We start from the raw sequence: 221,571 nt of genomic DNA on the forward strand, positions 1-221,571 counted from the left end.
AGTGCATCGACTGTGTGAGCGGCAGCAGTAGCAGCTCTTTAAGGCTTTCATTGCTATAACCTGTCGACAATGATCAGCTTAAAACACTAAAAGAGCCATCTGAAGAAGAGCCTGTTGATGATGTACTTACCACTCCATCGGTTGGACCTCCCTTGGTTTGGACTCAAATGGTCCTCCACTGATCACACCCCCCACCATTGCCTCACTAATCAATGAAGTAGGCTTCGTCAAGGAGAAGGAAGTTAATATGCTGGTCTAAGCTGATGCAAACAAATCACTCCATGGACTCTGTCTCTACTCCTCCTCTTGTCATCCCACTCACCGTATGCACTTTCCTCAGCTTCCAGATTTTACTTGTTATGAATTAGGCTTGTCAGGTGCCTCGACATAGCACCGTTGACCGAAAGGGCATTTGTTTGGGTGACATATGTGGTCGAAATGTGTGATTAGTTTAATCACAATGATTAGTCTAACACCAAACACCACCAACCTTGTAAGTTCTAATTCCCTTTGCAAACTCCCAAAAATTCTGTCCCTCTCTTGCACCACCTTGTCTAGAACTATTATGTCATATGGCCACATGTTCACCTCCCTTACACCAAGTTGACTCTCTCCATTGCTCCTTCCCACATGACTAGATTTCCAAACCCCAAGAACATACAAAAAAGAATAGGCTTTTCTTCTTTGGAAAGTACCATTAGCCCTCTTTTAACTTGAGCTAATAGACGTGCCATAGGATGCACCTTGAGAGATGATTGAGGATTCAGCTAGTGTCCAAAGTTTCTCCATCTCCAAAAGAACCTAGGAGTTCATATCAATCGATAACTCAAGCAAAAAAACACTGCATGCGCACACACCCTTGCCAAAGTCCCCCCCACCCCCCTCCCCAAAAAAAAGGCTCATTTCTCAGTGGGAAAAGAAACACTAGCTCGGATTCCCAAGCTCCGAGAAGGCCATGGGAATATAAAACGCCTATAACAACTCTTTGTCACCCGAACCCTATGCATGGTGCATTTATGAGATTTGAAATGTCCTTGAATCCCAACTTCAATTCAAGACAGTGATGCCTCTCTGCCTTATGTGATTCCTATTCATGCATTTCAAACTGTAAAAGATACATACAGCAGGGAAGTAGCTGGGAGGGGTGGGAGGGATCGATTCACTGTAGCAGCTTAAGTTTACATTTATCAGGTGTCTGCTTCTGATTTGAATATATATCGCCAAACTTTCTTCATCAAATCTGACATTCAAAGCATATACTATTTCTCTACACAAAATTCCATGCAAGATTAAAATAGCACATATATTGCTTTTTTTTTCTCGCAAAGAATTATGGTCAATGTCAAGGTCAACCAGAGCAAACATGATGCTTCCATTTAGCTGACACCGATGGACTAAATCTCTGACACTCAGTAGTTCAAATATGCTACGCTAAGTGGCTTGACTTTGTTCATTAGTTTACAGGCGATCGATTTGACCACCGCCGAGTGGGTAGGCTGCTGTATGACTTGGTTCATCTGATGGTCCGAGAACCAGAGGGGAAATTGCCACCGGATGAAGTGCGGTCGCTGCAAAACATTTATTCCAATATGTCACTTTCTGATTCACGTAAACCCTGCTCCGAGAGAAGCTTCTCAATGCAGTAAGAGTTTTGTTCTATTGCATTCCAGGTGATAAAAGATGTCTCCCTTTGGGATTTCACAGTTTACTGCTCTCACCTTCTTGCTGTCAGAGAAAGTAGCCCTCCGATATACTTCCATCTGGCCATTTATTTCTCCACAGTACCGCCACAATCTTTCACACATCTGATCTGCATGCCAATCGAGCCACTTGATAGAGATTGGTTTCTTGATCGAGCTACTTTGATCAAAATAGTATGTGAATTATTGAAGATTTACAAATCAACTTGCCTGGCTAATTCTGGACAATATGATCATCAAAGCACTGTATCCACTTTTTTGATAGGGTCAATATTGACATAAGTTGACACTTGCAGTCGAGTAGGATGGTGTTCGTTGTGGCGGTGGTGAGGGATGAAGTTAAACGCCGACAATGTAAGATCTGAGGAACATAGACCTCGATCGATTACATTACATAATGTTTTTACTGTTGTTATTAATTAGGAGCGAGACATATTTTCCAAACATATTATTATCCCGCATGCAAAAGTAGATGCGTGGGGTGTGGACAAGCCACTGTACAAGTTGGTCAGAGAAGGAGAGGAAGCGCCATGGAAACGGGTAGGACAGTGAATGGTATAAAGTGAGACAACTCTATGCAGATGAGCTGTTGCATCGCGCACGGATCCATGCAGACCTATTACCAGATGCCATATGTCTCCATGCAGACATTCTTTAATAATTGAGGTCAAACCTTTGGGATTTGAGAGAGAGAGAGAGAGAGAGAGAAAGAGAGAGAGATGTGGACTGATTTGGAAGAGATGAAGGAATGTGATGGATGTGAAGAGAAGCGGGATTCCCGGAGGTCAGCATGAGTCCAAGAAATCATCACATGACTTAGCTCCATTCATGGTGGGTGTGTGTGTGTGTGTGCGCGCGCGTGAGAGAGAGAGAGAGAGAGATGATGGAGAAGCGATTGGAGAGATTAATGGTGGTAGTGAAACCCAAAGCAGTACAATTTGTTATGGTGCAAAGCTGTACGTGCTGCATATGATCTCACGTAGATCGTGACACTGCATGACCACTCGAAGCACATCCCAAGAACATTTGGGAGAATGAAATGCTGCGTAGATTCTGCTTCTCGACTCTTAATTGTTGTTGTGGGATCGAAGAAGACACGCCATGTCACGCCTTACGCCATGCGCCCCATCTTATTTGGCTCTTCCTATGCCACTAAGACTAGAATTGGTGTGATCGAGGTGTGCTTCGCTCGGAAATGGTGTCTTCCGCTTATGATCCAAAAGCTCTTGCATAGCTCATGCACTGTACATATCCTTCTGCCTTTGGAAATTGATAGAGTGGTGAACCATTTCTATAAGCTACAAAATTTTTGGATCTTTGACAAATTTATATGTTGGATTATATAAATTATTAGGCGAATTTTGGGAAAACCATCTCATTTTGGGGTTTTTGTTTTTGTTTTTTCGAGTCAATAGTATCTTACTTTTCCTATATCCCCAAAATGCTCCTATAGGATAAGCTGAAAAGACTCCTGTCTTTTACATTTAACTGATCTAAATCGATCCGATTATAGTGTTTTTAATAGGAATATGATGTTTTTGACATATATATAAAAAATACTATAATTGATGAACAAAGATTCAAAATATAATGCAAACTAGCTTATTATCTTTCGATATTTCAAATAGGTATTTCTTGTTGATTTGAAAATAAAAACATGTAAAAAATTTGACTTCTATATTAGTTACAATGCTTTTGTTACTTATACAAAAATATTGGAAGCTTATACAAAAATATTATGGCTTTGACACAATAACTCAAATATAATAATAATTTATTACCCTTGGTAGGGTTTCAAAAAGGGGTTTTAAATATAAAAAATAAGAATATATATATAAAGAAAAACTTAACTTATATGTCAATTACAATATTTTTGGCACCTCCAAAATAACACCATAAGATTATATATAAAAAAATATTATAACTTAATTAATTTTACATTATGGATAGACACTTTTAGGGAAAAACAAAAGGGGATAACCCAAAAATAAAAAAAATAAAAAATAAGATCTTTTCCAAAATTCATCTTAAATTATTTTACTTTAAAACATTTAAAATTATAGAAAACATGTTTGCTACATGAGAATTTTATTTTATTTTCTAAAAAACTAGTTCTCCAATTTTTAAATTTTGTAGACTTCAGAAAATAAAAAATATTTTTTTACTTTTGGTAAGTTAAGTTTCTCATTCATTTTCACAACTATCACCCCCGTTGCCACGGTGCTATGTTACTATTGACACCGGCATAATTAATATACTCATTATTTCATGTCATTCTCATTGTTACAATACCTCATGATCATCTCCATAATTATCTATCTTCATTTAATCTTTAGAATCAATTCATCACTATGATCAGCATCAGCACCCGAATAATAATTATTGTCACTGGTATCATCTAACTACTATCGCAATCGCTTTGTCATCATCACCATCATAGTCACAGCATTTCACCATCTTCAACCGAAGACCATAGCCACTCTCATTCCACCACAACTTACATCACCTTTAATGTAGTTGTCACCATCTTCACTATCAACTTCTACCTACAACTATAGTCATCTTCCTGTTGTCATCATTGTCACTCATCTCCATCATCCAAGTGTCACCAATATATATATATATATATATATATCATGAATATAATCACTGCTTTAATCACCACATACTTGTATTGCAATAACCTACCACAATGATTGCCATCATTAACTTCATTAATACCAACATCACAATTAAAGATAAGAAAACAGAAAGGGAAAAGGAGATAGTTTCCTTTTTCTCAAATGGAAGCAATAAAATTTCAAATCAAACACATCCTACAAGATTGAATCTAAGATTTTTATTTTTCTTACTTTGTCAAACAGCTTCTATCTCGAGGCAAGGAAGTTCCTAAATGATGATATACTTTTTAGAAATTTATTTCAATATATTTAGAAACCTAAATAATATATTGAAATAAAATTATAAATAAAAAAAAAAGTTTATCCAACTTTTGGAACAACAAGTCCACTTCAATCTAGCTGCAAATGAAAAGGACCAGCACAAAGGAGAGGAAGCTCATTGCATTGGGATACAACAAGTACAGCTTCTGTGCCTCTGTTTCCTTCCCCATATGACCTCTACCATCTTAGTCAATTGGAACAAAAATCTTTTACACAGATTCCAAGTCATTTAAACTTCCCATTTAATGCCTAGCAACCTTGTTTCTTTTTCCCAAGGACACTGTCCATCATCCCATAATAAAAATGGTGATGCAATTAAGTAACAGAAATGTGTCCTGTTCTTAAATATTTGTGCATCTACATGTGTCCTATAGAGAGGGGAGAGGTTGATGGAAGTTGGGGCAGAGGAATGGAAACAAAAGTAAATGTGTTGAATGATGGAAGCCATCATCATTTAATAATTTCAATGTCCAATAGAAGACAGCCAGCAGTTATATTTTGACTGACACCTACTGCCCACCCCCATTAATGTCCTCCTTTTGCCTCATCTTTATCTCTTCCTCACCACACATGCACATGGAAGGATGCCCATATTTTGAACCAAGCCACCATATCTATATGAATGACTCAACACCATAATGTCCTCAACAAGTAAATATCATTCACTGTAGCTTATGTCTCTGTTTTCCGGATTGTCATTTGTCAAGCATTTACCTCTCTTGATCTTTGTATCTATTTACTTAGGCAGAGGAGAGCAATGTATCGATTAGCTAAAGCCTCAGATTTAATCACCAGCTAAATCTAAACCCTAACGTAGGTTAACAAGGCTCTGCAACATCAATTAATGTCGACGCTTGCAAGCTATGCTGTAAAACCCATGCATGTTTCGTAGCCTTTACTGTAACATTGACCTGCAGCCATGGCTTTCTCCTTTAATTGCACGGCCATTGATAAAAGTGAGCGGAGAACACATTAGCTGGTGGGGCAAATGTTGTCGGCAATCGGTTGTCAGACGCCATCAGCTATAATGGAGCAAACTGTGGAACACTTGCAGCCTTCATTTGCGCTGGTCTTTAGGCATGAATTCGAGCATGTCATTCTCCCGGCGACAGGAGCGTACGCACCTTCTTCCGCATGCTTGATGGAACAAAACGCATCGCTGCATTAAGTAGATGAGGAAGAGAGAGAGAGAGTAGCCACATGCTCCGACGTCTTCAATGCCGGCAACTGTGTGCTCGGAGATCATTGAAGGCTCCTCCAAGACCCCTACCGAGCTGTAGCTGTCACGGAAGCCTACGGACAACCGTGGATTATTCTCTTCCACAAAGCGAGCCAAGGATCGTTTGTTCTCATTGATTTCGAGCTCATCGCCTTCTTGACGAAGGATTTGGAATGTTAGGATGCAGCGGAGCCTGTAGCACTCAGTTCCTTGACTTGTCTACCTTGTTGCCATGGCCTCATGCACGCCAATGCAGACAAGTCATGGTGCGACGAACAAACGGGTCCACGACAATTGATTGATGGTGATCCATCACATGTGAGCATCAGTCGCTTGCCATGGCTTCAGTACTACGACTGTAACACTCAACGAGCGTTCCTTTCTCACCTTCCGGTAATATAACCTCGATCATACTGGCCATAGAGAAACAAAGGAAGTAAAACCGAGCAATGAGAGCCACCCTCATCACTCCCTCCACCTTCTGTTCCCATCCTTTGTCCTACCAAACAAAGGCAAGTAGGGAAGAGAGGTGAGTAGAGTGGATTTGTCACGTCAACTCTTTCCATGAGAGAAGGGGTGATGGCCTCCACGCCAATTGCATAGTGTTCAGTGTCACTAATGACTAGACCTCTCTTGTGAAAATCTCACAGAGTTGGTCAAAGAAATAAGCACCAAAATTTACGCCTAAACAACGGAAACAGTGGAAGCAAACAGTCGGAAAACGTAGCCCAAGGAGGGGAGAGTGAGAGAGAGAGAGAGAGAGAGAGAGAGGAGGGCACCAAAAAAAGAAGGCTGGAAAGAGGAAGAGCATTAAAGAGTGGAGTCAGAGATGGCCAGAGCACTCTTTTATCCCTGTTCTATTATGACTTCTCTTTGTCAGAGAGAGAGAGAGAGAGAGGTGCACTGACCAAAGACTGAGAACAGAGATGCAAACAGACTGACGTTAATGCACGCAGGGACTGGAGAGAAAAAGTGAGGGAAGAAAAAGGTTTAAATGATTTCGTAATCTATTGCTTTATGATTGAGTCGTGACTCCCCATTTGACGCTTCCTCTTTTTCTGACACGAAGAAACTCATGATGGCCTTATGATGGGTAACGCCTGCTGTGTCTCTTTACTTGTTCCTTTCAGTCTCCTCTTCCTCTCCCACTCTTTCGTTCTTTCTTTCTCTCTTTCTTTTTTTTTTTTTCTCTTTTACTTCTGCTCATCTAATTCATTTTTTAGATACTACGTGAAGTACGATCTTTTTCCTTCCAGCCTTTTTCATGTCACTTGCACCAACATTTCACTTTTGTTCCTTAAAGAACAACATTTTGAAGATTGCAATCGGCCCCGGAGCGGTACACAGGGAATAAGAAGCAGAGCCACTTGCTTCTGTGACAAGAAACATCAAAAAAAGATTTAGAAAGCATTGTGATCTACCGATGATTCATATATGAACACCACACATGATTAAATCATTTTCATGGTTACTTCAATGGACATAACAGAGAATTATTTTCATTCGATTCCCATTTTGATTTCGAATATGGCGATGAACCAAACGTCACTATATCTCCTCTTCCTCGTAGCAATTCTATTCTCTGAAAGAGCACCTTCAAAGAAACCCAAGAAGGACCCCTAAGCCAGCAGGAAGCATGGCAGCGATCAGGGGAGAATGGTACCATTAAACACGGTTATTTTTGTGTTGAGGGTAGGGGTAAAAACAAAAGAGAGATTTCTCTCTCCAAAATTTCACCTTCTTCTTCTTCTTCTTCTTCTTCTTATCTAACTCACCTGAAACACAAGAAGCCAAAGAGAGTGTGCTGTGAGCAGGACAGTTCAGGTAGGTGTAAAACTATCTTTTGGCAGAACCTCATAATGCTGTCAAGGAACGGTGCTTACTATGTCAGTGTCTGTTTACAGATTGGAACAGTGTTAGATTAAGCACAATTTGAAGTCTAATCTTCATATTATATATACACTAAAGAATTCCTACTCCACTTTAAACCTTAACTATGTTCAATCATATTATCCTAAATATATAATGGGCATGCAGCTTCTGATGAGATTGTTTGATTTATTTGGCTACTGATCTAGTGAGTCCACCACACAGTTTTACCTTTCAAACCTCATGCAAAAGTATCTTTTTATGTCTGTGAACTGGGAAAAGATATTACTATGAAGGAAAGAAACAATCGACCTAAGAAGGTCATCTCAATCGCAATTATAAGAAGGGACATGGAGTGATGGGGACTTCACACATGGAGAAGGCAAAAGGCAACATGCATTCTTCCTTTATAAGAATGTTTGGAACTATTGAGCCACCGGTGACAACTCCCATATGTTCTTTGCGTATGGCTTTATGCATGAAAGAATCATTACGCTACGGACCACAAGCTGCGTTTGAATTCCTTTGTGACATCGATGTCATTGCAAGCATCGAGTTCACATAGTTTTAGACCAACGACGTCGATCACACTGATCAACTAGAGTTCACATAACACCAACTCGAAACACTGGTGTTATATGCAGAAGTATATGTGATTCATGCCGACGACGATCACAAAATCGAGCCTTTTGACAGCGTTGTAGTGTCCAATCATATTAGAGGACATATAGATCCATCTCCACCATGCATGTTGTTCGTCACCCACCTACACTGTTCACAGGATGTGGACATCACACTAACCTGCAGGATAAGGTTAGGTACAGAAGGGGCTGCATGTTTCTGATGAACCTAAAACGCCTTGGAATCATACAAGTCCAAGTGGTTTGATTCACATATGCATTATAATACAATGCAAAAAATAATCACAAGCTGGGGAATTCAATCAAGAGCAAAGAAGATTAAATGGACTGAAAGCCTGCTCGTCATGCGGAAATCCAGTGACTTAGCCACACATCAAGCGAAGTATAGCGTGACAGTCAAGAAAAGTTCGATGTGCAGCATCTTTTGGCAACGTACTAAAGAGACGGCTCCTCGTGATGGCTTTCTAACAGGAAACAATGGAGTCGTCTACTTCAAGAGACATGGGGAAGAACAGTGTTCATCTTTTGAGTTAGGACAGGACACTTTTCTCTCTTCTCTCTCCCCCCCTCTCTTTGTTCTTTGAGAGAGAAGAAAAAAAAAAGCCAAATAAAGCCCCATGCTGCATTCAAAGGCTTTGAAATGTACAAGACAAAGAGGAAATCAAACGACTAAAACAAGGAGATTAAGCGCAAAAAGAATGAGTTGTGCTTGCATTTCTATCAAATGCAGTAAGATGCATGTCATGTTATGTGCAATGACAACTTCTTACAAAAGTTCTTCCACTACATGATGTATATATCGAGCAACACCATATATTCTTACGGTTGACAAGGAATTTAAAGAATGCAACTGAAGGCGACTCGTTCCGTAGAAAGATCTTTCTCAAACGATCGATCCTTGGTATAAACTTTTCGGTGATTATGAAAGCTAGTATGAGGGAGTGTCCCAAAGGACGCTGTTGATAGGAATCATTCTACCAACCACTGATAGAAACTGAGCTTACCAAGTGGCTGATATGTGTTGCATCTTTTCTTGTTGTGTCTACCTTCCGAGCAAGAGTTTGCAGTGCACTCTACCGAGCAAATTAGCAATGAGGATTACCAGTGAACCCTTCAAACTTGATGATCAAGGCCCTTTCTTTAAGTCTTTGTGCAGTATCAACTCCTTTGCCCTTTTTCTGCACCAATTAAGGACCTCTGATGTATTCATGAAGCTGTTAGTGAAAGCAACAAATAATATGAAAGTGAAACTTTTGTTCATCCATATTGCAATTACCTGCATGAAAGCAGATCAAAGAGATTAGGGCCTTTCTACATTTTCATTTATAGCAATTTTTTATTATAAAGATGATAAGCCTTCCAAAAGCCCATCAGCTTATATCCCACCCAAAGTCTAGAGAGGGCCTCTTAGACCATCACATCACCAAGTGAATCAAGGGTTCCAATTTCTTGTAAACTTGTCACATGATGTTTGCTATCAGTCAACAAATTCAACAAACACCTTATACATATCACAGTTTGTGATTCAGCAGAAAGATTAGTCTTCACACACACACACACACACACACACACAAAAGTAAAGCAAGCATAGCATCACCAAAAGTGAATCAATCCCTTGAACTGCTAGGAAAAATGCTATCAGAAGCATTCTGATCTAATTCAAAATTTTCATATAAAAAGTTGCATCCATATGAACTTCTTCCATTTCTTTTAGGATTTTGATGTTGTGATATATTGAAGAACTTTATGTCATCAAAAGACCCCAATGGAACCTTCCATGGTGGGCTTTATTGAAGGCATTTAATATTTGGTGTTTGCATGAGCAACTTGGAAGCAATGGGAAGATCAAAGTATACTGTTGATCATATGAGTGTTCTCTTAGGGCACAACATGACCCAATAGCTTCACATAGTGAAAATAAGAAGAATGTGAAATTGTTATACATACAAATTTAATTTACAAACTATATCCACTAAATTATTAAAGCTGCCCCTGCAAATTTTGCGCCTTAAAAAGAAAAAAATAAATAAATTCTAAGATCAAGTATCATGCAAGCACTTGATGAAGCATCTATATTTGCATTTCAATTCTCTTTTTTCTTATGGAACATTAGTAGCCAGTCTTATTCTTTTAATTCAATGACTTGATTGATTGACTCTATTACATGCAAAGGTTTTCTTTATCAAATTTGCTTTTCACTTAAACTTGGATATCAGATTTCTCCACTCTATTCTTGAGTCAACTACCATCTTATTTTAGGCTAAGGTTCTTGATTCCATGCTAGTAATGTAGATTATGTATGTCTCACTCTCATAATTTATGCCCTCTTTGTTCTCCTCCTAAAGTAATCAAGACCTTAAGAGACTAATTCTGACCTTTATATAGTTGGTACTATGTTAAGGTAAAAATAATATTGCAATTACTATAATTTTCCAAGGAATTATTTAGGAAAATATCTTTAAAAATCTAAAAACTTACCACCTTACCCTCATTGTAATCCCATCAGTGTGAACACCTATATAACATGAATAATGAATGAATGAAATGCTAAAAATTAATATTTAATTTTTTATAAATATCTCATGTATCCCTAAGTTGAGAAATATCTTGGTCTTGATAAGTTTGTCTCTATGATTTGTCATAAATTGAATGATTTGATGATAATATACTGGATCCATTTTTTAAATATTAAAGTTGAAAACTTTATCCATATTTTTAAATAAAAATTAATTTAGTTTGAAAATTAAAATTATTTATAATTTTCAAGATTAAACTATTTATGAATCTATTGGAGCCAAACCCGTTCGAGATCGATTTGGATTCGGTTTTACCGTTCAAACACCCCTGACATCCCCATGTTGTCGGTCTCATTATTAGCTTCCATTTCCAACGGCCGAATGGGGAGACCCCCTCGCATTCACTCCGTCTTCTTAGACGGCTCCCCTCCCTGCTTCTGATCCCCACTGTGACTCCCCTTCCCCTCGCTCCAACCCTCCCTCCCTCTTCCCATGGCGTCTTCTCTCCTTTCTCTCACGCCTAAACCCAGTATCGCTCCCCGAACCATAAGCAGCCCTCGCCGTCTCTTCACATCCTACGCCGCGGCCCTTCATTCTCCTCCATCTCTGGGTAAGAGGAGCTCCCTCTGTTTTTCGGGTTATTTCTTCGTTTGGCTTTCGGTTTCTTGTCCGTTTGATCTTGGGGTGCATGGATTAGGACTCGGGCGTGTCGGCCTGGCTCTCGGGAGTAGCCGGACGATGGTTGCAAGGAGCTCCGCGGTTGCTGTTGCGAATGCGAGAGATAGCAGGCCCATCGTTGTCATCGATAACTATGACAGCTTTACCTACAACCTCTGCCAGGTACTCTAACTTGGATGAGAAAGAAGGGGGAAATAGTGTTTGTTATCTTCACTTTATTTACTTGTTAAATCTGTTTTTTTTTTTTTTTGTGTGTGATTAGTTAGGTCAAATTTGTTAATTTTAACTTGGCTTTCTATTTTAGTCATCAGCAATTGTTCATCTACTTATGCAGAACATAGCACGTGAATTGTCAACTGTGAACCAAAATGTATTGTAGGCTATGTTATCTTTTTGTGGATATATATTTGTTGAAATTTTCTTTTAAATTTTCATTACATCAAATGTCGTACATAATGCTCACACGTGGACTCAAACTTGAGACCTATTACTTGTGCAACAATGCACTAACTAACCTGAATGTCTCAATAGAGACATTTGTTGGAAAATCATCCTCGCATTTGCTTTCGATGCTCTATGTTATCTTTTTGTGGATATTTATTCTTTGGAAAATTGTTCGTCTCATTTGTTTTAGATCCTCCCTGTAGGAAATTTTCTTTACACCTAATGGGTGTGTTTCTCTTGACTTGTGCCCATAACAAGAAGTGATAATTGAACAGCATAGTTTATGTGCTTGGAATATTTTTTTAACACAGGTTACTTTACTATTTCCTAGCTTGGATCCAATGTATATGCATTTACTTACTAAATGAAAGCTCATTGTACATGTAATCCTGGGAAAACCATTTGGATACTTCTAATATTTGAACACTGAAAATAGGCTTCATTTTCACATATTTGAACACTCAGAGTAGGCTGAATGCTGGATGATTTATCTTAATGGCAAAAGTCCATCAAAGCAAGAACAAAATCAAAGACTTGGTCACAAGGACTTTTGTGCAAACAATTCATTTATGTGAAATTGGAAGCACCACTTTATTGTGCAAGGCTAAACCAACAAAGGATTAACAAGCCTAAAAATGTGCATGTTTGATATTTCTGTTGTGCATCATATATTGTTTGATTCAATATACTAGTGTACTGGTTGCACTAACATTATCTTACATTTTGATACATGAGATGGATTAGGAACTGTTCTTATTTCAGTGGTGCAAGATTTGCAGCATTCTCCCTGATCGGATTCAGTAAAGTTTGTGGAGTTGCAACGAAATTAAGTTGTCCAACTGCCCTTCTATTTTTGTTATCTGAGTCCCAAGACATTTTTCTTCAAGGATTTTTTGTCAAGCTTTGTTTGTTTTAAGCACTGTTTGATCTCTTTAAGAGTTATTGCTGTTAGCCCTGCAAGGATATCTTCAAGCTCTTGGTAGAGGGTGAACTCTAAGGTCTTCTTCTCCAATAATATTTCTATCAACGGAAGAAAGTTTGGCCATAATTTCATCGAGATCATCCTTGCTTGGGTACTAACTTAATAGAGTGTTGCCTCTAATGTGCATTTCCCTGATTGGCTGATTCTAGGTGGAGAATAAAAAAGTAAGAATCAGAAGACTAATAACAAAAGTAATGCACTTTATTGCATAATAGAAAAGTAAAAAAATCCAACATTGAGTCTATAAAGCTTACAACCATCTCTATATATAAGGCTATTGGTGCCCAAGACTTCTATTTTTGTTTGAAATTTATACTGGCCTATAATATCCTCATTAAATACATCAAACATGTGCTGAATATATTGAATAAATTCACCAAAATTTGGACAGGATCATTCTTGCTGTTGTTTCCTACATTAAGATTGGTTAAGCCCCACTTAGCCTCAGATAGATGCTACCTCATTTCCTGGGGTTCCAGGAACCTTTTAGTATCTCTCCTACCCAGAACAAGGGTTCCAGGAACCCAATAAGGCTGGTTGAATCCTGTCCAGGTTAAAATAGGTGACCCTGCTTCTGCTGCCTTTTTTTCTTCACCTATCTTGGATGGGAAGGCCTTCCCTAACTTGGCAGGCTTCAGTACCCCTCTATCCTGGATGACTGCTGATGTTGTTTTCCCATCATATGTAGGTCTCTATGCTGAAGCTGGAAGTCAAACTTGATCTCAGTTTAGGACTAAGGCACACTTGTTTTTGACATGATATTGTGCATCCAAATCAGTTAACTTGCTATACTCAGTCATACTGTTGCAATGATTGACCACTGGAGCAGTTTTCATGAAGGTCCACAGGCCCCTGATTTGGGCTCATCATGGCCGTATTCTAATGGTCGTGCTTTTAATTGGATCTGTGTTAGATAGTAGATATGGATTCAGTTATCCTGCAATGATGTAGCACTTGATTTGGGTATCTTGTGTTGTCTAGGGTGTAATGCTCTGTTAACCTAAGATAATGATTAATTTATTGTTAAACGAGTGTAGACCATGGATTAGAGGAATCCAGTTGAGTTACAAATAGTGATTATAAAATTATTAAGTTAATGTTACCCAGTGAACATGGATAAAAATAACCTCCATGGAGGGTGAACCAAGATAACCCAGACAGTTAATTGGGCTTGCAGCTAAACAAACAAGAAAGAACTATCGGAATACACCAACTCAGTTATCGTTGTCCCAAAAATGTTCATGGAGAATTGATATTAAACTCGTAATTGTTTGTAAAAGTTCTGCTTTAGTACTGTATAAAGATTGCTTGGTTAGAGTTCTGATCTTTGAATGAACCTGTTTTCACGGGAACGATTCGTTGATAATGATAAATGATAATGCTGATGATAATTGTGTTCATGATGATTCATTGACATGGTAGGATATGAGAAAACAGGGACAAATTTGAAACTAGCTAACTATCAAAATATTATAGTTATGCAATATTTTTATGGCCAAGTGAAAGCACTCTGAAATCCTACCTCTTCTGTCCTGAAGTATCTTGGAGAGCTAGGAGTCCATTTTGAGGTGTATCGTAATGACGAGCTAACTGTGGAGGACATAAAAAGGCATGTGAATCCATTTTATCTTATTTTCCATTGTTCAAATAGGCTGTCTAAACTAAAAATAGTTATGATCATAAAGTCTCCTTTCACTCATAAAGTATACTATGCTTTTTCAGAATAAATCCAAGAGGAATACTCATATCCCCAGGGCCTGGTAAGCAGCTTTTGTAAAATGTGGTTTTATAGTCATGAGGCTGCAGCTATAATGCAAATCATTCTTTCATGTATAGGTGCACCTCAAGACTCGGGCATATCGTTGCAGACTGTACTCGAACTGGGTCCTTCTATGCCATTATTTGGAGTTTGTATGGGCTTGCAGTGCATAGGAGAGGCATTTGGAGGTTTGAATGAATAAAGTGCATGAATTCCATACTACATTATTAATATGCAAGAATTGTTATTAATTCCCCATTTATCTGCAGGAAAGATAGTGCGTGCTCCTTCTGGAGTAATGCATGGGAAAAGCTCTCTTGTATACTATGATGAGACATTAGAAGATTCCTTATTTCATGGTTTGCCCAAGTAAGCCATTTGTTTTTTTATTATGATTTATCGATCTTTAATAGGATTTTACACTACTTTTATTCAGGTTCAGAAAGCTGATATTTCATACCATCCTTTTTTATTTTTTAATTTGAAAGATCATTGCATAGAAACTAGTTTAGATGCCTTATGAATATACATGTTCATTTTTTAAAGTTTATTTTAGGTTTTGGAATCATTGAATTGTTTTCCTGTGAGATGAAAGGCGATCAGAAAGGAAATTGATATTCAGGACCTTTACTACATTTAGTTTGAAGAATTTTGTAGAGATAGTTTAACATGAAGAGATCAAACAAGGACACAATATCCTGATCAGTTTGGTATTTGATCTAAAATGAAGAGGTGGCAAAATTTGTGAAGCTTTGCCAAATAAGGGTACTTGAATCACCAAGGTTGTTCCACATGTTGTGCCAATTTAACATGGATGCTAAAACCAACACACACAGATATATATTGGTGGAAGAAGTTTATTTCATTATTATCATTAAACGTTGTTTTAAACCTTTTGAAAGTTCAACATGGAAAGTGGTGGGTGACGCAATATTCAAATTAAAACAACATGCCAACATATTCTGCTTTACTTTCCAGATATCTAAGCTTGTATCTCTGAAAAAAGGCAGGGACACATATCTTAAACAGTTAGAGATTGTAAATATGTTTGGTTTTTTTCTGCTTAGATGTCTTCATATTGAAAATGCTATTTGGCTGGCAAACATTTAGGGATGGAAAAGTCAGACAACTTAAGCTTGTTTTTTGGTGATGGCTATATATGCAAGAAAATCTAGAAAACTGAGCAGATTTTAGTGTGAAAATAAACAAATAATTAAATTGTTTTAGAGGACCAGAGCATCTGGTTTGTTACCATTTAAAGGATTATTTGTTTTCCTTATTAGAAGTAGTTGTTTAAACTTGTTCAAAGCAAAGTCTAAAAATGAACATGTTGTCATTGCTGTTAGCTTTGAGAGAACAGATAGATGAAGGAAAAGGGAAAAAAAGGGAAATCCAAAAATTTTAAAAAGAATGGGTAAAGGAGAAAAGCTTGAGACTTGCACATGCTTGATAACTATGAGTGTCTCTCAACATGGTAAACTCTAGGCCAACCCTTAATCGTCATTAATTTAACAGTTTATATGTATCGTTTTAGTCATGCTTGTATTACATGAAATTCCTACTTTTTATTACTTGGTACTGAACTTTACGTCTAAATATGCATATTAAATGTACTCTGACTTATCCAGCATGTGCTTCATGCAACAATGATCCTAATTATGCTACTCATTTTTCCTCCTGCATAATTATCTTAAACTCATACTCTTTATGTAGTTGATACTTTTATATTTGTCATGCAGCCCTTTTACTGCCTGTAGATATCACAGTCTTGTGATTGAGAATGATAGTTTCCCTAGTGATGCCCTTGAGATTATGGCATGGACAGAGGATGGATTAGTAATGGCTGCACGTCATAAGAAGCATAAACATATTCAGGTGCTACAGTAACTTATATTATACTTGTAGTTTTATTTTATTTTATTTTTTGTTTTCATAGGCAAATGATCTCTGCTGTGCTTTCTAATCCATTTTCACTTCATTCATATATATATATATATATATATATATATATATGCCGGGAAATTTTTAGATTAACTTATTGCCTGAACAATTAATATTTGGTCTTAGATAAGCTGCCTTGAAATTATTAATCAAGTAGTATCACTGTTAGTACAAACAATTTTAATATCAATAAGCATATACAAGTTATGGAAGGATAATTGAATGTCACTACAATAAATAGTTAACAATAAACTTAGGGATGCTTATTGCTTTTAAGATTTAATATCTTATAAGAATCATAAAAGCACCCCAGTACTTGAATGTCACTACGATAAATAGTTAACAATAAACCTTTTCCAGGCTGCACTTCAAATATGATTTTATGAATGTATGTTATATTTAGCATCAAACTACATAAAATGACATGGTAAAATATCTTATGTTATTCTCTGGTGTATTATCTTAATTATAAAATCTTATTATATTAACTACATGTTGTTGTTGTTGTGTTATAGTACTAGTAACTACTTATGAGCTAGCGCTTCGCTACAACATGAATAATCTTTTTAAATGTTGTTTTTCCAGCTTTACTGCTTATGCAAAATTGCCTCTACTGACTAGGCAATCATTGTGAGCTGATATCTGTTGGTTTATGCATGCAACTGTCTTTCCACAGAATTAATGATGTTTAATAGAGATGATATTTCTTTTCTTTGGCCACTTATTGTTTAACATCATTTCAAATAGTCGTTCGTCCTACAATGATATCTTTTTCATGAAAAGCGATTTTTTTCTCTTGTGCCTTGGATAGTAGTAATTTTTGTTTATTTATCTTATTGTTGTACTCTTTTTACGTCGTAGGGTGTTCAGTTCCACCCTGAAAGCATAATGACACCTGAAGGCAAAACTATGGTTAGCAATTTTATCAAGTTGATGGACAAATGGAGCCAGCAAAACTAGAGTTGATTCTGCACAAGGAAAACTTCAGGTTGAGTAATGATATCTTTTTGTCAATATGGTAAAAAAAACATGAAGATGGTCATTCATTTCTGCATTCCTTGTCGGCCCATCATTTACATGTTACTTGATCCATTTAAACCTGTTCCCCATGATATAATCCAAGTTCTAGATTTATGTTATAATAGTATGACATCAAAGTTCCTTTGTGGCGAATTATGTTCTCAAAAAAAATCTGGCACTAATATTCTTCCCAGGACATTATGCCTTATCATCTCATAATCTGCATGACATGGTTAGAACATGATATCAAACAAATTAAATGCTTTTGGACCACATACCAAAGAATCGCAATTTATTTTGATGTTGAGAATCATTAAAAAACTTTCTCCTCGTATATTTTTTCTTTCCACCCAATCAGTTCTTCCATGCAATTATTGACATTTCAGGTACCATGGTCAGATGGATATGAAGCTGGTTCACAACGGCATATCAACACATGGTACGACAATATCAAATAAAATTTTATTTGAAGCTCATGATATAGATTTTGTCTTGTTTTTTAACTGCTGAGTGGAACCATTCCACCTTTCACCTCCCGACAAATGTATTGTGATAGTGTGAATCCCATGAATATTATAAAACAAATTCTGAAACTATGAATCTGATCATTGGTAGGTAAGAATTTCAAATGTCTTATGCTGCTCATTAAGACTTCTATTGGATTCATAACAAATGTGTCAAAACAATCTTGATAATTTAGCTTAATTAATTCGATTAGGTTTTGATTATGTATGAAATGGGTAAAAAAATAGTGAAAGGCCTCCAGTAATGGAAACGAAACCATGTATGATTATGTAGTAGGGATGGTACAGTTGACCAATAGAAAATTAAATCTTGTTGTTAGTTGCATGTCCTATGAGTGGTTCTCTTCTATTAGTTCTCTCAGCTAATCAAAGATTTGACCAAGATTTGTTGGGAAGGCATGCTTTTGGTGAACTAACCTGCAAAACAGAACACCTTAATCAAGATACCATTAAACATATCTTTTCATGAAAACAATAAACTGTCCATGGGATTTGAGAGGGGATTAGCTTGTAGTACATGTTAAGAAAATATTAGTTACATCAACAACAAATTCAAAAAATATATAAATTGTATTTATTAGACTTCATTTGTAACTCAATAATTTAAGTCTTAGGGTTATATTTTGTATTTTATCTAACATGTATTTATTAGACTTTAGAGGGCAATTTATTTTGTATTTTATCTAATAATTTGATCCGTATTAGTATATGTTATTTTAAACAACTATTATTATTATTTTTAATCAAATGAGGTTTTACAAAGATTGATAGTTCAAAATTTCAATCAATAAATTTTGACACCTAAATATTAGTGTGATGTTAGTATATCACATCTAATTATTGAAAGTTAGGGATTTGAGATCTCATCCAATGATTTAAAACAAAAAAAAAAAAAAACTTAGGGTTCTAGTTTGGATTAGCTTCTAATCTATCACCTCCTGTATTCACATTAATTCATGATTTAAAAATTTTAATTCTCTAGTATCTTGATGGGTATGTTTGATTAGGAAACATTAATTTGTCGATGATGTAGCAGATTTATTAATCAAAATATTGAAGATTTAAAATCTTATTCTCATAAATTTACCTCTAAAATATTGATTTAGCGATCCACTTACCAAACATTTTAATATATATACTTTATTTATGAACCCTAAATTGGGTATGTGAAAGGAACAACAGCAGGAGAAAGATTTGGGGAGGAATCGTGGGACGCAGCATTATTCTAAGCAATTCTATCACCCTACGTGTTCTTGGTAATGAATTTAAAATGTGTGGCAACATCTCGTCAATATAATTCAATTAGTTGTCAACATTATCTCCGGATGTAACGTCAACGGGAAAAGCTAAAGCGGAAATATCAAAGCAAGATGTGGTAGTACATGACACCAACTAACAGTCAGAACTTTCTCTAAGAAAAAGCCCCAAGCTGTGCTTCAGAAACCCATGATAATTAACTCCCATGCCATGACATAAGAATAAGTCCACCAAAGAGTCTTTTAAAAACAAAATATTCATCAACTTATCCTCAATGACAAACGTTTCTTACATCCATATTTATTTCAGATTTATAAGTATTCCAGAATTTGATTATTTGATCTTATATTCATTGAAAGTTAACTGAAATCTCTTTTTCGACCTTATATTTGTTCGACTCAAGAGAAGAACCTTACAAAATTATGTCGAAAGTAATCTCGACAAATATTCTTTGGTTAGAAACGTATTTGGGAAATGTGCTTAGGAGCGCACGCAGGGGAGAGTTTTTTTATAATAGATTCTCTGAACCATTAATCCCATGATCGACATTGATTATGTGATACTAAAGTGTTAGACTATCCGGTATTGAAGTATCGATCACATGATGTTATAATGCTAAAATATGATCCAGGTGTCAACGTGTCGATCATATGACATTGATATATTAGTCATGCGATATTAAAGTGTCGATCATATAAGACTAAATTATTAGTCACGTATCAATAAGTCATGGTTATATTTAGTTAACCTTATTTTCAAATTTGAATAGGGAAAGATTAATAATTATATTATTATTATTATTAAAAAATATATCTCACGCGCAAATACAGATCGAATAATTTTGATCTCCTAAGTCTAAAAAAGTAATTTTACTGTTGCCATGAGACCTTTCCTTTTATTTATTACTGTTTCTATTATTACATATGCTCATCATGGATCAAGTTTTTTTAGTACCCAAATCTATTCGATTCAAAGTCCCTTCAAACAAGATACAAATGAAATTGATAAGAAAATGGGTATTCAAACAAAAATAGTGGATGCTTTCCTGCTTAACATCCTATTTCTTATTTGAAAAATATTCTCGAGACAATAATTTTTTTTGACAAGAAAATTTCTGAAACCATATCTAACATTTTTATTTGAGATGTATATTTCAAGTTTTATTAATAGAATTTTTTTTTCAAAAACTTAAATATATATTTTGATATTAGTACTACTGCTGGTGAATAACAGTCCTGTTAGCTGTAAATTTATTTTCATTAAATATGTATTTTTCAGAACTAATTTTGAAAATATTAAAAAAAAAATATATATATATATATATATAAAATAAGTGCCACCAATCTCCCAGTCTACCATATTAAATGTTAAAACCCATCTGCCTTCCAAACCTACCATTCAATACTTCACATCACTCCCACCAATCTCTGCCAACTCAACTCACAAATATATATATAAACACTTTAATTTTTTTTACATATATATATATATATCCTTATAGTATTAATTTGGAGCATTTGCCTCTTATTAAGTTATAGTATAACCTATAGGACCCTTTTAATTAGTAAAGGACTAACATTATAATTCTTAAATTACTATTAATCATGATAAATAATAATTAATTTAAATTTAAAAATATAAAATATATAAAATGCTATTAATGTTCTTAGAGTGAAGCCATTATAGTCTAACATTATGGATATATGCTTAGCTTAAATAAGGGATGAAACAAAAAAAAAAAGGGCAGACTTCATAGGGATACAAATGCAATTTTGACTAATAAATAACTTGAGACTGCAGTTTTAGATGCTTAACCCCTTTCATTCCCATCATAAACGAAAGCTGGCCAGCGAAAGGGCTACAGTGTGTCAAACAGAGCCATCGAGAAGAGAGAGAGAGAGAGAGAGAGAGAGAGAGAGAGAGAGAGAGAGAGAGAGAGGGATGGAGGGAGAAGAGGGTTCGACCGCTTCGGCCCTCCTCCGGCCAGCCTGGCCGCATGCGCAGCCGCCCCGACCGAGCCGGCTCGCAGTCCTCCTCGGCCGCGCCGCCGGCCGCAGGGGCCCCTCGATGCTCGTCCGGGAGACGGCGGCTCTCCAGCTGGAGGAGCGCCGCGCCGATTGGGCCTACTCGCGGCCCGTGGTGGCGCTCGACATCGGCTGGAACCTGGCCTTCGCGGCCGTGTCCGTTGCCGTGCTTGGGGCCACCACCCGGGAGCGGCCCAACACCCCTCTCCGCGTTTGGGTCGCAGGGTACGCTCTGCAGTGCGTGGTCCACGTGCTGCTGGTCTGGGCGGAGTACCGGCGGCGGCGGCGGCGGAGCCGCAACGGGAGGCAGGATGTTGACGACGGTGGACAGGGCGTCAGGGAGAGGGTGCCATCGGACACCGATGCCGTGGACAGCGAGGAGGACGGGGAGGAAGGCGGGACTGGAAGCGCACAGAGGGGGTATGTCATGATGATTATTCGAGTTAAATTTCGTTGGATTTCACGTAAAGATTGCAGCTTTTGCGTCGAAACTATAGTGACAGATTTAGGATTCTTAGACCGTGTTTTGGATTTTTGGTCGTCCCCCCCAATCTGCATACGATTTGGGAATCGGAGTTAAATTTTGAGTTTACTTATTTATCCACTTCACAAACAAAAGCAACGTTGAAACTTGAGATGCTTTGAGAAAAGGAATACAGAATAAAGGGAAAGGGGAAGGTGATGCTTTGTGGGATAGTTGATGTTGCTCAACTCATCATCTTGACCATCCAAAGTATGTGAGGGCCTCTCCGCCTACTATTACATTTTTGTCAACGATATCATTTAATTTTGGTTGCTGAAAACAACTAAGTATTTTTAGTTTACGACAACCTGCTCTGTGATTGATTACTTCATCCCAAAAGGGAAGGTGCTAAATCAAATCGCCATCATATATATAGTTACCTGGACGATGAATCAATTTGAAAAACATTGAGTTAGCTTATCTTTATTGACTTATAAGAGTCTGATGAGTGTATTACTATCAACTTCAGCTTATCTTTATTGAGTCCAATCTTACGTTAGAACAAGTTCAAACATTACCTTAAATTGTTGTGCTGTTTACTATTTTTCTGTGAATGCCTACATGGGGAAAATTTGATGTGCATTTTCAGGGTAATATGATCTATAATTCTTTTATTGATATGAAATATCTGAAGACACTAAATAGTAGTGGGTAGACTAGGTAAAGTACATTGTACACCATGAATCCTGGAATGAACATTAACTTTTTAGTTAAATTAATTGAGAAATACCAACTAGCTTACTTCTTCAGTGCACTCTTTAACATCATTTCTAAAAAAAACACAATTGAGATGATATATATAATAAGGTTCGTCGTACTGTACCGGCATTTCGACCTGGGCTCGGTACGGTATGGTATCAATGTACTGGGCAGTACATCAGGGCGTACCGAACGGTACACCCTGGTGTACCGAACAATTTTATATTTTTCATATTGTAGCAGTGTTATAGTATAATACTGCAGCACTGTAGCGGTACCGGGCGGTCCGCGTACCGGTAACCTGTTGGACCGGTACATACCGCCTAGTACGGGCGGTACGCTTCGGTATGACAGGCCTTGATATATAATATAACTAGTAACTGGATCGTCTTTTACAATTACATCTTATAGAATGATGCAAAGTTGCAAACCAAGTATAATTCTGTGGTGAAGGAAAAAGCTCATTATCTCACATAAAGTAAGTAGTTTTATATTTGTATGTCTCTTGTCATTGCTTTCCTAAATTCAATATTGTGTTGATAAATGATGGTTTGGATTGTTGCAACTAACATTTCCTTGAACTGATAACATGTATATTATGTATTATTAATTACTTGTTGCATTAACTAACAGTAGTTACCAGGTACACAACCCAACGTGTCCGATGAGTTAGAATATATATATATATATATATATATATATATATAACCAGAAGGTGGTTGTGTGTCATGCAAAATATAAGGTTTTGTTTGGCCATGAGACAAATGATAGAGAAATAATTTCAATTGAAAATTTCTTTTCATGAAACCAAATACAAATTGTTTAGCAAAAGGAAAGCAAATATGTTGCTTTTGAAATTCATGGAAAAGTGGAAAGCTAGGCCCTTTTCTTAATAATATGTTGAATAGTAGTAGAAGAAAAGGATTTGAAGAATTTTTCTTTTTATTTTGATAAAAATAATTAAAACAAAAGGAAAACTTTCCTATAAGTCCAAAGATAGATTTCTTTTTTTGGTTTTATTATGCAGAAAATATAAGGAAAAGATATTTTCAAGGAAAGATGTTTTTAATGACATTCAACTTTTAAAGTGGAAGGGGAAAAGGGAACAAGAAAAAAAACTTAATGACTGTCATTTGCTGGCAGCTGCCTGCCTTCTGTTGTGATAAATGCAGTGAGAGAGAGAGAGAGAAAGGAATTGCAGGGCTCAGATAGAGTTACATATTTATTGTTTAATAAACAAATAATTATTCTTTTTTAGGCTTTCTATGTACTGACTATAAAAACTTTCCTGATTTCGCTCATCCCAAAATTCATCCTTTTTTTCGCCCCTAGGAGGGAGAAAATTTAGCCAAAGGGTTTGGACCCCACCAGATTAAACTCCTAGAAAAAATAAATATGAATGCATTTGGTAAGTTGTGATGGTAAGATAACAAAACTTGTACTTAGACTTGAACTAAAACTTAGACTGGTTTAAGAAAGACAAATTGGGTTCCAGTTTCAGCTTATCATAATTTGTTACAATTAATTATATTTGGTCTAAATTCAGGTTGTTCCAACCGTATATTAACCATACCTTATTCATTTACGTTTGATTAGTTTTTGTTCTATTTCAAATTTATACCGTCTCAATAGGAATGATTCTGAGTCTACATGTGCATGGATATGTGGAAGTTGCAAGTATGGAACTTTATTTCATGGGCAGCGTGGCAGCCGATAAATACCTTGCTAAGAAGAGGTTGGCATGTGTTTGGCTCATGACACTACAATCCTTGATAGGATGGTACCATCATAGTGTGTGTTTAAATGTGTGCACTTCTATACTTTTATCGGCAATCATACATATTGTATGTCAGACTACAATAAGGAGCAGCACATAAGCATATTTTCCAAAAAGTAACTTGTACTACTTTGTGAAGATTTTGGCTTTGTTGTAACTAAAATGTGGATTCTGCAGTGGTTTTTTTTTCCTCTTAATTAGATCCAATATTTTCTTTTTTGAAATTTGCTAGATTGATCTTATGGATAATCTATATATTTTTCCTGTTTTACATGTTGTATTCATCCATAGGCAACTAAATTTTCTTGATAACCTGCAGTATGTAGCATATATGTGCTGTTGAAAGTATGCTTTCATCCAATTGTTTTAATTATTAGCTATGATTGGTGGCCAGCATTGCAAAACGATGTGAATCTCTTAATACCATGGTATCTTTCCTGTGGTGGATTATTGGCTTTTATTGGGTTGTCTCTGGTGGTGAAACTCTTTTACAGAATGCCCCTAGGCTATACTGGTAAGCCCCTAAACAAAGTGTTATTATGACTACAATTTTATTTGTTTTATTTAGCATTAATTTAGCATGTTAGTTTTAACTATCAGCTAGTGTTCTTTTATAAAAGCTACTACCTGGTGTTTAAAAGAAATTCAGCTGCCAAAAATATGTTGCCTAATTGAGTGTCCTTAAACCTGTCCAAGATGCACAAATATTTCCCATATTTTACTGACTTCTTTTTCTTTGCTTAACTTGGAAATGTTATATAATCTGTTCAAAATTTAGGAAGTCGGAACCCCAAAAAAAAAGATTTTATTTATCAAGGCTGTTGCACAATCCTACTATACAAAAGGCATAACCCTTATGTCTCTAGTTCTGTTCTTAATGACCTGTTATTATTTTTTAAGATGTTATTTAATCTGACCACTCTATAGCATGTCTTATTCTCAAAGACAGTACACATATGTCCATTGATAATTCTTTTTCTTCATGATGCACAGGTTAACTGTGGTTTTCCTTACATTTGATGTATTCTTTGCCATCTTTTGTGTCGCTTTGGCCTGTGTTATTGGGATTGCACTCTGCTGCTGCTTGCCTTGTATTATTGCGATTTTGTATGCTCTGGCAGGCCAGGTTAGAGCAGAAAGTCATTCTTGATAAGAAAAATAAGAATTTTATAAGAATTAACTGACCATAAAATTAGATAATTACTTTCATTGGTCTATTGATGGATATATAGGAAGGTGCCTCAGATGCAGATATCAGCATCCTTCCAAGATACAGATATGTTGAGTCATGTGAAAATGAGCAAAAGACACCTGAGGAGGGAGTGATGATTCCTATTCTAAATAATGGTGGAATTTCAACAAGTGAGCGTGTTCTTCTGCGGGAGGATGCGGTATTATTCTTTGTTGTCTGTATATCTCATTTTTATGATTTTCATCTTCAGGGCAGAATTCGCTTTCTTAAATCTTTCTTATTGTTGTTGCTACCTTGTTTTATAATGTTATACAAGGGCTTGACTGGAAGCAAGGCTTCAATCTCTCTTCTATATTTGACATTATATTTATCATAAATAAAACATTATTCAGCAATCATCACTGTTTGACAACTTAAAAATCTTTGTTTCCTTGCATTAACTTTTACATGGTATACTTATTGACTCAGACATCATATAGACAATGCAGTTTAGAAGGAAATGAACCTATAAAGGGTGTTATCTGCTACCGATGTATTGATGACCTCAGCATGAAGATTTCAAACAGTGAAACCATAAATTAAGTCAGCACCGTGTTGTACAAATTATTTGTCCATTAACCAGCACAAATTGAAGACTCGTGAGTACAGTAATGAAATGCTTATGCGAAGTTTAAAATAAAATGGAAGACAAAATGATCCTTCTTCTCATTTTATTGTGGGAATTGATCTCCTTTTGGGTGGCTGGAAACCAGATTTAAAGCGCTTGGCAGTCTTTCTTCAATAAATTTTCAGACATATATTTTTTCATCTGATAGTGAACAATTTTTCTGCTTTTGATCAACAAGTACAACTAATCTTTCTAGTCACTTTGCATTGCAAGAATGTAAACACCTTACAAAATTTAGGTTTTGTTAATTTTATCAGTTGACAAGTAAGGCAAATAAAGTTAACAAACGGCAACTTCTTTTCTTGTCAGTTGAAACATATTTGACATGTTGCAGCTTAACTCTATATTGAGCTGAATGGAAGAATGCAATGCTTAACAAATCAGTCAATGTTATCTTATACAATCATAACCTGTTCTCTCTACTCAATTCCTTGGTATATTCTTTCCACCCCTTCCTTTTGTGTTGCTTCCTCATTTCTCAGTTCAGTACAAATTGGGTTTGATATATGAATGACTGCTTGCAAACTGCATTGCAACTTTTGTGGAAATAACATGAAATTTACATGCTGCATAATGTCTTTTCATAGTTCTAAGATACAAGTTCACAGTTTCGGTTCCCAGATCTGTGGCAGTCCATGGCCAGACTGAGACAGGTCTGGTCCGTTTCAGTGTACCATGGTAGAAGAAGATGGAAGAAGAAGAGGAGCAAGAAGAAGGAAGAAAAGAGGAGGAAGAGGAGGCAATGGAGGAGGAGCAGGAGGAGAGGAGGCATATCAGAAACCATGTTGTTGATGCATGGTGAGTGGTGGAGAGGCAGGTGGCGGCAGATGGCAACGTTCGAAGGAAGAGGGAGGAGTCGTGAGCCCTTATCACGACTTCTTTCTCTTTATACAGTTTTTTTTTAATTGACCAGACTGGACCACCCGATTTTTTTTTTTTTTTTTTTTTTTTGTTGGGTGGGGGGGAACCTTGTCTCGGTTGAGGCTTCGACCAGTAAATTTTGCATGGTACAAATCGAACCAGGCAAAATTGTCATAACTGCTATCATCTACTCTGCTCTGTCACACCTGCGGCGACAAGAGCAGCATCCTGCCAACATATACTCTGATCTGCCACACCAACGCTACAAGAGCAGCATCGGTTAATGATAAGAACAAAATATCAGTTCATTGGGATAGCATTTAAGTTGGTAATATCCTTACTGTCTGGAAGATGAACTTTCAGTTGTTGCAAGCGAGTCTTGTTCAAAGAGAAACTGAGATAAGTTGACCCAGATAAATTTAGTGACCAAAAAAATATTAATAGTGTAGTATCATCTTTGGAGTTCACATTTAGCAGAACATAGTCCGTCTGTTCCTTGGTTTGTCATCAGAGTATTTTAAGATGGAAACTGGGAAGGGGAAAAAAATCTACTAGAGAAGAGTGGCTAATTGTTAAACACTGACAATTGGAAATAGTTGAATCTATTTATGCATTTGCCAAATACTTTCACAGAATATTACATGCATGCAGGAAAAGTTGTAAATTCAGAGATTGATAGTGCTTAAAATAAACATATGGATTCACATTTGAGCCTAAATGCTTGTTTTCCATAGTTAACACATTCCCGAACCTGTTTTATTAAGTGTTTATAATTTATTCAGGAGCACATTCAAGATCCACTTGAACAAATTTTATAGCCCAGCATATATTGCATGTATTGCTCGATGTATGTACTAGTGAGCTGCTTTCTCAATTTTAGGCGACCATCAAACGTTAGCTGGTATCCCTTTGGACTGTCCATCTATTTTGAGGGCACAACTCGTTGCTGTAGAGCTTCCTGTAGTTTGTCAAATAGCCTTGGAGTGCAGACCTAGTCTCTTATGTCGAGACAGTAACTGCAAGTCTACCCTGGAAAACGAACTTCTTATTATAAGTGATCCTTGCATTTCCTCAATTTAGTTGCTGCATGAATGTTGTCTAATTTGAAACTATATTTATTTGGAAAGAAAACAAATTCATGTTACAGTTACAAGTTTGATACTATAATCACTTTTTGTTCCATGATGAGTTATTTCATGTGAGCATTAGCTTGGGTGGCTTGTTTATTGTTCAGGTGCCCAGGCAACTGTCTATGACAATAAAGAACCTACTGCCTTTGCAATCTACGTTCCTATTTCATACTAGGGTTTGCTAAACATTATTTGTTCAATATATGCAGCATATTTCCCTTCACTTGCAGTTGGCAATTTCCTATAGTGTTTGACATGTATGTGTAGGTGATTACACCATAAACCTGTCAACTTCCATGTTTGGAATTGATAATTGATACTTTGCATAGTTTGCTTGTTTAACTTTGGAGTGCCAAACACTATCAATTTGGTGTTTGACGGCTGTTTGTTATTTAGGCTGATTCATTAGATTCTTCAGACTTTTCTATGCTGATTCATTAGATTCTTTGTACTTTTCGAAGCTGATTGCTTCAAATTATAATTTGATCTGACCCTTCTATGTTCTAGGAGTGTTGTATTTGCCTCACATCATACGAAGATGGGGTGGAACTCCATGCACTGCCATGCAACCATCACTTCCATTCCTCATGCATAGTCAAATGGCTTCGGATCCATGCCAACTGCCCGCTCTGCAAGTACAACATTCTCAAGGGAAGTGATATAGTGTGAAGATCAATAATCCACATGAATCTCTTCTTTTTTCTTTCCATGTTGTATATAAGAATACAGAAAGTTAAGTAGTTGCAACCTTCCCACAATGCGCTGGTTGGAGCAGCTGTTCACTTGCTCTCGATAGGCTTCGCACACTCCCCACACTGTGAGCTAAAAAGTTTCTTGATGTGTTTTCTGGCATCAAATCTGGTGGAGCTGCTTTCATCTCGAACACCAAATCTCGTATAAATGTGTGGCTTGTTGTTCCTTTTTAAGAAATGTTGGTCTAACAGCTGATCTCATGTTTCTGTTGCTTGAGTTAAAAAAATCGGTATGTGCTTGCTAGCTATAGTTTAAAAGATTAAGCAGTTGTTATTACTGTCTGTAACTGTTGTCATATGAAGAGGAGGTTGAAGGTAGGGGAAGGAGGAAGGGCAGGTGGTAGGGGAGGAGGGGATTGGGAGAGGTAGTGAGAAAGGCAAGCAGCACTGGTTCTGGTGCTGACGAGGAGGAAGAGTAAAGAGTGGGCCAACTTTTGGGGAAAAATATATATTTGTATATATGTATATATATATATATGTATATATGTATATATATATATGTATATATATATATGTATATATATATATATATGTATATATATATATGTATGTATGTATATGTATATATATATGTATATAAATATGTATATGTATATATATATATAGATTAACTTATATTTAACATAATTATCACTAGCTAATTTAAATTTAAAATAATATAAAAAATAAAAGAATTTAATATAAACTTTAATTATAATTATTATTCAACATATCAAATTTATTTATGAAAAAATAAATACAGAAACATATATGAAATTGTTTAATATTTTATATCGGTATGTATGCTTAATCTAAATTGAAAGCGATAGGTAAAAAAGGATCACCTTCATCAGTAGGCTGAGATGGGCCTTCATCGAATAATCTAACAGCCTACGCGCGCACCACGTGCTGTCACTCACACATCACGTGCTGAATTAGCGATTTTTTGGATTGTAAAACCGTCATTTGACCCGTTTAATTCAACGTTTAGTCGCGATTCGTCGCCGTCTGCTGTCACTCACACATCACGTGCTGAGTTAGCGATTTTTTGGACGGTAAAACCGTCATTTGACCCGTTTAATTCAACCTTTAGTCGCGATTCGTCGCCGGGTTAGGAGGTCGCAACCTTCGTGGTGCCCACCATGGGGCCCAATCGAACAGCGATTCTCCTGCAGAACTGCTGTTCGTCGACGTTGGCAGACCCGCCACTGATCCCTCGACTCACCCTCGCTTCTGCCTTCTCCCTACCTCGCAATGCCTTCGTCCGTCAACGACAGCAACGTGCTGCTCACCGGCGACGTCCTGCTACCCCTGATCCCCTACTCACCCTCGCATCTGTCTTCTCCTTCCTCCGCCAACGACAGCAACGTCCTGCCACGGTGGTCTGCCATTGTCGACGAACAGGAAGAACACCTGGGAGAATCGCTGTTCGATTGGGCCCCACGGTGGGCACCACTGTGAGGAAGGTTGCGACTTCCTCAAGCCGGCGACGAACCCGGCAGGACCCGGACTAGGAGTCGCTGTTCGATTGGACTCCACAGTGGGCACCAGTCGGTTGCGACTTCCCCATGCCGGCGACGAACCCGGCAGGACCCGAACCAGGAAGCCGCTGTCACCCGCAGCGGAGGAGGAAAGTTGGCGAGCAGAAGCGCGTTATCCTGGTCCTGCGAGAGGGCCTTCTGGTTCATGAACTCCGTCCGCAGGTACTCCGAGTCGTCGTCGGGCTCCAGCTCGACCGCCACGGGTGAGACGAACCGCCGCAGCGTCGACGGGTCCATGAGCGCTGCGTCCCTCGTGTTCGCTTCCTCGACACCTCCTCCTCCGCCCTCGACGGCGTCTTTGCCGTTGCGCCCTCTCCATTCCCTCTTTCTCCTCACTCTTCGGCGTTCATCGCCCCGGGAGCCTTCGAAACCCTGCCGGGAAGGATCGTCTGGTATGAGAATGATCCGTCATCCGATCGCCCGTCGCCCGTGGCCCCCGATGCGGGTGACCGCGGCTCCTGGTTCGGGTCCTTCCGGGTTCGTCGCCGGCCTGAGGAAGTCGCAATAGGAGAAGCTCGAGCCGGCCAGATTCGGGGAAGAAAGGAGTCGACGCGGCCACCTTTCTTCTATCATCGACTAGACGGATCAAATGACCGTTTTGCCATTCTAATTCAGTACCTGATATCACGTGCAGCGTCTTCCGTGGCTGTAATCGACAATTAGCCCCTCTTTTGTGTGTGTTATTGTTGTTTTCGCAAGGGTCGGCACAGCAAAGGGGATGCTTTCCTTTGCGGCAGCGGAAGGGGAAGTATGGATACCCACAAGGTGTCTGAGTTGAAAGCCTTCGTAACCAGCTGCAGGTCCGACCCTTCCATTCTCCACCATCCTTCTCTCGCCTTCTTCCGAGACTATCTCCAAAGGTGGTGCCTGCTCTCTCCTCCCTTCTCTTACTTCATCTTTTACGCCACCATAATTTGATTTTTGGCTCTCTGATGGTCGCTTCCTGTTCGTTCTAGCCTTGGCGCTCGTCTTCCCCCCCAAGCGATGTCGGTCAGTGATTCGTCTCCTCTCTATTTCTTTGTACTTTTTGTGGATCTCTTTCGTCTACACTCGCTCGATCTTTACTTTTGTGATTCTCGGTAGGGTTCATTATTGTTCTCGTGCGAATAACTTTGGTATCAGAAGCATTTGCAATGGCTTATTTAGCATTTGGTTAATAGATTTTCTGTGTCATGTCTTTCTTCAATATTTGTGCTGAACAATGTTTACGATTGCTGCATTTTCTTTTTACTGCCATATTGTGATATAGTAATTCGCGAACTCTGATTTTTGATTGGTTGATTTGCTGCTTGTTGAGTTTGTAAAAATTCAAAAAGATACTCTTTCTTGTTTATGGAATCATCGAAATCTCATCTTCTGTTCATCTGCTCTAGTGATACTCGCATACTAATATTAGTGCCCATCAATTGGTTAGATTAGACAACTAGTGAGCCTGCAAGTGGCATCTGCTACCGTACGAGTATATTACCTTTAAAAATTGAACTGTTAGACATATACATGTATAGAATGCACAGCTCCATTTGTTGGCATCACATGCACTCACTTATGAACTGATAATTTTACAAAGACCATCAGAAGACTTCCTTCTTTCGTAGAAGTATATTCAAATCACTTAAATTAGGGATATAATTTTATCACTGTCAAAATGAGAAGATCTTAGCTTTGCTTGCCTAACTCTGCTATCCAACCTACTCAGTGTGGTGGACAGGACTGACAAAAGTGCCTTAGCATTGAAGTTGTCTGTTCTTTTGTTACACTGGGTGTGTAGAAACCAATAGAAATATTTTTCCTTCTAATAAGAGGTGACAAGCGATGTGCATATGTAGACTATTTTTCTATACTTCTCTTTTATATTTGTGGTATATATATATATATATATATATATATATATATATATGTATGTATGTATGTATGTATGTAATGTGATTGAGTAGCGAGAGCTAGACCATCCATCATGAGTGCCACACCTTGGCCAACTATGGTAAGGGTTGGATCAGACCTTTAGAGCCAAGATCAATCATAGCAATGCCCTGCACGACATCAATTGATTCCTACTTCATTTGGATGGTTGTTGGTTGATTTTGGATGCTCACAAGGTTATTTTATAGGCTAAAAAAGGATACTTAGATCAAGTGGGAGAAGAGGCAAGCATGTTTCATAAATTAGAATGGTATTTTTTGGAAATCTTAAGGTTTATTAGAAAGGAAAGAAGGCCGCTATGATAATTTATTAGAAAGAAAAGAAGGCCTCTACGATAATCTTGTACTGCTCAAGGGTTATTCAAAATAAATACTATCAGTCAATATGCCTTTTCTAACTAGAATAAGAAATATATTAGACTTTTAAATTTTTTTATTTTTTGAGCTGATTTTGTGGTCATGATTAGTAATTAGTTTAGGGAGTCTTTAGTTCATGTGAGTCCCAAAATTCATCTAGCAAGGTTAGACAAGTTATTTTACAATTGTGATTCACGTTGAGAGTACTAGAACCTTCTTTTGATAGCTTTTTGTGGGGTGACAACATTAACATAGATATTAGAGCATGTGTCTTCCACAACTTTTCTTCTTATTATTATTCTAAGATCGGGGTTTTCTTATATAGGATCAGCTTGTGCCTTTTTCATTATTGATGTTTGGATGGCCACATCAACAACACACTTTTTTTTGACTTGTAGGTTCTGCTAAAATCTTTGATTTCAGCTTTATATTCACCGCTCTACTCTCAACTATAGCTTTTGGCCTTTTGCATCCTCTATATGAACTTTTGCTGAATTTCTTTGTGAATCTTTAATTGATGATTTAAAAAAAAAAAGTTATTTAGAACATATATGTGAACCTTAACTGCTACAAACTCATTAGTAATTGTCTTTATACATCAAGAGCTATCAAGTTTCATGATTCTAGACCTGCCTCTGGTTGTTTAGATTGCTAAAGGTGGCATTACATTGGAGTTCAATTAAGGTGGACCAATCAGTTTAAGCTCCTTTCAAGGTAAATTGTGAATAAGTCTAAAATGGGTGATCAAGGATTAGAGTTTGATTGTACCAGTTGGTATATATCAATTTCTCTAGTTAGATCGTCGACCGATGCGTGGAAGCTGGAACCAAGCATACTGCCAAGTAAGTTCACTGTATCGGGCTTGCTAGATGTAAATTGATCAGTATCAAGCTGTATCGGATGATAAAATTACTGTTCGGTATCAGAATCCATCATGCCTCTGTATTCTTTTTTTATATTTTTTCACTACTGTTGCTTCTTCTTCTTACACTCATTTATTTCACATGCCTGCTTGTCGCTGCCACTGTTCATCCTCTTCCTTGTTACTCATTTGTATTTGCCATGTCACCCTCTACCTTGCCACCACCACTTCTCCTCAGTTGTTCATTCACATGGTCGTCTCCTCCCGCCGCCATCTCTTCCCTGCAGCCATCTCTCTTCCGGTAGTGGTAAGGCTGGTACTGACCCATATTGGCACCTATACCTGATACTCTGTATGGTATCAACGTTGTACCAGTTCGATTGCTGACCGGTTACGGCATTGGACATAGATTTTAGAACATTGTGTAATCTGTGTATTTAGCAAAACAAGCAAATGGATATATTACTTTTCTCCTTGCTTGATTATTTTAGGGTCGTCATATTTAAGGATTTAAAGACTAGTGTGATCTGATTTTGCTCACCTATGAATCAGTATGGTACATACCCGATACCATTAACTAAAATGATACAGAAAAACGAAGATTGATGATATTGTTTATTCTGGTATTAAGCTATATGATAGTGGTACATGCATAGACCAGTTAACATTGGTCATTTGTACAAAGGTCTTCTCATAAGTGATGGATTAGGTCTATATTACTATCATGATCTTTATCCAGGCTTCTGCTGTAGCAGAAATATGAAATATGCTATATATTTTCATTAATTTGTTCACAACTTCCTTGTCCTTGACCTCATAACGAGCTTGTTGTTATCTTCTCTTAGTTAAATATCTTGGTTTATAGAAGGCAGATTTAGTATCATTCTGTTTGATGAGTTACAATAACTCACAGGAATTAGCAATTACTCCTTTGTCACTCTGTTTAATGTTTGGAGACCAAAATTTAGACATTCTGTTTTTCTGTCTATTCAAGTCGTGAAGAATTCTAAATATAATTACTGGTACGGAAAACCATTTAGAATTTTCAATTGGTAATCGCAGAAAAATCCTATGAAGGGTGAAAATGATGATGAGATGACAAAAGCTGCACCAGATTCTGTAGACAAGAAGCCTTACCAGAAGCCCGAAGATGCTGCCATTGAGGATGAAATTATCGAGTCAGATATGGAGCTGGATGGTGAGCTGGTGGAACCTGACAATGGTCCTCCACAAAAGGTATGTTTTGAGTAAGTCAATGTGAAGGCACACTATCAGCCTAGATATTTTTTTCTGAATTTGAATTTTGATTTCGGTCTACTGCCAAGATGGGAGATCCATCAACTGAAGTTTCCGAGGAGAGTCGTGATGTTGCTCAGATGTGCAAAGCAAAGGCTATGAATGCAATGTCAGAAGGCAGGCTAAAATTTGCTTTCAATTAAATTTGTTCTATCATTGATGACAAATGTGAATCGGTCACCATTTCTAACCGTATAATTATGTTGACCAGGTAAGTTGGATGAATCAATTGAGTTTCTTACGGAAGCGATCTTGTTGAACCCAAGTTCAGCTATCTTATACGCCACTAGAGGTAATGATTATTTTATTTAAAACAACTTCTGTTTGATTAGATTTGTGAGTGACGCTTTGGTTTTTATAATGTCTTATTCCTGTATTGATGTATGTCTTATTTTTCAGCTAGTGTTTTTGTCAAGCTGCATAAGCCAAATGCTGCTATACGTGATTCGGATGCAGCTTTGCAGGTTCTTATCTCATATTTTGACAACCTGGAAGTTGATCATTAATGATGATATGCATTTCCATATCATGTATCCTTATCAGTTTGTCTGCTTAGATAAATCCTGACTCTGCCAAAGGATACAAATATAGAGGAATGGCAAAAGCTATGTTAGGCCAGTGGGAAGAAGCTGCAAGTGACCTGCATGTGGCATCAAAACTTGATTATGATGAGGAGATAAATTCAGTGCTTAAAAAGGTTAATAAATTTTGTGAAGAAGGTGCTGGAGAACTTTTCAACTAATGGATTGTAAACTGCAGGTTGAGCCTAATGCACACAAAATCGAGGAACATCGCAGAAAATATGAGCGCTTGAGGAAAGAGAGAGAAGCACAAAAAATTGAACGTGAAAGGCAACGCCAGCGTGCTGAAGCTAACGTATTTCTTTTCCTTTCTGCTTATATTAACTCTTTATCTTCCATGATACCTGTAGTCATGATAAGAGCATTGTTGGTCCTATTATGTATACTTATCTTGCACAGGCTGTATATGAGATGGGGAAAAAGGAGTCAACTTCAGAAAATAAAGCATTTGTAAGAACTTCCTTTCTTGACATCATGTTCTATCATCCTTGAAACCGTATTTTTAGAGTGATTGTGTTATGTATGTTGATATTGTGTCCCATATTAACCTGACTATAATAAATATATGATCAAATTCCAAATCTGAAGCAGGATGCTGAGCCAAAAGACCCCGATTCTCTTGCTGCTCTACAGGATGGTATATCACTTCCATACAAGTTCTTTTCCTTTTATGTTTTCTTGTTGCAATCATATGCCAAAAAATACGCAAAGGTCTTGTAGGTTGGGCCTTCCCCTTAGTTTGCTTGATTAAAAGCTTTTTCTTTACTTTTAAACTAAGAGCTACTTGAAGGCCCTATAAAATGGAATGATGTCAGTGATCAATATTATATTATCAGGATAGCTGCTTGTCAGCTTGGTACTTGTATTATCATGCATCAGCATTTGCAATTTGTAGCTTGATATATCAGATTTACCTATTTTTTCATTCTCTGCCATTCTTGATGTTTTTCTAGTGAACATTGTTAACTTATTGGACCATAACTAGTTTTCCATGACTCCTTTGTTCATAGTCTTCTGGCTGCTATTGAACTTATATGCATTCTGTCTCAATTATAATTTGTAGCTTGATATTCAGATTTATTTGATTTGTTTCATTCTCCGGCATCCTTGATTTCTTTTATTGATCATTGGTAACTTATTGGACCATAAAAGTAAGACATGTGTGCAAGGCATAAAGCATGGGGATCAAATCCTTGCCACTAGGAAGCCAAATACTCTATTATCCAAGATAAGGGATGGCGACAACTTTTCAATACGCAACCAAGATAGATACTGCATACCACAAGATAACATAGGTTATGGTGTAATGTTTTGATTGATTATCTCTACTATACATGCGAGCAGGTTTACATTCATATGACAGCATTACTTTTCTTGAGAACTTGAGTTATTATTTTGATTCCGTGGTTCCTTCTGTTAAGCCCTTGTTGTAATGAAGATATATCTGTTCTTTTTGCTTTAATTGGCAGGAAGTGTTATAAGCATTCACTCTTCGAACGAACTGCAAACGAAAATGACGGCGGCAGTGCGCTTGAGTAGATTAGTCATTCTATATTTTACTGCAACATGGTGCGGGCCCTGCCGCTTCATGGCACCCATTTACAAAGCCTTAGCAGAGAAGCACCGCAACATTGTGTTTCTGAAAGTCGATATAGATGAACTCGGGAACGATGCTCATCGCTGGAATGTCAACAGTGTACCAACTTTTTTCTTTGTGAAAGATGGGAAAGAAGTCGACAAAGTTGTTGGGGCTGATAAGAGCGGCCTCGAGAGGAAGATTGCAATGCATGCAGCGAAGCCATGAATAAAACATGGAGTTATCTAGAGGTTTGTTCTCGTATATGATATGCCAGTAATAGGCAATAATATCATGTGGATATCTAATCCTGCCACTAAATACTACTCCTACTGTGAGAAATAGATTTGCATGGTATGTTCTTATATGAAGAATATAAACTGCACTTGCTGTTTGATTGATGAATAAATGTGTGGAAGATTGCAACTTAATCGAACTCTGTGCTTGATATTGTTGTCAAAAGATACTGGATGTGGGAATGTTGAAGTGAAAGCAAGCTTCATACTTGGATTGGGTTTGGGTTCAATGCGAACTTGGTTGACCCAACCCAATTAAACCATCTGTGTTTACTGGAAAATCTAAAGGTCATCTTGAATTGGGTTTCGATTGTTCTATGATTTTTATATTTGGAAAACATTTTAACCAGGTGTACTTAAAATGTAGCAACCCGATCCAACTCGGCCTAATTCGATGCAACCCATCTGCAATCGAAGCGTTGACAAGGAAAACCCGTGTCGGGTTTGGTTTGGGTCAACCTAATCCCGACCCAACCCAAACCCCGACCGAGCCGAAACCTAAAATTTCCACTATCGCATGTACCTTCGTCCGCCTCACTCGTTCCCTCCTCTCGCCGATCTCTTCTGCGGTGCACCTTCCCGGCATTGATCTCTCCCTCTTCTTTTCTGAAGACAAGTATCTTCCTATTTCTCTGAAGGAGAAGTGGAGGCGGCGTGCCCGGGAAGCCAGGGGACGCGCGACTAGCGAGCCCTAGATTCTTCCTTGCTCCCGCTGCCAACATCGCTGACCTAGCCACCTCCTCCCTGCCGCTGACGCAAGCCGTCATCTCCCTCCGCCGTTGTCGCAGGCCAAGCTGCCTCCACTCGCTGGTACTGTTCTCTTCTCTCGTCTCTTCTCCCATTCGTGTTCTTTCCTCTCTTCCTTTCTCTTGTTCTGTTCTCTCCTCACCTCTCTTATTTCTTAGGTATCCAGATTTATTCGTGGGGAAAAAGAGTTATATTTATACACGATTAACTATTTGAACACTAATAACAAGAAGAAGCTTAACTACCAGAAAAATCTGATCAGATTTGGCATGAAAATTCCTCATCCAGAAGCTCAAGAATCTTGCATGTGAAATTAAAATTTCTAGAAGTATAATGTTGCACAAAGATACATTTGATGATTAAGTATACACATAACTACAATGACATGTTAAAAAAGAGTAAAAGAGAGGGAAACCAGAATGATATGTTTAGCATTTGATGGAAAGCAATCACTTGATATTTAAGAAGGTGAGCTTATCGGGTAGTACTGGTCAAATGGGATCAATGGCTGAAATTACCTTGGTCACTTCATTGTCTAGTATTTTTTTTCCTTTGGCTTCATGCTATCATAGGTTTGGCAAAGAGCACTGCTCAGATGACTACTGATTTGATCATGGTCGGATACTTGTTCTAATGACCTATTAAATGTTAGGATCAAGAGCACTAAGGAGGGGGGGGGGGGGGGGGGGTGTGAATTAGTGCAGCGGAAAACTTTCGACGATTAAAACTGCGTTCGTACGATAAGAGCGATTTCGGTTGAAAAGCTGATTCGTAAATCACTTTAACTTGTGATCAAGCAAGATGCAGTTAAAGCAAGTCTATGAAGGCAGTTTGCAGTTATGATGGAAATTAGAATGTAAGCGTAAACTGAGATATGATGTTCGTACGATAAAACTGATTTACGTCTAAACGCCGATTCGGAAAATACTGAACTTTGAAACACGATCGTAAATGCGCAGAAGGCAGTAAGCTATTGAGGAGGTTTGCAGTAAAGATAATATGCTCAAAGTAAATGCAAACCGAGATTTAGAGTGGTTCGGTCAATCTTGACCTACATTCACTTTTGGCTTCCTCCACCGACGAGGTCACCGACGTCCACTAGAGGCCTTCCTTCAATAGGCGAAGGCCAACCACTTTTTTACAGTTTCACTCCTTTTGACGGGCTTAGGAGACAACCCTTACAGAATTTTCTTTCCTCTCTTGACAGATCAAAACTTAGAAGAAAAGAGGAAGGAGAACTTTTAACTCATACAACACTTTTGAGCTCTAAAAATCACAGAGTAAGATCAGGATTTCAGTGGTTTTTGGTTACTTTTTCATTGCTGAAAGGGTGGGGTATTTATAGGCCCCAACCCAGTTTGAATTCCGAGCTCAAAACTGTCAATTCCTGGAATCCCGGGGTCTGGCGGTTGCACCGCCTGGCAGAGCTCGAAGACTGAGCCTCTGGGCGGTGTCACCTCTTGTCAGGGGCGGTTGCACCTCCTGCCAGAGCTCGGAGACTGAGCTCAGGCGGTTGCACCTCTGTCAGAGGCGGTGCAACCGCCCAGCCAGAGCTCGGAGACTGAGCCCTGGGCGGTGCCACCGCCGACTCAGGCGGTGCCAACTCTAGCCAAGTAATCTGGGTCCGAATGGGTTGATCCATTCGGCCCAATTTGGGTCTGTCAAGGGCCCAATTGCCCCAAGATTAAGTTAATGGGATCACCTCCCATTTCTATCTTAATCATCGTGCTAACTATGAATTTCTTAAGACATTTACTGCAACTTGCTCCGGTGCGTCAATCGCTTCTTCCGGCGAGCTTCCGTCGATCATCCGATGAACCCTCGGTGATGCTCCTGCGGACTTCCGGCAAACTCCTGGACTTGCGACGATCCACTTGGCAAGTTTCGATGAGCTTCTTTGGCAAGCTCCTGGACTTCTCGGATTTGTTCCCACAGAACCTTCGACGACCGTTCGAACTTCCGTCGAATTCTCGAACTCCCAACGTGATCATAGTCTTTGACTCCGGTGCAACTCCTGCTGCATGTCTTACATCCATCGTAGTTAATCCTGCACATGTAAAACAAAACTACGATCGAGACAATTATTCCTAAGCAATTAACCAAGTTGTCCGGCATGTCATTGGTCCCTCGACACTTCGTCCGATTCTTCGGCGCATCGTCCTCTTTTGTGGCCTATTGCCCAATCGACCAGTTGACTTCGCAACTCCGATATCCTTGGCGCAATACCCGCTCTTCTTGGCCCAATGCCCGAGTCCACGACCCGAAGCCTTCTGTCGATACGTCGACCGATCCACCGGCCCGACGTCCAATCTTCTGACATGTTCCTCCGGCACAACATGATTTTTCCTGATTTAATTGTCTCATCCTGATCGAAGCATCCTGCGTCACTCAAAACGTAGATTAAAACATAAACACAATTATCAATTGGTTTCATCATCAAAATACGAGATTCAACATTAAACTGGTACAATGCTGGTATACCAACCCGTATCATCTGATTTTTTTTCAATAAAATAATAAAATAAATTATTTTGTAATGGTATCAAGTTATGTGTTTTAATGTTAGTACATGGTCAGGTTGGTAGATAATGATCCGTATTTTCGAGCACGACTGAGATTTGAACCTTGCCAAGACTGCATTCAAGAGCTATGCTGCTGAGCACTGCAGTCACCCTTTGTCGACTTTTCTTTTTCTCTTTTTAACTCCTCTACTTCTTTCATCTTCACTTTTGTTTTTTTTTTCTTTTTCTGGGCTATCTAGATCAGGCAATGTGGTTGACAAAATCGGCACTCCCATCTATACGTGAGTCATTTATATAAGTTGAATATTTGCTGCCACTGCAATCTTTTGAACCTCCTATTAGATTTTTCTCAGGAGCCTTGATCACCTCCTATACGATCTCTTGGCTTAGTGAAGACTACATGTTCTTTTGTTGCTTTACCCTGTTAGGACGATAATTTTGTTCACCACAATGGTAGATGGAAGATACTTTTTTTCTTTCATGTTCCTGTAGTTCTAGCTAAGTCAGAAAACTACTGTGTTATTTTTTCTTGATTTTAATATCTCCATTCCTTGAATATATAAGCTTAATTAGTTGTAGACTTTAAAGCTATTTTGTCTTAATTTAGTTTTGAACTATTCAAATGGATGCTGAGGACAAAAATATCCATTATAGATGACTTGTTATCCTATTGATAGAATTTTACTGGTATTGTATGTGGTTATGTTTGTTTTGCTTCCTATTTAACAGCTTATTTACTTTATAGTTTCTCTTGGTTTTGGAAGATAACTTTGTTCATTTTAAATGACTGGAAAATACATTAGGCAAATTATAGGCCACTCTTCTCTGTTCCTCTGTGACCTAATCATCACTTCTAGATATCATCAGTGCCTCGCATTTCTTGTTTAATTGAAGGTTTTCAAAACCAAAATTGTTTTGTCAGCGATCCTTAAAGTTGTTTTTTCTTAACTTTTGAACAGGAAATATTGAGAATTTTCTGTGAGACATCTGGGATATTCCTTGTCAGAAACCCTCCCTGTCTCTCAATCTTATTAGAGGCAGGAGTGCACGATGCAGATAAAGGTAAAGTGCAACTGTGGTGATGGGAAATGCCCTGAGTGGGCGATAATTGAACTCCAGGGTGTTGTTGAATCCCAGTTAGCTATCAGTGATCAGATCAATGGTCTTGAGATTGGACATCTCTGCTGCTCTTCGTTGTCTTCTTCCTCTCAGGTCAGTCTATGTTCCTGCATTCCCAGTCTCTGGTTACCCAATTTCTTTTTCTGTTTACTCTGACATTTCTTGTTCATTTGTGCTGCAGCTAAGCTACATCTTCACTGTTGGTTACCATGAACTCTCTGGCACAAAAGTACAGTTGAAGAAACCACTATTGGTGTTAAAGAAAAAGGCAGCAGTAGATGCTGCAGGGCCTGAATTTCCTGCTTCCTCTGCCACAGAACTGGAAGTCATTGGAATCATTCGCCAGAAAATCCTGTTCAAGACTAGACCCAAAGCACTGATATCACGTAAAAATATTTCCTCAAGCAAAATTTTAATATTCTTGGAAATTTAATTTTTACTTAGTAATCTCTTCTATCTTGTGTTTGTAGAGTGGTTGCATCTGATGATTTTATTGTAGATCATTTGAACATTTCACTAACTTGTACATTTTTATTTATCAAGGGGTCTCTGCCTGACTTTATTTGTGTCATCCAATTAACACAATATACATTTTATTTTGCAGGGGCACAGGCAAAGAAACTTTCATAATAAGGCAACCATCCAAAGATCAGGTACTAATTATCTTGTGCAACTCTTGCCTTTCAACACCTAGAAATAATGGAACTTTCTGGTAAACAACCATGCTCGGTTTCACCAAAATGTTAACCAAGAACTGCAGAAGTTAAATGATTAAAATTCAGAATTTCCAAAGGCCATCATTATCTTCTACAATGTCCATTTTTGATAATCTTATTTTGTACCTATTTAAATTTTTTGGATATCTAAGTTTCAATAGTGCAAAGGAAGCATGTCGGAGTCATAACTGCCATAAAAAATGGGCATAATTGATTTTATTCCAACTGGACGCCGAGAATTCCTCAACTCTATATTCTAGGTTCTTACGAATGTCAATCATGTAACCTATCCTAAATTGGTTCTCATACATGGATGAATTGTAATCCCCTTCAAATTTAATAATATTGCTTTCATGTAAGTGAACTACTTCCTTCCTAGGATCTTTTTTGTTTTTATATTACAAGTACAACATGCTCAAAATGTCTATGGATAATCCTTAGGACATTTTGTTCTGGGGATCTTTCTTGAATTTCAATTATAATTCTTTACATATGAACACAATGCACGAGTCGTGGCAATGTATCACGGGCTTACCTTTGGATATAGACTCTATTTCTAAGATATCATTATGGACATATCAAAACTAGAAAAATAGTTTGATGTTCCTTTATGCAGCTCTTTTGATCCATGCCTAAATCATTATTGTTCATAATTATTGTCATATAATGTTTTGATGAATCATCACAGTTGTCTCTCCTGTTTTACCTTCAATGATTCTTCTGATGAGATTGACAAGGGTAAATGCGCAAGAATTAACTCGAATCCGAGCCCCAACCCATTGCATGTTTTATGATTATGAGGATGAGAAGCTTTAGGATCGATTCCACCTCCAAGTGGAACACCTCTTGCTTTCGGATTTTGGTACGAGGAAGAAGGCATGATCATGTTGCCAGAAACATCCCTTGTTTTTGGCTTTACAAAAGACTAATGCATATTATTGTGTTGCCTAATGTTAGTTCTATGATCGCTGCAGATGCTCCTATCATTCAACTCCATGTAGATTTTGGACTCTGAAGCGACGACCATATGGGAAAGCATTAAGAGGCCAAGAAGAGGGGTGTATTCTTGTGCAGTCGCTCGCTTCTTAGTGCATTTGCATTTTTGTGAATTCATCTGTCGGCGTTATGCATATTTGCATTGCTATAGGCACTTGCACTTACTTGCTTCTTTCCGTCGTATTCTTTTCGCTTCGCGTATGCACGAGGCTTAGTTCTGCAGACGTCCATCTAAAACAGCCTTCTTTGCAGATCAAAGAATGTTATTTCTCGTTTTATATGAAACCATCAACTCGTGTGTAATCAAAATCATACGTGTGATAAAGGAACTAATAGTAAAGGATTCCTTATTCTATTTAGATGTCTCAATGTAGTTCATTCATTTTTGCATCGAGCTAATTACATATTATTATTTTTTGTAGTTAGTCATCCTTAGCATAATCATTTTTATTTTTTATAGTTATGAAAATAAAATATTTAAATCTATTTATTTTAATGATATTAGTTTTATTAACGAAAATATGAAAACAAATGATGAAAAGATAAATTTAATATTTAGGGGATGGTGGATGGTAGCATCGGTAGTGTCGATGCTAACGTAGCTATTGCCCTCTACCTCCTCTCCATCGTCGTCACTTAGCACGTCACCTCCTCTCCCCCTTTTATTATCGTTGTCGGTGAGAGCTCTTACGGTCGCCCGAAGCTCTCATGGTCGGCTTCGCCCCATCCACCTCTTTCTCTTGCGCTCACTCCTCTCCCCCTCCTATTATCATTGTTGGTGAGAGCTCTCATGGTCGGCTTCGTCCCATCCACCTCTTCCTCTTGCGCTCACTCCTCTCCTCACCATCGTTGCCACCCAGCGTCTCCTCTCCCCCTCCTATTATCATTGTTGGTGAGAGCTCTCATGGTCGGCTTCGCCCCATCCACCAAGGGGGAGAGGAACTCACTTTATGAGTCCAAAAGAACTCTATCAAGGCCAACAAAGACTTCTTGTGGTGGAAAACCTACAAAAGGAGACGAAATCTCAAGTCGACAAAGTCAACTCTCGAGTAAATCGATTGACGAAAGACACCAAAAACTCTATGCAACACCTACACGAAATCGTAGCAAAACTCATGTTTAGGATTACATTGCTCACAAGAGCTCTTAATGCGAGAGGGAGCAGCACTCGTATTGCTCCACCACAAAACTTGAAGGCACTGGAGTCGCATTGCTATGGGGTGCTAGGGATGCGAAGGAGCTCGAGAATTTCCTATTTGATATGGAATAGTACTTCCGAGTTACGAGGCCCGATTTTGAAGAAACCAAAATTTTGATTGCAACATGTATCTGAATGGGAATGCAAAACTTTAGTGATGAACACATTAGGAAGAGATCAACAAGGTCGATGTCGAGTGGCAATATGGGAGGACTTGAAGCGGGAGTTGAGGACTCAGTTCCTCCCGAGAACATAGAGTTCGTTGCAAGAAGGAAGCTGAGACAACTCCACCAAAATACTTCTATTCGGGACTACGTAAAGTAATTTTTTGTGCTAATGTTGAACATACAATACATGCCCGAGAAGGACAAGCTATTCAGCTTCCTCGATGGCCTGAAGTCATGAGTACAATAAGAACTGCATCGAAGGAATGTTACTGATGTAGTCGGAGCATTCGTAATGTGGAGTGAAAGCATAAATATGATGGCAGTGCTACTAGATGACTTCCAAGTGATCCTTGGAATAGTGCATGTAGTGAAGTTGGTGCCAATGTCGTTACAGAACTCCCTATGCCTAATGGGAGGTGACGACCCCTTCGTGGTTTTAGTTTCTTGAGGAGGAACTAAGAATCCACAACAAATATCTACTTTATAATTAAAAAATGGGATACGAAAAGGTGAATTAACTTTTGTAGTCATAGTAAAACTAGAGCCACTTGATGTGGAGGCTACTCATGAACCTATTGTGATGGTGGATTTTTTAAAGGAGTTCACTGACGTTATGCTACCCAAGTTGCCAAAAAAATCTATCGTCATGTAGTGGCATGGATCATCGCATCAAGCTGAAGCTAGAAGTGAAGCCTATAGTGAGACCACCATACTGCATGACCCCTCTAGAGTTGGCATAACTCAAGAAGTAGTTAGATGAACTACTGAGTGGTGGTCTCATCCATAATTCTAAAGCACCATTCGGAGCTCCAATCCTCTTCCAGAAGAAATAAGATGAGAGCTTCTAATTATGCATCGATTATCGGGCCTTAAACAAGATGATGGTGAAGAACAAGTATCACATCCCGCTCATCGCAAACTTATTCAACCAACTAGGTAAAGCGAAGTATTTCTCCAAACTCGACCTTCAGTCGGATTACTAGCAGGCGCACATTGTTGAAGGCGATGAAGCGAAGACTACCTATATGATCGGGTATAGAGTGTTCGAGTTCTTGATGATGCCTTGTGACTTAACCAACGCTTCAACCGCATTCTGCACTCTCATGAACTAATTATTCAAAGAACATTTAGATAAGTTTGTGGTCATCTACTTGGACAATATCGTCTTACATCAAAATGCTCAAGAGCATATCGAGCGGATAATTTGAAGTGTGAACTCTTGAGAGAATGTCACGATTTCCTTTGGGAAGAATATTTGAATATTCACCAAATATTGCTATCAGGAAGAAGACCTTCTTCTAGTCGAAGATGAGAAATGATACCGAGGAATATACGTCGATAAGAAATTGATGATAAAATTTATAAAAATAATTTTTTAACTTGAGAAAGAAACCTTTCGATTTTGCTAACGGCTTCCTGCACTAGCAAACGCTGAATCCTATCCTGCAGTCTGCCCCAAGAATCCTATCCTACGGCGGCGCCATCGCCTGAAATCATCGTCGTCGATGGCATTCCTCCCCCGGTTGATGTCTTCCTCATCATTACATGCTTCGACTTTTGGAATAAGAACGAAATGTGACGAGTGCATGTTCCTCGAATGTCCATGTTCACCGCACCATGCTCCTGCAGCTTTGGTGCACGTATTTAAGTTCTTTTTTCCCTCTTGTGAGCAAAACTTAAGTAGGAAAGATGGGATGGGATTTGGTGAAAGTTGTCAAGGCCTATACTTGTTAGACTTTGTGAGATGAGAGATCCCGGACCACAACTCGAAGTGAGTCACTCTACAAATGCAATCGTTCAGTCTGTTGTTACTTCACCATGAACTACATGAAGAAGTCGAATGCAAATTCTACATAATAACCATAACCATGTATAAAAAGGGAATTTATCGAATTCTTTCGATAAATTCTACATAATCGTTCAGTCTGTTACCTCTGGCTAAATATACTTTTAATCTCGACAATTGATCGAATTTTTCGAATTCTTACTAATTTGAGTCTCAAAAAGATTTTATCGAAGACTCTTCCCCAATGACATAAGCTTTTGTAAAGTCTCGATCCGAATCTTCGTACTCACACATCAACCTTAGTCAAACTCACAAGTCGACTTCGATTGTGTGATGGACGATCTAACAAGGAGAAAGGAAAAAAAGTATAAAGGATTTCCCCAGAATCATGCACAAGCTATCATCCATGAGAATGCTATAGGATTCTCCAAAAGCTATTCATTCATCCATCTCTTTCTATATGTTATTCATCCATTTAATCAAATAAAGAGGATATATCAAAATGTTGCTTTGACAAAAATCAAACAAATGAATGAGATGATATAAAACAAAATGGATGGTCCACTAACCTCTATGACCTTCTAATGCGAGATATGCGATACAAATCCTGCATTGCCTAAATTATTTCTATCATGTTCATTTTTTTTATTCGGAATAGGAGAGAGGTTGAGATGATAAGAGGAGTGCAATGCACAGAAGTCTCCTTTATAGTAACATGTTTTGTTATGATTGAATTGATATAAAATAATATTTAAACTAACTTTAATATGATAAGTCAAACATGTTTACAAGGGGCTAATTAGATATTACCTCATGTAGTTAGCTACTTTAACATCTCGATCCCTACATTTTAACATCTAGGTCTATTTATCCCAATATCGTTGGTTTTACTAATGGAAATATAAAATTAAAGGGTAAAAAAATAATTTTAATATTTCAGTTGATGGTGGCGGACGACGACACTGCTAAGGGCCATAGGAGGCTATTGTGGATAAAGAGAGTAACGATGAGATGTAAGGGTTGCTCAACAACTGCGTTGACGATGGGTACGAAAATGTACTTAACATTGAATTCCGAGACCCACATTTTTTCTATCACCGTCGGATATGTCTGTCGGGAGTTCGACAACCATTCGCTTGCCAGCCTTCTAGAGCTTCCTTTCCTGGTTGACGATAACCATGACAAATAAAACTCCTCCAACAAGCCCCCCATCTCCCCTTTTTCATGCCCATGTCGGAACTAACACGATAATAGGGAAGCGCCAGTAGGGGGGTGGCAGGAGCTCTGACGACCCCAGCTTCGAGTTAAGCAATTCGTCCAATGGGTCAGCGATGAGGTGTCCACCATCTTCGCCATAGACATCGCGACGGCTACCACCATTTGTGTCGACGCCAATGCAGTTACCAAGCGACAAAAGATCCACTCGACATATGCACTTATAGCCTTTTCACCGTTCGGTAACTGTGTCAGCGTCAACATAGTTGCCAAGCAACGCCACTCTGTATCTACATCGGCGTTGATACAGATGTTGAGCGACCCTTTTGCCGCTAGACAACTACATCGATGCTGATGCATATTGTGATGGTTGTCGTGCTATCTAAGGCAAAGAGAGTGATTGTCTTGCTGTTGACCCCATTAGGCGAATCGCTCGACCCAAAGTTGGGATCGTCGGAGCTCCTGTTACTCCTCCTAATGCCATGTCAGTTCCGACATGAGCATAAAAAAGGAGAGATGGGGGGCTTGTTGGAGTTTTATTCCCCATGGTTGTCATAAACTGGGGAGGGAAGCTTTGGAAAAATGACAGGCGAGCGATTATCAAGCTCTCGATGAACGTATTCGACGACGATAAAAAAACATGGATCCTAAAATTTGACATTTAGTACACCATCATACCCATACCCATCATCGACATAGTTATCAAGCAATCCTCATTTCTCGTCGTCGATCTCCTCATCCACAAAAGTCACCTACAACCCTTAATAGTATCGTCATTCGTCACTACCGACACTGTATACACTACCAACTAAAATATTAAAATTATTTTTTTACCCTTTGTTTACGTATTTCCTTTGGTAAATTTAAAGTGTAAAGATCGAGATACTAAAGATAATTAACTATAGGGGATAATATGTAATTAGCTCATTGACGAGAACTACCCATTCAGATTTGACTGTCACTAAGAATGTAAAAAACAATTGTTTGCAAAACTCAACATTCATTAATTTGTATAAACTTTTACAAAAATCACCAAAGGAAATACCAGAATAACACATCCCAAACAAGAATCATATTGCACGACCATCACAATGTCAATGGAAATGAAACTTTGGCACGCAACAAACACTATTGCCACAACTTCATTGAGCAAAAGATATTAAATGGAGTTCATGTCCTTTCCAAGCATTAACCGTGAGCTGCTAATTTACTCTTAAGAAAAACAAAAAATGAATATTCTCAATAAGTATGAGCAGCATGGAAGATTAGGTGTAGCACATCCATTATAATGTTACAGAATTGGCAATTCATCAATTATCCATATTTCATTTACATTAAGCAACATCAGAAAAGAAAATTATGGATAATCACATTTGACATTTTCTCATCACTACATATGTTTTGATCTATATTTTAAATGATTCAAGCATTGCTTTGAGAACCTTCTCTGAGAGTGGCCATTGTTTGTCACTGGCACTTGCTACAAATAAGATTACAGTATTTCCTTTGGCAGTTGCCTTTGCTAGATTATGTGAACCAGTCAAAGCAAATGGAGTCTCAAGCTCGTATTTGTAATACTGCAACCGAAAATAAAATTGGATCAGAAGCCGATAGGTAGTAACCGTTTTTCTTGAATATTCATAAAAAAAACCCATGAAATTTGTCATTGTGTAATATCATCTTGAGTTGGTGCCCACAATCCAAGGAGTCTCAGAAATCACTAAAAACACAATTTACTGAAGGGAAAGTAGAATCTATTATAATTTATAAGTGAACAATATATGAGGGAAACATTGTCTTAGGATGTGAATCTCTAGCATCTCACCAGTTAAGGAAAATATCTCGGACACCACAGTTAAACAACTTTTTATTACCATGCAAAGTTTAGCTAATAGCTCTTTAGGTTTTTATTCTCTACTTGACTTAAGTTATGTTTGTTACTGTAGATGTAATCGGAAATACTTAATGAAAAGAAACAAAGTGATACATTAAATGAATAAAGTATGACACTAAACACTCATGATACAAAAGAACACCCTACCTGAAAAATTAGAAATAAACCAAAACAACATAGAACTGCTTAAGAATCAACTAAAATCAACCGATCGACAGCTGATCTTGACTAAACTTGGTTGGTACCAAACAATAAAAGAACTCCAACCAATACTGACCACTTACTAATTGATCTCAAACATGCATATCTTGAGCAACCTTTTGTTGATTTAGATTAATCAATCAGAGGTCTGATTCAGATTATCAACAAACCTAACTTGATTATGATCTCAAATTCTAGTGCCTACCACTCTCAGTCCCAGTCATGGTTTCTCAATCCACGCCACTGCTAGTACCTCTTCAGGAACAATGCCACATACCATGGCACAATGTGTGACTTAAACATGAGTCCTGAAAGTGGCAAACATCCAGATGGTGAGAGGGGAGGGGTTGGGGGCCAGTTCGCTTCTGGTTGTTCACCACATCTGTGACTCATGCCTCAAGATGGGCACCAATTTGTGGCATGCAGCATTTCTGCCTTTTAAAACAACATTTGATGTATAGGTAAGGTCATTAAAAGTGCATCTGAAGTTATCAGCAAAGATACAATAATGTCCAGACCCATTCATGGTCTAGATCCATTTCACGTTCGTCGTATATTTTTCTCAAATTATATTGAAGTCAAATCTGAGTCCTCCTAAACCATTTTTCTAATATGGTTTTATAATGCATATTATAAAAATGATAATTTTATCAGCACAAAGTGCACAAATGGAGAAAAATGCAAGACCATATAATATGCAGAAGTCCTCTTAAAAATGATAATATGCATTAGACCATATGGTCTAATATGGACCATATGTTGTTTTGCATTAGAACATGCTAATATGGTCTAGATTCATTCTGCAGCAACAATAAAGTAAAAGAGACCATCAATTTTTGCATGTATTTGCCATTGGTGTGCCAAAATGGAAAGGGATAACTTATTGATCTTTTCTGTTGTCCAAACCAAGGAACATTAGTCTCCATGAAAACACAGTCACCATGGTTAATTACCTGTAACATAATCTACGTATGTCATAATGCAATACATTGAAAAAAGAAGCCATTTTGTATGTGCTATTTGAAGTAATAAGCTGAACCTGGAGCATGAGAAAAGGTCAAAGACATAATAAAACCCATGCAATTCTCTCAATACCAAACATATACACAAAGTTGAATATAATATTTTAATCAAATCCAATGTATTATAATCTCAAGGTTTAAATGCATCAAAGTTCCAATAAGCTAAACAACATGATATACATTAGCACTTTTGGTGTTTCCATACACTTCATATGAAGTTATTGTCTTTAATTTTCATCTCATGCAATTGAGTTCATCTCACATAACTCGAAAGCTAAAGATAATACAGGCTAATTACAGATTACCCCCTATAGTTAGACTTCTTTAGCATCCTGGTCTCTAGACTTAAAAAATTTACATTGGAACCCCTATAATTATGAAAGTGAAACATCTAGCTCTATTTACCCTAATATCGTTGGTTTTATCAATGGAAGCACAAAAACAATAGGCAAAAAGGTAATTTCAACGTCCTAGTAACATTTTTTATAGTGACGGATGCCAATGCCACTAGTGGCCACGGGTGACTGTTGTGGATGAGGAGGGAGAAAGCAGCAAGAGGTGAGGCAAAGGGAGAGGAAAAAGAGGATGATGCAGATATCGACGCTCTGCATCTGCGTCGACGTCGCTCAGCAACTATGTCGGCACTACTCGACATCTGTATCGGTGCCGATGCAAATGTAGAGCGATGTCGCCCTTCCCCGCATCGTTGTCGATTCTGACATTGATGTAGAGCATTAACATCTGTGTCATCCTCTTCCTCCTCTCCCTTTGCCTCACCTCTCGTTGTCGCTCTTCCTCTTTATCCACAACAGCCACCCGCGGCCCCCAGGGACATTGTTGTCCACCACCACCGAAAACATAATTAGGATGTTGAAATTACCTTTTGCCTATCGTTTTCGTACTTCCGTCGGTAAAACCAACGACGTTAGGGCAAATGAAGTAAGATGTTTCACTTACATAACTATAGAGATTTAAATGTAAATTTTTTAAGTCTAGAGACTGGGATGCTAAAAGGATCTGACTACAGGGGGTAATATATAATTAGCCCATATAATACACATATTTTGCCTTGTCTTATGCAATTTAGGATTCCCTGAAACTGAAAGGCAACGTAGTTTTACTCGTCACCAATTCCAATGTGATATAATCGGTAATCAAAGTAGTCCAGGTTGAAACTATTACAAGCAAGGCTATACATAAATTTACTGATGGTCATCTGTGTTATAAGCAGCACCCAACAGCAAGAGAAATATATGGTTCAGAAATTCCCATTGATCTGATTTTAAGTTGTCACATTCCACAACACAATTATTAGATTATGAGAAGGCTACACTCAACTACAAATTTTGGATGTTTAAAGCAAAGTTCTGAGTAACAGTTCGATATTGATTTTGACAACCTATCGAACTGGCACATTACTAAGATAGCAGATAACATATCAAACTAGAGCATCCAATGTCTCTCAATAAAATAATTTAAAAAATAAAATAAGTGATATATGGGCAACACGGAGCTGCATGGTCACCAATGCTTGGTCAGACTGCTAAAATAGGTCTGACCAGTGTTTTAAACCATGGTTTAAAGTATTTACATGTCAGAGATTCAATTTATTTTTAACTAAAAGGAAATCAATACTAACAAAAATCTAAAATTGTTATTATGTAAGCAAGTTGGAAGTTAAGAAGTTTACCGTTTGATCTCCGCTCTTCTCAATGGATGCTTCAAGCAACTCATCAGAGTCGAATGTATTTCCAGTCACAAAAGGTCCAAGAGAAGCAATCACCTTCTCAGGGCTACCAATATCTTCAATTGTAGCATTTGGTTTGTTTGTTAGGCGAACTAATGGAGAAGCCACAATTTGAACTTTGCCTTGCTTTTCATCTTCAAATTTGACCTCCACCCATGGTTCAGCACATTTTGGTTGGCAGTAATTTCCAGATAGTATGTTGGCAACTCGTGTTTGTTTCCATGTTGGTGGGAGCATAAATTCATATGGTTGCACATTTCCTGCAAGACGCAGTTCCTTGAGATTCTCAAATGTGATAATCATGCTAAAGTATAATGATGGATGCAGCATGCATGGCATACTGATGATGACTGTTACCAGTTCTGCATTGTAAATACTATGGCGTTGAACGTGTTTCTCTAGGAAAACAATGCTTGTTTGAATCTGAAATTCCATATCATGGTTTTGAATTTTGAATTTGGTACATTCAGGCAATGACTTAATATGCCAAAATGTTGTAAGACATGGAATGTGCCGTAAAAAATTAAAATAGTATATATTAAGCACCAACGAGCGAAGCTAATATGCAGCAAGCTTATCTCAATGATAGTACAAATTAAAAAAATTTTGAAGTTTATATGTGTGTGTGATTGTGTTTGTGTTTATACAAAAAAAAAATTGAGATAGAAACCAACTAAAAGCATTGACGCCTATCATGTCATTACTCACAGTATGTAGAAGCATTGCTTGGTGTACCACGTGAAACGGTACGAAACAAATGATATGTACTAGTATGCAACTGTTTGGTAATGTGGACTAGCCTGTTTCGAGTGGTACGCAAGAAACAAGTATTGACCAGCACGAGTGATGTATCAGGAGATACGGTCATGAGTTATCAGCTGATATGGGTCAATACCGGTAGGAATTTGACGAACTAAATCAGGTCAAATTTGACCCCATTGGTCAAATTGGCCATTGGATCCTTTTTGGGGATTTAAATCACCCTCCTTCTCCCTGTCTTTCACTAACTCTCGCTCATTTTCAATTCACTCTCTCATTCTCACCCTCTTTCTCGCACTCTCAGCAATTAGTGGTAATAAAACTATTGATTTGGATAAGGGATTGGAACTTGAGATCTGATGGAATTTCTCCAATTTGAGAGTAATTTAGCTTCTTAGTTCTTTCTATATTTTATTGCTCATTACATATAATTAGAAAAGTACTAATGTATATTTACAAAGATTAAACATGATTAAGGTCATTCTCTTATGTGATTAAGGTCATTCACTTTCTCATCCTTTTAACCTAAAATTCCTATTCATTTATGCCCCATATACACTCTATTCTTATTTAAACATAATAAAATTGCATTGGATTAGGATTAAAAAAATCCTTAATAAGAGTTTATGTTATTTTTTGGTCATTTCGACCTTTTTTTCGAAAAATTGTAGATAATATAACATATTCATCAAAATAAATTTCAATTCATCGTACAAGAAACATAGCCAATATCAAAATAAATTTCAGGACACCAAAATTTTCTGAAAGGAAAAAAGAATAATTTCCATCAACTGTTATAAACTCTTTATGATTACCTTTGCCCCAAACTTTGACATCTGACTATAAATAGATATCCTAAATAAGTAATTCATAATACTCATAAGTACATACGAAGAACTCTAGGGAAAAAACGACTAAACAAAACCAAAAGAGCTCAATCCCGATGAGGCAAATGCAGACCGATGACACAAATCCGAACGACCATGTAATCACCGGTCTAATTAACACCATAAAATAACCCAAACCAAAATGTAGAAGGGAATACTGCAATCGACCGCTGCCAATTAATTCAGCAGAAATCAGAGTTACCACGAAATGCCCGTTCATGCCATTTAGGGTGTTGTTTTAATATAAAGCTCATTATAAGCTGGCAGTGCACAATCATTTAATACAGAGAATGTCGAAATATGGACATGGCAAATGAAACACTATGGAATCATCCTTTAGCACAAAAAGGAGTACCGCCATGATCGTAGTTCGTCACATTTTTAATACAACATGCTAGGCATCACAACGGAAGAACAGAAAAACCGAGAAGAAATTACCAGCACGAAGAGCGGGAGTGTCTTTAGAGGTGGCTTTGAAGACGACGAAAGCGGGGTCGGTCGGGGCCGGCGGCAGATAGGAGCCCACCTCGACCTCCCGGGCCGCCACAGAGGGTGGCTCCTTCGTCAAGGCCGCGGCCAAAGCAATCCCGGCAACAAGGTCCCTCCGACGAACCAAGGGAGACTTGCGCAAGGAGGAGTCGGCGGCAGTGGTCGTGACGGAGACTTTGCTTGGGTTGGAGGCGATGGGTACGCATTCGGGGGGAACAGAGAGGAGGGAGTGACATCTGGAGGAGGTCGACGTGGAGATGATAGAGGAGAGAAGGGGATGGAGGGGAGCGGCGGAAGCGTTCGCCATTACGAGAGCGAAGAATTAGAAAGGGAAGGGGAATGGAGAGGTGGGGAGTTCAAAGTTGGGGATTGAGCTGAGCCGCTTCCCTCGCCCGCTTTCTTATCCAAGCTGATATATGGGCCCACCGGAAGAGTTATTCCAAGGCTTTGGTGTCAGTGACCAAACAACCTTCCTCTCCAATGCCCTAAAAATTGATTTGGAGGATTAAAAGTAATATGAAGAAAGACGATTTGTTGGTATTTTCTTTTTATATGAAGAAAGAAAATAATATCTTTTATTTCAACTTTGTTATTTGCTTTGGTAAGGACTAATTAATTAATGGTAAGATTATTCCTTGTCATCATATTCTACTATTCCCCCGTAAATAACAAAAGGCTGTTCCCTGCGAACACATGCTGGGGAGTGCTCTCAGCGCAAATGAAGGGAGCGGAGCCAATCCGTCAATGCCGTCCGTATTAGCTGTCAGTGGCATACGCACCTTTAAAGCCTACGAACGACGTCGTTTCCCTGTCTGTAGTCCTCTCCTCTGCCCTTTCTTCTTTAATCTATTAATTAATTGCACTCACGTGGCCAATCCAATCCTAATCTAATCCTCCTTTTACTCACTCCACACTGCCCCAAAACTATAAATACGAATATTGCGCTTACCCCATGAATAAATGAGTATATATATATATATATATATATATATATACAAAAGAGTAATAATTGGAGACGAGGGCGGTGTCGCACCAAAGGCAGCATCGAATCGGAGGCGATGGCACTGTTTCATCTGCTTTAATAAGAGCAGGCCAACTTTAATCGCTTCCATCACCGTCTTGCTTACCCTTTTTCTCTTTTTTGCCTTTGTTGCTTCTATCGAAGGAGAGGAGGAAGGGAAGGCATGGCGGATGCCTGCAACTCCCGCAGCCTCTCGTGGCTCGTCAAGCCCTGCCGACCCGATCCTCGACGCGAGATCATCGCCCACCCCTCGCTGGAAATCGTCCACCATCACCACAACCTCAGGCCGTCAGCCGTCGCCTCCGCGTCTGCGGCAGCCCCGATCATGTCGCTCCCGGACGATCTCCTCTTGGAGTGCCTCTCCAGGGTTCCTTCATCTTCCCTCCCTGTCCTTCCCCTCGTCTGCCGCCGCTTCTCCCTCCTCCTCGACTCCCCTGCCTTCCTCCGCCTCCGCTGCGCTCACGGCCGCCTCCGTCGTACCCTCCACGCCCTAGCGCTCTCCGATCTCGGCCTTCTCTCCTCCACCTCCCTCCCGGTCGACGCTCCCCTCGCCTCCGCCTGGGCTCCATCTTCCGCCTCTGCAGTCCTCCCCCTCGAGGCACTCGACGGATCGTTCTCCTTCTCCCACGCCCGCGTCGCCGCCGTCGGCCGCTCAATCTACATCATTGGCCGCGGCGCCACTCTCCGCTACGACACGTGGACGGGTGCGGTTGCCCCTCGGGCCCCGACCATTTTTCCTCGCAAGAAATTCGCCGCCGCCGCGATTGGCGGCAAGATCTACGTGGCCGGAGGCGTCGCCCGTACTTCAGCAGTCGAGGAGTACGACCCGACGGCCGACGCGTGGCGGGTGGTGGCGGAGGCTCCGAGGCAGCGGTATGGCTGCGTGGGCGCCGTCGCCGGAGGGGTGTTCTACATTGCCGGAGGACTGCGCGTCGGTGGCGTCGGAGGGGAGGGCGGGAGGCTGGACGCGCACGTGTGCGCGGGGTCGATGGACGCCTACAACGTGGAGGCAGGGGCGTGGGTTAGGGGGCGGCCGGGCGCGGGGACGGTGGCGGGTGCGGCGGCAGCAGTGCCGGGAGGCGGGTGCGTTGTCGGGGCGTGCGGGACGGGGGTGCACGTGTACGTGGTCGCGAGCCACGCGGTGGAGCTGTCGTTCTGGCGGTGGGAAGCGAGGGCTCGAAGAAGCGGCGGCGGCGAGTGGGCGCGATTGGAGCCGCCTCCGATATCGGCTCGGGCGGGTCTCGGCGGGGCTTTGCGCTTTAGCTGCGCCGCAGTAGGGGAGGAGAAGGTGGTGGCGCTCGTCCATGTCTCGGTCGGGTGCGGCGGTGGGGGGAGGAGGGGTTCGGACGCCGTCGCGGTGGAGGGGGCGGTGCTGGTGTACGACATCAAGGGCGGCGAGTGGACCCGCGGGCCGGACCTCCCTCCGGGGCTTCGACGAGCGGCCGTTGCCTGCGTCGAGGTCTGATCACCGCCATGTGGGCCAAGGTGCTTATTTTTGAGGTGGTGTGGGACCTCTACTTTTGTTAAAAGATATTTGAAAATTGAAGGACGGAAAATAAAAAAAATAAGAAAATTAAAAATTAGAACAAAAGACTGACACTTTTTGGAAGAAGCAGCACTTTTAGATTCCTTTATAAATTCTTACAAAAAGAGGAAGCACTTGTGGATTTCTTTATAATTATTATCATCTGTATGTGTATTTTTATTTAAGGAATTTTACATCTCTGCTTTGCTTTAATGTAGTTATTTATGTATATTCTTCCAATTTGTCCCTTTATATTTTAGTTTGGCAATGATGTACCTTAAAAACTTAAAATGTATACATAATATATATATATATATATATATATATATATATATATATATATATATATATATATAAGTAGAACTATAATTTATATTACTATCATTTTAACTATTAAGATATTAAAATTATTAATGAAATTTACATTATACAATCAGTCATCTTTCTAAAAGAACTCTGAATGCTCTTTATTTTTACCTATATACGTAAAAAAAAAAAGAAAACATAAAAATGGTACACAATCATGTCGTCCTCATAGTCTTCACAACGGTCACCACCTCTCCCTTATTTCTTTAGCTCCTTTATCTTTTTGCTTTGTTATCTTTTTTCTTTACCTGACCAAAATAATAATGATAATAAATACATCAACAAACACCACTCTATGTTTGAGTCATCATAGTCACATATCCTACTTGTCCCTATCCCTCCCAAAAATACTGAATTTATTTGATTGTAAGCAACAAAAACATGAATATTAACGACCTAATTAATGTTTACAGGCTATTCAAATTACATAACTAAAAGAAATACTTTTACCACAAGCTTCTATTTATCCTTCTATTTACCATAAGCTTCTATTTATCGTGAGCTTCAATTTGCTCACAAACAACTTTTTTTTCCTAGAAATTGTATATAAATATATATTATTTTTTATTTTGCTTCAAGTCAGTTAAAATAGAATAATAGTCTTGTGCGAGTGCATTGCCATTAGTATAGAATAAGAGAAGACTTTTCTTCCTAGAAATAATTGTCATAAGTATACCATTATTAAGTGAAATCATCATCGACGTCTAAGTTAACTCGACGTGGTTCAAACCCAACGACGCATGAGTGTCAAAATTAATTTTGAGATGACTTCAAGGTGGCTTTAAGAAGGGGCTCTGAAGTGACTCTAAAATGAAAGTGTTAACTTCCGAGTCATCACTTGGACTAAAACTAATATCGGGAGAAATTTTCTGACTCGATCCCTTCAATACTCAAGTTAATGACTAAAGTCTCTAATATGTATTAGTTTTTTTTCGAGAAGAGAGTCCTCTAGTGGGATTATCTTTTATAGTTAGTCTAGGAGAGGATAGCCTATAACTGCTCTAATATCCCCCTCTCGTGTTTTGTCCACGTGGACGACAGGAGGGAGATAACCCCGAATGACCTACCTTAAACTTTTGTCCACAGGCATACATACGAAGGCGATTAAGATCTTTTTTCTTTTACGTTAGTTTCACATTGTGCTTATATATTGGATATTGATTGATTATTACTGTACCCTCTATCAGAGGTCACCGTTGCTAATTTGATATATATATATATATATATATATATATATATATACTTATGGGCAAAACTTGTTGGAAAGAGAGTCCCGAATCAAGACCTTTTTATGGGATTTTATGTTGGTACCAACTCCTTAATGAGGTCAGGTGCAAGAGTTATGTGCTCTTAATAATAGCAATATTAGGGGTTTATATATTAATTAGATTATTTGAGCTTAAAAAGATCCTTAACCCTTTATTTATTGTGAAAGATAAAATGAATCGTTCGAGAATGTTTTAAGTCCTTTTCATCACTAATGAGGATGGAAGAGAAAAAATCTATTATATTTATTCTCACGACCCTTTTCTCTCGCCGCTTGTTCTTGTCATTCTCTTCCATTACTTATATAACTATTTGTACATTATCATATATATATATATATTATACTTTAACATCACATTTATTTTAATTATATTTTTAGGATTTTTTAACATTAATTAAAACATACATTCAATTCTGATTACAAAGATTTGTGAGGGCTGAGTGGTGCCTCCGTGACAATATGTTGTGTGACTATTTATGGCAATGCCATAAATAGGATGGGATACAAATGAGCGACGTGCCAATGATTACGAATCAAATAATCTTAAGAGACATGTTCTTTTTAATATCAATAATTAAAAAATCTTTGATGAAATATTTCATCATAATTTTATTTTTTTTTATTTATAATATTATATTTTAATAAATTTTAAAATATCATAAAATTTTATTCGATTCAAGATTTTTAATATGAATAGTAATTAGATTAGACTAACTTTGTTTGTCAAAACTTACCTCCTCATGTTTAAGCATAATTCTTTTTCTGACGGTCTTTTCGTCTTTTAGCCACTTGATCGAACAATATTATGACTAAGTTATCATCCTTCAAAGCTTGATTACTTATGTCGACAAAATAATCTACTCGGTTCGAACAAAAATTAGTTATCCCCATCTCCAATGTGAATTGTTACTTCATAACTATAACATCCGATGATTCCACATATGACATCCTAGTTTAATAATGGTTGAGTATATTGTGTAACCATTTGTGAAGTTAATTACGACTCTAATTCAATAATTGTTTTAATCTAAGAAAATACTCTTGGCTATCTCTCAATTCCTTCAAAATTCTCTACTAACTTAAATATCGGAGAGGTCTTTGTTGGGCATGTACCTAATACAGTTTTGGTAGGGTCTTCTGTCAAATCTCTCATCTTCACAACATCTAACCTATCACAAGCTTAGAAGTCAAACCGAGTTGGATCTAAACCCCCCATGTGTCGACCAACAACCATAATCTAGCCATCAAGATTATCTCCTCCTAAAAAATAAAAGTCTTCATTTCCCACTCTTGACTATCATAAAAAAAATTTCAAAAGATGCAACACGAATGCAATGGAGTTAGCATCAGGTAACATCGAGACCTCGACACTCCTTGACTATCCTCAAAAAATCAAATCAAATTAAATGATATAACCATGCTGATATATCTATAGAAAATCGAAGCTATAGCAACGAATCGCATGAGCAAATCTAGAATGCCATAGCACCTGTTACGTAGGTCGAACCCCAAAAGAGACCAAAGTTGATAGCTCACACAATGCACCAGACTTAAAAAATACATACGATATGATTAACTTAGTTCACAAAGCATCGCTCGACCATAACACGATCGAATCTAACCATAAAGCATCCCATAATGATGATGATGCAACTGAATCTAATCATAAAGCATCCCTTGACGATGACATAAACGATTCAGACCATAAAATGTCCCTCAACGATGTCACAATCAATCTTCTAATAGTGACATAGTCAAATTAACCATGAAATTGTCCTCAAACGACACAAAGATAACCACGATGCATCATTTAGTAATGACGCAATCAAGGTCAGCCATAAAGCGACTACTAAACAACCTAAAGACAATACATCCTGAGACACAATGGATGATGTGGCTGGATGGCCCACCACACAAAGCATCGTGTCTCGACCAAATCCATGTGTTAAAACATGATGGGATAGATGATACGAGGGCTTTGAAACATAGGCAACATGATGTCCACATCATATATCCATTCATAAGATTACCAAGTCATCATGGTCCTCCAGGGATGATTACTCAGTACCAACGAGGACGATACGATGACTCACACCAACAGGATAGTCTACTCAGCCGAAATAACAACGAGCTATTCCCACCATCAGAGCGAACAATTACCTTATAACCACAACATTTTAATGGTCGGATATGATGACTTGGGTAACTGTTTATTGAAGGTAATCACTAAGACCCCGTTGCTTATAGAACAGAAAGATGGCTACAAAGCACAACAAAATACTCCTTGCTATCCCCAAATCCTCTAAAATTCCTTATTATCTTATATCGAATCTCTCTCTCTCATCTTCCCAACATCCAATCTACCTGTGACAAGCTCAACATTGGATCTGAGGTGACAACCACAATTCAACTTATCAACTAATCATACCGATTAAGGAAATGTCCATGTTGCAAATCTCATGAGCTTGTATAGTCATTTTCTGATTGATTAAGTTCCATCTCAATTGATTGGAACATATTTGATAGTTAAGAATGTTGCTGAAAAATAACAAATTGAAATTTTAATAGATTTGAGTTTATGAAGGAGGCATCTAGTAGTTATACTATTATTCTCTCTTTTTTTTTCCAATTATGATAGATACACTATTTTCCTATAAAGCAATATGTCTTCATCCTTCTTTAACAGACAACAGAAACTAAAACGTGAAGAAAGAGTAAACTCTCATATAAGACAAACAAAAACCTAAACCACAAGTTCTTCATGCACTCATGGCTTTGTTGCAGTTTTTCTTGTTTCATCCCTATCATAAGGTATTAAAGTCCAAAAGCTATGCACCAGATGCAGATCTTAGGTCAGACAAAAAATAAAAAAAAGTAACTCGAATTGGTAAAGAATAGTAATACCCTCAGCTTACTCCAGTCGAAATCATGGCAACAGAGCAAAAGGAGGAAGAGAAACTAAGCATCCATTGTTTCCACGTGCTCAGATGAATCGTTTCGGCTAAATGTCCATCTGATTCTAGGCATGTCTTTTCTTTCCCACTCTCAATTTTCAGATCTTGATCATACATTGCAAGCAGTAGAGCATCGAGTACATGATTTCGGACCAGAATCTAAATCAGATTCTCGAAGACCAATAGAACTGATCGCAAATTTTTATGCCTGTGGAACAGCAGATGCAAGTTGTATCACTCCCACAAGAAAGACTAGACACTTTCGTTATTTCTTGTATAATATCAATGAGGAAATAGAAAAGATTCACATTCTAATCTTAAACTTGAAATTTTAAAAATTAATAATGCGAAAGGGAAAACAAATTTAAAAAATTAAGAAAGCAGATAATCATTATAGTTTATTCCATCAAGGTTGTCATTATAGTTTAACCAGAAAAAATCCAGCAAACCCAGTGGTTATAGTTGACAAGTGATATGGAAAAGAAAGATCAGTGCATGAATCAACAGTTTCTACCCAAATCCTATATTTCATCTAATTGGTCAAAAAGGAACAGGTGATGTCATAGTGAAAGGGAGAAAAACCACAGACGAATCTGGATCAGTATTACCTGATGACACCCATAGACATCAAATGACAGCTTGCTCCAACAAACAAGAGCTAGACTACCTCCATGGCAGAAAGGGATTCCTCTAATATATTCTGCAGCTCCTTCATTCTATGTTTTGTGAGAACGATGCAATCCTACAAATAACAAAATGTGTTAGTAGCCTTCATGGACTCTGTTCTCAATAAGTAACACATTATATTTAAACAAGAGACAGGAATAGTCTCTAGCATATGCCTTTACTGGTCTTCCATCACACTCTCCCAAAGTGATGTATAATGCGACAACACAAGGAAAAAAATTAATTAAATCAGAAACTGTGAGACCTAAGTGCTAAGCCATTAAACAACCATAAACTCTTACTGATATATGCAAATGAACTGAATCATAACATTTTTTAAGACAAAAACAAAAAAGAAACAGGTTGTCTAATGCACAAGACTTCTACCAATGTGGAATATGAAGACAATCAATCTATGGAATTTTACCCTTGCAAATGAAAAGACTTTGGATATTGTTTAAGATTAATGTATAATCAATTATCTGTACTTTGCAATAACGCTTTGTGATAACTAAAATTATGAAACATCCATGGGAAATGCACATCACAAAAACTTTCGCTTGTAAAATTAAATCTCATCAATATCTCATCAAAGACATCATTAAGATGTTTAAGAAGTTAAGAAGTTTATATATCTCACTTAGCAATAACATTTCCATTGTCATTTACCTAGTAGCTTTGCAAAAAATGGTATTGCGACGAACCTTAACAGTTGATGTGTGGGCAAGAACTGGTCCCCCCGGTTTATAGATCGAGACCAGCCGCTCTGAAGAATCCAAAACTACAGTTATAGAAGTTTCCATAATTGACTCTTCCTCAGCAGTTGGGTCTGCCAAGATGTACTTTTTGTGAAGTATGCATGTTAGAGAAAATGGGATACTGTGCAGCAAAAGCTTCCTCTCTTTATTAACCAATTCTGGTGTTGATTCATCTTCCAGTAGATCCCCAGAAACTGCAACTACTCTTCCATCATCACTGAGAGAAACAAGGGGGATTTGCACTGAAGAACAACAGGATTTATATTATTAATCATCAAAATCCAGTATAAAGTACATATTTCGAAAATGTGAAAGATGTTATTATTTTTTTTTAAAATCCTCTTATAGTTTATTACGTAGGACTCAAAATCAAGTATACACTACTATCAAAGAGATGAAAAAATTGATACAAAGTTTCAAACACAACAGAGAACAACAAGCAACAAACAAGAAGTGCTTTTTGAATGAGATCAACGTGAAAATTTTCAACAAAGTGCCATATGAAACTTATACATGGCTAAAGAAGATAAATAAACATAAGAGCAACAAAAAAAATGTCATATGAAGCTTATAGATGGCTGAAGAAGATAAATAGGCATAAAGTAACATGAAACAAACTATCAGATACTCAACATATAAGGTTTCCCAAATAATTTGTTTAAAATAAAGTTTGACATGTTTTGACCAAAGCAAATCAGAATTTTTAGAGCACTAAATTATACACTAAGAAAATAAGATACATATAAGAAGATAATGCAATTCTGCACCTAAACTAGAACATGCTTCCTTAAAGTAGGCCCATTGATTGCGACAATAAAGTGTGCATGTCATTTGCAACGTCTATGTAAATTGAAAATCTTATGAAAGGCAAAATTGCAGAGTTGCAATCTTATTTCACTAGAACATGAAATATGGACAAAAGAAAATTAAATTAAATTAAAAATAAAACAAAAAAGAAGTTAAGGAGAAAAAAAATCCAAAGAGATGTTTCTCAAATACACCCTCAAGGCTTACAGAATGAGAATTGATTCATTATTGAAATCAAAAGAGACTTTACAGTGAGAGAATGCAGCAATTGCAGAAAGTAGTGAGGCATCAAATAGAGAGCCATCAGAGTTGAGACAATAAATATCCTGCAAAAAGGAAAAAAGAACATGCAGCTCATATTAAATTGAAAGAGAAGCACTTAGGAAATATTATCAAACTTTAAACTTGTAAACGTAATTTTAAAATGAATCAGAGCCAGCATGTACAGCATCCTTTGTCTTTATGCATAGAGAATTATATAAATACGCAAAATAAGCATCATCCAGAGACATATTAAAATATTAATAGAAAGACCATACCAGATAAGCCATCCATGCAGCTTTTCCAGTAATCAAAGAAAGCTCCTTTAAATTTATCATCCCAGAACTGCAACAACTCAAACAACCCATACAAAATCTATAAGCAGCATTAGAAAAAATAATGGATTAAACAGAAAAGTAGTGAGGTGAAAAATATTTCTTATACAGATTCACAGGGTCTTCCAGTGACAAAGGACAATTGAGGGACTTCTTAGGTCAAGATGCAGGACTCTGGAGATTAGCATCTAAAAATTAAAGAGACTATTCTGCATTTTAGAGACCATGTATAGTAAAGATTATCAAAGTATGACTCGTTGTTGACTAAGGTGAAAGGGACAAATAGCAGGTAAGGTGGGGCAATTTTTTAGCATCCTCAACTGCAAGTTGACGCCCAGCATTTGTTCAGAGGATCTCTATAGTATCAAGAAAACAACTAAAAAAGATGTCACCGGAAGTGCTTCACTGCGCAGTTCATACATCTCATTTTAGTCAAGCGCAACCACAATTATAATACTATAATTACTGAATAAATAAATAAATAAAATAGAACCAAGTTTGCCATTTTATAAAAGGAACAAACAAAAGCATGTCCATACAATGGTAAAGCTTCTCAACATTTTGCACAGATAAAATATTGAACACATATTCACATATGGCAAAATTAACACAGCCTAACTGTGTGGAAGTTTGTCATTAAGGATAAGATGTGATGAATTTACATTTTATGGTTCTAAAAGAAATATGTAAACTTGTTGAGACCACTTCAATTCTCCATTAGCCTACAGCGACCCTATGAGCTGCAGAAAACAACTTAAACTCTAACTTAACCTTAGCCTTTTTTCTCAATGGTTTTTTTAGGGTATAAAACCTTCACCATATAAAACTATTTAAGTAAAGTTAATTTCATCATAAGTCTGCCATGTCTTTAATTGGGCTTCTCCACTTGATTTACTACTTTTCTCCCAAAAAAAAAAAGTGTCATATTAACTTCAGCAACCAACTAATCCGATTTGATCCATTAAACCAAACCAACCCTTAAGCAGGAGATTTAGTTTCTGATGCTGAACAAGTAGTAAAGTAGGTACATGGTTCATGTTTTGATAACACAGTTAAATTCGGGCTCAGGTGAAATTAGCTGCTACTTGACTTGTTGCCTTTCATATCTGAAACCAAGAGACAGCCAATCTAAATCTCGTCATAGTAGATTTCCATGTAGAGAGAATAGTCGAACCTAGATAACAGTTACTATGTAGTCTTACTAGCACCTGGGGTCAACTTGAGAATAGCTTGGCTCATTTTCAGCATTAAATGGTAGTGACAACTTGATCAAACACAAAAGCATTTTGTCACCCACCTTTCTCTCCCACATGATACATGTTAAAAAAATTCAAAGATAAGAAATTCATCATCTCTATAATTTTTGAATAACCTATATCCTTCTTCAACTGAGCAATTGTAATGAAGTAATGGTGTTAACCGAAAAACAATCTTCTTCATTCAAAATAAAAAAAAAAAAGCGGACAAAAAATTCAAAACGAAGTATCAATAACAATTTTAGATGATGACTCAAAGGGTCATGTCTTCTTGACCCAAAGTACATAGCAACTGTTTCAATAATTTGCAGTTGCAAAAGGAATGAATTTTAGACACTGAGCTTTTCGGCGGTAAAAGGAAAATTAGACAACTCAACGGTGCTATACCTAAGAGCTGACTGAAAAGATGGGATTACCTCAGTATAACATCTGACAATTGCTTCGAAACTACAGGAGCTACCTCCGCTGGTCTCCCAGGCCTAACAATCGGCGAACAAATTGGTGGCATGTGGAACTCAATAGCTGCACATAAAGCATTACACGATACTTAATATTATTTAGAAAACAAAGATAAAACTGCGAAGCAATAAACCCCTGGAGAGAATAACCATTGGACAGACCTAAAGAGCCCTCATCAGGCGCATCAGCAGATGGGGTCATGACCTCAAGCTTGATCGCTGCTAGCATTGTCTGCACAGCAGAAGCATTTCATCAAGCAGGTGGTACACGTAAACAGAAAACCAATTTCTTGGCTCAAATGACAAAATGAAAGAGGAAGAAAGAGAACATGTACCGTGTCGCCAATCTTGACCAAAGCAGAGCCATCAGCAGAAGCAACAGGGCCTGTCAAGGATGATAGAGAGTTCGACAGCAGAGTAAGAACATTTTGGACTACATATTTTCTGTAAAAGAAGAAGAAGAAGAAGAAGAAGAAGAAGAAGAAGAAGGAGAAGGGAGACGAACCGAGGGCAATGGAAGTATCACGAGCGCGATGAAGAGGGCGGGCGTCGGGGCGGACGGAGTCGAGGAGGTGGCGCTCGTAGAAGGGGAGGGGAAAGAGGCGGCGATACGCTTCCACCTCCATCTCCCCTGCCGCCAACCCTCCTCCGCTGCCGCCTATGTCGCGGCCGCTGCCACTCGTCGACGCCGCCGCCATGTCTTCCTTTCTTTCTCACACACACACACTGAACGCCCAAATCGGAGACTCCACAATCACTTTTGCTAAAATAAAAGAAATTTACTATTAACAGTCTTCCTTTTTCTTTTTCTTTTTTTCCCAACCTCTTATTATTACAATTTCTTTAAAAATAATAAATAAAAAAAAATATTTTATTATTTACCATCCTCGAATTATCGATTTCACACTTTAAAAAACTAGTGTGAGATTCTTGAGCTTATTATGCATTTTCCGATTTCTCCCCCCTTTCTTCACCTTTTGCGACAGAAAAAGAAAAAATATATAAAGGTGAACATTTTTCATCAAAACACAATCACCTATGAAAATTTTGTTTTCATTATGTTGGTGTCATTATTCCCATATCAATTTATCTTTTAATTATGAAAAACTAAGCTAAATATGAGAGCTACCTCCTAATTTACCCCTTTTTTTCATAAATCATGAAAAATTCTTTTATTAGCTCTATTAACTCAAGGATTAAAAAGTAAAATAGGAGAAGAAAGTCTTTGAAATCATCAAAATGCGAGTATTGTATTTTTAGATGTAAATTTTTTATTTATAAATTGATAAGTCATTAAGTATACAGAGTAATAAGGAATTATTTGTTTTCGATCCCAAAAATACATTTGAGAAAATAGAGATGACTCTGCCTCGCTCATTCTTACATACAGAGTAATAACCGATATTATTTTAGTTCATTCTTACATATAAAAAGATTATTTCTAATTGATCTCATTAAACCGAATAATAAATTAAAAAAGATTAATTTAGCTCTGATAGCCACTGTCCAAATTCGAAATTAAATTCATGTGCCATGACCCGATTGATGTCAACAATGTAAAAGTCGTAGGACTATGATTGATTTTGTAATGGAAATAGGGGTTCAGGATTAAAGATTATATGTTTGATACAAGTCAAACAAATATGGATTGTTCTACATGACACCACATAAAAAGATGGAAAAATGGACAGTAGTCAATCGACCCTCCATCAAAATACAAATCACTAATACTAGTTTACAGAGAGACGACGGACAGTTACATCAAATGAAAGATATCTCACACAATACATAGAGGACTGATACATGACAGACAACCAAAGTGTTCATGCCCCTCCACTTACATCAAATTGTTATTATTTATTTTTTGTTGAATTGTTTTTCTTTTTTTATCTGTATATATATATATATATATATATATATATATATATATATATATATATATATATATATAGACGAGAAGCTGTCGCGCGACGCACAATAAAATTATAAGAGATAACGACGCACCACGACAGGATTGGACGATCGCTGGCAGGTGATGGCAACGATACCAAGCACCTAAAATGAAGATGGGCCACAGTTGCCCCCATCCACTACCACCTAAATCCCAAGATAACCTAAATTAACACAAACCAATCGGCAACGATCACCCCACCCTCCTCTCTTCTGACCACATCTTCCATCAAAACAGCCAAAGCGAGCATTGCAGACGACGTGCATCCCACGCCTCCCTCCTTCAAGAACCCACCGACGCGCCCGCTGCGGTCCTCCATGACCGCAATGGCCAGTGCCGTCGTCCCCGAGTCCGCCTCCAGCCCATCCTCCCCTCGCCCCGCCATCACCCTTAGCCAGCCCAAGAAGAAGCGACCGGCCGTCAAGAATGTCAAGGCCATCCGCGCCATCCGATCTCTCTTCCGGTCCTTCCCCATCCTAACCCCTGCCTGCCGCTTCCATGCGACCCTCCCCCGCTGCAGCCGCGCGGCCGACGGCCACATCAGCGGCGCGACCCGCACCACCGGCACCCTCTTCGGCCACCGAAAGTCCCGCATCACCCTCGCCATCCAGGAAAACCCCCGCGGCGTCCCCATCCTCCTCCTCGAGCTTGCCATCCCCACCGGCAAGTTCATGCAGGAGATGGGCTCCGACCATCTCCGGGTCGCGCTGGAGTGCGAGAAGAAGGCCGCCGACAAGACGAAGCTGCTCGAGGAGCCACTGTGGACGGCGTTCGTCAACGGGCGCAAGATCGGGTACGGCGTCAAGCGGGAGCCCTCGGAGAAGGATTTGGAGATAATGCAGCTGCTCTACACCGTGTCCACGGGCGCAGGCGTGCTCCCCGACCACATGACCGACGCCGTCGAAGGAGAGACGACGTACATGCGGGCCTACTTCGACAAGGTGGTGGGAAGCAAGGACTCGGAAACGCTTTACATGCTCAACCCAGACGGGAACAGCGGGCCTGAGCTGAGCATCTTCTTCGTTAGGGTATGACACCTGCATCTAAAGTATACAGTTTTAGATGTCTACGGAAGCAAACATGAATGTTTACTTCGGCTTTAGAACAACAAATGTGGGAGCATTTAAGTTGCTTTACATATGGCAGAATACGAAAGCTACACATTAGCATCAGTGATTTGTACGTTGTTGTTCAATTTGTTTATGTAAAATTATCATAGGAAGGGAGATGTCAATGATCGTCTGTGAGAACATTTTGAAACTTTGAGGTCATCAAGATGAACGAAACAAAGAATATTAAAATAAGAATCATTCGTCTAACGGAGTAAATTACTGGAATATGGAAGACTCGTTCTTGTGTTTCAGAAAAGCCGGATGATCAAATTTGACAATGTTTATATCCAAAATGTTCTCGACGAGGGTAAATGACTTTGATTAACTCACAATTCAGGATAAATTAAAAGAAAAATGATTTTGGATACATGACCCTTTACGCTCGACTATAGTTGGTAGCACTTGTGGCTTTCTTCTCCACAGACATTGTCCATATAGTGTAAGGATTGACCCAATACAACCATCTGAAGTCTTAAAATGACATTTATAATCGAACTTTTTTGAAAGCTCTTATGATATTTACTACACGCTACGAGTAAATTCGGTGTTGGCGATCAAATAGAAATGACCAGGAAGGTCGCGTGCCACTCCGGGGATATGGAGTAACAGCACCAAGCAGATTCTCCCTGCAAAACAGGGAATTGGAGCCAACTACAACCACGAAACGGAGCAACATCATGGGCAAGCGAAGCCAGTACAAGAACTCAGAAAACATACAGCAGAGAAGCAGAATTCGGAATAGATGTCAAACAGAGAAGGCTCAGTCTTTTATCAGCTTCCTCAATCATGAATTCTCTGAAGCAGAACTGGCATTTTGAAGCTGTAAAATATGTCATCACAGCCAACGGATCAAAAAAACCTAATATGAAGCAAGCAAATACTTGTAAGAAGAAAACCATCGTAAGAATAACAAAGAAAATAATCGGGCTCATATCAAGAAATTCAACCAATTTTCCGTTATTCTTCATGAATAAAAATCAGAAGCGCGGATAAGTTGTAATCATCGCCCAAATGAGGATCGATTGCTTCGAAATAAAGAGAAAAAAGGGGTTCATATGGCGAGAGTTTTTAGAGGCAAATTCATGAAGAAGAATATGCCACCACGTTGACCACACCGGTATTCGATCTTTGCCTCCATGACTAAGCTCTATGGGCAACAAATCCCCAAAGAACTGAAGGTGAGGAGAGGCACAATCTTCAGATCCAAAACAAGCTAACTCTTAAAGAGAAGGAAAAGATGAAAGAGATGCATTATTTAGCCAACGCATTGACACAGATCAGCCGATGGAGATCGCGAACCGATCTGCAACACAGCGCGGCCTAATCGATCTTGCACGGGCATTGGGGCTCGCGTCGTCACCAGGGAGCGGAGCTCCTCAGAGGAGCCCGGGGTAGCACCATGCGGTGATATGCTTCGAACCGAAACACCGGACAAAGAACGAAGACCACAGAGCAAATCAAAGATTGCAAACCCTACCCCTCAAGGCAAACTACAACCAAAGAGATAGAGATAGAGCAACACAAGGAACCGATTAGGGATCCAGAACAGGAGGAGCAGCGCTGGGGGCGGAGGAAGGGAGAAGAGGATTGAAGAGGATGAGTCGGCGGCACGGGATCCCCTTCTTATAGACTGCGGATTGCAGCAACGCTAGTTAGGGTTTTGTTTTCCTGGGTTTATTTCGGGTCCACGGTTCTCACATCCGTACCCGATAAGCGATGCCAGTTTCAATATTCCTTTTTTTTCCTATGAAAATAATATCTAACAATACTTTTTTCCATGCCATAAAATATTATAATCTGGTAAAATGCTAATCCTTATTTCAGGCATTTTATTAAATATTTTAGTCACGTCAACTTATATATTTATTTAACAATCTATCTAATTAAAAATCTTTGATGCTGAATCAGAATATATCTTCCTATTGTAATATTTAAAAGGAGCATTCTGGTGTAGAAGTAGATGAGTTCTTGAACCTAACCAACATGGTATTTTTGTTCATAATTTTTTTTTTTATCAAATATTTAGGTCAATCTCATATTAGAACAATTCTCACATATGCAGCTCTTTCTTCAATTATTTTTTTTTTCTAAAATGATTTTTAACTCAAACTTTTATAAAATCTATGAGAAGTTCAATGTAGCTGCCTCCTCTAAAGAACATATCCTAGAAAATTGGGACATATTTGTCCAGTCATCATCATCTTCATAATATTGTGTGCCATTTTTGAAATAGTCAATCAGGTAAATTGGCTCCTCGTTCAATCTGTTAATACTCAATTAGAATATGAACAACATTCCTTCTTCTTTGATTTCATTTCATAAAGCTTTTGTTCACAAAGTACTTGAGGTGCACGAAGAGATTATTGTGGAAGATAGAAATATGGATCAATCACCCAAACAGAAAGGTCTCCACTTCCAGGCCGTGAGACTCTTTGTTTTATTGCACCATACTGTGGAACAATGAGTACATTCTATTCACATGGAAACATCAACGATGTAATTGTCGGAATGAATGTTTTCTGGACCTAAAAAAATTCATGAATTCTTTCCCATTTTCAATGATACCACAAAACTTAAATATGAAGATAATGCAATGAACTGCCACCGTTGGAAGGGCACGGGAACTCAGTCCAGATGGAAGCATGAGAACTGAAATTTTGGATCGAAGAGTTCTTCCAACCCTGTGTCATTCATACTTGGCAGTGAACACTTTTAACAGAACTTTTTGGATGGTTCTTCCTCTGCACTATCAAATGCATCTGCCTCTACCAGAACTGGATCGCTCTTCCATGAAGTAAGATATTTCGATTGCAACGAGAAAGTTGCTGGTGGAGATCCCACATATGTATCAGCTACAACAGGTTTAGAATTAAACTCTCTGTCGTTGATACTTAACCCTGAAGAGCAGATCACATTATTGGGTTTCATGATAGAAGTCACTGACCTCTTCTCAGATGATTCTGCCTCTGAACTGCCCGGTGCATGCCCCTCTTGAAGTACTGATCTTAATGGAACATTCTTCCATGGTGTAACACAACTGGACTGGAATGGGATAGTAGCTGATGGAGATTTGACATACCTATCAAATGCAACAGGTGAAGAGTACAATTCTGTCCCGTTGATACTACACTCTGACACATCACTGGATTTAACAATAGGAGTTACTGAGGAGCTCTTCAAAGATGGTTCTTTTTCTGCACTGCTCAGTACATGAGCCTCTTGAAGCACCGGACTACTCTTCCATGGTGGAAAACATTTGGATTGCAATGAGACGAGAGCTGATGGAGATTCCATATATGAATCAGCAACAGCTGTAGAATACAACTCCATATCATTGATACTAAGACCTGAGCACTCGAAAACATCATTGGGTTTGATGGTAGAAGTAATTGAGCTCATCTCGGATGGTTCCTTCTCTGCATCGCTCAGTACATGCGCCTGTCGAAGCATTGGACCACTCTTCCATGGTGAAACAAAATTGGATTGCACTGAGACAGTTGCTGATGGAGATTGAACATTATAAACTGAAACAGGTGTGGCTGGGCAGGTAAGCCTGCTACTGGCATCAGTCTCTACACATTGGTCTGAAGGGAGCTCTAACTTTGCAGTTCCACGAGTGGGACAATAAGTAGAGAAGGTATCATTTAGAAGGGCATGGCTGCCAGGGACGGCACCTAGCAAAGGTGCCAGGCTCTGGCTGCTGGGATCAGCACCATGGAGAGAACCAAAACAATTCCAAGGTGTGCTTCCTGAAGGCTGAAACAAAAATTGTTTGGTTGTAGGATAAACATCCGCAACACTACCATGTAAGGCAAGGAGAAATTTTTCAGAGTCTGTAGATTGCTCAAGACAATTAGCTGTTGGATTTGCAAAGGAATAATTCTGGGATCCAAAACCCGCTGCATCCGCAAATGGCATTGCATAGGAGGAAGCCCCATAACTTGTCTGGAAGTTGTCAGATATAATATCAGGACTGCCAGGGAAGCTTCCCTGAAGGAGCTCAAGAGGCTGATCATAACTGTAGCTGTACTTGCTGAGACGTGAGCTTTGCAAATTTTCCTCGGAGACATTGTGGCATGCATTTGGAGGGTAAAGGGGCAAACCAGTACGCTGGCATCTCTTCTTTCGTGTATTCCAGTAGTTCTTTATCTCATTATCGGTACGCCCAGGCAACTAAAAAGGAATAAAATGAGTTGCAGGATCATAATAGGGAAAATCAAATAGCTAAAATCGTAAGAAAAATCAAAATACACCAAGAATAAGATGCCGAAAATATTGTGTATGGTCAGGATAGAACTACTTCATTTAAATTTGGTATGAAACAACTTCCAAAGTAGCATGCATACAGAATTTTGTTATATAATCCTACTGGAGAAAGTTTAAGATGTAGATGGAAACTATACCTGTATCTAACTGTGTCAACCAGATTAAAAAAAAAAAAGAAAAAAAATATACTGAAATTTTAATGGTGGCTAAGTCAAGAATATCACCACTTCAATGTTGGACACATGCCTTGAGGGCTATAAACATGAATAAAGTTATTAGATAAAATACGATCTATGATATGGATATGCCAATATTCCATATGCCAATATGTCAAATCTTTTTTAAAAAGGGACTAACATAAAATGTAAGCAAAAATAATATACAAATTACTATAAATGAAAAACCTTGTAAATCACAACAAGTAAATAACTAGCATTAAACCCATTTCTCATGAAAGAAATTTATTTTATTAATATAATAGTTCAACAATAAAGAGAAAATTACAATAGTTTAACATAAAAGTTTTAATTTTTATCATTATTTTTAAAATTTTATACAAACACCATGTAATATTATAACAAATTCAACATCCTTCTGGACTATAATAAGTGTATCAACATTTGAGAACAAAAACTCCCAAGAAGTATCAACAAACTATTGTCCAAATATCCTATTTTTATTTTTTTATAATATATTCTTTGAGAAAGTATTCAAGTACTGTGGAGATCATGTAGAGACCTACTACATACGGATGGATATGACAAGCAAGGTTCAAAAGACCAATCATACCCAGCACATACTTGTCAGTATTTACTGGTTCAGTCCAGAACTAAGGCTTGGACAGAACAATTTCATCAGGTTAGAAACAGGTTTTTCTTTTTTTTTTATTTGGACAGCCTGTCAGCATCTGTTGACTGCCAACAGTTGGGCTGTTGACTGTCAACAACCCTCCTCTTCTTCTCATCCTTCTCTCACCTCTCTTCCTCCTATAATATTCCCTTATGTTGAGCATGAAAATTCATGGAGACTAAATGTTGAGTAGCAATTTTGATGGTCTTTGAAACATCAAATTATCTCCAGCCATAAGTATTCTTTAACAATTGTTAGTGCTTCATAACTGCCCAACTAAACAAGAAGGACTGCACTAATCTAAGGCTCTAAGCACAAGCCAAAAGAAACCATCATGAGAACATTCAGCAAAAACATTTCCCTCAACTAATGCATAAGCAAATTAAGGCAGTATATTGGTTACTTATCATGCACCATATACGAGCACTATGTCATATCACAAGGAGGGAGAGAGAGAGAGACTGCCTTACAAATGCAGACATCTGAGCCCATCTGTTTCCCATCTTAGAGTGGAGTGCAATGATCAGCTGCTCCTCATCTTCTGTAAAAGCACCTTTCTTTAAATTTGGCCTGAGATGATTAATCCACCGTAGACGACAGCTTTTGCCACATCGACGGAGTTTTGTGTGCTTCCGAACGGCATTCCAGTTCCCCTCACCAAATCTGTTAACATAATTCACCAAAATCTCATCCTCAGCAGATGTCCATGGTCCCTTCTTCAAATCTTCATTCCCTTTGTTCGTCGATTCACCACAGCTATCTTCTTCAGATGGTTGTGAGTTTATCTGCTCCATTTTGTCTACGATTCAATTCACAGATCCACAATCCGAAAATGGCTTGTAAATGTTCAAATCATATCAGCGAAGAACAAAATGAAGGTCTACAGTAAACAGGAAAAAGAAGTCCTGAAGTGTAATATAGTGAATACAAACTAGGAAAATTAAGTCCTGAAGTGTAATCTAGTGAATACAAACTGAGATAACAGTAGGCTGATGCAATGCATTTTAATGGAAAGGATGAAGGAATAAAGAACTATTCTCTTTTTGCGAGCAGAAAGCAAACAAGAAAAAAAAAAAAGTAGATGAAGCTGATAAAAAAAAAAAAGGCACACTTCCGTTGCAGCTTCAAACCCAACTCTGCAAAAAGTGATCTAAATTAATGGCATCACAAAGAACCAAACACATTGTCACAGCTAAGAATAGATGGATCCACCGAATAAGCTAAATAATCTTTAGAGAAACCCAGATCACCTTTTTATGGTTGAATCAGCCGAGACAGAAACCTAATACTGAACAACCAATCCCAACCCGAATACTACAAGTTCTAAACATGACGACCCAAAAGAAAGAAGAAGAAAGATTCATCGTTCTCTTACCGAAGGAAAGCATTGTCCATTTCAAAGGAAAGGAAAGGAAATGAAGAAGAAAGAAGAAAGATTCACCATCCCAATTGTTCCCAAGGGATAATTGTAAACATAAAAATCTGTAATATGCTGTATTAAAATGTGAAAATAACCTTTATGCCAGGATTGAAATCAAATATATAGATCTCGTTTAACATACCTTTTGATGTCTCTGTTCAGATATTTCTATTTAATCTGCAATGTACCGTCTTTAATTCAAGATTGTTATCAATCTGCAAGGAGTAGATCCTTTTTCCCAAAATTAAATTCAATCAAATGATCAAAAAATATAATTATTTATTAAATTTAATCATAATTATAATAAATCATATTTATCAATTTTATAATTGAGAATATAAACTAAATTTCTCAATTTCATAATGATAAAACTGTAAATATTTGATAGGATATAAATCGGAAATATGTTCTTTACGAAGGGTAAAACTGTAATTTAGCAGAAATTAGACCCGAGAGCAAAACTGTAAATATGTTGACAGCACAGAGCTACAAAATTTTGCAAGGGGTAGAACTGTAATTTTACAAAACTAGCCTCGAGGGCAAAACTGTAAATATGCTAAAACCCTTATCTGCCTGCCCCGCCACCGCCGCCTGCACGTGCGGCGCTGCCGCCGCTCGCGGGAGGCCGCTGTGGCGGCTCCAGCGTGCGCCGCTGCTTGCGCGCGGCCGCTGCGGCCTTTCCTGCCTGCGCACGGCGCGCACGGCTGGCCGCGGCTGTTGCCAGCGCACGGCCGCTGCCGCCGCGGGGCTGCCTCTGCCCACGCGCGGCCGCTGCGGCGGTTCCTGCCCGCGCGCGGCCGCCGCCTGTGCACGGCCTACCCACGCACGGCCGCCGCTGGGCTGTCTGCCTGCGTGCGGCCGACCGTCGCATGGACGGGTTCTGGCCGTGTGCGGCCGGCCGTCGCATGGGCACTGTGATGCCCGCGTACGGCTGCCGCCTGCTGCGCTGCGGCACGCACGCTGCCCAGCGCAGCCTTTGCCGCAGATTCGCAGCAAGGTCGACGGCGACTGCTTAGCAATTCTCGAGTATAAAGGTAATTCAGGATTAAAATCAAATATATAGATCTATGCTTACCTTTTGATGTCATCAGATATTTCTGTTTGATCTGTAAGGCTCAATCAGCAGTACTCCTTTCCTTTATCTTTCTTCCTATCATACGATGGTTTGGGGAGAGAGTTGAGGAGGTTATGTCTAAGGTCCTATCTATTTATAAGTGATAACAGAGAATTTATAATAAGATATTAGAAGGTTTTCTCATATTTCAACGAAACCTAATTAATTATACTATATATTTTTTTCTAATTATATTATGTATCATCAAATTTCAACTTATAAAATATTAATAATATCATTATAATTTTAAATTAAATAATTATAAATAATTTAATAATATATAATTTATATTAAATGTATTAATTTTGGATTAGACTAATGAAAATAGATCACAGACATAATTATTAAAATTATTATAAAATAAATAATTAAAATAAAATAAGCTAATTCAAATTATTGTTTTGCTTGGTAGAAACAAAAAATAAATGCTCATGTGGTTTGCCGATGTGCAGCTTTGCTCTCGCCGATGATCGAAATGTAATCATCTCATCGATCTATTAATGTGCCTGAAAGATTATTGTCCTTCAAGGGAACGAAGAGTTTCTTATTAATAAGATTTCTCGTATTAAATCAATATGTCAATAGGTGCTAAAATCATTAATTAATTAAAAGGATAGCAGATTTATTATTAATTAAAATAAAAACAAATAACAAAAGAGCCAAACAAAAACGATTTTTTCCCAAAAAAAAAAGAAAAAGAAAACATTCTAAAAGGAACCCCACGACTCGAGCGTCGGAAAACCGGTGAACGGCTCGAACTCATCCATCACCGGTTCAACTCGAGAGCGGTTCATGTCCTTCGGATCGGCCAGCCCGGTCCACCCGACGGCGAAGGCCGAACTGTCGAGCGTGGGCACCAAGGCCGGGTACAGTTGCCCTCCGCCGGGCCGGAATGGCTCCGGCCTAAGGACCGGCCCGGTTGCGCTGCCCGCGTCGAGCCGGAAGCCGGTCACCTGCTGAACCATCCGGCGGAAGTCGGCCGGATCGACGCTGATGAACGTCGACGCCCTCCGCGTCGAGGCGCGCGACTTCCTCTTCCCCAGGGGACTGCCGGCTCGGAGAAGGGCCGGGTGGTCGGCGAGCGGCCGAGGCGGCATCGGAGACGCCGCGACTGGGACGAAGGAGGCGGGAGAGGAAGTGAGAGAGATGGCGTCCCCATCGCTGGGCAACGCGTCAGAGAACCAACGGGCGACGGCGGCCAAGCAGTTCTCCTCCATCAGCGCTTCCATCTCATTCCCTACGCCGATAAGCTTGCGTTAAAAGAAGCTTCTTGGTACGCCTTCGACTTGTGCCACGAGTCAAGACCCACGACGCACCTGCTGATTTGTATTCCGAGAGAAGAGCGTGGGCCCGCCATGGGTTGCCGCGTGGTCGTAAACCAGGCCGGTTTCCAGACATATTTCCGGGTCCGCACATCGTTTGCCTCGCACGAAGGGGCCATGGACGGTGGAGTTCTCCACGCCGTCCGATGAGAATCCTGCGGCTCAAAACGAAACAAAGGCTTCGTTGGCCAACCTCATTTTCCACGACGCTTTGCGAGATTCGCAACATCAGTTTAATGGACTTGCACGTAAGGCCAAATTTATTACGTGTCTGATGGGGATGGGTTTATGAAGTCATAGACGTTAACGCCATCCCGTTCGTTATGTGGTGGACCAAACACTGTAGCGACGGACGCGTGGATGGCCTTTCGATTATGTCTACGATAAATGGATGCCAACCGTGTGATCGTAGATGTACGACCGGAGAAAATACAAGGCTAAGAGACTCCGAGCAGCAACGTATATTAAAACTACATACACTACTGTCTGTTCTCGTTCATGCAATGCGATGCACCCGTAAAATTGAGAGATATGTTATGATTGAGATAAGTTTTATTTATTGAGATGATAAATATTTATAAAATTTTAAATTTTTTAAGTAATCATTTAAATTACGTAATCAGATTAGCTATTGAAATCTATGATTAATTGTGGATCCTCAAGACTACTCTATTATGATCTTCTATCAACCCCTGTCATGTTCTTCACGTTATAAAGAGTTTAAGGAGATGATAAGAACATGACATCATTATGTTAACATAAAAAATTATGACTAATTGAAAAATACTTGAGCCTTTGTCGTTCGAATGTTTCAAGTCATTAAAATACCTCCAAGCGCCCTCATCTAATGCATGCATAAAATCATCCTATTTCCTACCAAGCTACTTGATAATGTCCAATGTAGATTTCACTGCAATGAGTCTCCTATTGTAAAATAAGATCAAGGTAAAACTCAATATTACATGTATGTGTTAGGTAATCTGGTCTATATTTGTCACCTCCATAATTTCAACATATAATCTTTATTTTTTAACAAATAAATAAAATATTTTTCTCATTTTAAATATTTTTTTGTAGGAAGACATTATATTATCCTCCACGAAGATGCTATCATCCTCAAGAACACTTTTGTTTAAGAGCTGAGGATATATAGTTTAGGCAAACGTTCTATGAAGCTTTTCAATCCCCATAAGTAAAAGGGTCGAGAGGCACATAGAATCTTCCTATCAAGTTCATTAGCATCCACATATATATTAACGAGAGCTTGAGTTAACTCTGGAAGGTCAAACATAGTCCATGCAACCAATATGGTAAATGTCTTCTTTCTCCAACCAATTATTAACTATCGAATACCATTAATAGAATATTGAACCATGAGATACACAACATATATATATATATATATATATATATATATATATATATATATATATATATATATATATATATATATATATATATATGGCGATGGAAGTAGAGGCATAGGGACTCAATGACTTGTTTATCAAGTCCCAAGAGTTTTGATAATTTTTCGACATAACGTTAATTCGTTGTTAAATCATGTGATCATATATGATTAGATTTTTATTATGTTTATAATAGGACCCGACAATACGGTAAATAAAACTTATTTTACCTTTATTTCTTCTTATTCTATTTTAAAAGGGTAGTCAACTTGGAATGAGGACTTCACTACAATTAACGAAACTTATAGAATCAAAATGCATATCGAGGAAGAATTTATGAGGGATCGATAACAGATAAAATCGAACGGAGGGACTCACCTGCATAACGAAGAAGAATCGTGGAAGCTTTTATTGAAATTAATAGGAAGTAGAAACTAATATGCAAAATGTGTAGGGACCTTAAAATAATTAGTAATAATTAAAGAAAATATATGAAAAATGGAAAAAGGGGCAAATTTGGAGGGACCGCTGAGGCAAAAAAAAGGCTTGTATTTATTTACTGACCTTTTCGAGGCGCTGCTCGTTCCGTCCGTAGCCAAAGAAATAAAACATTAGCAGCTCCGACCCCTCCCTCCGTCTCGTCGCCTTCTTCCCCCGTTCCCTGGCCATCGATCCAACCCTACGGCAGGAATCCTGAATTTTCGGGGCCGGAGGAGATCGCGTGGGAGTGGCGAGTTTAGATTGCCGATCGATCGCTGGTGGGTCGGGTCGGGTCGGGTCGGGTTGGTTGACGCGAGGAAGCTAGGGATTCCGAGATCCGACTTTTCCTTGCTCGTTTATATTTGCGTTTGGGAGGCTGACTCTTCTGGTTCCCCTTCCTTAGATCCTCGAATTGGCGCCACCCTACGGGAGTCAATTTGTCTAGGTTTTGGAGCTGCAAGTTGATTTTTCTTTGGAATTTGCTTGAAAATGAGTACTAAAAGGGAGGAGGTGAGGAATGAGAAGATCATTAGAGGTCTTATGAAACTGCCGCCCAACAGGAAATGTATTAACTGTAACAGCCTGGTAATGTTTGGCTCTTTTGTTTCTTGCATCTAAATCTTGTCGATTAAAGCCCTTGATCCTTTCTACTTATTGGACACAGGGTCCCCAATATGTGTGCACAAATTTCTGGACCTTCGTTTGTATGGTGTGCAGCGGGATTCAGTAAGTCCATACATATTTTACGACAGTTGCAAAACTCCCTTTTTTGCTGCAAACGATCGGTAGTTCTGTACCTACCATGATTACAGATGGTTTGGTGAAAAAAATTTCTATCTTTTATCTTAATTCTCTTTAATCATGAAAATGATTAACTTAGAACTCTTTATTCTATCCATAATGACCCATCGGAAGGTACTTTAAAGAGTTCTTGTACATCGTTTTGTTAGCCTGTATCCAAAAATTTAATCTTTCTTGGTCACATTGTTGTCCCTATCCATCAGAATATCTCGGTTGTCATGGGTATATTTTTGAAACTTGACTAGTTTTCTTGTGCTTGCAATATGAATTTTTGCAAAAAAAAAATGCAAGCTTGTATCTATGTGGCTTTGCTCAAGCCTGTTCGCGCTATTCAATCTAAAGTAGTTTGTGACAGAAATTTTTTGGTCAAATTGACTGGTTCCTGGATCACATAAGATTCACTACTAGTCAAGCTGATTTGTGTGAGAGGTTATGGACTATATTTGTGCAACTATAGAGATTTCATGATTAGAACATCATGAAAGAGTTTCATATAGTTCTGCATATTAGACCTAGTGGGGGAATGCGTACAGCCATTTGTATGCCCATGTTCATGCAGACACTCTCAGATTGCATGCTCCTGTATAAATCCATTGACATCCAACTTTGGATTTTGAAAGCTATAGAGACACATAAGATGCATTTGTCATGCAGAGAAGGTGTTTAGACATTTCAGAAAAATGTAAATTAATAGAAAAGATGAGTTAAAAAGCCTATCTTGTTTAGCTTATACCCTGAATGATGGTGTCTTAGAGGCACACTTATTGTCTCTCTTTTTCTTGGAAGTCTAGCAAACAAACGAAGGCTATCCTGTCTTCCTTTGCACTTACCTCTTGGAATAGATAGTACTGGGTTTGACTGCTGTTGTGGGCTCTCGGCAATTGAATTTTTCCGTGTCCTATCTTTGTAACATGTATTCCATTTTGTGTCCTGTTTGTTTACCTATTAAGTAGACGTCAAAGAATCTAGAGGTGATTTCATGTGAATTATGTGGGATTATTAGTTTTCTATGACCAAAAGTAAAGTTTTGCACCAAATTTTAATTTCCTGTAAAGCCTTCCAGTATTTAGGCTTTACTTTCATGTGGTTGGTAAATAATGGACCATGTAATTGGTTGTAATTGCTCATGCCATTGATGAATAATTAATCTAATTGTGATTGATGGTTAGGTATCTTTCTTTCCTTTTTGTTGTTTTTCTCTTTTTTATAGTCTATTCTCTTTTCTTTTATAATCCCTGTAGTTACTCTGTCGAGGTTCAAAAACAGTAGTTGTATTTCTTTGTTGCTTCTATCCTCTTTGATGACAATTTAGTCTTGTTTAGTCATACCACAATCACCATATTTTCTTTTAATCAACCATCAAACTCGTTGATTTTATCAGATCAGCCCTTAATTAGATCTGATCTGAAGTTCTAACCATCTCATTGGCCTTGCACGTACCTCTACTATGCATCCCATTGAAATATAGTGGACCGTCCTCTTATCAAGGTAAAAGTAGAATCTTTTGCTCCATCTCTATGTAGAATCTATTTTTTTCTTATTTTGTTAACTTTAAATTTGAATTTTCCTTTGCTACTGCTTGCAGGTTATTCTCATAGAGTCATAGTTATATTTTAAATTATGTTGGTGCTGAGTCTTATCCTGTGTGTAATATGTTTGCTTATTTTATTAACCTATCAAGACACTTCTAGAAAGTTTTTTATGCCAAAATTTGTCAGACCTCTAAACTTCAAAAGAAAAGTTTTGCTCAACAATCTTTCTTTATATTGAAGTCCTTGTTTAGTTAGGACCTAGGTCTACAAATGCCAGCCAGCTCAACAATCCTTCTTTCTTCTGAAGTCCTCATGCCTTACGCCTTTTATGCCTAATGAAATCAATCTATGCTTCCTTGCTGGTGAAAAGCATGAGCATCTTTATTTATGAGATTTATCTTTCTCAATCTGTTACAAAGCTTACACCCTACCTTGCGAGATGACGTGTTATATATGGTGATAAACTTAGGTTTGGAACATGATAAATTCTCAGCATTAGTCAATGGTGAATTGTTTTGGGATTTGGAAATTGTTCTGGTTGGTATTCCCATTAGAGATGCCAGCTAGTTAAATTGATAAATTTGGTTTCATCTTCTAGATTTCCTGCAGTCTTCACTTCATTTAAAGCATACCCAACTATAGGATTCCATCCACGGTGGCTTCTGAGCCTCTTTTTTTTATTATTCAAATAGATTTTGCTTGCCATTGGCATTTGCCTAGATTAGTAATATACAGTAGACGTGCAAAGTAATTCTTTGTATGTAGTTCGTGCTACTCAGACATTTACTTATTTACTGACATGGTGTATTATTAATATACTTTGGCATTCTTGTAACATCTTGAAAAGAATGTTTTTATAGTAAGGTATAGATGGTGCTTTTACAGTTCTATGATGTCATAACCACTAGTTTTGATGTAAATTTATTTCCATACAGCCGTGAGTTTACGCACCGTGTGAAGTCTGTTTCTTTGGCAAGATTTACCACACAAGAAGTAGAGGCTCTCCAAAGGGGTGGCAATCAGGTAAAAAGTAGCTGCTTTTGGGACTTGTATATTTGTGGGTTTATTGCCTGTTTTGCCATTAGTTAATAATGGTTTGTTACAGCTTGCTAGAGAAATTTATTTAAAAGATTGGGACATGCAGCGGATGAGATTTCCAGATAGCAGGTTTGAATATGTCTGTTAGTCGAGCTCTCTAACTTAAAATACTTTCAACTATTTCCTGTTAAATTTGCTTATTATTTGATTTGTGTTTTCTTGTTGCAGTAATGCTAACAAAATTAGGGAATTTATAAAAGATGTCTATGTGAATAAGAAATATGCTAGGGGGAATTCCGCAGGCAAGCCATCTAGAGACATTGAGGTAATTTGGTCTTTATGCATTGAAGAATTATTCTTTCCTGTGTCTCCTCAAATCTAACTAATGTTTATGCACTTAGACATTGACACTGTTATATTTATGCATTGGACAGAGCTCCAAGAATCATGAATTAGAACAGAGGAGAGCCAGTTCTTACCATTCTTTTTCTCAGAGCCCTCCTTATGAGTATCAGTATGAGGACAGGCGCTATGGAAAACAATTTGGCATGTTAAACAGAAAGCCAGGTTCCAATCAAGGGCATTATGATGGGAAAATGGGTAGCTTCATATATAGTCCAAGTCATGTAACATATGAAGACAGATTTGCGAATGAAAGTTCTGGTTCAAGAATGTCAGACTTCTCCATTTCTAGTGCAGGTGATACATTCAGATATGATGTCCAGTCACTAAGTTCTCAAGATAATGGGTGTTGCAGCCCTTCTTTATACCTGTCAAGGGATGCCATAAATAAAGATGCAAAGCAACAAACATTGAATCAGTTTACTGAGACAAATGCTAAAAGGAATTTAGATGGGATGCGAAGTCCTAAGGTATGTGATCCTTACCCTGTATATATTGGATTCTGTATATTGTGTCATTATCATGTTGATAAGTGACCTGTGCGGATGTTGAAGGATAAATTTTCACAACTGACAATTTTGTACTTGATATGGTCAGAGAACCTCATCTGCTGGCAGCTTTGGTTCCTTGGATAGCAGCTCTATTTCTCATAGATCATTTAGTCCAGCGAATGCAGTAGATATTGCTCTGGAGCCTGTGCATTCAAGTGGAACCCAGCAGGCAAAAGCAACTATATCTTCTTCTACACAGTCATCTGCTTCCATTGTTACTGGGAACAAGGATCTATTGAATTCATCATTCGTACAACAACCAATGAGTACATCTCCATCCATAGATTTGTTTGCCAATTTTAATAACCAATCTTCATCTTTAAGCCCTTTTGAGCACAAACCTGATTCATTGGGTGTAGTAGATTTTGTCTTGGAGTCTGTGCATTCAAGTGGTACACAGCAGGCAAAGACATCTACATTCTCTTCTGCTCAGTCACCTGCTTCTATTCATACTGGGAACAAGGATATAGTCGGTCCAACATTTGTACAGAAGCCAAACACTTCATCTACATCTGTTGATTTGTTTGCTGACCTTAGTAATCAACCTTCATCTACAATCCCTATCGAGCACAGATCAGCAGCAGATCCAGTCCCACAAAATGATGGATGGGCTACGTTTGACCTACCTCACCATGTAGGAGTTGATTCTGCAATGTGTCCCGTTATCTCTGCTGTAGAGCTTTCTGGTAGTGGAGCACCCAAGGAAAGGGTGGGTGGATGGGTATCTCCAGAAAACAACTCAGGTTGGTTTCCATTTCAAAATCCTCTCGCTCCTGGACCCATGGCAGTTACATCTGGCCAGTTGCATTCAGGTCTACAAGAACACACAAGATCTGCCGATCAAAACAACTCACAGGTACTAGTACTTCTTGGTAATGTATTGCAAATTAAGAGTAAGCCTCTTTTTTCCTTGCTAGTTTAACTCATGTAATCAGATAATTACAACACAATCAATGCATCTGATCATAAGTTCAAGATCGAATGGCTTGAATTTGTTATTTTGCTATTCAGATTATATTTGATTTGTTATTCTTATTCGGATGAAAAGAGGTGAATGGTTGTGTTTGGTCTATTAGAATTCATGAGCATGAATCTTAACTATTTCCGGTACGGAGCTCAACAGTGGGAAAAGAACCATGAAGTTGACCCAAATAGTTGGCGTATTATGGCTTGTTATTGTTGTTGTAATTTGTTATTCTCACTATTGCTGTTTCCTTTTCCTCTTTTCTTTTCCAGTTGTGGAACACCTTTGATGATTCAACTAAGAAAGTACCTCAGGCATCAGCTGGGGGTCTACCACAGAATAGTATATCATGGATTCATGTGCCTGACTTTGCATTGCATGATCCAAATGTTGCTCTAAAAGTAATGCAGGTGCTACCATGATCCCTATTTTCTATTTAGGTATGTGCCACTCATCATCTAAGATTTGTATACCTGATCAAATTCCAGGATTTTGATAAGGATGGGTTTCAAAGGTCAGCTATGGATGCTGTAAACCCTTGTCTTGATCAGCCAGTGGGTGTTGTTGCAGGATCACCTTTGTCATTATTGGTTAAGCCGGTCTGCAGTAGTTCCTCAAACCTTCTTTAAGCTTATTTAGTTTTAATTAGTCACTTGTGATGGATTGTGAAAACATCATTGTTTATCATTGTTTATGCTTCATGCTTACTGCTATTGATGTGTTCTTATACATAATTGAGTTGGGAATTTTGCTGCAAAGCTGCATAACTCTTAAGGTTCTACTGCATAGAACCTTTTATCCTATACTAGTTCATAACTTGAGATGAATCTACTTGTTCTTCTTACTTGATGATTTAGCTTAAAACATACTTCTATCACCATTTATTTGCTAACCACTATTTTTATACTATTAATTTGTGAAACCCATTTGCTTATCACCCATGCATTTGCTTTTTACTGCAGTAGATAATTGAATTTCTTTGAGAGTGCATCATAGTTTGTTTTATGTATTAAAACAAGAACAACAATAACAAAGGTGGTATCCAAAATTAAACCATTAAATTGATCAATTTAGGGAAACCCTATAACAAGGTCTAGCATTGCCTTGTTTGTGTAAATAAGTGTCCCAAACCCAACAATGAGTGACTGAGGCAGCATGCTCAATTCTGACAATCTTTAGATTCTACTCAGGTATCTTACCTACTCCTGGCATACACCATTCAGAAAGAATGTTCTGTTTTTATGTCAACCAGAGCTGGTATCATGTTATTCCTAGTTGGTACCTCCCTCTTGCCTTATATGCTGCTATTTTATCCTACATTGATGAGAACTACCTTGGGAACTACCCTTTAGAGTTTAAGAGGCATCTGAGACCTCAATATTGCTAAACTTCTCATCCTAATATTTGCAAATTCGCAAGATAGGAATCCTGAAAGTGTCATATGATCCACCAAAAACAAATCCTAGAAAATTTGAGAATATTGGATCGAAGCTCATTAGATCTGATTTAAATCACATCTCATCAAATTCTACATGATTTCTACCAAAATTCATCCAAGACACAGCAGCTTTCAAAAGAGCAAGGGGTTATTTTGATCAAATTTTGGCAAGGTCTCCCCTGATTTTGGTGAGATCAGTCAAAGGATATCAAAATGGAAAAAAAATAAAAACAATTAAAAGATCTCAGTTCAGGAGCCAAATTTGTAAATCAAATCAGATCGATAATATAAGAGGGATTGATCACTTACCTTTGATTTCAAAGATGAGATCTAAGTCCGAAGTTTTGTAAAATCTAGTAACTTGTTGCTCAATTCATGATCTCCACACCTCAATATACTCGAGGAAGAAGCCACAGACAGATGGATCAACACCTCCAGGTTTGCTTATATTTGATGGAGCACCAGAGAATTCTGAGGGAGAGAGAGAGTTTTTTGGGTTCACTAGAGAAATTCCCAATTTTAGAATGATTTCACGATTTAGGTTAAATTTGAAATCTGTTTGAACTGAGTTTAAGTTGAATCTAATTGAATCTAGTAATAATTGGGTTGAACATCAAATCTTAGAATGTTCCAACGTTAAACAACACACATGGATATGCAATATGCTAGATACATGACCAAAGCAAATTTATTCTTTGACAGCAAGTCCTTGCTTAGTAAATTTATGTACAATGATTACTTAACCTGATAAAATGACTCTGTCTTGCTTAACAGGGAGGGGTTGATCAACCACAAAAATCAACAAATCCTTTTGATCTTCCATATGATGCGCACTTGGAACCCATGAATGCGGTATGCCGCAGTTTCTTAGTTTTCTTAGATATTAACATCGAAAGTTTTGATGTATGTACTTGTCTCTCTTAATATGTTTGTGCAATCTGAAGAGCATTGATCCTACTTGGATACCAAAAATATTTGTATGTACTATTTAAAGTACTCAACACATAAAATTCCTAGCTATACGTCCATGGCACAAGCATCATGATGTCCTGGACACTAGCTTGTTTACCATGGTTTAACTGCTACACAATGGAGCAAATAAAATGTGGTGTTTTGTGAAAACCTAGAATTTTTATTATAAAAAAATTATGAAATATCTTAATTTTGGCTAATCGCAGTATGTGCCATAATTAACTTTAATCGCAGTATGTTCACATGAGATCCAGTATTTTCATGTTAGGGAAAATCATCTCCAGTAGAATTTCCTAATATTGGGATTGTGGTTACAAATCTTGATCAAAGTGGTTGATATCATCTGGTATTTAGCAGTCCAACCAAATACTGATATCTAAACATGTGATTTGATACTGGTACAATCTCATTCATTATTATTTTTTCTATTGATACTGGATGGTATGGAATATTATACTACCCAATATAGTAGTATTTATCGGTTTAATAGGTTTCAGAGACTGGTATTGAATCCATATTGAAATTCTTGGTGGAAATGACTGATAACAGGTTGACAGGGCAGACATTTTATTTTGGGCCCCTTTTTTTCCCCTTTTTTGAGGAAACCTGTACACAAGAAAATCCTAAGAGGCATGCACTTTTTTGTGATAGTGAAATCAATAGGAGCAACTGTTGTGGGAGATAACTCTTTTCTAAAGCCAATCATCTTAAGCCTAAACATATTGAAATAGACTTATACTGTCATCTACAGTTTTTCCGCCTTCTGGCTTCATGTTTGATTGTGCTTTTTTATCAACTAGTTAAAGGCTTTGATTACTGCAGAGACGTTGATTGCCAATAACTATCTATTAAATATCGACTGAAGTAATCATGAAGGTATTAGGTGGAAGCTGTCCAGAAAACCAGTTAGATAAATTATCTCGTCATGAATACGTAAGAAGGAGAAGTAATGAGTTTTTTGGGCAATTTTTAGGATGATGACTTGCATTCAATAATTACCAAAAGTTTCTCTGATTGTTGACTCGGTTGGTGTATATATGGTTTCAAATTTTTCTTTTTTTCTCTTAGGACTTTGATGCTAACAATTTAATATTTATGCATCTATGCTTTCAAATAGAAAAGGGTGATGGAGCTTACATTGGTGCACTTCGATGGGGTTTATTTTACAGAACCAACTTTCACATTTGAATTTGTTACATGCACTATTGTGTTGCAACAAATGTGTTGTATCTGTTTTCTTCTTCAAGTTATTATATTATTTTCGTGGCAGCAGACAGTCAGTGCCCTTATTTATTTGAGCCTCAGACCGCAATTGCATTGTATATTAGAAGTTAAGCCCTAATTGACTGTCCATGTTGATGATTAAACATCATTTGCAGTTCTTGGATATGAGCTCCTTAGAAACTGCATTACCAAGCACACAGTTGATCAATGATTACCTTGCTGGTGTAGCTCAACCCTGGAATTCTCAGAATGCGGCTGCAACATATATTTCTTCTCTCCCTGAAGGTAAAGTTTTAGTGGCTGTTCTGTAGTGGGTCTCGATGTCTTTCTAATTCCATTGTCTTCATATTTAGGAGGGTTGCAATACATGTCCGGGCAAGGACCAAGTTCTCATTTTCCGTAAGTTGCTTTAATTGCTTATATTATGAATTATTGATGCAATAACTTGTGTTACAATCAAATTTATTGATATCCACAGCAAGTTCCCTCCCCAAGGCCCTGGTGCATCTGTTGGTGGGAATCCATTCGCGTGAGTTCTAGCAACACAACTACATTACCCAGTTGCTTCAAGTGAATTTGCTTAACTGGGTCATCAATCTCACATGATCACTTGCGCGAGGGATGGTCGATCTAAATTTAGTGTTCTGCAGTTCATATTCTTTTTGTGGGTTATGATTGTGTCCTGTATTAGCTTTGGTGGGAGGCTCTGCTCATTAGGAGCGAGTAGGTCACTGTAAGTTTGAAGCATTGGTGGTTTTGATTGCATCAAAGATTAAATCTGATAAGAGGCAGTTTCGGCCTATCCTGTCGTCGTCTCTCATATTTGGTCATTCTTTGACTCAGTAGAATGTTGTGAAATCATGGCTTATCGTCCAAGTCATGTAGATTCTTTTTAATATGAGGCTTCAACTTGTTGCAACATTATCAATAATCGTATGTATGCAACAGTGTTACTATGTTGTTTGCAGAAAGCAACTGTTAATTCAGGATGCTTTACATGTCCGTTATGGTGGTCGAGTTGCGTGTTGACGTCGAAAACCCATAGTTTGGAGCACTCACTGATACTATTGTGCGTGGTTGAACGCGTAGGCCAATTTGCTATTTCGCTGTATGAAGGCATTCTATAACATCCTGATTTAATCCAATGTTATTCTAATGATCCGATTTAGGCTTAACGAAGTTAATATTTACAATAGCTTCGCCACCCGACCGAAGTAATTTGGGATATGATGAAATATTGTGCATGATGGATGATCTAAGGATATCAGTAGCATTTCCCGTTGCTAAACTGTAACAATGTTTTTGAAATGTGTAAAGGTTTTTTTTTTAAATGTGTAAAGGTTTTGTTGCGTGCTAAGATGATGTAGTTAGATTTCTTTAGTATCCCGGTCTTTAGATTTAAAAAATTTATATTAAAATTCTTATGTAATTATAAAAGTGAAATATCTAGCTTCATTTACCTTAGCATCGTCAATTTTATCGACGGAAGTATGAAAATAATGGGTAAAAATATAATTTTCGTTAGTGATGGGTGATGAACCAACTAGAGGTCGTGGGTACCTGTTGTGGATGAGGAGGGAGAGTGACGACGAGTGGTGAGACGACAACACAGATGCTAACGCTTTGCATCTGTGTTGGCATTGACACAATTGCTAAGTCGTGCCGACGCAGAGCAGTGAAAAGGTTGCTCGACAACTATGTTGGTGTTGATGCATATGTAGTGTTGTGAAAGAGCCACTCGACATCTATATTAGTGCTAACGCAGATGTAGAGCGCCGAAAGGGTCGCTTGACATATGCATTGACACTTATGCAGATGTAGAGTGGTGTCTTCCTTCCCTGCATTGTTGTCGGTGTCGACACAGACCTAGAGCGGCGAAAGGGCCGCTCGACATCTGTATTAGCATCGACGCAGATACAGAGTGACACTGCTCTTAATCAGCATCGACATCGTTCTATATTTGCGTCGACACCAATATAGATATTGAGCGATCTTTTCGTTGCTCTGCATTTGCGTCTAACACAGTTGTCGAGCGACATCGATGCAGATGCAAAGTATTGACATCTTCGTCTCACCTATCGTTATTGCTCTCCCTCATCCACAACAACCAATCGCAATCCCAAGCTATGTCATCGTCCACCACCATTCAAAGCGTAACTAGAATATTAAAATTATATTTTTACATATTATTTTTATGCTTCCATCAATAAATTGACGACGTTAGAATAAGATAAATAAAACTAGATGTTTCACTTTCATAACAAAAAATTTCAATATTTCTTTTGAATAAAACTTAGCAAATTCGAGTTCCATTATTAAGATTTACTGAATTATTATCATTGCATATAAATTCTAATCAAACTGATTCTTTGGATACAATCCATAGAAAGAGAAGGTAACTGATTCTTTTTATAACTTCAATATATTTTGCATCTTCCATGTCAAAAAGTACAGTTCGCATAATATCCATCCCAACAATTATTGATCAAAGATAACAGGAGATCTAAAAAGACATGGTAGAAACAGATACACAATCCAGAATGAAGAAGTTCCAATTTCTTTTTTTTGCACTGACCAGACAAGTAGCAGCGATCAGTCAGTCAGTTCAATTACGACACGGTAGAAACAGACCAACAAAGACAGAAATTACACAGATAATTCAGTTTTGAAGGAAACAGAAGCACAACAACCAAATATATGTCGGAGTCCTATGCAAAATGATGCATGTGCAAAATTAACAAAGCACTCCAGAAATAGGTTTTTCACATAATCGACTTGAGGTTGCTCCATTCATCAATTTTTCTTCGATGGCTCGGGTGACGGGAAGGTGCAAGGCAGCGAGAGACTTGTTACAATAGCTGTTTCCACATTTCAGTTCTCCAGTAACACCTGAAAAGTCCATTACCTCCACCTTTGATTGGCAAGGACTGTTTAGTGCAGCTCTGGCACGAAGTGCTTCCAACCTGAAAAAAATGATGGAATACGAATCAGTGCTAAGTATTCATCCACGTCGATAGTATCCAATGATAAAAGCAACAGATTGAGAATTATGGTTCACTTGGAAGACAACCTCAATATCCTGGAATCGATCATCGTGCTGGTGCTCTTCCGAGAAACATGTTTCCTGTCAGCACCGCTGCCCTTGTAGGACTTGCTTTTGCCATGTTTTTGCTTGTGATGATCCTTCTTTAAGGTCTTGAGACGTCGGATGTGACCTTTCACTGTGTGTGATTCAGATGTAGCAGGTGGGTCATACACTTCCGGTGCCCATTTGACACTCAACTTTGACTTTTGTGGCTTCCCCTCCTGTGCATGACCTCCTTTCATAGCAGAGACTAGCTTTGGGGTAGTCTGGAGGAAAAAGTAAATATGCAATTATTCTAAAAAACAAGCTCTTTGAATTACCTATCTTTGCCTGAATAAACTTGAACATATATAATAGGATAAACAGACAGCCTTGGCAACATAAGGTTTGCGACGGAGACCGAGTTCCACCAATAAACATAAAGCTTGTTTCCTCCTATATATTACATGGATATAACAAATTATGGACACCGAGCAAGTCTTCTAAAACTACTATATGCTCCTTTCTTTGATAAATTTCCTATAAAGTCTCTAGGAATTGTATCATAGGCTTGTTGAATATAATTTAATTCCTTTAATTCAAGTTAAAGGAGGCTAGATATTATTTTAAATCTACTCCTACAATAAAATAAAAAAACCAATATATTAATTGTGCATAATGAAGATCAAGTAACATGGTGAATGTTTATGTTGATGCACCAGGATTTTTTTTTCACCGAAAAGGAACACAGTGTGATAGTTAAGTTGCTAGTTCTAATCATGTAAAGTAAGTTATTTTTTTCCAAGGTGTTGCTGAACATACGTCTTAAATCTTGATTAAGGTGCTAATGCATCAACAAGATGTATACACCACAATATTCAATATGCCAAATAAATGCATCCGTTATAATTGCAAATCAGCAGGACCTAATATTGGTGCCATCACACAAGCATGTATCTCCTAATAGCCTTTTCTTTTTCTTTAAATCCATCATATTATATCTTTGAAGCTTATATTAAATCTTTTATGATATCTTTTATGATAAAATAAATTTCATATGCAAGGCTATTTGCCAAAACACACATGCTCCATAATCCATAATAATGCAAATAACATTTAAGCTGTTCTGAGAAAAAGACCCATCTAATTTTTCAAGTGTACAAATTTCATATGGTACATCTGTTCACTTACAATACCCTAAATTTTCATGATATAATGTGCAATTCTATTCCATATAGAATGTTATGTTCCAAACATCTTTTCTTCTCTTATATATTAATATCAAAATTCTTCCACCCTCCGTCAATCCTTTATTCATAATTTAAATATTGTCTTTCTTTTACAAATTACTAGTGAATTCAATCTTTAATCTCCCAAGAACTATGAAAACTCAATATAAATGAAGTAAAAACTCAATATAGACAAAATATTATCTCTTATGTTCAAACCCAACTTAATGATAAAAAATGAACACATAAGACTCAATCCCTTGAAAATAGTACACTAACATTAAAACATTACAAGTTATTACGTTAGAGCAAGTATTTACTATTGCAGGCATAAACTAAAACATAACTTCATTTTAGTCAATTGATATGCTAAAACACTTATATTGAATGAAAAGGATAATAGATAGCAAGCTTCACCTATAATCTCAAAAAGTTAAGTCACACATCAGATCATCATTTGTTAGACAAGTTACCAATGTTTGGATTTTGCAAATTCATGAATTACAGAAGTGTCTAAGACATAGTTAATCCTAAGATCATGTGATAAATCTCCAGCTGCATAACTTGAACAAAATGTAGTTGCAAAGATGGACACGTTAACAAATATATTAGACTTACAGGCTTTATAGGACACTCAACATGTGTAGTACCCAAGAGTCCTTCTACATCCAGTGGGGAAGAAGGTGATTGAACCTGTTCTATCCATTGTACCGTGCCTTCTTTGTTAATATCCTCGGATATATATTCGCCCAAGTAAGTTTTGTCCATCTCATCAAGACTACAGGATACAACCTGATTTATAGTAGGATTACTAACACACACCATTTCATAAGAATCACAAACATGCAGAATCCCACTCAGAGATCTTCCAAGATCTTCAATCATCAAATCATCCTTCTCATTGATAGCTGAAATGTCAAGTTCCTCCAATGGTATTCCCTTCAGAATCTTCTTTTCCAAAATGCTGGGAGTACTATAATCATGCTCCATGCATGATTCCTTGAAGCCAGTATTGCAGAAGTATGAATCATTACCAACATCTTCAGAACTCAAATTTGTTGAATACAGAGAACTGGCCATTTTTGGTTTTTAAGATCAGAACTTCCAGGAGATTTTTGTTGGAAAATGTCAGTAATTATAATCTGTAGCATGCAAAAGGCAAAAAAAAAGGAAATCATTTCATCGTAACTAAGTTTTAAGTTATTAAATGAAAATTACTATTCCACCGAAGGATCAAGTTAAAATATTTACTATCTCTAATGAAAATAGAAAATTTTGAGCTGGTATTAGTAAAATAAACATCTAAAGTTCAATTAACTCCATATATGCAAGGTAGGAAACAATTTTAGAGGTTTTGACTCAAAGCAAACAAGCAAAAGTAAATCAGAATCGAATATCTAAATTAATAAGCTCTAAAATAAACATTTCTTATCCTTTTAATGTTCCCTTGATTTTGTGCAAGTATTTTGTTGAATCAAGTGTGTTTTAGTGGTTACATTCCAATATTTTCATTGATAGTCTCATCTACTTTGTATCCCTGATTCCTCATCTTCACGCCAACCCGCAAAGGAACAGAATAAGAATATTTTATTAGAAAAACAATCTGCAATTTCAACAATTTAAATGCAGCACAAGTATTCCTAAAGCACATGTTTTCCTTTAAATATAGTGTTCTAAACTAAATGAATGAGTTTGACAATAGGAAAATTTTACACTCGTTGAAAATTTCAAATAAAATGAAGCTAAGAATAGAATGCATTTCTTTGATGATGAATTTTGACCTAATCAACAGGAATCAGCTGAACTTGTAGAATACTTTTAGTCAAGAACAGCTATCATTATTATTCCAACAGATTATAAGTATTAGTACCAGTAGTTTTAGCTAAGTTAATGTGCACATATATTTTTGTAAAAGAAATAAAGTATCAAAATGTCTTTAGTTCACAAGCCTAATTAATTAAGCAAGGAACACAGCATAAGCAAGTTCATAACAGACAAAAATAACGTAAGATGAAAAAAAGGCACCAGTGTCTCCAATATGTCTAAGTTCCTCACAGCACATACCTAAAAGAGTTCACAAATTATGCACTTAAAAGTGAGTATAACCTCTGAAAAGATGGAGAAGTCGCAAAAGGAAGCATACACTTAAACACAAGTATAACATGGTACAGTAAGGTGGCTTGTCGAGGATGACAAAGAAGTTTCATTAAATTTATCAGATTTAGGAAAAGATCCAATAACAAAAATGTAGAGGTACTTGTTTCAAAGAATTTCCTGTTAGATCATCAGCCAAACTTTTTCTCCTATTTGTTTTTTTTCCAATTCAGTATGGGAAATTCACATTGGCATGTCTTCAGTCTCACGATGACTGTGCCTGAAAATATACTGTATTCATAAGGTCATGGTCATTACAGATGGTGTCAGAATACATGTGATTGAAAAAAAACATGGCCTACAGATGGGTTTGAGAACCCTTTGAAGCACTTGGTAAGAGTATGTGGGGTTTGTTAAACACTGGCTTCACGTAATTCTGGTTACTCTTCAATCATAATGAACAACTTAATAGGCCCCAAAATGTAGAAGAAAAAAAAAAGCAGCAGATAAAAGGACATGAAACATGATAGAACACTGAATGTTCATATGTCATCAGCATAGTTAGCCATTTTGTGATTGATACACTACCTAAAAACCATTTAGCTAAAGAAACCAAAAGATCAATTACAAAGTACCCATAGTGACTATTATCTACCACTGAATTAAGAAATGCCACTTTTAAGGCTGGTGTTAATTAAGGTGCACGAACTCATATGTAAAAAGAAATAGCCGGATACAAATTATAGTCAAAGCAACAAATCCATCCATCATTACCAAATGAACCAACCATCTCAAAGAGAATATCATGTGTTAAACAAAATCCACAGACTTGAGCAATCTAGAATCAATCATATAGAACTGTTTATAGAACATGGTCTGCAAATGGGTCTGAGGACACTTTCAAGCACTTGGTAAGAGCACATGGAGTTCATCGAACACTGGCTTCATGTAATCCTAGTCACTCTTTAATCATAATCAACAACTGGATAGGCCCCAGTATCTAGAAGAGAAAAAAGCAGCAGATAAAAGGACCTGATACTTGATAGAACACTGAATGATCGTAAGTCATCAACATAGTTACCCATTTTGTGATTGTAACTTAGACTACCTGCAAACCATTTACCTGAAGAAACCAAATGAGCAATTAGAAAGTACCTATAGTGCCTATTATCTACAACCGAACTAAGAAATGCCACCTTTTTACAGCTGATGTTAATTAAGTTGAACCAACTCATATGTCAAAAAATAATTAGCCGGATCATAGTCAAAGCAACAAATCCATCCATCAAACAAAACGAACCAATAATATCAAAGAGAATTTGGTGTTTGAAACAAAATTTTTAAATTTAAGTAGCCTAGATTCAATCATATAGAACAGTTTATAGAACTTAGCAACAAAACCAATACCTGGTCCAATATTTCCGTAAGCGCCACCGACGGCAGCAACAACTGGCGTAAGATGCCGACGGGGACTCAAAGCAGGTCAGAATCGGATCGAGGAAGATCTCAAGTCGAGAATTTGAGGAGAAGAGGAAAGGGGGGAGGGGGGGGGAAACAAATCGAGATGAAATCCTAAGTACTAAAGGGTGGCGGGGAGGTGATACCCCTGGAAAGCAAACGTTAGCTAAGACTACCGCGACGATTCCACTTATTATGCAACTGCTTCAGACGATGGGAACTACATCCGCCATGGAAGGAGGTGAGAGAGGGGGTGAAGGGGGCCGCTCGAGGGTCGAGGGTTTCTCCGAGCACCGAAGGCATGGTCGATGCTCTTCGAATCGAACGGCGCAAGCCCTAATCCGCTTCCGATCCCAGCGTTGCCGACCAAACCAATCTCACACAAAGTGAAGGATCCGAAAGAAATCTCCGATCGAGGAGAAGATAGAACTTGCACGGACCAATCAAATCGGTCGCCCCGGAGATCACCGCGTCACAGAAGAGATTTGTCGATCGGAGGGGAGCAAAGACGGGAAGGAGAAGAGAAGAAGGAAAAAGGATTCGAAGACAGGAATAGTTGGATCAGGGCAGACAGAGGGGTACATATAAAGAGAGACATCTGTGTCCCAAAATAGGGGGACCCACAGCTCTTTCCTGCATTCTATCCAATCAAAGAGACGCGTACGAAAAGTTATCGCCCCGTCAAAGCCGAGCGGAGAGGGATAAGGATGAGGCCGGAACCCAGCTCACCTGCCTCAATCTCACCCGAGCCACCGAACGGGGAAGAGCGCCTCGTCATCGGTCGACAGATGCGGACCCCATGGACGCTGACCTCATGGGCCGGGGGGGGGGGGGGGGGACGTCGAATTGAATGGCTGGCTTCTCGCGTGGGTTCGTGGTTGGTGGCTCAGCCAGGACACACAGATCCAACCCAGGCACTGCGTCGGGACGGGATACGGCGAAAAGGCCAACCCACAGGATTGAAGTCGAGTCGCAAAAGTAGGTCGCAAATTTGACCCAATGGTCATGTTCCGCGTGTCCAAACTCACCATGTCGCCCTTTGGGGTCAAATATGAAGCACGCCAATTAAATGTAAACGTTGTATCCTAACATTATAACGAATGAAATCAAAGATTTACATCCAAAATCCTGAAAGAAAAAAAAATTGTTTTATCAACTAAATCATATATCTCAATTAAAATCAAGATTAAAGAGTTAATCGATGGACTTCGGATCATCAATTTTTACTTGTGAATTAAAATTGATTTTGCCAATATCTCAACTATGAATAAAATAGAAATATAAACTCAACTTCTTTGGCTCTCAAACACTTTTTTCACTTTTCAAGATAGATGTCGCTTTTTTAGGTGGGTGTCACTTTATTCTCCTATCAATTCATTTTTCGAATTTTCACAACTTTATTTTTATTATATTATTGTAAAATAAATATGAATTTTCTGATAATAATTATAAAAGAACAATATGGTATGAGAAGAGATAAAAGAAGAATTAAAAATATATATATTAAAAATTATAAATAAAAAATAAATGTCATTAGTATATAATTATTAATTATCCAATGATGACAAAATATATATATATATATATATATATATATATATATTGTTGATCATTAAAAATTTGGAGACAAGAGTTCCACAAAAGACAAACCCACATGAACAGATTCCATGTTGACAATGTTCCTAATAAAAAGCCAAATCAATCTCAACTATCTATCTGATATGATAATGAATTATGCTTATCCATAGAGAAGTTTAATGTATTCCTCTCAAATCTGGTCACCCTTCTTTGATTTCATATATGTTTACATTTGATTTTGACTTACATTATAAGAAGTTGGATTCACAATAAAAGAACTATTTAGTTTTTGTTAGACAATTTTAAAGGTAAATAATTATAAAGAAAATCATTGATAGACATGTCTTCTGTTAAATTCTTGAATTATATAAATAGTGATGAACAAGTCTTCGTTGCAATATATTATGTATACTTTATGTGATCGGCAACATCAAGATGAAATGATGAAATTATGGTAGAAAATAGGCATATTCATGCAATCAGTGTTAGTAAGTACATCAAAATTTTCACATTAGTTATAGAAATCATGGGTCTTATTTAGAGATTATCTTTTGTTACATTCTCCATCTAGTTATTATTATTCACCCAAACTCATGTATTGTCACTTGTAAATAGGTTAGGTAAAAAATAAAATTATTATATAAAAATTTAATATCAAAAATTAAAATCAAGCATAGTAGATCTAAGATAAAACATACATATCTACATACATATGTGTCTTCTCTTCTTATTTTCGGAACCATTATTCATGGAACATGAATCTACTTATAAACCAACTATATATGATTCTTAAAAAGTTCTCGAAGTATTATATGATCTCTATGATCATTAGAAAGTTATCAAAGCATTATATGATCCTTAGAAAGTTCTGCGAGTATATCATGAAATCAACTTCTATCGTTAGATAATATAATTTATATCATATTATTATAATAAATTATTCCTTTAGCTAATGTATATATAAATCAAAAAGTGAACTTCCGAGATAATTTATAAAATTAGTATCTAAATATATTATTATTCCAAACTGATCTGGTTTCTGAGCATATAGATAATTTATAATTTTATTTTTGGATAACTCTAATATCTACATAGTATTCTAAATACAAAACTGATACTTTGTAAGATATAGATTTGAGCATATAGATCTAAGATATATACAAATTACATTCATGATTAAGTCCGATCAAAATGTTTAAGTAAAGTGAGTCAAATTGATCAATTTTATATTTGAGAAGGTAAGTAAAAAATATTTGATTTTTGAAAGATAAAATTATAATTATATTGGGACATATATTGAAAATATCTAATTTTTAAGGGTAAAAATATCAAAACGATATCGATTGTAATTAATACAAATTAGAATGGTAAAATAGTTTTTTAATATGTAAAAAATTCCTTTTCCTCTTTTTTTTTTCTTAGTCACTACAGTGTCATCTGCTACTTGTGGGATTGTTTGTGTCATGTCGTCCGCCATTCGCATGCCGAACCCAACTCTTTCGATCGATATATCCTTCGATCGATATATCCTATCACCGTAACCCTCAAATGATAATCAATAGGGTATGTCGGATATATCCTATCACCGTACATGCTTCTACAAATCTACTGAAGAAAGAAGCTAAACTCTCATCTCTTCCTTTTTTCAGAGCCACTGTAATTCGTGAAATAAAGATCTATCCAGAGATAAATAAGAAATTTCTATAATCATGATCCATAGAACATTCTACTATATAGGTAAGAACAAAGGATCTAGAAAAGATAATTATGAGTGTCCCTTCCATCATGATCATTTCATAAGAAATCCTATCATAATTTCCTTTTTGTTGATCGATGATCATAATTAGAATCCAATAAAATTTATAATATACTTTACTTAATTAAATATGATCACATAATCCAATATTCTTATTCTAAATCTACCTTTATTTGAACATTTAAATTGATAACCCATTATATGCATGATGTTCACTTTAATACATCAAGTGAAGTGGTTCCTCCACATAATGCTAGAGGATGCTATGAATTCCAAAAAAATATTGAAGTATAAGGATGACCCCAAGGAGTTCTTTGAATCTATAAAAACATTGGGAATCAAAAAGTGAAGTTAGTGGCAAAGCATGCTACTATTTGTGGAGGAAATCTAAAGTGAGAATATTTACTTATTTGTATGCTGATTTGTGATTGAACATCATGCACTCAAGCATATTTTACAACAAAGGATATTGCTACTTATGATGATTTGAAAACTTTTCATGAATCAAGGAAAAATTAGTTCCAACTCCTATGCACCACCCACTATTCTTTTCCTATGTAAGAATAGAAATTCTATAAAGAAATAGAAACAACCTCATTTCATTGTCACATCACACTAACCGATCTCTATTCATCTATCATAAAGATTGGATTGTTTAAGGGAAAATCTCATCATCACTCCAAGATCAAATTTTGGTGTATATTCACATATGTGTGCAGTGGATCATGAAGACATCGTGAAGAGCTATTTATGGGGAAGTGGAAGTTCCAATAAGATTAGATTAATTCATTAGTCCTCCCTCCACTTTCCTCATGCTTGGATGCCATGCTTCCTCAAGAATATGGAAGAGCCCTAAAAGATGGCTACACTGCTAAGGCTTAAAGTGTCCTTCGAGCCAAATGAAAAGCCATCTTGCAAGGATTTAAACTTGTTATCTATGGTGGTCTCAAAGGTTTCTAGATTCGATCTAGAAGAATTTAAAATTCGATCTTGGAAGGAATACATTGTGTTCTATCTATTAGAGCTCTAAAAGATTTTGTTCTCTTTGGAATATCAAGAGCATTCTGAGTGATTGTCTTTTGTTTAGCAACTCAGTAAGGATGGTCAAACAAGGGAGGACAATGGACAAGCTCCAGCTTATCTATATCAATTCTCACATTTCTTGGGATAAGTTGGTGATGTTTGTGCAGCACAAGATGGAGCTACTTGGCATACTGTATATAACACTATGGAAGTGTGACAAGATACAATCCTTCCAACTTTTAGTAATAATTATTTACTATGAGCGGGATAGAATATTTATCAAATTAATGGCTGATCAGAAATACTGAATTGTTGATTAAAGGTGTGATTTTATGTCCTAAAGTTTAATTGTGATTTTTTTCTTTGGATAAAATGTTTCTACATCATTTATCACCATTGCTATACTTAAGTAGTTAGTACACTGAAAATTTATGAGATTTTAGATCATCAATTATTATAAATTGATATTATTTTATAACTAATGTAGAACAGGAAGAGAAAGAGGGTGAGAAATGAAAAACAAGGAGGAGAAATGATGAAAACTATGATCTAATGAAATATATACATTTTTAATAAAAATATTGATAAAAAATTATTGAACATGGAGAGCTAAGTGATCCATCAATTCCCTTTTGCCATGGAATCAATTCTTTTCCCTATGAATTATGCATACTTTTTCTGCATGGCCTATTGTTTCTTGAGCAGAATTCTACCTACAAAAACATGCAGCTGTTGTTAGTTGAGTCCATCCCAATTGCTCATCTTTCCCTAAGATATAATTATTCATGACTCTTATGATAGCACAATTTATTCTCTCTCTCTCTCTCTCTCTCTCTCTCTCTCTCTCTCTCCAATTAACATTTCTGAGATAGTTTCAATGTCTCTCCACTTAAGATTGATTAAGAGAGACAATCCAAAACTTTTGGCATAAATTTGTGGTATTCACAATGACCAACCAAATTTGCTGTCTTGGCTTCATATTTCTTCATCAGAAAGATACATAGAAGCTTAAGCTCCATGCACTTGAATCATCAACATGATCATCATGATTCTGTATGCAGAAACAAACACAACATATAATCAAGTATTATGTCAACAATATGTTCCAGAAAACAAGCATATGGTACATTAGCACCGCATCTCAATCCTTTCGGGCAATCAACTCATCTCACTAAAAAGAAGAGCAAATCATCAAGCACTAAGTTTCAGCATTTCTTGGTCAAGCCACCCATCTGCAAACCCAAACGCAAACAAAATGACGTGAATAAGATCCATACTGTATTAGGAGTAGACTGGAGCGCCATCATCTCCGGGGAGTGGAGTGCTCGTCGGAGGAGCATCCACAGACCGCAGCCACGGTCTCGACCTCTCTCCTGTGGAAGCTGCGGTGGCAGTCACAGGCGGCGCACCGGAGGGCGTCGCTCGTCCCCTCCTCTCCCGACGCCATGAACTCCCGACAGCCATCGACGGCGTAGCCTCCGACGCTGGCGGCGTGGTTCTTCCTGCACTCCTTGTACCGCACCACTCTCTCCGTCCTCACCACGGGACCGTTGGAGGCGGCCTTGTGAGGCTCGTGTTGAAGGCCCATGCTGCCTCTGCTCGCCTGCAAGGGTTTGCGTGTGCCGGAAGAGAAGGGATTTGGCAGGAAGGGATCGAAAAGAGTGCTGTCTCCTCACGTCGTAGTGGACTTGTATTGAAGTGGTCAGGCAGTGGAGTAGGTCGGCTTGGTGGTTGCTTTGTCAAAGTAATATCATGTAAATTATCTTTAATCTCTCTCTCTCTCTCTCTCTCTTTCACTCTCTCTCTCTCTCTCTCCATGGATTCTCTCGGTGGTGTAATCTAGAGATGGATACGTTTATATCATGTTTATTGGATTGAGACTCTCACTGTCCAATGCACTTTTTATTTTTTGGTGTCAAAAGCCATCCTATGCAAATTACAAGAAAGTCAAATTCATAGCATATATTAACATTGATTACAGAGGTAACAATGCTAATAACCAATACTTAGGTAGTCATGGAATGATTAACTAGAAGCATATAATTATGGAGCTTTGGTATAACAATTTATTATCCTCCAAAAGTATATTATGATAACAAGGAAAGTTTCCAACATTAATGTTTACTGTTTAATGTTGCATGGTATTTTGGGCATGACTCCCACAAAATGTGCAATTTGAGATATAATTGCTAATCATTCAAGAGTGGAAGGCAATTACTCATCCTATTTTTGTCTAGCACATATGTCTAAGACAGATAAATAGTTTGCTTAATTTGAAGATATAAAAAGTAAATCTTGAGGGCACAAATTCATACTATTTTCTTGTAGCACAAAATTTGAATGTTTTTAAGTTACAAATGACCTGGAAATTGCTCCACTATACATTTTCCTAAATGCTTATTTCATACTTTAATTTTATAATCTTCATAAAACACACATATATAGACTCTAATATTCTTATTTTTTTTCATATAATCTTGTTGAGTGCTAAGCATTACAATTTTTATCATTTTGAATCAAATAAATCACATCAAACCCATCATTTCTCTAACTAGCTAATACCTTAAAAAATACATCAGATGAGATTTCGAATCCTCAACATTCAGTGAGTTTAATACATCATCATATCGATGTTTAAAGTGTTTGTCTAGATATAATAATATTATTTTGATACAAGTCGTATATTTTATTTCTTCAAGAACAAAAAAAATAATTCTTGAAAACTTCTAGCCATAACTAAATATATAATAGTTTCCATTAAAATACATCTGCTAGAAAATTGATATATATATATATATATATATATATATATTCAATTTATATCTTGCATAAATAGCTCTGGTTAAGTATGTATTTCTTGTTACATTACACAGTTTTATTTGTTTGAAATCTATAGAGGCCTATTAGAATAGTTTCATAATGGGATAAATAACTATCAAGTCTCCTCTTATTATATTCTTGGTTTATATTAGGTGTTTTGAAGCTAGTGGTTACAAAGTATGTATATTAGCCATTAATTAGTAACTTTCTAACTTTTTGTGCAACCAATTAGATGTTAAAGTTCCTTATATATAATCAACATCAGATCACAATCCTTGAATCTACCTCCACTTCAATGGAGTAAGGATACAACTTAAAATGGTTGTCTAGAAATGCAACTTTTAAAGTTGGATATTGATGTAAAAGTAGACTTAAGCCAATTGGGTGATTAGATCAATTAGCAAAGTAGAAGGAAATGAATGTCAAGAAGAGTTCAGTTGGTGTACTCAACTGATCCTTTTTCTGTGTAAGCAATGAAGTGGAATTAACATGTAATGGAAAAAAGAAACATTTTGAGAAGGGAGAACTTCTCATTAGAAGAAAAGGAAAAGCTTATCTATATCTATACTATCATATTTTAGAAGAAAATAAAATAGTTTTTGTTTTCTCGAAAGTGAGACAACACAATCGTAGGAAGATACATGATTTTACTGAAAAAAAAAATTATTTTAAAAAATTAATATATAAACCGTTAGATTTCTTCAGTTTGTATATCGGATTTATATCAATCCCTAACTGGATTGATATGTATCAATGTTTTAAATAATAAAAAAAAGAAAAAAAAAAGAAAGGAAAAAAAAAAGGGCTAAACTAGATAAGAGAGAAGTGAGGAAGACGAGGAAGATAAAAAATGAGAGAACATAATAAAAAAAAAAGGAGGATAATTATGGGTGATAACCAGAGATGATGAAAGGGCTCATAAGAGGGTTAGCAAATATGAATCCTAAATTATATTTATTAATTTTTTATATATAATGATTCAGATTAAATTGTTTGAAATAGAGACAATTCATATATTAATACAGACGGTTTGTTTCAGGTTTGAACAAAGCTAAACATATAATTAGATTTAGATCTAAGTTTGAATAGTCTATCGATTTGACGTACTTAAACTAGGGTTATTCTATCCTTTGTCATTCATAAAGTGAGATCAAAATATGCTTAAACCGGTGTTAGGAATTCGATATGTAGATAGCTCATCGGGTTCGAGCGTAAATGAAATCCATGGATACTCAACCTGATATTATATCTAATCTATACTTACCTAACCCTTCAAGATCAAGCTTCTCATGATCTTGCACAATATATGAACGTCAAATCTTCAATTTGGTATTAAGGTCTTTATATGTTAGTGTTGGTCCATAGTAAATGTGATGAAAAACTATACGTCGGTAGCTTCGAAGTTTGTGTTCTCTTTTGCGTTGTTTAGTTTTGGTGGGTACTGATTGATTGATCGAGAGTTTAATTTAGAGCTAAAGAGGACTAATTTGATTATTATAGGTTAACCCCAACAAATATATTTGAGTTAAGGAGGATTATGATAATCCAATTAAGTTGGTTTAACCAGATGAAAAATTATTAAGAAGGGTGGACTCATACAACTTCTTCATTAGCTAATCTATCTAACTCAATTAGTTGTGACTTATGAATGATCTAAAAGATCCTTGTTAATAAAATTAGAGAAATGACTTGTCAAGTTTAAATCATGAAGATTAGTCTATTCATGATTGATACTAATTTCCTAGAATAAATCAGGCAGATGTTTATGTGATTCAAAATCTTAGGAAATAGAAGTGGACAAGACATGAGCTTCTCTTGCATCTTTCAATATCATAAGGACTTTGGGGTGAGTAGTCTACTTCAAGTAGTAAGCTTGTGTATGTGAGTCATTTTTTGTTGATTTATGCAAGTGTCTCTAAAACATTAAAATCCACAAGTTCTGGATTAATTAGTCTAATTAATTCTGATAAGAACTATCAATATATTTTTGCCAATACATGATTTCTATAAAATTATTATGCATGAATTGCTCTGAAATTACTGTACAGCATAATAACTTTCCACTGTTCTTCCCCAAATTCTACTTTGCCCTCTTATCCACTAAACAATTGAGACAGGACAACAAGATATGGTTGGTGAGCATTCAAACAATGCTATAAAGTGGTGGGTTGGGCAGTAGTAGTACATAGATAGAGGCTTTATCACCTACTGATTAGGTATATCTAGCAAACGAATGGTGGACTTCATGTTGATGGCAGTCAAAAAAGCAAGACAAAGACTCCCCATGGAAGTGGGCACTTGTAGTTGCATTACTTGTTTCTTGAGAGCAAAAGCACCCAGATTTGTTTAACAAAGATTTCATGGATTTGCATTCCCCACCAAAGAAAGGAAACTAATCTAGCTTAAGCCATAAGAATGTCTTCTCATATTATGCATTACAGATCACCCTGTTGCTTAACCATGGTGGTGTCATTCCTTAAGCATATTGGCATTAGCATATCTTTTTCTCTCTTTTCTCATAGCATACTTATCAGGTTCTATTTTATTGCTTCATGGATATAAGGGGAACATGACATTGACATGAGCTGATACTTTGTGGGGCAAATTATTCTTCCACTAGTATATAATGTATACTATCCTGTGTACTTCAGAGCACGAGGACAAAGTTGAAAGCATCATTGTGTAATGAACTCTCTACATTTATTTTTGTTGTGTGGCATGCAAATGGGGCATCTTCTGCTTTCACTATTTCCACCATAAGGATGATAGCACAGCTAAAAGTGGATCAAAGTTGAGTGTGCAAAGCATTGGTAGTTAATGGAAGTTGGAAAAGATTGAAGAATGAGGTGGACTTGATTCCACATCTCCCAATTTGATTGCTGGACAACCTTTTGTGGCTGTGTAAGGTGGGTTGGGAACATTATGTTGAATCTCGGATTTTGATGATAAAATCAATTGATGGGTTATTTGATCTAATCCATATTATTGAGTTAAGTGTGCAGGATTAACTACGATAACCAGAAAACACAAAGCGAGAATACCGGAGTCAAGTTCGATGGACGTTTAAGAGTCCGAAGAATCGTCGGAGATGCTGCCAGAACCAACCGAGAAGAAATTGGGAACCTGTCGGAATTTTCGGAAGTTCGCCGAAGAGATCGTCGGAGGTTCACGGAGATCACCGAGAAGGCTCGGCTACTCATTAAAGTCATCACAAGTTCGGGAGCTTGCTAGAAGCCCGTCGGCAGAAAGTTCGTCGGAAAGCTCGCCAGAACAAGACTCGACGTTCGCGGTTGAAAATTTGCTTAGGATGTGTTTTGGTTATGTAGTCCACTTATAATTAGGATTAGGATTAAGAGATAATCCTATATCCTGGTTAGGGGCCCAAAGTCAGAGTTGGTTTAGGCTAAAAATTAAGCTAAACCAGCGAACTAGAGAGCCAAGATTGAAGCCCAACTAGTGGCTGAAAACACTGTAGTCGGGCTGAAAACACTGTAGGCGGTGGCACCGCCTAACTGGGCGGTGGCACCGCCCAGCACCCGAGTGCTGGGCGGTGACACCTCCTTGGCTGGGCGGTTGCACCGTCCAGCACCCGAGCGCTGGGCGGTTGCACCGTCCAGCACCCGAGCGCTGGGCGGTGGCACCGCCTGGCTGGGCGGTGGAACCGCCAGCACCGGGAACCCTAAGAGAATTCAAATTTTGGAGCCCAAAATTTGAATCCTCTTGAGGCCTATAAATACCCCTCAAATCTCAGCTGAGGTTACAACTTTTGAGAAGCATTTTGATTGAGAGAAAAGTCTTAGAAAGTCTTAGCAAGTCTTGTTTTCAATTTGCTAGAGAGTTCTCCTCCTTCTTTCTTATTGAAAATTTGTAAGAGGTTGAGCTGCTTGTAAAAGGTTGTAAGAGGGGTGTTTACCCTTCCATTTCAAGAGACTTGCTAGTGGAAGGTGGGAGCCTCATCGAAGAGGGGCCTCGCAAGTGGAGTAGGTCATTTGACCGAACCACTCTAAAAATCGGCGTAATCTCTGGTTTGCTTTTTATTATTGTCATTTACATTACTGCAAATCTTCTTACTGCTTTAGTTCCTTATTACTCTTGCTGCGCAACTTTAAGAATACGCCTTCAAGTTAAATTTCTCAAGTTTCATTCTTAACGTACGAAAGATTTTGTTAAAATCGAAGTTTTAATCCGCTGCACTAATTCACCCCCCCCTCTTAGTGCCGCTCCGATCCTAACACATTAATGGTATTTAAGCTGGCACAAGAATAAATAGATAGAACTCTGAATAGTAATGGTTTGAGAATCTCTCAAACAAAAATACTTGTACAAAGATCTTATGATTTGAGAATCTTAATAGTTAAAACTCAAGAACAAATAGTTCTGATTGTCTTGTTCTCGATTGTTCTGATTAACAAAATTTAGTCCACATCTCTGTTATCAAGTTTTCATTGATCAGACTGTACCATAAATGACAATAGGCATTGTTAAGCCAATGATTGATTCTGCAGGAAGCCATGAAGATGGATTTGATGTACTTGATTGCCAATCTCATATGAACATTTGCAATTGGGTATCCACAAGGATTTGATGTACTTGATTGCCAATCTCAATAATAAAAGGTTATTTCAGTCAATATACTCCAACATAAGGGCTCCTCTACACCAAAATAAACCCATTAGTGGAACATATGGAGGGAGAAGGAACTCAGAGATATGCGAATTAATCTCCATAAACTCCAAATATGAACTGAGCAAATGGAATACAAGTTAGAAAAATAGAAAAACATCCCAGCTCAAAGCAAGCAAATCCATGAGCAAGTTATTATAGGACTAACATTAAAATGTTCAGCAAATCTCATAATAGTTTTGCCTGCAAAATGTTTCATGTAGTGGCCCAAACTTTGAGATAGTCCCTTGATGACCAATCACATTGTAAGCAATGCATTGAACAGTTTTAGGATTAAAAAATGTTAACACTGATTGTAAAAATTATACTTTTTAAAACTGCAATATCCCTTATATACCCTTCTAATCAAATCCATGATGCTATCTGTTTTGGGATAAGGGAACTCCTGTACCACATATAGAAGGTAACTCCAACTCAACAACATCAAGTGTGCATACTCCAAATCCTGGAACTTCTATATCATTATTTCTGGGGCATCCTTTCTCCTTTACTTGGATGACTTGGGCACAGAAGGTCCTTTGCTGGTGTTCACTTCAGCAAACATTGAATATTTCCCTTTCCTTTGATAGGGTACTAACCTACTATCTTCACAGCTATATGAAAGAAAGGACGAACAATTGTCAAGATCATGTCCCTAGTTCATGGCAATGTAACTCTCATTTTTACCACTATCTTTAACTTGGTGGATTAAGTTGGGTCAAGCAATTGGTTGAGTCACAAATATAGATAAAAGAAAAATCAAAATATCTTTCAACAAGAACTGTTGTCGAGAGCATTGTTCATAGGTTGGAGAGCTTTAATCACTTTAATACATGTTGAGAAAAAAGAATTATTTTATTTGTGCAGTGGTCAAATTGTAGGAGATTTTTTCTTTTTAATTTTGATAATGATATTAGTCTACTGACACAAAACCGTAGGTATTACTGTTAATTATTATTTTCCTTCCAATTCATTGGTATTACATGATGATATTAGCAATCATAATCTAAGACACTCTTTGAGTATTATGCATATGTTTTATAAGTATCTATCAGTGTTTAGTAATCATTGTACAGAAATCTAATTTGGAGCCAAACAGTGATACACTAAAGGATATACAACAAACTGAGTCAGTCATGGATATCCTGCACTAAGATGAAATGAATGCACTCAAGGGTATTATATCATAGAAATTGCATGTATGTGTTTTGGTTATACATGAAATTTCTTTATTCTTTTTTCCTCAAGTAACAGTAAAGTATTTGCCTTCTGCAATAATTTGACAGTCAAAAGCAGAGAAGCAGCAGAGGCCTTCCTATAGCAACTTTCTGAAGAACAAGTGAATTTTCATAGAGTGCTAAATGTAGTCAATGTTAGCCATGACACTGCTCAGTTCAGTATTATAGAAAAAGTTATAATTATACTGTTCTTAAGCACTTGACAATTACAAGTTATTGGAAACAAAAAATGGAGAGAGATCTATGATGATCATAGGCTACTCATCTAAATTTTATTGGAATTTCCTCAGCTCAGATACCATGAAGGATAAAGAAATGTGAAAGTCATGGTCTATATGAATTCAGCATTGCATGATTAGCTCCATATCATAAATCTTCAACAAAAAATACTCAACTAAAGTAAAATTATTGTATCAAAACATTCCAAAAGAAGTATCTGTTCAGGCTAATATCAGCTTAAAAATAAAGCAGAATGAAATAATCTATAATGTTTGTTTTGATGTTACCTTATCCAGGATCCTTCCCTAAAAGGGTGTTACCACTTCAAAGTTCCAAATTTTGTAGCAGCAAACTTGTGATGCCAATCCTTAATCTAGAAAGCAACTATCATAATTCCTTTCTCTAAATGCACAAGTTGAAGCACCAACTACAGCACAGGACTCATCAGAAGACCGATGGAATGTGAATGTTAACCAACAACAAATTAGGAATCTGATAATTCCCACTGAATTTAAAGAACTCCATGCATCAGCATTATCTTCTGAATCAGTACAAAACTGCAATTACTTGACAAAATTTACTTTGAATGTGAAAAGGAGATCACAAGTACATTTTGAGTGGACCAGGACATGAAAAAGTAACAAAAATGACTGTTAGAAGGCTCGAAATGGATCAAAATTAACATAACAAGGTATTACAGGATGTTGCAGGAGTATATCTCACCTACAGAAATCACACAGAGAAATTATTTGATATTCATGCCTCTTCTTTAACGAAAACAGAAAAGAAATTCCTTCGCCTTGTATATGATGATTTATTATTCCCTGAAGCAGTTTCTTCAAAATAAATAACTACATGGGTTACCAGAAACAGATAGAAGTAAATCATTACCAGAAACTATCAAACAAAGACCATATCGATTGCAAGGAATGAAAAGATGGGAATAGGAAGAGCCCTAAGAATGAGAGGTAAGTAACAATTAAAAATCCCCATCATGGTTGGTATTGCCATTCTCATTTGTGTTGGTGAATCTGACTTCAATTAAAGTAGCATGAAGTGTATGGTCAACATCAGAGCCAGAATGGAACTTCCCCTTCTATGCAAACTTCAATTTAAGATACTTGATCAATCCAATTGTTTAATTTTTCAATGGAAGGATGACTCATTCAATGACATTCATAACAGAAAATGCATGAAAAAAGTGCAGATGGATAAATTTGTTGTGTCTGACTTCTGTGCTGAATAAGTAAAATTTGCCGTCTACTTGAAAGTTAAGTTTACATATATTCATGATAAATGGTGCATCCTTGTCTCTGCTGCCTTAATCAGACTCAAATGTGAGGTTATTGCTCACAGGTACTGAATATTTGGCTGTCAATTGAAATTTCAAACAGTACAATAAATGTTAAGATGGATGAGACTGTCACAAAGCGTGCTGGTGGTGTGGATTTTTACAAACTCATAATAGATACCTTTTGCACTGAAAGAGAACCAACTAAGGAATCATCGTATTGACAACTCCTACCTGATAAGGGTCCCTGATCATGCAACCACAATATTCCAAAATGCTAATTCCAAATACCTATCTTCTGTTCTGGATCTTGACTTTCCATGTAACTGATACTAACATTGTATTGAAGACTACTTGGTGATCTCACAAGACTCATATATAACGAGCCTAATCAGTCTTTTTTTGGACTTCCAATGATCCTCCAATGTAAATAGGATAGATGTCAATCATGAATCAACCAATAAACCTTTAACTTCATGTGCCAAAAGCCATTACTCAAATAACAAATCTGAGGCATCCTCAAACATAGAAGTTAAGTTGGACAGTGAAAATTATCTCGAGTAATTTCATAGTTCCCTTTCTCCAGTGTCTTTTGTTCAGTGCTAGCAACACTCGAATATGGCTTCTCTTAGTGAGGTTAATGATGTTAAGATGACTATTGCACAGACCTACTAAAAGAGGGTTGATTAATATTCATCACCTCTCAGAAATGTAACAATCACAAATAAGGAATTGATCAAATTCCTTGAGCTTCCTGACCATGAAGAAATGCAACAAAGATGACATATCATGGCCTCATTCTCATTCTATCTAAAAATTCTTCCAACAGTTTCAGCCCCCACATATTCAGACCATATGTTTAATCCTTATTAGCCATAGAAAGTGATTGATATCTTGATGAATATAACATCCCTATTCTTGTCGATTCTTGCAATACTTCATTCTCAATGAGAAATGCATAACCTGCAGCCATGTTGGTGAAACTAATGCAGCTGAAGAATTCTCCAAATACTGATCCTCAGTGAATCATAGCTAATGCTCCAACTTCAGCTTTCTAATCTTCTAGGAATAAGGAACTATCTCATGGTCTTCTAAATTAAGAGTCTTTCCATTCAAATATTCTAAAACTTATTCCCCAAATCCTAAATCTACTCAAGTGATTTGTGTTACCACCAAAGATATTCATGAACTTCTACTTATGAGCATATTAAACATTCATCAACTTCTACTTATGAGCATCTTAAAAACTTAAAATGGTCATATATTAAAGATAAAAACAAATATCAGATAAGTGACCACCTTAAATAGGTTAGTCCCAAGGAGATTTTTTTGGACAAACCAGTTTTGCTTCTAAAATCATTTAAGCAGAATTCGTAGTGACTAGTATAGCACATTATTGATACCCTTGCAACTGCAAGGTTTGAGGTCCCCTCATGTAGATCGTAGTGATCGTTTTTATGGTGCAGGCCACAATGGAGTAATATATAGTGGTCATTCACCAGTATCTTTGTTGTTGAACCAGAGATGATCATATCTAATCCTAACCAAGTAGACTTCATCTACATCCTCCACCCAATAAAATCATTCTTTCAGTGAGGTTCCACAAGCAAACATCATTACATTCAATTTCATGTTCGAATCACGTGTTATGGTTTATGATTGAACTTTAATCTCATCATCTGTCATCAACAGAACCAACCAGGCTGCAATACTTAAATATCTTGAAACAATAGCTATGAGGCACAGTCAGTGATTCTCATATCCCATTTGCGATAAATGACTAAAGAAGAAAACCACAAAGAGAGAATCAACCACACATTTAAGTTCGTGTAATAAGATACTGCCTTGTCACTTAAAAGAGGCTTTTCTTGTCAAGAAGTCAGCACGCACAGCAGTCCAATCGATAGCCATTCATGCCATAAGAGAAAAATATCATCAAGGTTCTCTACCTCAACTCGTTGGTGGTAGATGTGTGTATGTCCACGAACAAACGTCCACTAAAATCACCAATCCCTCTTATCATTTGATTGGGTCGACGAAAAAGAACAAAAGCAAACAGTGAGTGCAGGCGTACCACATCTAAATGTAAACCAAAAGACAAAAAGGAGGGACATTTAACAAACAGTAATCAACATCATATAGCAAAAGCTGAAAAATGATGAGTGAAAGAAAAATAAGACGAGAGCAATAGATTAAAAACATGGTGAACGATGGTAGATCTTATACCTTCGGAAGAGAGGGTGATGAAGACGGTTGATGCTTTCCGTGTGCGCCGCTTGCAGAGGCTACACAGGACTAGTACCGATACAAGAGAGGCGGAAGTACCAAAACACGTCGCGTTTGGATCCACCGCCAAAAGAGAACGGTTCGACGTTACAGCTGATGACGAGGAGTTTCTCTCGATCAGACAAAAAACACAGAAGAAGGAAAAAGATTCGTTGGATAGAAGTTTGCAATGACGACGAGAGCGACGACGACGAATCATCGGGGAGTACGGGCCCATCCACCGCCCGGAGAGCGCCATGGCTGGCCTTTTGCAGACGGTCGCAGCCAAATGGACAACGACGGCTGACGACGAGCCCAATGAATCATGCCAAAAGATTCGCTTGGATGAGGCGATGACGACGGCTGATGGCGAACTCGAAGCGTTCCGCCGTGGACGAGTCAGCGGCTCAGATTTATCTCTTTTTTGGGGTGAATTTTCGGAAGAAAAAAAACACTTTTTTTTTTAATCTTTTTTTTAATATAATTTTTAGTTATATTATTTTTGAATATATTTAAAAATATTATAAGCTTATTTAAAATACTATAACTCATATGAAAATATTCTTATAATTCATACTAAATATATATATTTGAAGCTTCATTTTTTTATATGAGTGACAATGTTCTTAAATAGACTTATAATAGTATTTTGATTGACCAAAAATACTTGACGTATTTAGTTGTTTTTTTATTTGCTAAACCGATAAGAATAATTATTTGAAGTTTTAATTTTTATATAAGTTGGTTTATATTGAGTTTTGAGTCAATTTTTTTTAGATTTTTAATAGATTTATAGTGTTTTGATGGAGACGATAAAAATATTATAAGTTTATATAAAAATAATATAACTGATAATATTTTTGAATAGGATGTTTGAGTGAGAAGATTGGGATATTTCATAAACAAGAATTTGTTTTGAAATTTTATTTTTTATATTATTTTCTTTTATCTTAGATGAATATTTTTTAATTTATTTCTAAATTTTCTCATATATTTCATTAAGATGTGATTCGAATCTAAGACTTTACAATAATACCGTCAAAGTTTTTATTATTCCACCTTAGTAACTAGAAATATTAGAAAAAAAGGCTTAAGAGATTAGAGAGGGATTGAGACAATCTCATTGTTTGCTATTAAGTTAATCAAATCCATCCAAATCTAATGGATCAATCCCTATGAGATTTGTTTTAGAAGGTAGAATTCCAATAGGACAATGTTGATTTGATTGAGATTCTTCTGACTTGAAGCTAATTGATACATATAGGTCTATCAACTACTCTCCCCCTAGCAAAATCCACATGCAAACCTAACATGCCTTCTCCCTAATTTAAGGAAAGATAGGATAATATTCATCCCTTAATGTTGGGATTCCTTAGAAACTTCACACTTAATTCCTCTAAAATATGCTTATAAGATTCATCCAATCATGCAAGCCAATAAACCTGAATTAATTAGTTTTCTTCTCTTTATATTTTCATTGATTATTTTAATAAATAAAATAGTGTTTATTGTGTTGCATTCTATTCTTCCTTTAGTCTCTATTTTTTAGAATTTTATAATATAATTGAGCACATTGATTCCTTTATAATTAGAATAGTTTTGAATATATTTATTGTTTTATATATCAAATACTAAAAAAGAAACTCTTATTGTAATCATCATGCATCTTTTAAATTCTCATTTTTATCTCCATAATGATACCATGAGGTCCCACCTCTAATTTTCATATTTTGTAGATATTTATTTACCTCATTTGTTAGAATATAATAATAAACTTATAATCTCAATAATTATCTATAGATCTAAGTAATGCATAGGTTATTAATTAAACAATTTTAAAAAAATATTTTGATTTTACATCCTTTGTACATATAACTCTACATTTCTTTTTCTAAATTTAGCAATTAAATCAATGTCCTTTTCCTAACCTTAAATTTCATATTTTACATAATCAAAAGTGCTGAATAATTTGACCAAATTCCATCACTTTCAATATAGGTGAACATACTACATTTATTTTATGCATCCAACACATTCATTATGGTCAAAGCATTCATCAGTCCAAAGAGCACCATCAAAATTCTGAGCATTGATATCATAATATGTGCAAATCAATGACAAACAACAATGAAAAGAAAAAAAAGGTAGTCAATTGACTCACATAACTAAAAGATAAATTAGAGGAATGGCTAAAGTTTCCATCAACATCTAGGCATAGGAAATGTAAATTATCCATATAACATCTTGGTCTTTGAGCAAATAAGCACACCCCAACACCACATAATTGAAGATATAGGAGATAAATTTATGATCAACCTTCATTTATACTCTTGATGATTCATACAGTGATACTACCAATCCATTATACTACATATAAAACCCAAAGAGCTACTTTTGCTAGACTCATTGATTCCATGCCCTCACTGCACACTCATCACTGCTAGAACATTAGCTATTGACTTCAAACTCTGCCAGGACTTTTTGGATCATGTCGATTGTTGGCACCTGATCCTGGGTAGTCGTTGCTTGCAATCTCCATCTTTGAGATTTCTTCTTCCATCATTCGCATGTCTCTGCTTGTCACCTGCATCAACAGAACTCGTTTAGATCATCTCATTCAGCCTTTGCTGCTGAATGAATGATGATGTTCACTGAACAGAGAAGATAGTTGTTTTAGCCCGAGGAGGAAGAAAGAAATAGTGGCAATCCACAGAGAGAGAGAGAGAGAGAGAGAGAGAGAGAGAGAGAGAGAACCTGGTCTGTGTCTTCAAGAACTGGCGTATCCTTGCTCCCAAAACTTAGGCTCCCTACTGCAGCAATCCAAGGAAAGGTAAGAACACTACGATTGCCAAACCGTATGACTCCAACAAGAACATATTAGAGATGTCAGTGAAAGGATTAGAAGAACTTAACTGTGTGCAGGAACAGCACCCAAAGGATGAACAAGGCATGACAACAGGAGCAGAAGTGCCAACAGCTGAAGCAGAGGCAGACCCCTCTTTCGGCCTATCATTTTGATCATCTGGAATGAACCTCTCACAGACGAAAGAGCTGCCGGTTCTCCCAAATTTAATGGTGGCAATGCCATGGGGAGGGTATTACAGGTCCAAAGGACAGGGCATGCCCAGCACCCCTTAAAGTCAACATCCATGTTATTTTTATTTGGAGGTGTGTGCTGCTGTCCCCTTGGTTTTCCTGACACTACTGAATGCCTTTGTCCTCTCCATTTTGTGGACGCTGGTGACATTGATTGCTCCTCCCATTTACTCCTCATGACCTAACATTTTATGGCATGATAAATAGTAAAGTCAACAGTCTCTCTTGCACAAATACGTATCACATCTTGTAGTAGGAGCACCACAGGCAGAGTTACTATTGATTAAGTAACAAGTGGGATTGGCCTGCAATATAATTGCACTTGAGCTGCATTTGAGTGAGCAACTACTGTCCCTTTTGGTAGTGGGTGTCTCTCGCCTGTGAGATATGATATTTAGATTTCAAGCAAGCTCTATAAAACACAAAATCCTATCAATCTTGCAGTGCAAATGGATCCCCTTTTTTCTTCAATTACCAAATCATGTTGTTTTTTCAGTGTGTCTATTATTTGTAAACTTATGTGATTAGTAAATTGGATTTCTATTCACAACTGATCTCTTTGCTTTCACTCTAACATCTGATACAAAAGCTTTGAGTGTTTTCCTGATCTAGAGTTGTAGTAAAATCAAGAACCATACTAAGATTCATGTGTAAATGGTTAAGCTTTAAGCTATGTTAATATGAAAAGGGAAGGAAAATATATGTTGAGCTTGTGAAGTCACATCTCCATTTCTTGGAGTCAATGCTTTTGTAATTGGCCTCATAAGTGCAAATGGTTTGGCATGACAAATGGAGCAGAAACTGATGATAACCCACCAACATGCCAAAAGGAAAAAAGCAAGGATGGGAGGAGATTTGTAATGGTCCACTCGAGAAGTGGGAGGTGTTTTAGTATCAAAATATACTACGCAAGAACACAAAGGATGACAGCAACCAATCAAAAGGACGGTTGTTCTTATAGATAATCCAAGCTGGGGGGATCACATCGACCATTAAAACTCTTGGGAATGGCCTGTTGTCGACAAATGGATCGCAGACTGTAGTCGAATCATATCTTCTTGGTGGGATCATCTTGCACCTCCTCGGCAGCAGCAAACATGTTGGTGGTGCACTGTGCGTCTGCAAGTCTTGTAAGAAACTTCATATGCAAGTCCAGTGGAGAGATGAATAGATTATGGATCATCTTTTGAGACTTCTAAGAATGCTGTGCACTCGTGATCATTATCCTCTCTTCTTCTCCATTTCTGGAGGACGCACATGCAAGTACATGAGATAATGATCTTTCCTTTTTGCTAAACAAATCAGAAGAGTAGGTTTCTCTTGTGGAGAAACCTTTCACGTCGTGCATTGGATGCAGTGGGTGTTGATGACCTCTCAGAACACTCTCCATGGAGGCTTACTCACTTCCACTGCTTCTGAGCTCGCCAAGTAAACTATTATTCTTCGTGGAATGCTTACTCACATCACAGCTTTAGCAAACTGTGCTCAAGCCATTCAACAACAACAGCTTTTTAGGTGCTCTTATGGAGCTGCCAGAGCTCACAAGAACTGATCATTGATTCCGGAGGAGAGGATCCATTACTATATGTGCTGTAATCTCTTGCATCAGAAACATGTTTTTCTTGGATTTGGATCATATGCCGACACCTTGGACGTCAACGGCTGCCACCCATCAGAATGATAGCAGGTCAAATGCTGTGGAACAGTTCGACAGATGCGTACTTGGGAAGTTATGTTGCGTCTACAAGTCGCCAACGGATCATACGTGAATCTCATTTTCACATGAACAGTGCATGTAATGTCAACATCGAAGGAGAATATTACTGAAACAACAAGATTCTCTCCCTGATGTGATTGGGACAAGGGCTGTTCATTTCAGTTTGCCCTGCGGATTCGAACACAATAATTCATCCTTCATTCTCATCTTTAGTACTTTACTGAGAGTTTCATAAGTTTGTTTTCATGGGGTGCCTGGATAGAACACTTACACAAAATACAAATCTAAGTTATAGCTATGCTTGCACTCATATGATGCTAAAAAGAGTACTAAATTCTTACAAATATAACTTTAATATATATAGAGAGAGAAGTATAGCTTTATAAATCACTTATAAATGGATATGACATATAACAGTCACACTTGTATTACACCCATATTTAGAATGAACACAACTGTGTCTATCATTCACAGTTTGCTTGCAACATATGCTAATTATGCGTGAAATTAATGTCCAAATTAACTTAATGTGGTTTCATGTCCTGTAGTAACTAAAATTCCTAAAACTTATTCTCATGCATAACAATAAAAAGTGCATGTTTAGTTATTTTATACTTGGATTATAGGTTGTCATGTGTGTATATATACAGATTTATATAGGCATATACGCAGATATAACAAATGTATGTATCATTCGATGTATGAGTTAAATAAATAAAATATGAAATTATTTTTTTTATCAAAACCACATCCGGTATGGGCTTCAAATTATGTGGGCCCTATGTGGGCCTGGCCCGACCGTAAATCTCCTGAGCCCACTATTCCACTTCTACAAGAGGGGCCTGTCGCTAAGAGTACATTGGATCCTCGATCTCGGCCGAATCATAGTGTGTTCGATGTCTTCGGTTCGCGTCAATTAGTTGGTTCAATCGAACCGATTTGTTAGCGAGCCGTTATAGATCGAACGATACGTTCGAAATGCTCGTGTTGACAGGATTTTTCGTTACATGCTGCCTCCACAGCTCACCCGATAGCATCACCACCACCCATTCCCGCATCCGGAAGCTTCCTCTCTACCCTGAGAAGGGGTCGGACCATCGTCTCGAAACCCTTGCTCACTCATCATCTCCGTCCCGGTGGTTGCTCCCCACCGCATTCTGAAGCCGGTCGCAATGGGCGGCATATCCAAGCTTCATGTACTCCTCGCGGCGCAACTCCCCCTCCCCGCCGCCGTCCGCGTTGCCCGTCGTTCCGGCGCCCGCCTCACTGTTCTCTCGGCCTCCTCTTCCTACGCTCCCCGCCTCCTCTCCTCCAGCCTACGCCCCCGGCTTTCTTTTACCGTCCGTGGCGCAGCCCGAACCCATGGCCAGGTCGCCGGCGCCGGACCGGGATATATCGTGGCCACGACCTCGTCGCCGAGCTCCATCGCAGCCCACCCCTGGCCCGAGTGGTCAAGGCTTGTTGACTTTCTCCTTGCCGGAGGTTATTACGATCGTCGGGTTCCAGCAGCTGCTGATGACGGGGATGATGATTCGCTGTTGGCCGGAGAAGCGCTGACAGAAGAGTTCGTGAAAGCTGCCGAAGCGTGCCTTTTTTTTGCTAGGGATCGACCTGATTTGTTGAGGTCATGCGCTGGTGTCTCAGCAGTAACCATATTTCTTTATAGTGTTTCTTAATGTTGGTGTGTGAATTATTTCTCTTTTCTTCTGCTGATGTTTCTTTACGGTTGATTTCCAGTTCGCTAGAAAGGAAGGATATTGAGATAATTGTGGAGCACGGCTCACCGTTCCTGTTTAAGAATGGTTCAAATTCCACCAGGCGGTTGAGGTCATTCCTCAGTGGTGTCGGAAACAATGTGAAGCTTCCATCTTTCTCCTCCTTGCTCTCCATTTTCCTCTTCTTTGCTTCTTGCTACTTTTGTTATTATAGAAGCCATAAATATGCAATATAGGGTCTTTAGAAATTGAAAATTAACAATGGGAAAAAAAGATTGTTAAATGCAAATTCTAAGCAGGGTGTCCTGCATGGCAAACCTATAAAGTTCGCCAGGGAACTTTTTATTTGGTAGGTTGCAAAGTATCAAGTCTACTCAGCAGATTTGTTTTATGGCGGTCAGTGTCACAGCTGAATGTAATGTGAAACTTTGCTTGAAAACTACTCCGCCAAAAGATGCCAATGCTTTCCTCTAAGTACACAAACTGTTGTTCAATTGGTTGAATGAGGCAATTGCCTATTGGTGCTACTTTTGTGGCCCTATGCAAACCTAGGCAAAGCATTGTCTACCCTATAGGTGGCAAGGTCTCTTTCCTTTCCATTTCCTCAGTCGATTCTTTGTGGAGCACATGGAACACCTTAAATTGCACTACGCTTGTATGGCATGGGTACAATCTTAAAGTTGGTGTTCTCTTATGATTAAGAGAAGGATCTTTGTGAATGAACCTAGTGTGTATAATGTAACAAGTATGAAGATGATAAACAGATGATTGGGAAGGATCAAAAAAGCTAAATAGCAAGATTAAAAAAGAGAGAGTGATGAGAAAAGGAGGAAAAATGGAAACACATTACATCGAGACCAAAACTCACATGATTGCTCACCCTTGAAACCTTTTTTTTCTCTCTCTCTCTTTTGGGTTCAACCTTGATTGAAATCTCAGTTGATTTGTCTTTCCCAAGCTAATCTCAATAAGTTATTGCGTAGTGTTAATGTATCTTAACGAACTGCAGTTGTCTTCCAGTAATTCAACAATGCCTTCCGCATTCTAGGAAATCACATCTAATTTCCATTCATGTGAGATAACCAAATTTCATGATTCATTCTAGAGAAGTCTCAATCTTGTGAACCCTGTGGGAAGGTGTATATTGCACAAGCAAAATGGTAATTCAACTTGAAGGATATAAGTTTGAAAGCATAGTTCACAAGATTGATTCAAGGTTGGAACCAGTTAAAAGTGTTATGATCAGGATCAATAAAATCAGTTGGATCAGATTGGTGGGATCAGTGTCAATTGAGAAAATAGTTTTCTTGACTTTTTTTTTACCAGTCGTTCCATCTAAAAGCTTAACTCATTAGATGAGACCTGATCTATTATTGATATTCTTAACACCCTCTCTAACTGTCTTCGACCCACCATGTATAATTTGTATTAATAGGGGATATATTTTTAAATGTATGGTTTGGATAATATTTGAACATAGAACCTGATAGAAATAAAATAGAAAGAAGAAACTTTATTAAAGTAGCTTTATTGAAATAACTTTAGCTTGAATACATTAACATGTCCCTTTCCTATTTATACAGATTAGGAGAGAGGATTTTCCTCAACAGAATAAAGGATTTTCCTCAACAGAGTAGAGAGATTTCCTCATATAGTTGGGGAAATCTTATCTTCTATCATGCCCCTGCAAGATGGTATTCCTGTCAAGGATACCAATTTGGATCGATGCAAAGAATGGTTTACGAGCCAAATGTTTCGTGAGTAGGGCAAGAGCAGATCGCTGTTGCTGTTGTTGCTGTTACTGTTGTTGCGGCTACGACGGCGACGACTGTAGTAGAGGAGAAAGTTGCAGTAATAGAAAAAGAAAAAGCTATAGCAAAACTGTAGCAGAGGAATAAGCTGCAGTAGAGGAGGAAGTTGCAACAGAGGAGGAAGTTGCAACGATGTTGCAGCGATGCTATAGCAGAGGAGGAAGCTACAACATAGGTGCAGCAGAGGAGAAAGCTGCAATAGAGGTACAACAGAAGAGGAAGTTGCAACGATGCTACAATAGAGAAGAAGGCTATAGCAAAGGAGGAAAGGTGGGGCAGTGCTGGTGAGCGTAGCACTAGAGATGCCACAGCGGAAGGGAACAGACGTTGGTGCAGAGTGGCAGTGGAGAAGACAGTTGCCGTTATTCGAGGAGAAAAGATTTATCGCATCGATGGCCTGACGACAGAAAAGCAGTAGTAGAAAGCTTTTTCTTTTGCCGCCGGAGGTGGAGAAGTAACAGATGAGTCGACAGCGAGAAGAGAACTTGCTCTAGGCAAGTGGCTCTGATACCATGATAGAAATAAAATAGAAAGAAGAAACTTTATTAAAGTAGCTTTATTGAAATAACTTTAGCTTGAATACATTAACATGTCCCTCTCCTATTTATACAGATTAGGAGAGAGGAAATCTTATCTTCTATCAGAACCTTCTGCTTTGATATCATCTTAAATTTTTAATCATCATAATGATTCAAAAGCTCAAGTCATTAAATGATATATGAATTATGATTTATATTGTTAACACATTTAAAATGAAAAGCATAAAGTAACATAATGTAACAAAAAAAAATTACAGACTTTCAATTTTCAGAAAAAAGAATACTTGTGAAAGATTTCATAACATATTTCACAGTTTTTTTTTCTTGTTATCTTCTTGTTCTGCTTTTGAGGTTTTCAAACCAGGTAGAATTAGTTGAAATCTACCAACTCAGGTTGAATTCAACAAGTTTCTAGTTTATTGCAACCAAATTCTGGCTACAAGGCAAGAAATTGGACAAGGATGGCACCAATTTGGAATGCATATCCAATGGAATTGGATGATATTGCAAACTATTCTTACAATGGCTATTATGCTGATGAACCAATACATAATTCAATAATGTTAGGGGAAGAAATAAGCCATATGCACATGCCAGCAGCAGTCTTTTCTATGCTAACTTTTCCCTGTTTGGTGCTAATGGCTAGAGAATAAAATTAAATCTCAATGAAAAAGATATATGGAGAGTGTTGGATGCATTATTAGTGATCCTTGTTGTGTCTTCAAGTGATTGTGATAATAATTTGGACTTGGTGGTGTATTTGATAGCCTAGTAGAGACAATTTTTTGAATGTTTTGGAAACATTTGAAATGTAATCTTATGCTAAGTAATGTGGAGATCTCTAAATCTCTTTACCATAGAAAAGTTTTTTTTTTTTTATTTTTATTTTTATTTTTTTTGATATGATTGGAAATTGCCCTCTTGTCTCCACCTGTTTTCTGTTATTAAAGAGTTGAGTAACGTAGAATAAATCAATAAATCATGTTTGCCATATATTTGTCTCAAGTAAATCGAATTGCCATTGCTCTATTTGCTAGAAGGGCGACAAAATATTGGTTCTATAGGATACTAAATAAACATTTGTATGTTTGGAAGAGCACTCTATAAATTTGACTGGCCAAAATAATACTTATTTTTATTGAAAAATATCAGGGACTTGAGATTGAGAGTGCAAAAACTTTTGATGTCATGCGGTACTTGTTGAGCTATGTATGCAACTCTTCTGCTTGTAAAGATGAGATGGACCTAAGAGCTAAAGAACATATGGAAACATCAATCCGCAGTCTGTTGGCTGCAGTAGTCAACGTGAGCACAGCTGGTGAAGAAGTCAGATTATCAGAGTCAACTCCTAAACAATCTGTTTTAAGGCAACAGTCCTCAAGACCTGCTTCACAAAATACTGAAATGAAAAGAGGTGATTGGATTTGCCCAAAGTAAGTTCCATGTTTCTGGTCTTTAAATTTCAGCTTTATAATTAAGCAGTGAAGCCAGCACTTTCAATCTTTTAATCCTTGATTAGTAGCAGAGTTAAAAACAACACCATTCCATATGTTCAGTTGAGTTTCCTTGATGGTATCTTCCTTCTAGTAGGTTAACGTGTCATTTGTAGAGTGGCATGCTTAACTTCATATTGTTATACATGCTGTAAGAATTTTCAATTATTAACTCTTTAATTTGGTTATTGTGCAGGCTAGATAGTATTCAACAATGTTAAATAACTATTTAGAGGGTGGGTCTGGCAGAGAAAAGTTTTCCTATTTTTGACTCGGGCCTCTTGTTTGAATCATGAAAATATTCTCTCCATTATATGAGGCAAAGCTGCATAATATTGGCTCTCTTGTCCTTTTAATGGCTTGAGCCTCATAATTTGGCCGCCTTTTCTTTTTGAAGATAAACTATTTACATCCATGCTTTTAAATCTAAACTCATGATCTGAGGACTCATCGACATTCAGTTCTTTAAAGTTTAAAATTCTATATCAGAACACTCAAAAAAGTCTGGAGTCATAGTGGAGGCACTTGAAAGGATTAAATGGCTAAAGGACTGAAGTTATCTTGCTTAGTTTTCTTGATAAAATTATTTGATTGATTGGGCTTGTAGATAAAGGTCGTCTACTTTACACCCAGAATAACTATCATTTTTTTTTATTGTCAAATATTTTTCATCATTAAGACCATTTTTGCAGGTGCCATTTTTTTCGTAGGCCAAAATGAAGCCATAACTACTCACTTTTTTCAGCTCAAATATGAAAAGAAAAATGACTAAAATAAATATTTGTGAAGCAATAATATGCAAGAGAGACAAAAAGATTAAGAAGTGAGAAAGAAGGTTGAGATGAATAATAAGATAAAAGAAAATGAAGTGGTATTAATATGTTGAGTGTCTGCCTAGTAAGAATGGGACATACTTTTCAGTAAGAAAAATTGGTGTGCTATAATGAACAGGTGCTAAACCACTGTTGCCTAATCCCAAATTGGATATTGTCAGTTGGAACAATTTACTTCGACATCTAATATATACTGCCTCTAGAGTAAAAGCTTATCCCTGAATCTTTAAGATATTTAGTCTGCATTGGATCCAATTAAAAGTGATGATTCTGTGGCCCCCCCAACCCTCGATTGAGTTCTATTGTTAAGGTTCAATTTTGCTTCAATCTTGCAGTAGTATGTATTTAGAGTAAACCCAACTGACACCTTATTCAAATCTGTTTTGGCTTCAAATATTTGTGATGGTCGTGCTATGTAGCATCATAAAGTGACCATATTAGGCTTATTCGTCCCTAGTGTGAGCTCATATCAGAGTCTAAATGCAACTAAAATTTGATTTAAATCTGATTAATATAATACAAAATTGATCATCAAAACACAAATGCATGGAGATGAATATCATTGGACTTTCCTTGAGAAATGAAATTCAACATTTATTGAAATGAACCAGATATTTAGCAGCTGTAACCAAAGTTAGACATAATATGTAGCCTCTGGATGGGTGCAAGGTGTTGCACACAAACATTACTATCCTCCAACAGTTGCAGGTTGTGTTGCCTCCTTAATAAAATAGTCTTCTAGTTGCATATTCTGTAGAGAACTAATTAAAATATGTGGAGTTATAGCTGTGGTTGTCTTGAACAATACATCCAAACAGAGTGGTTTAGAAACCTTTTTCAGTTCATTATGAATCAAGAAATGATTTTGATTACATTTTGGATTACATCTTTCTCTTCTGTTTTCTTACCTGCACAGGAGTCATCTCTTGCTGGCAGTCTTTTTTTGATTCCTTCATGAAATGAATTAGAAAATTTAAGAGTCATCTCTTGTTGGCAGTCTTTTCATTTTCACTTCAGATTACTCTTTTAAGTATTGTTTCTTAAGTCCTGAGATGGATGAATGATAATACAGTGTCCTTTCTCCTCATGATTATCAAGTTTAGACGCATGGTCATCTTATCTTGAAGTTGACTTGTTGTGATAAAATAACTACTCATATTGGAAAAGATCAATTTTGACATTCGTAATTCAGTTTTCTATTATTATACAGCAAGTAATTCTTGCAAGGAGCTTGGTACACATGGCCTTGTTGAATCATGTTATAAATTCCAGTTGGCAGTATTGTTTAATGTTTTTGGTAAACAGAAGTCCCATGTTGGTGTAATGTGGTCTTCCAAATTTGATAAGGGTTTTTTATATCATTCTCTTGTCACAGATGTAGTTTCACGAACTTCGCAAGAAATATGAGATGCCTTGAGTGTAATGACACACGACCAAAAAGGGTCTTGACTGGTGGAGAGTGGGAGTGTCCTCAGTAAGAAGCCCCTTTTCCATACCAAGATTATTGTGTTTTGTTTTCTGATCATTGTAACTCATTATTTTTCTTGTTCCAGATGTGACTTCTATAATTATGGGAGGAACATGTCATGCTTAAGGTGTGACTGCAGGCACCCTGGAGAAGCCCCACAAAATATTGCTACCACAGGAGTTGGCTTACAGTATAATAGAAGCTCAACCATTCAAAGTAATGCAGATCAACCAAGTGGTTTAGGTAGGATGGACTCTAGTAAAGCCTCTGAATCGTCAGTGAGCCAGAGACTAGACAGAATACTTGGTCGCTCATCTACTTTATCAGGTTCAAATCATCAGGCAGCTCCTGCGGAACTAAATGGTGAAATGGGGAACTCTTCGGAATATAGAGATGGAATACCAAGTGAGAGGAGGGATTATGACTCCGTTTCTTCGGAACACAATGCAAATAATGATGTGCAACAATTTCCACTTATGGAAGATTCAGCTTCTTCCATGAGAACACGTTGGCCAAGTGAATCTACAGTTGAGAGGTTCAATAGCACAAGAGAGAGCAAGGGTGGAGATTCCTCTGACACTGCTGAGAAATGGTCTAAGAAAGTTGCAGAGCTCAACATTGCATCTGGTCCTGCCAGTACAATATCTGATGATGACTTTCCTGAGATCATGCCAATGCGCAAAGGTGAGAATCGATTCGTTATCAGCAAAAAGAAGGATCGGTCTTTAACGTCACCACATTACAAGAGACGCATAGCCTTGGAGCAAGCCAATAGTTCCAATTTTGTACCTTTTGTCCCTTTTCCCCCAGATTACTTTGCGAAAAAGGATAAGTGTCCTGAAACATCGCCTACCAAGGATTCTGCATCGGAAGGTTTGGCAACACATGAAAAGTCTCAGGCTATTTCAGAGAAATTGGAAGAGAATAAGACAGGAATTTCTAACTTTGTTTCTAGTGAAAAGACAGCACAGCCACCTGATGTTCAGTCTACGACCCTATCTAATGTTAGCAAGACATCTAATGCAAGCTCGTTCGGAGAAAACTTGAATGAGCATAAGGCAGGTAATGTTTATGATGGATCTGCTGTGATTCCAGGCAACTCATGGAGTGACGGCAATAATAACAGGAACTGGGAACCTCCCAACAGCACACATGGTGGTGATGATGACGCCACTGCAAAGGAAAGTTCACAAAATGTCAACGAAGGGTTGAGCCCAGCCTCCAGCAGGAAGAGCTTAGAAGGATCTCTGGTGAAGGAACCTGATCCGCTTGACATGTCAGAGGAAGCAAAGGCAGCAAGGTGGTTTCGTCGGGTTGCTCAGATAAAGGACATTTCTGAGCTGAGCAACATTCCTGATGAAGATTTCCCAGAGATCATGCCAATGAGGAAGGGAGTGAACAGATTCGTTGTGAGCAAAAGGAAGACACCTTTAGAGAGAAGGTTGACGTCTCCCCAATACAGGAGAAATCTGCCTGTTGTTAACTCTGATCCAGAGAAAAATGCCAGCGAAGAAGCTGGTGAAGTGTAGTATTAGTTTGAACCGAGAATTTGTCTTAGTGAATGATGATCATATAGTGCATATTTGTTGCAATGGCTATGATTGCATCATTGGCCTATTTTTGTATCAAATAGTAAGAATCATCTTAAGTTTTCCTTGTGAAATATCAACAATTAGCAAAAATTTTGGAGCAGATAATGCCTCATCACGAGATTTTTTGGAGTAATTTGTAGAGCACCAGCAGATGATATCAAACATCGAAAATTTTCACCTGAAGCAAAAAAAAAAACCAAAAGATGATATCAAGATTATTAAGTACAAACTAATTTTCAACGCATAAATAAAATAAGAGGAAAACAAAAAAGAAATTGGCCACAAAATCAAGTGGCTATAATTTATAGTGAGTTCAAATCAATCCTACTTCGAGCTTCTTACGAGCAAATCGATAATTATAATTAACATTGTATTTATTATTTTCTATAGCAAAACCATTTATTCGGGACACTAAACAATTAATAAATCTTTAATCAGGAAAAGATAATAGACTTTCTCGTGATCTTTGGGCTTTTTCGAATTGGATTTGGGCTTTGGAAGGTGGAGCTATTGGGTCCGTTCATCATCGTTCTTGTATAGGGTTCGGGGTTTGGACGGTTGAGATTAATACGCGGGCGAGATCGTCGGTCAACGATCCACAAAGAAACCCTAATCGGCCGCGGAGAGTTGCTATATTACCCCGCGACTTCCCTCGGCCATCACCTTCCGCGGCTTGGCTCCTTTAGAGGTAGGCTGCCTTTGCAGCATCGCTTCAGTTCAATCTGTCGTTTGTTTCTTTGATGAAACCCCAATTTTTACTTGATTCTCTCGGTTTATTTGATAATAGCTTGCCCCCTCGATCTTGAAATGATTGCGTTTAAGTGGATAGTCGCTGATTGCTGAACCATCGGGGTTGAATCGCATGTTGGCTTAACATTCGATTCGTTAAGTCTGTTCCTAGTTTTGTTGCCTGAGATGTCGTATAGATTTACACCTTCACCAGTTTTTTGACCGTCTTGCTCTTTTATGAAATGCATGAAATCCGTATGCGTTAATGGAATGTTGATCATCGATTTAGTTCTCCATGTCGTTTCTTTTGATGCTTGTCGTAGAGTCTGTACTATTTTTCTTTCAGTTTGTTCTCCTTCCATGATGAAAAATTCTGATTTTTATGATGTTGAGGTTTTAGGAAGCTGTTATTATGGAGGGTTACACGCACATAATTTTTCTCAGGGGTTCATTTGTTCGATCATTGATTCCTTGTGATAGTTACAACATTTTTTCGAAGTTTTCTTGGATTGGATTAGGATCTCAATCTTGAGCTGGATCTTTTGAACTGTTATTTGTCCAATGTTTTCATTGATGGGGGCATTACCATATGCAAACGCATTCATGATTGGGTTGATTTAAATTGTTATTTTGACTTGTAATGCCTGACTTTTGTTGTATATCTGGATATGCTGTAAAATTACTGAGCTTTAATCTCATTGTGACTTCTTTGTTCCCTAGCCTCAATGCAGGAAAATGACGTGGGCTTTGGCCTAACAAATTTATAGTTCTTAAGCAGAACTATTTTTTCTTTGGTTTGTACCTATTTCTAGAGGTCTTTAAGTATGTCGATCATGATTTCTTTCTCTGTTGCTTCTGGTGTTGGAAATTTTGTTTGAATATAGTTTTCTTTTGTTTAAATATCTGCACTAATTGTTGCCTCTTCAGTTATAATTCTAATTACTTATTCATGTCTTCAGGTGAACGTGTTGAAGGAAATCTAAGAAGATGGTTCTGAAGTATGTCATAATCGTACCTTATGCATCATGCATACCTTTCTAATAGTTAATGTCATATTCTGCATTAACATTTACCCTGTGTTCTTTACCGATGACTGCTTTCTTCCAGTCCTCTTATCATTTACTTGTCCCCTTCACTTGTGTCTAATAAAGTTATCAGACAATGTACTATAACTTCATAGGCAGTACAAATATTTGATTCTCATTTGACCCTCATTATTTTCTGTTTTCCATTTATAGTAGCTGAAATATCTTAATTTCAGTATAGACTTCAGTTGTCTCTTTCAATGGTTATTGAACCTTAACTCATAAGATTGCTCCCTATAAAGTAGCCACTCATGCTATGTGCTTATGCTGCAGGACCGAACTCTGCCGTTTTAGCGGTGCCAAGATATACCCCGGAAAAGGCATTAGATTTGTTCGATCTGACTCTCAGGTAATTTGTTGTGATCGTATTTCGTACTTGTACGTATAATAAGTGTCAATGTTTTCCTTTAACTAATGCATGGAATTCTTCAGGTCTTCCTTTTCGCAAATTCAAAATGCAAACGTTATTTCCACAATCGTCTGAAGCCTGCTAAGCTGACCTGGACTGCAATGTACAGAAAGCAACACAAGAAGGTATTTATTCCATCATACTTCCTGACTGCCTTCTAGCATCTCTCAATTATAAGTCGATAGGTGTCTACGTGTTTATGTTGTGTGTATTAAGTATCAAATCATGATGAATGAAATTAAAAAAAATGATTTCACTTCATTTGAGATAAGTTACTACTTTTTCTGTATTCTTATAATATTATTTTACTAAATATGAACTTTTTCTGATGAATAGGTTAGAAATGTGAGTTAATTACTTGTTATTATTTATGGTGATATATAACTTTCCTGTGTATGTTTTGGTATGTAGGTAACTTGGCATTGTTGTGGTTGCCTTCCAAGTCTATGATAGGTATGCTAAATCAGATTGATGGGACATGATAATTTTGATTTTCTTATAACAGGATATTCATGCTGAAGCTGTAAAAAAGAGACGTCGTACCACCAAGAAACCATATTCGAGGTCCATTGTTGGTGCTACTCTTGAGGTTATTCAGAAAAAGAGAACTGAGAAGCCTGAAGTTCGTGATGCTGCAAGAGAAGCGGCTCTTCGGTACCAATCATTTGCAGCTTTAAGTTGTTTATTAATTCCCACGAATTGGATACTGAATTATGCAACAAAAAAGTTTGATTCTACTTCTATCATTTGCTTAGCTGCATTATCCTAGGAATCCTCTTAGGGAACTATTTTGTTTTCCAGCAATCATTCTTTCCACCAATTCTGTCTCACCATTCTTTTACTATATTGCTGCATTAGTTTGCTTATAAAGTAATTCTCTCAGCCTTTACTTACCTCCTGATCATCCAAAATTTGTGCTTTTTGTTTCATGATCTTCATGATTGTTATGAATTTTTTTGGTCAAATCTCTCTGTAACTTACCTTTTTTACTCAGGCTGATACCCTCAAATAAGTGTGTTAAGATATATTATTCTGATGCCATGTTCAGGCATTAAGATGTGATATTTCTGTAGGCTATTGGTTCGGTGGCTATAATTTTCTTGATCACTAGCTTTCTGCTTTCAGATTTGAACTTGCAAATTATTCTGGTAAAAAGCTAAATTGCCATTCTTTTTTGTCTATTTCTTTATTAGTGTGCCTATAAAGTGATTGTCTTTGAGCCTATAAAGATCATCCAAATCTTGTTCTGTTTGTTTCAGGATCTTCATGATTGTTATATCAGTTTCTTGGCCAAATCTCTCTATTTAACTTACCTGTTTTACTCAAATTAGTAACACTGTTTTTTGAGGATATAATTGGACAAGTATTAAGACCTACTATTCTGATACTATGTTCAGGCATTAAGATGTGTTATCTCAGTAGGCCATAATTATTCTAACCAAAAACTAAAAGCTTTGACAATACGCTTCAGATCTTAGTCTCCATATGTTTCTTTTTCCTTTGCTTCTGCAGCGAGATCAAGGAGCGTATAAAGAAAACAAAGGACGAGAAGAAAGCCAAAAAGGCTGAGGTCACGGCTAAAAGTCAGAAGACCCAGACAAAAGGAGGTGCTCCAAAGGCTGCCAAGGGTCCCAAGCTTGGTGGTGGTGGTGGCAAGCGCTGAGAACTCAGTTTTGCTATTTACTCCAATCTTCGCAAATCAGCTTTGTCTTGGAGGAATTTAGTTTTGTCATGACTTTCTTATGCCTGTGAGAAGCACATCTGCACCAATTTGATATTTTATTTTTCTTTTGTTCAGTTGCGAAACATCAAAAGTTTATCGGAGACTATTAGTTTCAAGTTTATCCGACTGCATGCATCCTGCTGAGTTTGATGGCCACTGGCACGGCCAAGTGATGGTTGCAGGGTTTCTGCCCCGTCTTCGTAGAAATATCTCAGATTCTATCAAGCTTGTTTATGTTTTCCTATCATTGCTTGTGGATTTGAATTGGGGTGATAAGCGATGATTGCCGTGCTAGATTTGTGGAAAACACGGTGATGGATTCAGATGTGACATCAAATGATATGATGCCTTGCAAAGTAAATGTTTCGATTGCAATCCTCATCGTGCAAATTGCTCGGTAATATCAAATTTGTGAATGCTTGCAGTTGCCATCTGGTTTGCAGTCAACTGATATTTATATAAAAACTACGAAATTTTATCGTTATTTGAATTGTATTATCCTATATAATAAAATAATATCATATAATTTTATTCATTATTTGAATCGTGTGACACATGCAGGCCCTGAGTACATAATCCAGTCGATTGACCAAAGTAGAGTCTCAACTCCGATATTTCTTGATTGGATTGGCTATTAGATAATATGTCAAATGCTAGCCAATGATATATTCAATAGAATTAAGACTTATCATGGTAACTGACAATGTCAGTGGTGATGGACAGACGATATTTCTTGATTGGTAGTAATTGACAACATCAGTGGTAGCGGACGATGACGACACTTCAGGTCGTGGGTAATTATTATGGATAAGAAGAACAGTAGTGAAAGGTAAGGATCGTTTTGCATTTGCGTCGATGTCGACACAATTGTCGAGCGACGAAAAGATCGTCGATACAGATGCCAAGCAACCCTCACTTGTTGTTGTCGCTCTCCTCAACAACCACCCATAACTCCCAACAGCGCAACCGTGTACCACGATCGACGCCCTCCGCCACCATCAACTGAAACATTAAGATTATCTTTTTTTTTCCGTTAGTAAAACTAATAACATTAAAATAAATAGACTTAAATATTTCACTTTCGAAATATCAATATACTTTTTTAAAATATAAAAATTGAAATATTAAAAATAGCTAATTACAGAAGATAATATATAACTAGCTCAATTTGTTTTGATGCATAACATTGCACGAGAATTTGACTGTAATCCATTATTTAACATTCATAAATACATAGTATTCATGGATTTATTTCCATGTTATCTATCAACCTAACGGCGCCAAACCAAGCAGCAATGCAAATCACAGCAGGGCTGTCAATCTCTTCAACCGGGATCAGACTTTCTTGCTCCACTATCTGCATTTGAAGAGTGCAATTGATTTATCGTCACGTGTATATCAAAGCATAAGACACTAGAAAAATCTACATGTCAGCTTGACTAAGCCTGTTTCACGAAAAAAAAATATGATATTTTTAAAATCTACATATCAGCTCGACTAAGCCTGTTTCATGAAAAAAAATCAACAATATTTTAGCCAGCATCGTCATCGGAAATTCAATATCTCATAATAGGCCCAGGTATATTTGTTTATGCTCAATATTCGTAGATGGAAAGAACTAAAATTCACAATGGATTAGCATGAATAAACGCATATCATGAGCTGAACTATTGGTTTTCGGTTTAAAGATCATCCCACCAAGAATAGCAACCTTCCCTGTCCAGGTCCGTGAACAAAATATTAGTCACCTTCTTTTAGTAGTAAACAGAACAGGAGTTCAACAAAAAAATTAAGGCACGTGATGACCAGTAACATTTTAGTATCATATTATATCTACATGAATATACACTTACAGTTAGAACAGGAATTAATGTAATTTGTAGACTTACAAGATAAGTATAATTTACTTGTGTGATAGTGGAAACTAGGAATTCAACATGATGGTTTTATTATGGATCACGTGTATGCATAACTATTAGTTAATAACTATTAGTTATGCATCTAATGTAAATCCATAACCTCAATCAGCTTTGGCAAAAAAAAAACACCTCAACTAACAAAAATATACTCATTTAATTAGAATGAATTGATTCCACTAACAGATTTTGACCTATTAGGTTAGCCACCAAGTGGCTTTGATATGCACGAACTTTTTGAAACTCTTGAAATACTTTGAGCTGGAATAGCAATGAACTGGAATGAAATGCTTTGTGGATTTTGTTTTTTTGGACAATGTGAGGCAAGCTCCTGTTGGGATCTACGTTGCTAACAGACTTTGAAATTAAGGCCAGGGTTTCCTGGAATTTCTTGTTAAGGTTAGATTTCTAGTATAACAGAGTTCATGAGTAAAAATTCCTGATAACAGTTCAAATATCTAACCGCCAAAAAGGAAAAAGAGAAACTATGTTACATGAAATAATATAGGACTTCAGTATTCTAATCCTAACATACTATTCACAACAGGGTCTACAATACCACCCGGGTACAATCCTGGTGGTATTTACCGGTCCAACAGCCTACTGGTACATGGAAGAGGGTAAGCCAAACATACCACCTGACACAAGCGATATGGGCCCAATACCAGGCAGTTTCTTCTTTCTGTTTTTCCAGGATTTTCTAAAACTCGATACGTACCAGCAGACTAACGCTTGGTACACTTCTATAGACCAATACAATATGGTTAAAATATTCTACATGATCACCCATAATAATATTGTTCATGAGGACTATTTTGGTACAATAGTAAAGAGTTCAGAGCAAGATTCAAGTTTCAGTTCAAACCCCTTATCAATCAATTCCTTGCTAGATATGTATGGGTCTGGTACCTTATTAGTAAACTAACAAATGGTAAGTTGGCATACTACTCAGCACCGATCAAAAGGAGAGAAGATGAAAGAAAGAGGAGGAGACAGAGATAGAGAAGCGGGGGAAGAGAAGGTGGAGGCAGAGGGAAAATACCAGAGACTTAAGAAGAAGCAACGATGTGAGGCAGCAGGCAGCAGCAAGTGCTACGACAAGAGAGAATCAGGAGAGAGAAGAGCATGGGAGAAATATAAATTAAAGAAAAGATAGTTGTTGTTGTCAGGTCAAAACAAACCCCTAAGCCTGATTTTGAACTGGACCAGAAAAAGTTGCCTAGTCTGAGTGTCAGATCTTGGTTAGATCGATGAATATGAACCAATCTGATTGGTTTTCAAAAACATGATTTAAGCAAGATTTTAAATCTCAGTCTATAGTAGAGATTAATTGGTAGTTGAACTCGTATGATACTGTTATGGGTTGGCTTACTAATATACAGTACCCCTGGACCCTGGACCACTGTGAGAGAAGCACAGTGAGAGAGAGAGAGAGAGAGAGAGACAGTGATGGAGAAAGAGGAAATAGGGGATGTGTAACTGAAGTAGGAGATGATGTGTACCAAAGGAGGCGGTAACGACAAGATGAGTAGGAGGCGATAGCAATGATGCAAGGAGGCAGCGGCAACAACATGACGAGGCAACTACCAAGTTGGCGTGACTACTATAATTTAGGCAGAGGCGGAGCGAGAGATGAAAAGCTACAAGGGGGAGAAGGAGAGTTGTCAACAACTATTTACAGCATGAAGAGGAGAGGGTCTGTAAATATAAGTAAAAAGTTCTGAAATGTCTTGGTACTGAGTGATAGACTTACCCTGCGCTAAAACTTAATATGGCTGACAATAATGATTGTATATAACAGTGAGTGTATAATTAATTATATGTGCACAAGTCTGATAAATTGTCATCAGGCTCCTTAGTTGCTGTCATCAGATAAATCAAAAGTTTAGGGAAAAGGCAATCTGTGAAGGATAATACCCTCATCTTATTCTTGTGTTCCTATCTTATCTTGTTAGTTTCCTTATTTCCAGAACAAAAAGATTTTTCGTCCTCGGTTCATAAGTCTCCTCATATTCCCTTCAACTAAGATTCTTCATTTCTTTTGTAAGATTGGTCATATTTAGCCCTAATGTATAACTAATCTTTTCCTTGAAACTTTGTAGAGGATTTAATGATGACCACCAAATTTTGTCCACTATGAGATAGAAGTTCTGAAGTTGAAAGAAGGAACTGTGCATAAAGGTTATACTTGCATTCAGACAGTGTTGAATGGTTATTCTGAAAGACAACATGCCATCCCAAGGAAGTAGGATATATTCATATTGGATAAGATTGACTTTGTTCAGTGTAAATGTTACAACAACAAAAAAAAATCAGCAAAGAATCCTTGTCCCTTGTTTAAGCCCATTCATAAACATATGCTTTCTTGAAAATGCAATGATGATACTGTAATGTTACCTCAACATAGTCAATTCTCCCACCAGCTTCTGTTACTAATTGAATGACAAGACTTCTCAGTTCTTGGCATGTGCTTTGCTCATGTAGTGCAGCATACTTGGCTTTTGACAATGAGTTGTAGATGGACAAGGCCTAGGGGACAAAACAATACATGACAAATTAAATTTTATATCATGTAACTGTAAGAAAATCCTATGATGCAGGATCTCTAACAACAAAACAAAGTATTATACTAAGATGTCTAGTTTTGCAAAAGAAAAAAAAGATTTCCATTCTAGTCAGCACTAATTCGTAATAACTATAAAACAAACACAAGACTAATAGACATATTTGCAATTTACTATTTTCATTTCATATTGCAGTAACTTAAAGCTTCAAACTGTCCCAGCTAACTCCATGGTCAACCTTTGTTGAAGCTTCAAATGTATCTTAGAGATAACAATTGTGAGATAATTGTGCCACATAGAATAAGAGGCAGCAATATTATCATTTAGAAATATTATCATTTGTGGTGATTTGTCAAAATCTTCTTTCTTCTTTTACATAAATATCCTTCTCCTGTACTATCAAAAAATTCTCTCTAACCACTATAATAGGTTTCACAGACTGAGGTTACATCACACGGATTTCGGCATCACAATGGATGCTAGAAATGGATCCATCCAACAATCAGAGGCTGAGAGATAACCAACCAACAATGAAGTAACCAACTTGAATGCTTTAATTAGAAGGTAGATGACAGATTAATCATATAGAAGAATAAGAAACGAAGGAAATGTTTGTTTATACCTCTAAGATGAGGCAAGAGATTGAAGATCATATACACGGCACCAGCACCAGATGCTCCTGGTATGCATGAAAACTTCTACCATAAAAATGATAAGCTAATTTAATTACAAAATGCAAACTTCTCTGAGCTCACCAGAGCTCATATACATGGCACCAGCACCAGATGCTCCTGGTATGCATGAAAACTTCTACCAGAAAAATGATAAGCTAATTTAATTACAAAATGTAAACTTCTCTGAGCTCACCAGAGCCAGTTGCTGCCACTTTGGCAGTACTAGAAACAATGGCCAGGCCACATTTTTTTAATGTCTCATCAGAATGATTGCTCGATCTAAATATGAGCTACACAGAACTCATAGCCTCACACAGTAAAAAATCAAACAAAGATTACACTTACCAGAATCCAACTACTAAGAATCCTCAAGATTGGAAAATCTAAGATACTTTTAATTTTGACATGATGAATACTATAATCTGTTTCACATGACTCAAATGGCTCATGATTGCATAACCAGATTATCATAGACTTCAAATGTTTCTAACTATTTAAAAAGAACAATGAAAGCTACACATGCACTTCGTTAATAGTATCAATAGTATGCACTACAAATATAGTAACACGAGCATTAAGCATTTCTTAGCTGTAAGACAAACCTTCTCTCGCTCCTCAGGTGAGAGGCGCACATTACGGGAGCTCATAGCTAGACCATCAAATTCACGTACAATTTCTGAACCAATTATTTTAACCGCAAAATCAAGATCACGAACCTAAAATAGACCAGCAATCAACAAAAGCACCCAAAGAGTTACTAACATGATGTAATTTTGCTTCTTGGTGATGAGTCATCTAATGCAAATTAATCAAAAGCAGGAAAAAAGTGATAAATTAAACATTCACTAATGCTGCATATTATGCAGATATTCCTTCATATAGGCATGAACAATGACAAAGATTACAAGTCGATGGAACGCTAATAATGTCATCCATCGATCAAGCAACATGCAGTTGACAACACAATCAAAGTTTTTGTTCTAGCTGAGTCCACAGTTAATAGTGGTCCAACTTAGCCATTAGTGAACACATTTGGTGACATTAAGAGTCATGAACCAGATGTCTTGAGAAGTGGGGGCCATCATCACAGGCTATATAAAAGGGGTCCACCAAGTAATGCATTAATTGAGTGTAGACATTTATGAACCTAAGTAATGCACATTTATGGAAAAAAACAATACTAACTTTTTCACCTATTTATGGTGCCAAAGAGCATATCACAAACTAAACAAACCAAGTGTGCTTTCATAATTCATTGCTATTCCGATTAAGACTATTAGGCCATCTACACAAATAATATCCCATTTCATCCCTATCTACACAAATCAAGCTTATGTTTTACAACCTATCAGATGTGAGCCCAACAAAGAATATATGAACAGCCAGAAATCTGAGAGTTGACCATTATGGTCAAATATGTTTAACCTTTTAAAGAACACAGGAGAGTTAAGCTAAGATAAGAGTCTAAGACATCCCAAACTTATGTCTTTTTACATATTAGATGTGAGTCCAACTAAAGTTGTGATGGGCATCAAATGTGTCACGAGTCATGTTTCATAGATGGAGTGTTGAGTAGTGAAAAACATGTTCAAAGTTAGTATAATATAACTGAGATCATTATAGTGGTTACATGAGTTTATTAGAAAAGATAGAATATGGATTATTTCACTTGTAAACAATTAGGCATATCACAAATAAATAATAATGATGAAAAATCATTTAAGATGGTACAAATATTTTCAAAGGAGAACAATAGATTTTGTGCTTAGACGGAATTTAATCAGGATTAATGGTAAGAGGAGAGAAACAAGGAGTTGAATGCTCTTGATTTAAGTAGAATTATTGTCATAAACATAACCACAAAAAAGAAAATCCATGTAGCCAACCCTAAAGGGTTGGAACATTATGGCTTGTAGTCATTGATGTTTTTCCAGGTCAATGACTTCATACAAAATGCAGAATTTGAGTAGGTCATCCTATTTGGTGTACACCTATGGCAACATCAACGAGTCTAGCATTCACAATAAACTGTTTCCCTCTGGTTCAGCTAAAGTCACAATTCTTGTTCTCTGTGAACTGAACTAAAACGAAAAGGAGGAGAAAAAAACTGCAGAGGAGGTAACAAATCTCGGAGATACCATTCGACAGATGATGCGCCATTGTTGATAGTCCTTCTTGCCGAAGACTGCGATATCGGGTTCCACAATATTGAACAGCTTGGCCACGATGGTCGCGACCCCTCGGAAAAAGACCGGCCTGCTCATCCCGCACAATCCGCGCTCCAGCTTCTCCACCCGGACCCAGGTCTCGTGCCCTGACCCATCACCCGCCGCCGCCTCGAGGCAAGACACAGGCGAGCCAGAAGAACCGATGGCGCCTTCAGTCCTCCTCGCCTGAACATCGCCACGGCCGCCGCCTTCACCATAGTCGTAGAGGTTGGTGGGACAGAAGACGGCGTGTACCCCCAGGTCGGCAAGCTTGTACAGGTCGCCACGGAGGTCGGCAGGGTAGGCGTCGAGGTCTTCTGAAGGAGCAAATTGGCCGGGATTGACGTAGATGGAGACGACGGTGAGGTCCGCAAGGTCGCCGGCGGCGCGGACGAGAGCAAGGTGACCCTCATGAAGGAAGCCCATGGTGGGGACGAAAGCCAGCGTCTTGCCCTTCGACCGATGCGACCGCGACCACCGCCGCATCGCCGTCTTGTCCCTTATCACCTCCGGTTCACTGGCCATCGACTCTTCCTCCTCTCCTCTCCTCTCCTCTCCTCTCCGCTCCTCTGCCTTTCCTTTCCCTTACACGGCGGCGGGGTTGCATTGAAGTGAGGCCCACCAACAACGCAGACCGTTATGTGGTGTTATGGCGTTATATTCTGCGTCAATTTAACAAAAATACCCTGGACATACCACCAGCTGTCGCGTCCGGCTCACTATGAGGCGGCGCTGCCGGCCCTTCCCCCTTCCCCACTCTTCCCTACGGACGGAGGTGTCGGCGAGGGACAAAGACGAGACAACGAGGCTGAGGTCCTTGATGTTGCAGGATGCAACGTACCTGATCCAGCGCTTGAAGTCGACATTGTATCGGCGGTCGAGAGGGAGGGCAAAGCAGAGTGTGTCGATCCGACGCCCACGACCATGCTCGAAGAGGAACCGATCGACGCCCGCGTCAAAGTCATCGGCGGATGCAACGAAGGTGTGGGGGGGAGAGGTCAAGGCCGACAGGGTGGGGCTAGCGGTGGCACTAAATGCCGCGCCACCGAGAAGAGGAGGAGAAGGGGGAAGGAGAAAAGAGGAGGCACTGCTAAAAGCCCAACATTGAGGACTTTTCTAGATAAAATATCTAATAACTGATACGCATAAATTGTTGAGATTAATATATTTCTTTGATGTTTTATGATCTATTCTTTCAATTTGTTTTTTATTTACTTTAAAGTTCTAACATGAAGAAACTAAAATTAATGGATGACAAATGGTCCATAATAAACAAATAAAAATTTCTTTTCACATGAATAATTTGGTATTGATTGGCACAGTAAGCATTTCTGTAAATGTATATACTAACATCAAGCATTATGAGCACAATCCTAAAGAAGACCGTAAACATGATTAATACTAAATAACTTATTTGACAAAATGCATCTCCAAATTGTCTAATAAATTTAAATGTTCTTATAAGTTGCACTAAACACCTTGAAACATGAGAATTGACAACATCAAGACAAAGGTAGCAAGAGAACTTAATGAACCACCAAATCAAAATTTGCAAACCAGCCAAGTTTGATATTTACATCTGATAACATATGGTTTTTCCTATTTCAGTGAAAGAAATTTCTAAAGCCATACAACATCATGAAGGTGGCTCAACTCCTACGAGCGACTACCAGATTGCATACTGTTTATACCAAAACAAGAGTTGCATAAATCCTATCTATCATATATTTTTGGGTGTCTCCTCATGGTAAAGATGCAAGCCGAAACCAAATCGAGCACAGGCTTTGCAAAACGCTAGTTCTTCGGCTGCTGCAAGTGGATCTTCAAACCGGCCATCGTTCAAGGACACTGTTGCTGTAGACTCCCTGTGTATCTGCAATTGTACAAGCATAAGCACACAACATTTAGGGAACCTGACAACTTGTTTCGATTAGCAATTCTTGTCTCAAGCTTTCGGCGGATTATTTATATCTAAAACGAATATATCCAGATTTCTTCTAATATCTGTCTTAAATCTTGTTAGGTCAAAGTCAAACTCCATGCAATTGTAGTGTTTCATCTATTTGTTAGACAAATGTCTTTGGAAATTTTTTATGAAGGTCGTTGGAAGGTCCATGATATAACAACTCAAATTCAAATTTGCAGAAAAGATCATTCATTTGAAATTTCAGCATGTTCCACTGTGCAGCCAAATGTGCCAACAGTTAGGTGTTCCAAATCAATGATAGAAGAGCAGATGGAAAAAAGCGAAACCAAATGTAAATGGCCTTAAAATATCTTGAACAGAAAGAGTGACAGAACTGAGAATTTCCTGAAACCAGATGCATGTTCTCATATGGTTCTGACACGGTTATTACTCTTAAGGCTAAATTTGATCTGGGAAAAATAGAAAATGTCATTAGTTAATATTTTCAGTGATTTATTTTGCCATTCCTTGTTTAACACAATTTTGTTGAATGGAAGTAACACAGAATATCACACCACCATAACCAGAAAAAGGCAGCATGAATAAATTAGGCTGAACACAGACCCTATCTGAAGCGGAATATTGCATGAGACCCATGGCAACAGTATTTTGCAAATTAAAGCAGCATTGACTATATTACACCAAACACAGACAAACACATCTATATCAGATTATTGGATGAGATAGATGCCAATTCTATGCTTATCCAGAAATGTTCCTCAACTAAATGTAGCCTACAATATAACCATGAGTTGGAGCAACAATAATTTGCAAAAAGGCTTCGAGTTAAAGTTCCAAGGGTCAACCTACATATTTGTGAAACTTAATAACCCTTGAAGCACCTGATGGATGGTCCAAGTTCAATATAACCAAGGATTGAAATCTTGTACCATACTGGAGTTTCGACCTTCTCTCGGCATGATACGGTACTTTATACTGAGCAGTATACCATTCGGTATATATATATATAAAATTTTAAAAAATGTGCGACGTCACCTCTCTTCTCCCCAGGAGGGGCGATGTCGCATTTATATATATATTAAATAAAAAATACCGATCGGTAGCGAGCGTTCCATGTATCGATTTTCTGTCGGACCGATACACACCGCCCGTACCGAGTGATATTATTCGAAACTGTATACCTTGAATATAACTATTGGAAAGAAACTTTATAGAGCACTCAAGAGCTGGTTTATCATAAAAATTTGCTAATAAATATCTGTGTTTTCTAAAGTTGCATTTTGAATTAGCACCTGGAAACCAGATTGTTGGACATGCTGCATATAACCCTGATATAAGTTGTCATTCTAGGACAATCCTAGTCTCAACACTCAACTGCCAGGGTAGGTTTCAGTCCACTGCATTATTTTGAGCCAAAACCGCAGACATGAATCACTTGAAATCAACAGAACAGCCAAAACCAATGAGACCAATCCCAACCCTATCACAATTTGACACTAGAATACCAGACTTGGAAGTTTTTCATTAGAACCATGAACCCAGTTTGGTTGCTGAAACTACTGAGACTTGACCTGAAAGTGCTGAAACCACTTTAATAATGGATGCACTTTTTGTAATTGCAACAACTCTTCGTCATAGGCCCCCAAGAAGCACAAACACAGAAAAAATTAGGATACGGAAACGGCAAGGACAAGTGTGTGTGTGTGTGTGTATATATATATATATATATATATATATATATATATATATATATATATAATTTGTTTAATATGAATTTTATAGTATTTATATATTTAAATTTTTATAGATCCAGTAATGTGAATAAATAAATATCATCATGCAAGTTTAAATAATTAAAAACAAATAAAACTAAATATCCATCTAAATCTAAAGATTCATGACCCAACTAATGTATTAGCCAAAAATAACCATGTAAAATCGGAAACAATGCAAAACCTTTAACAATACAATGGCACTCTTTAATTTCCAAGATAATGCAAAATCTGAAACATAACAATAATATTCTAAAATAGGTTAATAATGTGTTAACAATTTAATCAACAGTAAAAACCCAGATTAAAAAATAAAAATAAAATCAGTCAAAAAAATGTTTACAATATAATCAGCAGTAAAAAAATCCAGATAAAAAAAAGCGCTAATAATATGTTAACAATTTAATCAGCAGCAAAAAACCCAAATTAAAAATTAAAATATGTTAATAATCAAAATAAGTGTTTTTTGTAAAAATTCTAAACAAAATTAATTTACCTTCATCGGGCATCGGACACCACTAAGGAAGAAGCTTCACGGATGCCGACAAAGTCGCTGTGGGCCCGAGAGCGCGTGGCGGTAGTGTAGTCACGGCAAAAGGGGGCTCAGGCCGGAGGATTCGGCAGCACAATAATAGCATGGTCGTAGCTGAGGGTTCGGTAGCGCAACGGCAGTGAGGTCAAGGCAGAGAGGGACTTGTGGCAAAGGGTCCAACAATGCCAATGGCGATGCCATTGCGGCAAAGGTGGACTCGAGGCGAAGGGTCTAACGACACGATGACAATGTGGTTGCAGCAAAGGGAAGCTCGGGTCGGAGGGTCCAACAATACGACAGCTACACACGACGGAAGAGAGGGGGGCTCGGGGTGAAGGGCTCGACAACACAGTGAGGAAGAAGGGTTCGGTTAAGTGTTGATTAACATCGATCCTCTCGAATCCATGAGGAAGAAGGATCTCGGATGCCTCCTGCTCGTAATGAAAAATCCAGGTTTCACGACGCCTTCGCTCAGCTTGCGATGAGGAAGAGTCTGACACACAATCTCGTATCCGACTTAATTAAATAAAAAATAAAAAAGGATTTCGTTGGATATACGTCAGGCACGTGTCCAGCCATGTCAACAACAAATCCGTGTCCGACATGTGTTTGTGCTTCATAAATAGGCCCCAACACAACATAGTACTAAATTACCAGTAACCTCATATCATAAAATTTTGGATATTTATCACCTTAATTCAAAGAACACTGCTATCACAAAAAGGATGACAATCTTCAGCCTATCCAAGCCTCTAAACATATTCAAACAAATCATACAATCAACATCTTAATAATTCACATCAAACTAAACAAAGAATGATCACAGGGTTTGTAAGGCAATGCACAAAAAAGTTAGTTACATAACCCCCTCAAACTTTTATGGGATGCCGGTTGCATTCGCATATGCACTCCCCCCTAGAATCTTACAACTATGAAAGTGAAGTTTCACTCTATATTTTAATGCATTAGATTGATCAAACTATGTTTTCATGCATTCACTACCTATCATTTCGATGTGCAAAAACATTCACATAACTCTATTTCTACGGTGAGCCATGGAAAGTATTAAGTTGACTTATCATGACTTGAATGCCAAAGATTCACAGGTAGAAATAGCATCTGCACGTGCTGGGTTAAGGATGAGAACAGACTCATCCTTTTGAGATCCTGTATTAGCTAGAGCCTCACATAGTCGACTGCTCCTTTTCCTATATCATTGCCAACTAGTATTAAACATGTTAGGCTTAGGCTATTTGAATGAAAGAAATTCCTTGAATTGATAACCAGGAAAAAATACAAATATTGTTACTTGATCTGTATAGATCTAGTTGTTGTCATTATCAAGAAGTTTCTATGAACTGCTATACATGTATCTACAAACATGACAAAGAATTGACCCAAACATTTGTCATTCCTAACAGGCTAATTAACTCTTATCCAGTTTTTCAAATAGAATATGCAGATGAACTCCATAAACATTTCAACTTCAACAGAACAAACCACTTCCCAAATCCAAACATCGTATGTGTAACTTTCAACTCATTCAACTATTGAACTCAAAGAGTCATCTTGCCCACAGCATCAAAGTGACATCATTAACTCCTTAAGTAACCAACACATTTCTAAAATAAGACTTACCCCTAAAGAAGGACAACGGTGTAAATGGCATATTTATGATAATGATGATGAATTTCAAATTGCAAGCCAAAATAAAATCACATTTTAAGTTGTAATTTATTGCCTATACATAATTTGCTCAGTTATCTAATCCTTGTAAAATGGCTTGCTTTCCCTAGATAATCGGGCCCCAATGAAAGTTAGTCCTAGTTGACTCAAGCATGGCAAAACCTATTAAATCTCTTTGTTAACAGGTCCATTATTTAACACATGCAATTCAGCAACATTTACACCATAGTTTGTAGATGTCTGGAAACATAAATAACATAGCTTTTCATGTACATGTTTATATCAATTTGCAATTAACCCCAACACACTCACTGTTTACATTTATTCTAATTTTTGCCGGCACCGTGCATTGCACAGGTGCTAAGCTAGTCATCCAAGATAGAAGATGCCAAAGCACAGGGCTCTGTCATAAATTCTTTAAAAAATTATTAATGTATTGGTTGCAATTCATCTTATATAGGACTTTCTTTATGCTAGACAGTTACATATGTTATCTCAAGAGATCTATCAAGCATTTAATAGTCAATATAATATGATAATATAAAATAAGCTAAGCTAATGATAAGGAATTTCCCACTTATAGAAGGAAAGATTTGAGGCCCTTAAAATAGTTAAGGCTGTATCTTGTTCAGGATTTTTCAGCAATTTCACATGTATTCCCTTGAATATCCAAATTTCTCAACATCTAGAAAATTCCTTTTACAATTGTCTTTTTAGTATTATCAACCATGCACAAGTTACCTTTTACTTATGTACTTCACATGAGTAAGAAACACATTGAATGGCCTTTTTTTCTGACATGTAGAAAAATTACATCATGTCCATGTCCTAGGTTATCAGATCATGGTCATGACCTAGGTTACCAGATACGCCACTATCTCACTTCAATTGGTGATTTGTACTATAGTCCTATTCCAAAGCAAGCTTTGGGTTTGAGATAGTTGACAGTTTCAGTGGTTGAGGTGGTTTTAGGTTTCAGCAATTTAACTTGTTTGGGAATGAGTTCCAGCAGTTCTGATACCAGTCAAACTAATATGGGGAGAATCTGTCTACATTATGAATTATAATAAAATTTTTAGATTCATTCAATATTATTTCGTATATGAACTTAAAAAAGAATAAATGTGTGATGATACATGAAGCATTTAGAAGACATAAGTTCTTAGACACAGAAAAATAAAGATCTTATAAAACTAAGAAATGATTTGTGTTAATAGATTTTGCTATTTACTCTCTCCATTTTAGGCACCTAAAGAATGGGTCTTGCTACCATCAATAATCCATTAATAACCAGTAGATGCTCTAAGGTGTAAGGACCTTTTGAGTCTGATTGGAAGGTCCCAACCTATCATGCTAACCCAAATTGCTCAAGCAATCTAGGAGTTTGAATGAAAATATATGCATGTGATGTGGCAAACATCTATCTTATGGGTAATTGCTTAAAACCTCAAAGATTTCAGGTTTGCCATCTTCATGCCATAAGATGGTCTGTTACATATTCATGTTTTTTTTTGGTTTAAACAGGCCTTTTTTTTTACTCCAAGTGGTATGAACCAGCATACGATGTTATGAAAACATAGTGCATCATACCCATGATATTGAAGGATAAATTTAGTAATTTACATCGCTTTTTTCATCGTGATACTATGTATCCAAAACATCATATGCTGGGTCATTAATCATTTACATTTGGACATAAATAGCATTATTTATTAACAAAAAAAGGATGCGTTTCAAAAAAATAAAAGGAAAAGAATTTGCAAGTATGAAACTATAGAAAATTGGGCTTTTTCTGCAATTGACCTTTATTATTTAATGTTATTAGCACATATCAGGTCAGGCGTTTTCACCTCTTCTGTTTCCGATCCTCGATTTTTGTTGGCTAAGAGGGACACAAGGAGTTAAGAAGCAACAGAAAAATGAAAGTAGAGGTATGGATCAAATATTTCAACTTTAGCATTGTGACCAAGATATTCTCTTCCAAACAATCAATTAAATGGTGAACAATCTGGAAATAATATGAAATAGCAGTTTCCAGACAGGTTTAGTATATGGATACATGACACAATTCTATGAGAACAGATACAAAGAGGTAGACATCTTAAATTCAAGCATTCCATCATATAATCAGACTAGACAAGGAGGGGGAAAAGCATGAAATGAAAGGTGTTGTATAGGCAAGTACCTCCCCATCTAATCCTCGTACAGTAACACGATACACCACAGTCACATGATTGTCTGAAAACTCAATAGCACGTACTTCTCCACACCAGCCTTGTGATGCAAAAGCAGCAAGAAATTGAGAGTCAAAAATCAGATTATATATGATGCTTGGCTGCATTAAAGTCAATGATAATTATGATCGCCTAAATTCAAGAACAGATATTTATGAGAGTATACACACAAGAGAACTGTCAAGAAAACTAGGATTTTCTCTCAATGCCCCAGTAACAGATTTTCCAGTTGGTTGATTGGTAAATAAAATTTTCGTGGAGTATCCTTCAGCACCAATTACCAGACAAGAGTAAATAATATTGTAGAAATAATCAAAAGAAAATACTATCTGCAATGGGATTTCGGTCCTAAGCTACCTAATAACTCATATGAAACACTATATACCAATTATAAATCAGCAAACAGACGGAGAAATTTGGTTGACAGAAATAACAGAACTTTGCAATCACTTTAATCATGAATAAAAAATATAGGTAACCAAGTTAATTTTATTGCTCAACTTTCAACCAGACCATCTTATTGTTGTAGTTCATTAGAAAATACTCCCAAGAGTCAACAATCAAAGAAGGCATCAGAGTGAATTTCAATATTGTACTCTAAATTAGGCATGTTGCAATAATACTGAAGAGAAATTAACAATGTAACTTATGTTATACTACACTGGCTGTGGAAAAACACATGATACAAAATCAATCATAGAAGATATGCAACTTAAAATATTCCAATTTTTCACATGGCATAGGATAAATTGAAAAGGGATGTATCGACAAAGGAAGAGAGATTCACCTGGGGCATAGAAGCTCAGCATTCTATTAGCATGATACCTACAAAAACAACCATACAGTGTTATCCCATTAAGCATACTTGATCCAGCTACAAGTTAAACCAAGAAGCAATCATAGACAGAAAATGGGTCAACTGTGAAAGTAAGCAAAATAAAACAAACAAAAGAAGAATAGGTAAGATTTAAATGAATGAATGTTGCATGTGACTTAATTTAATTTATTCTTTATTGAGAACAAAGTTGAGTAATGGGGTCATGCAAGGCATACTTCTTTATCTCGATTATTATGGTTCTTTCTTTTAACTTACTCCAAATGTATATGAATGAACACACACTGAACAGCAGTTGTAAATTCTATGCCACAAATTAATAATTTTGCGAGCATATTGAGCTACTACATAGCAGGAACTTTATGAATTTTGCAGATGTTCAGAATGCGCTCATAAGCATGAAGTTCTAGAGCATCTAGAGCTATGTTTGAATGCCCTAAGTATGTTCAACAAAATAAACAGGGATCGTTATTGAAAAATAGTAATAAAAAGCAGAACATGAGGATAAAAGGCTTTGACAGTAAGAAATTTGATTTACCTTAAAGAGAAGATGGAAAGAAAGATAACAAGATGACTTCAATTGTCCTAAGTACACAACATTAACAGGCCATACATAATGTTCCAAAATTTCACGGTCATCTACTTAGATCTTCTCCAGCCAAATCTCATTAGTAAAATTTAAGAGTAATAGGACCTTCTTCTATTTTTTCTAGTACAGTTTTCCTTGGCTTACTTCCTCTCCTTGCACCACTAATCTTAATCAACTCACCTTGACTCAGACTAACTACAACATCTATTCTTTGAACATATATTTATCACATAATGTGTTTCTTTTCATTTTATTCTCTATTTTAGCTATACTTATTGTTCATGATGAAACATGTTTATTTCATCTTCTCTAATAACTCAGCACATCTACTTCAACATTATTATCTCGATTAAACTAATTTTTTATAAATGTTGTTCTTAACTACCTAGTACTCCACCATGTAAAGCATGGTTGACCTTATAATTATTTTATAATTTTTCCTTTTAATCTTAAGGACATACAACTATCACAAAAAATTCGTGAAGTCCCCTCCAATTAGCCACCTCCTTTAACTAAACAATATCTTCATCAATTTCTCTAAATGATCCAAAATGCCTAAAACTTCTACTTACAAAATCTTATCCATTCTTCTTAACCACAGCCTTGGTTTTTATCTTAAAAATGTTAAAATTACATTTCATATGTTTGATCTTAATCCTACTCAGTCTAAAGTCTTTAGTTTAATATTTGCCTCATTAACTCAAGTTTATGACTGATACCAACTGAATTTTTATTAACCAAAATAATATGATTTCAAATTAGACAAACACATACCACATTCACTGAAATCATACACAGTAATGCGAGAAAAAGGAGAGGCAGAATCAAACAAAAAATGACTGTAGTAAAATCTATTCAAGTTTACAGTAAGTCTCTGGTTCAATATGATGCAAATATTTAGCCTCATACAGGTAGAGGTTTGAATAAGGTTGTCTAACATAGATGTATTTTCCAAATGAATGTTCCAAATGAAAATTTTCAAAACAAGACTTCAATCAAGCAAATCAATTAGCACACAAATCTATTCACAAGTATAACAAATATGAGCTAATGCGAAAATAAAGTACAGAGAAAGAGCAAGAGAGAGAGAGAGAGAGAAGTAATCTGAATATGAAATTCTTATGCCAACAGCCGCTTACATCCACCTCATCAATTAACACACAAGCCTATTAACAGACAGATCTTCGAAGCTAAAAATAAGATTTTATGAGAAAAATATGTCACAAATTTATCAGAACAAAATTCTATAGACAAGCATGTAGATAATGAGATATAAAACTCAAGCATAAGAAGGAACCTGAAGTAAATCCTTTTGATCCTTCAAAAAGCCCAAATTTTAAGCTGTAAAGAATACATAGTTGAATAGGATCAACCACTCAATGAATCTTGGTCTTCTGGACCAAAGAATACTCAACCAACTAGACAGTAGCTCACTGTAAAAAGTCTTGATGATCAATCTATCAAGAACAAAAGGTCAAATTGTCCACCTATGGTCATTGTCTTTATCTAACACAACTGTTCATATAGGCCTAATATGGGCCACACCACCCATGGGAGACTTGGACCACATGAAGCTTGGACACTAATAAGCCCTTTCGTGAAGCCTGTTATTACAGCACCTAGGTTGGGTTTGGCCCACTCACTGATCCTCCCTGGACCTCCCATTGGTAGGAGACTTCAGACTTGTACACTGGATCAATCTTTCTTATTTATCTCTTCTCATGTTAGTTGGCTTCTAGTAATCCATTATGTTAAGTTTTATACTCTCAATCAATTTGTTGAATACTAAAAAATCTTACTCACCAATTTACGTAATGCAATGTCATAAACTAGTTAAGACTAAAAGCCTGTGTCCCTAGACTAAGTTACTCCAAGGTAGTTAATCAATTGAATTTTATATATATATATATATATATATATATATATATATATATATATTATTTATTTACTTTTTTTTTTTTGTGTGTATATATATTAAAACAGTCTTGCCAACTGAATATGCTACATTCCAAATTTCTAATTGGGGTGGGATGCTACTATCCACTGTGTTTGAAGGATGTGGTTATATTTTGCCTAAAGTTGTCCATATTTTGAATTTCATATGATGGATGAAAATGTTATTTATGCTAAATTTACAATTGGTTCTGCCTGTTGGATGATGCTCAGATACATGAGGAAGGTAATTGATCTATTATGTCTCTCTTTCACCTCATTCATTGTAACAACGCTTTTGAGTTGGTGAACCTAATGGGGAAGGTTTTTCCTAAATATTTTTTACATTTTTCTATATATTTTTCACTGCATATCAGGTTCCATGAAGTAATTGATCTTGTTTGATAATTTCTTTATAAATGCCATCCTCCTACAGAAATCATTTTGATGGAAGCACAGAGTTAGAATCATTATCGATTTTGTATGTGCAATTCTACTAATCTTATTTTTGCTTTATTTTTATAAAATATAAAGATATAAATAGTTTATCTTATCAATAATCAAAGGGTTAAAATGGACTCTCTAAGCAAGCATGGATAATTTTTTTTTAATTGATGATAGACCTTGCTGCTTATCATCTAGCAGATAGTTAAAATTTTAAGAGGCAAGAAACAACATTACCCTCCATCTTCGCAATTTAAATGAGGCATCTGATGATGTAGTCCTGGGATTTTTGGAAACTGGTAGAGGGGATAATTTTTTTAATTTCTGATCTTGACATGATCAGCTTTACAAACGTCTGATATGACAAGCTATCATCAGATGTTGTGACAATATTAAAAAAAAAAGTAGAATTTTATGATGTTAAGAGATAACAGAAAAAAAATATATTATTGGAAAAACATCAGGAGAAAGGAAATTGAATTTTCGCGGAAGAGTAAATAAGAGAATAAGCAAGAAAGAAGCAGAAATGAGGTAGAAAGAATAAAGCAGTTGATAAAGGGATAATGATTGAAAGGGAAAAAATCTTTTCTCCATGCATTATTACCCAACAATTCCAGCGACGCACGGCCTGACTAAGCTCTTGATTTAGGAATTTTAAAGTAGGAAGACGAAGGCCATCGAATCAGGCTTTATCGAACTCAGCTGACAAAAGAAAAGCCATGGATGACCAAACATACGTTGCTTGATCTGCAGTAGCACCAAAGAGCCAGCTATGGTAGAGGAGGGGCTTCGCCATGGATGACCGTAAATTTAGGCAGCGGCTCGAAGTCAAAGTCAACTAATAGGCAATCGAGATCAAATAGGTCCGGAATCTAAGCTAAATCCTGATCGAGAAGGAGAAATCAACCGGCACAAACGCTGTGGAGAGTTCGATGAACGGGAAGAAGAAAGAGATGGGAGATACCAAGGGACGGAGTTGTCAGCGGCGTTGATGATGTTGTCAGGTACTCGCTTGTTGAGGTCGCGGAGGATCTCCTTGAGGGGGCGAATGAAGGAGGGCGTCAGGTCGAGCGGCACGACGTAGTTGGAGTTGGGCACACCTCCGCCGCCGGTCTTCTTACCGCCGTTTCCCGACGCCCCAGGGCCCTTATCCAGTGCCGCCGCCACAACCGGCAACACCGACGGCCTCCGCCACCGCCCGCCAGACGCCAAGAGAAGCCGCGCGTCCTTGACGGCGGTGACGGCGGTGGGAGGAAAGGCCGATCGAGCGAAGAAGAAGGTGGCTCCGGTAGATTCCATCCAACGGTGAAGGAAGGAGACGGAAGAGCGAAACGGGGAAGAGGCGACGCGGAGAGAAGGGGAAGACCTCCAAGTCTCCCTCGTCGATGTGTGGAGTGTCACCTCTCCACACAAACAACAGACGTTTCTATTTGGTTCTGTTGCGCCGATCAAACGAGCACTTGAAAGTGCTATCTTCTCCGTGTCGATCAAGTGACGCAAGTAGTACGTGACTCGCGGCCGAGTGAGTCCATTTTGGGGACCCGCTTAAGGGCCTGCCGATGCGTCCAATCACAAGCCAGATGATGTTGGAGGAGTATGCAGTGTGGTATACGTCGACTTGTAAACCAAACTGGTTACCTTTCCGAAGCCGGCCCCACGCCTCCGCCATCGCTTGGCCATACTTGCAGGAGCAATATTCTTTTCCTACCCGTTTACTAGTACCCAGTTCTGTACCTGTCTTTTAACAACGCTGGAGCCGTCTAGCTTCTAATAACAACCGGGTATGAAATGGGTGACGAATTCGTGTAATTGCAACACCTATCCTCTGTATTGTTCCAACGTGTCTGACGTGCTCTCTCCTCGCAATTAGGATTACGATGAAATCCGGGTTAACGGGCATCCAAGATGCAAATATCTTGGACCGTACACGTCTCAGCTACATGTGTGCTGATTCGAGAGATATTGTGGGTCCGATGGGTCCCATCGAAGAAACCGAGTCTTTTTTTTGGGTTAGTGATTAATACACCATAATTGAGTTTTAAGTGACTCCATATTATTTATATATATATATATAATCTCGAAAATTAAGATTTGATTATGGTATGAACATTTGTTGTATTTTAGTCTTGGATAAAGAGAGGATGTGAGAAAATTCAAGAGAGGAATCTTATATTTTTTGTAAAGGAAATAAATCTTTAAAATTAGGGTCTCATCATTATATAAATTATTAATATATGTTTATGTTTCGATAATATTAAAAAATGAATATAGCGAAAAAAAAGGACAATATTCACTTATAAAATGTTGAAAGTTCAAAACATTAATCTGGTGTACTAGACCCATTTATTAAAAATTAATTATTTAAAATTTTATTTGATTTTTTTTTTTTACTTAAGATATTAATATAATAATTATGCACCACATATACTTATTGAAGATCGAAGGTTTGAAATTTAATCCAACATCTTTTTATACCTAAAACATGAGTATCATGGTGATACATTAAAATTATCTACTAAATGTCAAGGGTTTAAAATCTCGTATGATATATTTTTACATCTTAAATATTTATCCAATGATAATGTGTAAGACTCGTTACTAAACATCGAGGATTTGAAACCTTATTCATAGATTTGTTACACTTAAAATATTAATTTTATAATACTTATCTAATTTATTTTTACATATTAAATATTGACCCTATCATCAAATATTGAGGGTTCGATATTTTATCTAATATATTTTTAAAGATATTATATATTTTAGCTAGTAAATATTTTATCACATCATTGTAACGCTTTCGGATCAAATCCTGTTTTCACTATTTATTTTATATAAAAATAAAAAATGATAATAGAAATATATAAATTCGCCCATATCATATGAATCCAAAATTCTATCCCCATGATGAATTGCCATATTATACGCCACACGAAATCAAGACTTATTCTATGGCTTTTTGGGATTAGAAAGACCAATTTATATAAGAAATGAGAGAAAAATAACAAATAATTTTGATCTATCTGGTTCGACCCTGGTTTATTTCTGATCCATGGATTGGACTCGGTCACATCTCCTATTCCAGCTAGTTGGGTTCACGAGATCGGATTCCATCAATGTGAAATCGGGAATGGAGTTTATTTCTGCCGCCCGTTCGCTTGGTTGCCCACAGAAAGCAGAATATAGTGGTGCTCCGCAGTCGGAACCAGGGTTTTAGCAGCGCAGGGACGATGGTGAGGCTAACGGCGGACTTGATATGGAAGAGCCCTCACTTCTTCAACGCCATCAAAGAGCGCGAGCTTGACCTCCGCGGTAAGCAGCTTTCTCCCTCCTCTCCATTCCGTGCCCCATATTTTCTAGGGTTAGGGTTTCTCACATGCATTTGGTATGATCAACTACTGCTTGCGAGTTTAATCCTGGTGCTGCTAATCGAGGTTTCAGGTAACAAGATTGCGGTCATGGAGAACTTGGGCGCCACCGAGGTGAGTCAGATTCGTCTCCTTTTCTCTTTCTCTCTCTCTCTCTTGTGCCACATGATGCTGTTACTCGACTGTGTTATCAGAATCTACCTTGAACCAGTTCTTGGAAGTCATATGTTAGTCATTAGTGGTCGACAGCTTCTCCTGACATGCATTTCTCGAGTTATTGACCTTATATCTCTCGAGATAGAATGGATGTTATTGTTCCCTGGTTTGAGTTTTGTTTCTTCATGTTGCTTATACAGACAATACCTTTATCAACAGTATAATTGCTGCTACGTGAGTCTTAAAGGATCACATTGTTGTCGGTTTGGGAGATTGAAGTTACTGACTGACAAAGTCTGCTTGCTTTAATGCACTAAGCCTCCTTGAATATTGTTAGGTGAATTGGAATAATTAGAAAAGATCCTTGCCTTTGTGCTTTGGTGACTTCCTGAGATTCTTTTGATGACCTATCATGATTATATCCAGCTTTGGCGTGACAAAACTGGCAATGCAAAGTCGACGAATGATATTTTGTTCACTGTGTGTGTAGGCGGACATAGGAATTTCTATAGTTGTTAGTTGGAATCTCGAAGGCAATGCCTATCGGCTAGGATGATTGGTTAGATCTTGGAGGCTATTCAGGTTAAATTAGTGGATTCCACAGGAGGTCATTTCCTTGTCACAGATTTTTTGCAGGATTATATGTCTTCTATTTAGGAGTTGGTTTCCTTTCTGAAAGCCAGGTAGACAAAAATTCAAGAGTATGTATGTGGCTGATATCAATAGGTGAATGACAGCATCACAATGATTGTACTTTGAAATAGTGTTTAAATTCTCCAATAAACGGTTCCTGGATCAGTTGTCTGAGGAGGTTATGGCCAAGATTGAGAATCATTTGACATGTTTTTTTTTAATGAATCCGTGAAATATGACCACATGTATTTTTATTGTTTTCTTTCACCTTTTGACTCTACATCTGTTGCTTCATCTATTTACCTTTCTATATGTATATTGCTGTTTTCCCTCTTCTCTTCTTCTTTAAATCTTAAGCTCTGTGTTGATCTGTTAACAAAAAATTAAATCCGCTGTTCTTCGTCACAACTTTTTTGTTCCTTGGTATCAGTTGATCAGTGTCCAAGCTAATTAGAACTCTTTTCAATGACTAATAAGCCATTTCTTTCATTCTTTATGTTCTTATTTTTCCGTTAAAAACCTTTGTTTCTTGTACTATTCATGTGTCTGCTTTTATATATTTTTCAGCAGCATCAATTCTGCTTTTGCTTTCTAATAGTCTTAGCACTAGTCTGGGAGTGATCCATATTCTTTATTTGTTAAACTTAGCATCTCAGTTCAAGCAATTTCATATAAAGTGTAAGAAATTTAGTTTGAGTGAACTAGCTGTTAAATTAAGTTTTTTTTACTGGTCTTGAGATCTGTTTCTTATTTTCATTTTAAGATTTTTTTTAGTTTGCTATGATGATTATGTTTTGATTTTTTTAGGATTGGTTTTTGGGTCTTATTTAAGTAGGATGAAAATCGGGGTTCCTTTTGTAGTCATTGTTGGGATTTAAGTATTATAGTGTCTAAAATGTTTTTTGGTAGGTTAAATTTTGTCTATATTATTTAAGGGTCTTTCTTGGACTAGGAAAATATCTAGTTTGTTCTTTGTAAACTGGTCTGTGTAGATTAAAGGATGGTGATACTAGCGAGTATATGAAACTATGTTCTATGTGGCTAAAGACGAGAATTAAGAAAGTGACGCAAGGGTAGGGTTGTAATATACCTCTGTATTGTAGCTTTGAACCTATAAATTTTTTGTGCTCGGGGTAACAACTTGAAAATTTTATTATAAGAAGCTGCATAATCCTTAATTTGAATCTCGATTGATTACCGATCCAACCAAGCACTGATAGCCCTATTGGTTACTAAAACTGGTATGTGATTGAGATATAAATCCTTGGCATATAGTCAACTAAATGCTCATATAATCCAATGATTTCAATAGGCGCTCGGGCGCTCGCCTAGGCGCTCGGGCGAGGCGAGGCGAGGCCTGAGCGCCTTGCTTCATGTCCAAGCGCCTCGCTTCAATGAGGCGCCGCCTAGGCGCTCGCCCGAGCCTAGGCGTCGGGCGCTTCGGGCGAGCGCCCGGGTTAAACCAGGCGATCGAATCAATGTTTTAAGTTTGGTTCGGTCTCCGGTGCTTTAGTTGGTTCAATCGGACCAACTAAATCACCGATAGGCTCCCTCACACGATTTCCCCGACTTCCCCAACCCTAACACTCGCGATTTGCCGTCGAGATTTCTTCTCCGCTATCGCTGCTCTCTGCTGTTGCTGCCACTGTCGCTACTCGCCGCTGCCACAATCGTCGCTCATCGTTGTTGTCGTCGCTCACCGCTCGCAACTCCCACTCCCGCTATCGCTCGCCGCTCCCGCTCTCGCTACCACTGTCGTTGTCTTAGTAGCCTCGGTCTTCTCACACTTTTCTCACTATATTGTTAACAGTATATTAACAATATATTACTAACTGTATACTAATAATAATATTTTTATTTATTAGATTAATAATATATTATTTTGATTTTAATACTATTAATTTTTTTTATTTAAAATTATTGTTAGGTTTAAGAATAAATGACAAGTGTACAGAGCAACTCAATAGATTTGATGTAAAATTTTATTGTTTTGATTTTTTAGACTTTTTATTAATATGACATTGTGATTTTGTACTCGATTTTCTTAATTTAATAGTATATTTTTTATTTAAATAATTATATTAATTATATTATATATTTTTATATTTTAGCGTCTCGCTTCGCTCGGGCGAGCGCCTAGCGCCTCGTGCGTTTTTGGACCTTGGCGTCTTTTGGTGCCTAGCGCATTTTAAATCACTGATATAATCCTTATGCGATAACTAAATCCTAGGGATCTTTCACTCAATTCATATGGTTCCTTCTCTCCTGTCCTCAGAAAGTTTAAGAAAATGGGTTAGGTGGTAATACATTTTTTAGGAAGACGCTGATGCAGTCATCTGTGACAGATCATAAGGGCTTATATATGTGAATTATATCAAAGACAATGTTAATGCATCCGAATGGAATGTTTTTCCGGGGATCCATTTGTAGAGCATGTTCAATGTGTGAAATAGATTTTAAAGAACAAAGAGCATGTCGATATCATTTGAAAGTGGTATTGCCCTTGATCTAATATGATTTTGAAGTGTTCATGGGGCTAGGTTGTCACTTGCTTCAAGATTGAGTAATATTGTTTTCAAATGAAGGTGCAATCTATGTCTCTCAAGCTAATGAGAGTACGAGGTTTTAAAAAGATGGACTTGATTATATTGATCCTCCCTAGAGCCATATCAGCAGCAGCTTCATCCATTGGATCACCTTTCTATCATTCCTTTTTTGAAGTTTGACTACTACTTTTCATTTAGATTTCAATTAAGGGTAATAAATCCAGCGGATGTCACTTGGAAATAATGGGCAGGTGAAATGAGAAGACTGCATCGTTTCTTGTGAAGAAAATGGAAGGTTCACGAGTCTATTTTCTATTTTTCTCTGTTTTTTTCTCAATAAACATAATATGTTTATGCTGAAATTATTTTAACATAATTAATTTATTTTATGGATTCATATTGGTTATTCTTTAACTGGTAGAGTGTAGGTATGCTTGCTATCTGTTTTAAGTTATTTTCCTTGGGATTCTGAATAAACATCTCATATAACATTTAAGCTTGGAATTAATTTCTTGGGCATGCTAATTTGGTTTAACAAGGTTATACAATTGATTATCTTCCTATTTTCATGAACTTTGTTTATGAACTACTGTTGTATGGCAAATTTCTATCTCAATTAACACACACACACACACACACACACACACACACACACACACACATATACATACATATTTGTTTTTCTTTTTGTTAAAAGATAAGGCAAACTTTTGGACTGCGTGTAGTCTGTTTATTCATCTGACAGCAGATTGGAGGTCCCTGAAGTTTGTTTTGTCATTTGTGTTCCTTTTCCCTTTTCACTTTAGACATTGCTTTGTCAGTATTATCAACTGGTCGATTTGAAATTTGTAAGAACCTGTTACAAAATAAAATCTCTATGCTTATTTTATGATGTATATTTACCTTACATATTTTGCCTTTTGCAGGACCAATTTGACACCATCGATCTATCTGATAATGAGATTGTGAAGCTTGAAAACTTTCCTTACTTAAATCGTCTTGGCACTTTGTTGATCAACAATAACAGAATTACTCGTATCAATCCAAACATTGGAGGTTGGAACACTGGGGACCAAATAAATTACCTGCTAGTTGATTAGAAGTTCCTATGTTCTAATAAATCATTGTTTTATGTTTTGCAGAGTTTGTACCGAAGTTGCACACTTTGATCCTCACGAACAACCGTCTGGTGAACTTAATGGAGATCGATCCCCTTGCATCTCTTCCAAAGCTGCAATTTCTTAGCTTACTGGATAATAATATTACAAAGAAACCAAATTATCGATTTTATGTGATTTACAAACTGAAAAATTTGAGATTGCTTGATTTCAGGAAAGTGAAACAAAAGGTTAGTCCGATTCTACATCATTTTCACTTTTCCGAATGTTCTTTTCCATTATAATGTATTTTTCAAAAAATGAAAATGCATCGATGTCTTATACAATTTTGGTACTCTTCTTTGGTAGACGATTTATGCAGTTATGCATTCTTTCTCGTTTAATGTTGGGCTTTTTAAAACTTTTCTTTGTTCTCTTAACTCTGAACCCTTCATGGACAAAGGGAACACAGGATTGAGTTCATAATTAAAGTTATAGTTGGTTTGTATTTGTTAACCATCACTTTCCCTTCCACATCCCTGTAACTGTCATGTTTATTTTACAGACAAAGGAAACACAGGATTGAATCCTTAGTTTATGTTAATAGTTGGTTTATATTTTTTTTTAACTGACACTAATTCATTCAAAGTTTTAGTTATTCTGGTTCATTGGTGTGAATCATCTCTGCAGAGATGGATATTTTATATTGACTTCCCTCTTAAATCTTTACATGTATACCAGATTTATGCTACTTTAGGAATGAATACACTAATACCTAAGTCTCATTAAAAATCTTTCATAAAGTTTTCATGTTTTACTTTCATAGGTTTGTCCATGTTTGTTAGAGATAGAAACTGCTATTGCAATCATCTTTAAGTTTGTTAAACTTCTATGGTTCCATGGCATTTTTCTCATCTTTTGACTGACTGTCTTGAGAACATATGCAGTATGCATATTTGTATCCAATAATATGTACAATGTTACATAATGGCATAATTTCTGACAATTTTATTTGAAAATTTTTAATTGGTGTAAATTCTGGAGTTGTTAATTTTAATTGGAAAATTTTAGTTAGTGTAAATTATGAAGTTCTAAACTATTGAAATCATATAAAGTAAAAGGAATGAAAAACAAATTTTATTATCAATGTACGAATAAAATGATCAACTTAAAAACATCTGTAATATCTAGTAAAGGTTTATTCATTTACAATGAAAGACAACATAACTTTAATTAATTTATTCTCTCTTTTTTTTCTAAATGAATAATAAGAGTAAGAATGATGACTGTTCAATATAGATAGTAATAGCAAATTATGTGAAAAGTCATACTTTACATAATTACTGAAATGTCCTTTTTTTATTTCCAAATTATAATACCAAAATGTGAAGGCATATTGAAAGTGAATAATAAATACAGGTTTTGACAAATAAGATCTTGCAATATCTTCAAAGACTATTTAAAAATCTTCATATTGCTATATTTATCATGATAATGAATGAAGTGAAATTCAGCATTTTATATATGAAAAATTCATTTAATTATGTAATTTTATTTCATGCTCTAACACTGGCCTATAAGTTACAATATTCCATATGTAGTGTGAGGGTAGTAAAGTGGGGTTTAAAGGCAATATCGCTTGTTTAAAGAAATGTGATGATTTCCTAAGTTCAAGTAAAAGAACAAATAAATGAAGTTTTGGTTTTCAGAAACTGTGCATGATGCCTCCTGTAGAGTTTTGTGGATAATTGCCTTCTATTTTCTCTAAGAGATATATTTTTCTAATGTGATTTTGTATGGTGATGCTTATATTATTAGGAGAGGACCGAAGCAGAAAGATTATTTGCGTCCAAAGAAGCAGAAGAAGAGGCAAAGAAAGTGTCTGCAAAGACATTTACTCCAAGTGAGGTTCCAGATGTACCGGACACTTCAAAAGTAGAGCAGGCTCCACCTAAAGTTGCCCCCACTCTAGAACAAATTACTGCTATTAAGGTAATTTTTCCTTATTGTTGTTTGAGCATAGAATATTTTTATTTGAGTTTTTCCTACTTGGAGATATATTGTTTAGTACTGTATTATAATGTGGTTTGGTTTTAACCATTCATTGGTTGTAAGATGTAACTTCTTATTATACTATACAGATGACTTGCATTCACATATCATAAACATGAAGAAGTAATTATATTCTCATTTGTTTATTGGATAATTTTCATCTGCGCAGGCTGCAATTGTGAATTCACAAACTCTTGAGGAGGTTGCAAGGCTTGAAAAGGTGCTTTCATCACCAGAAAGCTGTCTCTAACTTTGATGGCCTGATGCATTTGTGGAACTGAATGAGATTTTCTTATGTAGGCTTTGAAGTTGGGCCAAATTCCCGAAGAGTTTATGAATTTGGGCAAGGAAGCAACAACTGCATCAGGGGATGCAGTGGTTGATGGGATGGATACAGATGATCAGAATGAAGTAACTGAAGCTCAAGAACAAGAGCAAAATGAAGAGGCTCAACCAATTGAACAGGTTCGGTAGACTTTTTGTACTCTCCAGAGCTTTTTCTGTGTTCCCATAACGACTGACTGATGGAGTGCAGACTAATAATCTTTAGCCCACAGGAGAAGTTTACCTTCTATTTTTGCCCAAACAACTAATGATAGAATTATCATTTCTTTTCTTGAGGACTATTGCCATTTAGTTAATTGTGTTTTTGCTCATATTATCTCTTTTCAGGATTAGCTGCAGCCGTTGCTATCATCAAGTAGTTAGATCGTTCTCCTGGAAAGTTGATAATTTTGAAGGGATTATATGCTCATCCTCTGTATTCTACAGAAAAAAGTCAACATGTTTGAACAGAGACGGGTGTGCTATGTTTGGGTAATGCAAGATGGAGTAAAAGGCCTTTCTGTTATTAAAACCACAAATGCTGTTTAAATTTTTTTGCGGCTCATCAGGATGAAACTTGTTATACTATGCTCGACTGATTTCAATTTGTGCTCCCGCATACCTTTTTGTTGTGTTTATTTATGGTAACAATGTTATAGCCATGCTTTCATGTGAATTACTGTTTCTTGATACTGTCTCAATTGAGCTCGAGCATCTATTAGCTTCCACTGGTTTTCCAAAAGGATGGTGTTCTTAGTTATTTTAAATATTTTTATATTCAAAATTTAGTATGGGGGCTGAGAAATAGAGCCCCAAACATTTTTACATAGGGAAGCTTTACGAAATAACATACACGTATAAATGAGGGATAGCCTGTGAAAGATGGATCATATAATGGAACTTTGAAAGTGAAACGGCAGTAAGTTTTGGATGAGTTGTCTCATTTTAGTCAACCAATGACCCAACACTTAACCCAGTCCATGCTTGATTTAATTCTGACAATTGTTCATAATAGTTTATGCTTTCTATTTTTTTAACCTTTTAAATATATAAAAATGATTTTTTTAGTCTTGAACGGCAGCTTATTTTACTTTTCTCCCAAATACGTTATTGTTAATAAATTGTTTCAAAATTAATAATAATAATAATAATAATAATTCAACAATTATTATTATTATTATTGTTTTCTACTGCCATATTGGGATTCAACTCCGCCTCTTACCCGGAGTTGCAGGAAGCTCTAAAACAAATCCCAGGCGTCTTAGGAAACCACTATCTCGGTCTATGCCCGTTCCAATTGTTTGATCCAATATATCATAATATATTATTGTTAATAAATTGTTTGAATATAATTTTAATGTGACAGACTTATTGTGTCAGATTTACATAATTTGTATGAAAATTAATATCATTAAAATCGCTATTATTTAAATAATTGAAAAATATATTAAAATAAAAGTAATATAAATAATAATAATTATTATTCATCTCCTCGCGTCGTCTCACAGGGTTAAACTACGACGTTGGAAGCCGTATGCTCACCGCCTCTCACGCCCTGTAAAATGCGCTCCCCATCGATGAAACCCGACGCTTCAAGCAGAGAAAGAAAGGCGACGAAGCGAAGGGCGAAACCCTCGATTCTTCTTTTGCTGCTTCTTGTTCATGTTCTTCTTCTTCTTCTTTTCTTCTCTTTCGGGGCGAGAAGCCTCTCCCTGAAGGCTCGAAGAGAACTGACTGATGGCGCCAAGGCGTGCGGCACGTTCTCGTCGTCGGCGTCCTCCTCCTCCTCCTCCTCCTCCTCGTCCAGGTGAGTTCCGAATCAAAAACTTTGAGCCGGTTGCTCGATTGATGAGCTTTCAACCAACTGGAGCACTAAACTTGGAGCCGTCGCCTTGCATCCACCTGCTACCAAACTGAAGAAGGTCGCTCGATCGTGACCGGCGAAGAGATGGGTCGAGAGGATTCAGATAGTTACTCGGTGATACCAAGTGTACATGTATGTTGTCATCGGTTGCTCACCGTCAAGCGAAGAGTGGCCGAGGACAGGAACAACTACGTCTTCTTCGATATCGGGACTGTAATAGCGGGCAGATGCAACGCATCGTCAATCGACAATTTATTGACTCTGTTTTTGTGCTGCTCAATAATAATAATAATAATAATAATAATATTATTATTATTATTATTATTATTATTATTGATTTCTACTGCTAATAAATTGTTTGAATATAATTTTATGTGACAGAATCATTGTATCGGATTTACATAATTTGAATTAAAATTAATGCCCTTAAAATCGTTATTAAAACAATTAAAAATATTAAATAATAGTAATAAATAATAATAATAATAATAATAATTATTATTATTATTCATCTCCTCGCGTCAGCTCGCTGGGTTAAAACTACCACAATGTTGGAAGCGCGTATGCTCACCGCTTCGTGCATATAAAAAGCGGCCACCGTAGATAAAACCCGACGCTTTAAGCAGAGAAGAAACGCGAAGAAGAGAGAAAGGCGAAACCCTCGATTCTTCTTCTGTTGCTTCTTGTTCTTGTTCTTCTTCTTCTCTCATTCTCTTTCGGGGCGAGAAGCCTCTCCCCGAAGGCGAGAAGAGAGCTGACTGATGGCGCCAAGGCGTGCGGCACGTCGTCGTCGGCGGCGTCGTCCTCCTCCTCCTCCTCGTCCAGGTGAGTTTCGAATCAAAAACCCCTCGCATCCTCAGAACTCTTCGTTTCTTGGCTCTACCTTCTTTTCTCTTCTTCCTGTAATGCGACTCCTCCCCTGCCACGGGGACCTTGGTTGATGCGGGTTTTCATCCTTATCTCATTCAAGATCGCGTCCTTTTTCCCTCGATTCGTCCACCCACTTCTCTAGGGTTTCTGAATCCTTGCGCTTATTGTCGTCTCGCTAGGTGCCACTGCTGGACAAATTCGCAAAGCGGCTGTTAGAGGAGGCGCAGCTAGAAAAAGAGGAGTCGACCTGAACGAAGGCGATCGATTGGTTGGCGGGTAACATTTTTTGTTGAGATACTCTATTCCTTGATCAGCCAAGTCGAAATTAGGATTTTGAATCTGACTTTTGCTTCTTTCACTTTTGTGTTTCCTGTAAAGACGGGATCCTCTTGCGAACCCCATCCCATCGAGGAGATTCTCTGCTCGGCTTCTGGCGAAGAAACGACTCGCCGTATTCGTTGAGGTATGATATGATTCCAAGATCCCAGCCTCTCACTTGTGTTGCTTATCAGCTTCTTTATCTGATAGTGTTACATTTAGACTAAACTCATTGACGCTTCATGTTACTCAGCGTCCAGAGGTTGCTGCTGATTGCATTGTCACGGAGAAAAAGGATGGCAGAGAATCCAGTAGTTTGCATAGCGATTCCCCTGATGACAAGGGAAATTCCATGATTGACTCAAGGAAGAAAACTGGAGCCCATACCCTCGCTTCAGCTCCTACTGCTCAAAACAAGGTAGAGTTTTCATATTCTTCGCTGATATTAATTTCTTCATCAGTGTTTTTTCTGTTGAATTCTGTATTTTGAGCTCCCGCAGAGGCTCCATGTCAACAGCCGTGGTTAATAAAAGCAACAATCGTGGCTTCAGCAATGAGAGTGATTTTTTAGTACATAAATGTTCCATATGATCTACCTTAGTTTCTAGCACATTTTTTTAGTTATCTCTGTATGGTTGCTTTCTCATGTGCAGCATCAGGTTTGAGATTTAGCATCAACTATCAGTCAGGGTTTAGTTTTCAATCCTATTGCTGTTAAAGGTATTCCAATCAACTAAACGATGATAAAAATCTCTGACACTCTGTAGCTGATGAGAACACATTGAGTTCATCCAAACTTTGGTTTTTTGGTAACAAATAAACTTGCAGTTATTGTTATTCTCTGGCAATAATGGAAGGACAAGTTAGGCAGATGTGGACCATATCATCCCAGCACCTCCATTTATCCCTGTAGAGCACTATATTTATGGGACTGGATGAGGATGACAGATTGATGACATGAAATCAGTGGTCTGTAGCTTATAGTAATGAATGAATTAGAATAAAAAATTGTTACATTGGTTGGAGTTAAGCTGATCTTTTAAAATTTGAAATGTTAATACAGATTTAGATTCATCCAGGCACAATCATGTTTTCGGATATCTAATACATTATAAGAAACGCAAAGTTCTAAACTGAAAAAGAAAGCAGAGCTCTTTATATGGATTATCTTAACAATGGTTTCATGGAAGGAATGAAACTTGAAAGAAACAAAGTGATGTAGCTAAACAGGCTGCAGTTAGGAATACAAATGGATACGGCAAGACTTTAGGAAACTAATTATTTTGGAGATCGTAATTGTGTGCAATAATTACTTTTGCACGGTGCAGAAACTAATGGTTCTTTCATGTAAACGTAGCAAAGTAGTGAGTTTAACTGCGAGCTGTTCATTAGCTTTCAATAAGATTTGATTGATGTCATATATGCATTGGAGGCCAGTGTTGTCTTCTCTTCTTTTTTCTTTTCTTTTTTCTTCATAGACCAGCGTGCTTCTCATTGTTCTAGTAAAGGCCTAATGTTTCTCTTATTTGTATCCATATATTTAGGATGACGGTGTCCATAACATTGTTGCACTGGAAGTACCGGCTGTTGCGGACTTCGTAGACAATATCTATGACTTTTACAGACATGCTGAGGTATGTAGTTCCTCCATCTTAACTACTGTTATGCACAATTATGCTAACTAAGTTGGGTGACAACATAGATTTATTGATCCTGTGTGCAGAAATGTGGAAGACCTTGTAAATACATGGACTTCCAAGCTGACATCAATGAAGAGAAGAGATCTATGGTGGCTGATAGGCTGATTGAAGTGCACCACAGCTTTGGACTAATGCCCGAGACTTTATATCTTACATTTCATATAATCGATCAGTACCTATCAAAGGAAAAAGTGTCGGGAATGGAGTTGCCACTTGTGGGAATCAATGCTCTGCTCATTGCATCTAAGTATGAAGAATCAAGGTCTCAAACGGTATGTCTTCTAAGTCGAGTTCTTTAACTTCCTTTTCTTATCATGACGATTTAAGAAACTTTAATGCATATTCTGCCTTGTGTTCAGAACATAGACTATGGTGACATCTTGTGTCATGCATATACCAAGGAACAGATGCTGGCTAAAGAGAGAGAAATTATGAAGACACTCAAATGGAAACTATCTGTTCCCACGCAGTATGTCTTTCTTGTGTGCTTCCTGAAAGCGGCCATGTGCGATAAGGAGGTAAGTATTCTAATATGTTTCAGTTTTTTTTGTCTTTGATATTGTCGATCGATGTTTGTACTGATTCCGCGTAAGTAACGCAGCTGGAACACATGGTCTTCTTCTTGGCTGAGCTAGGACTGATGCATTACTCCATGATCACCTATTGGCCATCCTTGGCCGCTGCCTCTGCAGTCTATGCCGCACGGAGCACCCTCAAAAAGACTCCTCTTTGGACTGAAACGTTAATGCATCAGACAGGCTACTCAGAGCAACAGTTGCGGTGAGTGCTGGTTACCAGCTTCAGGGTCAAGAATTTACTTTTGATGCTTACCATGTTTACTAATCCATCGTATACTTGGAAACAGGAAATGTGCCCAGCAATTGGTGATCTTTCACTCCTCGGCAGCAGAAAGTACGCTGCAGGCGGTCTACAAGAAATATTCGAGCACTAAATTTGGAGCTGTCGCCTTGCATCCGCCTGCTACCGAACTGCTAAGGTCGAAGGAGGTCACCTCATTCATCATGACCGATGAAGAGAGGGGTTGAGAAGATTCTGGTAGGTAATCAATGATACCAAGGTATCATCATTGGTATCAGGAGTGTCATTGTGGCAGATGCAAAGCATGATCAATAAACCAATTCATTATCCTGTATATTAAGATCAATTCTTTGCGTTGTTTGATTATGTTCTTGTGCTCCTCGGCTTGCAAAGTGTTTGAGCGTTGAGCTTGCTGCGGCTTCCGTATTGGCTTCCGTATTGCCTGTGCAACTATGACGAACTCTAATTATGCCTCATCACTTGTGCCAAGATTATTAATTATGTCATTAAAATATAAATTGTAAAAAATGAGTATCCAAGAAGTTGATGCCCGACAATATGATCATCAAATATCATCAAACTATCACTTTTAAAGATGACGATGGGTTATATTTCTTTCAGATATATGTAAAACTAATTTATGAAGAATATAAATTTTAATACTAGGATTATTATTATTTTTTATCACGTATACAATTAATTCTAGAAATGCGAGCATTTATATTTAGTTTCATCTCGACAAGTTTTCAATATATTAAATTTCATTCTCGTAGTAGTGGCAGCGGCAATGGGCGAGTTCGGCAGTATCTGAATGATGACCGCCCAATTGCAAAAGGACCCCACGTTAGATCTGTAATCAGGGCCGTCAGTTCGTGTGTTGGACCTCCTTGCTTCCGTCCAAAGGATCATTGCGACCATGATGGGCCATCGTTCCGCGGGAACCTTACAGGCTATCCAACAACACTCTATAAAAGCCCCACCACCCTACCACACGCACACACAAAGCTCTTCTCCTCCTTTCGACCCTGTTCTTCTTCTGCTGGAGTTCCTCCTGGAGAGCTGATAACCCTCCAGAAATGCCCCGTGCTTGCCGATGACGAAGCGCAGAAAGGGAAAAGACAGAGAGATCGAGAAAACCCTTGTTCTGCTTCTCCTACTACTCTTGTGGAGGCAAGAAGAGAGCTGATCGATGGCGACGAGTTATCCGCATGCAGCGTCTCCTCCGCAGCAGCAGCAGCAGACAGGTGAGTTTGGAGTCGGACACGGCAACGCTTCTTTTCTTGGGCCTTCTTCCGTTCTTTTCTTCTGTGAATCGCCTTCCGTCGATGATGCGGTCTTCGATCGTTTTCGCTTCCAAGATGTGGTCTTTATCGTATTCACATCCAAGATGTGGTATTTGATCGTTTTCTCATCCGGGATCGCATCTTTGTCCTTCGACATGATTACTCGTTCTTCTATTTTCGTCTCTATTTCTTCGTCCGAATCACCCATTTTTGCTAGGGTTTGTGAATGCTTGCTCTTATTCTCATTCCACTAGTTACTGCTGCTGAATCAATCCTCAAAGAGAAAGCAGCTGTCGGAGGACGTGGTAGAAAAAAACGAAGGATCGACCGAAACATCGGGCATCGATCGCTCTGCAGGGAGCATTTGATTCGCCACCTCGCTTCTTGGTTATGGAGATCGTTCATTGCTTCTTTCCCCTTCTTTTACAGTGTGAACCATCTTTTTAAATCCATCGGATTTAAATGATTCACTTCTTTTCCTTCTTTTAATCATCACGATCCACTAATCCAAAAGGGAATCACCCTAACTACGATACATAGTCGATTATAATCATTTATTTTTATTTATTTATTTATGTATATATATATATGTAAGAAATAATATGATAAAATATTATGAAAATTCATGATGTTAGATCTAGATTATGTTCATTAATGACTTGATGAACCTATATTATATTATATGATAACAATCACATCAATATCATCAATTTAATTTTTTTTTTAAAAAAAATAATCATTTTGAAATGATACATACATATAAAATTTTTAGACTTATCAAATCATAAAAATATAAGATAAAATAGTTCTTATCACTTTAGATTGATCTAATTTAGATTTGATTAATTTTAATTAAATCATATTGGCTTGAATTGATCAAGTTAGTTTGGAATCATTCTAAGTTGACTTGAACCAATTAAATATGTCCGATTCAGTTAATTGATAGGCTCAAACCAGTAAAGAAAAAATTATACTATATTGTATAGTATTAGTTCAGACTAAATTAACCCACTTGAGTTTTAGATGGGGTCACATGTGTCACGTATGTATGTCCTAAGGAGTAAGTTGGATTAAGATATAATGAACCGGATAGAGGGATGATGTGTTAATGCGAGTTGCATAGTTGGGTGGACATAGCTTCACGGATTAGGTTGAACCTCACTCATAAGTTCGATTAGGTCTTACCATTAAATTGGGCTATGCTTGACTCCCTAGTTAAGTCATTTATAACCACATGAGTTGGGTTATGCTCGACTACATATGCTAGATCGTGCTTGGCCATATGAATTGAGTCACGCTTAGCTACATGGATAGATCATGCTTGGCCATATAAGTTGAGTCACGCTTAACCATATGAGTTGCACAGTATCTGGCTACAAGGTTAAGTCATGTCTGGTCACATACATGGCCTAGGTCATACCTGGTCACATCAATTGGGTCATATCTAATTGCATGATTTAAATCATACTTGGCCACATAGGTTGAATCATACTTAACTATATGGATTGAAGTATACCTGACCACGTGAGTTAGATCATATATAACCCTATGGGTTGGACCATACGGCTAGTATGGCCAATTAACTTAACTCAAGTAAGACCCTAATTTGATCTCTTTTATTTTAAAATTATAAAATAATAATTAATCTCAAATTTTTTTCATAAATTAACTGATTTAATTTATGATTCCAAATTTAAAATTAATTAAATCATAAAAGTAGTAGAAGATAACAACCGATAAGAAAACTTCTTTTCGAGAATTCTCTTAAGCGGCTCCCATTTATACGAGAGAAGATAGCTCTCCTCAAACTACTTTATTTTTTAATTTATTTTTATTTTACTTTCACATAAAATTATAATAATTTTTTATGGTTCATACAAAAAAAAAAAAAAGAATCTGAACTGTTTAATTTTAAAAAAGTACATCACAAATAAATCAATTAATAATTCAATTAATTAACAAAAATTAATAATTTATAAGTTAATCCTAATGTTAAAATTAACTTAAATATTCTCTTAAACAAATAATAAAAACAATTGAAGTTAAAAATATTAGACATAGTAAACACACCACTGGATACACAAAGTCAATGAGATACAAACAACACTTGTTTTATCGAACTTATTCCCTCTAATTCAGAGAAAGAACTCTGGTGATTCCTCTAAAGATTTCTTGAATAATTACACCTGCCATCTTTGATAAACTTACCTACAAAATGACAACCTCAAGGACAGAGATGAGTGTTTTTAAGTTACAAGAAAGAATAAGCAACTCAAATTATTCATCAGATACTAATGTCGGTCCGTGTTGCTTATGATTTATGGAATGGTTTCACTTGAAGAAGTTGTTGCTTCTAAGCTAGCCTCTTTCTTAAACTCCTGATCGGGACATGTGCTCTTGAGCTGTGCTTCAAGAAGGGTAAGATTTGCATCTAACCTCAATATTCTCCTGAGCGAAGCACAATGAAGTTGAATCAGCATCTAAAACATGAACAAAGCAGCAGTTGGATTCTAGAAATTAAAATATGCTTCATTTTAGTTTGTAGATTCTTAGTTCATTGAAAATTCTTAGTTCATTTTCTCTTGCGCTCTCGAGTTCTCAGAGAAACAACAACCAAGTTATCCACCTCAATGCGTTTCTAATAGTCGCTTATCCACAATTAAGATTATTAACCATATTACTGTGACACCCCATCTTCTCCCACATGCTCAATAAGTGACCATTGCTTATATTATTAACTGGTTGTACAAGTTGCAATCTATTCTTATTATTCAACTTGCGTCAACTTGAAATATTTGATTGAATTATTCAATTTCACCAACTGAGGTAAATTTATTCAGTGTTCTGAGGGTTTGAACTTTTTAGTTGGTAAATAAGTCAAATTTTGGGTATCAAAATGCAACTGATACATGATAAGAATGTGAGGCCAGTTTTATATGAGAATAATCTAGATGCCATGAAAAACAGATGAACACATAAAAATATATTATTGACGACACATGATTGGCATCAACTCTACTTCAAAGAGGATAATGGATGGCTTATGTTATAAGCACAGCTGACTGATTTATGGTCAGCTACTGCTAACAAAAAGTGTCCCAACTTGTGAAGAAATGGGGTTAGTAATTTCGTATAAAATATGGTCTCATCAGCTACTGGTAACAAACATATGGAAGTGATGCTTGGTAATGAAAATTTATGGTCAACTGGCCCAAGCATCCATTTGCATATTTTCTTCTCTCTGTTCTCTGAATTCTTTTCTTATAGTTTTCATTGTTCTGCATATGAGTTTTCTCATCGATGAGTACAAATCAGAGACTAAGCCTTCTTGTCAGTCCAAAATATCTTTTTTGATTCATATTAATTGTTAGCTTCTGGTACTAGAATAATCCAATAGGGTAACCTTATTGCTTACACACAATAACAAAACCTACCATGTGCCACTTTGTTACTTTGTTTAATTTCATAGCTACATATTAACAATATAGAATGTTATTTACTAAAAATATATTTGCATGATACTAATTTTTAGATGAATCATTCACCAGTATTTTTCATCATCAGTTTGTTTTTTAATAATTTTTACATCTCAATTTCATGTTTTTCAAAACATTTAACGAGGGAGAAAAAAAAATTCTCTGATATGAAAAAAGATATAGAAGTCTCCCTTTTATATGTGGTTTTTCAAAAAGTTGCATGTCTTAAGAATTATGAAGGTAAACAATTCTCTTTTCATATGATATTTTTATGTTTTATCATTTTACCTTTTTCTTTTTCTCTAATGTTCTTTATTAAAATAAGTTTTAAAATTATTTTTTCAATCTATGTTGATTCCACATATTTGATTCTACTAGTCATTATCTCCATAGTGAATCCTCATTTCAATATCAATAATGCAAATTATGAGTGGAAGCTAAAGAAATAGAGAGATTAAGCAACAAACTATTGCAATAGAAAATGGTTAGGATCCAAAAGTTAAAATATAGAAAATGTCAAGTCAAAAAGCCATAAAAGAGTTGGATTGTCATGATGGAGCAACAGATTTAGAAAGTTCCTATTAAAACTGATCAATGAGAAGGAGCTAACTTGGTAAGGAGCCATTAATAACACAAATACATTTGTCCAACAGTGCATGTGAGACTCGAGCATTTGAATTCACAGATCAGGTTATTAGACAATGGGCTTTCACCAGCAGACACCATATGCAAAAAGATATCAAGGATCAGATTGATTCACAGATCAGGTTAGAACATGTCCAGCAAGGGTTCAGATTGAATAACTTAACTCCTAATTTCCTTAATAATTGAGTTGATTAAGTAACTTGATACAATGTCCTAATACCTCTTGATTATTTGTTTTTTCTTTTATATCATATTTATTCCTTTATTTTTTTCTCATCCACTAATTATTTAAGCTCTGTAGTCATTGAAAAATAAAATTGATCTTCATGGCCAACTCGCTCCAATATCTGTTGGTTATCTTCTTCATTATTTTCTCCTATATATATCCTTCTGTTCCTTTTTATCCACTACTTATTTCAATTCTCTGCCAAACACGAACAAGAAAATTGAAAAAATCAAAACATTTGACTTCTCCAACATTTTAAAATCATGTCACTATCTTTTCTATGTGATAAGCACATTTAGTCTCATACCGGTTGAGAAGTAGAGAACCAAAACCTTATAAGCACCAAAATTATCCTCTACCCTTAGAGGTGTCTTGTAGGGTCCATCTCCAAAGGACAAAATCGTGAAGACCTACTTAGAGCGGACAATTCCTCTCGAACCCTCATGCTCGGACCCATAAGGACAATCATGTAGACCCACCCTGAGCAAACAATTCCTCTTGAAGCCACGTGCTCAGACCGACGAAGACAATCAATGACTTATCACTAAGTCATTCTTCACTCATGGAATAATCTAACCAGAATTATCACTGTTTAATCCCCTAGTTCTTCTACCATATGATTCTTTACAAAATCACATTGTCCGTAGGGAAACTAAAAATCCAATGTTCCCTAACAAACACAGGGAGAAACTAAAGGAGCAGTTGTACTTTGCATCTCTGAGAGTGATGACCAAGAGCATGTTAATTGTGGATTTCTTGAAAGACAGTACCCAGGGTGCTTTATCCTACACAATCCATGCATATTACCTTCATTTGCTACACAATCCATGATCAGAATCTTATGAGGTGATCTACATGCCAATATCCAACAAAATTATTTTCAACATTAAATTTAGAGAAAAATTAGCCCATACAAACAACACGATTTTGAATTTTCATACACCAACCAGCAGGTATAACAATTTTTCATTCTATTTGTTGGTCAGCCAAAAAAAAAATCTAATGTGCTGCTTCCCTAAGACAATGGTGGAATTATATTCTCAACTCTCAGTTTGACATAGAGTTGGAACAAGATTTAATTTGATGGCCAACTCTACAAACTATAACACGAGTTTTCCCAGAGATTAACCCTGATCAAATGGAATGCCCTCTGCCTCCTAGGAGTTCACAAGCGATTAATGAAGAACAAACGGGAGAGGCAAAACTGATACCTGTGGACGTCGGCGAGCTTGTCCTGGCAGAGCGAGGCGAAGGAGTTGAGGAAGCGGGCGGTGTTACCAATGAATATGTTCACCTGACCCACGGACGCGCAGCGGCCGTCAAGAACATCATATACCAATCACGGGTTTGCAACGAAAGTGAGAGAGATGGAAAAGGAAAATTACGGACAAGATAGAGAATCCTCTGATCCGATATGGCGAGAGTGGCTTCCTCTTCCTCTTCCGCCGCCGGATGAGCGGTGGGAAAGGGGCTCCGCCCTGCCGCTGCCGGTGCTCTCCGTGGGATCATCACCGACCTAATTATCTGTTGTTGTCAAGGAGATGAGGCCCTCTAGAGTCTTCTACTGACCTTTTTACCCCCTATATATATATATATATATATATATATATATATATATATATATATATAATTTCTCGAAAATTTTGAACTTTTCAATTTTTCTGGAATCCCTTTTTTGATTTATTTTCTCAAAGCACTCCTTATTTACTAAAATATGAGATTAACTTTGACTTATATTTTATAGATGTCGGTCATAGTCTGTTGTTAAATTTTGTTTGTTGTCTTCACCCTCATATTCGTTTATAGCCTTTTATTTTATTATGTCATTATCTTGTCACTTTCATTCCGTATTTATTATTATCGTCGTCATGAGAATCTCTTGAAAGAGTGGTGAGTACGAAAGATGCAATAGAAATTATGGAGGAGGCGGAGATAAAAAGAGTAGTACGTTAAAGTGGTACGCCATGGAGATTCGGGACTTAGAAGTGTCACGTGTGGCTCAACACATTTGACATCATTGAAAAGGATGTGCAACCCTAAGGCTAAGACTAACTTTCCTTATCTCCTGACCCTTTGATAATAAGCATAATAAACTCTAATCCTAGTGTCAACACTATTAATTCTTTCGTCTTACGAGAGACTATCAACATTGACCATCGTGACAATTGCGATAGATGAAAGCAAAAATAATTGAATTAAAAATACAATTGACAAGAGCAAATGTGACAAGACGAGAACGTGAAGAACGAGGACAAGGGTGAAAATAAACAAGGAAGAAAACTAGAGGTAATATCGTATTTTAGAAAATAAAGGGAGTTATATGAAAATAAACCAAAAAATAAGTTCTTTTTAAGAATTTACCTATATATATATATATTTATGTATATCCTCCTTATATATATATATATATATATATATATATATATATATATATATATTGTGCTAGAGTCCATCAAATCTAACTCGTTCGGCCACATGGAGGATAGGAGTTAGCCAAGATATTTCGAGGCTCCATGGCTAAATCCATTGATGTGCTTGGGATTCTAATGACACCATGGCTAAATCCAAATCTCTCTCTCTTTCTCTCTCTCTCTCTCTCTCTCTCTGCAGTATGGAGGAAAATGACCCCCTCCCTTTTCCAAAACGAATGACCCATGCAACACAGGTACGCAGCAATCGGATGCTGCCTTTGGGAACTACGTGAAGCAGATTCGGGACAGAGCATCTCCCATGAAGTCCTTTAACCTTTCTACGAGTTCGACTTTGACCGTGAATGGACCATTTGATGTGTCTTCTTCAATCTTATCTCCCGCCGCAACAGATAGAAGTAGGATTCGATCTGGTGACACTAATCTTTATTCCGTTGACTTCAGCCATAAAACCTATCGATCTTTGACTCTCTCGTCAAAAACACTCTCAATTATTGCTACAATCCCTTACATCTCGACAACAGTCGCGAATGATAGTGACGATCTCAGAAGAGAAGCACTCCTTCCGCCCCTGCTGTTCCCTGTGAATCTAAATCCATGGCCACAGCTCGGAGTTGCGTGTGGGAGCGGGAAGCTTCTCACATGATCCGACAACCGACGGTGTTGTCTTCGTTGAAGTAGTCGCCGAATGCGGTCGCCTGTGACTGCAACGGCGCCGGAGGAGGGCGGTAAGGCGCTGGAGCAGGGCAGGCAGTCATGGCGTAGTACGGCATGGGCACTGCGACAGGCTCCATGGGGTAGTAGTAAACTGGCGCTTGCGCCACTCTCGGGTTCATCATGAAGCTCACCGGCGGAAATGTTGTCACGGTGGTCGGATTCAAGCTCTTTGCTGCCTCGGGAGCAGCGGTCGTTTTGGCATCGTCACCGGCCTCCTTCTCGCTCCCCTGAGCTTTGTTGCTGTCGCTGCCATTTGTGCTGCTCTTGCTCTTCTCCTCCTCGGGTTTTGGTTTCTCAGAGCCACGGCCTCCTTTGTCTTCCTCCGTGTTTGACTTCTCTGATTTCTTCCCGGATTCTTCCGAGCGCTTCTCCTCTCCTTGTGGTTTCTGCGTCTTGTCAGGCAATACCTCCGCGCTCTTCCCCACCTTCGACAGCTTCTTGATGAGGATTCGGACATCGACGTTGCCGACGACTGTGACTTTGGGCAGAGTCGGGTGGATTTCTGTTCTCAATACACCTGAAACCACGCACCAAAGCAGGGAAAGCGCTCAATACGATGAAGACAACACGTCGAAGCACAACCAACAACTGTACCTTTGATGCTCAAGGCCTTCAACACTTTCCTCCTGCATCCCTCGCAGCAGTTAACAGAGACCTTCAATTCAACTCTCTACACAAAAACCAATCTTTGATGCAAATGACACACTCACAGAGAGAGAGAGAAATAGAGAGATCTTTGTTGCTCACCATCAAGTCTTTTTCCTTTGCCATGCTAAACTAGGTTTCCTTCAAGCAGAGGAGAGCGATGGTTCTTTCATGGGGGTTGCAGAGGCTTATTATATACACCAAAATCATGGGTCATTCAGGGAATTCCCTAACCTACATCATGTGTGAATCTTTGCACCATATTGGGACAACTCATGCGTTGTACGTAAAGGGGAACAGGAGAGCTTCTCCACACCTTACATGTTCTCAAGATTATACCGAGAGCAAATATACTGGAAAGTTGCTGTGGCAGATTCTTTTGCTGATTAAGAGAGGAAGCTCTTTTCTGGATATAATGCCACCACCAAGTGGAAAAGGCCTATAGATTACATGCCTTTGAGTACCAACTTCCTGTAATCTGACAAACTAGTTTTGGTCTGTTGCTGTCATTGTGGGGGCATATTGAGAGTCCAAGAACAACTGGAACTTTCTTGTTTATGTTTGTGATCATTGTTGGCTGAATTTTATAGGAATAGTTCGAGTTGCAGTGTAGAATACACATTAGGAGAAGTGCAGCACAGTCTAGCATGGAGAAGAATAAAGCTGTGGCCAACTAAAAGAGACTGTAAGCAGTGTAAGGCTTCTGTTTAGACCGGTCCTTTTAGTTCCAGTCACGTCCTGCATTAGCTTCTTGGGACGAAAAGGAGCGGCAAAGCCATGGCATGCCACTGGCCGAGATTGGTAGTAGAAGACTGTCTCAGCTTCTACCACATGCTTTCCTTAGGGTTGACTTCTTCGGATAGTTAATTCTAGTCAACTATGTCACCAGCGTCGACGGACCGATCCACGGTGCGATTTGGGCTCTCCAAAGTGCCCACGAAGTGATTTGGTCGAGCTTCGGCAAAGAGGTGGTGATGGACTGCAACTGGCGCTGTTTCATAGGCCATGGCGGTCCAATAACACGATGCTCTCTCTCCTGCAACAGGGACGCCGAAAAAAGAATCGGAGGATAAGAAGAGCGGGTGCACGCACGGTTTATCCGCCGTTCCAAAGCCGGACAGACGCATCCATTCGACCGACGGTCGCTGCACGTGACACCCGCCTCGGTTTACGCAGTAACTGGTGCGACTGGATGCGGACTTTTGACGAACAGCGACTGTGCATGGACTGAGGCGGCCAGACGCAGGCCTCGATCAACGCCCCGCTCCGTGTGGGCATCCGGTGGCCTCCGGAGCATGAGGACACAGGGACCGCGGGGGGAAGAGATGGAGAGTCACATGGCGTGGCCCCCGGTCGAACAGCTTGCAGCGTCAGCGGCGAGACAAGCGTCAGGGATCTCCCATTGATTAGCTTTAAAGCGGAGACGGGTCACCCACCCACCATGTGTTGGTGTTCTCCTTTATGGGTTCATGGACCGGCTGCCCATGGAAAACATGGGAAGGGGGGAAGTCCAACAAATGCATGTTTGATAGATTGAGATCTTAAACTCCTGAGATAAATTTAGCAGGCGGGATGAAGAAAACATGAACAGAATAATAATAATAATAATAATAATAATAATGCTGATATATCCCATAAAATAGCTTCGCATTGTACATCCAAAGATCCATATGTGACGGGATAAACCGGAAACGAGGCACAAATATTACAAGCAATAGCAGGAACTGGAAGAAGAAACGCAAGCACGATGATGCATACAAGAAGCTCAACACCGCCGGATCACACATCTCTGTCCCTCCGGCACTCCGGCGGCATGGCCGGGTACCTCTTCCGGTCGGTGCAGTAGTTGTAGATGGTGTACTTCTGGCGGACCCACTGCAGGCGGCGGTACTGCAGGCCGTCCAGGTCCCGGAACTCCTTCTGGTCCCACCACCGCATGCCCTGGGTGGCGCAGAACTTGGCCTCCGCCGACGCCTCGCAGCCGTCGATGTGGAAGCCCCGGTAGGCGGCGACGAACGGCGCCTTGGACCAGTCCGTCTTCTCCAGGCCGCCCCTGGTGGCCCAGTCGTCCCCGTTCCACAGGCTGGAGTAGATCTTCATGGGCTGGTTGAACGGGTACCGCACTCCCAAGTCCTTGCTGTTCTTGAACACCCTGATGGGCACATCATCTACGTAGAAGCTGTGGTTTTGGTTTCGGGAGGGAGAAGAACGTATGAGCTACCATCCCATCAATGATTCAAGAAGCTTATTGTGCAGCACATATCTATCACAAAGATCACTAAGAAACTTCTCCGTTGCTCATAGGTTACTGATCATGATGAGCTTTATCATACCTTCTAATTCCTCCCATAGAACACTTTGCCTCAACAATGGAAGTTCATCAACGTATGAGATTAAAGAAGGTACAGAGGAGGCAAGCTATACACATGCATTAATTTGTAGGATATGCATATGAATGTAAGCTAATAATTTTCAGAAAATAATATATGGATAAAAGCATCCTAATGCACTGTACCCTACAAAATATAAAGAGGTTGGTATGGGGCATGCAGGACAGGCAACTGCTGCAATCCAAGGGAGGCTCTGCATGGGCCCCACCGGATGGGTTGTCTGCAGCTTGCGTAAGCATGTGATATGAATGCTACAAGTACGACTACATCATCTTGTTTCCTACCATGTAGATCGAACCCTTTGACGAATATTTGAATGTTCTAAGATCGAAAGGTTTCTGGCAATGGTGAAGTTAATATCTACTTGAGAAAGAGGCAATGGAGGATAAAGATGCAAAAGAGAGGGAATGGAATGTCCATGGAAGGGAAGGGAGAAGAAACCTACACAATCTGGTACATATTCCACAGAACAGAGTAGGAATGGTAGTCCTTGGTTGGGTCAAACCAGAGGTAGATCCTTTGCTCCCTGTCACCCTTCCCACCGGTGAACACATTGGTCTGCAGGATGTAGGGCTGGTTGGTCCTGTTCCCCAAGAACTCAAAGTCTATCTCATCATGCTCTGAGTTCTGAGATGAAAGCTGAGACCACAGGAAGAAGAAGAGAGAAATCACAGGTTAGTGAACAAAGCTAGTCACTTCTTGTCCATGGCATTGCTTTCACTATTCCACCACAGAGAAAAAAGTACTTACATAGAAGGCAGTCACTGTTCCAGCAGAATCACCTGGAACCATTTTTATCTGCATACTGAAGTGGCCAAACAAGTAGGAGCCCCCAGATTGAAACCCAGTACCTAAACAAGAGCCAAAGAAGTTGGGCATTAAAGTGGATGCTTCTCACATTTCTTCACTTACCAAAGCTTCATTCACCAAATGGAACACTTCCAATGCAAGCATTTTACCTGTATTTTTGTCCAGGGAGAGCTGGACCTCTCTGCCTCCGTCGAAGTACTTGATGTGATCATATGCCCAGGTTGGCACATAGTTCTTCTGGAATGGAACATCAATGGGTCTCCTGGGTGTGCCAGCCAAGGTGGTCACAGACACCAAGCCTAAGACAAGGAAAACTGTCACAGCAGAAGAAGCAAAGGAAGCCATTCTTCCTTTGCAAGAGAGATGAAGAGGAGAGGAGACTGCAGTGTGGAGGATAGGAGAAAAAGGAGGTGTTTATGTAGGCAAAGGGAAAGGCCACAGCATCATTTTCTTAATGTAATTCTTGGAGACAGCTTCCTGGCTGCTTTTGTATTGTTCTTCTGGATTGAATACAAAATGTTGTGATGGTACAGCTATTTATGCCAGTTGGTGGTGGATGCTGGGAAATGGCTGGATATTTCTAGTGTGTGCTTGCTTGGAGATTGTGATGCTGAGTGGAGATTTCTTGAGTTTGGCTCTTACTGCAGAAAAGGCAGAAACAGAGAGAGAGAGAGAGAGAGAGAGAGAGACTAACACATTGCCTGGAAAGAAGCAGGCTGCTACTGCCTGTGGTCACAAATTATATATCAATCAGATCCAAAATGGTGACAGTCATGGGAGTAAACAACTTGTGACCTGTGTTAGGACCAAAAGTCATGCAAATATTTGCATCTTAGGTTCACCATCACACTCCTTCCTTACTTTTATACCTTAATAATTTGCTGCATTGAGTGCCATTTGTTCTGCTACATATGGTGGTGTGGTGGTTTACTGTTTCCTCATATAAAGTTTGACTCAAAATTGAATATGATCACAGGTGTGCATCAATTCTAATCATCAATTGAACTTGTCCAATCACAGTTAAAAACCAATCTGAAAGTAAGAAAGAATTCTTTACATTATTTTTGCTATTTCTTGTGAATTGCAACCATTCACATATGTTAATATGTTCTTTGATTTGACACACCTCAGTGGTCTTTGATTGGTGTGGATCTTGGCAACAAGTAGCATGATTATTCAGCATGTACATTTGGAATGCTAGTGTCAAGGTTAAATATGGTTGACTTGAATTTGACCTGACCTGATGTCTCAACAGGCCAACATATCACCTAATGTTAAATGTGTATGGTCAACATTGACACCTCTGATCATTATATCTCTTATCTTGATTAATATGTGCACATACTTTGATAGTTTATGAATATTTTTTCTTCATTGAAATGAGGATTTTTAAGATGGTTGCAAGAGAACATCATGAACAACAACAACAATAGTAATAAAATTGCCATCCAACTTCTTCTATACATGTGTTATTTATAATTGAAAACAAGTGAAACATATTTTATAAAGCCAAAGAAAAATATATTATTGCAAAAAGTTTAAAAATAATTAGTCATTTAAAAATCAGTGACTTTGAAATATACATCTATTGGTCATATTAATGGAACAAAGTGCTGCATTAATCAAACAATTTAATGACACATGATTGAGATGTTGATCTTGTTTTGTTTAGGAGTGGCACACCTATTCACACATCACTAGCAAAAAAAATAGTAGCATTGTGATCCATATCCACTTTATTGCAACTGACATAAGCTAAATTTTGACCTTACTAACAAAAGAGATGACTGAGTGTTTTTGACTGAACAGTTTAAGTTCTCTTGTAATGTATACATAATTGCTGTCATATAAAGGACACTGCCCCTCCTGCAATGTATCAGAGACTGCATAAGGCATCAAAATGTGGTTTGGTGATGCACACCAACACTTGAACTACTCCTAATACAGTATGATTGATGCCTAAATAATGGTATTTCACCACTGCTGTGACAATTTTCTAATGCCTAATCATCACTGGAGATGCTCTTCGGCATTGTGATCGGATCCTTCACAACTCAGAAAAGAGATATGATGTCAGGAGCTGTAGCTTACAGAAAGGGTAATATACTATTTGGTGCCTCACTAATTAAGAGGCAACTCTTCTGTTTGGTGATCACATATTGCTAATGAAAGCATGCAAGTGAGTTGTTCTGTTGTCCTCCAGATGCTGATGGGGTTTCTTTATGATATGATATGATATGATATCAGCCTTCTCTTCCGATTTCCACTGCTTCACTTGACTCTTAGTTAAGGATCTTATACCATGTTGAAGTATCAAACATGATCATCATCAACACCATTGAGAGGCATACTAAAGTTGACAGCATATATAATCTGTGGACGTAGCAATTTGGCTGCTTGCAGCTTATTCTTCGGTTCAGCTTAACGTGGAAGAAGATATTAGAAATCATAAGCCGATCCAAATTATCATTTCAGATTCTCTTCTCTTTGACCTTTTTCTCCTGGAGATCAGCTTGCAGCTCATCTTGATGCAGTCTCTCTCCTCTCAATCATTCCTGCTCCTGCAACCTCATCTCCCTACGGAATCTCCTTATGAATACATCGGCAACATGATCGATCTCATTCTCGAGGTTGAATTCCAAGCCGTCCTCTCCAGAGCCTCGAACCAAATCCATGACAGAGCACGGATTGTCGATCAGCTCATCGTCCAAGTCAAAGAGAGTGTGTGCCAAGTCAGGATACTCGTCTTCTTCGACATACTCGAGCGACTCCCTATGATCAGCTGGACTCGAGAACACCTCCTCTCTGGCAGCATTATACATCACTATCGCTTTGCTGTAGCCCCCGAGAGCGTGGCCAGATCCTCCACCGCTGTCGTGGCCCTTCAGTGCATGGATCTTGTTGGAGATTGCACTCGCTAGGACCTTCCTCTTCGACAGCATCCCAAGAAACATGAGTCTGGTCTTCTTGACAGCCAAGGTTTTGGCCTTCAGTAGTGCTGCAAGCACGATACTCATCTGCCAAGGAAAGAAACAGCCTTCTTCATTTTTTGGCAGTGAAGAAAACAAGTGTTTTGGCATGGAGAGACTATGTATCTCAGTAGATATATTCTGGGCATAAAAGGCTTAGAGGACTTCGACTCGGTCAGCTACAGATTTGCCGAAGAAGATAGGAATCAGGTAGACATGTAGGAAGATGTCATGGGAGGTGGCTGCTGTGTCATGGGCCTTCTCTCGTGGGTGTCGATTGGCATTTATAGGGAGGGAGAGGAAGACTCTGAGGGCCATTTGCCCAACCAAACCAAGGAAAAAGGTCTAAGATACTGGGAGATGAGAAAGATATAACTCGAACCTGGTGGAGTAGGAGGCACTAAGCAAAGATGACAGGCAAAAGCTGTGGAAAGTAACATTAGAGATATATATATATATATATGCCAATTGTTAGGTAACTGAGACCTTATCATCAACCATTGGGTGATTGAGAGTTCACTGTTCAAGTTAGGTTCATTGTTTTGATGTCTACATCTTTTGCTTTCCACTTGGTTTATCACCACCATTTAGCTTTACTGGTTGAAGTTCCTTGGTGGCTGTCAGATTCAACTTTCATTTTCTTCATGTTCTCTTTGGAGCCTGAAAGATTGATTAGGTAACTAAAGCTGAATCAACTCATGGCTAACTTTAACAACAATAGGGATAGCTTTTGTTGTGGAAGACAGACTTGAAGAGCTTCAAAGTTTAGTTAGAAGGACTACATAGAAGGTGGCACTTTGCCAAGATCAAGAACACTACTAAAGAGATGTTCTTGGAGAAATTTACATCTGAGAACCCCAAGTTCTGTGACAACTCTTAAACTTAATGGATTCAGGTGGCCATCATCATGTTAAATTTGCTATGCAGAAGTGGAAAAGGAGGAGCACTTTGCACAAAGATCAATGCACAGTTGTGGTGAGCTTTCTAGTAGCTTATTTCACATGGTGCCATCAATCAAATGGAAGAGATAGATCAAGCTGGATTTTGCAGCCTTTGTTGTTTTCAACATGAAGTCATATTATTGTTATCCATCTTACAATCAATCCTGTACTACAGATTTTTTTTGTTTATACAAATCATACAAAACATTATGACTTATTATTGTTATGCATATATGATTATATTTTCTTGTTTTAGTCCCTCCTCAGCTAATGTGCACTATGCATAACACTGACACCAACCCAAGTTTATTATTATCTGTATCTGTGTACACTTCAACAAAATCTACACTCAGTATTGGATTGGATGCACATAAAGTGTAGAGGCCCAACCTATGCTCAACAAGTGGGAGCAATCTACAAGTCAAGCTGGCTGCATCATTTGCCAACATATATTTAGTAGCTAAAGCTAAGAAGGATTAATGAATCAAATAGGCAGCAGGCAATGCTCCTAATTAATGCTTCCTTTTCCTCTGCCACCGACACTGGAAGCACAGCTTTGGAAGGGACCAAAGAGCAAGCAAACACAAATCCCCCTCCGTTCCATCTTACTTTAAAGACCCCAACAACAGCTGACGTGAGAGAGCTCACGTTGCTTAGGCCTCATCATCACGTTTTGCACTACAAACCCATGTCTCTGGCCGAGTTCTCGGCAAGCAATAGCCATAGAAAGCAAAGATCTAGTGCTCCTTTACGTGATATCATCGCCGTCCTTCCCACTCGCAGAAGCTTTGCGAAGGGAAAAGGAGAAGGCTTATTGGGTCGAATGATGCCTTTAGGCATTCAACATTGATTGATGTTCTAATGTCAACTAAGGGTAGAAGAAACAGTTCTATTTTGCATTTGAGAATGTCGGTAGATAAACTAATCAGTGTTGATGGAAGAAAGTTAGGCTTAGAATCAATGGGAAGTTGGTGTTGATGTTGATAGGAAGAGAGGATAGAGATATCAAATAGAGGAAGAGTATGACAAGCTTTCAATCTTCTATATTTCTCTCAAGAAAAACTCTTTACAATTTCAGAAACTCTATTTCACTCATGACCCGGGTTTATATAGTCCCCAAAGATACATTATATTAATTGTATTCAAGATGAATCATTCTCTTTCAAGAAACCCTTTCAAGAATCAATAACCAATTTGACTTATCCTTCTATAAACTTTTAATCCATTTTTTCTTCTTGTTGTAATGATTCTCCCACTTGATGCAATAAACCTTTTTTATGATACTTGAACACGTTTAATTCCAACATTCTCCCCTCTTAAACTTGTTCCATCCAGCATGCCAAGTTTCCTTCGAAGTTGTTGAAATATTTCATATTTAAGAGGTTTTGTGAGTATATCAGCCACTTGTTCACTTGTCTTGACATGATGTATCTCCACTTCTTTATTTTTGATATGATCTCTTATGAAATGAAATCTTGTATCGATATGCTTCGATCTTTCATGATAAACTGGATTCTTGGCTAAGGCAATAGCTGATTTGTTATCAACATAAATCTTGGTTGACTTCTCCTGTGGCATATAAAGTTCTTGGAGTAATCTTCTTAGCCATATTGCATGACAAACACTAGAAGAAGCTGCTATATATTCTGCTTTATAACTTGATAGAGCAACTATTCGTTGCTTTTTTGAAGACCAAGTGAATGTAGCTTCACCAAAATAAAATACAAATCCAGTTGTACTCTTCCGATCATCGTAGCTTCCGGCCCAATCACTGTCACTATATCCAATGAGCTCCAACTTTTTAGATGATGAATAGAACATTCCATACTCAATTGTTCCTTTGATATATCGCAAAATTCTTTTAGCGACATTTAAATGAGATGTCTTTGGAACTTCCATAAATCTACTTATTAAACCAACTCCAAATAGTATATCTGGTCGAGTGCATGTCAAATATCTTAAACATCCAACTAGACTTTTATAATAAGTTGGATTAATGTATGTACCTTCACCTTCCTTGGTCAACTTGGTGCCATATTCAACAGGTGTATCTGTAGGATGACAATCTTCCATGGAAAACTTCTTTAAAACCTCCTTTGCATAATTTTCTTGTGAGATAAAAATTCCTTCATTATCTTGTATAACTCTTCTTCAAGAACTCCATTAAGAAATGCTGATTTGACATCCATTTGTAAAATCTTCCATTTCATTTGAGCTGCTAGAGAGATAAGTAATCTTACTGTCTTCAATCGAGCAACTGGCGCAAATACTTCTTCATAATCAATTCCATATTGTTGTTTATATCCCTTTGCAACCAATCTGGCCTTGTATTTCTCCACCTCTCCTTTTGCATTTCTTTTTGTTTTGAAGATCCACCTAACACCGATAGCTTGGTGGTCTTCTGGAAGTGTAGTAAGCTCCCATGTATTATTTTTGTTAATGGCATGAATTTCTTCATTCATAGCTTGTCGCCATTTTTCATCTCTATAAGCTTCTTCGAAGGTTAATGGATCATATCCTACAAAAAGACAAAATAAAGAAAGTTCATCATTGTTAGTATCAATCCTTCGAGTCACATCATATAGGTCCTGAATAGGTCTTGTCCTTCTTATAATTGGACTTCTTGAATCATGTGACCTAGCTGATCTAGGTGATGATTCTGGCAAAGCAACTTCGGTGCTTGCTTGTATTATATCATCTTCTTCTGAAACTACAGCTTTCTTATGCTGCTCATCACTTTTCCAGTTCCAAATCTGTTGTTCATCAAACTCAATATCTCTTGACATCACAACTTTATTTGTGATAGGATTGTAGAGTTTGTAACCACTGGAATTTTCTGGATAACCTAGCAAAATGCATTTTTGACTTTTATCCTCCAATTTTGTTCTCTTCTCTTCTGGAATCTTGGCAAATGCAACACTTCCAAAAATCCTTAAGTGATCAACTCTTGGTTTTTGTAAGCTCCATGCTTCTTCTGGTGTAACATTACCAATTCGCTTTGTCGGAAACCTGTTAAGCAAATAAACTGCACAAGCAACAGCATCACCCCAAAATTCTTTCGGAATTTTTCTTTCCTTTAACATGCATCGGACCATATTAAGGATAGTCCTATTTTTTCTTTCCGAGACATCATTTTGTTGAGGTGTGTATGGCATAGTGAATTGATGTAGAATTCCATTATTTCTACAAAAACTTTCAAATTCATTTGATATATATTCACCACCTCTATCTGTTCTTAAACATTTAATCTTACAACAACTTTGTCTTTCAACCAAATCCTTAAATTCTTTGAATTTGCTTAAAACTTCTTTCTTTTCTTTTAACATGTAAACCCAAGTTTTTCCACTATGATCATCAGTGAAAGTAAGAAAATACCTGCTTCCTCCAAGTGATACTGGATTAATAGGGCCACAAACATCTGAGTGTATCAGATCAAGTCGATTCCATGCTCTTTTTGTCCTTCTCACTTTGAAAGGCTTTCTTTCTTGCTTACCCATGACACATACTTCACACAATTTTGTTGGGTGATCAATTTTTGGCATTCCTGTCACCATATTATACTTTTCTAGAAGTTTCAAAGCCTCAAAATTTAAGTGAGCATATCTAAGATGCCAAAGTGTAGAAATATCCTCAATATCAGCTTTAAAACAATTTGATTGATCAAAAATACTCAAATGTAGAGGAAACATTCTATTCCTCGCCATTTTCACATGTGATATCAATGTTTTATTCTTGTCACGAATTGAGAGAGTCATATCTTTCATCTCAATTTCATAACCTTTTTCAAGTAATTGTCCCAAGCTTAAAATATTATTTTTCATATCAGGAACATAATAAACATCTGAAATGCATACTTCCTTGCCATTATTAAGTTCAAGGAGAATTTTACCTTTGCCTCTTACTGGTCTTTGAGACAAATCGCCAAATGTAATGTTCCCGGAATAACTTGTATCCATTTCTGAAAATAGCTCTTTGATACCACACATATGATTTGAGGCTCCTGTATCTAGATACCATGTCATAGACTGATCATTTTTCAAATTTTCATAACTCATTAGCAAAACTTGATTTTCCTTCTTTTCTTCCTCAACAAAATTTGCCTTATCACCTTGATTGTTAGGATTATAATAACATTCATAAGAGTAATGTCCATACCTTTTGCAAACATAGCATTGTATTTCAGACCTTTTAGAGTTTCTGCCACGTCCACGGCCTCGGCCACGTCCTCGACCATAACCTCGGCCTCTTTGGCTATAATTTTCTCCAACATCTTCACTATTTGGAGATTCTTGATTGGTTTGATTTCTGCCTCCTCTTCCTCTTTGTCCTCGTCCTCTTCCTCTTTGAGAATTTGATTCTCTTTTATTTTCAAGAGCAAACTTAGCTTGTAGTGCTTGCTCCATAGTTTTCTCTTCTCCTCTTTTTGTAATCCTTTGTTCATGAACTTGAAGGGAACCCATAAGTTCTTCTAAAGATATTTTTTCCAAATCTTTAGATTCTTCAATCGCAACAGCAATAAAATCAAATTTCGGATCTAGAGATCTCAATATTTTTTCTATTACTCTCTGATCATTTACTTGTTCACCATTTCGTCTTATTTGATGAACAATAGAAATGATTTTTGAGAAGTAATCAGAAATAGTTTCAGAAGTACCTTGTTGTAGTTTTTCAAACTCGGCTCGTAAAACTTGTAGACGAAGTTTCTTTACCTTATCAACACCACCGAATGCTTTTTGAAGCATTTCCCAAGCCTCCTTTGAAGTATTTGCGGGAGCGATGATCTCGAACATTGTATCATCAAGGCCTTGGTAGATTGTGAACAAAGCCTTTTTCTCCTTCTTCCTTCTTTCTTTGAGTTGTTTTCTTCCTTCTGCATTCATTGCTCCTTCTTCTGCCAGACTTGGTTCAGCAAATCCATCTTCTACAAACTCCCATACATCTTGGGAGCCTAGAAGAACCTTCATTTGGATGCACCATATATCATAATTTTCTTTTGTCAATCTGGGGATCTGGAGTTGGATGGCACTTGAGGAAGAAGTCATAGCTTAACCTATGCTCTGATACCAAATGTTGATGTTGATAGGAAGAGAGGATAGAGATATCAAATAGAGGAAGAGTATGACAAGCTTTCAATCTTCTATATTTCTCTTAAGAAAAACTCTTTACAATTTCAGAAACTCTATTTCACTCATGACCCAACATATGGGGTTTATATAGTCCCCAAAGATACATTATATTAATTGTATTCAAGATGAATCATTCTCTTTCAAGAAACCCTTTCAAGAATCAATAACCAATTTGACTTATCCTTCTGTAGACTTTTAATCCATTTTTTCTTCTTGTTGTAACGATTCTCCCACTTGATGCAATGAACCTTTTTTATGATACTTGAACAAGTTTAATTCCAACAGTTGGATGGAAATAGACACACCATTAATCCTTGGACCAAGAACAATTAGTCAAATCACTGATGAAGCTGGCAAAGAGTTTAAAGAGTCAAGATCACAGATGAGCAGTTGCTTTGAAGTGATTGGAAGTTCAGCAATCGATTGGTCGATGTCGATTGCTTGTTCCTGGAAATCCTCCATATGCAATCATGAACTTTAGAGGAGACCTGTTGGATCAAGTCATACCATTGCTTGCTATCCAAAAAAACATACCAATGAGAAAGTAAGTGGAAATCTATATGGCCATGATTGTTAGAATTCAACACAAATAAGAATGACTAGTTCTAAACCTTTGTGACCCAATCAAAGTGTGAGAGAAGGGGTGGGTGGGGCATTTATTTATTCATAAAGAATTAAGTGTCAAAGATGATGGATGGATTGATTGGATTCTCATGAGAATGAATTGGTTATTTGCTTAAGAATACTTTAATGTCAGATGAACACATTACCTTAGCAATGATCTCCAATTACATGGAAGTGCATCATTTCCTCCATCCTGAAAAGAAGACAAGAGAGGATCTCCACTCTCTCAGGCATGTTTTGCTGGATGGGTCAATTTTGCTTTGCTGAGACGCGGGGTAGCAGCTGAGCTTGCCTTCTCAGAAAAAGCAGCTGCCAATGGTCCACCTTCCTCTTCTCCTTTTCTTCTCTTCTGCACTAAGCTTTTCCTTCTTCAGTGCGCAAATCACACATCAGCTTGGCATGTCTTGTGCCATATGATATGTGTAGTCCTCCATCTATAAATGCCCTCATCCCCCGCTCCTCCAAGCTTCTTATCACGGGCTCTCTCTTCTTCTGCGAGGTTGAAGGACCTCGCGGAAGTTGGAAGCCCTGACCATGGAGCTCCACTCGCATGTCACCGCCAAGAAGCTGTGGGGCTACCTACGGGTAGCCTTCTTCATGATGAGGAAGGGCTTCATCTCCAAGCGGAAGCTGTTGATGGACGTGAACCTGTTGATGAAGAGAGGGAAGCTCCTCGGCAAGTCCCTCGGTAGCCTCATGTTCCAGTTCCACCACCACCACCACTCTCGGCCCGAGATCCCAACCTTTGCGCCATGCGAGTACGAGTTCTCGTGCAGCAACAGCCCTAACCCTGTTTTCTACCACGCCAAGCGCCGCCACAGCTACTTCCCCTGCCTGCATGCCGTCGTCGAGGAGGCCGACGACACCCCGCGGCGCGCCGCCGTGGACCTGCCGAGGATCGGGCAACGCACTTCGCTGTCGTCGCCCTTCTCCGTCCGGGTATCCGACTATTCATCGGAGGAGGAAGACGGACTGAGCCAAGAAGAGGTGGACGACGAGGCGGAGGAGTTCATCAAGAGGTTCTACGAGCAACTACGGGCGCAGAGCCGTGTCGCGCTGCTCCAGTACCAGGAGGAGGAGTACCAGGAGATGCTTGCGAGAGGAGCATGATGATGGAGTCGTGATGCATTCATGGATCACGTCTCTACAGACATGTAATAAGACTTCGTCCTGCTTGATTCCTCGTGTGATTTCACGTCCAAACCTTCCTCCATTTCAGTCTGTGACTACCTATCCATGCATTGATATATATATATATAATGAATGATGGAGCGAGCTTCTACTGATATCATGGAATCGATATATAAACAATTGGACAAAGCAAGAGCGCAGCAACAACTAACTTGATAACACCATGGAATGATATACGTGTGGAATAGCCGATTGTTTTGGTTGTTCCGAAGAAATCAAAGAGAGTAATTTAATCTGCGAAGAAGGAAAACAATATAATCTTTGTCAAACCTTTCATCGAAGATAATCAAAGATTTGAAGGAGTAATCGAGTTTAACTTCAAAAAAAAGTAGAAAGAAATATTAATATCTTTGCATAAAATCTTTTTGTAAAGGTCTATCCAAGAAACTATTACTCCTATTATTCTTATAAATAAAGTTTTAAGTAGCAATCAAACCACAAACAACTAACAAAGATTAATTGATAGGAAAGGATTAATCATTCAAGAAATAATCACTTATATTTTGTACTAAATGCAGTTCATCCTCAAATTTTGTGCCATCGGAACGACGATGCAACTAATTCATGCATAGAATTTGGATGCATCAATTTACCCAATGATTCAATCAAGTCGATGTTTGGTCCAATTCTGATAGATATGTAATAGTTCTACACATTGTGAAATGAAATAATAAGATTTAACTCTTAGTGGCACATCAAATCATTAATCAAACTGGCAATACTCTCAGGCAACTCTCAATCAACATCAATAAAGATGAAAAGAGTCAGAATAGCCTTTAGTTGCTGCATCATCATCCAAATAAATCAGATGGCAATGTCTGTGGCAAGTTGGCAACAAGGTTCGTCCATCAGATCAATCTATATATCATCATCTTTTCGGCTTATCTGAAGCAAGGAAACACAATTAGTCCACTCCACATGGATTACGTGCGATTATTCGAAAAGAACTCATATAGTTAGCTGATCTAAGATGAGGAAAGAAGATTACCCAGGAAACATTAAGCAGAGCTTTGTGTAGCTTTTACCACCAATTCCTCGGTGGTAGGACCTATGATCTCATTGGCCCGCTTCAAAGGAAGGCAGTATATTCTTCCAATAGAATCCTGATGGAGAAGTAGAACATAAAGCAAGTGAATTTAACAAACCAATCAACAATTTCATATCGTTTCTGAAATAGCAAGAATCCAACATCCCATATGATGCAGCTAGATCTTGCATCCAAGGTACTCTTCTCATTGATACATAGTAACTTTATTAATGGAGAGAGGTGGAATAAGTAGTACAGCAAAATTATTTGCCGCATAGACTAGCATTTGATTCTCGCTTATCAAATAAATCATTCTGATCTTGATAGACCAGTGAATCATGTCATGTACTTACACTTTAGCAAAATATTGAAGACAACAGAGATGGCAGAGTGAAGAGCTTGAGAATGCCTAGATAACATCCAAAAAATTTTATTACATGATTATGTATAACTATTTATCTATTACATTAGGAACAGCCCACATTGTCCATGAGCCACCAATGTCACATGGTTGTCGCTGCAACTTGCTAAGTTTTGTTTGTCTAGGTTACAAACACTTTTTTCTTTTAGAAATTATGTCATGCACATATACATGTTATGATGCAAAATTCAAATGATTTGAAGATACTTTTTTCAATCAAAAGATCATTCAAATGATACTATAGAACCCAAGGTTAACAACCAATAGAGGCCGACTTTGATAATTATTAGGCTCCATACCACTTGAGTGGGCCCACTAGCGGGACCTAAGATCCACCTCAAACCAGAATATGGTCACACTGGATTAAATGCATGTCAAAACATGAGTCAAGTCCTGAAGGAAGTCACTACCAAATCGACTTAAGCCTTGTTAAGTAATCCTATTCTGAATAGTAATAGGAGGTGAGGGGTAAGAGACTATAACTAAAAAATAGTATGTGCTTATAAGTTTATCAAGGATCGCAATCAAGTACTGTACCGGTCCCTGGCTGGATGGTACATACTGAATGGGTACTAGTGTACCAACACTATACTAACACATGGTACACGGTATGTACCAAAGAGTCAAAGAGGACAAAGAAATAAAAGAGGAAGGAAGAAGTGAAGGCAGTGAATGAAGAGGAGGAAGAAGGAAGGAGAGGAGGCGGAAGAAAAAGAGTAAGAAGGAAGAGAAAAGAAGAGGAGGCTTAGAAAGACGAGGAAGAGGAGCATGCTTGTGGAGAGTTAGTCATGCCATAGGCAGTGGCTGACAAGGGCTCATGCCAGAGGGTTTTTTTTAATACGGACCAGATTGACCGAAATGGGTCAGGTCCACGTACAAGTTCATGCCTAGACTGGTAAATAGCGATCGATACCGAAAGGAGTTCCTTGTTTTCTATTCCTCTTCTCTCATTCTCTCCTCTCTTCTTCAATTTATTTCTTCTTCTTATCTCCTCTAGACCATTTTCTCCTTTCTTTCCTCCACTCTCTTTTGATGGATATCATCCTCCTTTGAAGAAAGAAGGGCCTTGAAAACAGGGCAAAATTGTTACAATACAAGTATTAGGTCAGTGTTCCCCAGAAACACAAGCATCCAAATCCAATGATGCTGTCTATTTCTGTGGTTTTTTATTCTTCATTGAGCTGCAACACATTTTCTACCAAATTTCTCCAATCATGGAAAGATTCTTCTGCAGTTCTTCACCCACAAAGGAAAGATTCTTCTGCAGTTCTTCACACACGAAAAATTTATAATCATAATGAGATCCTTTGATGAAAACTAAAACAATTTTACTATCATTGCATGTCACGATTGCTATTGGAAGCGAAAAGAAATGTCAGTGCAAGTATTTTGTGTACATACTCTTGCAACGATTCCAAGTCTCTCTAACTTCTGTACTGCGTCTAGTACCTCGAAATTGCATTTCATTCCAAACTCTTCCTGAATGAGTTCTTCACACCGAAAATCAAGATCCTAAATACACATTTAGAAGGGAAACTGATGAAAGCTCAAATTGGTCCAACTTTGGCACTCAACAGAAAAAAAAAGATACAGAATACAAAATCTTTAAACAAACAGGACCTGAATTGTTGCCTTTCCCTGTTCCATCAAAATAAAATAAGAAATTATGACCTCCTTGACCTGAAAATATGAAGAAATTCTGTGATAAGTGAAATAGAGCAAATTCAACAGAAAATTTTGATGATTCCTGCATGGATGATAGATAACTCTTTATGATAACTTACTTCCTGTTGGATTACATCATCACATAAGTGCAAAAGTGTGCCTCTCCCACTATCCAATTGTTTGTCATACATTGACTGTGTGATAAGATTCCGGTAAGTTTCCATGTTTTGTTGAAATCTGCAATGTAACATTTAAACGTTAGCATAACAGCACTAAAAAATACATGAACTCAATAATTAATGAACTTAAAATCAACTTTTTGAATCGTCATCCTTAAATCCAAGGGAAGGTATTAACACACCGAAAGCATACATGAAAACTACATTAATTTGACATCAAAGGAGTGATATATCTGCGAAGATGACTACAACTTTGAGAATTTGAGAGAAATGATTAAGTGTTACATGCAATAGGTTTAGATAAAGTTAAACAAAGCATGTGATTCCAGTTGCGGAAGCACAAAAATAATCAAGGTCACAAATTATGATATTATGAACAAGAAAATAATTAGAGCTCGACATATTATAAGTTTAATTAAAAAGCCACGATAACGTCATCCTTTTTTTATTTCATTTACTATGCTAGCTTGGTCATATAATCTTTCAAACTTCTTTCTGTCCATTACTGATCAATATCATCAGTAGATAAGCTGAAATAAAAAAAAAGAAACGAGGATGGATAAAATAAAAAAATTGAGATAACCATATACACCAAAGAATTAATAATTTTGGCTTTCATATTTTACAATTTGAGGGGACAAGCCATGGTATAATGGTAAGATTGCTCCTTTGTGACCTGAAGATCAAGGTTCTAGTTACGAAAATCGTTGACCCTCCTTAGTCCCCATATTGATGGGAACCTCATGCACTGGATATACCCACTTTTTATATTTTACAATTTGACACTATCAAGTGAATGGGTCATGTTTTCCATCAGACCTGATAATCACAATTCATATCAAAATTGACATAAAACAACAGTCAGAGACAACTAGAAAAGGGTACTGCAGATGAAAATGAAAGCACATAATAACATAAGGACATCATTGTAGATGGAAATGAAACCACATAATAATCTAAAGTCATCATTGGGTTGGACCTCACATGATTCGTACTATGACATGATCATGAGCAATGTGTAGGACATATTGTGATACCTCAATTTAATGCCACATCAACTTTGGAGGATGCATGTGAATATATTATGGGGTACTATCATTTGTCTGAGCTTATCATATGATTTCAGGCCTATCAATCTAATGGAACATTTCTCTCATGGAGTTTTGAGTCATGAAACCTAGTGTCAAGTGCTGCTTGGGACTGTAGCTTGTTCGGTGAATCCTCCCTGCTGGTCAAATCTACCATGGCGGATATAAGACTTGGGAAATTGGTATGATTTAATGGCCCAGATTGCTTTCTTCATAACAGAAAGATGCAACAAAAACATGCTCTACTAACAATGCAAATAACAAGAAAAATTATAAAACCTCATTAATAAACAAAAGGAGAAATTTGTTGAAGAATTGCAAAGGACGAAGCAATCAAGATGATATTCTGTTCTATTTACTTGAACCAGGTCTTACTCAAACCAACATAAGTAGAAACGACTTTGCACAAATTTCTATTTACTTGAAGGTCTTAGTATATAAGTATTAATGACTTCACACAAGAAAACTATTTGAGAAGTTTCAAGAAGTGCTTACGAAAAATAGACCTTAGCGCAATAGCCAACAACACCAGAAAGGATAGCTATAACAACCCATATATCTGCTTTAGGCAATTCAAGTGAACTAACAAGAGTAACCTGCAAAGAAATTCAAGGATGAGATAGAAAAACACCAAATGAATTTAATTGATTTAGTTTAGACTTACAAGCCCAATTATGACAGAAACAAGAAACTTGACCCAGTCCATAGGAGTTAAACTTGGATTTTTCTTTTCAGGCTACAAATTCATACATTATATATCAAGTATCAGATCAAAAGGAAAATCTACTGGAAAGAACAAAATAATATCCATTTTTCCTTGTTTCAGAAGTTAAATACATGCTGACCAATACTAACTCCATATCAGCCATAGGGATATTTTTGAAGTGCTTAACAAATATTCCTCGGTCAATCTTGTTCTTGGTGCCAGCCCGCCTGTATATTTATCAACTATAGATACATCAGTAAGGGGTTAAACATCTAGTGTGCAAACAAGTTAAGTTTGATAACTTCTTGAAAATTTTCACTTTCACAGACATTCAGTATCATAATTTTACAATTAAGTACTTGAGAATTTACTGAAAGATCAAGTCTCAAACTTGTAAATAAAAATTTTAACATACCTATAAACAACAATCATCCTATCAAAAGTAGGCTCCTGTATCATAATCTTGCCAAACAATTTTCGCATGCTTTATGAACCAACGAGGGAAGCAAAAGAGGAAAGGTAAGAAAATCAGTCTTCAAAACATGAAGTGAAGAAAAAAAGAAATTCAGACAAAACTTACAACCTCAATTCCATGTTTTCAATCCGGATACGTTCAACATATAGATCTTCTTCTTCTGTTTCAGGATTAAGTTCATCTGTTTTTTTGGGATCACTCTTTGGTTTTCTGCTTTGTCTTCTGGAAAATAGCATTTGTAGCCTGCACATATTATCAACAGTAGCTAGTTTTACTAATTAGATAAGAGAAGTATGAAAATACAATAATAATTAAATACCTCGTCTTCTTGAGGAACCACAGCCATAGCCGAGAAATGATCATATCCAGTTTCTCCATTATAAAGTAATCTGTTGTTTGATCTATTCCAATGCCCCGACGAAAAATGACATACTTGTAAAATTGTAACCATGTCAGAATGCGATGAAAAAAGGCATAAACAACTGTTACAACAGATACTAGTTCACCTCAATTATAAAAGAAGATTCCATGATACGTCTAAAATAAGAGTCCATATACGTTGAGAACAAAAGACTACAAGGAGATATTTAAAGCATACTCTTCTCGACTTACAAGGAAAATTATTAATCTTGTTGGATACATAAGCACAATTGGATATAATACGTAAGTTGGACAAACTCTCTTGGTTTTCCACTTTAAGTACCGATTGATATGGAACACTTTTGTTCCCAAGACTTCTTGTTAAGTCACCTTATGTTTCCAATCTTTCTAGACATTGAAATTTAAGTATCATAAATTATCCAAAAAGATTGTTTTCTTTTGTGTCCCTACATCTCATTTTGCCTCCTTGCCACATTAAACAAGACACGCCTTGCTTGAATCTATCTCTAATGCTTTATATTCCAAACATCAACTCATTTTTAAGAACGACTAATTTAGCCAAAGAGCCTAATATAGTTTGATTTCATTTGGTTCAGCAGTTTGAATTAGAGAGTGAGATATCTTAAACTATAGCCATTATTCTTTATTTTTCCTCTACTTTTCCTTTTATGGATAGCTTGAGAATTTCTACAAATTTACAGCTTTCGCTTGTCTTGTTACTCCTCCCCACTTTTCTCTCTATTGTTTACTTTTTTGGTACAAACGATTGATCAAAGAAGCTATTATACTACACACACAAGCCCAATCCACCAGCATGAGGTTAGCAACATATAAACGCCTAACCTAACTGGGAAAAGCCTAAGGCTAAACAAAAACCAAGAAACACATTTGATCTAAACCATAACTTGATACCCGTAAAGTCAAGAAATTACCTTCTGTTGTTAACTTTGTTATCTGGTCAATATCAAATTGAAAAGCATCTTCCGTTCTTGTCCAGTCTCAAAAGTTCGATACATCAAAAAATACAAGTTTTCAATTTACAAGAACCTTAATATTGAGCATCACCATTCAATATTCTCTATTACATTATCAAAACATTGCTTCAATACTGTGTTTAACCATTCTGCGATGTGTATTATAGATTTATAGGTCATTTCAGATATTACTTCAATACTGTGTTGCATTATCAAAATATTTCCGCTCTAGTCCATTTGCAATATAGGATTCCAGGATATGTAGATTTTACTCTATACATCCAAATTCTGATTATCTCATCATCCTACTATACCACATTACTATTAGCTGGTTGACAAATATGGTATGTCCACATGGACCCATATAAATGCTTGCAGACACATAGAGGAAAGGGAAAGAGCAGAAAGTGGATAACAGGAAAGAAAAGAGACGAAAGGAATATCTTCTTCTTTTTCCTTTATGTGAAAGAAGTAGGAACTATGACAACTTACTCTACTTTTGCCGCTTCCTATTCTATTACAATACAGCCTGACTACAGACCATCTCCCATTAGGCCAGAGCACAGCCAGAGCCTATTTGGTCCACACAAAAATGAATTGGTTCAATATGGCTCCTCAATCTAGAAGACCTCAATACACAAGAACCTGGTTCGGCATGGTACAAAGCTGCTCCAACTTGGTAAAGCTATTTTTATTAAATATTCAATCTATTTTTTTTCCAAAATTTTCATTTCATTATCTAATCTTATTTGAGTACAAACATATAATATTCAATGTCTTCTCCCAACAAAAATTTTACTAATAAATTTCTATCACCAACTCCTTTTACCTTTATGACATATTTCTCAAAATCCATATTTATTGTAGAACTTAACCCATTTCTATATTCTCCTTTCTGTTTGTATTAAAGTTTATATCTAGTGCTGTCAAAGTATCAATTTCCTTAAATTTTCATCCACTCAACTAATTTCTCATGAACAAGGTTTCAGATACCAACTAGGTCGATACATACCAATCACTATTTTTATTCAATGATATCGAGTAATATGTATTGGTATACCGCTCCATATACCACAATCATACTAGTATAATTAGTTACTGAAATCGGTATCGGAACCATATGTATTAAAAATTATGACATGAAATCTCCTCCTAATCATCATACTCACTAATGCTAATATCTTTCCATAGTGCTATTATACTTCACACAGCTAATCTCATCCTATTATCTTGAAAGTGCAAGACCCCTGTCTTATTTTTGTACCAAATTCCTTCACCAATATAATTTGTTGCATATGAGAATATTTCTAGCCAATCCCCTTTGCTCTTTTCGGTATGTGAGTGGTATTTACGATAGGAAGGGTCCTACTAAGTAGTTAAAAATTGGAGGAGCAAAAATAGCTCTTCATTGCTTTCATAAACATGTATCTATATGAACAGAACCAAACAATTAATCATACAATGTCATGAAATACCAAAGCCACACCATTATTACAAAGACTGTAATACAAATCCTAAGAGCATCAAGTTGTTGATGCGAAAAGCAAACAAAATTGAGAACAACCAGTTGAATTGTGCAACTGTACATAGTTTTGATCCCAAAAAAAAACTACTACTTATTACCTTATCTGAAAATTCTGGAAGGTTGTCATGAGGATGCTCTTTAAAATACTTTGACAAAAGCCTTTTGTCAAGCTACATTCAAAAAAATTGTGAAATAAATTGGTGATCAAAACTGCAATCACAAAGAACGCTGTATACGCAAACAAAATTACACTTCTTTTTCTGAAGTACATATGCACTGACCTTGGATTCATCAACTTTGATTGGAAGGTTCAATAAGTACTGCCCATGGTGTGCAACATCAATCTCTTCATCAGTCACTATTTTAAAGTTGCTCTTTTCCATTACCTGCATTGCAATGAAAGGAAGGTAAACAGATTGTCTTGAAATCATGGAGAACCAAAGGTTATCACTATCCAGAAAGCCTGATATGACATTTGAATTATAAATGAATTCAGTACTATTTATGTAATTGTTCAAAGTCTACCATAGTGAATGACATCCACTTCATGGAATCAATTCTCTATTTCTTGTATGCCAAAAAAACTCATTTTTTTATTTGAAATCACAGAGGAACGAGGAGAAAGAATATTAGTTTTCATGTCAAATCAGTAACAAATCACATGTCCTATTCACATATCCAAGAGATTTGTGCACAATTTTTTTTGTGAGCTGTGACAGAACTCATTCCAAAATATCGAGCGATAAGCTCATGCTATGTTATTCTCAAGTTGGAAGAGTCCACACAACCACCACGGAAAGCAATAGCTGAGAGAAAACAAACACCTTATAGCATCTCTAATACACTTCTAAATCAGCATGAAGTATCTAAAACATTGTAGTTCAATGTTTATCCAAACCCTTTTTAGCATATGTTAGTGCTGATTTAGCACATCGAAATGTTGAAGACTCAAATGCTCAAAAATGCCATAATTGTATAATACAGCATGGTGGATTTGATCTGATATATATGTACCTAGATGTGATAAACATATTCATGAAAATGGTGCACATTGTAATATACAACAGCAGTAGTTAAAACTCAAGGTATAACCACAGAGATCCTATGAAAGATTCAATGCTAACTCACCTGAAAAAAATAGGTCAAGAAATTTTGTTCAAGAACATCAATCTCTTCAGGAGACAAGTTCTGCTGCTCCAATCTTTTAACACTATGAACAGGATCAAATAGAGAATACAATTGCTGAAAAAAAAAATCATTTTGAATCAAAACGAACATACTTCATCCAACAATAAGAAACTTCAGTTATCATCATGCACACATACAATTTTCCAGTTCATGACTATGAAACAATAAAGAAAATTGCAAATTCATACCATTAGATCTTCAAATTGGAGAAGGTACCATGCTCTAATAGTATACTCAACCCTCTTACAGAGCTTCAAAAACTCAGTCCTGTCAGAATTTTGCTCTGCAAGAGACCAAGGAAACATGTAAAGGTAGTTAAGCCCACAGTAGGCATGAAGTAAATAAATAATATCGTTAGACTATCGCATGCTGAGGTATGTACAGACTTATAAACCATGTCTTCACTTGTTTTGTCACATGTAGAATAAAACAGTAGAAGAAAAGTGAACTTAGCTGTACATCAACAAGAATCAGGCAATAATTTCAGATAGAAAACTTACACAATTTTGGCAAGTTTCTGAACTCAAGGTAAACACAGTTTTGGCAAGTTTCTGAACTTTAGTGTGACTTAGTTTATCTAATTAGGATTTTGCTCCTTTATTTTGACAAACCAATTTGGATGAAATATAATGATGACTTGGTGGTAATTTTGGCACAGAAGACATGTTTGAAGAAGTTTGTCAATTCCTATTCAACTTTAAACGTAATATAACTTGGATTTATTCTATGTCTATTCTAGCTCTGACCATTATGCGCACCACAGGATTATTATTTGTTGTCTTAGAAGCTTCAACATAGGAGATATTATGAGGCGGCTTATGTAAGCTATTAACTCTAGATATAAAAGATAAACTCCTATCTGTAAACCCTCTAGTTCCAAGATAGAATACCTCTTAAAGTTGAGAGCAATTATAGAGAGAGCGACTTTCTCCTCTTCAAGGTATTGAAACATGGGACCTCCAACACATGGTAATAAATAAATGTTGGCCAAGTTAGAGGGAGAAATGTGTTGGGAAAGCAGAACTCAAAAAGAGAATCTTTAATAATTTCTGATTAAACAAAATATAATACATTCTTTAGTTTATGGATCATTATGAAACATGGATAGTTTATTTGTTGTATTTCTATCAGATATATCTCAAATAGAATACTTCTCAAACACATCCATTTTCTTAAATAGTTACTAAAATTTTGGATAGTCTTAGAATACTTGGGTAAACTTTGATAACAAAAATCTGTGTTTTCCTTGAATGTTAATATTTTTAATCTATTACTTTAAATCATTCATATGGTGTATGAATGACAAGCCTCAACACCATGATTGTTCCTGTGAGCTAGTTCTCTATGTTCAAGTTCTGGTGTCGAACCCTTTGCTTGCAAGGATAAGGTTACATACATTGATCGTCCCACCTCCCAGATCCTGCAACAGTGAGAATCTTATGCATTGAGATACACTTTTTTATATTAAGAATCGTATTGTTATTGTTGAAATTTAAAAAATTGACATACAAACTGTAGTTCTTGCTATCCTTTCTGTATTCTTAGAGTAAATGTGACTAGAAATAATTTCTTTCACCATGAGTTATTTACGGATGCTGGTTAACTAATTGTTATGATTTATAATAATATTTAATTATATAGTCTAACAGTATAAATTCATGTCAAGTTTTTTCATATATGATATTGTATACTTATTTTTTATTTTTTCATATCCTTGGCCTATAATATCCTATGATCTCAAAGATTTGGACATATTAGTGTATTCTTATCATGTTGCATCAGTATTCCAATTTAACAGGCATAATAAGGTGAATTTGTTGCTTGTCATCATTATTTCCATCAAATATAACTCCACCTTGAATCTAGTACTTCACACCAGATCGATAAATAACATGTTTTAACACTCAAAGAAGCAAGTTAACTTAGCTTCTTAATATGAGGACTCAAGACTAATGTTTCAGCACATACTGTTAGTTCCATTAAATTACATAAATATTATACTTAAATATGTTTGTATGGCTCATATGCCAGCATGCATAAAAGCTTATAATCTAAGTAATGCATGTTAAAACCATATATAGGGTATGTTCTAACACTTGTATAACAACTTTAGGAAATGGAAGTAAAAAAGTTTTAAGAGTTTAGTTGGTTGATCATGCTCATGTGGCCCAGTAACTATTTAACACCACTATACAGTTTTCAGTTTCCTAGAACCCCATGGAGATTGATTGAAAATCACTATATATCTAAACATGCCTTTCACAATGGTAGAGTTGAACCAGTTATCATCATGGACAACCGAATGCAGTAAACATAACCTAAATCATGTTGCCATTATTTGAGAAAGGACAACCTACACATTCTAAGTTCCATATTACAAGGAGATGAGGAAAAATTATAAAAGGTCTGTTGATTACAAATGATTCATAACATTCAGAAACATACTTAAGAAAATTCCAGAGCAGAACAGAAACACCAAAGGTACTAAGAATGGAGCTTCCGTTTAAATTTTCGGCCAATTTATTAGAAAACTCAAAAAGCTGCAGCACTGGTCAAACTCATGTGGTTTCTGGTCAATTTCATGATGAGGCACAGGGCGCTTCAAATCTGTGTCAACCGAACCGCATCAGTTTCAGCAAAGCGACGAATGTTAAAAATCGATGAGAACTAGTTAGGTTAATTGTTCCAATGATCCTTAGAAGAGATCGGATGCATTCATTAACCAATAAAGACAAGGGTTTTTAAGCTGCAGACGAGGTAAAGGGCAAAAAAAGTAGGAAGGCGTTAATACCTATCGCAGACATGCTACCAAAGCAACAACTCCTATAGATCTTTATTGTTCCTATTCTGGTGCTTGCCATCCATCGATTATCAAAATCATACACTGATGTGTTTGTTCCTATCCCATCTATGATCATTTCAGGGTAATGGAACTCTCTCATCAAGCAGTTATGCATTTTGTCGCAAGATACAGAGATATCATATCAATCATCAAATCAAAACAATTACTGCAAACAATACAAGCTCCAATAACTCAAACGACACCGAAGAAAAGGAGCGGAAGTATAAAAAGGCCAAAGATTGTTAAGGATGAGAGGCCAATGGGGCACCAATGAGATCTGCGAGCTTCATGACGAGCTTGGGCTTGAGGATGGGAATGACGGACTCGCGCTCCAGCCGGATCACGTCATCGTTGCTGCTCCGCCTGCGTTCCTCCGTGCCTCCTCCTCCTCTTCCTTCCATTTGGGCAAGAGAGCTCGATGGAACAGCGAGAATTGAGTTCAAACGCTAGCGTTTCGGCATTTGGGGATCCGCCGAAGAGAACACGATCTGTCGGATGTTAATGGCAGTGGAAACGGTGGGAGAGTTAACGCACCGACGACGTAGGTAACGGAACTGCTGGGGGTTGCCATTTAGGTCAGTCTTGCATTCGAGCCAGCGACTCACGTGATCCGACCGCGGTGACGTTGGATCCGAACACAGGTAACGTTGCCGTTAACAGTTGTTAAAACAATTATTTTATTAAAAAATATATAAAAATATCTATAATATAATAAATATTTTATTAAAAAATCTTTACTATTTATCGAATTAATTATATATTATCCTTAATAATTAACTACCCTTACCATCTCGGATTCTACATTTTCAAAAATTATGTTAGAATTCTTTTATTTATAAAAATAAAATATTTTTTTTTCTTATGTTATCGATTTTACTAACAGGAATACCATACGTGCTTTATTTTTATAAATCAAAAGTGAGATAAAGTCAACACTTGTTTAGTGATAAACTCTATAATATTTTCATTAATAAAATTAATAACATGAAAAAAAACGAAGTTAAATATTTTATTTTTATAAACATAGAAATCCCTAAGAAATGAGATATTAAATAAAGATAATTAGGACAATCCATAGTTAGTCCACTTTTATCCCATAACCTCCTAATGGATTTTTACTTGATATACCATTTTTTTATTAATATGAGTCATCCTAATCGTTCATAGTCTCCGCCTTACTCATAAAAGAGTTTTTGAAGAGATCTAATTTTAATTAGAATTAATTACAAGGAAATATACATAAAAGTTCTTTTTAAAATATTTATATAAATATTGAACTAAAATTTAAGAAAATAAATATAAAAATAACTAACTAACTAACTAACTAACTATATATATATATATATATATATATATATATATATATATGTAATTTACTTTCCGGAATATTCTGAATATCTTAATCGTTAAATAGGGGACATTAGTGTAATGAAGATTAATATGATTTGACAACAAAAAAAAAACTCTATCAGTTTAAGTCATGCAAAATATGCAACGAGTTGTTTTATATTTCTTGTGCAATGAACATTAATAAACATGTTGGTTTTTCTTTTTTTATTGTGCTGATCTCATTTATATTCTCTTCCATTTGTGTTTTATCTTAATATTTAAGTAGTGTGTGGTGTGAGATTACAGGTTCTAATAATTTTCTTTTGCTATATTGCATTGTGTGTGTACAAGACCTCCCTGATTGGAATTTATGACCTATTAACTGTGCAGTAGTAATAACTCCAAAAATATGTACACAGGTAATGGATGCAAACAGCAAGCAAATGAACAGTTAATAATGTTGCTACTAAGCACAATGGTGTCAATGATCTAATAATAAAAGTTATCATTGTTATATAGCAAGTAACAATATGCAAATATTATAGTCAAATCTTGGCCACCTGCAGCTCATTCATGGTTTCATTCTCAAGCTACATTAGCAACTTAAGTTCAAAATGACACAATTTAGCCCCCTAATTTCTTAGAAAGTTCATGAATACAATAAGATAAAGAAAAAGATGTATCCGGAAGTTCAAACCAATACAAGCCTAACCTTATTTCTAAACATTCAAGAACAAGAGCAATATAATAGTATTACATCATATTAATCAACAATTTCATGAATTGAAGGAATTGAGTACATTAAGGGAAACATACACATCTTGAAGGCTTATAATCCTAGGAATCAAGCAAATCTACATAGAAGTTCCTAGAATAGCTTTTCAAATGAAAATATTCAACTTTTGTGGGCTTTAGATTCAGTTAACACCATTTAAGATCATATACATGGGGTCCATGAAACAATGTTTGAAAAAAGTAATACTCATCCTCAGACTGACTTACAGAGGATCAATTGGATGAGTTTTGCCTACAAGAGCATATGGCTAAAACTCAGTTTCATTTTCTGAATTATGACGATGTACAAAGACAACAACAAGGTTCTTAACCTGCAGAGTGTTGTAAGGAGCAGCAGCACAATCAATTCCCAGGAAGAATTCTGCATGAGTGCTATGCAAAAAAGAATAGACAAGGATCAAAACTAAGTGAGAGGCAAAAAATTCCTAAAGTCTTCTACCAATATATTTTACTCAACTCATACTTGGATGAATATGGAAGTACAAAAACTAAGAACATCAAGCCAGATTGCTAGAGTGAAACTGCAAGAAACAGAGGTTTTTCACACTATTTCAAATTTATTATTTCATAGCAACACTTCTAGAACGAAGAATCCTTCATTTAAAGCTTCATCATTGCAATTGCAATTTTTTTCCTCTGAATAGAATCATGTGTAATGACTAAAACCATTCCTTCATAACCTATTGCGCCATCAGTAGACCAGAAGGTATGCATAAGAAATCCAATAGGAGACAAAGGCCATGTACCTTCTCATAGCTTTGCAATCATTTGACTCGTCAGGCAAATGCAATGATCTTTACTTATGCAACATAAACACTGCAGCTGATGTACTCTCGATGGTGTTCGATGGGATGGTGATTGCTTCCCATTATGACTTGTTGGTAGTAAAGCTACAATTCTTTGGCTATGACTTCCACTATAGAGAAACCTTGGAGGTTAAATGTCGGCCAAAATCACATGAACCTTTCCCCCCACCCGTGGAATTAGTTCCTTGATCACATGAACCAAGAAACATAATCAACAAGTTAAACCTTCCCATCGGTCGATGCACAGTATTTTCAGCAGTTACAGCATCAGGGCACCCTAAAGAAACATGACCGTTAGCAACAGGGGCTTTAAATTCATGGCAAAAACAAGCAAATAGTATGAGAAAGGTTCATATCAGCATACAAAGATCAGTACCTTTTCTTCCACTGCAATTACACCACTTTCTTTTCCCATTTTGCAGTATTTAGCACCTGCTTATCAGTTTGCTTGCCTTAGTTGTATCTAAAGTATCTCTTCAGAAAGAAATGTTGTATCTGAACTTCTGAAGTATATATAATGCAGTAATATTTCCAATCATAAGATTACATCCCACAGAAAAACATAGTTCACCAGTAAATTAAAGCTGTTTCAATGAACTTCAAATGTTTAAACCAATGATAACTGAGCAGAATTAGAAAAATTGCAGAGGCTTACTAAATCCGATGCCGAAAGTAACATCCACATAACCAACAATACAATCTGATAAGAATAAGAAACAAAACATCATGAAACTGGCACAATTCCTTATTGCTACAATTTACAAAATAAGAAAAAAAAAATCTTGAAACTGGCAAATATTGTAGGAACAGATTCCAAGCCCGGTGATATAAGGTGCAGACCCTCATGTAACAAACAAAAGATCCTTCAACTAAAATTACTAGTACTAAAAAACGTCATAGCCAAGCCCCAACAACTATGAGACACCATTACTACAGCTCAGATAAGTTTATAGATGCAGTCAACAGAAAAGACATGAAAGAAGTATGGGAAATCCAATATCACCTTCAACCCTCTCTATTATGAGACTCTGCCCCAGCTCCTGGCCATTAGATTCAGAAAGTAACAAGCAAATAATGAGAGTGGCAAAGACCCAGATCCCCTTTTCCATCAAGGGACAGAGGCAGATGGGTGTAAGAGAATAAGATCAAAAGAAAAGAATGGATGGTGGACCTCTTACTCTAAACAGGAGAGAGATTCATGAGAGGGTAGCAGATGGCCTGTTCAACCAAGAGGTTGCTTTCAAGGAAAAGACAGTGAAGATGCTTGGTAGAGGGCAAGCCCTTTTTCTGTGCCTGGGAGGTCAAACCCAAGGGGATGGTAGGCAATCTGTGGGCGGTGTGTTTCATCCAAACCCCTCCTCTTCCCCTCTCCCCACTTCCCCCTTTCCTCCATCACATACACTTGCTGCATATTCTTCTTCTAATGTGGTCCAATAAGTTCTAATCTCCATAAGGCTGCAGTCATCATCATCATTGATAAAAAGATAATTAGAGAAAATTATAATTGTAGCACAAGGATGCATGATTCCACAGCATCAAAAAATATCATAAAAAGATTCCCAACAAATATCACCAAAAAATGTTACTTAAAACACATTAAAATATCAAATAAAAATAATATCGATGCTCAAGGCTCGAGATCAAGAACAACCCTCAGTCAAACTCTGCCATACCAATCGAGGACTCGTCCGAAGCCCTAGCAGCGCAAACTTACGAATTATAATAATTAGTGGAGCATTCTATTAGCCTAGATGGAGATATAAAAACATAAAAATAAGAAGGAACTCATGAACAAAATACATCTGATGAATCTAATAATTCGAATAATTGGACTGACAATTAACACAAACAAACTTTGAAGTTATAAATTAAGGTCAATTAGGTCAGGGTTTTATTCGGGCAGTGAAATTACAGGTTCACGAAACAGGGATGTAAGTACGACAGAATTATATCGATTTGCATTGAGATTGAGTGAACCGATTCGAGCGCATCCCTCCTTCCCTACCTCGTCTTCCTCCGCTCTTCCCTTGTAATCTCTTCTCTTCCGCATCTTCCGTCTCTTTTTCTTTTTCCTCCTCTCCTCTTTGCCTCTTCCATTTCCTCCGCCATCACCTTCGCCCTTAAGAACGAGAGACGACGACGGGCGACAGTGGCGTCCATTCGCAATGGAGAGTAGAGAAGAAAGAAGTGGTACGGATCGGGTCGGATCGATCCGACCCGATTCGGTTAGTTTTGGGACCCACATTCCAACCCACCGACACAAGCACATACTTGTCCATTAATTAATTAATTAATTAATTAATTAATTATATATTATCTAATAATATTTATAGAGGTTTTTCAACAATAAAAAAAAGGACCATACATTATTTCATAGAACCCACACGGTTTTCGTGTTTCTTCCCCACCAGCAAGCCACGTAAAATGAAGACATTACAGGATCCGCAATTATCGAAAGAAGAGAGCATCATCGTGTGCAGTGAAAGTAGAACTACCCACAGCAACATGCACTCGTAAGTCCAAGCAACTCACCATGGGAGACAGGGAGTACCGATTGACAAGCCATCCATGTGCGTCTTCTTCCACGTTATAAACCCTTTTCTCGGCCAAAGAACGGTGGCCATGCCCCTCCCATGGAAGATTCTGCCGAGACAAAAGAGACGGAAGCACATGCTGACCTGTGTCCCACACCGCTTCGACTCTTCCAGACAGTAAGTAAGCAGGATGCAAAAGTCAAAATAAACCTGCATTATAGTCATAGTCAAAGAAAGCGTCCGGGGATAAGCTCTTGCTGCTTGAGATGAACTACATGTCTAATGAACAGTGGTGGATGATATTATACATAGAAGTTGCTACGGATGGGGTCGACGTGATCTTATCCGTGGGCCGAGAGAATCTTAAGATGAATGATGACTGTTGTTGGTGGTGCAGCTGTTGTTGCCGGGGAAAAGAATGCTTGCCGCTGGCTCTGGAGAAAAAGTAATGCCGTGTGATTCAAAGACTAACCCAACGTAGGGTTACTTGAACCAGCAGCAGCGGTTCAGAAAGGAGGAGATGACCCACCATTTGGAAGAATCGAAGAGGAGGTGACTTTTGAGTGCGGTCATGGGCATCTTCCTTCTGGAAGTGACGCGGATGGAATTGATGCGAGTCGATTTAATAAAGAGAGGAGGATAAGGTGGAAGAGGAGCGAGGTCGTAGTTCCACCATCGGAGCACAGAGCTGTGAGTGCTGCGCCTGAGGTGCACGGCATCGCCATCATGAAGTTCTTGTTCCAGTGCCCGTGCTGCTCCTGCTTCTGCTTCATGAAGACGAAGAAGAGCAGCAAGCCCAAGGAGAAGGAAGCCAAGGGAGACTGACAGAGAGAGGCGTGGATCCACGGACGCCAATCTCTCAATCGTACGTATCTGATCTAATAAGTGCCGCAGTGCGTGTTTGTAATCTCTTCCTCTCAGTTTTGTTGAAGCAAAGCTGTCAGTAACCAGCTTTTGCCTCTCTCTCTCTCTCTCTCTCTCTCTCTCTCTCTCTCTCTCTCTCTCTCTTGCTGTTTCACTGACGCCAATCAGTGCTGGAAAGCTGCAGAAATGTGATCTGAACAATGAATTAAAATCCAGCACAAATAATAAGAGAAATGGTGGCAATAAAGCTTGTGGTGCACCAGAAAGTAGACAACATAGTCCTAAAGCATGTAGACAAGTAGTACTTCTCTACCCATGCCATTTGAAGTCAAGGCTAATTAATTATATTTATCTCATGGATAATTTTGTAGAAAAATATGTGCCTAATAATTCTGTATATTGTCTAATTACTTTCTGATGATTTATCTCATCTTTTAGGGCGAATTCAGTACCACATTAATTTGATAATAAATTATTTATTTATGATGTTTTCTAAGATAATATTATTTCATCATAATACATAAGATAACATGACATTTTCATGTATATATGTGTATGGTAATGAGAAGGATCGATGTACTTAACTTTATCCTATAAACATAATGGCATGTCTCCTCACATGATGTTGATCTATAACTTTTATGTTTCCTTTTTTGGCTGCTGCATAGCATACATAGCATGTCACCCTTTATGACTAATGTAATAATACTCTGCATGGATGTGTGCTGTAACACTACCATACAAGAAGATGCAGGAACCATATGGTCATGACATATCATAGGTCATGATATGCACATGCATTGCATAAGTGTTGTGACATCACATCAGATGAGGGACTTTGTCTGACATTTTAATTGGATGGAGTTCCTTTTGCAAAAGCTGCTTTGTATACAACAAATAGAGAGAGAAAAATTATCATATTAGTTTAAATATGATAATTGATACAGAAATTGATTTCTTCATCTTACAAAATTTCTCTAAAAAAGCTGCTTAAAGCTGAAAATTACTATTCCCAATAAGAAAAATAACTTAAGTAGTATACATATGATAAACCCAAAAGTACATGAATGTTGCTAGTAAACATTCCTAGTTTGATGCTCCTAAGATAATTTGGCCTCAATTACAATAGAACTAAGTTTTAAATGCTACTCAAAAAATAGCAAAATTGTTGAAACTCCATTAGAGTTGGGACTAATTCCATCTTCTCTCAAATATAAAATCCCATGCAGCCCAATTAGTATTCGGATTATCCTTTTTTTTTTCTTTACGAAAGATAAATGATGAAGATAGGATTCGAACCCAAAATTTTATACTAATCAGCCCATCATAGGAGTTGGACAAGAATTGATGTTTATTGCTCTTTACATAAATATCAGAGCCAAAAACAATTAATTTTCAATTTACACAAAAATATTTATAATGTAATTTTAGTATATAGTGTTGGTGGCAAAAGTAACAATTATTTTTGTCGAATAATGATGATTAGTTGTATATTAACTCCAACTTTCCACAAATTGCTTTGAGAATCGCACTCCTCTCAATAACTTCATCAATACTCCATTTCACCATTTTCTTATCACCTCAATCTTCTAATTTTGATTAAAAAGTAAAAATCGAAAAAATGGGAAATGATGCCTACCTTTTTCCATTCTTAAATCCTGATCAAAGTAAAACACACATTTCAACCATAAATCTGCTTTTAATCTTCTGAACAATTCATATGTGGATGGGCATATTATCCACTACTGTCAAACAAGTTAGCTTTTGGGCTCCTCAATGCCTGATTCTTTTGTGAAATGATCACAAACAAAGAATGACAAAAAGAATGAAATCTTATGACTGAGAGTTGTATGTTGGACAAGTATGAGGCAGTAGGACATGGAATCAGTGAAGTAGGAAGGAGGAGAAGCATGCAGAAGCCAATGAGGCTTTCACTGCACTGTCGACATGTGATTCCTGCATGCCTGGGACTTGCATGATGCACTTCTCCAGGCTAATGCTGTTCTTGAGGTAAACAATCTTCTATTTGCCATGATGATCACAATGTCAGAGAAGAAGAAGAAGAAGGGAAAAAGAAAAAGAGTTTCCTATACACTTCTGCTGTAATGCAGGGTGATGAGATGGTCAGTGATGGATGCCGATTCAGGAGGCAGCAGCACTGTTGCTTCTGTAGAACGCCATACTTGGTCTCTGACTTGGTGCAGTGTCATCGGAGGAGGAATTTGCTGGCCTCTACAGGAAAGCTGCACCTGATTCATGGGTGGATGTGTTAGATATCAATGGGTGATAAGGAAGTGTAAGCACAGGCGTTTTCATGCCAAGTCATAGACAGCATAGAGGAACCTATGTGCATGACCAACATGCAAATGCCATCTCCCCTCACTCGACCCACCTAACGTGACCCTTGTCTATCTCATGTCCCTTTCCCTCCCCTTATCGTAGAAGCAAAACCAAGTCAACAAGAATCCATCCGCCACCACCACCATTGTGGCCATGGAAAAGCCAAGCCTACCAATAGACTAGAGGCATGATGGGAGCAGCGATAGGTGCCTTGTTTTCAGGCCCTCTCAGGGATGATGGTGCATGGCCAAGCTTTTGGCATGGCTGTCACAAAGCATGATGGCTCAGGAGTCGTACCAACATGGAAAGTTGTGGCCCTCCCATCTCTTGCCATTGTTGTTTGATGCTTTCCCTTTCACCTACCTCATCAGGCTGTGATCAAAAGAATCTACCGGACGCATGCATGGCCTTCCTCCATTGCCCCGTGTTGTTGTGATCCCACCACTCCTAAATACTCTCACTTTTATTGCCACCCAAAGTGTTCAGAGATATCTGTGCCCAGAGTTGGTGATTTTGGTACAGTTTTAACTCAACCAATCAATAGATTTTAAGCATTATTCTGACTATATCTTTTCTCATGTGTTGTTTGGAAGCATAGACACAGGTGAGAAGGTGCATCAGCTATTGTTATTTCCATTGACATCCTACTAGGGTTGACCATGGAATCAAATTAGATGTTATTTCCATGCTATTCCCTTAACCAGCACCTGCACTCAACTCAATTCTTTATGCCAATGAGGAATGCAGTTGATGTGATATGTCAGGAAGCATGTCGAATTGTAGATCTACAGTTGACCTTGGAAATTATCTACAGCCACATGGTGAGCACATCTCATAGGCTAAGGGAATGACGCTCATGTCGTAAGATTCCTTAGTCACCTCATGGTACAACAAAGAAACTAAGAAATGGGTGTTGTGTGAAGGTACGTAATATGTGGCAAATCATTAGGTCATCCAAAGCATCTCCTCGAACTCGAAGCTGGTTCCTATAGTTCAGTAAGTTATCATTCATAATGAGAGTGTGGAGGTGTTCTTGGTCATTACAAAATAATAAGGAGTAATCACTCTAGAGGTTGATGGTATAGAGTAGATGAGATGAAGAACAGAAATTTTGTTGGTGTAGAAGAATGACAATTTAACAAAGAAAAGAATCGAGGAAAAAAGGAAAAGGACTTTACAGCTGAAAGCTCAGTACTGTAGAACTGTAGAGAGATGGCAAGTTATAACTTCTACATTAATTGTTGACAGGGAGCTATCTGGTATTAATGGGAAAAAGCCATGAAGAACTGCAACATGAGATATTGGTACTAAGATAGAAAGCATTTCAATACCTAAAAACAACTTTCTTTTGCTTAAGATCATGTAAAAACTACAACATTGATATGTTCTTCTAGTCATCATCTTGTAATGTGATCTTATGGTCCTCTTCTCGTGAATGTAACCACTCAATCTCATAATCAAAAAGCTTATGGCATAATGCTATGGCACTCAAAACATTTTCCTATAGTTATATATATATATATATATAGATATGATGACAATCCATTCGACTAAGTTAGTGTTAAACAATGATCTGGGAGCCTAGTTAGCTGTGTAGTCCATCTAGTGATGTAACTTCAGATATAGAGCCTGTGGTATGTACATTTTAGCTCTGTGATTCGTGTCATGATTCCAGCACCAAATGATGAAGACACCACACTCATCTTGATTAACACAGCCGCAGAGGTGGATGTGTATGGTAGTTTGTGGTTCTTCCATGAGCTAGTGCAGGCATGCATCGCATGTCCAAAATATGATCACAGAATACCCAAAGCAAGTAGCAATCATTTAGACATTGATAAGCTAAAACACATAAAGCATGCGGAGGGTGTCTTTTGAGTACCTCAGATCCATCCTCCAAACCCAGCTTATTGGCCAAGTACTTCAACAGTATCCTCGCAGTCATCGTCCCATCCCTACCAGATCAACTACTTTCAATTCAAGACCATAAGAAAGGAGAAAGAGAGAGAGAGAGAGAGATAGAGAGAGAGACAGATAAGCAAAGATGTAAGCATCAGTACTTTATCCTCAAGTAGCTCTTGGGTATCTGCGGTAGCAATGGTTCCTTTGTTCTGCGTTAACAGCACGAGAAGTGCAATCATGATCAAAGTTCTCATAAAATAAAAAGATATGGTCAGATGAAGTAGATGATGTCTAGTTCTGATCATGCAATCAAAGTACTCTAACTCACTGATTCTGCGCCGCTTTGAGAAGCAGCCACATCCCCGCCTGCGGCCTCGGTGGCGGGCTGACCACCCTGATGTGGCTGCCGATTGCTAGAGATGGTCTCAAGAATTCCGATGGTTGCATACCCCAGCGTGACGGCATTGGCGGTGGAGCCATGGTCGCACCACTTGCGGTTGGACGTGGACTCCAAAACCACCATGGGTGGTGGCCAAGACTTGCCGTCAACGTCGGGCGCGACGGTGCCAACCTCGTCAAGCCAGGAGGAGGTTGCGGTTGCGGCCGCTCGCCCGTTCCACTGCTAGTGCCAGCAGCCGGATCTCCTGAAGCGACGCCGGCCCGGGAAGCACCGGTGCCAAGCTGAAGCCATCCTTGGTAGCTCCCGGCAGCTTCTCCAGATGCAGCCCTCTCCTGTTCATTGCTGCCAGTATTTGAAGCGGCCTTTTCGGCCATTAGGTCGGATCTTTCGCAGAGCTGAAGTCCTGTTTGATCGAAGAAGCTCCCATAGCTATCGCAGTGTCTCCGGAGGAGGTTCCGAGCCGGGGCCATCATGTCATAGTGATCCACGGTGCTTCATCAACCCTTTGATCCTTCATGTATGTGCCGAAGGTGCCGACTACCCAAGTTTACTCACCAAGGAAATAGTATTGTAGAAGATTTGTAGGTCATGAAGGTGGAGCTGTTAATTAGCAGCGTTGGATGCTCTAAGGAGAAGAAGAAAGAAGCATTCATGGGGAGAAGAGATTTAAGAGGGAGGTATAGACCACCACCTACTGCTTTTTTCCCTCCCCTTGGGACCTAGAAGAAGATTGAGGACTTGAAGACCTCACTTTCCTTTCAAGTCCATCAGTTTGTTTACAGTAGAGAGAGAGAGAGAGAGAGAGAGATGTTCAAATGGTTTGATATAGGAATCTGAAAATAAGAGAAGTGTGTGTGCACATAAAAATACAGTTCACAATATTCATATGAGAAGTCCACTTTAGATGGCATAAACATAAAACACAATATTATTTTGTAGAGAATAGAAAGAAAAAGTATTGGCTATTATTTATATATGTGATAATATTATTAGAGGTTGAGAGAGAAGTATGCTTGCTGTGGGGTTTTAATATGGAACCCACTGTTGAGTAAAAATCAACTTTGGTAGTTGGGATGTTTAGATGGCAATTGTTTGATTTAATTCACAACTAACAAATTATTAGCTTAAATGATCAGCTTCTTTCATTCCTAACAAAAGAGATCTCTTCCTTGCAAAGAAATCATGCATCATATTTTGGCCAATTAGTAAACCTAAAATACATAAATTAGAATGTTACAGTGAGCTAAGGAATCCTAGTTCTTCTGTAACATGGATTAATATTACATGTTGCATATGCAATAATGTTATGTTGTAAATTGCATTTCTAGATAATACAAAGTTGCATATGAATTAAAACCTGCAACATGTAATAATACTTTAATAGAATAAACATCAAAATATTGGATGATTCTCATTAGTTTTCCTTATTAATGTTTATAAAATATGCCTAAATTCATAAAGGATTTTTATACTTCTAATTAATGTTCATGTTTAGTTTTAGTCAACATTAAATTCATAAAAGGACTCAATCTTTCTCTTCTCATGCTGCAATGCACTTTATAAGTCCTAAAATAATCCAAAAGGTTCATAACTTATCTTAATCACATTTATATAAATAATTAAGGATTAATTAAAAATTATCTATGTAATTAACTATCTTTAGTATTTCGATTCCTATATTTTTAAATATTATATTAGAATTTCTATATTTATGAAAGTGAAATATTCAGATAATTTTATATGATTAAAAATAAAAAAAAATATATATATATATATTAAAATAACAAGATCAAATATTACTTATTGGCATTAAATCAATATCTAAAGTGAGCAAATATAGTTAGCATTTCTAATGCGTAATTAATGTTTGAAATATACAGTGGAGTGGTATGGCATATACTTTTTCCATCAATTATTTCTGTTGTTTAGGTGGACCAACTCACACTCGGAAACTTTTCGAGGTGACGTGGCCTCTCCAGAACCTAATACGGGAGACACGTCTGCATGGGTCCCACACATAGATTCTGTGAGAATTAAGCCACAGAACCTCTTATCCAGTAGATATGCATTGATAAATCTTATATGGTGCTGATAATGCCGTCATTGTCTTAGGATAACGTTTTGTCTCGTAATTTGCTCTCACAGACCTAACTTGTGGAGTCGATGAATTAGAAAGATCAGTTTTCCTGTTTCAATTAAGTGTGATTGAAGACGTTCCAAAGAGTTTAAAATTTTATTGTTTGAATATATTTGTATGTTTATTAAACACATACAAAGTGTTCATATATTGATAGAGACTATGGATTATGACAACTTTAATAAATAAGTCAAATTCTTTATACACTTATGCAATCTTAATCAAATAAAAAAAGAGTGAATTTTCAGAAGAAGAAAAAAAAAATCTCTATCTTTGTGAATTTTTCCGTATCAAATTTTAAAAACTTCCCACGCAGTATCCTAACTATATAAAAAAATTATTTTATCTCTGTTTTCGTTGGATTCATGGTCACCCCGTATCTTATGTTGTCATCTCCTTTTCCTTACACGGTCTTTATCATCTTCCTTGCACTCTCATCGAATGCTTCCACACCAGTCTTAGAAGCCTCCATCGTTTGCCACGAGTGTGGGCGAGGCATTATAGGTGATGGGCACCTATTTGGGGTAGAGAGGAGGTGGTCGACACGATCAGTATCTTTTCGAGGTGGAGGGGGATGATCGATGGCTCATGCACGAAGGTATAGGTATAACCAACCCATGTACAGAGGTGGCTATTGCATCCCGTGAAAGTGAGGGATGGGGGTGAGATCTTTGTTATTGGTCGTCTTTGCATACAATCATGCATATTTTGTGAACGACGAGCAACTATTCGAGGTTGATGCGACAAACGACGATAATCTAGAATAGTTATTTAAAAACAATAAAGAATACTATTAAAAAAAATTTAAGTTGGACTGAAAAATTATGAAAGTTAAGGATTTTTTTAAAAATTTCCTCATAAAAAATATTTTATACTATTAAAATTATTAATTTTTCTTGACTTGATGTATATGCTTCAAGAATATAATTCTTCATTTTATAGAAAATATACATGATTAAAGAGAAAGTTTCTATATTTTTTTATTAATAGTATATCTACTTAGTCATATAAATTAATCTAATTAAATTAGAATGTTAAATCATAAACTATTAATCAAAGTACGATTTAAAAAAATATATATTCATTACCTAATTTCTATCATATTAGAAATATAATAACATTCTGTTTTAAAATTATATATTTAATTTAAATTAACTATTAGTAATCATTATATAGACATTTAAAAAAAGGACCCCAAAAAAGAAAATAAAACTCTCGATCATTTCTCCCCCTTTTTGCTCTCTTTTCTCTGCTCGGCGTCAAAAGCCCACCGTCTCCTCCTGGCTCGCAATCGTAGTCCTCGAAGCAGCGCCTGGAGTAGAATGGGCGGATCTACAGGGGCTGTCGCCTCCCTCGACGTGCTACTCTTGCCTCGCTCGGTCGCATTAGGTTCGGCGGGCCGTATTACCTGTGGATCTCTATGGTTCGAGGGTTTTGTTCTCGTTTCCTTTTGATTAATATCTTTTCTCAGTTTCGTGTTTGTATGCGCGCGAATTCCTCGATGTTCCTCTTGTTCTAATTGTTTGTCTTCTAAAAGAGGAATTTTTTGAAAAAGTATAGTCATGAATGGTGGTGAATGATGTCTCTTTTTTTTTGAGATTTACCAGTTCTGGAATGTGGTTTCGATTCTCTGGATGGTATTTACTTTCAACTCCTTTTGGTGTACGATCATTTGTTCCAGAAATCATAACTTGATTAGTTTGTGAAAAGAGTTGTCATTATTCATATTTCTTTTTCGTTAGTGGTGTTCTTTCTACATGTTACTGTGTTAGTAGAGATAAAAGTTGGAAACTTCCTATCTGTGTCATTCTAGTTGATACGTGATACTTAAAGAGTATAACTTGATTACCTGCTAGGTTGGTCTTAGATTTTTCTCAAAGGGAAGACTTCCAGTAGCAAGTTTCTAAGGTGCTCCTATGGCAGAACAGAGTTGAATTCTGCAGGCTACTAATCAGTAATCTACTTCACATCATTATGAACTTGAAGTACAATTTTTTCTTACAATTTGCATATTTAAATATGTAAATTATTTTTCAGTACAGAAAGCGATAGGATGGAGATTTTGGAGTTGTTCCTAAAACGAAAGCTATTGATATGATAGGTCAGAACGAGGTTAAAGTGAGCCAAACTTAGTCATTTATTTCAACTTTTGATTAAAGATTTTGAGATATGATTTGTTTCCATCCTTTTTTTGTTTTTCTTTGAGAAGATCTTGGGATATGATTTACAATAATATGACCCTGTCCACTTTTATGGATCTGGTACTCAAAATAATTATTTGAACTTTTGGTCCTTATGATTTTTACTAAATAATTTTACTGAAGGTTTAGGTTGTAATCCATCTTTAAAGTAATTGAAGTTTTTTTTTTCTGAAAAAGAAATTAAGAGTGCAAGTTAAAGAATCAAAATCTAGGAAGTCCGGAACCTTTCAACACATAATGACCAACTATAAACGGGCATATATATATATATATATATATATATATATATATATATATATATATATATATATATCATTTTTTCATATATTACTTATCATTGAGCTGAAAATTATTCCTTTACAATGTAAATGGCATTTATTTTCAATATATATATATATATATAGAGAGAGAGAGAGAGAGAGAGAAAGATAAGAATGCATTTATTGATGGGGAGTAAGTGTAACACTTCCACATCAAAAATAGATAAGACTAAGATTGATTTATAAGAGTAGATGTATTATTGTCAACATTCATTTAACCATTTTAGTCAATGATTTGGGTTCAATAAAGTTGACAGACAAATTATCTCATGGGTCGTGACAAATGGTATCAGAACTGATATAGTATTGGAGATTAATGAGGGGAGATTGTATGGATCGGATCGTGACTAATCAAGTTTTTAAGTGAAGGAGATTTGTAACACTCCAATTAATCTCAAATCGGAAACTCTTGATTAGTTCCACATCAGTAGTGAGCAAGAATAAGATTATCATATAAGAATCTAAATGAGTATACTATTGTCATTTTCAATGAAATTGACATGTCAATTAGCCCATCAGCTCTTACGACACCAAGACCACATATTTAACTTATAATTCTCTTTCCATTGAGCATTGTCATAAATGATACTCTATAAAAGTCAAAATGCTACATTTGTTGCATTAAAAAAATCATCTTTATTGTTGTTGATGCTAGTTTTGTTTTAGGTGATGCATGCATATATGTAGACATATGTGGAATGAAAACTGTCACTCTTCATCTTATGTATATGTCTTTGAATCAGTGACGTAGGCATGCAAATATATACCTGGAAAACAATAGTATAACACAAAAGAACACATCACAGCAGTCCATAGATCAAGTAAATCCTGACAGAAGTAAGGAGAAGTCACACTATGTGGATAGGATTAGACTACTTTTTAAAGGTAGGAAATGGTGTGCCGCCCATGGTTTTGGAGAAGCTGTAGCAGTTTTATATTCATGCTTCAAATCCTCTTCTGATTACATTGAACTCTGTTGGACCAACCACTTTGGTGTACATTAATATATGACTACATAATCTCATTAGTGATGGCAACATTGCAACTGAGTTCCAAGCCAATTGTTTTCAACTTTTTCAAATTTTTTTGTTTCAAGGCAAGTGTTTTCCAATGTTCTAAGGTTTCTTGTCACAACTACTATTAGTTAACATTGGTTGATGTTTTCTTGATTCACTGATTAATGCCTAAAATATTATCACATCTGATGCTGGTGATGAAAATTTTCAAATCAGTGTCATGATCATGGCTTTCATACCTTTTTTTTTTTTTAAATTTCCTGTAGCCCTTCCTTGTTCTATCTTTAGAGTGGAAAAGTCATACATTCCTTCCAATCATAGCCAGCCTTGTACCTTTTTTTATTTCCTGTAGCCCTTCCTTGTTCTATCTTTAGAGTGGAAAAGTCATACATTCCCTCCAATCATAGGGATGAAAGATTTCAATCCTTGTCCAGCCTTGTAGCAACAAGGGGGATCAATTGGTTGACCTATGAATATTTTATTGTGTGATCATTTAAAGCTTATAAATTTATTTTAGAATCAACAAAGTATGCTCATGCATTTGCTTGTCACTAATTTGTCTTCTCTCTATCTTAAGTTATACAAGACAGCTAAAGATTAAGAATAGATTCTCTTTTGGGAGCAGATGGTGTTATAACAGTTGGCATAAAAGCTAAATAGAGGAGAACATGGAAGACATGATTAGAATATGAAATTTTCTATGTGCTCTTTATCTTTTTTCCTATTTAACTACTCACATAGATAAATATTCATTAGCAATAAAGGATAAATCCTATAATAATGGCTAAAAGACGAAATATAATCAACTTATAATAAAATATTCTAAATAATCATTCTGATATTAGTGTTTTATGTGATTTCTTTTTATTGATCGGATAGGATTTGGTTTGGGTTAGTGAGGCAATCATTGTCTTCTTTTGCATGATAAGTTTATTGTTCTCATAATATGAAAATTGATGTAAAGGGAAAAGAACTACACAATTGTATTTTTCTCCTCTTTTTGCCAATGACAAAGGGAGAAAAAGAGTTGCTAATGTGCGCATCTCAAAAAGAAAGATGCTAGCTTGCACAATTCAAGAATTAAGTAAAATTTGCTAACTTACGACAAAGAAAAGCAACAATTGCTAGTTTACACATCATAAAGAGAAGCAAAATGTTTGCTTATCTCAAAAGATGCAAAACTTTGTCAAATTTCATATCTGCTTAGCCACCTTTACACTGTTGTAGACGTGAATCAACGGGGTTGGGCCATTGCTTTCATAGGCATGTTGTCTCCAAAGTGGTTTGGCGAAGCGACTCGACCTGATCCGAGCTTGACATTAGTTCGAGTTGACTTAAATCAAACTAAAATTGATCTATTGGTGCGGAGTCGAGATGGCGAGATGGCGATGTGAAACTTTTGACCTTCTTATATTATATTGAGGTGCATACAAAAGATTTACGTTGGGGGTTTCCAATGTGATCCCTTCGATAACTAATTTTGCAAGATATTCGAGTGGAGTAGTAGGAGGGT

At 37.3% G+C, this 221,571-nt stretch overlaps 25 protein-coding genes, 2 long non-coding RNA genes, 2 other non-coding genes and 2 pseudogenes across 42 annotated transcripts; 13 read left to right on the forward strand and 18 right to left on the reverse strand.

The window, feature by feature from the left end:
- Positions 1–11,264: 11,264 nt before the first annotated feature.
- LOC135678161 (anthranilate synthase beta subunit 1, chloroplastic-like) lies at positions 11,265–18,307 on the forward strand. The gene is made up of 9 exons (XM_065190638.1): positions 11,265–11,497; positions 11,585–11,727; positions 14,530–14,600; positions 14,714–14,751; positions 14,828–14,938; positions 15,020–15,119; positions 16,490–16,625; positions 17,553–17,679; positions 18,098–18,307. The coding sequence occupies exons 1-8, from the start codon at positions 11,380–11,382 to the stop codon at positions 17,649–17,651; spliced, it is 816 nt and encodes a 271-aa protein (XP_065046710.1). The 5' UTR covers positions 11,265–11,379; the 3' UTR covers positions 17,652–17,679; positions 18,098–18,307.
- A 3,022-nt stretch (positions 18,308–21,329) lies between these two features.
- Positions 21,330–29,318, forward strand: LOC135678160 (E3 ubiquitin protein ligase RIE1-like). Its single transcript, XM_065190637.1, has 5 exons — positions 21,330–21,936; positions 24,910–25,029; positions 25,509–25,641; positions 25,748–25,906; positions 28,873–29,318. Exons 1-5 carry the CDS (start codon positions 21,434–21,436, stop codon positions 29,032–29,034), a joined length of 1,077 nt encoding a protein of 358 aa, XP_065046709.1. The 5' UTR covers positions 21,330–21,433; the 3' UTR covers positions 29,035–29,318.
- A 1,982-nt stretch (positions 29,319–31,300) lies between these two features.
- On the forward strand, positions 31,301–37,659 carry LOC135678159 (TPR repeat-containing thioredoxin TDX-like). 2 transcript variants are annotated; one of them, XM_065190635.1, is made up of 11 exons: positions 31,301–31,497; positions 31,594–31,627; positions 34,838–35,011; positions 35,101–35,188; positions 35,283–35,363; positions 35,471–35,535; positions 35,628–35,768; positions 35,831–35,947; positions 36,052–36,102; positions 36,241–36,289; positions 37,122–37,659. In XM_065190635.1, the coding sequence occupies exons 1-11, from the start codon at positions 31,388–31,390 to the stop codon at positions 37,454–37,456; spliced, it is 1,245 nt and encodes a 414-aa protein (XP_065046707.1). In that variant the 5' UTR covers positions 31,301–31,387; the 3' UTR covers positions 37,457–37,659. The 2 variants fall into 2 exon arrangements, with proteins under 2 accessions (XP_065046707.1, XP_065046708.1); XM_065190636.1 differs by having other exon boundaries at positions 36,244–36,289.
- A 375-nt stretch (positions 37,660–38,034) lies between these two features.
- On the forward strand, positions 38,035–43,979 carry LOC103990839 (uncharacterized). Of its 3 annotated transcripts, none has more exons than XR_010514827.1 (6): positions 38,035–38,334; positions 41,753–42,005; positions 42,094–42,298; positions 42,517–42,565; positions 43,317–43,490; positions 43,603–43,979. XR_010514827.1 is itself a non-coding variant. In XM_009410115.3 (5 exons), the coding sequence occupies exons 2-4, from the start codon at positions 41,844–41,846 to the stop codon at positions 42,540–42,542; spliced, it is 393 nt and encodes a 130-aa protein (XP_009408390.2). In that variant the 5' UTR covers positions 38,036–38,334; positions 41,753–41,843; the 3' UTR covers positions 42,543–42,565; positions 43,603–43,979. The 3 variants fall into 3 exon arrangements, 1 of the variants encoding a protein (XP_009408390.2); XR_001978946.2 differs by having other exon boundaries at positions 43,366–43,490; XM_009410115.3 differs by lacking the exon at positions 43,317–43,490 and having other exon boundaries at positions 38,036–38,334.
- Positions 43,980–49,239: 5,260 nt separating this feature from the next.
- On the reverse strand, positions 49,240–55,365 carry LOC135678162 (psbP domain-containing protein 6, chloroplastic-like). The gene is made up of 3 exons (XM_065190640.1): positions 54,939–55,365; positions 52,798–53,114; positions 49,240–49,567 (listed from the first exon to the last, which is right to left on the reverse strand). The coding sequence occupies exons 1-3, from the start codon at positions 55,294–55,296 to the stop codon at positions 49,397–49,399; spliced, it is 846 nt and encodes a 281-aa protein (XP_065046712.1). The 5' UTR covers positions 55,297–55,365; the 3' UTR covers positions 49,240–49,396.
- A 638-nt stretch (positions 55,366–56,003) lies between these two features.
- LOC103990837 (F-box/kelch-repeat protein At5g26960) lies at positions 56,004–57,748 on the forward strand. The gene has a single exon (XM_009410113.3). It carries the CDS (start codon positions 56,174–56,176, stop codon positions 57,473–57,475), a length of 1,302 nt encoding a protein of 433 aa, XP_009408388.2. The 5' UTR covers positions 56,004–56,173; the 3' UTR covers positions 57,476–57,748.
- Positions 57,749–61,865: 4,117 nt separating this feature from the next.
- On the reverse strand, positions 61,866–67,407 carry LOC135678163 (uncharacterized). The gene is made up of 9 exons (XM_065190641.1): positions 67,169–67,407; positions 66,999–67,048; positions 66,826–66,895; positions 66,622–66,727; positions 64,893–64,959; positions 64,604–64,679; positions 63,493–63,788; positions 62,731–62,864; positions 61,866–62,330 (listed from the first exon to the last, which is right to left on the reverse strand). Exons 1-8 carry the CDS (start codon positions 67,359–67,361, stop codon positions 62,781–62,783), a joined length of 942 nt encoding a protein of 313 aa, XP_065046713.1. The 5' UTR covers positions 67,362–67,407; the 3' UTR covers positions 61,866–62,330; positions 62,731–62,780.
- Positions 67,408–68,778: 1,371 nt separating this feature from the next.
- LOC135678164 (protein MIZU-KUSSEI 1-like) lies at positions 68,779–69,946 on the forward strand. Its single transcript, XM_065190642.1, has one exon. The coding sequence runs from the start codon at positions 68,932–68,934 to the stop codon at positions 69,646–69,648; it is 717 nt and encodes a 238-aa protein (XP_065046714.1). The 5' UTR covers positions 68,779–68,931; the 3' UTR covers positions 69,649–69,946.
- Positions 69,947–70,309: 363 nt separating this feature from the next.
- LOC135680180 (small nucleolar RNA Z278) lies at positions 70,310–70,409 on the reverse strand (annotated as a pseudogene).
- A 70-nt stretch (positions 70,410–70,479) lies between these two features.
- On the reverse strand, positions 70,480–70,573 carry LOC135680179 (small nucleolar RNA Z223). Its single transcript, XR_010515423.1, has one exon. It is a non-coding gene; the product is annotated as a small nucleolar RNA Z223 (small nucleolar RNA).
- Positions 70,574–70,650: 77 nt separating this feature from the next.
- On the reverse strand, positions 70,651–70,735 carry LOC135680188 (small nucleolar RNA U36a). The gene has a single exon (XR_010515429.1). It is a non-coding gene; the product is annotated as a small nucleolar RNA U36a (small nucleolar RNA).
- A 242-nt stretch (positions 70,736–70,977) lies between these two features.
- Positions 70,978–71,131, reverse strand: LOC135680190 (small nucleolar RNA snoR134; annotated as a pseudogene).
- A 991-nt stretch (positions 71,132–72,122) lies between these two features.
- Positions 72,123–77,534, reverse strand: LOC135580889 (transcription factor GAMYB-like). Of its 3 annotated transcripts, XM_065190645.1 has the most exons (4): positions 77,337–77,534; positions 75,312–75,640; positions 72,671–73,899; positions 72,448–72,578 (listed from the first exon to the last, which is right to left on the reverse strand). In XM_065190645.1, exons 1-4 carry the CDS (start codon positions 77,347–77,349, stop codon positions 72,575–72,577), a joined length of 1,575 nt encoding a protein of 524 aa, XP_065046717.1. In that variant the 5' UTR covers positions 77,350–77,534; the 3' UTR covers positions 72,448–72,574. The 3 variants fall into 3 exon arrangements, with proteins under 3 accessions (XP_065046715.1, XP_065046716.1, XP_065046717.1); XM_065190643.1 differs by having other exon boundaries at positions 72,123–73,899; positions 77,337–77,533; XM_065190644.1 differs by having other exon boundaries at positions 72,123–73,899; positions 75,312–75,677; positions 77,337–77,533.
- A 442-nt stretch (positions 77,535–77,976) lies between these two features.
- LOC103990834 (calmodulin-binding protein 25-like) lies at positions 77,977–78,664 on the reverse strand. The gene has a single exon (XM_009410110.3). It carries the CDS (start codon positions 78,602–78,604, stop codon positions 78,083–78,085), a length of 522 nt encoding a protein of 173 aa, XP_009408385.2. The 5' UTR covers positions 78,605–78,664; the 3' UTR covers positions 77,977–78,082.
- Positions 78,665–80,687: 2,023 nt separating this feature from the next.
- On the forward strand, positions 80,688–90,507 carry LOC135678165 (probable ADP-ribosylation factor GTPase-activating protein AGD14). Of its 5 annotated transcripts, none has more exons than XM_065190650.1 (14): positions 80,688–81,168; positions 81,248–81,309; positions 83,852–83,939; positions 84,022–84,083; positions 84,183–84,279; positions 84,389–84,554; positions 84,654–84,826; positions 84,954–85,763; positions 86,144–86,281; positions 86,360–86,470; positions 88,084–88,161; positions 89,661–89,790; positions 89,859–89,904; positions 89,984–90,507. In XM_065190650.1, the coding sequence occupies exons 1-14, from the start codon at positions 81,073–81,075 to the stop codon at positions 90,036–90,038; spliced, it is 2,112 nt and encodes a 703-aa protein (XP_065046722.1). In that variant the 5' UTR covers positions 80,688–81,072; the 3' UTR covers positions 90,039–90,507. The 5 variants fall into 5 exon arrangements, with proteins under 5 accessions (XP_065046722.1, XP_065046723.1, XP_065046720.1 ...); XM_065190651.1 differs by having other exon boundaries at positions 84,389–84,521; XM_065190648.1 differs by having other exon boundaries at positions 80,688–80,861; positions 80,987–81,168; positions 84,389–84,826.
- A 1,539-nt stretch (positions 90,508–92,046) lies between these two features.
- Positions 92,047–97,907, reverse strand: LOC135586364 (uncharacterized). Of its 2 annotated transcripts, none has more exons than XM_065190653.1 (4): positions 97,300–97,907; positions 94,417–94,899; positions 92,576–92,856; positions 92,047–92,468 (listed from the first exon to the last, which is right to left on the reverse strand). In XM_065190653.1, the coding sequence occupies exons 2-4, from the start codon at positions 94,876–94,878 to the stop codon at positions 92,240–92,242; spliced, it is 972 nt and encodes a 323-aa protein (XP_065046725.1). In that variant the 5' UTR covers positions 94,879–94,899; positions 97,300–97,907; the 3' UTR covers positions 92,047–92,239. The 2 variants fall into 2 exon arrangements, with proteins under 2 accessions (XP_065046725.1, XP_065046724.1); XM_065190652.1 differs by having other exon boundaries at positions 94,417–94,940.
- Positions 97,908–108,798: 10,891 nt separating this feature from the next.
- LOC135678166 (uncharacterized) lies at positions 108,799–114,492 on the reverse strand. 2 transcript variants are annotated; one of them, XR_010514829.1, is made up of 3 exons: positions 114,164–114,492; positions 110,934–111,187; positions 108,799–109,180 (listed from the first exon to the last, which is right to left on the reverse strand). It is a non-coding gene; the product is annotated as an uncharacterized LOC135678166 (long non-coding RNA). The 2 variants fall into 2 exon arrangements; XR_010514828.1 differs by having other exon boundaries at positions 110,934–113,952.
- Positions 114,493–116,495: 2,003 nt separating this feature from the next.
- Positions 116,496–117,491, reverse strand: LOC135679830 (uncharacterized). 2 transcript variants are annotated; one of them, XM_065193818.1, is made up of 3 exons: positions 117,116–117,491; positions 116,957–117,009; positions 116,496–116,786 (listed from the first exon to the last, which is right to left on the reverse strand). In XM_065193818.1, the coding sequence occupies exons 1-3, from the start codon at positions 117,474–117,476 to the stop codon at positions 116,664–116,666; spliced, it is 537 nt and encodes a 178-aa protein (XP_065049890.1). In that variant the 5' UTR covers positions 117,477–117,491; the 3' UTR covers positions 116,496–116,663. The 2 variants fall into 2 exon arrangements, with proteins under 2 accessions (XP_065049890.1, XP_065049889.1); XM_065193817.1 differs by having other exon boundaries at positions 116,957–117,012.
- Positions 117,492–120,008: 2,517 nt separating this feature from the next.
- Positions 120,009–128,491, forward strand: LOC103990828 (zinc finger protein VAR3, chloroplastic). Its single transcript, XM_009410099.3, has 5 exons — positions 120,009–120,639; positions 120,753–120,870; positions 124,233–124,513; positions 126,782–126,880; positions 126,960–128,491. Exons 1-5 carry the CDS (start codon positions 120,188–120,190, stop codon positions 128,401–128,403), a joined length of 2,394 nt encoding a protein of 797 aa, XP_009408374.2. The 5' UTR covers positions 120,009–120,187; the 3' UTR covers positions 128,404–128,491.
- A 621-nt stretch (positions 128,492–129,112) lies between these two features.
- On the forward strand, positions 129,113–132,533 carry LOC135678167 (large ribosomal subunit protein eL24). The gene is made up of 6 exons (XM_065190655.1): positions 129,113–129,154; positions 130,155–130,193; positions 130,554–130,629; positions 130,713–130,814; positions 131,195–131,343; positions 132,202–132,533. Exons 2-6 carry the CDS (start codon positions 130,183–130,185, stop codon positions 132,350–132,352), a joined length of 489 nt encoding a protein of 162 aa, XP_065046727.1. The 5' UTR covers positions 129,113–129,154; positions 130,155–130,182; the 3' UTR covers positions 132,353–132,533.
- A 1,014-nt stretch (positions 132,534–133,547) lies between these two features.
- On the reverse strand, positions 133,548–140,823 carry LOC103990826 (pantoate--beta-alanine ligase). Of its 2 annotated transcripts, XM_009410095.3 has the most exons (4): positions 139,705–140,822; positions 138,169–138,282; positions 136,726–136,857; positions 133,548–133,769 (listed from the first exon to the last, which is right to left on the reverse strand). In XM_009410095.3, the coding sequence occupies exons 1-4, from the start codon at positions 140,296–140,298 to the stop codon at positions 133,653–133,655; spliced, it is 957 nt and encodes a 318-aa protein (XP_009408370.2). In that variant the 5' UTR covers positions 140,299–140,822; the 3' UTR covers positions 133,548–133,652. The 2 variants fall into 2 exon arrangements, with proteins under 2 accessions (XP_009408370.2, XP_009408372.2); XM_009410097.3 differs by lacking the exon at positions 138,169–138,282 and having other exon boundaries at positions 139,705–140,823.
- Positions 140,824–141,299: 476 nt separating this feature from the next.
- Positions 141,300–153,165, reverse strand: LOC135678168 (DNA repair RAD52-like protein 2, chloroplastic). Its single transcript, XM_065190656.1, has 4 exons — positions 152,689–153,165; positions 148,712–148,749; positions 147,876–147,964; positions 141,300–141,646 (listed from the first exon to the last, which is right to left on the reverse strand). The coding sequence occupies exons 1-4, from the start codon at positions 153,021–153,023 to the stop codon at positions 141,494–141,496; spliced, it is 615 nt and encodes a 204-aa protein (XP_065046728.1). The 5' UTR covers positions 153,024–153,165; the 3' UTR covers positions 141,300–141,493.
- Positions 153,166–154,877: 1,712 nt separating this feature from the next.
- LOC135678169 (U2 small nuclear ribonucleoprotein A'-like) lies at positions 154,878–162,576 on the forward strand. The gene is made up of 8 exons (XM_065190657.1): positions 154,878–155,036; positions 155,166–155,206; positions 159,354–159,483; positions 159,570–159,775; positions 161,343–161,516; positions 161,746–161,796; positions 161,877–162,041; positions 162,249–162,576. The coding sequence occupies exons 1-8, from the start codon at positions 154,955–154,957 to the stop codon at positions 162,252–162,254; spliced, it is 855 nt and encodes a 284-aa protein (XP_065046729.1). The 5' UTR covers positions 154,878–154,954; the 3' UTR covers positions 162,255–162,576.
- A 1,821-nt stretch (positions 162,577–164,397) lies between these two features.
- Positions 164,398–167,848, forward strand: LOC135679832 (G2/mitotic-specific cyclin S13-7-like). The gene is made up of 9 exons (XM_065193819.1): positions 164,398–164,589; positions 164,814–164,910; positions 165,013–165,097; positions 165,206–165,370; positions 166,497–166,586; positions 166,676–166,924; positions 167,012–167,170; positions 167,254–167,432; positions 167,518–167,848. The coding sequence occupies exons 1-9, from the start codon at positions 164,526–164,528 to the stop codon at positions 167,696–167,698; spliced, it is 1,269 nt and encodes a 422-aa protein (XP_065049891.1). The 5' UTR covers positions 164,398–164,525; the 3' UTR covers positions 167,699–167,848.
- A 642-nt stretch (positions 167,849–168,490) lies between these two features.
- Positions 168,491–169,243, forward strand: LOC135679833 (uncharacterized). The gene is made up of 2 exons (XR_010515345.1): positions 168,491–168,715; positions 169,009–169,243. It is a non-coding gene; the product is annotated as an uncharacterized LOC135679833 (long non-coding RNA).
- A 6,705-nt stretch (positions 169,244–175,948) lies between these two features.
- Positions 175,949–177,060, reverse strand: LOC135679834 (heavy metal-associated isoprenylated plant protein 35-like). Its single transcript, XM_065193820.1, has 3 exons — positions 176,995–177,060; positions 176,842–176,917; positions 175,949–176,764 (listed from the first exon to the last, which is right to left on the reverse strand). The coding sequence occupies exons 1-3, from the start codon at positions 177,016–177,018 to the stop codon at positions 176,169–176,171; spliced, it is 696 nt and encodes a 231-aa protein (XP_065049892.1). The 5' UTR covers positions 177,019–177,060; the 3' UTR covers positions 175,949–176,168.
- Positions 177,061–178,488: 1,428 nt separating this feature from the next.
- On the reverse strand, positions 178,489–180,496 carry LOC103990820 (xyloglucan endotransglucosylase protein 2). The gene is made up of 4 exons (XM_009410090.3): positions 180,242–180,496; positions 180,033–180,133; positions 179,728–179,921; positions 178,489–179,071 (listed from the first exon to the last, which is right to left on the reverse strand). The coding sequence occupies exons 1-4, from the start codon at positions 180,435–180,437 to the stop codon at positions 178,672–178,674; spliced, it is 891 nt and encodes a 296-aa protein (XP_009408365.2). The 5' UTR covers positions 180,438–180,496; the 3' UTR covers positions 178,489–178,671.
- Positions 180,497–182,641: 2,145 nt separating this feature from the next.
- Positions 182,642–183,109, reverse strand: LOC135680085 (uncharacterized). Its single transcript, XM_065194077.1, has one exon. It carries the CDS (start codon positions 183,107–183,109, stop codon positions 182,642–182,644), a length of 468 nt encoding a protein of 155 aa, XP_065050149.1.
- A 7,028-nt stretch (positions 183,110–190,137) lies between these two features.
- On the forward strand, positions 190,138–191,038 carry LOC135678171 (uncharacterized). The gene has a single exon (XM_065190660.1). The coding sequence runs from the start codon at positions 190,287–190,289 to the stop codon at positions 190,860–190,862; it is 576 nt and encodes a 191-aa protein (XP_065046732.1). The 5' UTR covers positions 190,138–190,286; the 3' UTR covers positions 190,863–191,038.
- A 505-nt stretch (positions 191,039–191,543) lies between these two features.
- Positions 191,544–203,964, reverse strand: LOC135678170 (uncharacterized). Its single transcript, XM_065190658.1, has 16 exons — positions 203,683–203,964; positions 200,761–200,855; positions 200,513–200,626; positions 199,666–199,770; positions 199,483–199,554; positions 196,824–196,936; positions 196,613–196,747; positions 196,445–196,513; positions 196,169–196,256; positions 195,988–196,059; positions 195,819–195,919; positions 194,176–194,293; positions 194,012–194,071; positions 193,793–193,903; positions 191,932–192,046; positions 191,544–191,828 (listed from the first exon to the last, which is right to left on the reverse strand). Exons 1-15 carry the CDS (start codon positions 203,813–203,815, stop codon positions 191,942–191,944), a joined length of 1,491 nt encoding a protein of 496 aa, XP_065046730.1. The 5' UTR covers positions 203,816–203,964; the 3' UTR covers positions 191,544–191,828; positions 191,932–191,941.
- A 7,563-nt stretch (positions 203,965–211,527) lies between these two features.
- On the reverse strand, positions 211,528–215,201 carry LOC135678172 (protein LAX PANICLE 2-like). Its single transcript, XM_065190661.1, has 4 exons — positions 214,313–215,201; positions 214,143–214,193; positions 213,965–214,037; positions 211,528–211,991 (listed from the first exon to the last, which is right to left on the reverse strand). Exons 1-4 carry the CDS (start codon positions 214,855–214,857, stop codon positions 211,830–211,832), a joined length of 831 nt encoding a protein of 276 aa, XP_065046733.1. The 5' UTR covers positions 214,858–215,201; the 3' UTR covers positions 211,528–211,829.
- Between the last annotated feature and the right edge of the window lie 6,370 nt (positions 215,202–221,571).

Source organism: Musa acuminata, chromosome BXJ1-7 (assembly GCF_036884655.1).
Source record: "Musa acuminata AAA Group cultivar baxijiao chromosome BXJ1-7, Cavendish_Baxijiao_AAA, whole genome shotgun sequence".
Taxonomy (NCBI): Eukaryota; Viridiplantae; Streptophyta; class Magnoliopsida; order Zingiberales; family Musaceae; genus Musa; species Musa acuminata.

Coding starts and splice junctions, on each gene's coding strand:
- LOC135678161 (XM_065190638.1), top strand. CDS start 11,380: ATGGCGTCTTCTCTCCTTTCTCTCACGCCTAAACCCAGTATCGCTCCC. Junction 11,728..14,529: donor TTACCTACAACCTCTGCCAG/GTACTCTAACTT, acceptor TCTGTCCTGAAG/TATCTTGGAGAGCTAGGAGT. Junction 14,752..14,827: donor ACTCATATCCCCAGGGCCTG/GTAAGCAGCTTT, acceptor TTTCATGTATAG/GTGCACCTCAAGACTCGGGC.
- LOC135678160 (XM_065190637.1), top strand. CDS start 21,434: ATGGAGGGAGAAGAGGGTTCGACCGCTTCGGCCCTCCTCCGGCCAGCC. Junction 25,030..25,508: donor AATGCCCCTAGGCTATACTG/GTAAGCCCCTAA, acceptor CATGATGCACAG/GTTAACTGTGGTTTTCCTTA. Junction 25,642..25,747: donor TGTATGCTCTGGCAGGCCAG/GTTAGAGCAGAA, acceptor ATGGATATATAG/GAAGGTGCCTCAGATGCAGA.
- LOC135678159 (XM_065190635.1), top strand. CDS start 31,388: ATGGATACCCACAAGGTGTCTGAGTTGAAAGCCTTCGTAACCAGCTGC. Junction 35,769..35,830: donor TAAATTCAGTGCTTAAAAAG/GTTAATAAATTT, acceptor TGTAAACTGCAG/GTTGAGCCTAATGCACACAA. Junction 35,948..36,051: donor GCCAGCGTGCTGAAGCTAAC/GTATTTCTTTTC, acceptor TATCTTGCACAG/GCTGTATATGAGATGGGGAA.
- LOC103990839 (XM_009410115.3), top strand. CDS start 41,844: ATGCAGATAAAGGTAAAGTGCAACTGTGGTGATGGGAAATGCCCTGAG. Junction 42,006..42,093: donor CGTTGTCTTCTTCCTCTCAG/GTCAGTCTATGT, acceptor TTTGTGCTGCAG/CTAAGCTACATCTTCACTGT. Junction 42,299..42,516: donor ACCCAAAGCACTGATATCAC/GTAAAAATATTT, acceptor TTTATTTTGCAG/GGGCACAGGCAAAGAAACTT.
- LOC135678162 (XM_065190640.1), bottom strand. CDS start 55,296: ATGGCGAACGCTTCCGCCGCTCCCCTCCATCCCCTTCTCTCCTCTATC. Junction 53,115..54,938: donor CACTCCCGCTCTTCGTGCTG/GTAATTTCTTCT, acceptor TGCGTCTTGCAG/GAAATGTGCAACCATATGAA. Junction 49,568..52,797: donor AGAAGAGCGGAGATCAAACG/GTAAACTTCTTA, acceptor TTTCGGTTGCAG/TATTACAAATACGAGCTTGA.
- LOC103990837 (XM_009410113.3), top strand. CDS start 56,174: ATGGCGGATGCCTGCAACTCCCGCAGCCTCTCGTGGCTCGTCAAGCCC.
- LOC135678163 (XM_065190641.1), bottom strand. CDS start 67,361: ATGGCGGCGGCGTCGACGAGTGGCAGCGGCCGCGACATAGGCGGCAGC. Junction 67,049..67,168: donor TGATACTTCCATTGCCCTCG/GTTCGTCTCCCT, acceptor CATCCTTGACAG/GCCCTGTTGCTTCTGCTGAT. Junction 64,680..64,892: donor CTGCATGGATGGCTTATCTG/GTATGGTCTTTC, acceptor TCCTTTTTGCAG/GATATTTATTGTCTCAACTC.
- LOC135678164 (XM_065190642.1), top strand. CDS start 68,932: ATGACCGCAATGGCCAGTGCCGTCGTCCCCGAGTCCGCCTCCAGCCCA.
- LOC135580889 (XM_065190643.1), bottom strand. Junction 73,900..75,311: donor GGGCTCAGATGTCTGCATTT/GTAAGGCAGTCT, acceptor ATTCCTTTTTAG/TTGCCTGGGCGTACCGATAA.
- LOC103990834 (XM_009410110.3), bottom strand. CDS start 78,604: ATGGAAGCGCTGATGGAGGAGAACTGCTTGGCCGCCGTCGCCCGTTGG.
- LOC135678165 (XM_065190647.1), top strand. CDS start 81,073: ATGAGTACTAAAAGGGAGGAGGTGAGGAATGAGAAGATCATTAGAGGT. Junction 81,310..83,851: donor ATGGTGTGCAGCGGGATTCA/GTAAGTCCATAC, acceptor ATTTCCATACAG/CCGTGAGTTTACGCACCGTG. Junction 84,084..84,182: donor ATGAGATTTCCAGATAGCAG/GTTTGAATATGT, acceptor TTCTTGTTGCAG/TAATGCTAACAAAATTAGGG.
- LOC135586364 (XM_065190653.1), bottom strand. CDS start 94,878: ATGGCCAGTTCTCTGTATTCAACAAATTTGAGTTCTGAAGATGTTGGT. Junction 92,857..94,416: donor TTGAGTGTCCTATAAAGCCT/GTAAGTCTAATA, acceptor TTTTTCCTCCAG/ACTACCCCAAAGCTAGTCTC. Junction 92,469..92,575: donor ATCGATTCCAGGATATTGAG/GTTGTCTTCCAA, acceptor CATTTTTTTCAG/GTTGGAAGCACTTCGTGCCA.
- LOC135679830 (XM_065193817.1), bottom strand. CDS start 117,476: ATGAGGAGTAAATGGGAGGAGCAATCAATGTCACCAGCGTCCACAAAA. Junction 117,013..117,115: donor GGGTGCTGTTCCTGCACACA/GTTAAGTTCTTC, acceptor GGATTGCTGCAG/TAGGGAGCCTAAGTTTTGGG. Junction 116,787..116,956: donor TTCTTGAAGACACAGACCAG/GTTCTCTCTCTC, acceptor CTGTTGATGCAG/GTGACAAGCAGAGACATGCG.
- LOC103990828 (XM_009410099.3), top strand. CDS start 120,188: ATGGGCGGCATATCCAAGCTTCATGTACTCCTCGCGGCGCAACTCCCC. Junction 120,871..124,232: donor TCAGTGGTGTCGGAAACAAT/GTGAAGCTTCCA, acceptor GAAAAATATCAG/GGACTTGAGATTGAGAGTGC. Junction 126,881..126,959: donor GGAGAGTGGGAGTGTCCTCA/GTAAGAAGCCCC, acceptor TTCTTGTTCCAG/ATGTGACTTCTATAATTATG.
- LOC135678167 (XM_065190655.1), top strand. Junction 130,630..130,712: donor TTGTTCGATCTGACTCTCAG/GTAATTTGTTGT, acceptor GGAATTCTTCAG/GTCTTCCTTTTCGCAAATTC. Junction 131,344..132,201: donor GCAAGAGAAGCGGCTCTTCG/GTACCAATCATT, acceptor TTGCTTCTGCAG/CGAGATCAAGGAGCGTATAA.
- LOC103990826 (XM_009410095.3), bottom strand. CDS start 140,298: ATGGCCAGTGAACCGGAGGTGATAAGGGACAAGACGGCGATGCGGCGG. Junction 136,858..138,168: donor CACCTGAGGAGCGAGAGAAG/GTTTGTCTTACA, acceptor TTTGTCCCCTAG/GCCTTGTCCATCTACAACTC. Junction 133,770..136,725: donor GGAGAATTGACTATGTTGAG/GTAACATTACAG, acceptor CTTCAAATGCAG/ATAGTGGAGCAAGAAAGTCT.
- LOC135678168 (XM_065190656.1), bottom strand. CDS start 153,023: ATGGAATCTACCGGAGCCACCTTCTTCTTCGCTCGATCGGCCTTTCCT. Junction 148,750..152,688: donor GCTGACAACTCCGTCCCTTG/GTATCTCCCATC, acceptor TTGTTTTTGTAG/GTATCATGCTAATAGAATGC. Junction 141,647..147,875: donor TACGAGGATTAGATGGGGAG/GTACTTGCCTAT, acceptor GTACAATTGCAG/ATACACAGGGAGTCTACAGC.
- LOC135678169 (XM_065190657.1), top strand. CDS start 154,955: ATGGTGAGGCTAACGGCGGACTTGATATGGAAGAGCCCTCACTTCTTC. Junction 159,776..161,342: donor TCAGGAAAGTGAAACAAAAG/GTTAGTCCGATT, acceptor TTATATTATTAG/GAGAGGACCGAAGCAGAAAG. Junction 161,517..161,745: donor AACAAATTACTGCTATTAAG/GTAATTTTTCCT, acceptor TCATCTGCGCAG/GCTGCAATTGTGAATTCACA.
- LOC135679832 (XM_065193819.1), top strand. CDS start 164,526: ATGGCGCCAAGGCGTGCGGCACGTCGTCGTCGGCGGCGTCGTCCTCCT. Junction 164,590..164,813: donor TCCTCCTCCTCCTCGTCCAG/GTGAGTTTCGAA, acceptor TCGTCTCGCTAG/GTGCCACTGCTGGACAAATT. Junction 167,433..167,517: donor TACTCAGAGCAACAGTTGCG/GTGAGTGCTGGT, acceptor ACTTGGAAACAG/GAAATGTGCCCAGCAATTGG.
- LOC135679834 (XM_065193820.1), bottom strand. CDS start 177,018: ATGGCAAAGGAAAAAGACTTGATG. Junction 176,918..176,994: donor CAAAGGAAAAAGACTTGATG/GTGAGCAACAAA, acceptor GTTTTTGTGTAG/AGAGTTGAATTGAAGGTCTC. Junction 176,765..176,841: donor GAAGGCCTTGAGCATCAAAG/GTACAGTTGTTG, acceptor GCGTGGTTTCAG/GTGTATTGAGAACAGAAATC.
- LOC103990820 (XM_009410090.3), bottom strand. CDS start 180,437: ATGGCTTCCTTTGCTTCTTCTGCTGTGACAGTTTTCCTTGTCTTAGGC. Junction 179,922..180,032: donor GAACAGTGACTGCCTTCTAT/GTAAGTACTTTT, acceptor CTGTGGTCTCAG/CTTTCATCTCAGAACTCAGA. Junction 179,072..179,727: donor TGGAATATGTACCAGATTGT/GTAGGTTTCTTC, acceptor CCAAAACCACAG/CTTCTACGTAGATGATGTGC.
- LOC135680085 (XM_065194077.1), bottom strand. CDS start 183,109: ATGAGTATCGTGCTTGCAGCACTACTGAAGGCCAAAACCTTGGCTGTC.
- LOC135678171 (XM_065190660.1), top strand. CDS start 190,287: ATGGAGCTCCACTCGCATGTCACCGCCAAGAAGCTGTGGGGCTACCTA.
- LOC135678170 (XM_065190658.1), bottom strand. CDS start 203,815: ATGGAAGGAAGAGGAGGAGGAGGCACGGAGGAACGCAGGCGGAGCAGC. Junction 194,294..195,818: donor TGCGCTAAGGTCTATTTTTC/GTAAGCACTTCT, acceptor GTTACATTGCAG/ATTTCAACAAAACATGGAAA. Junction 192,047..193,792: donor GACTTGGAATCGTTGCAAGA/GTATGTACACAA, acceptor CTTCTCCATCAG/GATTCTATTGGAAGAATATA.
- LOC135678172 (XM_065190661.1), bottom strand. CDS start 214,857: ATGATGGCCCCGGCTCGGAACCTCCTCCGGAGACACTGCGATAGCTAT. Junction 214,194..214,312: donor CTCAAAGCGGCGCAGAATCA/GTGAGTTAGAGT, acceptor CTGTTAACGCAG/AACAAAGGAACCATTGCTAC. Junction 211,992..213,964: donor GTTTGGAGGATGGATCTGAG/GTACTCAAAAGA, acceptor CCCATGAATCAG/GTGCAGCTTTCCTGTAGAGG.